Raw genomic sequence first — 245365 nt, 5'->3', positions numbered from 1 at the left:
CCGGCTGGGGAGGGCATCAAGCGCTGCTGTTGCTGCTGCTCCTGACCTCCCTGCCCTTGTCCAGAGAGGGTGGTGGTGGTCAAGACCATGACTGCCATTTACCAAGTGTTCACTATGTGCCCGGCAGCAGGTGAAACCCCAGCAGTAGCTTTATATACATTCACTCTTTGAAGCCTGGCAGCTTCCATATGAAGGAAGTACTATAAGGACTCCCCATTTTGCCAGCATGGAAGCTGGCCCCCTGAGAAGTTAGGGAGCTCTCTGATAGTCAACTGCGATTGAACCCCACGCTTGGACAAACCCAGGCCGGCCTGAATCCAGAGCCTGAGCTCCTAGCCCTTGCATCATGGGACACAAACCTGGGGATGCCAACAGGGGTCGGGCAGGCTACAGGACACAGAGCATGCCTCTGCTCCCCAGTTCCAGCCCCTCCGGGCCAATTCAAGGCAGATTTGTCAAAGCTTCCAGTTTTTTAAGAGAAGACGGAAATCTGGATTTTTAAGTGCAACTTCTCTATTTTTAAATGTTGGCAGCAAATCCAGATTTTAAAAAAAATACTGCACAAGCCAACCAAAATCAAATTCGCAAGCCTGTGGATTGCAACTTTTCTGCTTTACTATCCTCTTGTGTGGCTGCAGGACCATGTTCTAATCCATGGAGGGCTCTGTCCATCCCCTGGCAGGAGAACTGACCCGTCTGGATTAGAGGCGCGGTGTTGTTAGATCCTGACCCTGCCCTGCCCTCGTTCTGGGGAGACACCAGAAGCAGGGGCAGGGGGTGAAGGGATGCCAAGACAGCAGAGACTTGCTGCTCAGTTTTACAGGTGAGGACATTGAGAGCAAGTGAGGCGATGTAAATGGTCAAGATCCTGCAGAAGCTCAATGAAGATGCTGCTTGGGGCTAGACCTGGGGTCGTTCTGAGCCCCAGTTGTGGTGTTCTTCTCATCACTGGCCGGCTGGTGGCCACTTGGTTAGGAAGAGGAAACACCTGCCAGAATCCCAGCCTTGCCCATGATCACGATAATACTAGGGAAGTCACTGAACCTTTCTGAGACTCAGTTTCCTCCTCTGTAAAATGGGGGTAGTAACCACCTCTCAGGATAAGCGTGAAGGCCGTAGGTCACATCGTAGGTCAGCAATGCCTTCTTTTCCTTCCCCATCTATCCAGGATGAGGCCAAGCACCAGGAGGGCAGCGGGGAAAGGCCTTGCTCATGCACTTCACTCAGACTCTTTCTTCATATTCGGTCCACACTGGCTTGATCGTCTGTTGGAATTGATGAGAGGGGGAGGGAGGACAGGGAGCTGGTCAGGCCACAGGGCTGTGTAGCTGTGAAGCCAGGTCCAAGATCTCAAGCCAGCTGGGCTTGGTGGCCTGTGAGGACAGCACTGGCCACAGCACACAATGCCGTGGGTGCTCCTTAGAAAGAGTCTCAACATGTTTCTTGCCTCCTATGGGGCACGGTGGACCCCAAGGAAGCTCTCAGGCTCTTGGGCACATGGGACACTGGTGCCAGGGGAGAGATGGGAGTAGTGTCCTAGCAATTCTCTGATCCAGGCAGGGCGTGTCCCGGCACACATAGTGCCACTCCAGTCCCTCACCCACAAGAGATGTGATGACGTGATCGTGACACCCTTTCCTTCTCAATGCGGTGCCCCAGGTAGCCTCAGCCAACTGCAGGAAGCTGGCACATGAGAGAAACCTGTTTGACTTTGCTGATGTAGTTCAAGTGCCCTCTTCTTAGAGTAGGGGGGAGAGAGGCCCAGAGAAGGCAAGGGCTTTATCTTGGCCACCTAGCGTGCTGTGTCAGGGCTGGTGTCCAAGCTACCCTGTGTCCAGCCCGGAGCGTGGGCTCTGCAGAGATGAGGCTACTCCATTGGGAGGTGTCCCTGGGGTCTCATCCACCTGCCCCAAGCTCAAGAACTGTGTGCTGGGCCTAAATACCCCACCAGAAAGCTGCAGCTCTTTGAGTATATCGGGAGCCTTGACACTGCTGTAACCCTTGGACAAGTCCTTTAGCTGCTCTGGAACTCAGTTTTCTCCTCTGTAAAACAGCTGTATTGGCCCTGCCTGTATGGGCCCTCCTGTGGAAGCCCAGTACCTAGTTCCTGAAGTGCAAGGGGCTGTGTGCTCCCCATCTCCAAGAGCAAGGGACCAAGCCAAAGATACTTGCAGCCCCCTCTGTGAGCTGCATCTGGAGCCAGGACCTGGGTGCTGGGCATGCACCCAGTTAGTTACAATGACATGCCAGAGCTGCATCTGCCCCCCTGTTCCTGATCATCCCGGGCTAGGGGGTAGGGCTGTGCCTGTTTCATCTTTGGCCCTCTGGGCTTGGCCCAGAGGAGGAGAGTAAATGAATGAATGGCTGGGTGGATGAATAATAGCCTAAAAGCAGTACTTGTCCAGCCCCCCATGTGCCAAGCTCCCTGCACATGTTGTCATTCATCCCGGCAGCAGTCTTGTGCTGTGGAGGGAGCCACACCCCCTCCCTGTCATCTGTTCACTATGCATGCACACCCTTCTCTCCAGGCTGTGGTTCCCAGATCTCCCCAGAGCCCAAAGCTGTTTCTGAGATCCTGACCCAGGTCCAGCCAGGGCAGCTATCCCCAAGCTCTCTTCAGGCATTCTGGGCCTCACCCTGTATCCGTGGCTTGGCAGGACTGGACTCTCCTTGGCTTCAGAGGGCAGGGCTGAGACCAGTGGAGTGAAGTTATGGGAGGCAGATCTAAAACCTCAGTATGAAGCAGAGCTCATAGTCAAAGCTGCCCAGAATGGAGTGGGCTCTTTTGAAGTAGTGAGCTCTCCATTCTCAGGAGCATTCAAGTAAAACCTAGGAAGCTTAATGGGGCTAACACAGACAACTACCAGGAGAGTAGTTTTACTAGGTGGCTGTGAAGTTTCCTTCCAGTTCTGAGATCACACATCATTTTTCTAAGACTCTATCCCAAAGTCACTTGGTATTAGCAGACTTGATTCAGGGCAGAGGAAAGGGGAGACTGAAGGCAAGTTGTTTGTGAACACACAGCTGGGCTCAGGACCAGGGACCCTGGAACCCAGCTGCCTTTTTGCATGAGTTTCACTGGCCCTCCATGGATCAAGGCCAAGGTTAATCTAGCCCAAGAGGTTCCCACAATAGTGCTGGGTGGTGGGTCCAGTCACCAGGTGGGTTAGGAGCCAACAAAAACAATGGTGTAGGATCTGGGGCTCCAACCTCAAATTGGCAAAATGCGGAGATACCCAGGGAACAAGCAACTTTTCAGGGTCCCAAGGTCATGGAACTCTGAAGGCCTTTACACTCAGCCCTCCGAGGAAGGCAGAACTCTCCCTCACGCTTCCCTCTCATGGGCTCGACAGAGCTCGCACTCATCTGTTTCTAACACGCTCTAGGATAGCCACAGCAGCCCCCACATCCAAACTGCTCACACACATCAGATGGGCGCACACATTGTGCACAGGGACACCCACACAGAGACACGGAGACACTCTCCTGGAGCCACACAGACACCCACATGCATGCAAGCTGAACACATGCCCCGCTCATTTGTGAAACATTGCCCCCCCCACCCACCTCCACACACACCTCAGCCACCCTGGCTGGGGAGGGTGGGCAGGGCCAGGTGTATGTTCTGGGTCCTTGTCTTAGAAGCCTGATTGTGTGCAAGTCATTTGCTGTCTCTCCCCATGGCTGACTGCCCACCGGGGGTCAGCAGGGCTGGTGTCTGCAGGGAGGCAGCAGAGCAGTTCAGCAGGGTTCTCGAGTCAGCTAATATGGGTTCAGGTTTAGCTCTGCCACCTTCCAGTTCTGTGTGTGACCTTGGCAAGTCTTTAGACCTGTGTGTGCTTCAGCGTCCTCATCTGGAAAGTGGGCATAAATGTAGTGTCTCTCAGATCCAGTAATTTCTGTAGCCCCCAGACCTGGCACGTGGTGGGTGTTGAATAAACAGAGACAATAGCTGTTGGCTCAGGGCAGAGGCTCAGCTGACAAACGGCCAATCCCTCATTGCAGCCTGCACACGGTGAGGGCATCGTATTCCCGAACTACCATTTCCATGTCTACTTCAGGAGGCTACCTGGGGTCTGAAGCCATGTGTCTTGCTTGCAGGGACCCAAGACTGCGGGTGTCTCTGCCCAGGCTAGGGAAGGCAGCCCCTGATGCTCTGGCGAAGGCCAGGCTCAGTCTGGTGGGGGTGAGGGTGAGACATCCCCAGATACAGTCTTCAATATGGAACAGGGAGCAGCGCCTTGGCTAGAACCTAGACTTAGAGTCTTAGCAATTTAATACCGTTACGTTCTAGAATCATGGACTGCAAAATCCAGCTCTTGCCAGCATATTTTAGACTCTCAGGGATCTCAAAGCACAAAGCTCAGATTCTCTGAGCTGTAAAGAGTCTCTGGAGACATCAGGTCCAGAAGCCTCTCTTCTGAGATGGAAGCATGGACCTAAAGAGTGGGAGGAGAACGTTGAGTCCCTTCCAGTGCAATGTGATAGAAAAGGAAACTGAGGCCCAGGGAGGATGAGCAAGGTTGCACAGGGAATTAGTGGAAGCATTGGTCCCCACTTTAGGCTTAGATTTGGCACCTATATGGAGGCCTGGGGGAAATGGAAGAGGAGGAAGCATTTCGACCAAAGCAAGGATTTTCCAGAGAATTGTTTTTGAAAAATCAGACCAAAAAGAAAAATAGGAAAGGGCACCGGCTTCCCTTTGTTTTCTGTCTTGTCTTCCTCTGGGCACTCACTCTCCGCAGCTCTCAGCCGGCCTCCAGCTCTGCTCACAAGCTGCTTCCAAACGCCCACGGGCTTCCTAAAACGGTCTCTGCAAGCTAATTCCAGAGGGTGAATGGCAGAGAGCAGGCCTAGGAGGAGGGGGCGGGGTGTGGGGGTGGGGGGGGTGAGCTTCCTCAGCTGGCGCAGGCGCAGGGCGTCTCCTGGGGCCGGCGCAAAGCGGGCGGCCCCCAATCCTAGAATCCTAGCCCTCTCAGCAGGTGCTGTGGCTCCTCCCTGTCCCTCCCTGTGGGACGATGGGGTCCCGCTCCCGATGCTCGCCGCCGCCTCCCTCTCACTATGTGACTTCTCAGAATAGGTTGTTTAGTTTTTCCTTCTTTAAAAAATTAGTTGTTAAAATGATACAATAAAACATATTGATAAAATAATCAGGAAAGTGTAACGAAGAAAATTAAGATCACCTGTAATCAACCCGTCTAAATGAAACACCCATTCACATCTACACATACATCCTTCCAGACTTTGGACCAAGCACACATTACAGAAAGAGGGGCTGATTCAGTACATACTGTTCTAAAACCTGGGTTTTTTCCCTTCCAATCATCTATTCACAAACACCTGTCCCAGTCAACAACTGCCCTTCTGCCACAGGGTTTTTAGTGGCCGCGTGGCTCACGCTCCTGCATGTGAGCGCACCACATCGCGCTGTATTCAACCCACCAATCCCTGCAGAAAACTTTAGTTTGTGTCTATCTTTCCCCCCACGAGAAGCAAGTCATTTATTTCTGTAGTTAAATCTTTGTGCTTATCCTAATGATTGATTTCTTTAGGAAACTAACTGGAATTAGAATTACTGGTCAAAGGATTTACACTTGTTTAAAAAAAGATAAATGCACAATGATAACTATACTCTTTCTACAATGAACACGTAATAAAGAAAAATGAGAAAATACAGATAAGGGAAAACAACTCCTTAAGTTCCCCAAATTCTTTTTTAAAGTGAAGTTAACCTACAGTGTCATATTAGTTTCAGGTGTACAATGTAGTGATTTGACAATTCTATACATTCCTCAGTGCTCACCATGGCGTGTGCCCTCCTAATCCCCCTACCCACCTCCCCTCTCGCAACCACCAGTTTGTTCCATGTATTTTAGGGGTCCAGTCTTTTGTCCCCCTTTTTCATTTGTTTGTTTTATTTCTTAAATTCTATGCCTGAGTGAAACCATATAGCATTTGTCTTTCTCTGACTGACCTATTTCACTTAACATAATACTCTCTAGCTCCATCCAGGTTGTTGCAAATGGCAAGATTTCATTCTTTTTTATGGCTGAGTAATATTCCATTGTGCGTAGATACCACATCTTTTTATCCATTCATCTATCAGTGGATACAGGTGACTTCCACATCATGGTTACTGTAAATAGTATATATTTATAATATTATTGTAAGTAATATATATAATATCTTTTCAAATTAGTGTTTTTGTTTTCTTTGGGTTAAAACCCAGTAGTGGAAATACTGGATCATAAGTTTCCCTAATTCTTACTGCTGAGTTGCAGTTAAGAATTTTTCTATAAAGCACCTAGGTTTTCTCATGTATACATTTGTGTGTGTGTATACATACACATACACATACAATGGGATTCCACTGACATGCTATTTTGTAAAGTTTATTTGTTAAGGTTTTTAACTTTAGTTCCAGTATGGTTAACATCCAGTGTTATATTAATTTCAGGGGTACAATGTAGTGGTTCAACACTTCTAACATTACTCAGTGCTCATCATAAGTGCACGCTTTAATCCCCGTCACCTATTTCTCTCGTCCTCCACCCACCTCCCCTCTAGTAACGATCAGTTTGTTCTCTATAGTTAAGAGTCTGTTTCTTGGTTTCTCTCTTTCCCTCTCTCTCTCTCTCACTCATGTAAGGTCATGTCAGCATATTTACCTCCACAACCTCACTTTTATCAGCCACCCAGTGTTTCACTGTCCGTATGTACCTGGGCGTAACCACTGTCCACTGTTGGGGAACAGATTTCTGATTTTGCTCAAGTAGGAACACTTCTGCAGTGAACCTGCTTGGAGAAGCATCTTTGCTTAGGCTTGATAGCAATGGAATTGCTGGGTCAGAGTGCTTTCTGTTGTTCAAACTGCATCACCTCTGATAGTAAGTCTAAACACCAGGCTGACACAGAGGCTCAACCTCGCTCTGGTGGTGTCCACAGGGAAGGAGCCAAGATCTGCAGAAGTAGGCAGAGTGCTCGTGCTGTGTCTCCCGCTCTCCGAGCTGATTGCTTAGAGAAAGGCCTAGGCCCAGGTAGGCTCACCTGTGCTTGTAGCTCCTCCCAGGAAGCGAGGCTCAAAACTGTGCTCTCAGAGTCCTGAGCTCACAAGCCAGCTGTTGCTGGCTCGCCCCACAGCCCTCTTCCTGAATACCCTGGACACAGTATGCCCTCTCTGTGCCTCGAAATCCCCACTGGTCTGAGACCATGGACAGCTGGAGAACGAATGTGACACGTCACCAAAGTCTTCATTGCTCTGAGGAGAGGAAAGCAGTCAAGATACTGCCAGGTCAGCATGCGTAGGGACTGCCAGGCCTGGAGAGCCTTGGCTGCTGGCCTGAGGTGCACGAAGGGGGCTGAGCTCCAAAGCAGCTGAAGGTCAGCCTGGGCAGAGGAGAGAATGGGGGCGGCCAATGCAGAAGAGGGGTGATATCGCATAACTGAGGTGCTCAGAGCGGGAAGGGCCAGGAGCCCACACTGGACAACAGGGAGAACAAGCAGAGATGGGATGGGGCTTCTTCCAGGAGCTTCCTAGGTGCTGGTGGCCAGGCCAGCTCAGGACCGTCTCTCTGTGTCCTGTGTCTCTCCATCCATCAAGGCACTGCTCTGTTCTCCAGGGTCTTGCTCCACTCTGACTCAGGAGATGAAAAAACCATGTGAGAGAAAGGCAAGCTTGAACTCACCAGAAAGGAGAGAGAAAGAGAGAGAGGTAGGGGAGGAAGACAGGAGATGCAGCCACCCAAGAGACGAGGCCATGCTATCCAGTCCTCTTGAATGGCCTGCATAAGGGTTTGCACAAAGCCCTCCCGGAGGTCAACTTGGAAACAGCTGTCAGACCTTCAAGCTGGGAGATCGAGTCTTCAGGCAGCTCCAAATCATCCCTCTGGATTATACAGCCCTTTGCGATTTTCCAAGCTCCCTCTCGTTCCTGTTTTCAAAGCTCAGCTCCCTGAGCAGAGAGAGATCAGGGACAACCCCGACTCTTAAAAGGCATGGCGGGTGCGTTTGACAATGCGGAAGCCAAGCAGATTGGGACACCAGCTAGAGACGAGGCTCCTGAGTTAGGCTCACGCATTTCCGTTTCTTTTAACTCTTGCTCCTCATTGTATTCCTGGGTTTAGGAATCCCTTCTAGAACACGATGGAGCCAGTCTGTGTTGTGCAACACATTACTGCTGCGCTATAAGACCACAGTGAAAGGCAGGAGATCAGCAATGTGCCCAATACCCTGGGAGCCGCTGGCCAGGGAGACGTTTCTTTGAGCAGAGATACTCTGCTCGATGTCCCTGCCCAGTCAGGTCCCTTTTTGCCACATGATTCAGGTAGGTTCACCTCTCAGTAGCCTTCTTCCTTCTCTGGCTTTGTGCCGGGACTGTTGGGAGCAGAGAGTGGGCAATGGTGTGTTTCTCTCACAAACACCCACCTGCGCTCAGGCCAAGTGGGCAATGGCCTGTGAGCCTGTCAGCCACCCCTCTTCCACCCAGGGAGCCAGCTCCCGGGAGACTAAAGTCAGAGGGGCTTAGAGAAAGGACAGAAGCACACCTTTAGCTTGGGGTGGGGACATGGGAGAGCAGGCTCTTGCCTGAACGGTCTAATAATAAAAAACATCAAGAGCTAACATTTGAGAGCACTCAGTACATGCCTGGCACCATCCTAAGTGTTTAAATGTGGTACCTTGCCAGGCACAACAGGTAAGTCCCATTATCATCCCCATTTTATAGGTGGAGAAAGTGAGGAACAGAGAGGGTAAGTAACTGGCCCAAGATCTCATAGCCAGCAGGTGGCAGAGCTGGATTTAGAGCCTGCATTTGTTACACAGAGCCAACCAAACACGAACCAGCCTTTATATCATCTGAGCTCTGTGAAGCCCTCAAGTCTAGCCTAGACCTTGGACCCCAGCCCTTGTGTGGGCCAGAGTGTGGAAGTCTGTAAGCCACCCATCTCTGTCCAATAAAGTACACTTCCTGAAGGCAGCAGCTCTGTCTGGCTTGCTCCCTGCTGCATCCCCAGTGCCTAGAATAAGTGCTTAAAACAGAGTAGCTGCTCAATGAATCTTCGCTGAATGAATGATTTACCCTGTGAAGGAGGTGCTGTTACAATGGAATGGTGCCACAGCAGGCATGCAGTGCAGTGAAGAGAGATTCCCGGTGCTAGGCTGCCTGGCCCATTCCCACCTGTGGGACGTGGGACAAGTCACTTTACACCTCTGAGCTTCCCTTTCCCCACCTGTAAGAGAGATGTCACAGGCCTTCCTCTCATTGTGGGGCAAGGCACAAATGCCCTGTGGCTGTTCAGCTGCTGTTATGATTATGTTATCACCCAAAGGCACCACCCGTGTTTGGCCCTGATTTGGCCAAAAGTGCTTCTCTCACAACACTGCATCTCTGGATGCTGCCGAGGGGCCTCTGGGGGTGCCGGGCTAGACCAGGTCCTTCTGGAACTTCACCCCATGTCAGGAAAGAGACCCTGTCCACCCCTGTCCCCAGTCCCAGCTGCTATTCTGAGTCCCTCCCCATATCGCTCATAGCTAGGCATTTCCCCTCCTAAATGCTCTGCTTTGCGTTTCCATAGGAACCGGGGGAGGGTAGAAATAGGGGGAGGGTCCTCCCCCACGGAAGGGAACTTCATCGGGGGCTGTACGGGAGCGGGAGCGGCTGGCAGCACCTGGCCTTCTCCTGCTGCTCCTTTCCCACCTCCCCAGACCCCTCCCTGAACAGCATGTTCCTCTGACCGTGATTTTTAATGCATTTATCCTGCCGCTTCATTTATCCCACATTGTGATCAGATTTAGCCCAGAGCGCTGAGCACAAGGGGCCTGCCTGCATGTTCATGAGGTGGTTCATTCATGACACCCCAGAGGATGCCGGCCGCAGTAGGTACCAGCCTAGGCCCACGGATCCCACCACGCAAGGGTGACCCAGGGTCAGGGGTCAAGGGCCCCAGCTGGCATAGGGTACAGCATGTGTGGGGTGTCACTGGGCTAAACTGAGTTTAAGCCTTCTCTGCCATTACTAATGATGTTGCTCCGTTTCTAGTTTACCCATCTGCAAAAGGGGCCAAGAAGGGCCACTGCCCTGAGTCACTTAAATGAGGTAATGTACATAATGCTCATGGGGTGGGGGGTGGGGGTGTTGTAAGGGATCAACACATTTCTCTGTCATCGCTACAGTCACTGCTGAGCAGTGGGTCATCTGGTCTGGTTCATGGGGAAGAAATAAGGCAGCCGGATGGTCATAGGTCTGTTCTGGCAGAGGGGTGAGGACTCGGGGCTTATTTCTCTCTGGCCTGTGCCATCTGTGGATACGAGCTCCCCATAAGTGAGCTTCAGGAGGCCAGTCCCCAGGCAGGTGGGAGAAGCCCAAGGAGGCTGTCTAACCTCTGAGAAGGGCCACAGGGATCACCTGGATGTGTGAGCCCTACCAGGCAGGCACAGCAGTCCTCGGGGAGACTGGGAGACCGGAAGAAGGCTGGGCTCTTGACTCTAGGTTCTTTGGGCCCATGGGAATTTCTGTGTAGATTTACTCCATTCATTATTCAGTCAGTTTACCGATGCCAACCCCAGCCTGGGCGCTGGGGACACACTTGTCCTCAAGGAGATACTATCCCAGGAGGGAGGTGAGCTCAGAGTGGGTAGTGGTCAGGGCCTCCGGATGAAGCCAGGTCAACCTCTCTGGAAGTTCAGAAGGGGAAGAAGTCATCCAACCTGGGGGCATCAGGGAAGGCTTCCTGTGGAAGGTGATATTTAGGCTGAGCCTTGAAAACATGACTGTGAAGAGATAGCATGGGATAAAAAGGGCATTCGGTGTCTAAGGAACAGCAAAGGCCTGGTCATGGGAACTCAGCTTGGGAGGTGTTGGTCAGAGGCAGGCAGAGGGGTCTGGACTCACTGTAGCTATCCCCTGAGCCAGGGAGCCACCTCTGTCCCTCACATGCATGTGCACATGTAGGGGTCACGTTCCAGCTTGCTGGAGACGAGAGGAGAGCTCCTGCCCTGGCTCTCCTGATTAATCTATAATTAAATCAGCACAGACGCCACAGAACTGTGCTGTCATTAGAGAGTTCGTAAGGGCAAACAGTGATTTCTCCACTAACCAAGAGCCCTGCCAGGGGGCTGCAGCTCTGGTCATGCACAGACAGCCATCAGGGGCAAGATGCAAGCACAGGAGGCCAGAGCTTCAGGCAGGAATAAGAAAACCGGCAGCTCACACTTTGGCCATTTATACAGTGTTCCCGTCACTACCTTGGTTAAGCCTGACAATGACACGATGGCCATGGGTGGGGCTTGGGGGGGACTATTATTTATTTGCTCCCATTTTACAGATACAGAAACTGAGGTGCAGAAAGCACAAGGGTGAAACAGCCCGGTTGGTTTCAGAATTGCCAGAGGTGCCTCTTGCCAGCTGTGTGGTCTCAAGCAGATTGCTTACCCTCTCTGTCCCTCAGTTTCTTTGTCTGTGTAATGAGGCCGAAACACTGTCACTTCAAAATATTGGTTTTAAGGACTGAATGAAGCAATCCATGCAAAGAATTTAGCAGCGTTTGATGCTTATCAAATGCTACTACTTATGATCATGCTTTGTTATAATTGCTTGTTTCTTGTCCTCCTTTCCCACGAGAATGCAGGCTCCATGAGGATAGGGACTATGTCCATCTTGTTCATTGCTGTGACTCCAGCAATTGTCACTTGGTAGTGTTCGGTAAGTTGTTAGTATCCGAGGCAGCATTTATGTGATAAGCCCACAAAATGCTAAACAAATATGAGATACCATTTTCTCCATGTTCTGCCTGTCTCTAAAAAGGATTCAAGGGACAAGTACAGATCTGCCTTGACTCACGATGGAGTTAATGTCCTGATAAGTGGAAAATACAGTAAGTCGAAAATTTAATACACCTAACCTACCAAACATCTGAGCTCAGCCCAGCCTATCTTCAGTGTGCTCATAACACTTACATTAGCCTGCCCTGGGCAAAGTCATCTCCCACGGGTCACGTTTTATAATAAAGTACTGCATATCTCACTTTAGGAGTTGACTGAATACTGTACTGGAAGGGACAAACAGAATGGCTGTTTGGGCGCAGAGCGGTTGCCAAGTGTATCAGCTGTTTACTCCCGTACCCTGGGAGCCCTGCTCGCTGCCGCTGCCCCAGCACCACGGGAAAGCATCCTCCTGTGCGTGCCTAGCCCGGGAAAAGATCAAAATGCAAATTGGGAAGTGTGGTTTCTACTGAATGTGTATTGTTTTCACACCATTGTAAAGTCAAAAACTCTAAGTCAAACCGTGGGAAGTTGGGGGCCACCTAGACCATCGTCATTATTATCGTTGCTGCTGTTGCTGTTGTCTTTGTTATGATCACTGTTGTGTCCCAAGTCTGCTATTCAGAGCTGGTCCTTCCTGAAATGGGTTCAGGAAAAGTCTAGAAATAAGCAGGAAGCCTCAATTCACCTGCTAAGAGGTAAGGAGCAGACTGGAGGTGACTGGCTTCTGAAGGGATGTCTGGGCAGAGGTGCAGAAAACTTTGGGGGCCCTGGAAGAGTCCCTTCCTCTTGTCATCTAGGGTCTTCGGACCTGCAGAGAGGTCAGAGGGGCTGGAGTCTGCAGCCCACCGGACACAGAAGGGATCAGAGGGAATCTGCCTGTGGCGGTTCAGAGGATCGTTACTGTCTCTGTGCTGCAGTTTCCAACCTCTCCGCTGGGATCTGAGGTTTGTCACACAAATAACTTAAAGTCCTAGATTCTCCAAATGATTTACTTTAAATATGATCAATTTGAGTGGATTCAGAGTTATCCCTGTAATGGTGTCACCCGCACTCACTTGCATTCTTGAGTGGCAGGTAAAGGGACAGACTTAACCCAGAACTCCTAGAACTAAGAGCCTCTCACCTGCACCTCCAGCCGTGAGTGACTGCTGTATGTTAAGTCACTCCCCTGTGACACAAATGCTCACGTGAATACTGTGCTGTGTTCCCAGAGGTGTCTGCTCATGGCCTCTCTGTTCTCTGCTGAGGGAGCACACTCAACCAAAAGTTCTGGGCGGGGGGCTTAATACCCCAGGAGCCACCCTTGACCAAGGGGATGAGGGGGTGTGGAGAAAGACTTCCTCGCCCCTCAGTGCGACGATCGCCCACAGCAATAACTTGAGTATCAGCACCCATCTTGGCTTCCCTCCCTTTCCTGACTCATTCCCTGCATCCCAACTAAACTACTGCACCCTGATCCTCATCCAGGATTTGCATTTGGGGCACCTAGCCTAACACACCCTCCAGAATTGTGCAGCTTTTCTGACCTACAAAAATTGTTGAGAGGTGTCTAAGGCCTCTCAGATACAGCCTTGTATGCAGATACAGCCTTGGGAGTGCATGTACCGTGTGGGCTGTGATGACCAAAATACAGCGGGCGGAGGCTCTAGGTAGGGAAGCGCTGGTCAGCAGACGGTTCTGGTAAGTAGAGGCTGATGGTAGATGGAAACCAGGTGGCAGAGAGCTCTGTCTTGTGGCAGCTTCACCTCAACCCTCGTCAGGAACCCGATGCAAATCCTGAACTGAGGACTCTGCTGAACCAAGGGGGCACTTATTTGTTTTAGTAGTCACTGACTAAGCACCTACTGTATGCTGAGGAGACAAACGGATAAAGAAAGGTGAATAAGAGTGGGTGTCCTTGCCCTTGCCCTAAGGGGGTCAGTGTCTACTGGGAAAGAGAAATGTGTCAACGTGTGGGTAGAGGTTAGAGATGAGCCGAGAAATTCATCCATTCATTTAGGATATATTTATTGAGCACTTTGGGTATACAAGCCTCTGTGTTAGGCCTGGTGGATGAAAGAGAGCCACACTCCCCTCAGAAATGAGGAAAGGCAACTGGCATTTATTGGGCTCCTGCTGTGTGCCAGGCACTGAGTAGGGCGCTCCCGTAGTTCAGCTCATCTCCTCTCATAACAAACCCGGGAGGTGGCAGCTGTTCTTATCCCCACTACACAGACAATGCCCAGAAAGGTGATGTAATTTACCGGACCACACGGCTGGCAAGTGGCAGAGCTGGGGTTCAGCCTAGGTCTGTCAGATTCCCGGACCCCAATACTATTTTTTCCCCTTAAATCAGACCAAGGTCTGTGGTTTTTGTCTTAAATACCCACTGAGTGAACCAGTTTTTAAAAGAACAAAACCTGGAAGCAAACCAGGCCAGGCTCAGATGGAGCCAGAACAAGCTTTTGCTGGGGTCAAGCTCCTGCGCCGAGGCCCTGCCTCATCAGCAGGGGCCCCAGCCTGGTCTTGACCCCTGTCTGCGGGGAATCCGGGACACCTGGAAGCTGACCTCATTCCACCCTGAAGAGTCGGGGGAGGAGAGCTTGGTAGAGGCCTGCTCCCTGTGCCCACAGGCCTCGGAGGCAGCTGACACAGGATTCAGTTGCAGCCTGGGGCTCAGCCGCTGCCCCCCGCCCCTCACCTTCCCTAGGAATGTCAAGGCAGGGCCTGGCTGGTGCAGGGAGGGGGAGGATGTTCAGGTTACTATTACTGCAAAACAAACCACCCCAGAACTTAGTGGCACAAACTAACCATTTTATTTTGCTCACAGTCTGTAGGTCAAGAATATAGACAGGGCACAGTGGGTATGCCAGCTTTGTGATGTCTAGGGTCTTCTCTGGAAAGACTTCGTAACTAGAGGTGACTCAACAGCCGGCGGCTGGAATCATCTGGAGTGTCTTCACTCACATGTCTGGCAGTTGATGCTGGCTATCAGCTGGGACCTCAGTGGGGCTCTCAGCCAGAACAACTACACGTGGCTTTTCTGTGCCCTCTCTCCCTGCACTAGATTGCGCTTCCTCACAGCATGGTGGCTGGGTTCTGAGAGCAAGCATCCCAGGAGGGCCAGGTGGATGTTGTGTCACCCTTTATGACCTACCCTTGGAAATTAGCCTTGCCTCACTTCTGCAATAGTCCCAAGCCCACCCAGGTTCAAGGGGAAGGAACACAGACCTCACCTCTCAATGGGACAGCATGGGGAATTGCAGACCCTGTTGTGGCCATATTTGCCACATAATCTGCTCTATGTATAATCTGCTCCTGAAAGGAGTAGATGGGTTTGGCTGTCTAAACTAGTAGACCATTGGGTGAGAGGCTGTGCTAAGTGGAGGCAAAGGCAGCATTGTGAATGCAGGATGGGGGGTCGTAGTCTGAGGGGGTCAGAGAACAAAGAGCTTAGATTGAGGTTGACCTTTGAGGTCCAGGCAGCAAGGCTGGAGATAACAAGGCAGGGCTCAATCTGACACAAAAGAACAGGTATTATTTTATTTGTTTGTCTACTACCCCTCCATCAGTCCAGCCACCTTACACATCCATCCATCCATCCACCTCTATATCTCATTCACTTTCACTATGACTCAATTCCTCACCTGTAAAATTGGGGTGATAGTATAAACTTCATAGGGTTGTTTGAAGATTCAGTGGATTAATAAACATAAAGTGTCTAGGGGAGTGCCCAGCACATATTAAGTGCACAATAAATATCACCTATTATGATTAGCATTAGTGCTATTTATTGTTATTGTTATTCAGCCATGCACTCACAAATTGATCCCCCTACCCCCTCTTTCATCTGTCTGTCCTTTCATTTATTCAGCTGTGTAGGTGAATTATGTGCACATTTATCTTACATGAATTCAACCATATTCTGAGCAAGATAGAGGGAGAGAAAACTAATTTTAAAAGCACAATTGACTCTACCTGCCATTCCAGGCAGTGGGTGTGTGTCCCTCAGGGAGTATGAGCTGAGCCATGTGACTTTCCAAATCATTCTATAGGAACATGTTACTAAATAGGTTGGTGGATGCAAAACCACAAATGCTGCATTTCAGGGACAATTTATTGGATCTCATGGGGCAATTGTTTTTTGAGGGGGAGAATGAGAGCAGGGGGCTGGGGGGTATAGGGGCAGCGAGAGGGAGACGTTGAATCCCAATCAGGCTCTGTGCTGTCAGCACAGAGCCAGACTCTGAGTTCAAACTCACGAATCATAGGTCAGGTTTAACTATGCACGTTTCACCTTTCATGCTCGCTTTCCTACCTTCTGCATGGGATGGGATCCACCTCACTATGAGGCCCTGGCAGATTCCTGGTGACACAGATATGGTAAGACCTGGTCCCTGACCTCAATATGCTCACAGCGTATGGCAAGTGCAACAGGACAGACACGTAAACAACAGATCATTACAGTGTAATATGAAAAATACCATGACTTTATTAAAATAAAATTCAGTAATAAAAATGTTTTATTCTATTAAAATAAAATAAAATTGCAGAAGCATCCCACTGGTGTTGGGATAGGAAGAACATCAGGGAGGCCTTTGTGACTGTATGACATTTAAACAAAATTTAAAAGGATGAGCTTAAAATTTCAAGACACTCAAGAGGGAGAGGGGCCTGCCAGGCAGAGGGAAGGAACAGCACATTATTCAGAGATATTAAAGAACACAGGGCGTTGAGAAAAGGCAGAGTAGGGTGGGTAGGCAGAAGTGGAGGGAGGTAGATGAGTCTAGAAACTTCATCAGGGCTGGATCCTAAGGGCCTCGACTGCCAGTTAAGGAAGCTTGGACTTCATTCTGCAGGTTCAGGGTGTTGGGGGAGGTGGGTGTGCATTGAAGAAAGGCAAACAAGTGTAAGAATCAGAGTTGTGTTTTGAATAGATCACTCTGGCTCCTACATGAAGAATGGACAGGAAAGTAAGAGTCTAGAAGCACGGGGACTAGTGGGAAGGCTGAGTGCCACTCAGCTTCCAGTGATTTCTAGAAGGTGTGGCTGCCAAGGAAAAGGCCTTATGGAAAATAGCCCTGGAGAGAGTGAGCACCTTTCCCCACCAGGTGAGGGCCCAGTTATTGGGCACATTTCTACTTTGGGTTTGAAATCTATTGTTCGGTTTGAGGTATATTGCCTCACAAAGGCTCCAAGTCAAAGTGACAAATGACCCCTCTCAGGTGTTAGCTGGAAGGGTAGCTTCTGGGTCCTACGAAGCATACCTGGTACTGGAAAGGTCTCCTCACTGGACACATAGTTGTCAAGATCTTCTCTTTGTCATAGGTGGCTGCAGTTGGACTATGGGACATCTAGGCTGGTTTTTTGTGTGTTTGTGTTTCTATCCATCCTGGACTTATCATGACTCCTAAATCTGAAGACTCATGCCTTTCATCAGGCCTGGAAAATTCTTCAAATACTTTTTCTCCCTCCCTTCTTCTATTTTCTCTTCTTGGAACTCTATTCATTTGTTATACCTTCTCAGTGTGTCCTCTGTGCCTCATATTTTCCCTCTTCCCTCTGCCTCTCCCTCTCCTTCTATCTCTGCTATATTCTGGATAATTTCTTCAGGTTCTAGGTCACATTTTTTTTTCTCTTCATCTGAGGCTAAACTGCTATTGAAACTTTCCAAAAATTTTTGAATTTCAATTTTATTACATTTTCATTTCTGGAAGTTTGACTTCATTGTCTTTCAAATCTACCTGTTCTTTTTGGAGAGTCTCTTGTTCCTTATTTGTGTTTTCAACTTCCTCTGTATTTCTCTAAACATCAGAAGTGTATTTATTTTATATTTTCAATCTGATAATACAAATATTTGAAATCTTTGGGGATCTGATTCTGTTATCTGATGTTTCTTCTGTCTTGCTCAAGGTGGCATGTTTTTTGAATGCTTTGCAATTTTTTAGTTGTCAGTTGGACTGTATCCGTGAGAATTCACTGATGGCTAGAATGAGAATGTTTTCTTCCAAGGAGGATTTGGTTTTGCTTCTGTTGAGCATCCGGAGTACCACAGAATTTATTTTGTATTTTTTATACTTTCAAAAATTGAACTATTTCCTATGAAAAGTAAAGTCTACAACACTTTTGAGGGAAACAATATTCTGATTAGTTGTGAGACTTTATACAATGGAATAATGCAGGATTCCTTATCTGGATGTAACATGTGATTCATTTATGTTATTGTATATGGTGATAATTTGTATAGTATTCCATTATATTAATATACCACAATTCATTTATCCATTCTCCTATTTATGGACATTTGGGTTGTTTCCAGTTTGGTGCCATTATGAGTGAAGCTATGAACATTCTTGTATATTACTTTTGGTAAGCATAAACACTTATTTTTATTGGGTAAATATCCAGCAGTAAAATTCTCAGGTGATGGAGTATGTGGATGTTTAGCTTTAGGAGATACTAAATTTACCAATTTACTCTCCCACAAGCCAGATATGAGAGTTCCAGGTGCTGTACACCCTCACCAGCACTTAGCATTGTGTGTTTTTAATTTTTGCTATTTTGGTGGGGATGTAGTGGTGTTTCATTGTGCCTTTAATTTGTATTTTCATGATGATTAATGATGTAGAACACCTATTATGTTTACTGGCTATCTTGATATCCTGTTTGGTCCATGTTCACATCTGTTGCCCCCCTTTTTTGGAACTTAGAATTAATTGGAATTTACTGGAAAAATAAAGTGGTATGTACTCCACATTATGTAACACCTCCTGCAGAGTGTAGGGCAGTGGTGCTCTGGTAAACTAATGCTCAGAAAGTTTTTCTAAGCCTGATTTGTGGCATTTTCTGATTTCCATGGTGTAAATACTCCAGCCACATCTCATTTCAAGCTACCAACTGGATGGCTTACAAAATTCCCAAATATTTAACAAACAGCTCCCATGAGTCAGTATGTACCAACTCTGGGACACTACTGAGTCTGGAGTATTATCTCCAGAAACTAACTGATATATCTGCAGCAAAATATGTAAATAATCACACTTATTGGTATACAACAGCCTCACGTCAGTTGAGGTCAGATTTTTGCCTGCAAATGAGCCAACCAGCAATTAACCATGAAAGAACTTTCAGTTTACAGAGCTCTTTGGATCCTCACATTCCACTTAAATGATGTGAATCTGTATCTGCTTCTAGACCACTATTTGCAGATACGTTGATGCTGTTGGGGGGACATCAGGAAATCCTCTTGAACTTGTGTGCACAGCAGTAAACAGTGGTTTTGAGCTAACTGGCCCCCAAGATCTCTTTTAGTCCTGGGAGTCTGCAGCTCAAAATTCAAGAAATTTCCCACTACTTGTCCACTTTCCTTTATTTTTATTTTAGCACTGCTATGGAATAGAATCTTTGAAAGTTTTTTTTTTAACGTTTATTCATTTTTGAGAGACAGAGAGACAGAGCATGAGCAGGGGAGGGGCAGAGAGAGAGGGAGACACAGAGTCTGAAGCAGGCTCCAGGCTCTCAGCTGTCAGCACAGAGCCCGACGCAAGCTCGAACTCACGAACCGTGAGATCACGATCTGAGCCGGTCAGATGCTTAACCAACTGAGCCACCCAGGTGCCCCAAGAAATAGAATCTTTCAAAGCACGACTTCTAGAGCTAGTGAACTCAGAGATCACATAGCTCATTCCATAGAAGGCTCTGGAGTCAGGTTGCTTAGATTAGATTCTTGGCTCTGCCACTTACTTTCTCTTCGATTTGGGACAAGTCATCTTAAATCCCTCTGTGCTTCAGTTTCCTCATATGATCATGAAAACTGAGGTTACAAACAATGGAATTCCTGGGAATTGTCTCTGAAGTGCTGGAACCCCCAATTGCATCAAGTGTCTGGGATCAGTCAGTGTTGGTGGGTGTAGGGCAGACAGTCTGTAGTGGCAACAAGAGGAACTAACATTACCCACACTTGGTTCCCCGGGGGTGTTCTCTCATCTTTCCACCTTGATAGTCTGTGCCCACAGTGGCTGGTTAGGGCAGCTGCTTGGCCAGTGGTGCTCAGGCCCAAGATCAGTCCCCTTCTTCAGGAAATCCTGCACCTTCCTGAGAAATATCCAATCCCAGACCTCCCCCAATCCTGACAATAATTTGAAATCCACCACTGTGAGCTATCTCAGACCCAGTTTCTTCCGTCTTTTTTCCTCTAGAGCCTGTTTGGAGCACCATGATTTAAATCCATTTTCTCTTGCTGAGGGCAGGGGAAGCTGTGATGGAGCTCAGGCCCTGTGCTGCCCAGAACCAAGGGGAGTCCTCCTGCCCAGGGGGCTTGGGGTCCTGGGTGAGCCTTTGAGGTGTGAACAGGCCAGTGGCCCCTCTTGCGAGGCCTTCATCATTCAACTGTTCTGATATGTTTTATTTTTTAACTTGGGGTGTCTATTTCTTATTGATTCTTAGGAACTCTTTGTATGTTCTGGATATGAACCCTTAGTTGGATGCATATATTCAAAATGTACCTTCTCCCAATCTGAGGCCTACCTTTCACATCTCCTAAATGAAGAATGCCCCCCCTTTTTTTAGAGAGAGAGAGAGAAAGAAAGTGAGAGAGAAGGTATGCATGAGCAGGGGAGGTGCAGAGGGAGAGGGAGAGAGAGAATCCCAAGTAGGCTCCACACTTAGTGCAGAGCCTGACATGGGACTTGATCTCACCACCCTGGGATCAGGATCTCACGACCTGAGCTGGAATCAAGAGTTGGGTGCTCAACAGACTGAACCACCCAGGCTCCCTGAAGAGTTCACTTTTAATGAAATCTAATTTATCATTCTTCAATGAAGTTTTTAAGAAATGAACATATTTATTAATATTTTCTTTAGAACTTTTATTGTTTTTAGTTTCCATGTACAGATATATGGTCTTCTATCTTGAATTAATTTTTGTGAATGATGTGAGATAAGGGTCAACATTCTTTTTCTTCATGTGGATATCCAGTTTTGACTGCACTATTTATTGAAAACAGAAAAATACAAAATAAATACCTTTTTAATCCACTTTTTATTGAAAACTACAAAAATATGTATTCTTTCCCTGAATTTCAAGAGCACATCATTAGCTAGGTGATCAAATATGCATAGATCTGTTTTTGGATTCTCTGTTCTGTACTCCTGATCTATTTGTTTATCAGTGCACTGATCCCACACTGTCTCAATTATTATTTTTTAGGCGCGCCTGGGTGGCTCAGTTGGTTAAGCTTCTGACTGCAGCTCAGGTAATGATCTCACGATTTGTGGGTTTAAGCCCTGCGTCAGGCACTGTTCTTCACAGCTCAGAGCCTGGATCCTGCTTCGGAGTCTGTGTCTCCCTCTCTTGCTGCCCCTTCCCCACTTGCACTCTGTCTCTCAAAAGAATGAATAAACATTAAAATTTTTTTAATTACTATTTTTTAAATTAGCTGATTCTATTAATTAAGGTTTTTTAATTCACCCTTTAATTGAGATATAATCATATTAGTTTCAGGTGTACAACATAATGATTTGACATTTGTGTGTACTGTGAAGTAATTAAACTTTTAATTTTAAGATAATTGTAGATTCCCATACAGTTGTAAGAAATAACAGAGAGCCCATGTGCTCTTTACCCAGTTCTTCCCAATGATAACATCTTGCAAAACTAGAGTGCAATATCACAACCAGGATATTGATATAGATACAATCTACCAATCTTATTTAGAATTCCCCAGTTTTACTTGTACTCATTTGTGTGTATGTGCGTGCGTGCGTGCGTGTGTGTGTGTGTGTGTGTGTGTTTAGTTCTGTTCAATTTTGTCACACAGGTAGGGTCATGTATCCACCACAAGTCAAGATACAGAACAGTTTCATTACCACAAGAATCCGCTGTGTTTCCCTTTTGTAGCCATACCCACCTCCATCCCACGTTTTCTCCCCCACCACGTGGATCATCCCTAACCCCTGGCTAATCTGTCCTCCATGTCTATAATTTCGTCATTTCAAAAAAAATTATATAACAGAATTGCATACTATGTAACTTTTTAGGATTGGCTTCTTTCTTTCTGCATAAATTCCCTTGAGATTCACCCAAGTTGCCATGATATTAATATTTCCTTCCTTCTTATTACTGAGGTGTATATTCCATAGTGTGGATGTACATAGTTTGTTTGACAATCCACCCAGTGAAGATCTGAGTTGCTTCCAGCATTCAGCTACTATTGGCACAGTTGCTGTGGACATTCATGTATAAGTTTTTGTGTGAACTTAAGTTTTTGTATCTCTTGGATAAATGACCAAGAGTGCAATTTCTGGATTATATGGTAATAGTGTGTTTAGATTTGTTTTAAGTAAAGACTTTAGTTTTTAGAGCAGTTTTAGATTCACAGCAAAATTGAGTGAAAAGTACAGAGAGTTTCTATATACCTGCTGCCCCAACATTTGGACAGCCTTCCCTACTATCAAAATTCTCCAGCAGAGTGGTGTAATTATACAGAATAGCTTGTTAAAATCTATGAATCTGTCTTGACACATCATCATTGCCTAAAGCCCATAGTTTACATTAGGATTTACTCCTGGTGTTGTATGTTCTGTGGGTTTGGACAGATGTATGGCATGCACCCACCATTATAGCATCATGCAGAATGGCTTAACTGCTGTAAAAACCCTCTCTACTCTGCCTGTTCATCTCTTCCTCCCCCAACCCCTGGCAACCACTGATCCTTTTTACTGTCTCCCTAGTTTTGCCTTTTCCAGAATGTCACCAGTTGGAATTATACACTATGAAGTCCTTTTAGATTGGCTTCTATCACTTAGTAATATTCACTTAAGTTTCAATCGTGCCTTTTCATGGCTTGACAGCTCTTTTCCTTTTTGCACTGAATAATATTCCACTGCCTGAAGGACCACGGTTTATCTATCCATTCACCTACTGAGGGACATCTTGGTTGTTTCCCAGTTTGGGCAATTATGAATAAAGCTGCCATGAACATCCATAGACAAGTGTTTGTGTGGACCTAAGTTTTCAATTTATTTAAGTAAATGCCAAGGAGCATAATTGCTGGATCATACAGTTTAAGAGTATGCTTAGTTTAGTAAGAAACTGTCTTCCAAAGTGGCTGTGCCATTTTGCATTCCCGCTAGCAATGAAATGAGAAGGGCCTGTTGCCCTGTGTTCTCACCAGCGTTTGGTGATTTCCATGTTTGGGGTTGTGGCCATTTTAATCAGTGGGTAGAGATACCTTGTTTTAATTAGCAATTCCCTAGTGACAAATGATGCTGAACATCTTTTCAAATGCTTACTTTCTATCTGTCTATCTTCTTTGGTCTTTTGACCATTTTTTAATTAGGCTGTTCATTTTCATATTGTTGAGTTTTAAGAGTTTTTGGATATTTTAGATAACAGTCCTTCATCATATGTGTCTTTTGAAAGTTAATTTTTGTGAAAGGTTTAAGGACCATGCCTAGATTCTTTTTTTTTTTTTTTTTTTTTTGCATATGGATGTACAGTTGTTCCAGCACCATTTGTTGAAAATACTATCTTCGGTTCATTGTATTGCCTTTGCTCCTTTTTCAAAGATTAGTTGACTCTATTTATGTGGGTTTATTTCTGATTGAATATTTTTTGCTGTTGAATTTTGAGAGTTCTTTGTACATTCTAGGTCCTAGTCCTCTGAGCTATAGTTTTCAATATACCCTAAAATCTAGTATTGTTAGTCCTACAGCTTTATTTTTAAATATTTGTTTGTTTGTTTATTCATTCATTCATTCATTCATTCATTCATTTTTTTGTGAGAGAGAGACTGCGAGCATAAGCAGGGGAGAGGGGCAGAGGGAGAAAAAGAGAATCTTAAGCAGGCTGCATGCTCAGTGCAGATCCCAATGAGGGGCTTGATCCCACAACCCTGGAACCATAACCTGAACTTGAAATCAAGAGTCAGATGCTCAACTCACTGAGCCACCCAGGCACCCCAGTGCTACATCTTTATTATCCTTTAATATAACCTCGACAATTGAAAGTCCTTTGAATTTTCATGTAAGTTTCAGAATGAGATTATCAAATTGTCCAGAGGATTTTGATTGGGATTGGGATCTATAGATCTACGTGGGGAGAACTGACACCTCTCAAATAGTGAGTCTTCCAATCTAAGAACATAGTATATCTCTCCATTTGTTAAGGTCTAATTTAATTTTTGTCTACAAGGTTTTGTCGTTTTCAGAGTAGAAGACTTGCCCATTTTGTTAAATGTTTTTATTTATTTTTGAGACAGAGAGAGACAGAGCATGAGCAGGGGAGGGGCAGAGAGAGGAGGAGACACAGAATCCAAAGCAGGCTCCAGGCTCTGAGCTGTCAGCACACAGCCTGATGCGGGACTTGAACTCTTGGACTGTGAGATCATGACCTGAGCTGAAGTCCTACACTTAACCGACTGAGCTACCCATGTGCCCCACCCATTTTTATTAGAGTTATTCCTCAGTATTTAATGAGTTTTGGTGTTATTGCAATGGTATTATTAAATTTTTATTTTATTTTATTTTATTTATTTTTTAAATGTTTGTTTATTTTTGAAAGAGAGAGAGAGAGAGAGAGACAGACAGACAGACAGACCCCGAGTGGGGAAGGGACAGAGAAAGAGGGAAACACAGAATCTGAAGCAGGCTCCAGACTCTGAGCTGTCAGCACAGAGCCCAACATGGGGCTCAAACTTACAACTGTGAGATCATGACCTGAGCCAAAGTTGGACGCTTAACCGACTGAGCCACCTAGGCACCGCATTAAAATTTTATTTTTAATTGTTGCTCATATATGCAAATATAATTAATTTTTGAACATTGATTTTGTATATACAGACCTTGCTAAATTCACTTATTAATTCTAATAGTTTGTAGATTCTTTTGGATTTTCTACATGTACAATATGTCATCTGTGAATAATGACATTTTTACTTTTCTGTTTCAATTTCGTACATTTCCCCCTTGCCTTGTAGCTCTGGCTAGCTTGTGATGTTGAATAAACAATAATGATAGTGGATGGTTAATCTAAATAAGAAAGCATTCAAATTTTCACCGGTAAGTATGATGTTAGCTATGGTGCTTTCCAGATGCCCTTGATAAGATTAATGAAGATATCCTCTATTCCTAGTTGACCAAGAGTTTTTATTATGAATGGTTGTTGACTTTGAAATATATTTTCCACATCTTTTGAGATGATCATTTTTAAAAAATCTGTTAAAGAGAGTTATATTGATAGATTTTTGAATCAAACCAACTTTGTAGAATAAGTTGCGTTGAGTCATGATGTTCTATGCTGTATACCACCAGGTAGTATTTAGTATTAATATTATAGCATTTAGTATTATTATTACAGTATTTAGTATTTTTACATTCATGGAGGTATTGGCTTACAACTTTCCTTCTTAGAATTTGGTAACAAGTTTAGGCTGAAATCACAAGTTGGGACATATTCCCTCCTTTCCTAATTTCTAGAATAATTTGTAGGATTGATGTTTTTATTCTCTAAACATTTAAAAGGATTCACCAGTGAAATCACTTGGGCTTAGAGTTTCCTTTATGGGAAGGTTTTAAATTACAGATTAAATTTCTTTAACATATATAGGATTATTCAAAACTTTTATTTCTTCTTGTATCTGTTTTGATAAGTAATTTGTCCATTTCAAGGACAAGGAATTTGTCCATTTCAATGAAATTATCCAATTTTTGACATGGAAGTGTTATATTCTCTTATTACCTTTTAAATGTCTGTAGCATCTGTCCTTTATTCCTTTATTAATTCCTGATGTTGGTAACTTGTGTTATCTGCTTTGTGTTACCTTTCTATTTCTCTTCTTGATCTTTTTTCAGAGAACTAACTTTTGGATTTGTTAATTTTGGAATCCACTTTTTAAAAAATTTATATTTATTTATTTATGTAAATGTTTTATTTATTTATTTGAGAGAGAGAGAGAGAGAGCACATGCAAGCGGGAGAGGGGTAGAGAGAGACAGGGACAGAGGATCCAAAGCAGGATCTGCACTGACAGTGGTGAGCCCAATATGGGGCTCAAAGTCACAAACCGTGAGATCATGACCTGAGCTGAAGTCTGGTGCTCAGCTGACTGAGCCACCCAGGTTCCACCCAGGGTCCACTTTAATTTTTATTAAAAAAAATTTTTTAATGTTTATTTTTGAGAGAGAGAGAGAGAGAGAGAGAGAGAGAGAGAGATTGAGAGAGAGAGAGAACAAGTGGAGAAAGGCCAGACAGAGAGGGAAACACAGAATCTGAAGCAGACTCCAGGCTCTGAGCTGTCAGCGTAGAGCCTGACGCAGGGCTTGAACCCACGAACCACGAGATCATGACCTGAGCTGAAGTCCAATGCTTAAGTGACTGAGCCATCCAGGTGCCCTTCTTGGAGTCCACTTTAAATTGAAGTTCTCGGCTTGAATTTTTTCGGTACCTCATCAATACTTACAATTCAGGCCTAAAACCCATGTGGGGGCCAGTCAATGACCATACCTTCTCAGGGGAGATTTTTCTGTAAAATGCCAGGCTGAAACAGACAATTTTCTTTGCTGCCTGCTTCTGTGAAGTAGGATTTTTTTTTTTAATTCACCCTTTTTTTCAGTGTTATAGCCCTTCCCAAATCTATAATTTTTGCAGAATGACCCCTGCCTATTTTGGCTCTCAGTCTTACATGGGTCATAGACTGTGTTACCTGAGCTGTACGTGTCGGCACAGCACCCACAGCTTCCGGGCAGGTTTATCTCCTTGCTTTCACATTCTTGCTTTGTTTCTGGCCTGTAAGACTTGTCCATTTCCATATATATATTTTTAATCTAACATTTTTAGATGTTTTATAGTGGGAACATCTTAGCGTCTCTCACGTTAGAGCCTTTGCACTGGCTGCTCCCTCCGCTGGAATGCTTTCCCCCAGGTGTCTGCAGGGGTGTCATGTCTCCTTCACTCTCTTCCTCATATATTACCTTCTCGGTGAGTGCTATCTGGCTGCCCTATTTTAAAATGAATAATCTGGGGCGCCTAGGTGGCTCAGTTGGTTAAGCGTCTGACTTTGGCACGAGTCATGATCTCACGGTTTGTGGGTTCGAGCCCCGTGTCAGGCTCAGTGCTGACAGCTCAGAGCCTGGAGCCTGCTTCAGATTCTATATCTCCCTCTCTCTCTCTCTCTCTGCCTCTCCCCTGCTCACCCTCTCTCTCTCTTTCTCTCAAAAATAAACATTAAAAGACTTTAAAATTGATAATCTGCACCAACTCTAGCAACCCCCTACTCTTCTTACCCTGATCTACCTTTTCCCTTTTTTTCATAGAACTTATAACCACCTAACAAATTGTGTCATTTACTTTTTTACTGTGTGTAAGGGTTTTTTTTGTTTGTTTGTTTTTTGGTTAATTGACCAGTTCCCTTTGCTAGCTGAAAGCTCTTGGAGGGCCGGATCTTTATCTATGTTGTTTACTGAAGTCTCCCAAATTCCTAGAACGTGTCTGGCACATAGCAGTTTCTCAGTAAATATTTCTTGAACTAATAGAATGGATAAAGGAATGCTTCCAGAGCTGGAAACCTCTTATTGGACAGGGGGAGAAACAGGGGTCTAGAGAGGGAAAGGAATTTGTCCAAGGTCACCTGGAGGAGATGGTGGCAGAGTCAGGACCAGAACAGTTACCCTTGGCCTGTGGCCAGTGCTCCACAGCTTCGAAGTGCCTTCATTGTCTCCTTGGAGCCTTGCCATAGGCCCCGGGTACGAGCAGCTCAGGAAAAACAGTCATTTCCTAACACTGTCGGCCACATTCTTCTTCTGGAAGCATGGTCTTCCCCAGCTCTGCCGCCTGCACCCTCTCGGTTTTCCTTCTGTTTCCCTGCTTACATCCTTTTCGACTCAACTCCCGAAGCCTGCTGATTCTTGAGGTTCTGCTCAGGTGATTGTCCCATCTCCCGATGTCCTCTCTATGAACGACCTTGTCTACTCCCTGCCTTTAATCGTTCTGTCTCCGGCTTCAGCCTCTCCCCTGGTTGCCCATTTTCCTGGACGTCTTCTTACAAGCCTCCGTGTGACTAGGAGTCTCCTTGAGTGCACGAGAAAAGTGTTGGTCTTGAAGAAAACCTAGCTCCGTCACTCACTCCGTGAGCCCTTGATCAGTCACCGTCAGTCTCTGAGCCTTGAACCTGCACTCTGAGAATAATGGTGTTGACCTCACAGGATCGTTCAGAGGTTCAATGGAGTCTGCGGATGGACACCTCTGAAAACTGTGGGCCATGGAGCCCACATGAGGGGCAGCACCATGTGTCCTGCAGATACCTCATATGACTCAAATCCCCAGGCGGGCCCTCCTCTCCTTTGTCCTTTGCCCAGATCTCCCATCACAAGGGTGGCCCTACCAGCCACCCACACTAGAAACCAGAGTCTCATTTTTCCTTTTCCCCTTACCTTGCCCCCATCCGGATCGGTTAGCAACTCCTGTGTCTGCCTCTTTGACTTCTCTCCCAACTATCCCCTTCCTCTCCCTTTCCATAGCTCCAGCCTAGCCCAGGCTCATCATCTCTCCTCTGGACAGTGGCAGTGGCCTCCTCCCATCTCACACCCCCTTGAAAGCCATCTTCCACACTGGCCACCACGAAACAATACACAATCACATCTTCCCTGTGTTCTAAACCCTGTGATAGCACCGCTCTGCCTCTCAGATGAAGGCTGAGCTGTTCACCTGCCACTCAACGTCTTTCCTGATTGGACCCCTGCTCCAGACTCTGCTCTGCTGCTGTCCCCATGCACCTGCACTCAGCTGTTTGCTTTTCTCTGAATCCCCTGTCTTCCCTTCATTTTGTTCATGCAGGTCCCTCTACCTGGAATTCTCTCCCTTCTTTCTCTGTCTGCTGCGGGGTTGCCACAGTCCCTGAAGAAAGACCTGCACTGCAGAGTGGAAAATGAGAGGCAGGGTGTAATCTGTGTGGCACGTAGCACACAGGCGTTGTGTTGATGGTGATCCCACACTTCTGCCCGAAATCTTTGGAAATATGCTCTCCTGTTCTAGGCTTAGCCATGAGACGTGAAAGTGGCCTCTACACCCAAGATTTGGACTAGTGCAGTCAGCCAGACGAGCTACTTGGGTAGGGGACACAAGTGCTTGGGGTTGTCCAGATGTCCACTGGGTGAGGCATGTTTGTGAGATGCTTTGAGTGGGATTCACTAGATATTAAAGCAGGTGGGGTTTGTCTCTCTGCTTGGGCTGGCGGTATCCAGAAACCCTGGTAGTATCAGCCTCAGAGCTGGCTCAAGAAGGCTGAGGCCAAAAAGAGGCTGAGACCCGTGAGTCCACATCCTTCTGTTTTCTCCTCTTCACTTGAGGGTCCTTGGGATCCCAGCCATCACACCCTTCCATATCCCACAGCAGCACTCTGTCTAGGTCTGTGGGGGCAATTCCAGCAAGTTATCTTCTGTGTCTTGGACTTTATCCTGGTTCCACCGCTTGCTCCCTATGTATCATGAGATAAGTGAATTTGCTTCTTTGGGCCTCAGTTTTCTCTCTGAAAATGGGGCTCTTAAATCACACAAGCTGGGGTATTTGGAGGATCCACTGAAATGGTGCCTCTGGAGTCTTTGGTGTATGCACAGGAAATAAGTGGGCAAGTGGTCATTTTTTTGGGTCCTTCTGCCCCTCGCATTTCCCCCACACTCTGTGTCAAGGGAAAAGAGTTTTTCCTATTTGCATCTGAGACACTCTTTCAGCCCCATGTCTGGCCTGAGGCCTAACATACAACAGGCATCCATAAGCGTTTTCTAAATTGATCAATAAGGGAGGATGACTTGGGGGGATGGGCAGTGTCCTGGACACTTGGACATGGGGCAAGGGCCATACGAAATGCACCTCTCCCTCACGTCACACAGGCTTTAGCTTTTGGGCCCTACAGGGCCAGGTTCGAATCCTGACTCAGCTCTTACTCCCTCTGAGATCTAGGGCACGTGATGTCATGTCTCCAAGCCTCAGTACCTCACCCAAAAAGGGAAGAAGGGATCCCCATGTCAAAGGAGTGGGATGAGGGTCAGGCCTGACACACAGTAGGTACTCAGGAAATGGGACCCAACCTGTCCTCCTCCCTTCCTCCCTCTCTCCCTTCCTTTCTTCCATGTGAGAGATGTCTCCAAGGAAACAAGAAGAATTATTTTAAGAAAAGAGCTGAGGGCTCGGGTGGGAGCAGATGGTGGCTCGGGCATCTGGGAGGCAGAGGCAGGCGGTTCTGGCCCTTCAAGGAGACAACGGAACCCGTACACCTCCCCATCCCAGGAAGCACCAGGGCAGGGCCTGGAGGCACAGCCATATTGCGGGCCAGAGAAAAGACATTTCTGGCATCACAGAGCAAGGACAGAGCACTGGACCTGTCTGTGCAGTTAACTCACTTCATGACCCTAGAACTAGTCCCAGCCCTCTAGTCTGTTGGCCTGTGGGTGAATAGGAGGCCCTACTGCAAGGGGCAGGGCAGGGAAACGGTAGGATTAGAGGGTGGGGGGCATTTCCAAGTTGTCCTGTGCTTGGGAAGAACAGGCTCTTGTGACTTCAGAAAAGTGGAGGGACCCGTGTCTGGGAGCTGTCCGCCAGGTTTAGGATAGCGTGAGTGAAGGTACCAGGATGCTCCTGATCCCGGCAGAAACTTATTTATTCATTCACTCACTCATTCATTCACTTAGTTCATATCCACTGGACACCTTCCACTGCCAGGCAACGAGCACACTTCAAGTCCTCCTCAGAGCATCCCTAGTGCGGTATTTATGCGCCCATCGTACAGCTGAGGACACTGGAGCTCTGAGAGGCAAAATGAATTGTCCTGGTTCACAAAGAAAGTCGAAGATTCTTTCCCACTCTTGTCTTCATTTTCCATAGATCCCCATCACCTTCAACTGAAAAGCTTGACTCCTCAGAGGACTTCAAGGTCACGATGATCCAGCACCTGCTGACCTTTCTGGCTTTACCTTTGAACTCTTGAGGCTTTAGCTCCAGTGAGCTGCACATAGTGGCTTGTGTGGGCCCAGTCTGGCCTTCAGACCTTGGTGCACTGTCCCCTCATGCTGGAATGCCCATTCTGTCTTCCCCTTGCTCATCGGGTTAAGTCCTGCACAGCTCGGGCATTACCTCTCCCCAGAAGCCTTCCCATACTTCCTCGATACTCAGTCAGCAACCCCCCCCAAGCCCCCAGAATGGTGGGTTTTCTTGGATCTCCCCTGAAGACAGCAAGTCTCCTGAGGCCAGAGATGTTCTTTCTGCAACTGTGCACCCTCGGTGCCCAGCACAGGGCTTGGCCCAAGTGGGTATCCTGAACACTGAGTGAATGAACAAGCAAATGAATGGGATAAGGAACACCCTGGGGTTTCCACTACCAGCTTCACTCATTTTGTTCTCCAAACATTTTCCAGGCACCTCCTCCAGGCCAGGCCTGATGCCAGCCCCAGGGATGACAATAACTCGGGCTCTCAATTCACTGTGCAGTTTACAAAAAGCTTCCATCACAGAAGTCACAACCATTTTGCAAAGTAGGTATTCATTCTTGTGTCCATTTTCCAGATGTGGAAACTGAGGCCCCGTGAGGTTGGGTGACTTTCCCAGTCACAGCCAGTGTGTAACAGAGCCAAGATCTGAACCCACGCCTGCTCACTCTGGAGCCCACACTCCTGCCACACTGTGAAGGAATACATGAACACTCAAAAAATTTGGGAAACACAGGAAAGAAGGAAGAGGGAAAAGTCCTACATAGCTCCCCCTCCCCAACCTTGGGATATATTTCATTAACAGCCTGGGAATCTCCTACTTCTTTTGGCTGAGCCTGTGGGTACAAGCGAGTGACTGGCCTGGCCGAGGTCACACAGATCAGCACAGTCAGGATTTGAATTCAGACTATGGGAGGCCAGAATTTGAGGTGAACTCAATGTGGCTCAGGCCTCAGGGAGCCGTTTCCAGTCTTATGGGAGAAATGGAAGCAAACAGGTGTGGCTTAGTTTGGCCTCCCCCAGAAGGAGACCTCGAGACAGTGAGGAGCACAGGGGGTTTCTTTGGGAGGTGATCCCAGTAAGTAGGAGGCAGAGCAGGTGGAGGGTGAGACGGGGCAGGAGTGAATGTCAATAAAATGTGCATTAGTGAGCGGCTCCTGGAACTCATCCTGCTGGGGACCTTCTGAGAAATGGTGGAGAGGACACCTCAGAACCCTCTCCCTGAAGGAGGCTGGGCATTCACCTATTGGTTCCCGACCACCATGACCGAAGGTTGCTCCTGGGGGCATTCACTCTTCTGCCTTTCCAAGTTGTCCTGTGCTTGGGCAGAGCAAACTCTTGTGGCTTCAGAAAACGCCATCATCAGGCAGAAAAGTGGAGGAACCGGTGTCTGGGAGCTGACCGGTGTCCATGGCTGAAGCTGGAGTCCCAGGTGGACACCAACAACAGTTGCTATGAGGTGTTTGAGACATAGAGTGTTTTGGTCATCATAAAGCACTTGGGGAGTCTAGAGTTAACAATACTGTATTGCATACTTGAAATTTGCGAAGAAGGTAAACCTTCAGTGTTCTCACTACAAGAAAAAAAGGGAACTATGTGGGGGTGATGGACATGTTAATAAACTTGATTGCGGTGATCATGCCACAACGTATACATATATCAAAACACCAGGATGTACCCTGTACATAAATATAATTTTTGTTTGTCGATTATACCTTAATAAAGCTGACGGAAAAAATAAACAAATAAATGCTTGGTAATACTAAAGGGAAACAAATTAAGTATTTGGAAGTGACAAACTGGGAATGGAGAGTAGGGTGCAGAAGTCAGGGAAGGTTTCCCCAGAGTGAGTGACATCGAGCTGGATTTAGAGAGGTGAGCAGTGGGGGAAGAGGCATCCCAGGTAGTAGGGCCTGCACACAGCTTGTCCTCCGGAGAGACTGCAGAGCCTGGACCTGAGCCCTGGGGTCTGACCAGAATTGAATTAGGAAATGGTGCAAAGACCAAACGGTGAAGGGTTTTAAAGACCAGGCTGAGGGGTTCAAACTTCCTTCCCGAGTGTTAGGGAGCCCATGCAGGGTTCTGAGCACAGGGGTGGCACCAGATCCGTGTTCTAGAAAGATCTGTCTTTCTAGACAGACAGGGCTGGGGTGGAGGGTGGTTTGGGAGGGGGTAGACTGGAGCAGGAGCCATGGAAAGAGGCTGGAGTAGCAGTGGAGTCAGGAGATGTGGAGGCTGAGCCGGCTGAGACAGAGTAATGGGGAGGAGGCATCAGACCCCAAGGCTGTTTAGGAGAAGGTTTGGGATGTAGGGTGGGGTGAGGAGGAGGCCAACCCTCCCTGGCTTCGGGGGCCCTGGGAAGCTCGTCCCTTTCCCTTTCCCCCAAGGGGCTGTCCAGATGCCCGACTGCCTTGGAGAATGGCGCTAGGGCCAGGCCTCCCCAGATCTGGTCGTGATGGATCTGGACATTATCTGTTTTGGTCACAAGCCGAGTCTTATCATTAGCTAGCTGTGGTCACTGTCTGGATCTAGTCATTACCAGAGCTGGTCATTACCCAGGGCTGGAGGTTACCTGCTGCCAAATGGACTCTATTTGGTTTGAGTCATTCCATCCTCTTCCAGGGTCCTTCCTGAAGCCCCGGCTCTCTGCCTGAGGACATTAATATTCTGAATTCTGAGGATATATTTTCCCAGTTTCTTTGTTCTCATTTTATTACATGTACAAATGCTTACACAATGTATTTTTTAACTTATCAACTTTAAAATAAGAACAGCATCTAGCCTTTTTAAAAAGCGAAATGTTGTATTGATGAGAATTCACCTATGTTGTTGAGTATAGTTGTGACTCACTCATTTTGAGGGCCATGTGTGACTGTACCACAATCCATTTATCTATTTATTCATTCTCTTGCCCATTGATAATTGGATTGTTGTCAGGATTTCTGCTATCACAAACAGCGCTGCTATGGATATTCTTGTGCATTTTTCCTGATGCTCCACAAAATGTGGTCTGAGAATCAACAGCCTTAGCATCACCTGGAAACATGTTAGAAATGCAGAATCTTTGGCCCTGCCCTAGATTCGCTGGATCAGAATCTGCCTTTTTGCAAGATCCCTGGGTGATTTCCACAGACATTAAAGTTTGAGAAGCCCTGGCTCAGCATACATGTGCATGGGTGTCTCTGGGCAGACGTACCCAGGAATGGATTCACTGGGTGACAGTGGTATATTGGCACGCCCTCCCCTCAGCAGACAGAAGAGCTGGATCCATCTACCTCTTCACTGACACTTAGTATTGTCAGACTTTCTTCGTTTCTGCCAGTTGAATGGGTGTGAAGTGGCATCTCATCATAGTCTTGATTTACATTTCCCTGATGACTAATGAGGTCAGGCACCTCCTTGTGTATTGACTGGCCACGCGTTCCCCTTCTGTGAGACATCGTGGTGGTGTTTTTTTGCTTTTGTTTCTCTTTTAGACTCACTCAACTCAGCCCCTGGTTTTATATTTACTGTTCTCTCAGCCTGAAACACCTTCTGCGTTCCCTGTTCGGTGTCATTTCTTCCAGGAAGCCCTCCCTGACTGCTGCTTGGGCTGTGAGCTGCTTCAGCCTCACAGGCAGGAAAACATGGTGCCACGGCCCCTTCATTTCATTTCCTTATTGAAGAGACTGCAAACCAGTATGACTTGGTTCCTACAGAATTAATTCTTTTTTCAATTTAGTTGCCATAATTTAAATTTAGGAGATTTTGCATTAAAAAATATGAATTGCTGATTTCTTAAAAAAAGGGGGGGGGGAGATGTGGCCCACTGAGCCTCCTTTCCCACATGGCAACAATCCGCTGGCACTGGGGCTGCCCCTACCTACCAGTCCCTAGGACTTCATCCTCATACCCTGCTTCAGTGACCTGCCCAGGCCCTGCGGACTTTAAAGTTTATGACCGTAGCCTAAGCACATCAGTTGTTTACTCCTCTAAATCTCTCCCATCCTTCCCTGCCTCCCCATAATTCTGTTCCTGTCCCTGTTCAGACCTTTATACCTCTCTCCTAGACTGTTACACAAGACTCCCTCTGCCTTCCTTCTCTAGTCTTGCCATTTCTGGTCCACTGACCCCACTCAAGAATCAGCAATGTCTCCCAATTACTTTCCCAGGCACCACCTGACTTTCTTTAAAAAAAAAAAAAAGTATTAATACATTATGAATGTTTCATGATCACAAAAAAAAGTCTAGAGAACAGTATAACAAACGCCTGGGTACCCACCACCCAACTTAAGAAATAAACCATTTCAAGTGTATTTGAAGCCCCTGTTACATTCCCTTCTCCCTCTCTCTCAGGGTCACTACCCTTTTTAATTTGCTATTTATCACTCCTGTATGTAGTTTGTATGTATGACATATGTATGTGTCCCTAAACAATACATAGTGTTGTGTTGCATGCTTTCAAACTTTATATATCTGACAAAAACTGTTTATCCATCTGCAACTTGTTTTTTTCATCCAACAATATATATTTTTTTTATTTAAAAAAATTGTATTGAAGTATAAAGTTCAACAAAGATACACAAATAATAAGGGTACAATTCTGACTTTCCACAGACTGAATCAACAAGTGTGTTTCTGAGATTTATCCTCATAGACATGTGTGGCTTGCATTCATCTATTTTGAAGATCGTGGCGTGGAGAATTTTCTATTGTTTGAGTCTGTCGCTATTTATCCAGTCTCCTGATGATGGACAGTTAGTGTCCAGCTTTCCACTATTACAAATGATGCTGCTTGAATATCCTTGTACAAGTCTCCTGGGACCCCTGTGTGAGGTGTCCTCCAACGCAAAGCCTGCTCATCTTTGACCTGATCACGTATCGCCAGGTTGCTGTCTGGCTCCGGGCTCTCGATGGCTCCCAGCTCAGACGATAAGGTCTTCCTAACCCCCCCAGCCAGTTCTCCTCCCCACTGACACCCTGCCCAAACATACAGTCACCTTCTTGCTGGCTACATGCTTTCTCTCCTCCCCCTAGAACTCTAAACCCACATTTCCCTCCAGACCCTGTGGAGCCACACCTCCTCCAGGGAGCCCTCTTAGGCAACATTGGTCCTCGTGGTGTCACCTCCTCTGAGTGACATCTCTAACCACAGTTGTCAAGGTCCACAAAAACAGAGACCAAAAAACAGAGACCTACACCAGACACTGGGAATGTTAAAGGGAGTCATGGATGGACTGGCAGGGAGGGTGAGTAGCTGGGGTATACAACTGATTACTCTAGGCTTTGATGGGTGAATAGGAGTTTGTAGGTGGAGATGGTGGGAAGGCATTGCTGGCACAGGGAAAGGCAGGTGTTTCTGGGATGGGGATGTGGGCAGGGTGGGCAAATGGGGAACGAGGCTAGAAAAATGGGCTTCGTCGGATTTTGAACACCACCCTTTAACAATCACTGTTCTGACTCTATTTGCATTCAACTAGCATTCTTGGGAGATGTGAAAACCAGGGAGGGTGAGCACATTCATTTGATACCTACTGAATGTCGGAACCGTCAAGGAGCTTAGACCTATCATCTCTTTGGATCCTCAACCCAAGTTGTAGATACTATACTAATGTTGTCCCGATTTTACAGGTGGCGAACCTGGGGCTCAAAAGGGGCGGTCTCTTATTTAGGATCACAGAGCCCCAGAAGTAGTATGAGTACACAGTCCAGGTCCATCCAGGGATTGTTTTAATCCTGTGCTGCCACAGGCGAGAAGGCACCTGCAGGAAATGGGTCACCAGGACGGGGCACGTGTTCCCAGGCTCAGTAGCCCCAAGTTCAAATCCCAGGAGCCTCCGGACTTGCACGGTGTGGACCTGGCCAGTCTCGTCCACTGTGAGCTTCAGTTTCCCTCCTCCACCCAGCCGACGCCGGGTCCACATAGGTTCCTACTGCCCAGCTCTGTAGCCTGGGGTTCCAGGTTCCCGCGCTACCGCAGCCCACGCTGTGTGACCTTGTGCCAGTAGCCTGCACTCTCTGGGCGGCCGACCGCGGATCTCCAAGCGCCCTTCCGGCTCGCGACAGAGCGTCGCTGGCCGCGGAGACCCTCCCCCTCCCACCCCGGGTTGCGGGGGCGTGGGTGGGGGTGGGCGCCGGCATCGGCGCGCCCCCCCCCCCCCCCCCCCCAGCCCCGGGCCGGTGGCCGGATCCGCGCCTGGTTTTGGGCGCAGCCGCGCGGCCCCCTCCCCCGCGCGCATCTCCCCGCCCCCCGCCCCCTCCCCGCCGCTCTCGGGGAGCCGGGGCCGCGCGGCTCCTCCTCCCGCAGCCGCATCTGGGGCGCCGCGCCGGCCAGAGGAGAGGCATGGGGCGCCCGCGGGCCGGGGCCCGGGCCGGGGCCTAGGCGGCGGACCTGCCAGCGGACCCGAACGGCGGCGGCGCAGCGCAGCGGCCGAGAGGGCCGGAGGCGGCCGAGGCGCCCGGCGCAGGTGAGGGCGCGGGGGTGGCGCGCAGTGGCCAGACCCCCTTTCCGGGGCCGGTGCGCCCCGTCCCTCGGCGAGACCCCCGATCCGAGTCTCCTCCCGGACAGACCTCCCTAAACCGACGGGCGGCGCTGGCGCAGGAAAGCCCCCTCCCCCTGCCAGTTCCGTCTTCTGAGCCCCCAATCCGAGGGGGCGGTTCTGCGGCTGGCAAGCCCCCTTCTCTGGGTGGGATCCTCCAGTCTAGGTTTTCTTGGACCCCCAAAGCGGGCGGGGGTGGGGGTGGCGTGCCTGGGGCCCGGAACCCCCTAGCCAGGGCTGGACCCCCATTCCACCTCTTTTTCCCGCGGACTCTCCGATGTCAAGAGGCTGCCAAAGCTGGGAAGCCCCTCCTCGGGCCCGACCCTCAATCCGCAGGGCGGCCAGGGGGTCAGGGAGACCCCTCCCCTCCCCACCAACCTTGGGAGCTAAGGAGAGGGAGGGCTCTGCCGGCCGGCCGGGGCATTTCTCCATTCAGCCCAGCTGCCTCCATCCCGACTCAGTAGCCCCGGGAGCCTGCCCAGCCAGCACCCCCATTCCGGAGCTCTTTTCCCGGACCCGGCATCTGGGGAGGGGGCGGGGGCAACCCCACCTCCCAGCGCTGCATGGCGCCCCCTCCCTGTTTGCGTACCCGGGAGGGGCTGGGCTGACCTGGGCACCTGGGTTGGGGGGGCGCTCACATGGCCACGGGAGGCCCCCACGTGCGGCGCCCCGCGGTGAAAGGGGTTCGCGTTCAGAGCCCGTGGCAGGTGGACCCGCTGGCCGGAGAGGCCAGCTGGGTCCAGATGTGCGGGGCCTGCTGGGAGGGGACATGTGCTACCTGGACATGTGATGACTGCCCCTGGCCTCTTTCGGCCGAACCTACCGGCTCCAACCCCCCTCCATCGTTCCATTCCTTGGCGTTCTCATCCCTCTCCCTTCTCCCCTTCTTCCTCAGAGCTGCCGGTGTTGCAGAGGGGCGGGCAGCCAGGGACTGTTGATGTTGTGGGAATGAAATGAGGAAAGGGGCTATGGATTGGCGAAGGCCAGTTGTGGGGAGGTGGGTGAGGGGGTGGATGAGGTGCCCTGAGGATGTAAGCCTCAAGCTTGGGGGGCAGTGCTAATTGTGGGGGGGGAGGGTTCCTGCACCCCCACCTGCCTGGAAGTGGAAATGACGGGGGGGGGGGGGGCGGGCTGCAATCCCCAGCCCCAGGAGGCTGCACCGGCCTGCCTCTACCCCTGGTGCACCTTCAGTCTCAGCCTAGCTCCCCAGAGTCCTGGTTCTGGCTGTCTCTGCTCCTGTGCCTTCACTTGTGGGAGGGGGCTGTGTTTTCCTGAAGGCTCAAGGTGGCGGAGGCTGGAGGTTGTACAGGATCATCTCCGAGAGTGGCTGTTGGAGGAGCCCAGTTTCTGTCCCACAGAGGGAACTGTGGGCTGTCTGGTCCCAGGGTGGCCTGAGGGGCCTAAGCCAGACTCCCATGGGCAGCAGGGCTGGGTGGGGCTGCAGAGCTGGGTGACCGATTGGTGGCTGGAGTGCTGGGAGCCACCGCCAGGCCCTGGAGCTGGCTGTTGGAGGCCAGTCAGCAGCAGATGCAGAGTGTGTTCCCAGCAGCTCTTGGAGACACTGGCTGTGCACGTGGGGCAGGCGTGTGTGCGTGTGCCTGTGCTGTGGCAGGGGTGCGCCAGGACTCCTGAGTCCTCCTGGAGCCCAGATAACAGCAGCTCAACTTCTGTGAGTGTGCCTCTGTGTGATGTCCATGGCACCCTTCCGTCATTCATCCATCAGAGACTGGACTGGGCCTGTGCTGGATGCTAGAGACGTGTAATGATCTGATGTGGTCCCCACCCTCAAGGAGCCCCTGTTTTGTCTGGGGGCAGAGGAGAGACAGTTTGTGCCAGGCTCTGGGGCGGAGTGCAAGGCCCCGACTAGAGAGAAAGTGTGGGGCAGAGCAGGCCTGATGGCTGGGTTATGTGGGACCCAGGGCAGCATCCGGCTGGTTTCCGCCTTGAAACAGAGCTGCAGGTTCGAGGGCTATGCCCTGGGTGCAAGGCTGCCTGGCAGCTGAATTGGTGTTTTTTGAAAGGAGGCTGAACAGCACTCGGAGCTAAGGATAGATTGTGTACTTTAGAGCTTTTGTAAGACTTGGTGACGAATTGGACGTACCAGGGCGCCCACTGACATCTCGTTAATTTCTTGTGCAGTTTATGGGGCCACTAGCTTCATAAATGCCAGTGTTTCTACATGATGGGGAGGCTCTGAGGAATTGTACTGGGCACTCTGTGGGACAGGAGCAGGTGGTCTCTATGCTCCCATATATCTGTGATTAATTGATAGATTCAGTCATTCAGAAAAGCATTAAAAATAGCATTATCTGACTATGGTGCATTTAAACACTTCCACTTAAACATTCTATAATGTGAATAAAATCTTGAATCCAGATTTTTTTTTTTTTAAAGCACACCATGGGTACTCAATATATGCCCACTACTCCTAGAATGAAGCCTAGCCTCCTCCCCAGACTAGCTGCCTTTCTAGCCACATCTTACAGCTCCTCCCTTCCCTCTTTGGCTTGGGTCCCCCTGGCCTGCTTTCAGTTCCTGGAACAGGCCTCATTGCCTCCAGCCTCAGGGTCTTTGCACACGCTGGTTCCTCTACCTGAACACCGCCCCCTTCCCATTTGCCTACTTAATTACTACTTCTCATCCAGACTCAACTTAGGTGTATCACTTCCAGAAGAAAGCCTTCCCTGACACCCAGGCCAGATAGTATCCCTGTCACCACTTCCCAGCCCCCACGGGCCTCTGCCTTCACTACCAGCCACTCTTCCTTATTACTGAATGCCTCTTGATGTAGTTGTGTGGAGCAGAGCAGGGTCGTGCCTGCCTCTTTATGCCATCCCACTGGTGCTGAGAACAGGTCTTGGTTCATTCTAGACCCTCGGTCCATTTATTTGGCTGAATGAATGGACAAGTGTCATTTGGGCCATCCTAAGTCAAGGGCTGGGTTGCAGAACATGGTGGGAGCCTTGACCAGGTCTAGTTGTCAGTACAACTGTCCATATGGGCTCCTGGTCTCCAGCTGGGCCTGCAAACTCAAAAGCATTTGGTCAGGCTCTGTGGGGTTAGAGGCCCATAGCCTCTACAATCCCAGTGTGTCTGTAGGACCTCAAAGACTCTATAAGAGAGTGAGGAGCCATGCTTGGGCAGGAGCCTGTGTCTTCAGGGGTATATGGTCTGACATTTATTTCTGCCAATTCATTATACACATCATCACTTCCTTACTTTCATTCAGTAGGTCACCAACTTGTCCACTAGCTTGTCTGCCATTTCCTAATGCTCCATTCTGTCTTCGGGCCACCAGGGCTTCCTGAGGCCTGCTCAGTGTCCCCTAGGGATGGGGACAGAGTCAAACCCACAGGGCCCCGCTCTGTGAACTGTAGTCACCCTGCCAGGCCCTTCCTGGAGCTGGGGGCTGGTGCTGTCCGGTGCTGGGAAGAGTTTGGGCCTGTGGGAAGTGCTTCCTGGAGGACATGTACTAGATCTGGGGTGGATTTGGGAGGATTAGAGGATTTGGGTAGATGGAGAATGGCCGGAAGGGCACTGCTGGCTGAGAGAACTACATTGATGAGAGCTGGGAGGCAGCCACGTGCTGGGCAGGCCTGGGGAAGGGGGCAGCCCACAGGAGGCTTGTCATGGAGGGGGGCAGTGTGCCCGGAGCCCTGTTGCTGCCTTGCTGTGTGCCTTGAATGCAGCGTGTCCCCTCTCTGGGTTCCCTTGATAAAGTGCAAGCTTGGACCTTGTGATCTCAGAGAATTTCCACCGTCTCAGTGTGGAGTCTGTGATCCTGACAGCCCAGGAGGGGAATTCTCAAGGCCCCTGCCTCTTCTTTGAGCATGTGGAGAGCTGGGATGGGGCTGGGTTTGCTCTAGTGGCTTTGGAGGCCAGTGTGTATTAGCGCTTGGGGCGGGGGTCAACGGGGAGCTGATGAGGCTCAGCAGCTTCTTCTGACAGATGACCTGTCAGTTAAGGGAGTGCGGGGGCTGGCTCTGGTGGGAAAGGCACCCCATTATGCACACTCTCACTGCACCCTTTTTGGAAAAGGCTGTCACTGATGAGAGGCCTCCTGTGTGTTGGACCAAAGACAAGCCCGCCCTTGACTTCATCAGACTCCTGTGGGGGGCCCACTAAGACTTGTGTGACCAGACTTTTGTCATGGCCCATGGTGGGGGGAAGTGTGTGTTCTGTTCTTACACCCTGTCCACAGTCTGCTGGTGGATGCCCCTGGCCAGGACAGAGGCCTTCGGGCCATGTACAACAGTTTGCAGAAGATATTTAATCTCCACATCTTTCCACCCCGCCCCCTACCCCCAGAGGTGGGCATGTCTCCATTTAACAGATGAGGAAACTGAGGCTCAGAGAGTTTGGGTAGCTTCCCAAGGTCACCCAGAGGGTGGCAGGAGGTGAACCCACAGCCCAGGAGCCCTTGGGGTGCCCGCGCACAGGAGCCTATTGCTAGCTGATGGCACATCATTTCCTGAGCCGAGGAGTGGGGCTCTGGATCCCTCTGTGCTGGGTTTCGCAACGCCGCCTCCTCCCCGCCAAGCTGTCTGACGTGGCCTTTTCAAAAACCCAAAATGAATGGAAGCAAATTTTGTTTGGAGAATTTTGCTACACCCTTCACCAGGGCTGGTTGCAAAACCAGGCTTGGGGATCCCTGCTGCTGTTGGTGATGATAATGATAATGGCAGTGGTGTCAGTGGCTAACACCCACTCACCGAGCCAAGTACCAGTGACCAACTCCCGGGAGCCAAGTGCAGTGCTGGGCCCTCTGTTTAATGAGCACCAGCTGAAAGCCCCTTAAATTCGGCCTCTCCTTTAGTCCCATGACCCCTATTATTATCCCCATTTTACAGATGAGGAGACAGGCGCAGAGAGCTGTAGCTGCCCAAGGCCCCAGAGCTGGCAAAGTGGAGGGTGCCAGGATTTGAATCCAAACCGGTTAGAGTGTAGAATCTAGTCTTCGCCCACATTCTGGAGATGTGTTCGCCAGCAGTGATGGGTGAGGGGGTGTGTGTGTATAGAGGTGCACGTTGGGCCGTGGGAATTGAATGTGGCAGACCCAGACCCTGGCTTGTGGGAACCTGGCCACTCGCTAGAGGTAGGACTTGGCCTGAGCCCACAGCAGCTCAGGAGCGCCCCTAGATGTCAGTGGTCCCTTCCTGGCCCCACCAGAGGCCTGGTGGGTCGCATGGCTGTTAGCAAGAGAACAATGCCCCTCCCCGTGACTTTGCTCTTCACTAACTCACAGTTCTGGGAGGTGGCCCATCTATAGGGCTCCAGGGGCATTGGGTGGTGACACGGGTGTGGAGGAGGGACCATAGATGCGGCACGAGACGCTGGATTCCTGGGATCACTCGATGAAGGGGCAGATCCCTCACAAACAGCAGCCTCCAGAGCCTAGCACAGGGGTACAGACGCTTGTGAGAAGGCAGCAGAACAAACGTGGCATTTGCATTCCTTCCTTCAGCCTAAGAAGGCCTGTACAGGTGACCCATCCCCCGGAGTTTGCTTCAAAAATGGCTCTAGCCACATTTGGTACATGAGGGGGTCATCTTTAGAAAGCATATGATGTGGGCAGGTTCTGTCTTTGATAATGGAGAAATGGGGCAGGCATCCTGGCATATAAATGGAGTACAAGACCACTTATTGAGTACCTGCTGTGTACCTTCGCACTGTGCTGGGCCCCATGACAGGGGCTCAGAACCACACCCTGATGAAGTATTTGTGATTGTGCAGGAGGGGGTCTCTGTGCCCCCAGATATCGGGCTGAGGAGTGAAAATAGGCCTCTGGGTTCACATATTTTTCTCTCTACTGTGACAGATGAGCCTGCGGTGACAGGGGTGGGTCCAGGAGGCTTTTGCTTTGCAGCTCCCAGGAGATGGGGGTTTGGAATGACTGGGGACCTGGTTTGCTGCTGGGACTCCCCTACGGAATCCCAGCACCTCTCTGGGCCTCATGATCTCCATCTGTTTGTTGAAGTTCCGGGGGTTAGGTCTCCAAGGCTTGCCTAGCTCAGCCCTCTGTGACTCCAGGGGTGAATGGAGCTGAGATTCCCTCTGGGAGGTGTCAGGGAGCCCTCCTTGTCCTTACCCCTGACCCTCTGCCTGGCTTCCCACCTATCCCTGTCCCCTAAGCTCAAGCCAGAGGGAGGGAGCCTCTCCTTCCGCCCACTGCGGGCTGACTGCGCGCAGTGACGCAGCAATCAAGGGCTCTGGAGCGCAGCTTGGAGACGGGGATCCGGGTTTGCTAAAGACAGGGGAGAAAAGGCTCTTCCCACCACCCCCAGCTGCCTGCCTGCCTCCCTCCCTCTGGCTGCCGACAAGCCCTGGCACCTCCTCGGCTCTGCCAGATCCACTTGTAGGGTGGGAGGCTCTGCTGTACAGGGCCCAGTTCGAGTCCCAGTGTGTTGGGGCCTTGCTGTGTGACCCTGGCGTGGTTGCCTGCCTTTTCTGGGCAGTGTGCACTGTGAAGGCTGGGCTTGGGGATTCTGAGGCCGACTGGGCAGCTTGTGTTGATGGCTCTGAGGGGTCCCTGTGACTCAGGAGGAGCTCCTGGAGGGACAGGGCCCTCTGCCACATGTGTTTTCCATATGTGTCCCCCACAGTGGAGGGAGCAAGGTGCTCTGATCATGTCCATCTTACATCCGAGGAAACTGAGGCTTACAGCAGATGAATGGTAGATCTAGGATTTAAACCCAGGTCCGTGTGAGTCAGGCATCCAGGCCAGAAGGCAGACCCCAGGCAGGAAGCCGGCTGGGTCACTGTGAGCCTCCTGTTCCCTTCTCTAGGTTTCAGTTTCTCCATCTGTGTGCTAAGGGTGGGGTGGGGTAGGGGGTTGGAGCTGCCCCAGCCCATCTCTGGACCCCTACCTGGCTGGCACTTCTGGGAATTTTCTGAGCTTCCTCATCGACCTCCAGCACCCACCCTTGAAGCCAAGGTGTGATGACAGGCAAGGAAGTGTCAGCATCTCGCACTTCTTCTCCAGGGAAACCTGCCACCTTTGGGGTGTGAGAGATTCCTGGAGGACTGGGCATGTGTGAGGCCTTCCAGGGACAACGTGGGTGGGGACAGAGGTCTGGGCAGAGGTCTTGGCTCCCCACTGGGCCAGGCCCGCCTCTGCCGATATGTAGATGTGACTCTCTCTGTCTTTTTTTTTTTTAGTTTTTTTTTTTAATGTTTATTTATTTTTGAGAGAGAGACAGAGTGTGAGCTGGGGAGGGGCAGAGAGAGGGAGAGAGAGAATCCAAAGCAGGCTCCAGGCTCTGGGCTGACAGCACAGAGACCAATGCGGGGCTTGAACCCGTGAACTATGAGATCATGACCTAAGCTAAAGTCAGATGCTTAACTGACTGAACCACCCAGGTACCCCGTGATCTGACTCTCTTATATCTGGTTTATCAGGGGGCTCTGGGTAATGTGGGTGTGGACAGGGAGGTGAGGCCACCCTCAGGCCCCTTCTTCGCTCCCCTGCACGCATGGGGGGGCGGGTATGTGTGTGTGTGTGGAGTATGTGTGAACGTTTTATGTGGTATGTGTGTATATGTGTGTGGGGAGTGTGTGAGAGATGTGTGTGTACACGTGCGTGTGAGTGACGTTGCCCCCCACTCAAGCCAGGCCTTTTGTGTATTGTCAGGTGCTCTCGACCCTAGGAGGTAGATATTATCATCCCTCCTGACCTCCCTTTCTTTCCTCCCTTTCTTCTAAGTATTCATTCAGCAAACACATGCGAAGTGTCTGCTCTGTGCCCAGAGCAGGTGTTGGGCCTATATCAGCCAGTGGAACTCCTGGTCCCTGGCCTGGGGAGCCCGCGATCCTCTTGGGAGGCCAACAGTCATGATAACTTCCCAGACGAATATAAACTCACATCAGTGACCTGTGCTGCTGCCACGGAGTATAAGGAAACCTAGTCTGGTGGGGTCAGGGAGGGCTACCCCAAGGAGGTGACAGACCTGATGCCTGGGAGGAGAAGGAGTTAACCCTGTGGTGGGCAGCAGGGGCAGTATGAAGTTCCAAAGCCTGGAGAGCAAGGGGCTTCATGTGAGGTGGAATCAGGGCCTGGTGGGATACAGGATGCACTGTTGACACATGAGGAAACTGAGGCCCAGAAAGGTGAAGCAGCCTGCCCCAGTGGGGCTGGAAACTTGCCAGATGTGAATCAGATCCCTGAGGGGTTCCTGAAGGGACTGCCCTGGTTGTAGTTAGCAGAACCCTTGGCTCTCACTGAGGTCCCACCGCAGGTTAGCGTGGAGAGGGGACTCCTCTCCTCAGTACCACCCCTTGCATGGATGCTTCCCACTGAAAGAAACTGAGGAGCCACAGAAGGTTCCGGAGCAGGGCAGACCCACAGTGCTCTCCTGGCTGGCCACACCCCAGGCCTTCCCGGCACTGGCATGGAGTGTTGGCCATCTGCCTGCCTGCTGAGGCTGAGGCCAGAGCCAACTGACCTCTGCTGACCTGGTGTCACCATCCTCTGCTGATGCTGGACGGGGCAGGGACACAGGCAGTGGGCAGTGGTGGGCAGAGAGGACCCATGGCCAGCAGCCCCGAGGCCTCCAGGAACCATTTGCCAGGCTGGGTTTGATAAATGACAAGGCCATTTCTCTCCCGGCGGGGAGGCAGCCTTGCCCCTGGAGCCCTTGGGACGGGTCTGGGAGTTCAGCCACAGAGCAGAGGCTGGGCTCCTTCCCTGCCCCATGTCCCCTTCTCAAGCGTCTTTTGGCTCTGGCCTCCATGGCCTCTGGCCAAGATGACTCTCCCATCCCCCTCCCAGGTCTCCTGCCCATAGACCATCTACATGCAGGCAAAGTGATCCGGAAGCCACACCCAGCCCCTCACACCTCATCGTAGCCCAGAGCTCTGAGTGGCCTCTGTCACCTGCCCCCGTGCACTCCTGCAGCCCCCTCCGGCCCCCTCCGGCATGCTCTCACTTACAGCTCAGCTGAGTGAATTGGGACTTACAGAACATTCCATGTCTTCTGGCCCCCAGCCTTCACATTTACTGTTCCCTCTGCCCAGAATACCCTTCCCCAAAGTCTTTGCTTGGTAACTCCTATTTGTTATTTACCACTCAGCCTAGGCCTTGCCCTTTCAGGAGACTTTCTCTCTCATTCACGTGAGCCACTCTTGCCCGGACTCCAGAGGCCTGTGCACTATGAGCTCCACTTATATGTCTGACTCCCCTACCCCTCCAGGCAGGGGCCAGGCTGATGCTTCTTGGTGCTCCCAGCGGTGCCCAGCCTGGGGCCTGGAGCATAGTGGGCGCATGGCTCATGAGTGTGAGCCGAGCACTTTTGAGCCCGGTGGCCAGAGTACAGCCGGTGCCCCCTCAGGCTCCTTTCCTGCACAGGGGCCAGGTCACGTGGCAGGTGCCTCAGACAAGAGCTCAGCCTACACGTCCCCTCGCTCCTTTCCTCCCGTACTGGGAGTAGGAGCAATGACTGCATGAGCCCATCTGGGGCAATGTGGGGGTGCCTGGTGTCGAGCAATCGGGAAGTTGGTTGTTCGGTTGACTCCTTTTAGTTTATGGACCCACCAGGGCTGTTTTTTGCCAACCTGGGGAGAAGCCCAACTGCTTGAAAGGAATATGTTTCTCATTCTGTAAGCCCCTGAAATTTGGGGGTCTATTGTCAGTGCAGCCTAGTCCACACTAACTATTACAAATATCTACTGTGCCAGACATTATTCTAGGCCATGGGGATAATAATATTCAGCTCCAGAGGCTGTTGTGAGAATTTAATGAAAACCAATGTGGAAGCCTTAACTCTGTGCTGGCACATAGTAGGCTCCGTGGGTTAGATGAGCTGTTTCAGATCTGCTCTGGCATCTGTAAACAGTTGTAAGAAGCAGCCACCCAGGGAAGGCTGAGGTTGGGAGGGAGGCATCTCTGGACAGACTGGGGCCACTAGAGGGGAGCCCCTGCATACCCAGCATGAGAGCAGGGTAAACCACACCTTCTGGAAGCAGCTTCTGGCTTCTCTCGCCTCTCTTCCACTCCATCTCAAGGCTCACCGTCTGCCTTAGTTATCTACCTCTGCGTAACAAATTACCCCAAAAGTTAGTGGCTTAAAACGATCATAAACATTTATTACCTCTCTTTCACATATATACAGTGCAGGAGCCACTTTGAGGGAATCTGGTGTAGACTCATCATCCATATGCTAAATAGGAGTGATGCTGACTGTTTCCAGTAAGACCTGAGCCAGATCTTGAATTATCTTTCTCTCTAATACACCCAAGGACTCTGGGTGGGAGGGATGACTGTCCCCTCTCTACACATGGGGAAACAAGTCACAGAGAGGGAGAATGACACTCCTAAGGTCGAGCAGCAGCTAACAGAGCTGGGATTTGAACCCAGATTGCCCGTCCTCATGGCCTATGCTCTTAGCCACTGTATCATCCTGTCTAGGGTGAGCTTGAGTGAGGGTGGGGCGGGAGACTCTGGGAGTTTAAAGGGAGACTTATTGCCCTTTAAAAATGAGGTGTTAATAGCGGCAAGTATTAATGTCCAGCTGTTTTAATGAGCAGGTTTTTTTTTTTTCCTGGTCTTGTTTTTAATTGAAAGCACAAAATTGAATGGAAAGTGGCAACTGCCTCAGCCGTGAGGATTCTGGGAAGGCTTTTCAGAGCCATAGGCTGACCACCCTGGGGTGGCAGCCAGCAAGCTTGTCCACCCACAGGAGGAAGTGAGCTGACTGAGGGTTTGGCCTGAGTTGGGTTCTGGCTCAGCTCACCAGCTATGTGACCTTCGGCAGGTTACAGAAATCTCTTTGAACCTCAGTTTTTCCATCTGTTCCCCATGGGATAATGATGTCACCGCCTGCCTGGAGGCTTGATGTCAGGGCGAAGTGAGTTCTGTGTGTTAAGGTACCTAGGGCAGGGCCCAGCACATAGTAGGTGCTCAAGAAAAAGCAGCTGATGTTATGCTGTCTTCTGATCTGCTCTCTCTCTCCATGTGTACATGCACACTGGACCCTCTGGCATTCCTTCCTCACACTCCAGTCCAGATCAGTTCACAGGTCAGCCTGGGCCTCCCAGTGAGACCAGCACACAGAGGGAGATGTGCTTATCTCCATTTTACGGATGGGGAAGTGGAGGCCCAGACATGACTCGCCTGAGGGCCTCAGTGGTGGACATGGGACTGAATCAGAGGCTTGGACTTGGGATCTAGTGCTCTTTCTGCTATCCTACTCTGAAGGATCCTTGAGAGAACCTCAGGAAGCTGAAGAGAATTCCAGGAACTCTCAGGATGCCTGGGAGCCAGGGTGCTTGGATCCTCTGGCCCTCACTGCCCCCAGGCTCCGATGTGACCCTGTTGAGTTGTCTCCCTGTCTGTGCCTTTGTTGCAAGAAGGTGGTGAGCAGAGGCCGGACTCTGGACTGCCTAGACCAAGGTCCCCTCTCCCAAGCCCCCTCCCTGTGTCCCCCTCCCTCAGGCTCACTTCTGTGTCCTCTCCCTCAGCCCCACCTCTGGGTCTCCCTCCCCTAGGCCCCACCCCTGGGTCACCTCCCCCAGGCCCTGCGCCTGTGTCCCCCTCCCTCCTCTGCTGTCCTGATTTGTGCTTGGCCCATATTCAAAGCAGCAGCTTTTAGGTGGGACGTCAGGCAATGGGAATCCTGCCTGGAGAGGCCACCCAGGTTCACCTCTTTCCCTGGGGTCCAGAGTGGACCCCTTCTGCCTGGGCAGGGGGCTGTGGGCCTGTGAGCAAGTGCCTGTGGGCAAGCAAAGGTCTTTCCAGCACTGCAGGCCCACTGTGCCCCCCCACCCCCCCCCCCGCTCCCTCCCTGTGTATCCTTCACTGGGGAGCAGATATATTTAGACAAAATGCTCCATTCTGTGCAGATTCCGTATCCACTGCTCTTGTCGGGGCTGGGGGAGGCAGGGCCTCTGAGCAGCCACACCTGGCACCTGGCACCTGTGCTGCTTGGAGCTCCGGGCTGGGCTGGCTGGACCAGGACTCTCCCCTACTGACTGTGGATGGGTCTTCCTCTCCACCTCCCTGTCCCCTAGAGCCACATCTCTCTAACTCTTGGCCTCCAAGGCCCAGCCAAATTCAGTCATTTGCTCCCCTCCTGTTCCCCTGACCCCCCCCCCCCCACTTCCTGAGCCTCTCTGCCTTCTGGTCCCTCTCAGCGCTCAGAGCACCTTCTCCCTTGTGTAGCCAGTGGGTTACGTGGATTTGTGTCTGCTGCGGCCCAGGCCCTCACTGGATGCCTGGGGCGTGGAGGTGACTAATAAGGGTCCCTCACAGTGACCACATTACAGTCTGGGAGGCGGATCACAGGCCACTAAGACAGCATCAAGATACCTGTTGCGGCAGCAGGAAGCCCTAGGACAGGGACAGGGCTCCCTGGAGGACCAGTGGTCTGAGCTGAGACTTCTAAGTTCAGAGGGAAGGAGCCAACAATTGGAGACAGAGCAGGCGTTCCTGGCGGAGGAAATGATGGGACATGCAAAGGCCGGGAGTTAAGGGAGAGCCTGGTTGCGCTGGGGAGAGTGGGGGGCAGGAAGGGGGGTGGGAACTTGGTCTTGCTGAGCCTCAGCTGCCAATCTGAGGGTCTTGTCCCCCCAAACACTGGAAGACTGTGGGTGAGTTTTCAGCGGGGCAGTGGTGGGTCTGGTTGTGAGCACGGCCCGGTGGCTGGTCAGTGGATCCCCCCGCTGCCCGCCAGGCTGGCCCTGGCTCCCATGGCAGATGTGCTGTGCCCGGCTGGGTGGGAATCAGAAATAGCTCACACGTGCTCGGCGCTTGGTGAACAGCTCCCCCGCCTCAGCGCATTTCATCTGCACCCGAGTCAAGGACAGCTCAGTGCTTGCAAGCTGGGTGACCTTCTCCCTCCGTTTATTAATACACCGCCCACTTGGGGCTGCAGGCAGAGCTGGGAGAGTGTGTGCAGGGGCGGAGGTGGAGGGGAGGGTGGTAGCAGGGGTGCCCTAGACAGGGGAAATGCTGAAGGGCTGGAAAAAGATACCTACCCACCAGAACACTGTCCAGCCAGATAAACCCCAAAGTACAAAAATGAGTGTAAAAATTCCCTGGAACCCACCTCCCTGTGGTGACCATCATTAACATTTTGATGTCGGCCTTCCAGATGTCGCTCCAAGTTGATCTTCCCTGGCAGATGGATTCATTCATTCACTCACTCAGCAAATATTTGTTAAGTGCTCACTCACTGCAGTGAGCAGAGGAGGCAGGACTCTGAGGGACACTTCTGCACTCTTAGGGAACTCAAAAAAAGCAGATAAAACAGGGGTGAGGTCCACAGGGAAGGGTGATTGGAACTATGAGGTCTCAGCCCAGGCTGGGTTTTTAGGAAGGCGTCTTGGAGGAGGTGACGCTTGGACTGAGGCCTAAGAGGTAAAGAGAAGTCCCCTTAGCAAAGAGGAGCTGAGGAAAATCATTCCTGTCCAAGAGAATGGCAGAGGTGTAAACCCTGTGGTGTGAGGGCAGTGGTGTTTTCAGCGAAGAGAAAGGAAGATGGGAGGCTGCGTGTTGGGGAAAGAGAGGATGAGGCGAAGCATGAGGGGGTGGCAGGGACCAGACCACGTGGGGCCTCAGGGGCTATGGGCAGGGTTTGGGGGTTTACGTAAGAGTGTGGACTCTGGTGCTGTAAGACCCACATTCATATCCAACTCTGCCACTTAGCTGGTTGACTTTAAGCAAATTACCTAACCTCTGTGCCTCAGTTCTCTTGTCTGTGAAGTGGAGCCAGCAATGACTAGTGATAGTCTTTACCTCAAAGACTCGTGTAAGGATGAAATGATGGAATGAAGTGCTTAGGACAGCACTTGGCATACAGAAATTGCTCATAAATGGTGGCTCATACAATGTTGAAGTCATCCGTAGGTAAAGTGCATGTGTGTAGATGATTTTGCATAACTAGGGTCATATTAATCCTGTTTGTGGCTTTTTCCCTTGATGCTGGCCATCTTTCTGAGTTCATTATATTATTGTATTATTATATTTAATAATATAATATTATTATATTTAATATAAATATGTTAAATATTTATTTAATATTATTATATTAAATAATATATTTAATATATTATTAAATATAATTTAATAATTATTATATTTAAACTGCAGAGTATTATTATATTTAAACTGTTTGTATGTATTTGAAACATTTGAGCAGGTATAACATGTTGTAGAGTGCACTAATCTTACGTGTATAGTATAGCTTGACTCGTGTGTATGTGTCATATATATGTTACATATATCATATGACATATATATGATATATGTGTGTAACTACCCTGTAACCACCACTCAGATCAAGATATTGGATATTTCCAGCTCCCCCAGAAGACTCCATTATGCTTTTTCGCAGTTAATTCCCCACCCCTGACCCCTAGCGGCAACCATTATTCTGACTTTCAAAACCATAGTTTAGTTCTGACTGTTCTAAACCTTCATATAAATGGGATCATGCAGGATGTTTCTTTTGTGTCTGGCTTCTTTTGCTCATCATTTTGTCTGGGAGATTCATCTATGTTGTGTGGATTGGTGGTTCATCCTTTTCTATCACTGCCTAGTGTTTCACTGAGTGAATATTTCATACTTTATCCATCCTATTGTTGAGAGACATTTAAATTATTTCCAGTTTTTAGCTATGTGGATAGAGCTGCTTTGGACTTATTTATAGATATATTTCTGGGGAACTTACAAGGTTATTTCTGTTGGGTACATAGCCAGGAGTGGTTTCTGGGTCATAGAAGATGAAAATGTTCAGCATTAGTGGATACTCCCAGTCCTCCAAAGTGGTTGAACCAATTTTCATTCCCACCAGCACAGTGTGAGAGTTCCAGTTGCTCCACACCCTCACCAACACACCTACTAAAGATAATTTATTTTTTTAACGTTTATTCATTTTTTGAGATACAGAGAGTGAGTGGGGGAGGGGCAGAGAGAGAGGGAGACACAGAATCCGATGCAAGCTCCAGGCTCTGGACTGACAGCACAGAGCCCGACACGGGGCTCGAACTCACAGACCGCGAGATCATGACCTGAGCTGAAGTCAGACACTTAACCGACTGAGCCACCCAGGTGCCCCTAAAGATAATTTTTGATAGCTGCAGGGACCTCTGCTACAAAGTCAGACCCCCTTGAACCAGCTCCCAAATGATGGACATTTAGTTTAGGTTGTTGCCAACATGTACATGATTTTTTAAAATAATGAAAAACAGAGATAAATCATTAAGACAAATATTTAAAAATAAAATAATGGAAGCATCCAAAATGTCCTTCAATAAATGAATGCATAAATAAATTGTGGTACATCCGTTTAATGGAATATTATTCAGTGATAAAAAGAAACGAGGTATCAAGCTACAAAAATACATGGAGGAGTTTTAAATGCAAAAGAAGCCAGTCTGAAAAGATGACATACTGTCTGATTCTGACTATATGGCATTCTGGAAAAGGTAAAACCATAGACACAGTAAAAAGATGAGTTGTTGCCAGGGATTTGGGGGAAGGGAGGGAGGGATGAGTAGGTGGAACACGGAGGATTTTAGGGCAGAGGTACGGTACTGAATGATACTGAATGATGCTATATGATACTGAATGATTCTGTATCTGTATGATACTAAAATGGTGGGTACATGACATTATACATTTGTCTAAACCCGTGGATCTTTACAATACAAACAGTGAACCCTAATGTACATTACCAACTTTAGTTAATAATAATGTACCAATATTGGCTCGATTGTAACAATCGAGGGATGTACTTTCTCCTCAGTTTTTCTGTAAACCTAAAATTACTCTGAAAAATAAAGCCCCTTGACTTAAAAATAAATAAAAGAAAAATTAAAATGTAAAAATATTACAAAGGACGAAGACAAAAAGAAAATTCACTAGAGGTGTCCACTGTAGGGTTAGAGATACGTGCCATTGGTCATTCTCCCTGGGGATGTTTTTCTTTTGCACAGTGGGGATGACACTCCAGAACACTCTTGCATTTCACTTCTGTTCCATCCCTCCCTGCTTGTTCTCAAGGTGGAAGCACATCCCCATATTACTTAAAACTGTTTCTAAATATCACGTTTAGTCTCTAAAGCAGGAGGAGATTTAAATTCTGAGTCATTGTTTGGAGGAAAAAAATGGAGGTTGATGAAATGATGGAATCATGGGATCTTAGATTATGGGTGTTACATTTAGAAGAAATGATTTAGAATTATAGCATCTTACTTGGTACCTACCAGTACATCTCAGAACCTCAGGACAGTTATCTTTCAATGACAGAATGAGGTGTGTTTACATTCTGGAAATAAATGATTATGGATCTTCAAATAGATGAAACTTAATATTTCAAAACTCAAAGAATTTTAGAACCTCTAAATTGAAAAAAAAACCAGTCAAGGTATTTTAATCTCTTTTTTTCTCCCAGTGTAAATTTGATTTATTTTCCTTTTTAAAATTTTTTTTTTCAACGTTTATTTATTTTTGGGACAGAGAGAGACAGAGCATGAACGGGGGAGGGGCAGAGAGAGAGGGAGACACAGAATCGGAAACAGGCTCCAGGCTCTGAGCCATCAGCCCAGAGCCCGATGCGGGGCTCGAACTCCCAGACCGGGAGATCATGACCTGGCTGAAGTCGGTCGCTTAACCGACTGCGCCACCCAGGCGCCCTATTTTCCTTTTTAAAACACAACTCTTGGGGGGCGCCTGGGTGGCTCAGTCGGTTAAGCGTCTGACTTCGGCTCAGGTCATGATCTCACAGTTCGTGGGTTCAAGCCCCATGTCAGGCTCTGTGCTGACAGCCTGGAGCCTGTTTCGGATTCTGTGTCTCCCTCTCTCTCTCTGCCCCTCCCCTGTTCACGCTCTGTCTCTGTCTCAAGAATAAATAAACATTTAAAAAGAAAAAAGAGTATGTTTAAAAAAAAAAACAACTCTTACTGAAGTATAATTGGAATACAATAAATCACATATCTAAAGTGTTCAAATTGGTAGGTTTTGACAAATGTATACATACCCCTCTGAAACCATCACTACAATCAAGATAATGGACATATCCATCACTCCCCAAAGTTTCCTTGTGGCCCTTGATAATCCTCCCCTTTGCCCTTCTACCCCTTCCCAGCCTCCCTTTCCTACTCTCTATTCTTGCCCCTCCCAGGCAAGCATTCTTTTGTGTTTCCTAGAATTCTAAATGGAATCATACATACTCTTTTTGTTTGGCTTCTTTCACTCAATATAATGATTTGGAGATACATCCATGTTGTAATGTGTGTTAGTACTTCATTCCTTTTTATTGCTGAGTAGTATTCCATTGGGTGGATATGCCACAGTTTACATTTACTTGTTGGTAGATGCTGGGTATGTTTCCAGTTTGGGGCTATTACAAATTAAGCTTCAATGAATATGTGATTATGTCTTTATATGAACAAATGCTTTCATTTCTCTTGGGTAAATACCTAGGAGAGTTATAAATGGCCAACATGGTAGGTGTATGTTTAACTTTTTAAGAAACTAGTGTTTTCCAAAGTGGGTGTACCATTTTAAATTCCCACTAGCAGTGTGTGGAAGTTCTAGTTCCTCTACGCCCTCACCAACACTTGGCATGGTCAATCTTACTAATTTCAAGCAGGCTAATAGCTGTGATATTTCCTTCAGGTGATAATTTGCAATTCCTTAATGGCCAGCGATGCTGAGCTTCTCATGTGTTTATTTGCCATGTGTATATCTTCTTTTTTTTTAATTTTTAAAAATCTTTTATTTATTTTTGAGGTGGGGGGGAGGAACAGAGAGAGAGGGAGACACAGAATCCAAAGCAGGCTCCAGGCTCTGAGCTGTCAGCACAGAGCCCAATACAGGGCTCAAACCCAAGAACCATGAGATCATGACCTGAGCTGAAGTTGTACACTAAACCAACTGAGCCACCCAGGCGCCCCTGTGTATCTTCTTTACTGAATGAAGTGTCTCTTCAAATCGTTTGTCTACTTTTAAATTGGGTTGTTTGCTTTCTTATTATTGAGTTTTAAGGGATCTTTTTGTACTCTGGATACAAGTCCTATAGAGGATATATGTTTTGCAAACATTCTCCCAGTCTGTGGTTTTTCATTTCCTTAAGAGTGTCTTTCAGAGTACAGGCATTTTTGATGAAGTACAAATCTTTCTGGATTGCGTTTGGTGTTGTCATATGTAAGAAGTCTTTGCCTAACTCAGTATCATAAAGGTTTATTCTATGTTTTCTTCTTGAAAGAAAATTTTAGGTTTCATATTTCGAACTATGATCCATTTTGAGTTAGTTTTTTTTTTAGTGTTTTTTTTTTTTTGCATGTATTCATTTTTGAGAGACAGAGAGACAGAGCATGAGCGGGGGAGGGGCAGAGAGAGAGGGAGACACAGAATCCAAAGCAGGCTCCAGGCTCTGAGCCATCAGCCCAGAGCCCGATGCGGGGCTCGAACTCACAAACCACGAGATCATTACCTGAGCCGAAGTTGGACGCTTAACTGACTGAACCACCCAGGCGCCCCTAGTTAGTTTTTATATAGTGTGAGATACCGATTAAATTTCACTTTTTGTTTATAAATACCCATTCATTCCAGCACCATTTGCTCAAAAAACTCTCCTGGTTCTACTGCATTGTCTATGCTCCTGCATCAAAAATCAGTTGTCCAGGGCATCTGGCTGGCTCAGTACATAGAGCATGCAAATCTTGATCTCAGGGTAGTGAATTTGAGCCCCATGTTGGGTGTAGATATTACTTTTTTAAAAAAATCAGTGGTCCATGTATCTGTGTGGGTCTATTTCTAGATCTCTCTTCTGTTCACTAAGTTATTTATCTTTATACTAGCATCACACTGTTTTGAAACCAGCCCTCCAACTTTCCTCTTCTTTTTCAATGTTGTTTTGGCTATTGTAGGTCCTTTGTATTTCCACATGAGTTTGAGAATTAGCTTATCAGTCTCTCTACCTGTTGAAGTTTTGATTGAGGTCGATTTTAATATATGTGTCAATTTGGGGAGAATAAACATCTTAACAGTATTGAGTGTTCCAGCCCATTAGCAAAATATCTTATTTAGGTAAGTTTCTTTTTAATTTTTTAAATGTTTTTATTTATTTTTGAGAGAGAGAGACAGAGAGAGACAGAACGAGTGGGGGAGGGGCAGAGAGCGTGAGGGAGACACAGAATCTGAAGCAAGCTCCAGGCTCTGAGCTGTCAGCACAGGGCCCAACGCAGGGCTTGAACTCATGAGCTGTGAGATCATGACCAGAGCCGAAGTCAGGTGCTTAACTTACTGAGCCACCCAGGTGGCCCTAGGGAAGTTTTTTTTTTTTTTTTAACTTATTATCTCAGCAGTAGTTTCCCATATCAAGGTCTTTCACATTTTTTGTCCTGTTTATTACTAAGTATTTCACATTTTTGATGCTATTATAAAAGGTATTTTTTAATGTGTATTTATTTTGAGAGCAAGAGAGTTCCCCCATGAATGGGGGAGGGGCAGAGAGACAGGGGGAGAAAGAGACAGACAGAGAGAGAGAGAGAATGAGGGAGAGAGAGGGGGAATCCCAAGCAGGCTCCACACTGACAGTGCAGAACCCAACTCAGGGCAAACCTGAGCCAAAATCAAGTTGGATGCTTAACCAACTGAGCCACCCAAGCGCCCCTATAAAAGGTATTTTTAAATTTCAATTTCTGTTTGTCTGTAGCTAGTATATAGAAATACAATTTGATTTTTGTATATCGATCTTGTATCCTGCACCTTGGTAAACCTACTTAATAGTTATAATAGCTCTTTTGGTATGTGGATTCTGTGGAATTTTCTACATAGGTGAGAATATCATCTGCATATAAAGATAGTTTTATTTTTTTCTTTATATCTGGATGCCTTTTGTTTCATTTTCTTGCCTAATCCCCTGGCTGGAACCTCCAACGGAATGTTGATTAGAAGTGGTCCAAGTGGACGTCCTTGCCTTGTTGGTGATCTTAGATGGGGAAGCTTCCCCATCTCTTACCATTGAGTGTGATGCTAGCTGTGAGATCAAGTTGAGGAAGTTCCCTTCTATTCTTAGTTCACTGAGAATGTCTTAAATTGGGAATGGATGTCGGATTTTGTCAAATGCTTTTTCTGTGTTTTTTGAGATGATCACATGGTTTTTCTCTTTTATTCTGTGAATACAGTTAATTACATTGCCTTATTTTCAAATGTCAACTAACCCTGAACTCTTAAGATGAGCCCCATTGGCCTTTTAATATACTGTCGAATTAGATCTGCTAAAATTTTGTTTAGGATTTTGATATCTGTGTTCAGGAGGGATACTGGTCTGTAGTTTTCATTTATTGTATTGAATTTATCTGGTTTTGGTATCAGGGCCCCCAAAGTGAGGTGAGAAGTATTTCCTTCTCTTCAATCTTTTACAAGAGTTTGTACAGAATTAGTATTATTTCTTCTAAATGTTTGGTAGAATCACCAGTGAAGCTATCTGAGCTGTGAGTGTTCTTGGCGGGAAACTTATACCTGCCAATTCAATTTCTTTAATAAATATAGGACTACTCAGGTTATCTCTATCTTTTTGCATGAGCTTTGACAATTTGTATCTTCAAGGAATTTGTCCATTTCATCTAAATTGTCAAAATTATTGACATAAAGTTGTTCATAATATTCCTTTGTTATCCTTTTTAAAAAAATATGACAGCTTCATTGAGATATAATTTACATACTGTACAATTCGCCTATTTTCTATTTTTAAAAATATTTATTTGAGAGAGAGAGAGAGAGTGGGGTGGGGGCACAGAGAGAGAGAGAGAGAGAGAGAGAGAGAGAGAGAAAGAGAGAGAGAAGTCCAAGCAGGCTCCACACTGTCAGCACAGAGCCCAATGTGGGGCTTGATCTTACGAACTGTGAGGTCATAACCTGAGGGGAGATGAAGAGTCAGACACTTAACCATCTGAGCCACCCAGACGCCCCCAATTTGCCTATTTAAAGTGTACAGAATGATGGCTTCTTATTCCATTGTACACAGAGTTTTACAACCATCAGCAATAAATTTTAGAATATTTTAATCACCGCCCTCAGAAAAACCCTCTATTCTTTTTTTTTTTTAATTTTTTTTAACGTTTATTTATTTTTGAGGCAGAGTGAGACAAAGCATGAACGGGGGAGGGTCAGAGAGAGGGAGACACAGAATCTGAAACGGGCTCCAGGCTCTGAGCTGTCAGCACATAGCCTGACGCGGGGCTCGAACTCACGGACCGCGAGACCATGACCTGAGGCGAAGTCGGACGCTCAACCGACTGAGCCACCCAGGCGCTCCAAAAAAACCTCTATTCTTATTAGCAGCTACTCCCCTTCTCCCCCTACCCACTCCCCTACCCTCAGCCCTAGGCAACCATTAATCTACTTTCTATCTCTGTAGATTTGCTTATTCTGGACACTTCATATAATTGGAATCGTATAATATGTGATCTTTTGTGACCAGCTTTTCTCACTGAGCTTCACATTTCCAAGGTTCATACAAGCTGTAGCATGTAAGCATGTCATATTCGTTCCTTTTCATTGATAAATGGTATTCCATTGTATTTATCCACATTTTATCCACTCATCAATTTACAGACATTTGGCATTTGGTATCCAATCTGTGGTGTCCTCTTTTTGGCTGTTACAAATAAAGCTACTATGGACATTGTGTACAAGTTATGTTTTCATTTTTCTTCGGTATCTACCTAGCAGTGGAATCGCTAGTTCATACGGGCCTATGTTTAACCTTTAAAAAAACTACCAGGCTGTTTTCCAAAGTGCCTACACCATTCTACATTTCCATAACAGGATAGGAGGTTCCAGTTTTTCAAGACACTCACCATTTGTTTTTGTCTTTCTATTTTTTAAGTTCATTTATTTCGAAAGAGACAGAGACAGCATGAGTTGGGGAGAGAGAGAGGGGCAGAGAGAGAGAGGGAGAGAGAGAATCCCAAGCAGGCTCCCTGCTGCCAGCACAAAACCTGATGCGGGGCTTAAACTCATGAACTGTGAGATCATGACCTGAGCCGAAACCAAGAGTCAGAGGCTTAACCGACTGAGCTACCCAGGCACTCCTGTTATTGTCTTTTTTAAAATGAAGTTTTAAATTTTAATTCCAGTATGGTTAACATACAGTGTTACATTAGTTTCATGTGTATAATATAGTGATTCAATAGTTCTGTACATGACTCAGTGTTCCTCATGATAAGTGTACTCTTAATCCCCATCACATATTTCACCCATTCCCCCACCCACCTCCGCTCTGGTAACCATCAGTTTGTTCTCTGTAGTTAAGAGTCTGTTTCTTGGTTTGTCTCTCTCTCCCTTTTTTTTTTTTCCCTTGACTTGTTTGTTTTGTTTCTTAAATTCCACCTATGAGTGAAATCATATGGTATTTGTCTTTCTCTGACTTATTTATTTCACTTATTACACTTTCTGGCTCCATCCATGTCATTGCAAATGGCAAGATTTCATTCCTTTAATGGCTGAATAATATTCCATTGTGTATGTGTGTGTGTGCGCGCGTACCTGTGTGTGTGTGCGTGCATATACACCACATCTTCTTTATCCATTCATCTATCAATGGACACTTGGGCAGCTTCCATAATTTGGCTATCATAAATAATGCTGTAACAAACATAGGAGTGCATGTATCCCTCTGAATTAATGTTTTTGTATTTTGGGGATACATCCCAGTAGTATGATTACTGGATCATAAGGTAGTTCTATTTTTAACTTTTTGAGGAGCCTCCATACTGTTTTCTACAGTGGCTGCACCAGTTTGCATTCCCACCAACAATACAAGAATATTCCCCTTTTCCCACATCCTTTCCAACACCTGTTGTTTCTTGTGTAGTTGATTTTAGCCATTCTGACAGGTGTGAGATGATATCTCATTGTAGTTTTGATTTACCATCCGTGATGTTGAGCATCTTTTCATGTGTCTGTTTGCCATCTGTATGTCTTCTTTACGGTAGTGTCCGTTCATGTCTTCTTTCCATGTAAAAAAATTTTTTAATGTTTATTTATTTTTGAGACAGAGAGAGACAGAGCATGAATGGGGGAGGGGCAGAGAGAGGGAGACACAGAACCTGAAGCAGGCTCCAGGCTCTGAGCTGTCAGCACAGAGCCCGATGCGGGGCTCGAACTCATGGACCGTGAGATCATGACCTGAGCCGAAGTCGGACGCTCAACCAACTGAGCCACCCAGGCGTCCCTCTTTCCATTTTTTTAATTGGATTTTTTGTTTTTTGGGTTTTGAGTTTGATAAGTTCTTTATATATTTTGGGTACTAACCCTTTATCTGATATGTCATTTGCAAATGTCTTCTCCCATTCTGTAGGTTGCCTTTTAGTTTTGTTGATTGTTTCCTTCACTGTGCAGAAGCTTTTTATTTTGATGCAGTCCCAATAGTTTATTTTTCTTTTATATCCCTCGCCTCAGGAATGTTATTATCTGTCTTTTTAACTGTAGTCATCCTAGCGGATGTGAGGTAGTATCTCATTTTAGCTTTGATTTGCATTACCCTGATGGCTAATGATGTTGAGCATCTTTTCATGTGTTTATTGACCATTTATATATCTTCTTTGGAGACATTCATTCAAATTCATTCAAATCCTTTGCCAATTTTTAAATTGGGCAATTTGTCTCTTTATTACTGAGTTGTAAGAGTTCTTTATATATTTTGAACACAAATCTGTTATTGGATATGTGATTGCAGATATTACTCCATTCTGTGAGTTGTCTTTGCACATTTTTGATAGTGTCCTTTATAGCACAAAAATAGTGTCCTTTTATATTCTAATTTTGATGAAGCTCAACTTCTCTATATTTTTTTTTCTTTTGGTGCACATGCTTTTAGTTTCATATCTAAGAAACCATTGCCTAATTTAAGTCTTTAAGATTTATACCTATGTTTTAATCTAGAGGTTTATAGTTTCAGCTCTTACATTTAGGTCACTGACCCATTGTGAGTTCATTTTTTGCAAATGGTGTGAAGTAAGTAGTGGTCCATCTTTATTCTTTTGCATATGGGTATTCAGTTGTGCTATCATCATTTGCTTAAAAGGCAGTTCTTTCCTCATTGAATGGTCTTGGCATCCATGCTGAAAATCAACTGACCATAAATGTAAGGGTTATTCTTCTGAACTCCCAATTCTGTTCTATTGAGCTATCCTTATGACAATACCACACTGACTTGATTACTGTACCTTCTCAGTGAATTTTATTCTTCTTCTATTATCTGTATAATCTGTAGTGATGTCACCTCTTTCATTCCTGATATTGGTAATTTTTGTCTTCTCTTTTTTTATTTAAAAAATTTGCGGGGGGGGGGGGTGCCTGGGTGGCTCAGTCGGTTGGGTGTCCGGCTTTGGCTCAGGTCATGATCTCACAGTCCATGAATTTGAGCCCTGTGTCAGGCTCTGTGCTGACAGCTCAGAGCCTGGAGCCTGCTTCAGATTCTGTATCTCCCTCTCTCTCTGCCCCTCCCCTGCTCGTGCTCTGTCTCTCCTCTCAAAAATAAAAACATTTAAAAAATAAATAAAAATAAAAAATAAAAAAATTCACTTCACTAATATGGGCATTTGGGGACTAAATACTGCTTTAGCAGCAAATTTTATGTTGTCATGTTTTCATTTTTTTTTCAGTTCAAAATATTTTCTGACTTCCCTTTTGATTTTCCTTTGGCCAATGAATTATTTAGAAGTATGTTATTTCATTTCCAAATATTTGGGGATTTTCCTCAGATTTTTCTGTTATTGATTTTTATTTTAATTTCATTGTGATCATAGAGCATATTTTTTTATGAATTAAATCTTTTATAATGTATTGAGACTTATTTAGTGTCCCCAGAATATGGTCTGTCATGGTAAATATTCCATAAAAGAGTATGTATTTTGCTATTATTGCATAGAGTGTTCTATAAATGTCAGTTAGGTCAAGTTGGTCAATAGTTTTTAAATCTTCTGTGGCCTTATTTATATTCTGTTTACTTGTTCTATCAATTATTAAGAGAGGGGTATAGAAATCTATGACTATAAATGGAGATTTGTCTATTTCTCCTTGCATTTTTATCACTTTTGGTTTCATGTATTTTGAAGCTTTAATATTAAATGCATAAATATTTGAGATTTTTATCTCTCATGATGATTGACCTCTTTATCATTATGAAATGACTTTCTTTATTGTCCCAAACCTACTTTTTCTGATGTTACTCCAGTTTTCTTTTGATCAGTATCAAAATGATATATATTTTTCCATTCTTTTACTTTTAACTCATTTGTGTTTTTATATTTGAAGTGCATTTTTTATAGGCAACATATAATTCAGTCTGTTTTTTAAACCAGTCTGAAAATCTCTGTCTTTTAGTTGGGATGTTTAGACTATTTATATTTAATGTGATTGTTTATGTGATTAGGTTTAAATCTTCTTTCTTGCCATTTGTTTTCTCTTTGTCCTGTCTGTCCTTTTCTTCTTTTTCTGCTTTCTTTAGGACTAGGTAAATGTTTTTATGATTCTCTTTCTTCCTTGTTGATTATTAGCTATAACTTTTTATTTTTGCTTTAGCAACTGTTGTATGGTTTATAGTATATATCTTTAACTTATCACAGTCTATTTTTAAATGATATACATCATTTCATGTATAGCATAATGTTACATTTTGTGCTATTATTATTATGCATTTTACTTTTACATATGCTATAAACTCAACATTATTTTTGCCTAAATAGTTATCTTTTAAAGAGATTTAATGGTGAGAAAAATAATCCTATATATTTACCCATGTCGTTACCATTTCCAGTGGTCTTCATTCCATTTTGTAGATCTGTATTTCTCTCTGATATCATTTTCCTTTAGCCTGAAGAACTTTAACATTTCTTGTAGTGTGGGTCTACTGGTGGTGAGTTCTTTCAGCTTTTCTATGTTTGGAAAAGTCTTTATTTTAACCTTCATTTTTGAAAGTTATGTTTGTTGGACATAGAATTTTAAGTTGATGGATTTTTGTTTTCAGTACTTCAAAGATGTTGTCTTCTTGCTTACATTGTTTTTGACAAGAAATCTGCTGTCATTCTTATCTTTGTCCCTCAGTATGTAACGTCTTTTTTTTTTTTTTTTTTTTTTTTTTTTTTTTTTTTTAAATTTTTTTTTCAACATTTATTTATTTTTGGGACAGAGAGAGACAGAGCATGAATGGGGGAGGGGCAGAGAGAGAGGGAGACACAGAATCGGAAACAGGCTCCAGGCTCTGAGCCACCAGCCCAGAGCCCGACGTGGGGCTCGAACTCACGGACCGCGAGATCGTGACCTGGCTGAAGTCGGACGCTTAACCGACTGCGCCACCCAGGCGCCCCATGTAACGTCTTTTTTTTTTTAAACGGACTGCTTTTAAGATTTTCTTTTTATCACTGGTTTGAACAACTTGGTTATGATTTACCTTAGTGTAGTTTTCTTCGTATTTCTTGTCCTTGGATTCATTGAATTTCTTGAATCTTAAGGTTTATAATTCAAAATTTTTACACAGCAGAGTGAAACTCAGGGACAGAGGAACTGTCAGGGCCAAAAGCTTGGTGGAGGCCACTCCTGACTCAGTTTTCCTATCTGTCAAGTAGGCCAAGGGATACCTGCATTCCAGGACATTCTATTTTCCAGGTAAGACTTTCTTCTAAGGGCAAAGTACGCAGTGACCAAGGTGTCAGGTGACTGGGTATGACCCTTAACGTGATGGCTCAGCTTCTCCTAGGTGCCTTGTTCTGTGCTGAGACATGGGGCTGCAGGCTCTGGGCAGCTGGGTCCTAGATACACACAAAGACACACACAGTGAAATTAAAAAAATCAAAAACATTGATGGTACATCTTGTTTATCAAACTGATAGGTTTAAAAAAATAAAATTCAGTATGGACAAGTGTATGGGGAAATAAACCTCCTTAGACTCTTTCGTGAGGATGTAAACTGGCACTCCCCCTCCTTTTTAGGGCAGGTTGGTACAGAATTATCCCAAAGCTTAGAATTTTGCATATGCTTGATGTGGCAATTCCAGCTCTAGGAGGTTATCATAAGAAAACAGTTCAGATTATTGGAGTCAAAACATGTGAGTTTGAACTTGGCTGTACCAGTGACCAGCTCTGTGACCTCAGACAAGCAACTTTGCCTCTCTGAACCTCTGTTTGCTTATCTGAAAATAGAAATTTTTATCTATCTATCTATCTACCTATCATAGTAAGGGTGAAATGAGATAATTGCACGAGATAATTTGTGCAAGATACTCAGCACAGGACCAAGCACAGAGCAAGTCTTATGCTGCTGGCAGATGTCTTGATGGTGATTATATATACAAAATAGAGACTACAGGACATGCAGCAAAATATCAAAAGTGGCCATCCCTGGGAAAAGAATAATTTTTACTTCCAAATGCCTATTTCCTTCCTGTTTCTTACAGTGAACATATATTGTTTTGTAATAAAGAACAAATGATGACAGTTAAAACACAGTGTGTGTTGGGGCGCCTGGATGGCTCAGTCAGTTAAGTGTCCTACTCTGGATTTTGGCTCAGGTTGTGATCTCACAGTTTGTGGTTTCAAGCCCTGCGTCAGGCTCTGTGCTCTCACTGTGCTGAGAGCACAGAGCCTGCTTGGGATTCTCTCTCTCCCTCTCTCTGTCTGCCCCTCTTCCGCTTGCACACTTGTGTGCACGTGCGCTCTCTCTCTCTCTCTCTCTCTGAGGATAAACTTTTAAAAAATGCCCTTAAAGACACACACACGATGTGTGTTATTCTTGCAAAGCCCACCTTTGAAGGCAGTGAGAACCCAGTGGGCCAGGCCAGAGGTGGGGGCAGCAGTCAGGAGAAGGTGACCTGGTGACCAGTCCCCCACCCCTAAGGCCAGAACCTGGGTTGGAATCCAAATGGAGACCATGGAGGAAGGTGGTGGAGAATATAGATCAGAAGGCCGGACCCACTTACTCGCCATGTGATCTCAGCCAAGCATCTTCACCTCTGTGCTTCACATTCTTCATCTGTATAATGGGCATGTAGTGTGCTCTACTTCATAGGTCTGTTTAGGCTTTAGTGACTTCTTAGTTTTTAGTACAATGTCCAGCAGACAGTAAATGTTATCTGTTATTACTGTTATTATTACTAGTATTATTGTATTATTATATTATAATGTTATGTTACTACTAGTATTATTGTATTATAATATATATTATTATATTATTATTATGTTACATTATTATTACCACCTCCAGTGCAGGTGGTGAGGAGAGGGGACTGGCCAGTCTAAAGCAGGCTCCATCCCCCTCACAAGTTGGGGCATGATGTGAGAGAGACATCTCAACCCTGCTGGGGTCTCTTGGGCAGACCACCCCATCTCTCTGGGCCTCAGACACCCCTCTTCACCAGTAAAGACAGTAATTCATTCTTCTACCTTGTGAAGAATAAATGGGTCCCCATGTCCAATGCCCACAACACCAAAGGCACCTAATATTTGTTCCCTTCTCTTTGTGGATGACCTGTGGATGACTTGCATTAGGGAGCAAGGAAAAGAGTGAGAGAGCCCACATGGCCAGGCTGGGTGGGGATCAGGCACCTCGGCCACCCAAAGGCATCCCCCAAAGCTCCAGCTGCCTCTCCTCCAGCTTCCTGATGGTTGTGGAAGGAACAGGAGTGACATGAGAACATTAATCTGCCTCATTAACTCACTTTGTTCCAGAGTTGTAGCAATTAGACCTGCAGTCTGGGCAGCATTAGGAGCTGGGCAGGGGTCGCCCAGACTGCTGGCCCCCTGCCTGCCCAACCACTGCCAGCACTCACTCTGTCCCTGGGGAGAGGGGCCAGAGAAGGGGGTTTCTCTGGCAGCAGATCTCCTTGGCTTCTATTCACTTATTCACTCACACTCATTCAATGGATGTTTACTGAGAACCTGCTATGTGTCAAGGAGACTGTCTGCAGTGTTTAGAAGTGGCTAGAAGAGTAGGGGACAAGCAGCAGGAGATTAGGTCATAGAAATAAGAGGGGCATGCAGCTGTAGGAAGGACTTGCCCTTGGAGAGTCACTGGAGAACTTGGAGTGAGAAGGTGATGTGATCATATTTGCATTTCATGAGACTTTCCGTATGGAAAGGGGCACCATGAGGAGGCTGAGCTGGTCATCATCGTGAGGCATTGAGGAGTGTGGTTGGCTTGGGGATGAGGCATGAATCAGGGGTTGGACAAGGCAAAGGGTTCATACCTTTCTTCCCTCGTCTTCTTCAATAAGAAGCTGGCTGTCTCTCCTGACAGCCTGCAGGCTTTCCCCTGACCGCGCCTTCTCCACCGCCTCCTCTCCACTCAGCCAGGCCTGGGCTACAGGGAGGGGCCAAAGCTGACATAATCATGAAACTCAAGAACTAAAATTTGTTTTATGTATTAGTATTGATGAAAGGTTTATATCTTAGCTTATTACATCCACATAGTACCCATGATAGGTAAACAATTCTTTCTATTTTACTGATGAGGAAACTGAGGCACAAAGAGGTGATATTTATTTTTTATTTTATTTTATTTTTTATTTTTCTTTTTTTTACCCAAGGACACAGAGCCAGTGGCAGACAGAGCAAGGATTTGAACCCAGGTCATTTAGATTGCCAAACCCGTATTTCTCTACTACTAACTGCCCCACAGTCCCTTCCAGCCCTGGGGTTCCATGAAAAAAGCACCAGTAAGTATTGGGTTGACTACTGTGTACCAGGTACCATGTTGGATGCATCACTTTGCATCATCTGTCCCTGGCAGCCCCAGGAGGTAGTGGCCCCATTTCACAGGTGAGAAAATAAAGGCTCAGAGGAGAATGGAATTGCCCAAGGTCAGAGCTGGGTTGCCTGTGTTCCAGTCTCTCCAGCAAGTCCTCTCCCACCCCAGCCCCCCACCAGTCAAGGCCCCTTAGTGACCTCAATTTCCCAAGGTAAAGCAGCTTGTTAGCATCTCAAAGAGCCCTCTCTGCCTGCTATGTATATTCATGGAGCTTCAAAAAGGAAGCTCCAGACAGGAGACTCTTTCTTCCCTTCCAAGAGCAAATTCTCACCCTCTCAGATGCAGGAAATGTAGTCTGGCTGGAAAAAGACTTAATTTCTTTTTCTTTTTCACTGGTTAGTAAAAGAAAGCTGCTACCTCCAGCTCTGACTGAACATGGCTGGTTCAGACTGCCTGGTTGGTTGGGGAAGGTGGGGGCTTCCGAGCTGCTGGCCTTGCCGCACCCTCCGAGGCCATCTGGCCTCACTTTGGAGCCAGAGAGAGCAGGAGATGAGTTCAGAGAGGGCCTGGGCATCAGGCACCCTACTCACCCTGCTTCAAATGCCCCCTGTAAATGTACCTCTTCTTGCATTTGTGTATGTTTGACATTTTTAATAATAGGGAGTTAATAAAGGAGTTTCTAAAAAACACTAAAAAAAAAAAACACAAACAAACAAACAAACAAACAAACAAACAAACAAAAAACCACTGTACCGGCTGGTGTCTTTGGAGTGAGAGCCATCCCCTTCAGATCATAGCATCCCAAACTTTCACAGTCAGGCTTCTCTGGTGCTGTGGCCACAGGGAATGTCTGTTCTCTGCTCCCCAAGTTCCTCACTCCACCCTTAGCAGGTGCTTTCTCTTCAGGCCTCCTGGATTCCTGCTCATTACTCAGAAGTTAGGTCCAGTGTCACCTCCTCCTGGAAGCCTTCCCTGATTCCTTCAGGTAGTCACCCCTGCCTCTCTCAGAGCCCCTTGTCCACCAGTGCACAAACAATGCTTTAGGTACTATGCTCTGTCCTTTACCCAGGGTGTGGCTTTGATTCCTTGTGGTCCCATGGAAGGCGGGCTTATCCCCTATGTTCATGAGGAAACTGAGGCTCAGAGAGGTGAGGTCACTTGGCCAAGGTGGACAGTGGGATGAGGATTAGAATGAGTATACGGCTATGTTTTCCAGCCCCCAAAACTGCTCCCCATCTCTGCCCTGCACATCACGTGGCACTTTGTAGCACAGGTCTTTCTGACAGGGTCTCCCCTGATGGCCTGGAACCCCCCCCCCTCCCCAAGGATGGATCCTGTGTACCCAGCTCAGGGGTTGACACTGAGGAACCGCTGACAGGCATTTGTCAAATGGGAGAAACCTAGATCTAAAATCTTGGAGACCATTTCCCCCCACTTGCGTTCCACCCCCCCCCCCCTTGGGGTCCCTGCCATTATGAAGTGAAGACAAAGTCCTGGAAGTGTCACAGAACCTGCCTGCAGAGGCCTTGGGAGCAGGAAACCCAGGGAGGCCGGAAAGCCACTGCCCTCATCTGCCCACAGAGATGAGCAGATATTTGGGGAGCAATGGCTCCATGGACCACAGGGAGGCAGGGCAGGGCTCCACGGACAACAGAGAGGTTATGTTTGCTGGATGGTTCAAGAAGCATTGGTTGAGCACTTATTGTGTTCCAGGTACAGTGCTAGGTACTGAGGACACGGCTGTGAGCAAGCCAGACCCCGTGGGTGCTTTCACAGCACTCTCATAAGAGGAGCAGAGGGTGAGCAAACATGAAAGTGATAAAAATGCTACATGTGGCAAAGAATGGAGGGGCCTGGGGGGCGAGTATCAGAGGCTTTGGGAAGTGTTATTGAGGCTGAGCTGTACCCCGTCTGGGAGGTGTGGGCTGCAGGGTCTCTCTGGCAGATGGCAAAGGCCCTGAGCTGGAGAAAGTCTGGGCTCACTAGGGAACAAATGAGATGGGGGTGTCACCCAAGGACCAGGGGGAGGGGAGCACGCCAGAGGGGGTGGGGAGCCATTGGCAAGATCTGAGCGGGGTGGCAGATTTGCAGAGCATTTATGAACGTGGAGACTGGTGTAGGAGGCTGGTGCAATTCTCAAGGGAGACGGAGGAAGACCCAGTCAGGACAGGCGCTGGGGACGTGGAGGTGACAGGCCAATTAGATTTTAGCAGGCAGGGCCCTTTGGCTTTTATGCCAGGCTGAGTGAGGGAGAGGAGGAAGGTCTGGCTGAGCCTTGGAGGTGGGGGGACACTGGCTCTGAGACTGGGGCCGGTCGGGGGGGAAGCAGGAGGAGGTGGGAGAGGGGCCTGGGGCGCATAGCCAAAGCCCTCCTCGTGAGGATCACCACAGTGGCCCAGGGGAGGCTGGGTCTCTGGCACAGGGTAGTCCCTTTCTCTGAAGCCAGTTCCTCTCAGCCAGTGTCTGGGACTGACGTGTCTATTGGAGGTGAAAATCATGCCTCTTGCCTGCACCCCAAATCGCCCCCTGGGGGTGGCAGAACGCCAGGTGCCCATTTTAATTCTCCGACAGTCGTACTGTTTTATTGTTCCTATTTGGGGTTTTATTATTATTGCTGCTAATGGTTTGAAAAGGCCTTTTAATTAAAGCTGCAGGTTGAAGCTGGTGCCGGAGCCCCTGGGGTGGGTGGGAGGAAGCCTTGCTGTGTGCTTACTCCATTCCTTACAGAACTGGGGGCTTCTGCGCTGGGGCCTGGGGCCCCTTCCGCAGGGAGACTAAGGCAGGAGGCCCTGCCATTGAGATGGTGGCAGCGTCTGTTGTTGGGCCTCAGCCCTCCTCTTGTGATGCAACCAGAGGATGTTTCCAGAACAGGTCACATGGCATTAGTTTCCCGTTTAAAACCTTCCATGGCTCCCCAGCGCCCTTTCCTTGCAGGAGGTTATGGGCCCGGTGGTGGAGAGCTTATGGGACACATCTGGGTTTGAGTCCTGTTTTTGCCGTTTACTCGCATCAGGGCCTTGGGCAAGTTGCTTAATGGCCCATAGCCTCAGTTTGCTCATCTGTAAAATGGGAAGGCTGAGTCCTTGCCTCATAGGGTTGTTAAGAGGAATAAAGAGAAGATCCAAGCATCTGGCCCATATTGAACACTCACTCCATAAATGGAGGTAATGTTATTGTGGCTACCAAGATTGTGAGGATCCAGGGAGGATCACACAGCAGGTGCTCTGTGAACATTAGCTTCCCTTCTCAGCGTTATCACTGTTCGCTCCCCTCTCCTTCTCTTGTCCCAGAACATGCTGGAGACTTGACCCACTCTTTACCTTTGCACTTGCTGATTCTCCATCTGTGGTGCCTCCCTTCACCCTTGCCCACCTGGACCTCCTTCCAGATCCAGGTGTGGAGATGCTTCCCCTGGGAAGCCTGCTCTACCTCCTCCCTGGGACCTGGGTTACGCAGATCTCTCGAGCATTCCCTCCTGCTTTTAATTGCTGATTGACTCCCAGAGGTTGCAAACTCAGGCACCTGCAGGACCCAGCAAATCAGGTCAAAGAGGAATGCTGCAGAGGGAAGGCCTGTAGCCCTTTTGTAAGACTCTTGTTCCTGACAGCTGCTCTCATCCTGTGGCCAGGCTCCCCCCTGCCAGTTCTTTTTGGAGGGTTTGCCCATCCAGTCCATGTTTATTGAACATCTGTTGTGTGTTTGCCCTGAGCTACAGGGCACTGCCTCCGTTTTCATCTTAATAACCACCTATGACATCTTTCTGTGCCCATCTGACTGATAAAAGACAAAGGCCACAGAGCCGAAGCTTCTCATCCCCAAGGTCACCAGGGTGACAACTGTTGGTGCCCCATACTGTGCTCGCTCCCTTGACCGATGTTGGCAGCTCCATCAATATAACATTTCTTCCCCAGGGCCTTTGCGCTTGCTGTTCCTTCTGCCTGGAACTTTTTGTCCCCAAATTCCTGCTGAATTTCCCCCCTCACTTCATTCAGGCCTGAGTTCACATGTCACCTCCTCAAAGAGCCCCCATCCCACCTGAGGCAAAACAAAGCCTCATGACAGTAGTCATACCCTGACATACTGTTCATATGTTTGCTTAATCTCCATCTCTCCCACTTGCCTCCAGGATCAGCAACCGCATTCATTGTGTTCACCTCTTATCTCCAGTCCCTAAAATGGTAGCTGGCATATAGTTAGTACCCACAGGTGTTGTGGCTGAGTGACTCCCTGGTTGGCAGACTTTCCTGACATGTGGCATATAGGTGGGACTGGGGGAAAGGGGTATTGGGGACCAGCAGTCCCAGGGACAGGGTAACTAGAGGACCCTGTCTGTGCTGAAGGAGCCTCTGTCTGCCATCAGCACCTCCTGTTCCTCTGGTTTCTTTTGCTTCCTTGATGTGCTCCGACTTGACTGTGGCCTTGAGTCCAACCATAACATCAGTCCATCTTTGCTTCTGTCTGATGCAGAGACACCCCCTTCTTCCTGGGGCTGCTAGAGCCAAGCAGCCCCCCACATGGGCCCCCCACCAGCACCTCATCTCTGTCTCTTCCCTCTCCCTGCTGTGCCCACACTGCTGCCTCCTCCTAACGGTTAATCCATTAGAAGCTTTTGGACTTGGGGGAGGTTGGGGAGCTGGGAAAATGGGGGAGAGAAGGAGGATAAGGCTCAAGCAGCAGCAGCATCTCCCTGCTTCTAGATAGGGATGGCTAAACCCATTTTGCAAGTTAGAAACTGAGACTCAGAAAGGTTTAATTGCTTGCCCCGGAATAGAGCCCAGATCCAACCCCAGCATTATTCACGTACCCCTGAGAGGTCACGCTTGTTCCAGAGCTGAGGGCAAAGCTAGAGCCCACAAAGCTTCAGGGGCTACTGCCCACTTGCCCAGGAATTCATTCAAGTGACACGATTATGTGCAGGCACCACGCTGTGTGTGGGATAGGCAGGGGGCTGGGGCTGCTGGGGGTGGGCCCTGAGAAGGCAGTCGAGATTTGGGGCTTAAAGGACGAGCAGGCATCCTCCAGAAGTTGAGAAAGGAGGAAAGGAAGTCAGGGTAAAAATGAGGCTTTAGCCACTTAGCACTGAACAGACTCAACAGTGGGGAAGGTGGGTCAAAAGCCTCCTTCCAGAGGGTGGGTTTTGGGCCTAGATGGGATGTGAGGACACTACTTCTCTGGCATTTCCTGGCTCTGGGGTCCTAAGCAGTGAACAGAGTTGTAATGAGTATACATCCTCTCTGAAGGAGGAGCTTCCACACCCAGGCAGTTATCTTCTGCACCCAGACTTCTCTTCCCCACTGTGTCCTTGGGAGGGCCCACAGGTAGCACCCACTCATCTACCTTCTGTGCCTTTTCAGCCTCTCCCAGTGGAAGAAGGCCTAGGCTGGTTGCCTGTTGCCTGAGCTAGTGGGGGTAGCCAGTGACCCTGTCAGACAGCCAGAGGCCCTTACTTTGCTCAGTCTCTCTTCATCCTCACCACTAGGCCAAGCGGGAATTGGGATTTGCTTTTCCAGGGTGAGGAAGCAGAGGCCGCAAGAGGGAGGGGCTTGGCAGACCTAAGTTCCTGTCCTGGCTCTGTGGCCCACACAGCACCACCATATGGAGCTCATCCTCTTTGGCTGTCCAGGAAGCAGGGGGCAGGTCAGAGGAACAAGGAGGTAGCTTCTTAAATTGTGATGTGCTGGACACAAGTGGGAAGCATTGTCTGGTCAGAACTGGGTGCTGGTGGGGAATCAGCCTTGAATGCAAGGAAGGGGGGCAGAGAGGTCCATCTGGAGTCTGCCGGAACAATAGTCAAAAACAACAATCATACATTTATAAACATGTATAGAGCACTACCTGTGCGCAAAGCCCTGTCCAGACCATCTCTGCCTTCAGGGAGACAGTCCAGTGGGGGAGAGAGCCATCAAATGACAAAAAAAAACAAAAACAAAAAAAAAAACCAAAAAAAACAAACAAAAAAAAACCGTAAATGCAACCATGCAATAAAGTGGAGACTCCCAACCTAGTGGGGGTTTGGGAGGTCATCCCTGGGGAAGTATCACTTAAGCTAAGCTCTGAAGAATGAGTTACAGTTGCCCAGGTGAGGAGGGAGGGAAGGGAATCGTGGCAGCAGGAGCAGCATGGCAATGGTGCTGAGGCAGGAGGGAGCAGGGCTAGTCTGAAGGCCTGGGAGAAGCCTGGGAGTCTGGCCCAAGGTGAGCCAGAGAGAAGGGGGGCAGGGGTGGGGTGGGAGGGGGCAGCCTGTGGCAGCAGCAGAGCTGGAGGCTAGAGCAGGGCAGACAGAGGAACCAGTAGCAGCCAGTGGTACCTTATTAGCATATTCATAGTCGTGGCAACCTTCATGAATATGCTAATCTTCTCCGGGAGGGGTGGTGTCTTCACTTGGTAGAGGGAGGCCTAGATTCCCAACATCCTCTCTCTCCTTCTGGGAATGGAACCCCAAGTAGGAGTGGGGTGGGGTGTCCCTCATGTCCCCAATGTCAGCTCCTCCCTCCTCCTGGCTGCCCGCCAGTCCCTGCACACCCTCCCTCTCTCAGGAAATTCTGGCTGTTCGGGAAGTGGGGATGGTATAGAAGAGGGGTGTCCTACAACACCCACACACATTGAGGGCTGGGCCCATCTTGCGATTCTCCTGCATATGGCTGGCTTCACAGGAGCAGAGGCATCGTGAGCAGGACATCAGTGACTCACCCTTCCAGGAGCACATGGTGGGGATGGGGAGATTCAGAGAGGAAGCCACCAGGGGTTCCCTACAATCTCTAGCCCCATGTCCAGAGCCCTTGGACATGCGCCTCCAGCTTTGGTCAGGGGTCTTCACTAGTCTCAGGACACTGTGGTCTCTGTGGACAATAAAGTGGCCACACCAGATCAGAGGTGTTGGCTGTGCCTGCATCCCACCTGCATCCCATTGGTGAGTCCCCAGGGGGGCAGGGCTGAGAAATGTGAGAAGTGGCAGGGGGAAGCGTCTTCCCAGGTGGTCTTCCCAGCTAGGCCTGGCCCCTCAGGGTGCTGTCAGGAGGCTGGATCCATGAGGGGGGTCAGGAGCCAAAGTGCTTCATGCAGGTGCTGAGATTTAGCGGGCGGGAGGGGGTGGCATAATTAGCTGTCACAGAAGTAGTGAGTCAGGCACCACTGGTAGCTTTGAGTCAGCTCTAGGGGGTGAAGGGGAAGGGGACAAGGCCAAGGTCACATGTGAGCAGTTTGAGCCAAGCCATCCTGAGCACCATCCCTCCTCCCCCCCCCAACTGCTCCCCCAGGCTCCTCCTGGAGCAAAGAGGCCTGTACTAGTGGTAGCTCTGGGGAGCCTGGAAGCCCCTCCATGCCCTTGTGCATAGAGAGTGAAACTGAGGCCCAGAGAGGGAACACACTCACCCTGCTTAGTCCTCTCTTTCCACACAGCTCTTTTTTCAGGTCCTTAAATACTATACAAAGCTGCTCCCTACCTTGGGGGTCATGCTTGACTATCCCCTCTGCCCACAACATTTTCCCAGTTCTTATCTATCGAGGCTGTCACCTTGCTGTCCTTTTTAGAGGGGGACTTTCTGTGACGCTGTCTTGGCCCCTTACTTTTCTTAGTCCCAGGTCCTTAGGATATTTATCACGACTTACAATTATTTTACCAGTTTGTCTCTCATCTTTGCTAGAAAGTAAGCTCTGTGAGCTCAGAGTCTACATCTGTCTTGTTCAGTGCTCTAACCCAGCACTTGGCATAGACCAACGACGACAATAAAACACCTGGCACTAACTGAGCATGTACTATGTGCCAGGCACGATGCAACCACCTTCATAAGCCTTTGATCCTTCAGTAGCCCTTGGAGAGCATCATTGTTTCCAGCATTCCTGTCTTAGAGAAGAGGAAACAGAAGGCTCCTGCAGGGAGGAGGCAGATTTGATGGGGACATTCTGCCTAGAGCCTGCATGCATAGGCCACTTGGGCTCTCCCCTCACTCGCTCTACTCTGATGCACACAGTAGGTGCACACAGTAGGCACTTGGTAAATATTGGTTGGGTGGATAGATGGAAAGTCAGGCTTCTCCCATAGTAACTCAGACATTGAGTGGCTGTCACCCTGACTTTTATCTTTGGGTATTTTAGATGCTGCTGGGGCATTGTCCTCAGCACCCAGTGGGCACCATGACAGCCTCCTGCCTTTCTGCCGGCTGGCAGTACAGTTTCAGATCCCCAGGAACACTTCATTCAGTTTTCTCATTTCTTTGAGCGGATTGAAGAGAGGGAACAGAGGCAGCCTGTTGGACCCAGGACGTCGGGGATGAGAGGTTTAATTTCCCAGGAGCCCGTGGCAGCTGGAGCAGACCCCTTCAGTCAGGAGAGGGGGCTGTGAATACAGGCACAGCAGGCAGCTAGGGTCTTCCAGGCTGGGTGGAGGCTCAGTGTGCCACCCCATGTCCTCTCCCTGGGCTGGGGTCTCCTCAATGACAGGGGCAAAGATCAGAAGCTTCAGATCAAAAGGCCTCCACACACTTGCTGTGTGATCTTGGCTAAGTCACTCCTCTTCTCAGACTCCTCTTTGATAAAGTGGGGTACAGGATGGCTTCTGTCTGTTTGCACACTATGAGAGCCTGGGAAGCTGAGGAGTAGCTCCAGAGGGAGTAATGGGAGTACCTGTTGGCTGAATGCAGAGTGGGAGAGTCAGGAGAGGCAGGTGGGTAGGGACCTGTCAGGATAAGGGGAATCTGTTAGGGGCTGGCCATTTCAGCCTGGCAGGTACCCCAGCCTTGAAGACCAGACCCAGACCCTGCAAAGCTGCCTTGCAGCATTCTTGGTACTGCCAATGTTGATTAATGACCACAAAATGCCTGGGCGCCAGCAGCCGCCCTGCTCCATGAAATCAGTTGTGATTTATGGGATTGGGGCCCTCAGAGAGCAACTGTCTGGGCTCGGAGAAGCCTCAGAAAAATGGGTCAATGCAAGGCGGGGCCTGGAAGGAGGCAACCACTGCCAACTGGAAGGGTCTCAGCCTGCTTCGTCTGCCCCATGGTCCTGGTGGGGAAACTGAGGTTCATGGAGGTAAGGTGACATGCCCAAGGCCACTCAGCTGAGGGATCCCTCAATGTCAGGACTTGTCACTCTGGCACTTCCAGCTGGAGAGAGGCATACCCCAAGCTACCTGGTGCACACACCTTATTCTGTTGCTTGCCAGCAGAGGTTTCTTCCTCTAACTGGCAGCAGAAACCCAAGGCCGGAGCCATTGTGTGGTGCTGGGAAGTACTTTAGACTTCAGGGTGGCCAGGGAAGGCCTCTTGGAAGAGGTGACATGTTAAGCCCTGAGGGAGGAGAGAAACCAGTCAAGTGAATGCTAGGGGAGACCCAGCCAGGTGGAGGGGACTGCAGGGCCATGAGCTTGGAGGTGAGGCAGAGGCTGGTTTGTTCAGAGAAGAGTAAGCCCCAGAGTGACTGCTGGGGCTGAGTGACAGACAGGGCAAAGAGGGGGAAGTGATGCTGGTGAAGGAAACAGGAGCTGATTGGACTCCATAAGGTTTTATGGGTCCCAGCCAGGAGTTTGGCCCTTACCTGATTGCACTGGGACAGCTCTGAAAGTGTGCAAGCAGCTTTGCTTTATGTTTTCCAAAGTTACCCCCCACCTCTATGTGAAAGAGAATAGGAGGGGCATATGGGAAAAGGGGAGCCTGGGAAGGCAGCTGGTACAGACTTTGGGGCAAAAGTGGCTATGGAGGACCCAATTCTGGGGCTGGTATTTGTCCCTGGGATTTCTCCTTTAAGCTTCTCACACCACAGTATGCAGTGACCAATTCTAATGTCTCAGAACCCATCTCAATCAATGATCTGCTTGATGCCCTACACCAAGGCCCAGAAACCCCATTTCATAGAAGTAATACCACATCAGACCAACTTTCTCACTTGCTCAAGATCACCCAGCTTAGAAGGAGTAGAGCTGGGATAGGAAGCTAGTTTCTGGGTTCCACCACTCTTTAATGCCTCACTTGCCCCTTATCCCCACCAGAGATCAAGGCTGCACCTCCGCAGGGGAAAAAATTGGGGTTTTAAGACTGCCAGGAGTCCCCTGTTGGATGGATTTGAACTATATCTGTGAGTGCATGTGTGCGTGCATGGACTCCACACAGCAGGAAATTTGGGACGGGAGCAGCTTGGGTGCATGTCTGGGTCTTCTCTTTGCTAGAAAACCAGGCCATAGCTAGAGGGGCCCCAGCAGCGCTGCCCTGGCCCTGCCCTCTCCCCTGCACTCTAATTCTGCCTGCTAGCAAGGGCACTGGAAGGCACTGAGTGCTGCTAGCCTATGGCTGCAGCTGACACACATTGTCTCTGGGCCACTTCACATCTCTGCCTTTGACAGAGGACCCTCCAGCAGGGCAGAGGGATAACCATGGAGGGAGCTGCCTGCCTGCAGTTCTAGCTGCCGTGGCCATGACGGAGTCCTGTTCACCTTGCTGGGGGGAGCCTGGCTCAGAGCAGTAGGAAGAGATCTGCACTGGGAGGTGTGACCCTGGGTTTTCTGGGGATGGTGGTAAGTCAGGACTCTCTCTGATCCTGGTCCATAGTTTTTCCATCTGGATAGTGGTAGTGGAATGGGATAGATTCAGTGGTTTGGAAGACTAACTGGTCTGAATCTCTGCTCCCCACATCACTAACTGTGTGATTTAGGGCTACTGAGTTCACCTTTTTGTGCCTCAGAATGTTCGTGTGTATTCTTATCCCCATTTTAGTACGATTTTATAGGACTTCTGTGAGTAGAAGCAGGTAAAATTCTTGGAAGACCAGGCACACAGCAGGCACCCCAATCACAGTTAGCCTCTCAAAATAACAAGTACACAATCTAACAGTAATAGCTAGCATTCATACCTAGCATTCATTGGGCCTCTCCATGTACCATGTGCTGCATCTGCATTCACTACAGACTCATGAGGTCAGTATGGTTACTGTCCCCATTTTACATTGAGAGAACTGAGGCACAGAGAGGTAAAGGCAAAAGGCTGGTCTGAAATCACACTGCTGGGACATGTGGAACCCAACTGGCCATAGTTCTCTGTCTATCCCTAGGTACTCATCTTCCTTCCTGAATTCCCAACCCCCCCGCAAAACTGGCTCCTAGAAGTGTTTGCCAAGGGGGATCCAGTCTCAGGAGCCTTGCTGAGGTTTCAGCACCATGGACAGCACGCTCAGTTGGTTGCCTGGCTGATAGGCTGACAGAGGAGACTGGGCCTCGGCTGTGCCTGGGGCCCTGGATGGCAGGTCCTTTTCAGGGGGGGTGGGACCCTCCACCTCATCCTAACCATGTGAAGGCAGCAGAGCTCTGGATGAGTTAGCAAAGCCAAGTATCCCTTCTACTGGCTCAGTGAGTCTGCTGGACCCAGAGGCCATTTCTCCTGGGAGAGGAGGAGCCAAGGCACCACTTCCAGGTTCCAGCATCACTATAGCCCCATCCTTGGTTGGGGCATCACCATGACAATGGGTGGCAGATGCACTCCCAAGGACACTACTCTAAGAACTCCAGGCTGACTTGGTCGTGGGAAGCCCAGGGACTGAGTTCGAAGGGTCCTGGGATCACAACTGACTCTGCTCTCCTTCCAGTCCACTGTACAGAAGGGGAAATAAAGGTCCAGAGAAAGGAAGCCTGAATTCCTAGAATGTGCCGGCAGGAAAGTTCTTAGGGATCGGCTGGCCCCACTCTTCCATTACATAGGTAAGAAAACTGAGGCAAAGGGACCATCCTCAGGGAGATCTGCAGTGGGTCCCCTTTCCCCCCAGCAATTGTCTTCTGGAAGAATCACTTCTTTTCCTTTCTCATGTGTGCCATAATTTGAAAGTATGTGTTGTTTGTGTGTTTGGTGTCTCTTCCCTGCTGGCAGATAAACTGGGGACAGGTCATTTGTCCATGGTCATATCCCAGGGGTGGTGCACACTGAGGTGGTTAGAGTGTGGACTCTAGGGCCAGCTGACCTGGGTTCAAATCCCTGCTCTTCCACTTACTAGCTGTGAGACCTCAGGCAGCTCACTTCTCCCCTCTGAACCTCTGTTTCTTCATCTGTGAGATGGGGGGAATGATGGCACCTGCCCCATAGGGTTGGGTGGGGGGTTGTTTGAAGATTTACTCAGATGGTATGAGCACTGAGCCTTGAACATGATGAGTACCAGACAATGTCAGTTGTTGTCTTTGTTACTGGTTGGTGGGTGCTTAATAAATGGCTGGCTCAGTCAGTAGAGTATGCAACTCTTGATCTCAGGGTCATGAATTCGAGCCCAATGTTGGGTATAGAGCTTTCTTTAAAAAAATAATATATGGTGAATGAATGAGCAGAATCTACATGCCAGCCCCCACCATAAGTGCTTTCCTTCAGGATATCAGGGGCAGCTGCTTCCTGATTCTATTACATTATTTTCTAGTGGACATTCACTGCTCACCTGCTTTGTCAGGGAACCTTGAAATTTAGCATGCAATGGAATTCCTTGGAGAGACTTGACAATCCAAATTCCTGGCCCAGTCAAGACCCCATGGATCTGGACCTCTCTGGACAAAGTCCAGGGCCTGTGTTGTTATGGGCACCTCATGCTTGCCATCAGTGGTGGGAAGCTGTTGTGGCTGCCTTGAGGAGTTCAGTGATGAACTGCCCAGTAGCCATGGGGCCGGCAGGCTGATGAGACTTCAGGCTTCACTCCACAGGCACTGGAAGCCTGAGCAAGGTGCTGGGCCCAGAGGAGGGAGGGGCAAACCCCAGAGAGGAGCTATCAGGGAAGGCCTCCTGGAGGTAGTGGTGTTTCAACCAGTCCTTGAAGGGGGTGGGGAAATGTTGCCCAGCTGAGACTGGCAGATGGCATCATGGATGTGGGGGAGCAGCACGCACAAAGTGATGGAGGCAGGAAAAACAGGTTGTGCCTGGTGTGTGGTGTGGGATGAGCTAGTAGATGGTATATTCAAAAGAGTAGGTGGGGTTTATCTGGATTGCCAAGGGCCTTGAATGGTATGTCTTATACAAGCCCCTTTACTCCCTTTCTCTGTTTTCCTTCCATGACCCCAACATCTGAGGACCCACTTGTTTCACCCCCGACCCCAGTTATCCCTCTCTTCAGCCCCATTCACACCCTGACCTTGAAATCTATTCCTTATGAAATGAGTCCATGCTGAAGTCACAGTGGCTGAAAATGGGTTGGTTTTTGTAGGGATGGGGTCCAGGAGGTGAGGGGTTATGTCTTGTAAATGGAGCTTTCAGTACCTTAGCCCAAGGCAGAGACTCCAGTGGTGAAAACTCAGGCTTGACAGAGAAACAGGGAAGAGGCTAGGGTGGCTGCTGTAGCTTTTCATGGGTCACCGTGAGGAGAGAAAGTGATGGTACATGTGAACTATCCAGTATTCATCCTGCCACATAGTAAGTGTTCAATAAATAATGTGCCCATGTCATGATTTTCCCAGGCCAGCTTTGGAATAATTATTAACAGCTTCCTTTTCAATCTTGTAAGTGTCCTGATTTGGATAATAAAGTATATGGTCAATAAATAATAGGTATTTCTTGATAACTAAATTCTCCAACATGTTTTGGGAGAGCAGCATCCCCAGCATCCCCAGGAGATAGATTGCTTCCCCCACACCAACATCCTCCCCCCCAGCCCCACTTCCCTGTCCCCGGAGGAGCAACACCACTGGGCACAGTCGTGCTCACACCAGCGTTTCATTCCCATGAGTTACCAACCAAGTCAGTGCACCAGCAACTCACAGTTATCCCGTTTTCAGCCTGTAGGTCCCAGGTGGCTGCTTGGAGGAGGTGCCTGGGGACAGGAAAGCAATCTGCACAGAGAGGCAGGAAGCTGGCACATACCAAGCCTGGTTTGTCCCCCTCCCTCAGCTTACCCTTGGGCCTGACTGGCCCCATTTCACTCTTGATACTGGTTTCTTGTGCACTAGAAAGGCAGCCCCCTCATGGATGTGGGGGCACAAATGAGATAGTGGATGAGTATCTCTAGGGGTTTGGGGAGGTGGGAGCAAGTGCCTGGGTCATGGTGAGGACAGTCCCTTCGGGGAAGGGTAGCTGGGATGGCCCCCTGTGATCTCATCCATCTTCCTGGCCCTAGGGACATTTCCTCACCAAGCCAGCACCTGCACCATCCTGACCCTCCTGAGACTCAGAATGCAGCTTCCTCAGATAACTGGATTTACAGGTGCCAGATAAAAATGTGTACCCCACTTTCATGGTCTGTAAAATGGGCCTGATATTACTTATCTGTTATGTATGTAGGGAGAATTAGATGACTTGATGGCTGGCAAGGGGCTTACCCACTGTACCAGCAAGTGGGAAGGGGCTGCATGGTGACATCTCTTAGTTCCCACAAACATCAGCACAGTCCTCTTCATACAGTAGGTGATAACTAAGTGTTTCCCAAAAGTGGATGACAAGAGAGGTACGTGTGCTGAGAGCTTTTATCTTCCCTTTGCAGAGGCCAGAGGGGGACATATTCACTCACTGTCTGACCCCTCCCACTTTGGATGCGAGGCCTCTGCTGCTCCCAGAGGCCGGTCATGAGTATGTGGGAGGGATGGGGAGGGGGAAAGCACTGTGTCTGCCAACAGGGTGCCACTCTGCCTGTCACCTGGCAGCACCATGAGCCCCTAACCACAACCTCTGAGGGCCTGAAGGGTCAGATGCCAGGCCAGGGCAGCTAGATTTGGGGGTGGGGCTCTGTGGACCCAACAGATCTGTTTTAATCTCACCTCTAGTGCATGTCAGGCTGGCTGTCTAACCTTGGGCAAGTCATTCTGCCGCTTGGAGCTTCTGGTTCCTCCTCTGTAAAATGGGGATAACAGAAGAGAGCCCCCAGAGTGGGGTGGACCTGATGGCCTGGCACAGAGGAGGGGGTAGCAGCTGCCACTGCTGCTGGGATTACCCGTCTGCATCCTGAGCCCACCGGTTGGCAGGACCTGGCCGGTCACAGTAATGGTGATGGAAATGGCAGTCTCCCCTCACAGCAGTGCTGCCAGGTATTATTCTTTCATTTGTTCAATACTTATTGAGCACCTACTGTGTCCCAGTCCCTGGGCTGGGGGCTGCGGATATATCAGTAGGGAAAAGATATAGTGTCTTCCTTCCTGGGCTTACTTCAGGGACGGGCTCATCCAAGCCTGCCAGTAAGTATGATGTACTGCGGGGGGGGAGGGGGGGGCGGGTTATACATTCTATAAAGCAGGGTGAAGGGTTGGAGAATGATGGTAGGGTCAGATGGGGGGTTGGGGTTCAGGTCTAGGATAGCTTCTCTAAGGAGGTGACTTTTGACAGAGAACCCAAGGAAATGAGGAGGACGCGAGCCATGTGGATATCTAGGGAGCAGAAACAGCAAGTGCAAAGGGCCTGGGATGCAAGTGGGTTGCGAGGTAAGAACAGCTGGGAGGCCAGTGTGCTTGACCAGGAGAGTAGTGGGAGGTGAGGTCAGAGGGCCTGGAGGAGAGATGTGTAGGTCCCTGTAAGCCAAGGCAAGGCCTTTGGCTTTCACTCTGAGTGAGATGAGAGCCCCCAAGGGCTTTGAGCAGAGATTTGTATCTTAAGAGGACCCTCTGGCTGCTTTGTGAAGACCAGGCTGAAGGGATCAAGAGTGGAGGCAGGGAGGCCATGGGAGGCTGGGACCAGGTTGCAGAGGTGGAGGTGGCAAGGACTGGTTGGATTCTGGAGATACTTTGAATGTAGAGACAACCTGATGGGTTGAATATGGGGAGAGAGAGTAGGAAGAAAGGAGGGGTGAAGGGAGGGGAAAAGAAAGAGAAGGAGAGGGAGGGAGAAATTGGTGTTAAAATCCACAAGACTGAATGAGGTCACCTGTGTTGGCAGAAAGGGGACTGAGCCAGGGTCCCTCATGGTCACTTCAGAGAGCAATATCTGGGTGACTGGAAATGTGTCTGGTGAACTGAGAATCAGGATGTGGGTCTGAGTTATAAATTTAACATAAGGACATGAAAAGAATAAAATCTTTTCTGTCATAAAAACCATTGGGAGGGGCCACAAAAATAAAGTGGGGAGTCAGGAGGCTCAGGTTCTGTGCTGGCCCCCCATGTCTGTTGTGTGGCCTTGCTTAGGCACCTACCCTCTCCAGCCTCTGATTCCTTTCCAAAGATCTTGACTCTGACTAATGAGTTGTCCTTCAGCCATCTCCCATGGAGGTGCTGGGGCAGCCATGAGGCTCCAGGGGGGCTGCAGTTGTGGAGGATGGAGAGGAAGGGTGAGCTCAGAGCTGAGGGTGGGAAGAAAGCTGGCCCAAACAGCTACTTTTCTGGAGGGGTCTGCAGACAGGGCAGCCACAGCTGAGAAAGAGGAGGGATTTGTGCAGAGCTCCCCACCCCCAACCCATGGCAGGTCCTGCTGGGATGACTGTGAAGGGTGTGGCTCCTGGAAGCCACACTGTGACCTCAGGCTGAGTCTTTGTTCCAGCAAAGTGGCTGAGCCAGCATCTGGGCTGGGCTGGGCTGGGCTGGGCTATATTCCCCCGGTGCAGCTCCTCCAGGGCCCAGAATGATAGAAGAGGCCCCTTCTTCCTTCTCCCCAACACCATGGCCTTTCTCTGCTGCTAACCTTTCTGGGACATTTTTTTTTTGTTTCTACCATAGAAAGCAGAAGTGTCTCCAATAAGCACCTGGTCAGAACTCAGTGTGGCAGCCACAAGGGGTCTAAGAGCTCATTGTACAGCTGGAGAAACTGAGGCCCTGTGTGGGAGAGTGACCTGCCCTGGCCACAAGAGCTGGGGCAGACCTGAGGCTGAAACCTAGGTTCACCACTTGGCTATTCAGAATGCTGCCCCCCCCCTTCCTCATCCCTACCCTCCTCCTTTTTTGTTTTCCACACCCATTTGCCAAGTGTCTGTGGGACAAAAGGGCAGCCTTTTGAGGCAGGCTGACCTGGGTGCCAGCCCCACTTCTGCCACTCATTTGCTGTGTGACCTTAGGTGAGCCACTCAACCTCTCTGAGTCTCATTCTTTTTGTGAGCCAGATGGATGTAATGATGACAACCTGTCAGGACTGTGGGGAAGAACAACCTGAACACTGTTTGTGGAATTGGAAAAATAGGAGGCCCTTGACAGGTCCCAGTCTCATGCCCTCTGGGCTGATGGGCATCTGGGCTATCCAGTGGGAGGAGGAGATGCCCAGAGCTTAAGTGCAGGTAATGCCAAGAGCATTCCCAATGGTATTTCACTCAAAGATACCACACAAAGCACACACAGATTTTGTCTCAGATGGCCAGGAGAAAAGACCAGAGCACCAACACCTAGAAGACTAAGAGCCATTTCCCCAGCGTGAGCAGCGGTTCTCTGGGGCACAGCGGCATGGGCATCAGGCAGGCTACCAGGTTCCAGGCGTGTGTGGAGCTTGGAATGGCTGCATGTGCCACCACACTGACGTGTCTCCTCCTCTTCCCAGCTACACCACCTATCAGGAGCGTAGACCAGGTCCTCGGCGTCTGTGTACTCCTTAACCCACTGCTTTTGCCCCTTGTTTCCACGATGCCCCAACCACCCTGCTCCCTCCCTCAGCTGAGCTTCTCAGGGGTTTTGATGATGCTCAGCCTGTGCATCCAGGATCACATCACACCCCTTTGTGGTCCTTGTTCTCACCAAAGCCACTGGGACCTCCTGTGGTTGACCTGGTGGCCACTGCTCATGCGCATTGCGCCACCCCTCCCCTGCCCCAGGTTCTGGGCAGCAGCACTCTCCGTGGCACACTGGACCTGTCACAGACCTGCCTCCTTGGCTGCTGCATCGAGAGCCTTTGCCACCTCTCTTCCTCCACTGCTCCCCAAAATGTCTCTTTCTTGGGGCTCTGTCCCAGGGCCTTCTCTTCTCAGGCCACACCCTCTCCAAGAGACTCAACTGCTGCTGCTTCAGCGTCCCTCTGAACACCCACAGCTCTGTTCCTGGCCTTTCCCCAGAGCTCTCCCTGGACATCTCTGCAATGCCCCAGAATCACCTTCTGCTCAACTTGTCCAGAGTGACCTTAGCGCTTGCCCTCAGGCCTGCCTGTGCCACTCTGTCCCCTGACAAGTGAGTGGCACCATTGTCCTCTGGGGGATCCTGGTAGCTATGCCGCAGCCTGCCCTTTGTCCCCATCAGCCTTTTAAAAAAACTTTACTGAGGTATAGTTTATATACCATAAAGCTTGCTTAAGTATATTCTTTTTGAGTTTTAATAACTTTATACGGTATGCAGCCATTACCACAATCCAAAGTTTCCTTGTGTGCATTTGCAGTCAGTCAGTCCCCACTCCCATTCCAGGCCCTAGGCAACCACCGATCTGCTTTCTGTCTCTTTGACTCTGCCTTTTCCAGAAAGTTTATTTAAATGGAAACATATGTGTAGTCTTTTTGTCTAGCTTCTTCCACTCAGCATATTGGTTTTTATGTCCATCTCTGTCATTGCACATATCAGTGTTTCATTCCTTCTTAATGCTGAGTAATAGTCCATGTTTATGAAGATATATATATATACACACACACATAATACATATATAACATAATATCTATATATAATTCAGTGGTTAATGGGCATTTGAAATTTTGGCTATTAGGAATGATGCTGTTATGAGCATTTGCCTAGAAGTCTTTCTGTAGAGTGTTAACCTTAAAAATAAAAGTCATTTACAAGCAAAAATGGGTTTATTCAGGAAGAGCAGAGGATTGCAATTCGGATATGCAAGCTATGGCAAAACCATAGGCAAGTCCAACAAAGGACAGGAACATTATTTTATGGAGAAGGAGGAGGAAGTTTGGAGGGGTTGTTCTGAATGAAAACCCATTGGAGAAAAGCAGGAGTTCGGGGTGATGATGGTTTCTCATGGGCTGACTTGCAGGGGCGGTGAATTTCTTGTAGGAGATTCTATGTACATCTTTTCCTGTTAGGAAAATGTCATTGATCATTCTTTCCTGTTGATGATTTTTCTGTTGGGGTCTATAATTGACCATTTTCCCTTAAATTCAAATGGAGTGGTATAGATCCTCCTTCTCACCTCCCAACTCCACCTTAGTCAGGTTTCTTTCCCTTTATGAATTTTCACAGGGGACATAGGCTTACGTTTTTCTTGCATTCCTTTATTTCACCATCCCATCAGACCCCAGTTTTCACTGAGGAGCTATGTAGTTTAAGGGAAACTGATTCTATATCCCCCCTTGGGAATAGAGCATGTGACCCAGGCTAAGCCAATCAGTGTGTTCCATATCTCAGACACAGTGATTGGTTCCTGCATGGGCATGTGACCTAAGTAAGACAGTACAATCAGAGTAACTCTTGGGACTTGGGTTGGAAGAGCAATCCTTCCTCATGCTCCTGGTGGTGTGATTTGTCTAGAACAACTGTAGCCATTTTGTGTGCATGGGGGAAGCCAGCCTTAAGATGGAGCTGACACATGGCAAAGGACTGGATTGAGAAAATATCAATGAAACAGAGCTGGATCCCTGACTGAACTGTGCCTGAAGTCCACCAAAATTCTAGACTTTTTCAATTCTATGGGTTAATCCATTTTATTGTTAAAACCAGCTTAAGGTGACTTTTGTTGTTGTTGTTGTTGTTGTTTGTAGTTCAGAGGTTGGCAAACTCTGGCCATGGCCAACCTATTCTTGTAAAAAAAAAAAATTGTTGTAACACAGAGATGCCCATTTGTCTTTGACAGCTTTGGTGCACCAAATGGCCCACAAGCCCAAAATATTTACAGTGTTGCAGCCAGAAGCTTAGTATTCAATACATCCCCACAGTCACTCAGGACAGAAACCTAGAAGTCATCCCTGACTCCTCTCTCTATCTCATCTTCCACATCTAGTCAGCCCCAAGTCTGAATGATTTTTTTTAAGTTTTATTTATTTAAGTAATCTCTACACCCCACATGGGGCTTGAACTCACAACTCCAAGATCAAGAGTCATATGCTGTTCTAACTGAGCCAGCCAGGTGCCTCAAATCTGAGAGGTTTTATAATCTAAATATCTCCTGGCTCTGTCTGCTGGCCCCCAGCCCCAGTGCCCCTGCCCTAGGTAGACCACTATCAGCAATCACCTGGACCACATCAGCCACCTCTAGGCCGCCCCACATAGCTTCTGGGTGATCTTTCTCCCACTCAAACTTGCCAAGCCCTGGGGTGCCCCACTGCTCCCAGGGTAAAGGCCACACTCCACAGACTGGCATTGCAGGACCCTCGTGATCGAGCCCTGACCTGCGTTTCCAGCCCTGGCTCCCCTTCCCTCCTCCTGTTCTTCCCCAGAGCACATGGACCAGCCCACCACCTGTACAGAGTTCCTCACAGTCCCCCCGAAACCATATGCTCTGTCCCTCTTCCTCTTGCCACCAGTGCCCTTCCCCACTTTGTCCACCTAGTAGACACCTGTGCATCCTCCAAGGCCCCATCTGAGTCTCACCTCCATTTTGATATTTTTCTAGTCAGGCTGGTGAAGGCCCCTAGGGGCCCCTGGGCCTCCTTCCAGGGCCGATCCAGTCAGGCACAGTCATATTGGACTGCTGTGCTGTTTACATATTTGCAGCTTCCACTGACTCATTCACCTCCTTACTCTCAGCTTGGCTCAGCTTGGGGCCACACACAAACTAGGGGCTCAAGAAGTGTTTGTGGGGCACAGTGTCCCCTGCCTTCTGCTTCAAAGGTGCTGTGAGGAATCCAAGGGGCTCCATGCCAGTTGAGGCTTTGCACGAGGGACCATCTGGGCTCAGTGTTAACAAGGGGAGATGGCAGGGCTGGAACTGCCTGGGCCCCCATAGGCAGGAGTGTCTGCAGGGAGTGCAGAGAAACTCCTCCTAAGAAGCACAAAATGAACCAACCCTGAGATTGGAGAAGGAATCAGAGAAAGGAAAAGTAGGGCAGGTGCACATGGGCCCTGAGGGTGCTAAATAGAAAGGAAGGGATTACAGGGAAATGTCATTAAAATGAAGATCTTTATGGCCTCCAGAAGTTCGAGGGCCAAGGAGAGGCCAGATGGCCAGCGAGGGGGCTTCTGGGTCCCATCAGAGCTGCTAGAAAGTTTGGGGGTTCACGAAACTGGACTTTCAGAGGATTTGGGGAATATCTGATTTCATTTCCTTGACTGAATCCAACCTTACCTGGTCTGGAAGGCCCCTGCAGAGCCAGCTGGCTGGGTCGTGGGTGGACCCTCTGGAGAAGCAACGGTGGAAGAATCAGGGGCACAGTGGCCTGGGAGTCTGAATCAGCTCTGCTGTCACTCATTGTGGGGGTCTTGGCTTCCACCTCTCAGGGCTTAGGGCTGTAGCCCACACTCAGTGCCCATCCCAGAAGTGTGTGCGGATGTGAATCAAGTGCGCAGAAAAGCAGAATCCAGGCCAGGCCCAATTCCCTCTTGGGGCTCTAGTGAGGCACAAATGAGACCATGGATATGAAAGTACCTTACAACTGTAAAGTGTCAGGACACCAGGTCAATGTCCCCTCCTCCCAGGGACTCCTTCCCAGACTCCTCCACTAAGTCAGTAGCTCTGTCCTCATGTCTCTCCAGATTATGTGTAAACCTTGTCCTTGCATCTATCCGCTCTGTCACAGACCCTAATGTAGGACAGGTCCCCCAACTAGACTCAACTCCTTGGGGAGAGAGACAAATGTGTCAGTCTTCCACATCTGGCTTGGTGCCTGGCCCAGAGCAGGAGTTTGGCAACTAGTTCTTGATTGACCTTGAATTGTAAAGAAGCAATTAATTTGTGGATGCTGGATAGCCTCAGTTTGTAAAAGCAGGGACTATGTGGTACACGGTAGAAATCTTTCTAACGAAATGACAAAATGGTTTGTGAGCTCTGGCTCAAGAAGTGTGGGCGTCTGGAAATGTAGTCTCAGGGCGAGGATGCTAATAGCTGTCTTGTGCTAGCCAATAGGGCAGCCACAAGGGACATGTAGCTATTAAAATTAAATTAAAAATTCAGTTCTTTAGCTGTGCTAGTCACATTTGAGGTGCTCAGTAGCCACATGTAGTTTGGGGCTACTGTTGGCCAGTGCACATGAGAACATCTCTATTGTTACACAGTTCTACTGGACACACTCCTTGGTACCTTAAAAGTTCATGTCCATGCATTATCTTGGGCCTTGATGATTTGGGGGGGCGGGGGCTTCCAAGATTTTAGGGAGAGAGCTGGGGCTCTGGAAACTGGCAAACCAGAGTTTGGATCCCTGCTCAGCCATTTACTTGTGCAGACTGAAGCAAAGGCAAGGAGCGGTCCCCTAGAGCTGTCAGAGCAGACAGGCTACACGTGTCAGAAAGCTCTCAGCAGGGAAGCCCCCCAGGCCCTTAGAGGTTAGAGTTCAACTGCCCATGCTCCTCAAAGCGAGGAGCAAGGCATGTTGAGGTTCATCAGGGCACGGGGAGCCGGTCTGGGGCAATGACAGGCATGGTTGACTGGAGGTGGTCCAAAGAGGAAGGCAAGGTGAGAGCTGGTGACGCTGTGGCTGGCGGGAACTTGGGAAACCCTGGGCAGGGGCAATTCATTCCAGAACCTCCAGCTGCTGAGGAGGAGGCTTTGCAGTGTACATTAGCATGTACTTTCTCTCTGTAGAACACTCCTTTGTCCACCAGCTGGCTGGAGGATATTAATTAGTAATAATATGAGCAATAATAGAAATGATATTTGCTAAGCCTTTTCTATATATCAGGCACTATGCTAAGAGACGTGTATGCATTAACTCATTTACTCCTCATTGAGTCCTTTGTAATAGATATATCATTATTCCCATATTACAGATGAGGAACACTGAGGTTATTTGTTCAAGTTCACAGCTACTACTGCGTGATAGAGCTGGCTAAGGTCTGACCAGGCTGTGTATCTCTAGTCTGTGCTTTGGATAAAGTACAGACTCCTTACCTGGTCTGGAAGGCCCTTGCAGAGCCAGACTCAGTTGGCCCTTCTGCCTCCACCTCTGTTGCTCCCCACCTGTCTGGTCAAGTTTCTCAGACACCCTAGCTGTCTCCTTCCTCTGTCTATGCCTTTGTTTATCCCTCGACCTAGATGCCCTCTCCACCTTCCCTCTACCCTCTACAGAGTCATGTTCCCCCTTCAAGACCCCATTCTGGTGTGAGCATCTGGAGGCCAAGGACTGAGTCTAAGTCATCCTTGGGTCACAGTGCCCACCCACCTTCAAGCTTGTGGCTTGAAGCACTGGAGGGTTCAGTGAATTATGGATGGTGGATGGGTGGGTGGGTGAATGAGTAGATGGAGGGATGGCTAGAATGGATGGATGGTGAGTCAGGGGCAGGTAGATAGATGAATGGTTGGGAAAGTGGGTGGCATGAATGGGTGTGTGGGTGGATGAGTGGCTTGTACTCAGATGCCCTGGTGGGGGATGGGGCCTGAATATAGTACAGAGCAGTGGGCATGGAGAGAAGCAGTGGTTTAACAGACATTTTGGGGCAGAATCAACAAGGCTTGGGAGGGCTGAGGGGCAGGGAAGGGTCCAGAGTGATGTCCAAGTTTCTAGCTTGGGGGCTTGGAAAGATCCTGCCATAATCAGGGAGGAATGGTTTAGAAGAAAAGGTGATGAGGTCCATTTTGGACATGAGGGCATGAGGAGTCTATGGAGAGAAGGTTCTGGAAACAGCTGGGGAGATGAGCCCTGGTCAGGTTCAGGGGCAAAGTCAGGCTGCACAGAAAGTCTGGGGAAGTCAGTGTGGACTCAGGACTGAGGGCTGGAGGTCAAGCTGTCTGAGGAAGCAGAGGAACCATGGTCCCTGGCGGTGGGAGAGCCAGGAGGGACACATGTGCTGCCATGTTGGAAACGTCCACATACCATTGCAGGTGATGTGTTCAGGGCAGCCGATGAGGAGGGAGTGCAAGCAGGAGATTCAGTGCTGGAAGTGGACTGTGAAGGGTGGCAAGCTGGTTTTGACTGGCTGGGGGAGTGGTTACCCTGAGCAGGGAAACCACTCAGGCAAAGGCAGGGAGCAGGAAATGAACAAGTAATGATCATGTGCTCTGAGGGCCTCAGAGCCTGTGGCAGTCAGCTAGAGAACACGGGGGTCAGCACCTTTCCTCTAGACTGGCCAACATGCCCGCCTCTCTGGCCCAGTTGGCCCAGCTGAGGCCTGGGAGGACTTGGGGGAATCTGGAACTGCGTTACTTTGAACAAGTAACCTCCCTTCTCTGGACCCAGCTGACCCAGCTGGAGCCTGGGAGGACTTTGGAGGGGGGGCAGTTGGAATCTGGGAACTGTGTTACTTTGGGCAAGTAACCTCCATTCTTGGACCTCAGTTGCCTCATCTGGAAACTGGAATCAGTAAGACCTGCCTGGTTTGCTGAGAGGAGAAAATAAGACATGGGAGTGTGGAAAGCCCCCAGTGCATGTGGGACTTTATAAATGCTTTTTTTAAACTTTTTTTTTTTATTTCAATTCAACTCTACAAATATGTATTGAGCTAAAAGGTTCCTTGCAAATCCATTTGGTAAATTAAATTTTTGTACAACAAATGCCATTTTACCTGGGCCTGGGGTGGCAAGGTTGAGGGAGGCCTTTCATTATTTGAGGAACCCTGGGGTGAATTCTTTTGAAAAGTCCCGGTGGGTTTGTTTTTTGAGTCAATGAGGATTTTGGCTTCTCGGGCTTGCAGAGCAGGCTTTCATTTGTTTCCACATGTGGTTTGAAAAGATCCTCGTGGCTGCAGCACAGAAGATGAATTGAGGTGCAGCGGGCTGAACGAGATCATGGTGGCCAGGACAGGCAGTGACTCGGGATAAAGGGAAGGGGATTTGAGAGATGTTTAGGAGGTTTCCAAAACAAATAGGACATGGCCTAGTGTTTTACATACAAGGAGGTGAGAGAGAAGGAGGAAGAGGTGTGGGAAGAGGGTTAGCTGGTTCCAGGCACCAAGTTAGATAATGCTGGAAGAGAGCAGGGTTCCCAGGGAGGGTCACAAACAGGGCCATGGACCCGTACACTGAGGTCCACACAAGGCAGCAGCAGGCTGAGCTGCTGGTAGGAATTTGCCTGTGTCGACCTGGAGCTCTGACAGACAGGCTGCGTTGGAGACAGAAATGTCTGTGACAGGGAAACCCAGAGCTTGCGACACTTGGTCAATCCATATTTATTCAGCCTTGAAAATATTTGTTGAGTGAAGTCTTCAATGGGCAACCCCACACAAGGTGCTGGGCTAGGCACTGGGGACCTGGCAATAAACCGAATCTGCAAAACTCTCTGCCCTGTGGGGGCCAGCATTTTAGTGGCAGGGGCAGGCAGTAATCAGGGTAGGTTACTTGCTCACATCCCCCGTTATATAGTGACACATGCAAGAACAACAGAGCAGGTGGGCCAGGCACTGGGCATGTTAGGTGGAGCAGATGGGGGTGATGATAGCACACAAGCAGTCTGCGCTCACTGAATTCACGGAAGCCTCACAGCAGCCTTATGAGGAAGGTGTAATTACCCCCATTTTGGAAATGAGCAACTGAGTCTCAGAGAAGCTAAGAAACTCGCCCAAGGTCTCTCAATGGTGAGCCTGGATTTTTACCTCAAGCCCATGCTCTTCAGTCAAAAGTCTTACCCACTCTGCTGAACTGCATCTCATTGACAAGGTCAGGTCTCAGTAAAGACCTGAAGGAAGTGAGGGGGTAAGACTCGCAGACATCTGGGCAACCAACATTCCAGGCAGAGAAAGAACAGGTGCAAAGGCCCTGAGACAGGAATATGTCTGATATATCTGGGGAACAGCCTAGTGGCCAGCGTAGCTGGGGCAAGGGGAGTGGGCAGGGAGGAAAGGGGAGAATTGGAGGTGGTGGAGGGGTCATCTGTGGCATCTGTGGCCGTCATCTTTTACTTGAGGTAAAGTAAGGCCATGGAGGGCTTAGAGCAGAGGAGGGGCAGGGTCTGACTTGTGTTTTAACTGGATTCCTCTGGCTTCTGTGTCAGGAGCAAGGGCAGAAACAAGAGACAAGAGAGGGCATGAATAATCCAGTCAAGAGATGATGATGGCTCTGTCCACAGTGGTGGGAGCAGAGCAACTGGTGCGTCAGCTTCCTGATATATTGTGCAGGGAGATCCAGTAGGAGTTGCTGATGGCTTGGATGCGGGGGGTAAGGGAAGGAGAGGTGTTCAGAGAGGCTCGGGCCTGAGTGGGTTCCTTCAACTGAAATAGGGGCAGCTGTGGGAGGAGCCACTTCATAAAGTACTTTCCATGTCCATTATCCCTTTATGCCATCACGCACTCTCTCTGAAAGAGACATTGAGACTCTCGGAAGTTACATGACTTGCCCAAGATCGTTCAGCCAGAATGTGCTGGTCCCAGGACTGGAAGCCGGGCGTGCTTCATAGGATCTGGAATGTTGAGTCATTCAATCAGCAAACATTTCTGAAGCACCCACTGTATGCCAGGCATTGCCCTCTTGATAGTGATGACCAATGATGATGGCCCTGCCCTCATGGAGCTCCCAGTCTGATGGAGGAGGCAGTGTTAGCCAGCCATCGTGGAAGTGTTTTTCTCATATCAGCCTAAGTGGTGAGAAGGAGAAACCCAGGGAATCCTAGGAGCCAGTAACCAGGGACCTGACATAGCTGGGAGGTCAGGGAGGGCTTCCTGGAGAAAGTGGATGTGAAGTGCAAAGGCCTCTGGGATAGAGGGTCTGGAGGGTTCTGGGGGGCTTCTTGGGAAAATACTCCCTGGTTTCCCAGGCCATAGTGGAAGAACCCTGAGGGGCCTGCAGGTTCCCAGAGGACAGCTGCCCATTTGGAAGTTGCCGAATCTGTTAGTGTTGGATTGTTGTAACAGCTTTATTGAGATGGAGTTTACATACCATACAATCTACCCAATTAGAGTGAACAAGTCGATGGTTTTCAGTATATTCATAGAGCTGTGCAGCCATCACCACAATCCACTTTAGAACATTTTCATCATTCCAAAAAAGAAACCATGAACCACTTAGCCCTCACCCCCTCCCAAGCCCCACACTGGCAACCACTAATCTACTTTCTGTCCCTACAGAATTGCCTGTTCTGGACATTTCGTATAAGTGAAGTCATATGCTATGTGGTCTTTTGTGACTGCCTTCTTTCACTTAACATGATGTTCTCGAAGTTCAGCCCCGTTGGAAGTCCCAATCTTGAATACCGTCAGAGCTGGCAGGGACCTGAGACACTGTCCTGTGGGTTTCTCCTAGCTGTTGTGAATGGGGAATCTGTGAGGAGACTTGCTCTGGTCCTGCAGCAAAGAAGTGGGGGGAACCCCCAGATTGGGGTCCCTGCCCCGCTGCCCTCCACAGGACACCTTCCTCTGCTATCACTTCTTTTCCTTCTGCTTTGGCTCTGGCTGATTTTGGCTAAAAGTGACAACATGGTCCATAAGGCATCCTCCCAAACACTGCATTTCCATGCATTGGCAATTTTCACGCCCCATGGCATGTCTTGAAATCTTTTATGCATCTTTTAGAATTTGTATCCACTAATTCAGAATTTTTTTGGAGTTTGGCATTTTCTTTTTCTACTACTTAAACATTTTTCATCCAGTTATGCCTGTTTTTCTTGATTGGTGATTTTTCCACTGGGGGAGGCAGGGCAGCACTGGGGTTGAGTGCTGGGTCTTAGAATTGGATGCCCTGCCTCTTCCTCAGTGTGTGCCCATGGGTAATTCCTGAAGCTCTCTGAGCCTCAGTTTCTCCCTTTGAAAACCAGGGATAACACCATAGGGCTGTAGTGAGGAACAAAGGAGGTCAAGCATGTTATGGGTTTGGCACAGAGTGGATGCAGATACAGGGAGGTTATGAGGACTTTCCAGGTCCTTAGGGTCACCAGGAGAGAAAGGTGACCCTTCGCCACCATCAGCTGGCCCTATCTCTGTATTCCTACTCTGTATTCCTACTGTGAATTGACCCATGCGTCTCCCCTCTCAGGGCTGAGGTGGAAAGCTTGGGTTCAGATCCCAGCCCCACTTGGATTCTGTGCCCCCACATCAGCTCAATTTCCTCTGTCTCAGTTTCTCAGCCTGTAGAAAGAGAGGGCCGAGGGCAAAAGCTTCCACGGAGGCCTCCAAGGTAGCCAAGAGGTTCTGGGGGCGGGGGGTGGGGGTGGGTGGGGATGGAGGTGCCTCCTCCTTCTCCCAAGAGGGCTTGGTTCCTGCTGATTTAAAGTTCCAAGCAGGAGCAGTAGCACCTGTTCGGGAGAGGTGGGTGGAGAGGGACACCTGGCTTCCCTTTGCCTCTTGCATAAGACGTGTTATGTGGGAGGTGGTGGGCAGTGATGTCATGAAGGGCCTCCTGCTCTGAGTGCAGGGGACAGGGACAAAGCCTCTCTGAAATCTCCATCAGGCACATATGCCAGGCCAGGTGTTCTCTCTGCAGTTACCTTCCTAATCCTCATAGCAGCCTTCAGAGGAGGCACTCTTATTCCCACTTGACAAGTGGGGAAACTGAGGCTCAGAAAGGGGCACCTGCCTGCCCAGTGTTGCCCAGTGAGTGAGGGGCTGAGCTGGGATTCAAACTCAGGACTGTGTGACTCCAGCCCCTTTCCCCTCTACCCCCACCCAGGGAAAAGGAGGGAGAAGCAAGACAGTGGTGGGGAAGATTGGAGCCTTTGGAACCCCGGCTTCCTGGCTGCTGTGGGGATTCTGTGGGTGGTGGGAAAGGCATCGTAAATATGCATGACATGTAAATATGCCTCTGAAAAACAATGTGGGGGCCCGCATGAGCTGGGATGCCAGAGTGCTTTGGAAAATGTAGTGTTGTGCAAACACTTGGGTTTCTGTGATGATTGTTCCATGGTGTCTCCCTCTCCAGAGATCCCAAGGCCAGTCCAGGGGTTTCAGGGTGGAGGGATTATCCTGGGCGCCTCCTCATTGACATTCTCCCCCATTCCTACAGACGCCGGTGCCTCTCCCTCTGCCAGGTGCTGGGTGGCCAGAACCTGGTCTCTCTGGGTGCCAGGGAGCCCCTGTGCCACGCTGCTTCCCGCCAACACCTCTGATTGAGTGCCCAGAGGGATGTGTGTGCCAGCCATTGGTCCAGTGCCTGCTCCCGAGGTGACGCCTGCTGGTTCCCGACTGGTTCCCATTTTCCCTCTGCACGTAACTCCCTGGTTGGTAAGTAACTGCGTCCGCAGGCTGGGCACACAGAATCAGGGCTGCTCACCCGCCCACCCACGCTCTGCACAGTTGGGAGATGCCCAGCCTTCTACCCAGTGGCGCCCACATGCTGGCGAAGGGACCTCAGTGAGAGCTTTTATATGTCTGGGCTCAATTTATAGTTTAACTGCTTGTCTTATTCAGTCCTCCCAACACCCCAGCAGGTGGGCACAGTGATTGTGCCTGTTTTACAGAGGAAACAGCCTCGGAGAAGGGAAGCCTTTTGCCTGAGGATGCACAGCAAGCCCAGCTCTGTCCACATCAAAGGCCAGCGCTTACCACACCTAAGAGGCTAGGGCAGTTGGTGACATGGGCTCAGGAAGGGAAAGGGAGCAATGAGCCATTCTGGAAGCCACGGAAGTTCTAGGGCTTGCAGAGGGGCTGAGGTGAGGCCATTAGAGTTCCTGAGTCTTGGGGAGCCCCATTGTTCTCGCCCCTCTAACCTGTTCCACCCATACCCCTCCAGTTCCCACTTTGCCTGACCCCAAAATGGGATGAGGTGCAGCACCCTGCATTATCTCTGACCATCCATCCGAGGACGCCACAGCCTGTCCACACCTGGTCCCATCGTCCTTCACACAAAGGTGATCCCAACAGCATGCCCCCACTCAGTGCCGGCCACAGCGCCTGACACTCGCCGCTTTCTCGCATCTCATCCTCCCTCCACCTCCCAAGGCTGTTCACATATGAGGAAACTGAGGCTCATAGGCGCTCAAGGGGCTTGCCCGGGGTTGCCCACCACCACTCAGCATGGGCCCGTTGGTTTATGATCTGCCTCCTTGTCTGGCCTAAGCTCCTCCAACTTGAGATAGAACTGCTTCAGTCCCCAGTGGACAGCCAGCAGCTGGCACAATGCCTGGCACATAATGGTTACAGAGTGAGCAGTTGTGGAAAGAAGAAAGAGGGAGAGGAGGGAAGATACTCTCCCCTCCCTCCACCCAGGAGCCCACCGGCCTTTTGGCCAGCTGCTGGTCCCTGCCGATCCCAGAGAGCTTGCAGTCCACTGGGGTCAGCAGGACAGCCGACCCCTCTGGTCTCAATTCTCTTTATCTGCCAATAGCTGCCCAGCCTCCCTGATGGGATGGTTGTGAGAAGGAAAAAGACTCGTAAATATGTATAATATGCAAATGTCATAGGATAATAAAAAACCCATGAAGTTTGCTGTATGTAATGTACGTAGAATTGCTTCTTCTTCGAGAACAAGGAACCGCACACTCGTGCGGTGCCAGCCTCATTATTAATAACTGTGCAATGCCCCTATTAAGTAGCTGCTCCCCAACTCCCCTAGCCTGGCCTCCACCTGTTGTAGTGACCACAGACAGCTAGCTATTGCTTTTGGCTGAGAAGCTGTTGCACAAAAAAAAAAAAAAAAAAAAAAAAAAAAACAAAAAACGATAAGGGTACCTCGATCTGAGAGTTCTGCGTATCTGTGGGATTTAATCATTTGCAAACACTCCTGGTCATGCCCTAAGCCCTGCATGTCCTCCCCAGCGACTAAATATGTAACAGGAGCAACTGGAACCACAGCAAGAATTTCCTTGAGCAATTACTATGCGCCTGGCCTAGCACTAAGTGCTTTGTTTTCTTCTGATCTCAGCTAAACTACCAATGACCTTGTGGGAGGCCGAGGCCTGGGGAGACTGAGTCATGGACCTGGGGCAGAGGGCCCATCTGTCAACATTCTAGTCCTTCCTGAAAATTATTGCCATTCAGTGCCCAGGCCAGGCGTGGCCAGAGGGGCAGGACTGTGGCCACTGAGAAAAGAACGTAGCCGGCAGCCCCTGGTGTGTGTGGCCCAGTGACGGAGAACGGGATTCCTTGGCACGAGTTGGGAGAGCAGCCGTCAGCATTGTAGGAAAGATGAAGGCTCGGGTGGCAGCGAGGGAGGTGTTACTTGCTGCTATTTTGCTAACAAGCTGGTTATTTAAAGAAGAGCTAGAGCCACAGTCAGGAAATTGGATGGGGAGTCTCCACGCCTAGGGCAGAGGCGGCCAGGGGTCTGGGAGCCCGGTGGGGTCGGGGCAGAGTAGCCACACATTTTTTTACGTGCTTATTATTATCGATAATAGCGACAGCGCCATAAGAGTCTGGGAAAGGATCAGCTTTATGGAGAAATGGGATTGGGAGTGGGGCAGGATGGGGGCAGGAGGGATTGGGGGTTAAGGATTGGGAGTGGGGCAGGAGGAGTTTCTGAGGAGCAGGCAGTATTCTATTCATTGACCCAGGCGGTGGTTACACAACTCTTTATTTTGTGACAATTTATTGCAGTCAACATTTTTGTTTTGTGCACTTTCCCTATGTATTATGTTTCATTGTCAAAAGGTTAAAAAGCAATTATAACAATAGTTGCTAATATTCATTGAGCACTTACTAAAGGCCAGGCTCTTTGCTAATAAACATTTTACCTCATCTCCTTGAATCCTCACAGATTTTGTTATTGTGGCCATTTTACAGACAAGGAAATCGAGGCTTAGAGAGGTAAAGTTACTTGCTATGGGGTCAAAGAACACTTGGGTGGGGGAGATGGGATGAGAAATCTGACAGGCTGATTCGGGCATCACTACCCCAAGTTCTCCCAAAAGGGCAGGGGGTTCCTCCACCTTTCCTCAGACATGTGTCAGTGCCTCTTGCATTTTTAAGGCTTGGAGGGCAGGCAGGTGTCCATGGCTGTAGGCAACAGCTATGTCTGGGAGACTGACGTGGGGTCAGAGCAGAGCATTTAGCCATTTAACAAGTGTTGAGGGACAGGAATGGGACATCCCTAGGGATAGGCCAGGGCATACCCAGGAATCATTCAAGGTAAAAAGGGGTCATCTGAGTGAAACAGGGTCAGACCCAGCCTCTGAACTAACTGCTTGTGGGGCCAAACTGCCATTTCCTGAAGACCGACTATGTGCTTAAGCACATCCATCATCTTTCTTAATCTTCAGAACAACCCTGCTAGGGTCCTGGCACGTCAGGCACCTGGCATGGAAGCTCCAAGCAGCCCATGACTGGAATCAAGTTCTGAGGCAGATCTGTGGGTCCCTGAACTGGTATTGGGGATGTGGCCTGGAGGGTGGCATGGCAGAGGGCGTCTCCAAACCCTGAAGCAGGTGTAGCTGCTCTGCAGACAGGGCACCAGCCCCAGAGGCATTCCTGCATTCTCAGGACATTTACTGAGTGCTAGTCCCTGCTAGTCTGTGCCCTTAGAGAGCACACCGCCTTGGGGAGAGACAGATATTACACAATCGCCAAACAAGTGAACAAGAAGAGACTCCATCCGTGCAGGGAAGGAAATTAACATGGTGACATTGTAAATATTAACAAAGGAGGGGGCCTGAATGACATGGAATAGTCTAAGACAGCCTCTCTAGGGATGTGGCCTCTCAGCTGGGATCTGAAGTATAACAGGGATCCAGACATGCTGGAGAGTGTTCACTGTAACATTGTTGACAGTGGAAGGACAGTTGGCAATAACCCATTTGTCCATCACCAGGAGACGAGTTAAATCCATTTACTGAAGTCATACAGTGGCGCCCACTGCAGCTGTTAGAAATGGGGCTGTGGCCCTAGATTCCCGGCTGCAGGAAGAACTTCATAGTTGTTGTAGAGTTGAAGAAAAAAAAAAAAAAAGAGGTTATAAAACAGCATGGGCAGCATGATATCATTTTTGTAAGAACTACATGTGTTTCTGAAACTGTTCACAGTGGGGACATGGGAGATCTTTGCTGTCTTCTTTATACTTTTCTAGATTTGGAGTCTTTCCTGAGTGTTAGGACTTGGTGGGGAGGAACAAGGGGGTCAGGGCCCCCACTGTCCTGCCTGAGGCAGTTCTCCTCTCCTGCCACCTACTGCAGTAAAATGGGATAAGACATGGGCTGGGGAATCAGCAGATCTGGGCCATGCCTTGGCTCTACTCTTTCTTGGCTGTATGACCTTGGACAAGTCACTCACCCTCTCTGAGGCCAAGCTTTCCCTTCTGTGAAACAGAGACGAGAATAGCATCAGTGGGGGGCTCTGGGGCGTTAGTGAATTAAAACATGTAGAGGACTATGGGGCACCTGGGTGGCTCATTTGGCTAAGCATATGACTTGAGCTCAGGTCATGATCTCACAGTTTGTGGGTTTGAGCCCTGCTTCGGGCTCTGTGCTGACAGCTCAGAGCCTGGAGCCTGCTTCGGATTCTGTGTCTCTTTGTCTCTCTCTGCCTCTCTCTTTCAAAAATAAGTAAACATTTTAAAAAAATGTTTTTTAAACCAAACATGTAGAGGACTAGAACAATCCCAGTGTTGCGTCCCTGGTGGCTGCTGCTGTTACCACCGTGACTGTCAGAGGTGACATATACTGTGTGCTCATTACATCCTGCATGGACTCTCAGTGTTGACTCGTCCCCTAGGCATGTGTCTTCCCATGGTCACTGAGAGTCAGACCAAGCTGGCAGATGAGGCACAGGGAGGTCGGGAGCTTAGCTGGGTGCACACAGCTGGCTGGACCTCAGGCCAGTACCCCCGCCCCATCCCCAAGCTCTGGCTACCTTCCCACCAACTCACTTGCGTGTCTGTTAATGAGTGTTCTTCCCAGAGACGCTGTTATGGGCACCCTAGCCCTGGATTTGCTTTTTTGGTAGCCACTAAACCTGCCAGAAAGATAGTCACTACCTTTATAGATACTGAGAGAAACTTAAATCTCAGGTAGAGAAACTTCCAGTTGTGAAGTCAAACTCTTGGAATCACAGAATCTTACTCATAAATAATCCAGCAAGAGCAAACATGAGCATTTTACAAGTAACTATACTGAACCTCTCCTGATGATGGTAATAAATTAGAAACTACCCAATTATCTATCAGCAAGATATGGTTAAATAAATTACAGTCCAGCCAGACAATGGCATTCTCAGTGGCTGTAGAGACAGTGCTGCAGATCTATAGTTGTTGACATGGAAACATGTCCGTGGTGCATTGTTGAGGGAAAAATAGGTTACAAAATGGTGTATATTGTATGATCTCATTTTTGTTAGAAAAAATTTATAGAAATACATGCATACTCCTGCCCAGAGAAACCCCTATTCGAAAGACAGCAATCAAACTGTTCACAGCAGCTTCCTCTGGGTGGTGAGATATGAAAGAGCTCTGTTAATATTTTTGCCTGCATCATTCAGGTACTTTTCAGGTACAAGTGACAGGAAACCCAGCCCAAACTGATTTAAACAAAGTGGAATTTATTGGCTTGAGATTGTAAAGTCCAGAGTTAAGTCAGGCTCAGCAGCATGCAGGGGCTCAGACACTGTCACCAGGACTCGATTTTTCACTCTGCTTCCTCTGGGTTGTTCCTGTGTTCTTATAGAGCTCTCTCATACAGGTGATAAGATGCCTGTCCAGAGGAATATGCAAGACTTCTTCCTAGAGAGCTCAAACACAAGTCCCAAGGACTGAGTGTTGGCCTTGATAAGTCAAATTTATCAAATTGATAAATTTATCAAATTGATAAGTTGATAAATCAAATTGATGTGCCCACCCCCATCAATTGTTCTGATTGGCCGCTGGGGCCTATGCACCACCCCCAGCTGGAAGGGACTCGGTACCACCAGAACTTTACCAGTGGAAGGTGAATAAGTGTAGCTAACCCAAACAAAAAAGTAGGCTGTGGCCTAAAGAAGGCCAAACAGTGGCCAAACACAGCAAATTCCCCCTCCTATCCTTACCTGAATTTCCCAAGATGCATGCCTTTCATAATCAGAAGAAATAATACAATTATTGAACAATCCTGAGCCCAAATCTTGTAGTCAGAAGTTCACTGGGGCAGCTCTAGACTCTCTCAGAATCAGAACATCGGAATCTCTATAAAGTGTCAGTTCAGCTGAGGGGACATTGGCCCTCTGGGTGAAAGCCTGCTCTGGACCATTGAGGGTCTTGCAGTCTTTGAGGGAGAGAGAAGAGCCAACAGATGATTTATCTGGAAGGTGGGTGTGCATGCTGGAGCTGAGGGAACACAAAAGCCAGCTTGAGAGTAAGGAAGGCTTTCCGCAGGAGGAGACACTAAGCTGAGTAGCCAAGAAGACTACAGGAAAAATGTTGGCAGGAGAAACAATGTGTCAGGGGCTCCTAGGCATGTGGTGAGGGAACAACCAGTGACAGGCACGGAACACAGGGGCCTTGAATGCCATGGTAAGAGCTTGGACTTGACCCTGAAGGCAGCGGGGAGCCTTTGTGAGGTGTTGTGGGAGGGGGCAAGTGTCAGCAAGCTCACTCTGGCTGGTACTGAGAGCATAACCTTGGAGGAGTCAGGTTGATATCTACTGGTCTAAATTCCTTGCCACTTGGGTCGGAATTCCTGTCCTGAGGTGTTCAGTCATGGCTTGAATACCCCTAGGGATGGGGAGCTCACTCTCCATTCCTTCTACCTCTGGTTAGAAGGCTCCTTTGCAGGATCCAATACACAGTCCTGCCACACCTGGAGGCACACCTGGAACACTTTCCTCCCATCTGCCACTGAGGTCTCTCTGTCTCTCAAACGACCTGACAGAGGGCTGGCAGGGGCCTGTATTTTCAGGCTAGAGGATTCCAAGACAACAGGCCCTGGGGGTCTGCACCCCCTGATGGGACCCTGAACGGAGAAACTCACATCAACCTGACTGCAGAGGCAGTGTTTAGACTTTTCAACACACATCTGCTTCAATCAATTCTCCAAATTTCCTTTGTATTTTACAAACAAGAAATCAAAAGTCAGAGAAGCCAAACCACCTTTACAACAACACACAGCAAGCTAGAAGCGGGCCTGGGACATGGACTCAGTCTCTTACACCCCTACACCCTCCATGGCCCTCCTCCTCATCTCCTCCCACCCTGTCTGTAGGTAAGCCCTGGTCACTTCATCTATTGAGGCTTGGACAACTTTTTTCCTGGAACCTCCAACCATCCCAGATCATCCCCTGACATCTTCCTACATTTGGAGGCAGCCAGCAAAATCTTCATTAATCACATGTTTATGACTGTTTATTTTGACAGCAGCATTTTTTGTTTGTCAAACAATCAGAGCTGTGACATGCACAAGCCGTGTTTTATGGGTCATCTCTAAGACTTCCTTGTGCCCCACAGCCCCCATTTGTTCATTCACTCTCACACTCCACAAACACTGATTAGCACCTACCATGTGCCAGGCGCTGTGCTAGACAGCAGGCTCCAAAGCTGCATCAGAGCAGCCCCTGCCCAGGGCAGCTCAGCCAAGGAGTGGCATCTCCATCAGCGAGGGCAGGTGATACATGTCAGATCAGAGGGAGGTGTCCATCAGTCAGGGATCTCCTGGGACAGAGAAATTGATTCTACCCCTCTACGCAGAGTCTTGAGGGGTGAATAGGATTTCTTCAGGAGAAACAGCTCAGAGGGTGAGCCAGGTAGGGGAATGGGCTATGCAAAGATCTCACCTGCCTCCTGCTAAGCTCTTAGGCCACAGGTGTTGCGGATGGGGTGAGGGGGAGAGGCTGGAGAGGTCAGTTGAATCAGAGTTTGGAAGGCCTCAACTATTGGGCCAGGAAGTTTTACATGAGATCTTTGGATTGGAAGGGAGCCAAAGACAGGACAGGTCTTGGTGTTAGAAAGGTCCTTCTATTGGGCTGGTGACAGTTGGGGCTGACAGTGGGCAGGGGAGGACCATGCAGATGGTATAGAAAGGCATGTTGGCAGGGAGATTTACCAGGGCTTAGCAAGGTGCTAAGTGGGAACTTAGTGGGGTGCTTAGTGGGGACTTAGTGGGTACTGTAGAAGGGGAAAGGGAGGGTTGTTTTATCCTGGGATGGGGTGACGTGGGCTTAGGGGCCCTGTGGACAAGTATCGAGGTGAATCCTGGCAAAGCCTGCGTTAGTATCAGTGAGAGAGTCCCCAAGGAGGCCTGCAGCGACCTCGTCAGCTTTCATGAGACTTAAAGCAGCAGCCCAGTGAGGTCTCCAGTGTCCCCATCCCCCTGCTGAATGACCAGCAAGTGGCTTCCCCTCATGGAGCCTCAATTTGCCCCTCTGTAAAATGGCGGTGATGACAGTACCTCCCCAGGGATTGTGAGGAAGGTCAGAAGAGGGTATGTGTTGGGGAGGCTCTGCACGCCACCTAGCACACAGTAAGTAAGTACCAGTGTGGGGGCTGATCTGACTACCATGGTGAGGGATGCAGGGGTAAACAAGGAAATGGGTGTGTCACCGGCAGAGAGAAATCAGAGACCTGGAGGGGCCTTGCCCCCTGCCTTTCTGTGTCTGTCGGGGGAGACAGAGTCTGAGTCTGGCACCCGCAGGAAAAGCTCTAGGGAAGGAGATTTCAGCTTAGACTAGGAAACCCTTTTGGATACAAAAAGCTCTCTGCAGATGGGCTAACTTGGATGGTAATGAGCTCCCCATCACTGGGAATATTCAAGTAGCTGCTGCACCACAACTTGATGGAAAAGTCTGTAGAGTATATGTGATTCAGCTGGGGATCTGGAAGTTCCTTTTTAGCCCAAAGATTCTTTGATTTCATGTTTTTCCTTCTCCGATCCTGTTTCCTTATCTGTAATATAGGGAAAACAGCAGCCGCTATCTTAGAGTTGGTTGCAAAGTTGAAGTGAAATCATCCAAATAAAGTGCTTAACCCAGATTTGGCACACAGCAAGTGCTCCTGTCCCCTTGGTGGCTGTTATCACTGTTGTTGATGTTATGCTAAATTCTTGGGTGTGTCGCTTCCATTTGAAGGGCCTTAGATTGCTGTCTATCAGTCAGGTGTTTCTGCCTACCTGCACTTCAGGGCCTGCTCTGGGTCCTTCTCATTGCCACTCTCCCTGTCTCCAGCTCCTCCCCCACCCCAGGAGGTGGTAGGAATTCCAGACCCTTCTGGGCCCCTTTTAGCTCCTGCTTGAGTGAGAGTTGGCAGGTTGGGGCGGCTGGTGCCATCCGCCTCCCATATGCTTCCTGCTATTTAGAGGAAAACTCTCCCTGTGTTCCTCCAACCACACGGGCTGACATTTCCAGACAGACGCTGGAATCAGCTCTTTGGGGGATTGGCAGATAAATTTGGCCCTGGCTGTTGGGAAAATCTTCAGCCTTAACCACGGAAGCGGAGCCCAGGCTCACTGACTTCCGTCCACCCCAAGACTCCTCGGACCTGGTCCTCCTGGGGGCTGGAGCACTGTTCTACAGCCTTGCAGATGAGGGTAAGTTTACCAGCCCAGTCTTACCGCAGGACAGCCCCTGGTCAGGAAGTCGTGGCTTTCAGCTTTGCATTCATTCAGCAGGAGTTTGCAGTGCCTCCTCCCCTTACTCCCAGACACCCGGGTGTTGCCCAGCTCAACCTGGCAGAGGAGCGAGTTTTAGATTGAGAGACCTGAATTCAAGACTGCTTATTGTCTCTGTGACCTTGGACAAGCGGCTCCAACCCTCTGAGCCTCTTTTTCTTCATCTGTAAAGTGGGGATAATAGGGTCTATCCAATTAAAAGTCCTTAGGATGATGTCAGGCACATGCTAAGTGCTCAGTAAATACTAGGGCTATCACCATTATCATCATCATTATTATTTGGCCTAGAACAATGTCTGGCACATAGTAGGAGCTCAGTAAATATTAGTGTTTTTCTTTTCTTCTTTCTTACAACTGTAGCTATGTAGAGAATACTGGGGCATTTCAAATTTAACTCAAATAGGAGTAACCAGAGGCAGAAATGGATGAATAAGGACATTTAGAGGCTGCCACATCCAGAGTGAAGTATAGGTGGCCAGTTTTCCAGTGTGTACACACACACACACACACACACACACACACACACTGTCCGAAAGTTTCATTCACCCCTGCTGGAATCTGGAATGCCCATCTGCTTGAATCCTGAGGCCGTGCAACATAGAACAATTTGGTCTGGATGGACGGGAGGGAGAGGTAGGCCCAGCTGGAGGCAGAGCTGGGAGGGAGACTCTGGGCATCAAGTGCAGTAGGAGGGTTCAGAGAAGCTTTAGTAGTTCTATTTGGCTAGAGTAGAAAGTGGGTGGCAGGAAGGTGTGGGAAGCAAGTTTGAGCTTCATTCAGCACTTCCTGATTGAATTTGAGTACTGGGCCTCATGCCAGGAACTGGGAAAACTGATGGAAAATATGGGCATGTTTCCTGCCCTCAAGAAGCTCTGGTTCTTTTTGGGGGAAGGGGTATAGATGACAAACATATACAAACAGTAAATTAACAAGATTCTAGGTTGTGCTCAAGTAGAGCCAGGAACTGAGAGAGGGGGTGGTAGGGGACGGTGGTGGTCAGTACCTGCTTAAGGCAGGATGGTCAGAGCGGGCCTCTCTGTGGTCTGAGGAATCCCTGCAAGCGCTAGTCAGAGTAAAGGGGTTGGGGGCAAAGGGAACAGCAAGAGCAAATGTTGGGAAGGTGGCAGGAGTTAAATCCTAGAGGCCTTGAATGCTGGGTCCAGAGCTGCCCTTAAGGAATGGTGGTGGGTGCAGGACCCTGGTGGAGAAGAGATGAGAACCAGGAGACCTGTCTGCAAAGATTGACCAAGAACCTTCTGTGCACTCTGTTGGAGGCCATCAGTGGAGGAATTCTGGACCAGATAGAAGTGGATGAACAGGGATGAGGGGGATTAACAGGGGTCAGGATCTGAGAGAATCCTAGGACTTGAGACAGGTACATACTGAAGGGAGGATCTGGACCTGTGTGGAGCTGGAGGTGGAGTCAGGTAAGAGAGGACTCATCAGGGGAACTTAGAACCAGAACCCAGAGTGGTCAGGAAGGGTCTTATTGGAGAGCCAATTGTGGGGTGCAGGGAGGGGCTTCCTCGCAGCCTAGGACTGCAGGTGGGAATGCCAGCAGGGTGGTGGAGTGAGCACAGGCTGATGTGCTTACCTGCATTAGACCCAGAGGCCAATTCTAGATCTGTTTAACTGCTGTGTGACTTTGGGAAAATCACTTGATCTCTCTGAGCCTCACCTGGTATGATAATACTGAATTAGTTGGAATTGCATTCGGCTGCATGTAGTAGAAGGGAGGAGAGTAACAGTGATATAAACACCCAGGAAGCTATTCTCATATAACAAGGACCCCAGAAGCAGGCAGTCCAGAGCCAATACAGCAATTCAAGTGAGTGATCAAAGGCTCAGGCCTCTGCCACCCTTAGCATGTATCTTTCATTCTCATGGGTATGAAATGGCTGCTCCACCTCCACATGTTGTGTCTGAATTCCAGGCAAGACAAAGGTAGTAAAGACTGCATACTTTCTGAATCTGCTATTCTTAGCAGGAAAACCATAGATTTCCTGGGAGCCTCATTCAGTGGACTTTTACCTACATCTCATTTGCCAGATGTGGTCACATGGCCACCCTAGCTGCAAGAGAAGCTGCTGAAGTAAATATTTCTAACTGGGTGCTTCTATTAATTAGGCAAAAGAAAAGAATGACAAGCAGAATAGCTGGCAGGATCCACTTTAAAGTGCCCACCTCATAGGGGCTGTTGGGAAGATTCTATGGCATTCACAGTGAGTAGGGAAACAGACAAGGAAAAAGGTAGATTCACTCCATTCTAGTCAGTGTCATCACAGGATTGGAATGTCCATTTATTTATGTCTGTGTTTTCTTTTTTTTTTTTTTCAACGTTTTTTATTTATTTTTGGGATAGAGAGAGACAGAGCATGAACGGGGGAGAGGCAGAGAGAGAGGGAGACACAGAATCGGAAACAGGCTCCAGGCTCTGAGCCATCAGCCCAGAGCCCGACACGGGGCTCGAACTCACGGACCGCGAGATCGTGACCTGGCTGAAGTGGGACGCTTAACCGACGGCGCCACCCAGGCGCCCCTATGTCTGTGTTTTCTTACTGCTCTGTGGTGGAGTGAGCACCCACATAGAACAGTGCATGGCATACATTAAGCACTCAATAAATAGTTACTAAATGAATGAAATGACTTAAGAAATACTCATTAAGGGCCTACCTTATACAAAGTTCTTTGGACTGGATAGAGAAAGTAGGTAACACATTGCCCCTCCCCACAGACGTGGGAAAGAAAATTCTATAGACCAGACCTATAGATGGGTGCTGGAGACCTTGCAGTGAACAAGTGGTGGTGGTGGCTCCTGCCTCTCATTGAGGCCACCGTCTGGGGAGCACTGGAGAAGGAGTCTGGAGTCCTGAGGTCACATATGTTTATGTATCCTGGGTTAAGTCCCATCCCCTTCCCTGGCCTGTGTCCTCACCTGTATGGCAGGTATGATGGGTCCTATGCGGAATAGCAGTGATGGCTGGGGGATGATGGTGGGTGCTTCCTGAACCCTACTTCTCTGTGTGTGGGGACTATGCAGAGGCAGTTGGGGTGGATGCCAGCTTAGCTGAGGAGGCAACTGTTGCAGGGGTGAGAGAGGACTGCTTCTGGGCCCTCAGATATCCCTGGGGTCCCAGAAGGGTGAGGAGTCTGGACTGTGCTTCCATCCTCACACATTCCAGTCAGTATCTGTGCCAACCAGCTTGGCATGGACCTCACAGCAATGGGTGTGGGCAGGCAGCAAATGGGTTGTGCTGGGTCCCCCAGGTGACAAGTAAGGGTGACTGTAGCTATCTAAGACCTCCTGGAAGTGGGGAAGCAGCGTGGAATTTGAGGGTAGAGATCTGGTTCTGTCACTTGCCTGGCTATGTGACCTTTGGCAGACTTCTTGACCCCTCTGAGCTTTGATCTCCTTATTAACAAAAGGGGTATAACAATCCTTGCCTTTCCAATCCCTGAAGACTTTGACCCATTACCTGGCACATAGTGGGCACCCAGTATTGGTAGAGATCATCATCATCATCATCATCATCATTATATTTGCCTTGTTGGGAAGGGAAAACAGCCATTAACTAAACCCTATTGTATACCAGACTGGGTGCTGGACATACCACCTCATTTTTTCACACCTCTGTGGAGGTGGCCTTCTTCCTATTTATAAGAGATGGACACTGGTATTCTTTTGTGCCTCATTTTCCCTCCTGCTGTCTCAGACAGACTGAGTTGCTGGCTTTGCTGGGATCCCTGCTGACCTGAAGCCCTGGAAGTCCTTGAGGAAGGGTCCAAGGCAGTTCAAGATGTTTTCTGTGAGACCATTACAGCGACCAGTGAGGTCAGAGATAGAGGTGGTCAGGGCAGGAATCCAGCCCTCATCAAATGGGCAAGGAGCCAATAAAAGATGGCCCTAGGGATGAGTGATGGAGTGGGACAGGCTGAAGGATCATAAATGCTCTTCCTCTTTATTCAGTGGGCAGTGAGCCCAGCCCTTGAGATGAGGTGGCAGCCAGCCTGGCCCTTGCTGCCACTCTTGGCCATGACACTCTGCCCAGTGGTCATCACTGCTTGTGTCTGAAATGAGGCCAGGAGGAAGAAAAGAAGGCTTGGTAGATTTTCGAGGTCCAAGGAGGTGAATTTTCCCAATTGAATACCCCCAGGAAGCCTCCGTGAGGTACCCCAACCACTGGGTGAGAAATAGGAAAACAGGCCTCTAGAATAAAACACTGCAAATGGAAATAGAAATACAAGTAGCCCATTCTGGGCCTTACAAATAGCAGAGCAGGTAACTGGCTGGAGAACAGAGGCTTTCAGTGTCACCCTGGCATGGGCCAGGGGTTTGACACTGACCTTGGCTCTGGGCTGTTTGGGGTGCACAGGATGCATTTGCCAGATCCCTGGTGTTGTTGGCAGGGGTGTTGTCCGTGGTGCTGAAGAGAACATTTGGCCTTTATCTGGGAATGCTGTCCATGGTTGTGTCTTCAGATAATTCTCATTAATCAATTCCAAGACTCTGGTTTTGGGGGGATCCAGCTAGGAGGTCAGAGGCTTTGGTCCTGGCATTGAACAAATTGGAGCAGAAATATCTGAGCTGGATTTTTGCTGATATTATTGTCTACCAGGCACCCTTTTAAGAACTTTTTATGTATTATGCCATTTATTGCTAAACACCAGTCTGCAGGGGAGGTACTCATATGTATCCCCATTTTAGATGTGAGCAAACAGAAGCATAGAGAATTTAAGTGACACAAGGACTGACTCTCATTCCCTCTCTCTCTCTCTCTCTCACCTCAGTTTCCTCAATAGTAATAGTAAGGTCATTAGTAGCATTTCACGAACTGATGGTTGGGGCTGACCTTTGTAAATTGAAGCATGGATACAATGATGTTAGTCTTACACACAGAGGAAGGCATGGGGAGACTACTAAACACATACGCTCTTGGAAACACATGGGGTTTTCTGGAAGGCGTGATATTTGAGCCAGATCTGAAAAGGATGTGAGGCTCAGGGATTATATAGAAAAGACAGGAACGCCCATTTATTGAGCACCCTCTATGTGCCAGACCCCATGCTGGGCACTCGACAAGTCTGATCACTCTATCCTCACAGCCACACTGGGGAAGAGTGCCTGGTTCCATTTAATAAATTTGGAAGCAGAGAGGAGAGATTTCCCAAGCTTATTTAGCTAGAAAGTGATGGAGTTGAGAAGTCTTGAGGACTAAAAGCCTTGAGAATATTCACAGACTTGAATATCAAAGCTAGAAAAGATCCTGTGTGTCATCTGTCCAGCCCAGAGAAGGGGTGTGATCTGCTGGGGGCACACAGAGTCAGAAGCAGGACTCAGACTAGGTTTGGCTTCCTTCAGTGTATTTCCTTCCCCAAGACTACAGTCCCACCACTCTCCCATCACCGTCTCCAGAGAGATGAGAATTGGCATTGTGTCACAAACTGGGACCAGGTATCAGAGAGGCTCAAATTCAAGTCCTGGATCTGCCATCTGGGAGCTGTGTGGCTTTGGATAAGTCACTTAACCTCTCTGGGCCTGTTTCCCCATCTCTAGCAGAGCATAAAGGTGCTATAATCACTTCCCTACAGGGTGGTTTAGAGAATCAGAAGAGACAGCACATGTGAAAGGGCCGACAAATCCATTGTTAGAAATAAGACCCAGAGAAGGGGGGAAGCCCCCCTCAAGGTGGCACACAGTAAGTATCAGAAGATACTGGCAGAGAAGGGCCTAGAACTGCCACTCCGAGCCACCAGTGTCACTTCCCATTGGGACTGGCAGCCAGGCTGGAGCAGCACCTGGCAGCCCCAGCTGACAGACATCCCTTCAGGCAGGCAGACTCAGGCCCCAGAGCCAAGTGCCCCTGTGGGAGTCAGTGGCCGGGCCAGCTCTGGCTGTTCCTCCACCAGGCACCCTAACAGCTCCAAGCTTAATATGCCTCACAGGGCTGTCGTCATGCCCAATTAGGCTGTCCTTAGCCACCCTGTCTCCAGGACCCTGTTGTGACCATCTGAGGCCCTGGATCATGGCTACTGCCCTTGGCAGCTGTTTGGCTTTTTAGAGGAAGTGGCTACCTGCTCTTATGATCACCTATGGCCTTAGAGATCTGACTTCACAGCCCAACCCAAGTGGCCTTAGCTCCTGGTCCCAGAGATTTGGCTGCACCCTCCTCCCCCTTCCCTGGCTCCAAGGCCTGGCACTAAAGCAAAGTGAAGATGGAAAGGAGGGAAAGATGGCAGAAATGACAGAGGAGAACAGGGGGAAAAGAAGGCAGGGAGCTTAGCACCACCAGCCAACCTCCTCTGCTGCGGCTGGTGTCAGCCATAGTACCCACCCCTCCCACATACACTTTACGAGACACAAGCCACCTCACCCACACTCTCCTGTGAAGCTGTCAACAGCCTGTGCAGCCAGCAGGATGCAGGATCGTTCTCATGTGTCAGACCCTGAGAGACAATGTGACATGGGGTCTGAGGGGAGGACTTGTCTGCAGCCAGGGTCAGGGGTCATTTGGGGGCTCTGTTGTAGTGGAGGGCTTTTCATGACAAGGATACAACTTGAGGCCTCATCTCCAGCACCCATCAGTACAGAGCAAGCATGTTTGAGAAGGGAAGAAAGGAGAGGAGGGAGGGAGGGAGGGAGGGAGGGAGGGAGGAAGGAAGGAAGGAAGGAAGGAAGGAAGGAAGGAAGGAAGGAAGGAAGGAAGGAAGGAAAATAGATACTGAAAGACATTCCAGGTAGGAGGGACTTTCACAAACCCAAACTCAGGGGTATTATTTGAGTGGTTTTCTTACATAAATTACATCATAATCAAATTATCTTCGCATTTTGCTTCTTTCACTTATTTTTTTGACATCTATCCAAGTCTAAGTGCAGCTGTGGTTCATCCATTTCTTCTGATTAGGAGTATTCCACTGCATGTTAACACCACACTTTGTCCATCCACCTGCTGGCGAATGTTTCGGTGTTTCCATTTCTTCCCCATAAATAGTGCTGCTGTGAACTTCCTCATGGACGTGCGTTAGTGTTTCTCTGGAAGCAGGCATTTCTGTTTTAATAAACACTGCCAAATTGCCCTCCGAGGTACTTAGGCCACTTTAGTTAGTGATACATCTGACTTCCCATTTGCTCAGTGCCTCACCATCAGTGGATTCATCCATCTTGAATTTTGCCAATCTGCGGGGAGAAAAATGCCTTGTTTTCATTAGCATCACCTGGCTACTGGAAAGGCTGACCTTCATTATCTGCTTAACAGTCATCTGAATTTCCTTGTCTGAAAAATGCCCATTCATATATACTTTGCCCAGTTTTTAATGGGTCACTCACCTTTCTCTTATTAATTTGTTAAAGAGATTTATATATGTGGCTTATGAGTCCTAGTTATGCTTGTTGCAGATATCTTCTCCCAGTCTGTTGCTTCCTTTTAATTTTGTTTTTGTCTCCTTTCTTCAGATGTTTAAAATTTTGGTGTGATAAAGCATAACTTTTACCTTCATTTGCTTTTTTCCCCACCTAGGGTCAAAAATATATGCTACATTTCCTTCTAATAATTTTGAAGTTTTTTTTTTCTTTTCATGGTCCACATGTAGGTCTTTACTCCACCTGGAATTTTATCTTGGCATGTGGTATGAAGTAGGGATATAACTTCATTTTTACGTGGATAGCCTCTTGTCCCAGCAGATTTATCAAATACTCTGTCCTATTCTCACTGTTTTGAAATACTCTGTTTTATGTTTAAATGCCCATGTATTTATAGATCTGTTTCTGGGAACTCTGTGCTGTTTCATTGATCCCTTTGTGTATTCCAATTCTATACCAATTACTATCTCATTGTTTTTTCAACAGAGGCTAATTAGCACTTGGGATAAGACAATTCTTTCTCGAGCTGGACTGTCCTGCTCATTATAGGCTCTTTATTATCCCTGATCCAATTCTTGGCACTCAATGCCAGGAGAAACTCCCCATACACACGCTTCTCAGTCATTGTTACAACCCCAAATGCCCTGATCATTTCCAAAGATGCTCTAGGAAGGAAGTCCCACCTGCTGCTGAGAACTGCTACAAATAGCTGTCTAATGTGGTTTGATATATGATAGGACAAGCCCCTCCCCCCATTCTTGATTCTTCTTTTTCATGAACTCTTTCCACTCTGCTTTGCTGCCAGGAATGGAATCCATAACAGGATGCTCTATCAGGTATCTCTGGAGCTGGGACTCCCTTCAACCAAGGCAACTAACTCCTTTGGGAAAAAGAAGGGCTCTGATTGTTAGAAATTGCTGTCTTACTTGTGACCCACTTCTTCCCTGGATCCTGGAGCCCACAAAACACAAATCCCTCCTCCTTGGCCCATCCTTCATTGACCTCAGAGAGCAGACAGAGATTTCCCTTCCATGTCAGCAACTCTCTCCAGACTTCAACTCAATAACTCCAGTTCCCTCCAATGTGCCTGAAGGACTTGGTTTCACTGGCATGTTTAGTTTGATTTGGACACACTGGGTTAGAAGTCCTGCTGTCCTACATGTTAGCTGTGTGACTCTGGGAAAGTCAGTTAACCTCTCTGGGCCTCGTTTGTTAAATGGATATGATAGGTTCTCCACCTCACAGAGTCAATGAGAGAGGTAAATGATTTGGAGCATGTTAAGTCCTGGGCCTGGAGGGGTTGCTCAAGAAACAATAGCTGTTTGTTTGTTTGTTTGTTTGTTTGTTTGTTTGTTTGTTTTGAGAGAGAGAGAGGGAGGGAGAGCATGAGCTAGGAGAGGGGAAGAGGGAGAGAGAGAGAGAGAGACAGAGAGAGAGAGAGAGAGAGAGAGAGAGAGAGAGAGAGAAACTTAAGCAGGCTCCATACTCAGCATGGAGCCCAATGAGGGGCTCCATCCCACACCCCTGGGATCATAACCTCAATCAAGAGTTGGACACTCAACTGACTGAACCACCCAGACACCCCAAGAAGTAATAGATGTTAACATCATTCCTGTGATTATTACTTCTCCATGACTCTCATAGTGGTCACTATCCCATGCCCACTCATTAGGTGAGGTGCCCAGGGCTGAATGGAGCACCCAGGTAGGTTCTGGTCAGGACTAAGACCACCACTGCCTCCTCTTTCTGAGAAGCTGAGATGGCAGAGTTAGCTGCTGAACTGGATTTGGGGATGACAAAAAAGAGTCAAGCTTCAATCCACAATTTTGTTCTGATCAGTTAGCAGGGTGGGCCTACCATCAGTTGGGCTGGGGAGACTGAGAAGAACAGGTTTGTGGGGTCAGGAGTGCAGGCTTGGACATGTCAAGTTAGGGGTGCCTGTCAGACATCCAAGCGGACATCTGAGTGGAAAACTGGATACATGAATTTGGGGTGCAGGAGAGGGATCCAGGCTAGAGCTGTAAGTATGGGGGTCATCAGACTTTCCCATATCTTTTCCTCTGCAATTGTATAGGTGTTGTTTTATTTCGTGTGTTTTTCTCATGAATGGAACCATATTCTGATCTTCAGCCTGCTTTTATTATGTATCCTATAATTTGGAGACTTTTTCCTCAGGTCTGTACATAGAGGTGGACCTCATTCTTTTTCACAGCTACATAATATTCCACAATGTGCCTAGATGGAAATTATGTCCCTGGTGTCCTACTGTGGGATGCTGGCTGTTTCTTGCTTTCCTTTCTGATTGTAATGAGCAGCCATGCAGAGAGGCCCGCATGTGCAGATGGGTGGAATTGCCCTGCCTGGCCTCAGGACTGGAGTTGCTGGTGGCAGCCCCAGGCTAACCCCACTTTTTTTATATTTAACCTCTGCACCAGGGCTTGTTTAAAAATTTATTTGGAAAGTTTGAAAACAAATATGTATTGAGCCAGGCCCCTAACTGGGACTGACTTCACAGCTGTGGACAAACCTGTGGACCTTTCTAACCTGGGGATGCCAGCATTCTGTGGCTGGAGAGATGAGAAAGCACGGTGGTTAAGCAGGCTGGCCTGGGAATCAGACGGTTGAAGTCCCAGCCCCGGCTCTTTCTCATCCTGTGTCCTGGGCAAGTTACTTCCTTTCTTTATACCTCTGCTTTCTCACCCACAATGCAGGGACAACAAGAATGCCCACCCCTCCCTTACAGGGATTGCAACAAATAATGGATGCCAAGTCATGAGCTTGCCTAAGGTCTGTTATAGCTTAGCTAAGTGTTTAGGGCTCAGCATTCTATGTGAACTCTAACATTTACCATTTATAGCTAAGAGTCTAAGTTATCAAGATTTCCTGCTTCATTCCATTGTTCCTTTTCTTTTTTGTATTCCTTTATATAAATAAGAGATCAGGAGAAGAGAATATGTTAGAAATGAGATAATTCCAGGTTATACTTTGCTAAAGGGAGGTAAACAACTTGCCTCTGAGCTTCTTACCAGACAAAGGAAAAAGGGAAATATGAGAAGCAGCAGGACTCACAGTGCCCTTGAAAGGAAAAGAGGCAATTAATTGCTCAAGTGTGTGCAGAGTGACCGTGTCATCAGTGCCATTTATACAGTAAGTACAGTAACAGTGGGGCCTACTACAACTCTGTTCTCCAAAGGATCTGAGGTTCAGAGGGGCCATGGCTGTGGGACCTGAAGCCCAGAATACCAAGGGGTGGGTGATGGAGCTTGACCTCTTGGCCTCCCAGTCTGGTGGGAAAGATAGTCAGGACCACATCTACTCTTCTGCATGGCAGAGTGGGCACCATGCTGAATTGGGGGCTCAAAAGTGGGCAAACTAGATGAAGGGACAGTGAATTTCAGTAAGAAGCAGCTTCACGGAGGGAATGATATCCGCCCTGAGCCTCCAAAGCCAAGTAAGAATTTGACCACTGGAGGTGAATGTGGAAGTCATGAGATCCCCTCCAGGTTCTGCCCTGGGAAGGAGTATCTGTTCATGGCCTCTCACAGATAAAGGGAAGTTAGAAACTTGAGTTCAACTGTCCTCCCCGTGATGGGAAAACCGCAGCTGGAGAAGGCAGGGATGAACCTGAAATCACACAGAGAGGCAGGGACATAGCGGGCCTCAAATCCAACCCTTCTGCTTCCCTAACCAAAACCAGTTCTACCCCACCCCCACCCCTACTCACCATGGCTCCTGCTCTGGGTTCTGACTCGCCTCCTGCAGGGTCGTTAACTACCTACTGCCTGCCACGTGGTGTCCCCTTATATCGAACTCCTACATTGTGACTTACAAAGGCCCAGAATAGCAGTCCTAGGTGGGGGCCGGGGGGCACACCTCTGCTGTTTTCTTCTTTGGTCTAACTGAACCTCTTGTTGTCACAGCTCCTCTCCCAAGATAAGGCAGAGTCCTGGCTCCTAGGCCTCGGTGTCATTGCAAAAGAACAGGCTTGTCCCTGAGTAAGACTCTAGCATCAGAGGGAAGTACCTGCCTGGAGAGTCCTGGATGCACACTGAGCCCCAACTTTGACCCCAGTCTGAATCTTGACCCTGGCCCCAGACTGGGCCCTGACTTTGATCCAAGACTAAACCCTCACCCCTTCCCCAAGCTAAGCCCTGACCCTGGCCCCAGACTGAGTTCTAACCTTGGCCGTTGGGAACATGAATATTTGGGGTCAGCTCTTCTTCCCCATAAGTGCTGGAAACTCATCTGAGAAACCCTCAGTAAAGGCCAGTCTTGAGTCTTGACTCAAATTGTACCTTGAGGGTTCTATCTCAAGGGCCTTCCCCCCATACCCTGGCCTTGGCCTCAGTGGCCTGGGGACCAGTAGCCATGGGTGATAGACAAGCCATTTAATCCCATCCACTCTGACCATGCGCTCTGCATCCCCAAGCAGGCTGCCAGCACAGCTGAAACTCTCCCTCCCCCTCCTCCTAATTTGCCTCCTAATTCCCCGTGCCATGTGATCCAAGTGAGGGCTGAGATATTTATAAAACCTGTGTCCTTCATGATAAAGCCAGCCCCAGGGACCAGGGCCAGAGCAGATCTATTTAGCCTCCAAGGCCCCCCAAACTTCAAACCATGTCCACTGCTGAGGGCCATCACAATCCGCCTGCAGTTACAGCCTCCTGCACTTCACCCAACCCAGAACACTGTTCCCGGCAGCCACCAACCCTGGCCGAGTGGAAGGGGCCAGGTGCTGGAGGCCGGCAGCAACTACCCTGCTCTAAGCGCCAGTCTCTCTGTCTGGCAAATGGGAACAGTGGCCCCCGAGTGTTCGGAATGGGGTGTGGGAGTCAGTGAGGGGCAGAGTGCTCAGCACAGGGCCTGGCAGAGAGGAGCTGCTCAGTGTTAGCACCATCCCACCACAACCAGTGCATGTGAGCAAGTGGGCAGGACCCACTCTCACTTTCCCACAGCCTGCCTCAAGGTGCAGAATTTGGGGTGTCTCTGGAAATCTCGGTTAAAATACAGATCAATCTGGAAGGGTGGGAGCTTAAGGCTGCCCTTTCGAGGAGATGCAGAGGCTCCTGACATCTGACTTCACGTGGTGGGTGTCAGGGCTGGGAGATAGGCAGGGAGTGGCTTGGGGTTGTGTCTCCGAGCAGTCTCAGTACCAACACCACCTTCACCAATAAATCAGGGACCCCAGGGGTCTTCCAGGCCACCCCTGCCCAGGGCAGAACCCCCTTCTCACATTCTGCCAGCATTCCTGGGGCCTCTGCTTGCATTCAACTTAACCCTATCTTAGGCAGCTCCTTGCGCCACTGGGATTTTTCTTAGATTGTACCGAAATCTTTCTCCCTATAATTTCTGCCCTCTCACCCAGATGCTTCCTCTGGGAATATTTATTGTTGAGCCCAGCTGTGTGCACTGGGCTCTGAAGACCCAGGAGAAGAAAGCCTGACATGTTCCCTGCTGTCAAGGAGTTCACAATCCACTTTTAGAGCCAGATGGACCTGGGCGGGTTCTAATCTTAAGTCCACTTGTTACTTATGTGACCTTGGGCAGGTCACTGAACCTCTGTGACCTCATCTGTAAAACGGGTTGCCATGCAGATGATATGAGGTGATGCATGCGAGGCTCCTAGGACAAGGCCTGACATGTGTTTGGAACCTGATAAATGACTGGGTTAGGCGATGCAGGCTTAGGTAGCAGGGCCTCGGCAGGAATAGACACTTGCCCAGAGAAGAGGGAAGCAGCCCATGCCTGAGCAGGGGCATGGCTCTCAGAAGGCAGTGCAAAACTGAGATGTGATCAGACAGACAGACAGACAGACAGAGAGGGAAGGCTCTCTTGGCAGTGGGAACCACCAAATAGAGGTTTGGAGGCTTAACACCGACAGGCTATCATGGTGGCAGAAGCCTGGGTATGTAGTGGCAGTTAAGGCCACAGAAGCCTTAGTCTTGTCACAAAAGACCCTTGTTATTGGGCTATGGAGTTTGGGTTGCAGCCTATGGTCACAGTGGAGGCAATGAGGTGTTAAGAGGCATGGTCAGATGACGTGGAGGGCTGGTCTGACCCTCCTGATAGATGATGGTGGCCGGGTCCAGACTGACCCAGCAGGGATGGAAAGAAAGGGGCAGATTTGAGAGTTGACTCAGAGGTGGAATTGCCAGAACTGACTGGCCCCTGGGCTAGAAGGGGATGGGGGCTGTTGAAGCAAGAGAGGAGGAGCAGGGGGACCTCAGCATCCAACCCAGGTGCCTGGGTGGCTACTAGGATGTGGACATAGAAGGAGCAGGTCTTCCAGAGGAGATCCAGAATTCAAATATGTTGAGTCTTGGGTGCCTGTTTGACGTGAAGGGGAGGTGGCCAGGAGGTGATGGATCCTCAGGGTTATTGGCCATTCATTCACTCATTCATTTATGCATTCTTCCACTCAACATACATTTATTAAATACTACCTGTGTTTTAGGCACTGTATCAAGTCCCAGGATGTTGCAATGGACAGGACCCAGCCCCAGCTTTCGTGGGATTCACAATCTAGAGGAAGAGACAGAAAACAAAATTTATTTTCTGAAGAAAATGTGAGTGACATGAGAGTGAAGGAGGGGCATGTTCTAGATGGGGAGAGAAGTCAGGGAGGCCTCTCTGAAGAGGTAATATTTGGGCTGACAGAGGGAGCAACCACATGAGGATGTGGGACAGAGCACTCCTGGTAGAGAGAACCCCCAAGTTCAAAGGCCCTGAGGCAAGAAGGAGTTCCCCTATCCCATGAAGGAAAAGGAGGCCAAGTGGGCTAAGGGTTGTGAAAGTGAGGAAGGGGGTTAGGAAGGAGCATGTGGCCTCCGTGAGGAATTTGGTTTTGGTCAAGAACTCAGGGGCAAGGTTGGGGTAGGACTGGAGAGCTGGGGGTTGTCGAGGCAGAATGAGGGAGGGAATGAGGTGCACCAGGGAGAGGGGGTTGAATGGAGGAACCAGTAGCCTAGCCAAGAGCCTGAAGAGGCCTGCAAGTGCCCCCGGGGCCTAGGGGTCAGAGAGGCCTAAGTTAGAATGCTGATCCCTCCCTTCCGCTCACCTACCTGTGTCTGGGCAGGTGTCCTCTTCACTGAGTTTCCTCTTCTGTTAAATAATGACACTGATACTGTCCACCAGTGGATGCTGACAGCAGAGAAAGGGGCTGTTGAAGTGTGAAGTGCTATATATGTGGGGGGCGCTGTGATGAACTGGAAGTCTAGCCCCTCTTGGTGAGCTGGGGAGGGCAGGGCTGGCTTGGATTTCCGAACTTGTTTCCCCCAAGGTCTCCAAAGGCGGGGCCCCTGGAGAGCACTGGAGAGGGAGCCCACCTTGTTGTGACTGGTGGGGCAAGTCTGGGTGGGCTAGCTGTTGTGTGGAGCGTGTCCCAGTCCCAGCCTGGAGTTGAGCCCCCAGCCCCTTAAAGGAGCTAGTGAGCAAAGTGAGAAACCGAGGCAGGAGCTAGCACGTGAGAGAGAAGGAAAGGGAGGGAGGCTTTATCTAGTAGCTACTATGTGCCGCACCTTCTGTGGCACTTTACATACGTGATCTTGAAATTAGGCATGAGTTGGGGTCTCCATTGTTCAGATGAAAGAACCAAGACCAGAGAAGGAACATCACACAGGGAATGAGTGCATTCCAACCCTAGCCTGTCTCTTGGCCAGCCCCAAGGCGGCTGGGGAGGAGACTCAGGGACCCCTCTCCTCAGCAGCCCACAGTCTTGGCCCTGGGCCCTACTGTACACACAGGGAAGATTGACTTTGGTGGCTCACCTTCATCCTGCATGCCATACTGGCCTTTTCTATTTCCCTGAACCTGTGAATCTCAGGGTCTTTGCACACACTCCTCTGCCTGAAACACACACACACACACACACACACACACACACACCCCTCATCCTGTCAATTCCTACTTATCCTTCAGATCTCAGAGTAAACCTCACTTTCTCTAGAAAGCTTTGCCTTTCTTTCCTTAAATGATCTCCTTGACCCACCTACCCCATCTCCTGAGGAGCTCTGGTCTCTGCTGCCGCTTTCATCCCTCTGGGTGGTTTTGTTTATGATCTCTTTCCTCAGGTCAGGGGCCACATTTCTCATGGTTTCCATGGGGCCTAATGCAGAATTGGGCTGCAGGAACTCTGGTTGGGGGGTGCTGCTCTGTACCTTTGCCCTGTGGGGGTGTGAGGCTGCAGGGGGTACAGAGGAGTCCTGGCCCTGCCGGTCTTCCTGGAAGCCTGCCCCCACCCTCCTCCCGAAGCAGACTCCATGGCTCCCATCTCCTCCGGGGTGTGACGTCAACCATTAAGTGACTTCTGAGCGGAGCAAGGATTGCGTGGGCCCTGTGGTGCGTGCCTGTGCACGTGGCCCTAGGTGCACGCACGTGTGCACACGGGCCTCTGTGAGTAATTCCAGCGGTGCTTCCAAGTGCTGTCTCCATGGAGAGGCCGCCCGCACCCGCCCCAGCCCCACATGGTTTGCCTCTGCCACCCTTTCCGGCTCCCCTCCCGGCTTCTCCGTGACCCAGATTTGACCCACCTCGCCTCCCACATCCGCGGGGCTCTGGCTTCTGAAAGCCTGGGGTTCAGGGGCCTTTCCCCAGACACACCTCTCATTCAGGATCAGCTCCAGGTTCCAGCAATGCTCGCCAAGGCCGCGTGGAACCAGCAGGCGCGGATGCAACCGCCTGAGTTGGAACCCGGTTCCTCCGCCCTGGTTGTGCTGCCTGAGGATGAGGATGGCCCACTCGGGGGATCGTCTTTACTATGGCCTGTGGACCCTCTGCTGCCCCTCCTCTGACACACTCCCCCTCCTCACTCCTTCTGCTCCAGCCACGCGGGGCCCCCCGATGAAGCCCCTCACCCAATGCATACTGGCACACTCACAACTCACACTGTCATGCACACTGACGTGCTCTCACGCTCTGACACGCACACTGACACACACTCAGCCACACACATTGACACACTCCACACACTCACACAATCTCCCCCACTCCCTCTGCTGCAGCCACACAGGACCCCTTGGCTAAGCTGCCCACCCAATACACACTGACACACTCACACTGTCACTCTGACACGCTGACACACTCCACTCGCTCGGACACACTCGGACACACACACGCCAACATGCTCGCTCCAACACACTTACACTTGGACACATGTTTTCACACTCTGACACACTTAGAAACTCTCACACCAGCTGCACCCTCACTTTTGCACCTGCTGTTCCTCTACCTGGAGCGTCCTTTCCTCATGTATCCCCAGGGCTCCCCCCTTACTTCTGCCCAAATACTGCCTTTCCAGAAAGCCTTTCCTGACCACTCATCACCCATCTTTTCACGTGCCCTAATCTGCTTCCAAGAAGGTATTGTTGCCTGAGGTTACATCATATACATCTGTCTGTTGTCTGTCTCCCCCCAGAATGTAAGCTCTATGGGGGCAGGAACTTAGTCTTTGCTGCTATATCCAGAGCCTCGATTGCCTGGCACATAGTGGGTACTTAGCAAATGTCTTATAGTGGGTACTTAGCAAATGCCTCGATTGCCTGGCACATAGTGGGTACTTAGCAAAAGTGAGCAAAAACTCACTTATTAAGTGAGTGTACCTAATGCACCCAGCCCAGAGCCTGGCCCTCAGGGGTTGGTAATGTGGCTCAGTTCCTGCCACCATCCTTAACCCTGTGGCACAGCAGGAGCTCAGCACCTGCGCACATCTTATCGCTTGGGACCCTCACAATAAGTTCCATGCGATAGGCGCAAGTAGTATTATTCCCACTTTCTGGAGGAGAGTATGAGGCTTTGGAGGTGCCAGGCGTCCCCGAGACTGGGCGGGCCGATAGGGTTAGAGACCAGGCCTGCCCAGTCCCAGCCTTCCAGCCCAGCGTTTGCCACCAGTGCCGTGGCCACCACCTGCAAACACAGTAGTCATGGAAGCCCATTCAAATAGTACGGCAGCGGGCACTCCGGTCTACTGTGCCAAGGAGAGAGGCCAGGCGACAGAGGCTGGAGGCCCAAGTTCCAGTCCCAGGTAGACCTGCTCCTTGCTGGGTGAGCCTGGGCTGACGTCTGCCCTCAGCAACCTGGGAATGCAGTGAGTGTGGTCACTCAGCCATCTCAAGACCTCTTCCAGGTGTAACATTCCCAAGTCTAAGAGAATGACCAGAGAGCATGGGGCCAGGGATCTCCCAGCCCTAAGCCCCTCTCCCAGCACACACACACACACACACACACACACACACACACACCAGAACCCTATCCCACGAGGGATAGGGATGAGGAGGTTTGACCTCCTTCTGTGATAATCCCAGGGGCCTGCTGAGGACTTGGCATCCCAGAGGCAGCCTTCATCATCCTCAGTTTCTTCATCTGTAAAACAGGGATCCTAAAAGTGCTGCCATCCCAGGGCTGTTGTATTCAAATGATTCAGAGGAAGGAGGATGTGGCCTTTGCGAGCTGGGCCCTTTGAGGAAAAACTCACCAGCAATGACACCCCCTGTAACAGAAAATTGACCTTTGCCCTAGAGAGGAATTGCCGGAAAGAAAAATCCTGGGGCTCTAGAGGTACTGAGGAATAACCCATATTTATTCCCATATTTCAGGCAAGTAAACTGAGGCTTGGACTTGGGATGTGATTTCTCTAAAGTGGAATGGAGCAGGTTATGAAAACATCAGTGGTGAGGAGAGTCCCTAAGGGAAGGGTGACAGACACACCTGACCTTTCCCTAGGGCTTCCCTGCTCTCCTTCACCTTGAGGCTCAAGTTCTGTGCATACGGGATTGCTTAAGAGCTTGTTAGAAAATGTGGGTTCTGGGGTTTCATCCTATTTAGACTCAGGTGGGCCCAAGAGATCTGATACAGGTGGTCCGGGCACCCAACCCGAGAAACACCAACACAGAAAATGCAATAGCAAGAAACCAAAACTCTGTACCCACAGCATTCAACTGACACTACAACCCTCCAGCACCCTGAGCCCTGGACCAGTCTATTTTGGGGACCCAGGGACACCCCTGTGCAATGCCATCAGAGAGGCAGATGTAGAAGTCGGCAAGCATTCCACCCCGGATTTATTCTGGTGTTCTTTTTCTAATTTCTTTTTGTGTGTGCGTGTGTGTTATTTATTTTTGAGAGAGAGAGAGAGAGAGAGAGAGAGAGAGAGAGAGAGAGACAACGTGAGTGGGGGAGGGGCAGAGAGAGAGGGAGACAGAATCTGAAGCAGGTTCCAGGCTCTGAACTGTCAGCACAGAGCCCAATACGGGGCTCAAATTCATGAACTGTGAGATCATGACCTGAGCCAAAGTCAGACGCTTAACTGACCGAGCCACCCAGGCACCCCTTTCTCTAATTTCTTAAGTTGTGTACTTATCATACTATTTTTTAGTTTAGTTTTCTAATATAAGTACTTAAGGTTATACTTGTCTCTCTAGGTACAAATGTTGGTATATTATATTTTCATTATCATTCAGTTCTAAATATTTTCTTATTTCCCTTTTGGTTTCTTCCTCACCCCATGAGTTATTTAGAAGTATGTATTTTTAAATTTTCAAACACATGGATGACTTCAGCTATCTTTTGTTATCGCTTTGTGGTTTTAACAAATGTACATGTGTGGGGCGCCTGGGTGGCTCAGTCGGTTGAGCGTCTGACTTTGGCTCAGGTTATGATCTCGTGATTCGTGAGTTTGAGCCCCACATCAGGCTGTGTGCTGACAGCTCGGAGCCTGGAGCCCGTTGCAGATTCTGCTTCTCCTTCTCTCTCTGCCTCTCCCCTGCTAGGGTCTATCTCTTTTTCTCTCCCAAAAATAAACATTAAAAAAAAATGTACATATGATGAGGGTGCCTGGGTGGCTCAGTTAAGTGTCTGACTCTTGATTTTGGTTCAGATCATGATCTCGTGGTTTGCGAGTTCAAGCCCCACATTGGGCTCTGTGCTGACAGCATGGAGCCTGCTTGCGATTCTCTCTCTCCCTCTGTCTCTCTGCCCCTCCCCTGCTCACATACTGTCACTCTCAAAATAAATAAATAAAAAATTTCAAATGTACATATGATACTATTTCTTTTTTATTTGTTGAGACTAATGGTCTGTCTAACATGACCTAACACATGATCGGTTTTTATAAATGTTGCGTACGTGTTTGAAAAGAACATATATTTTCTAATTATTGGAGTCTGGATTTTCTATGTATCCCTAATGGTCAGCGTTAATTCTGGTGTGAGCCAAGAGGGAACTCCAGGCCCAGCCTGTTTGTCTCAGGGAAGGCTTCCTGGAGGAGGTGCTGTTTAAAGATATAAGTGGTAGCCTTGTAGGCAATGCAGAAAGAGCATTCCACTGAGAGGGAATGGGCAAAGATATGCAGGGAGGGAGTAACTGGCAGAAAGAAATGGACTCACTGACAGAACTTGCTAGGAATCCAGGGAAGGTAAGATGAATCTTGTTGAGGTGGCAGGGTCAGGGAGTGATGTTTGTTGGAGTATATATTGATCCTAGGTTGGTGGGATGAGACCAATTTCAACTAACATAGCCATACAAGGGCAAGTCAGGTGGTGGGAACTGTCAGGTTAATAATTCTGATTCCAGCTAATATCTGTTGAGCTCTTAAATGTTTGCCCTGTGCTACATGGATTGACTCAACAGCCCCATGAGATAGATACCATTATCATTTCCATTTTACAGATGAGAAAACAGAAGCCAGAGAGGTTATACAGCCCAGGTCACACAGCTCCAAGTGGTGGAGCCAAGATTTGAAGCCAGCCATTTGCAGTCCAACTCTGGCTCTCATGCTCTGAGCCACTACACTGCTGTTTCCTAGGTATGTTAGAAGGTTGTTGGGGAATGACATGTGTCTGGGCTTGGATTACCTGAAACAGGATGGGGCTGAAAAGCACAGGCTCGACAAGATGAGGGTTTTATTCTCAGGAGAACTGGGTTCCATTGCTAACTACTACTTCCCAACTCTCTGACCTTGGGCAAGACACTTCTGCTCAAAGAGGCTTGGCTTCCTTGTCTGTGCAATGGGCCTGATACCCCCTGCTCTGCCTGCCTCATAGAGCCATGTAGGGATCAAATAAGATCGTGCACGCTTTGCAGTCTCTGAAGTGTTCTGCATACGTGTGTCATTGCTATCAGGGAGGGCTCAGAATGTCAGGCCAAGGGAGCAGGGCTGCCTTCTGTCAGCAGTGGGGAGCCCTGGGTGGGCTTGGAGCTGGGGAGGGACAGGGAATCCTGAGCCTGAAGCTGAAAATAACCTTGCAGATCCTTCATTCAGCTCTGTCAGATTCAATAAATATTTGTAAGAGTTGAATGAGTTTTGATGCTGAGCCAAGTTTCAGCTTATGAGTCAATTCCAGAGGGTTGCATAGAATGCCAGTTTGAGGATTCCAGACTTCATCCATTCCTCCATTCAGTGAGGAAGTGAGCTTTCGATTAGCCATGTCTGCCACAGGTACAGGAAACAGCACTGGCGGCAAGCTCTTTATCTGCCGTTCAGGCTCTAGTCCAGAGGCTCTCATAGAGACAGCGCTGCCCCCTCAGTTTGTTACCGCAGGGGTTGGGCAGGCACTACTACCATTTAGAGGACAGAGGACTGGGGCTCTGGCCAGCCCCTCACAATGCAGAATTGTCCCACCTGCATCCCACACGACTCTCAAATGTCCTGCTGGCTATTCCAGCAGGCCAAACAAAACAAAACAAAACAAAACGTTTCAAATTCCCTGAGCCTGTCCCCTCACTGTATTTCATTTACATGCATAAAGTATTTTCTGTGCTCTTTCAATATCTCCAGGAATGTAAAACTATTACGTATGCCAAGGGAAAGATACACTTTGCCGGTTTGTTCAGAACTTTACCAAGAATTGGTCACCATTTTAGAAAAATCACACCCCCTCCAGCTCGTGGTGCCTGCAGGATTTGAGTAGCTGATTCAACAGCACATCTTTCTCTGTCTGCATTCAGAGCTGTCACCGATTCTGCGTGTAGGTGCCAGCATCTGATTCCTTCGTGATGGTGGAGTAGTGTCCCAGCATTCGTGATTTATGATGTGCTAGCTCATAAATTCCTTTCCTTTCACCTCTCTTTTATATTTCAGTTAGGGCATTGTAGTTTTTAAATTATGTGTGAGATAGCTCATGTGATCTATGTCATTTCAGGATAGTAAAGGGGGACATTACTAAGCATTTGCTATAAAAATGAGACTTGGGGTCTGATATGTTTGGATGGGGCTGAGCACTACTTCTGTAGCCCAATGCCCTCCATTCAGGGGAAACTGAGGTCCAGGGAGGGGAGAGGCTTGCCCTTGTTCCTATGGCAAGTGGAAAGCAGAACTGGAAGCTTATACCTGAGGATATATCTCACTTTGGAGTTGAGGGAACATGGAGGCAAGAGACCAGCGAAGTGCCTGGGGCAGAGGAATGGTGGGGACAGGAGGGGTTGGCTGCAGCAAAGGGGGTCAAAAAGATGGTGCAGAGGGGCGTGGTGATTTGGAGGCCAGGCAGGTGTGTGTCATAGGGCACTAGGTGGGGGGTGGGGGGCTGCTGTTAGATCTTCTTGAGGAATTCCTTCCTTTGTCTGAAGAGCTGGCCGTCTCTGGCTGGGAACCTCCGATGAAATCAGGCCACCCCACGGAGAGGTGAGACACAGCTCCTTCTGCCACCTGCCCCGAGAGCAACCAGAGACCCAAACTGGGCCCAGCCAATCAGGCAGCGTCAAGCCAAATCAGTTCCCGCGCCGTCCTGGGTGGCAGAGGCTTCCGTTCCCTGGGAAAATGATGTGTCTGTTCCAAGAAACCAAATATCCTACAATGAATCCAATTAGATTTCATAGGCACATGAAAACGCGATCCATCTCAAATGTCCTCTGCAAACCTCCAGCCACAGATAAATATTTTATTCCGTTCCAAGCAGTGCCAGGCAGAATATCAAGCAGGATCCAGCCGCCTCCCTGGTGGGTCCAGACAATCCTGGCCAAGGAGGGGTTTCTGAGCAGAGAGACTGTGCTGCTTTAGCCCTCGTGTGACCTCGAGCAGGTCACTTTTCCTTCTTGACAATTTCACGGCCTCACTTGCAAAATGGGTTTGCGACAACCCCCATCCTGGACGTCTCCTTCCCCCACAGTGATGAGCAAGGTGCTGGGCACACCGGAAGCTACTGTTCATTCATCTGACAAATAGCCACTGACGCAGCTGTGAACAAGACAAGCCAATCCCCACCCTGGCAGGGCTGGTGATCTGGGAGGAAGGGGCAGAAATCAACTCATAAGCAAAAGACCCCTTTTGCCAGAGATGAGTTTTGCAAAGGATGCAGTCTGCTGTGTTGGAGAAAAACAGGAGGTACCTGGCTTTTATTTTTTTAATTGTTTAATGTTTATTTATTTTTGAGAGAGAGCGAGAGACAGAGTGCGAACTGGGGAGGGGCAGAGAGAGAGGGAGACACAGAATCCAAAGCAGGCTCCAGACTCTGATCTGTCAGGATGGAGCCCAACATTGGGCTCAAATTCACACTGTGAGACCTGAGGTGAAGTCAGACAACCAACTGAGCCACCCAGGTGCCTCCGTACCTGTTTTTCTGAAGCATCAGGGCAGACCTCCCAGAAGCGTAGGTCTGAATTGGGAAAAGTATTCCCAACAGAGGCTCAGAAAGTGGAAAGTCTCAAAGGTAGGACAGTACTTGGGGAGTTTGAGGATCAGGAAAACCAGTGTGGCTGGAGCTCAGTGAGCAACGGGTGGAGAGGCGTGGAGGAAGCTGGAGACGGCGGCAGGCCTGATCAGGTTGTCGGGTTCACGATACATTTGTGTTCAACAGACGAACTGTGAAACTGTTCACAACTGCAAATGAGCGGGGCCAGGAAGACACACGTCACCCCAGTGGGAAAGCACCAAGTCCAGGTTCCCTGCTGGAGCTCTGCTGATGAGAACAGGCTGGCAGAAAGGAACTGCCCCTCCTCTAGGATATCTCTTGACCCAGGTGCTGTCACTTGGTGTTCAACTCTTAGCTCCACCACCTACCAGCTGGGCAGGTCAGTTCATTTCTCTGGGCCGTGTGCTCGTGAGGCATAACCTGGCTTCCCCTGCAGGACTGTTAAATGAGCTAGTGTATGTCACATGTCTGGTGGATTACATGCACCAAGTGAATGAAATAGTTGCTGTTACTGTGCTGTCACCATTATTACATTAACCCATTTACTCCTCCCGGTGACCCTCTGTTACTACCCATATGTTATACTGGCTCAGAGAGGAGAAGCAATTTACTCAAGGTCACACACATGAAGGAACTGGGATTCAAACCTGGGTCTGCCAGATTCTGTAGGAGGTATTACTTCCTCTTGGCCACTCGGGTGTGTGGTAATCTGGACCATGGCTTGAAGAGAGAGCAGAGTCGGTAGGAACCTTGGAGCCTCATCCTCTGAGAAAGGAGTCCAGAGAGTGGGGTGGCTGTGCTCAGGGCTATACAGCTGGCAAGGAAGAGGCCAGAGGGGAGTCAGTCCCTATATGGCCAGCCCAGGGCAGAGGGGGTTTGTATATTCTGTAGTCCCAGGAGGCAAAGCTGCAGCCAAGGAGGAAAACCCAGAGAGGCTGGTAGTCTGAACTCTTCGGTGATGGAGAAGATGGGTTTGTTAAGCAGTGAGCTGCCCACCTCTGGAAGCATGCAAGCCAAAGTCAACGTGTTTCCAAAGCAGATTTGTGTTGGTTATGTATTGCTACATAACAAAGTACCCCAAAATGTAGTAGCCTAAAACAACAATAAACATTTATCATCACATGGTTTCTGGGGGTCAGAAAATGTGGGAACAGCTTAGCTGGGTGGTTGTGGCTCAGGAATCCCTCATGAGGTTGTAGTCATGATTCTGCTAAGGCCTCAGTCATCTGAAGGCTCAACTGGGGCTGGAGGATTTGCAGTTCACCCACAGGGCTGTTGATAGGAGACGTCAGCTCCTTGCCACATGGTCCACTCTATGGGGCTGCTTGAGGACCTTTCCAATATGGCAGCTGGCTTCCCCCGGAGAAAGAGATCCAAGAGAGCAAAATGGAAATGGCAGTGTCTTTTATAACCCAGCTCTGGAAGTCACCTACTGTCATTTCCACAATGTCCTATTGATTACTCAGGTCAGCCCTAGTCAGTATGGGAGGGGACTAGCTTGGAGGGTATCAGTACCAAGAGATGAAACTCTTTGAGGGCCAGCTGGGAGGCTGGCTATGACAAGATTGGACTATAAAACCTAAATGGTCCTGTTCAAGCATCATATGGCCCCTCCAAGCCTCAGTTTTCCTGCATGTATAATGGGGGTTGGATTTGGTGATCCAAACTGTAGGAGTGCCTACAGGTCTGTGTAGAGCGAGCCCAGGGTCAGTAGTCCCAAGCAGTGAAGTCAGGAGCCGGGCGTGCAAGAGGGGACAGTGGTCACCCCAGAGTCCTCAAGGGGCACCAAGGTAGGCTGCAAGATGTTCCCCCAGAAGGCACCATCTCTAGGCACCAGGCCACCTCTGATGTGGCAAAGGCAGTGTCTCGGGGCTGGTGGGCTGCGATTGCTGTATCCCTGCGCTTCTGAAAAGATGGATTCTGTTTCATCCATCTCCCCTTCCAGAGAGATTTTTCTGAAAGCTTCTCTAGAGAGACTGTGTGAGGGGGTGGAGTGGAGTAAGGGGAGCAGAGGGATGGGCATGCAGAGATGGCGTTTTTGTGTGTTATGTTGGTCTCCCCCACAACGCAGCTCTGCTGGTGAGCACTGGCCTGGCTTATGGGAGGTGTTTACAAATATTTGTTGAAGGAAAGAATGAATGAAGCAAACACGAAAATGAGTAAGCTGCCATCTCCACTTGTGGGGAGCTCCCAGTCCAGTGGGGACACTGACAGCTCATTCCAACACAGCGAGAGAGGTGCTCTAGCAGGCTTTGCAAGGCATAGGGGCTCCCTGGAGGAAGGGACAGCCGTCAGAGTCACAGGCCAGAGGGGTAGTCGCAGGTCAGGAAGCGCCTCTGAAGCAGGGGGTGTGTGAGCCAGGCATTGTTCCAGACTCAGGGGGGAGAAGGGCATTCAAGGCAGAGGGAATGGCACCAACAATGGCCTAGAGGGAGTGTGGCCTGGGAAGAGCGAACACTGGTGTGGGGTGGAGATCCTGCCCCAGAAGTGGGTGGGGGGGTGCGCAGGATTGCAAAGAGCTCTGACAGTTGGGGGAGCAAGGCAGCCAAGGTAGGCTCTTTAGTAAAGGAGGAGGTTATTGGAGTCAAGAATGTGTTAGAGTGGTTTAAGAGCATGGACTCTGGACTTAGAAAGGCCTGGGTTCAAATCCCAGCTCTGGCATTGGGGCAATTTGCTCATCGTGGGCGCCTTAGTCTCCTCATGTGTGAAGTGGATGTGTCGATGGTAGTTAACTACGTCATGGGGCTGCCGGAGGTTGAAATGAGTTAATGTTTGTGCTTAAAGTGCTTGGAACAGAGTCTGACACATAGTGAGGCTGCGTGAGTGTTAGTTATTGTAAGTATTGTATACACATGCGAGGGAGGCATGGACCATTTCTGGAAGACCACAGGAGAAATTCCCATGGTGGGGGCCTAGGTGGGAGGGAGACTTGCTATTTTTTTTAACACATTCTGGGCATGTGCTATTTTAATAATGATGGTGGATGGGCCAGGGAGGCTGCGGGGGGACTGGGGACTCGTTGGATCAGAGCTGATGGGGGTCCACTCGTGCAGAGAATATGGGGTGGGAGGCAAGGACTGGATTAGGGTGTCCTTAGGACTTCCTGGTGACCTGTCAAGTGTGGGAGAGAGGGAGAGGGTGGAGTGAGGGCACCCCAAAGTTGGCAAACCTATACTGGGACATCAAGACTCAAACGGGACCCAGAAACTGTGCCAGGCTGGTCCCTGGGAGAAGGGCCCAAGGGAGAAACAGCTTGTGGAGCCCAGGGATGCTTCCTTGAAGGTGCTGAGGCAATGACCAAAGCAAATTATTGACATCCACGAGGAGGCTGGGGCCACTGGCTCAGACTGTGAAGTTCCTGAAGGTTGCTGTTAGGAGCTGGGGCCACACAGTGGGGTGCTCTACCCTTTGTCCCTCCATTCAGCCCCTCGCCTTGGCAAGGGGTTGGGTGGAGGTTAAGTGTTCACCCTTGAAGTCACACCAGATGATTCACCTCTACTCTACAAGGCACAGATGTCCTGCTTGTCTTGGTCTCAGGACTGGGAAGGGGTGACAGGGCACCTGTTGGGGGGAACTGGGGGATAGCCCTCATTGACTCTCCTCTTTAAAATGGGGAGCATGGCTCATAGAATGATGTTTGGATATCATGGATGGTTCTTGACCTTGAACAAGCTTTGAAATTACCACGTACTGTGCCTGACCCCGTTTCCCATCCCTAAGAGAGAGGGTAACAGGACTAGGTCCCCTTTACCTAGGGCAATCAGCTAGCAGACCCTGGAATCCCAAACTGTGTGAACTGTAAGAGACCTTGAAGACTTCCTATTCCAGCCAACCCCACATTGTGCAGATGGGGAAACTGAGGCTCAGAGGCAGCAGGGGTCAGCCTGAGCTCATATTGTAGGTTAGGGGCCCAGCCAGGCTCTGTGCTCCAGTTTGGGCCGGGGGGGGGGGGGGCGGTCAGGTAGGGGTGCGCATGTGACAGTGGAAAGCCTGTAGGAATCTGATAGACCTGCGTTTGAATCCTAGTCCCGCTACTTACCAGACAAGTCCCTCACCTCTGAGCCTCAGTTTCCTCATCTTTCATTCAGAATGACTGATAACTCAGACTCAGAGGTGTGGGAGCGTCAATGATACCACGTCTTAAAGGGGCTAGTGCAATAGGCCCTCAGTGAGTGGTGTTCCCTTTCAAATGGTCCTAAATGGTTGTTCACATCTTCCTGCATTCTTTCATTCATTCATTTGTCTGTTCGTTTGTTTGTTCACCAGCCTGCTGTGTAAGCACCTGCAGTATACCAGGCTCTGTGAGGTGTATCAGACTCAGGAGCATCTTTGCCCTCAAGATGCTCACAGGAGAGAGGATTCCAGATTTGCTGGAGGGGTGACTAATTCACTATGTGTCCCCTGAGGGTCAGAGAAATACAGAGGAGATGGCGCTCGGGCTGGGCTGCTGGGATGAGCAGGAGTCCCTAGGCAACCAAGGAGAGAGGCCATTTCACACAGAGGGAACAGCATGTGCAAAGTCATAGGCACCTGAAGCTGTTGTATTCGGGGAGCCCCAAAGGGCCCTGTGTGTGTGGCTTCCAGGTGGGAAGCTGCTGGGGTGGAAGTGGGGTGAGGCAGGGGTCTGAGCACTGACAGTCTAGGGATCAGGTTGGGGGGGTTGGGGTTTTCCTGAAGACCCAGAGACAGAGATTTCAGAGAGATCTTTTGGAAGGTGATCCCAGGAAGGCCTTGTTAGGGAGGGGGGAAGGGAAGGAAAGGGAACGGGTAAAGGATTACTTAGGCAGGTACTTCTGTGCACAACTGGGGACCCTGGGAGACAGAGTGGAATGCACCTCAGGGTTACCAGCACCCAAGGGGGAAGGAGGCCAGGTATTTATGCACCAGCTCCCCATCTGTCAAGGGTTGAGGGCTACCTTTAGGGGCATCAGCTCCCCCATATTTCCTGTTTGCCTTGTGCATAGGCTGAGCTCTCCTTTGGACAGAGTCACAGGTGCTTGTGGGAGGTGGCCTTGCAGATAGAGGTGAGTACCCAGGGGATATGGGCAGTACCCCCACAGCCTCTGCTACGGGCTTCATCCTTCCCTTGTCTTTTGGGGAAAAGGGACCAGCCAGCACCAGGGAGCTGTGTGCTGCTTGCACAGCCCAGGCTCACCTCTCCGCTGGCATCCAGTGACCTCAGGCCAGCTCACACCTGCTCAGAAGCCTTTGATGACTCCTACCTGCAGTTTATTATTTTTAATAAATTTTTAGAATAGATAATATATCCACGTGGATCAAAATTCTGAAGACTAAATGCAATGTGGTTTCCTGGATTGGATCCTGAAACAGAGAAAGGATGTTAATGGAATTGGTGAACTCCAAATAAAGTCTGGAGTTTAGTTAATGGTAATGTACCAACATTAATTTCTTAGTTATAACAAATGTACCATTGTTACATAAAATGTTAACATTAGGTGAAACTGGGTGAAGGTTACATGGGGAACATTCTGTACTCTTTGCAACCTGGAATAATCCAAAATTATTTGAAAATAAAAGGCTTATGTTTTTGATTCTAAAAAAAAACATAGTAAAAAGTTCCTCTCCCACCCTTTCTTCCATCCACCCTGTTTCTGGTGTTCTGGGTGCTCTTCCACAAATAAGCAGATTGGTACCAGACAGACAATTGGTACATTCCATGGCAGATGCTGTGGAGGCCCACTCCTACCACCTCCCCTCACTGTCTGGTTGGTGCTGACTGCTTGCTTCTGGAAACACCTGTAGCTCTCCAGCTGAGGGCTTTCTTTCAGTCCACATGGGGAGGGTGAAGTGCCAGGGAGTTAGTGCCCCCAGGGCAGCCCTCAGAGGTGCAGAAGGAGGAGAGGAATACACACACCCCAGCTCCATTGGCCCTCAGCAGGGAAACTGAGCTGCGTGTTCTCCTGTCAAACAGGGTTCCCGAGGGGGATGGAGCTCACTTGCCTATAGTTTAGGAATGCACCCTTTATTGCCTTGTGTAGCTTCCTGCTCCCTCCCCGTGCTTCCTAGAATCACCTCCCAAAAAGGCTCAAATCCTTGGCTACTGGTCTGCTTCTGAGAGAGCCCAAACTGAGACAGATACCATAACCCTGTTCTGCCCCCTGCTGTTTTTACTTAGCAGTGTATTTTGGAGAGCTTTTCATGTCAGTACTTAGAGCAACCTTATCTTTTTTTTATAGCTGCATAGTATTCCATAGTGTACTGGATCATAATTTGCTTATCCAGTCTCCTCCTGGACATTTGGGTTGTTTTCAGACTTTTGCTAGTACAAACTATTTTTCTTCCAAGATTTCAAAATATCTTCTTTCAGGAAGAACTCTTTGCACCCCCATTTCCCACGGGCATAAGGCAAGGCTACTGGATAATTCTTGGAAGTGGGATTGCTGGTGCTAGTGGCCTCAGAGGCCCTGCTCTATTTCGATGGCAGGTGGCCTACAGTTTAAATCTAGAGTCCCTGGGGTCCACCAAAGCCCTCCATGATCTGAACCCCGACATCTGCTTCTCCCTCCCTCTCAAAGCCCACCCTTGCCACATGAACAATGTGATATTTTTTCCAGCACTGCCCCAGCTCTCACCTCTGACCTTGATTTGTCGATGCCTTCCTCTTTTATGAAATGTTCTTCCCTATACCTTTATCTGTTGAACCTGTCTTCAGAGGGCTTGCTAAAATGCCACCTCCTCTAGGGAGCCTTCCTGGTGCTCCAGCAAGTATTGATCCTTCCTTTCACTGGGTTGCTCACCCTGTCTTTGGCATTTCCTGGAATTTATTTTTATGTGTTTTCTAATTGCTATGTGTATTTCTGCCTCCTGCACTTGGCCGCCTGATCTTTAAGGGCTGGAACCATCTGAGTCACAAAGCAGGCCCATAAATGTTGGAGGAATTGAATTAAATGTGCTGGTGGCATTCTGACCATTTTGTTCTGCTGTTTGCCAACACAACCTTCCAGGATGGTCCCTCAGTGAGGGCCAGAATGAAACAGGCCAGGGCAGGTGTCCTCCAGAGCCTGCCTGCCCCACATTCAGAGTTGTGAGGCCAGAGAGTAGGGCAGTGTGTCCCCTGGACAACCTTCCCCTAATAGTTCTCTCCTAGGAAGGTGGTGGTAAGCAGGCAGTTAGAGGTTGTGTCCCCTGACCGCAGCCCAGGGTTCTGGGAGTTGGTGACAGATGGGACGTTGTTACCTGAAAGCTAAGAAGTAGCTCAGGGAGGTGACTGGAGGCACAGACTCTGGAGCCAAACTGCCTGGGTTCAAATCCTGCCTGTGTGACCTTGAGCAAGTCACTTCCTTCAGTGCCTCAACTCTCCCTCTATAAAATGGGGCCAATGGGAGGATGCACTTCACAGGGCTGATTTGAGGATTCAACAAGACAATTAATAGAAAGTGCTAACGTATACATAGGAAGCACTTGACAAATAAGCTTCAGAAAGGTCTTAAAAGGCTTCTGGGAATTCATGTAACAACCACAGCTCCTCTTTATAGAGCACTCACAGAAATTTTACTAGGTGCTCTACAGACTCCTGCTGAATCTTATAAATATCCTACAAGTTAACTATCTTAATTTTTTTAGTTGTGGTAGGAAACACACATTTTAACCAAATTGACCATTCTAACCACTTAAAAATGTACAATTCGGTGGCATTAAATACATCTACAATGTTGTCAGCTGTCACCAATGTCTCTTTCTAGAACTCTTTTATCACCCCCAACAATGATCTAGTACCTACTTAAGTCATTCCTCACTCCCCCTCCTCCTAGCCCCCAGCAACCACTAACCCACTTTCTGTCCTATTATTTTACCTATTCTGGACATTTCCTATAAAGGAACCATACAGTGGCTGTACCATGCATCAGCACCTCATTCTTTTTTATGGCTGACTAATAGTCCATTGTATAGCAAGTGACTTAGCTCATCCATTCTTCTCAGGTGAAGAAACTGAGGCTAAGAGAAGCCTACTAACCTGCACAAGGTCACATGCCTGGGAAGGGGTGGAGCTGGATTCCAGCCCAAGTCAGATGAAATCCAACACCTGCTCACTTCCTCCCTTAGCACTTCCTGGTGGACAAACACCCTTCCATTCAACTAGTCCCATTTATCCCCTCACAGGGACCCCACACAGTTGGGATAATCATGTCCACTTTCCAAATGAGAAATCCAAGGAAGGGAAGGTGACCTGCCTGGGACCACACAGTGAGTCAGCCAGGGTCTCAGCCCCCATGAGCACAACAACAAATATTGCTTTGAATGGCAGCCAAACACCCTAGGTTATTCCAATGTGCAGCCAGGACTGAGGAATCCCTGCCTTGGGGAGCCATGAACATGTAAATTACAGGGCTTTCTTGGTGGGGGCTCCCAGTTTCTATAGGGAACATAGAGATTTGAAGCTCACTTTATTGCAGTCTGTTAGTAAACCATTTACTAAGGTTTGTGTTAGGGAGGTGGCTAGGTGGGGAGTGCTTAGGCTGCGTCTCATGATATACCTAGCAGACCAGAGCTCTCAAAACAGGATAGAGTCACTGTACGGGTAACTGTCTCTTCAGCACTACTGGATAGTCAAGGCAAAGCTTCTCTACTGCGCCACCACAACAGTTGTTATTGTTACGGGCTAACAGCTAGTTAATAAAGCTAAAGTACTGACCAAAAAAAAAAAAAAAATGAATGGCAGCCAAGGGGATTATTGAGGTCCTTCGAGATCTTACTAGAATGGGAAAGGGAGAAGATGGATGAGCCTCGCCTCTGTCCCCTTCCCAGCCCTATAGTCATCCAGCGTGACCTGGGGAGCTATGCATGGGGCTGATGGGCAACTTGCTCTGAGGCTGTGGCCAGCTGTCCCCCACGATCATCCCAGGGCAGTATTTTTCTTTTTTTTCATCAGCAAAAACTCATTCCTGTTGACCAGCATCTCTGCCAAACGTGGCCTGACTACTGATTCTCCAGCCTGAGCAGTGGGGTGCTAGGGCACCGCAAGCACAGAGTCAGGAGACCTGAGCCCCTTGCAGCCTCCACCTGCTGTGTGACCTTGGGTGAGTCCCAGGCCCTGCTGGAGCCTAGTCAGCAAAGTGCAGCATGAGAAGCATGGACAAGATACTACAGGTTTGGTGCTGAACATTCCACAATTCATAGGCTTGAGAGAGGCTCTTTGGGAACTGCAGAGTGTAAGACCCCATTGCTATCCCCTCCGGTCCCATGTAAGCATCACGGGCAACACCATGTGCAGCGATCAAGTTCTAGGCCAGTACTGTCCCATAGTGCTATCTGTGCCGATGGAAATGGTCTGTATTGCACTCTGCATATGGTAGCCACTGGCCAGATGTGGCCATTGAGCAGTGGAAATGTGGCTAGTGGCACTGAGAAACTAAATTTAGTTTTCACTTACTTGTATTTAGGCTGTTTTTTTTAATGTTTATTTATTTTGAGAGAAAGAGAGAGCAGGGGAGGGGCACAGAGAGAGGGAGATACAAAATCCGAAGCAGGCTTCAGGCTCTGAGCTGTCAGCACAGAGCCCAACACGGGGCTTGAACCCACAAACTGTGAGCTCATGACCTGAGCTGAATTTAGACGCTTAACAGACTGAGCTACCCAAGCGCCCCTAAGTTTAATTAAATAGCTAGAGCAGGTTTAGACGGTTAGGCTCTGGGGACATGAGGAAATGTGAGGGCCACTTAGAAAGTGCCCACAGCCCAGAACACACCCACCCCTTATTTGTTTGACACCTCCAGAGAACACTGGCCTAGGAGTCCAGAAGCCTGGCTTCAGATCCCAGTTGCAGCCAACATGCTGTGTGATCCAGGCCAAGCTCCATCCCCTCTCTGAACTTCCAAGTGGCTGAACAGGGATGGAGCCCAGCCCTGTTGCCCATGGTGGGTCCTTTTGATAAGGATAGCAACAGAGAATACTTGTAGAATACTCACTGTGTGACAGGTACTGTACGAAGCCATCTGTCTATATTAACTCATTTATCTCAGCCGACAGCCTCTGGAGGACACTGGACTCAGGGAGGTTCAGTAACTGGCTCAGGCACACACAGCACCAGGATTCAGACTTGAGGAGGCTTGTTCCAGAGCCCATATTCATAGCTTCCATACTGCACTGCCTGGGGGCGGGGGGAAGTCTGTCCTCAGCCCTTCCTGGGGCCACTGCAGGGAGTGACTGGAACAAGGCATTGAGGCCCGGAGTGTCTGGTGGTGGCCCCCGGATGAGGTCTGGAGGTAGAGGGGAGGGAGGCAGTTGTGATCATCACCCTCTCATCTCCCCCAGTCAGTTTTTTCCTACCTAGGTGAGGGCAGGGTGATCTGATTCCTATGGATTGAGATTGAGGCAGTCTTGGCTTGGAAATCCAGAGAAGAATCTCAGACCAGACCTCATTTACTCCATCTCAGCAACAGACCCATGTTCCTTCTTGCATGGGTGAGCATATAATTCGTCATCTAAATCATGACATTTTTGAGAATGAAACAGGGCACTAGCCGTCAGGGACTGCAGAGCAACAGGCAGAACCTGGGCAAACCAGGATGTATGTCATCGTCTTCATGCATGAACATTTATGAGTGTCAGCTCTGTGCAGGGTCCTGATTCTGGTACAGAGACAGTTGGGGCCATCTGTGAGTCCTTAGGGTGGTAGCTCCCATCAGAGGGGAACTCAGAGAAGACCTTACCCCACCCCCATCTGCAAGATCAAGGAAGACTTCTTGGAGGAAGGGATATCTCTTCTGAGCTTCAAAGGTATTAAGCAGAGGAAGAGGCTAGGGACAGAGCATTTTTCAAGAAGGTTCTGGGGAACAGAAACACAAACACCAGACCAGCCCATTTGGGCCCCAGACATGGAGAAGAAGCAAGAAAGGGGTATGGGGCAGCCTGACAGTCAACAACCTTCTCTTCCATTGGGCAGCTCCAGTTCTCTCCAGTGCCTCTGCCTCTGAGGCTCTGACTACCCCCTTCATTTAGCAGCTGCTGTGGTGTGCCTCCTTGGTGATGGCTCTGTCCTTAGTACCAGCGATAGCATGGAAAATGAAACAGACCTGGTCTCCCCGCCCTTCCCGTCAATCTCAGAGCCCACAGACCATGAAGAGATGGATATTAATCAAGTGCACAAGGAACCAAGCAGAATGAGTAGAGATCCTGAGAACTGCCTTGAAGGAAATCAAGAAGGGGGTCAAGAGAGAAAGTAGGGTGGGATGGGGGAACCATCTTAGACACAAGAGTCAGGGAAAGAGCCCTTGGAGGTGATGTTTGAGCGGAAACTCAAATCAACAGAAGTAGCCAGATATGTGAAGAGTTGAAAGGAAAAAATGTTCAGGCAGAGGGAACAGCATGTGTAAAAACCCTGTGGCAGGAAAGAGCTGGGGATGCTGGAGAAATAACAAATGAGGAGGCCAAGGGTGGCTGAGTCAGTAGGAGGAGGCTGGAGTTTTGCCTGAGGGCAAGGGGAGACCTTGAAGGAGTTTAAGGGAACTGGGTAAAGTGATTCTATGGGTTTTTGACTCTGGTTCTGCCTCTGTCGTCCCTTTGTTCTGTGGGTCTAGGCCTGTGTCCTTCTGTTTTTTCCATATCTACCACACAAAGATGAGCACTGGGGGCGGGGCTGGGGCAAGGTTGGTCTGTGACCTCTGGAGCCTCAGCTGAGCCTAGGCAGGTTTAAATGGGGTGTGGTGTCAGAGAGGCCTGGAAGCAGCCTGTCACCACAGAACCCCTCAGCCCCAAATCTGTGCCCCTCGGAGTTCACCGTCAGGATGGGCAGCACAGGAATTCAGCTTCAAGCAGAGGAGGAAGCCCTTGCTCTGAGGACAGTGGGGACAATGTCGGCCACATGTCCTGAGCAGCTGGAGCCATTGCCTGCTCTCTTATTGACCAACAACCAGTTGATTGAATGTTACGCTTTTCAAACAGTTGCTATGGACACAGACTTAGGCTGGGAGCAATTCGGACCCTGAATTCATCAGCATAACGGAGCTGTCATAGATGAAAAGGATCCTGGAACCTCAGCCTTGTGGGCAAAGCCATGGAATGTGGCCTCAGGAGTCAGATTGATTCACACCAGGGCCCACCCTCCCCCCTTCAGCTGAGGGGCCTAGGGCAATTGACTTTAGCCATTTGAGGTGCTTTTTCTTGTGGGCTTATTACTTATTTCTGCATTAAAAATTATACCAACACTTACCAGTGGCTTAAAACAATAAATGTGTATTATCTCACAAAGTTTCTAAGAGTCGGGGACCCAGGAGCAACCTCAGTGGGTGGTTCTGGCCCAGCGACAATCGTGAGGTTCCAGTCAAGTTGTTGGCCTGGGCTGTTCTCATCCCAGGTCCTAACTGGGGGCTTAGGATTTGCTTCCAAGATGGCTTGTCACACGGCTCTGCAGTTAGTGCTGGCTGTCGGCAGGCCTCAGTTCCTCCTCATGTGGACCTCTCCTTAGGGCTGCTTAGTGTCCTTACAACGTGGTGACTGGCTTCCCCCAAGGCTGGTGATCCAAGAGAGCAAGGCAGTGTCCATTCTGACCTACCTCAGAAGTCATACTCGGTCATTTTCACAATATCCTACTGGTTATCTAGTCAACCCTGACTCGTCTTGCGGCAGGGGAGTGGCAAGGGGTGCATACACAGGAACATGACTTCCGGGAGATGGGGATCACTGGGGTGCATTTGGAGCCTGACTACGAGAGCGTACTGCTCATCCCCACCAGGAGAGCTGCAGTGAGGATTAAGTGAGTTCACATATGGGAAGCACCTAGTATACAGTAAGCACTCAATAAATGATCGCTATGATTAGCTGGAGCTGAAGATTCGCCATCCTGGAGCTGCCTCACTGTCTTCATCATTTCTAGGCATATCTCAAGACCTTCTGCCAGTCTTTGATTTAGCAAAAGCTGCATAAGCCTCTCCTGTGTCCAGACCCCATGCTGGGTGCTAGTGACACAACAGTGACAAAGACCCTGTCTCTGCTGTTCCAAACTCTGTCACACCTAAATCTGGGCGATGCAGCAGAGGGCTGGCAGGTGAGGTGCTGCTCCTGATGGAGGTCAGGGCTGGCCTCTCTGCAGAGGTAGCCTGTGCACTGAGACTTGATGAAGCAAAGGACTAGTCATGTGGTGTTAAGGGGGACAGAGCATTTCTGACACACAGGCAGGGCAAGAGCCCCAAGATGGGAGTTAATGACCTGTGTTCAAGGAACAGGATGGAGGCCCGAGGGAGTAGGGCAGGAAATGAGGTTGGAAAAGCAAGAAGAAACAAGATGAGTAAGAAGATTGGCTTTTAGTCTAAGGGCCATGGGAGTCTTGTTGTCTGGGTGAGAGACGGTGGGGGCCTGACCCTAGGCAGGGCTACGAGGGTGGCATTCTGGAATATCTTGAAGGTGGAGTGTTTTGAAGGGTTTGCTGTTTGATGGGGTATAGGGGTAGGAGAAAGTGGAGTCAAGGATGATCCTGAGGTTTCTGACTTGAGTGAGCAGGAGGATGGTATTGTCATGAGCAGTATTGGGGTAGACTGTGGGAGGAACAGGTTGGGGTGGGTGGGAGATCAGGCATTCGATTTTGGACCTGTCAGACATCCAGGGCAAGATGTCAGGGAGGCAGAGATAGGTGTCTGGTGTTTGAGAGAGACTGGCGGAAGAAGTAAATTTAGGAGTTGTCAGATATAGGTGGTGTTTAAAGCCATGAGTCTGGATGAGATCAGCAAGAGAGAGAGGGTAGAGAGAAGCAAAGAGCACCCAGTTCCTCTAGCACTCAGAGGTCAGAGGAGGAGAAGCCAGCAAGAGATAGTGCAGGTGTGGCAAGGAATGGAGGAGGAGAATGGGAGGGGCACCCAGAGATGAAGTCACAGTGTAACACAGCCTACCTCCACCTCCATCCCTGCCCCCAGGCAATACCAAGGCCCTGGAGGCTCCATAGAGCCATTGTTCCTTCTCCTTCCACACTTCCCTTCATGCCTACGGCAGTGGCTAGGTCCTCCGTGGACTGCTGTGAACATCCCCAGAATGTTCTGCCATTCCACCCACGTCATTTCCAGCCTTTCATCACTTGGCTCACCCTCCCGTGCCCTGCTCTAGTTCTCTATCTCTTAACCACAGGGTTCAGCATTGAAGAGAACTATCCCCTCCCTTCATTTCGACTGTCGATCTCTGTTAACTCAATCTTAGACAAAACCAGCCTTGCTGGTACCACCAAATACAGAAGATATAAGTAGGAAATAGTAAGAGATTTGGGCTGGTTAAGGGGAGCTCTGTCAAGAGGGGAAGTGGGCTTGTTAATGTGGGGGTTTGGGGTTACATCAGCAAGGGTCTTGACTGCCTCGCCAAGGAATTTGAACTGAGGAGAGAAGAGGATCCACAGAAGGTCCTAGATTAGGGAAATGATGCAATCAGGTAAGTTTTGCTTCAGGAAGAGTCATGCTGGGTTCCGTTCCTGGCCTTGTCCCTAATTAAGCTCACAGGCCAACTCAGGCTCCAGAATGAGCTGGGGTAGGGCAGGGAGCCCCCACTGTGTGCAGATGAGGGTAGTGACAGCAGACACGGTTGCACCACAGAGCAGGGAGTGTTCCCAGGGAGGCAGCAGCTCCACTGGTTCCTTCATGTTTCCGTGAGGGCAATGAGGCTTATATTAATGAGAGATAATTATGGGCACCCGGATGGGCCTAAGTATAGCTCAGAGACAAAGGCAGCGTGAGGCAGCCAGCTGCTTCCCCTGCAAGGCCGAGGCCTGCCTATTTTAAGACCTCCCCAAGGTGAGGCTCCTGCCACCCCTGGGTGTTGGGTGGCTGATGGGCTGGTACCCAGTGTCCCAGGAACTCTGACCAAAAGTGTTCAAAGGGAATCAGCATGACCAGATGCCCACATAACCCTCACTCAAACCCCCGCTGCCTAGAGGTGGAAACTGAGGCCCGGAGTGACCAGTCCAAGGTTGCAGCAAGAGCAGAGCCAGGATTTGAATGCAGGTACAGGTGCCTGCACTTGCCATGATGCTATGTAGCGTCTCTGTACTGGAAGCATTGGCCTGTCCCCAGGAAGTGCAGTGAGGTGAGGAGGGGAGTATGACTGATGTTTATTGAGCCCTAAGTGCCAGATGCTTCCCATATGATATCACAATTAATCCTCATGCTGTTCTTGAAAAGTAAGGATCCTCTTCCCCATGTTATTGAAGAGGAAACCGAGGCCTAGGGGGAGTGATTAAATTGCCGAATGTCTCTCGGTGAGGAGGGAAAGCAGTAGAACCCAGTTACATCCTGTCTTAGGGTCAGGTTCCCCAGGAAACTGACTCTGAGGTGAGGAGTACAGGATTGGGCAGAGGGAGGAGTTGAATGGAGATGTAGTTACAACAAAGGCCTCTGCTGATCCCGTGGGCAGCTCTGGAGCTGGGGTGGCCCTTCAGGGTTGTTCTGAATTGGGCAAGAGGGTCAAGCTTTGGTGCCTGCACATCAACCAGTTACTGGCTGCTGGCTGCTCCGAGAAGGAGTGTAACCTTGGGTAAGGCATCTCCCTTTAGCTGAGAGCAAGTCCTAGTAGGTACCAGGTACCCCGTGTGAACTGTAAGCAGCCAGTGCTCTTGGCAACTGGAGATGTAAGTGCCTCAATCGTGGGCGGCCATCATAGTTTCCACTACGTGTCCATCTCCAGATTGTTTCTCGTTCCTCTGTCCCCCAGATGAGTAGAACCAGTCCTTGCCCACAAGGAGGTTGTGGGAACATGGACTCATTGTGGAACTGACAGGCCCAGGGATGCTGGGGGGAAGGGAGGGCATCAGTGCTAATGAGCGAGGAAAGGGTGAGTGGCTAGCCTAGGGAAAGTTGAAAAATACTACCTATTTAAAACCTGTAGGGAGGGGCACCTGGGTGGCTTAGTTGGTTAAACGTCCCACTCTTGATTTCCACTCAGGTCATGATCTCATGGTTTGTGAGTTCGAGTCCTGCCTCAAGCTCTGTGCTGACAGCATGGAGCCTGCTTGGGATTCTCTCTCTACCCCTCCCCTGCACCTGCACACATACACTCTCTCTCTCTCTCTCTCTCTCTCTCTCTGCTCTCTCTTAAAATAAATAAATATTCAAAAACACACATACACAAACTTAAACCTGTAGGGACAGAACAGGAGTAGACAGTTGCAAATCATATATCTGATAAGGGTTTAATATCCAGAATATATAAAGAACTCCTACAACTCAACCACAAAAGTGACAAATCATCCAATTTTAAAATGAGCGAAAGTCTTAAATAGACATTTCTCCAAAGAAGATATGCAAATTGCCAATAAACACATGAAAAAATTCTCAACATCATTAGTCATCAGGGAAATGCAAATCAAGACCACAACAAGATACCAATTCATACCTACTAAGATGGGTATAATTTAAAAAAAAAAAAAAAGCAAAATAACTGTGGGTGAGGAGGTAGAGAAATTGGAACCCATACATTACTGTTAGGAATGTAAAATGGTGGGGCCACTGTGGGAAACAGTTTGGGATTTCCTCAAAAAGTTAAACAGAATTAAAAAAAATGTTTTTAAAGGTGGGGGGTGTCTGGGTGGCTCAGCTGCCAGGGGCCAGGAGAAGGACGGAGCAGGGACTGCTCATTGGGGACTGGATTTTCTTTTGGGTTATGAAAATATTTTGGAACTATATGGAGGTAGTGGTTACACAGCACTGTGAATGTACTGAATGTCACTGAATTATACACTTTAAAATGACTAATATTATGTTATGTGATTTTCACCTCAGTTTTTTTAAAAAGAGAAGAAAAAAACCTGTGGGGAAATAAAATCTGTGAGATGCAGCCAAATAGGTACTCAGGGGGAAATGTCTAGCCTTTCCAATGACACATTTATTAGAATATAAAAGATCATAAAATCAGTGAATTAAGTTTCCAACTAAAAAATGTGGACAAGACATTAGAAGAGAGTATTTTGGACCCCAGCTTTAATAGGGGGAGATGGAGGAGATTTCTTCCTGGAGGTGCGTTTGAAGTTCTAGAACTATACTGTCCAATACGGTAGCCACTTGCCACATGTGGTATTTAAATTTAAGTTAATTAAAATTAAAAACTCAGCTCCTCAGTTGCACTAGCTCCATTTCAAGTGCTCTATAGCCCATGTGGCTTAGTGGCCACCATTTTGGACAGGACAGATCCAGGGGACAATGTATCATAAATTAGCAAGCAAGGAACATGTGAGAGTTTCCAAGAGCAATGAGAACTATGAAGAAAATCCAGGAAGGCAATGACATTGGTTGGCATGGGGAGCAGGGGACAGGGACGAAGCTGGAGAAACTGGCAGAAACTAGACCATGCTGGGCCTTTGCGACCTCCACTCTGCTGAGGCACCTCCTCATGCTGTCCCACCCTCCTCACACTCTGTTTCTCAGCTGGCAATCTTGGCCTCTTCCACTGCAGACCAGGAGGGTCAGGGGGCTGGGGCCTGGGTTGAGTCAAGAAATCCAGATAACAGGCCTGGAGTGGCCTTGCTGTGAGAACTTAAGTTGTCCCTTCCCCAGGCTGACACTCTTTAGCACCAGTAAGCCACGTGGCTGGAGCTGAGGGTTAGAGGTCTCCAGAGACTATCTCTCCAACAGCCTTGAATGCCAAGCTCAGGAGTCAAGCATTTGTCCCAAGAGCCAAGAGGAGCCACTGAAGAGGAAGAACACTATTGCTTTGACATTTTAGCAATATCATTCCAGCCGCAGTTTGGAACCTAAATAGTAGGAGTTTTAGAGTGGACACAGAGAGACCAGGGAGAAGGCTGTACAGACTTCCAGGTGAGGGGTGGGAGTGACATAGGCAGAGGATACAGAGAGGAGATGGCATCAGGGTACATAACTGAGGCAGAATCACTGTGACTCAGTGATTATCATAGCTGGGGTTTCCCAGAAGCATGCCCGAGACAAAGATTCAAGTGCAAGTACTTCATTTGGAAACAGGCAGCACAGCGTGGAAGAGGTAAGTCAGGGAAGGGGAGGTAGCCAATGAAGAGAGTGACCACTGCAAGCAACTGGAGCTCAGTGCCACTGGGCAGCTCCAGGAGTCAGTGTAGAGCCCATTCCTCTGTTGTCCCACCTGAGGGGTAGAGGAGCTCTCCAACAGTCACTGGTTGAGAGTTGTAGCTAGATTAGGGGAGGGGAGGTTGTTAAGACTGTGGCAATTCCTGCCAGCCACATGTGGGCAGAACAGGCTCCAGCTGCTAGAGAAAGCTCCCCTGCTTCCCACAGGGATGCAGATGTTGATGGTTGGGAGTCAGTCTGTTGGGCACCACAGTGATGAGTCCATGGGAGATATGGGCAAGCACCCACAGCCACTGCTATAGTGATCAGTTGGATGGGAGGCCAGTATCTGTCAGGCTCTTTGTTGAAAGATACAGAAACCCAACTCAGACTAAGCAAAAAGTCTCTTGACTCTCATATCTGAGACTTAAGCAAGATTTTTTGACAAAAGACTCCAGGCTGACATCTGACAAGCACAGCAGCCCTCTTTCTGAAGAGTAAGACACCTCTTCCTGAAGAATCCAGCCATAATCCCAGGACCAACTCTCACTGGCTAGCAAAGATCCCGTTTCCATCTCTGAGCCAACTAGTACTCAAGGATGAAGGGCTGATAGGCTAGACCTGGGTCATGTGTCCACTCCTGGGGTTCTGGGATAGGGCTGGCTCCACCTAGACTGTAGGAAGTGAGACAGGGGTGGAATCATTTTCGGGCACAGCAGAGATTGTTACTAGGGGAAGGACATAGAAAGTCAGAAGAGGGAAGAACTTAAGGAGATGCCCAGGTGTGTGTCATGAGCCCCCACTGGGTTATGTCAAAGCATTTTACTGATGTGGGGACACTATGTGCCCACCCACTGCCCTGGGAGGCACTGGCATTTAAGGTGGAGTAGAAGGACAGACATGCGGGCCCAGAAGTCAGAGAAAGAGACTCTTTTTTTTTAATTTTTAAAAAAAATTTTATATTTATTTTTGAGACAGAGCGAGACAGCATGAATAGGGGAAGGACAGAGAGAGAGACAGAATCTGAAGCAGGCTCCAGGCTCTGAGCTGTCAGCACAGAGCCCAACGCGGGGCTCAAACCCACAAACTGTGAGATCACGACCTGAGCCGAAGTCAGATGCTCAACCAACTGAGCCACCCAGGCATCCCAGAAAGAGACTCTTTTAACATGAGGGCCTAGTCACAGGAAGGAAAGAAGTTTAGCGGTCACTTGTGGTCATTAAATTGTCTATCTGGTCTCTAGAGGTCTCTCTGAGGGTGGCAGCCCCCACTCTCTCTTCTGTAACCCTAGTAGCACCTCCAAGGCAGGGACCCAACCACCCCAAATAGCCAGGTGAGGAGCCTCATCAGTCAAGACCACCACCAGTCTTGGGCCAGGGTTTGTGCCCCAGGGAATGAGCACATGCCAGCACTTCACAATTCACCAAGCACTTGCCCACACCTTCCTTCACTTCTTCGTCTTGGCCCCCTTTGACAAACACACAGTCTGAGGCTTAGGGAGGTAGGCATGGTTCTGGGCTCATATGGTCCTGTTGGGGCAACTTAGGATTGTGAAATTGAAGCCAACTTCTCCCTGGGAGGGCTGGAGAAGATGCACTGGGCTAAGAGAACTAAGTGTTGTGTGCACTTCTGGGGCAGTGCTCTGCCACTGTCTTCTGCTCCTGATGACCAGCCCTCTCCACCTCCAACATTTCTGGGGCATCAGGCCCCTGCCAAGCCAGCGAGCCAGCAGGGCTGTGTTTGCAAATAGCGTTCTCAGTTTTCAGTATCATTGTCCTTAGTTGAGTGGGCATCAAGGACATATTCCTACACAGTTCTCCAGCTGGAGAGCCAAGGAGGCTGGCCCCTGAGCCCAGGGATCACTATGACCCTCAGGGGATGCAAGGAAGCCAAGAAAAGGCTGGGGGGCAGGAGGGATGTAGGGGTGGTTTTGCCTGAAATTGTCTTCAAGAAGAGGTTTGCCCGGAGGGAGCCACTGCTGCCTAGAGTGGAGGGGGACCCTTAACTGTCTGGAACACTGACGGGTGGCTGGCGTCCAAGTTACCTCTTTTGCCTTGGTGTGAACAGCCTCTCCTAGCTTTGGTTTCCCCATGTGTAAAATGGAGATCATGGTCCCTCACCTCATGTGGCCATTGTGAGGATATGGTAAAGATAATGAAGATAAAGATGTCAGTCAGAGGACTTCCTCTCCAGCCTGGGGATAAATGTTCTCACCAACCACCTGGTGGAAGCAGAGATGCTTCCAAGGGGCTACTCAGCCACAAGAACTGTCATGACAGTGCTCTGGCCTCCAGGGTGGGGTCCATCAGGCTCCTAGAGGCAAGGAGGGTCTCTGGCAGGAAGGGGGAGATTTTGAGCCAGGAGGACCCTGCAAAAGTCTCGGGGCTTAGGAAAGCTTAGGGCATAGTTGGTCATAAAATGGCTAGGTCCAAGAAAATAATCCTCAGATTCTCGAGGGTTGGGGGGCCAGCCAGCTCCAGGTGACAGTTGCAAGACAGCTCTGCAGAGGAATAGGAAGAGCTGTGGGTCCCACACTGCCCCAGACGCTGGATCCACTGTGTGATCTTGGGGAACTTCTTGCCCTCTAAGGGTCCCAGTTTCCCCATCTATATGATGGAGGTTTCACCTAGGCCATTGTTTTTCATGCAGTGTTTGGTGGGATCTGGAATTTGCCTTAAGTGCTGCTCTGAGGGGTGAGAGGGAGTCTCAGACACCAGAACCCATGCTTGGTGTATTAGTTTCTATGGCTGCTGTAACAAATTTCTAAACCCTAGTGGCTTAAAACAACACAGATTTATTATCTTACAGTCCTAGAGGTCATAAGTCTAAAATGGGTCACAGGGCTGCCTTCCTTCTGGAGGCTGTAGAGGAGAATCTGACTCCTTGCCTCTTCTGTCTTCTACAGGCTGCCCATATTCCCTGGCTCGTGACCCCATATCACTCTGACCTCTGCTTCCATCATGATACTTTCTTGCTCCCCTCTTAAAAAGACCCATGTGATTAGGCTATATCCCTCCAGATAATCCAGGATAACCTCCCCATCTCAAGATTGTTAATCATATCTGCAAAGGGCCTTTTAACATGTAAAATAACATAATCATAGGTTTGGGGGATTAGGACGTGGGCAACTTTGAGAGCGATCATTCTGCCTACCACTCTTGGCTTCAGCCAGAGCCTGGCCACTCTGACCTGGCCCACCCCTCCAAGAGCTCTATCTCCACTGCCCTTGTCCTCACTTGCTCTGTTCCAGCCACACTGATTACTTTCAGATACTCCGCACACCGAGCACACAGTCCACAGCAAGCCTTGGGACTCCTCTGAGTAGAGCTGGTGGTGGGGCCAGGGCTCAGAAACCTCACTAACTCCCCTCCGGGAAGACTGAGGCCCAGAAAGGAAAGGTACTTGCCTAAGTTTGAGACTGGTATTTCCTGCATGGTCCTGGATGGAAGATCTAACCAGTCCAACTGCCCTACTTTACAAATGGGGAAACTGGGTCATAGTGGTTCCACTTAAATGCCACCCTCAACCAAGGCCTTGTCCTGTCCACCCAGTCCTGAGGATGTGCTCCTGTTATTGACTCACTGGGAACTCTGTTCCACGCTGACCATCATTGATTTATCCCAGTTGGAAATGATGTGCTAATGGGCTTATTGGCTTCTGTGATGTTGGAGCCTCTAGCACCTAGTGCACAAGTCACACTTGGTAGACATCTGTTGAGGGACAGAGCAGGTTTTTATAGAGGGTCTATTTTTGATGTGAGAATCCTCTGCTAAAGTAAGAGTTGGACAGTACTGCCCTCAGACCCAGGTGAGACAGGCCCTATCCTGGACCCCACTCTTTAGAAGGCTCCTCTGGGGGGGACGCGTGGGTAGCTCAATGGGTTGAATGTCCGACTTCAGCTCAGGTCATGATCTTGAGGTCTATGAGTTCAAGCCCCACATCAGGCTCGCTGCTGTCAGTGCAGAGCCCATTTTGGATCCTCTGTTCCCTTCTCTCTGCCCCTCCCCTGCTCGCTCTCGCTCTCTCTCTCTCTCAAAAATAAATAAACATTAAAAAAAATAGAAGGCTTCTCTGGCCCTCTTACAACCATGTTCTTCCTTATAGGCAAGAATGTTCAGGGGCCAAGGGGACATGCTCACTCAGAGCCATACTCTGGATACTGGGGACCCTGGAATTCCCTACCCAAATGAGCTCAGGCCTGCTTCCAGGGCCAGCATGGGATCTTGTGGGCCTCCATTTGTATTCTTGTCCTCCACCCCAAAATGTTAAGGGTAGGCCAAGACTCTTCAGTAATCCTCCCAATCCTGGTATCTGTGGGGGTCTGGAGGACACTCCTGGAACCCTGTCCCCTCCAAACTCAGCTGATTATTCTCTGTCTTCTCTCCCTCAGGACAGCTGCCGCCCGGGAGAGGCAACCCGGGCGCCCCACTAGGGCGACGGCCCCTGCCCCGAGGGCTGGGATCATGAAAGGCCTCGGTGACAGCCGCCCCCGCCACCTCTCCGACAGCCTGGACCCACCACATGAGCCCCTGTTTGCAGGGCCTGACCGCAACCCCTATCTGCTATCGCCCACGGAGGCCTTTGCCCGCGAGGCTCGCTTCCCTGGCCAGAACGCTTTGCCTGGGGATGGTCTCTTCCCACTCAACAACCAGCTGCCGCCTCCAAGCAGCACCTTTCCCCGCATCCACTATAACTCCCACTTCGAGGTGCCGGAGGAGAGCCCCTTTCCCAGCCATGCCCAGGCCACCAAGATCAACCGGCTGCCCGCCAACCTCCTGGACCAGTTTGAGAAGCAGCTGCCCATCCACCGCGATGGCTTTAGTACGCTCCAGTTCCCCCGTGGTGAGGCCAAGGCCCGTGGTGAGAGTCCTGGCCGCATCCGCCACCTGGTCCACTCAGTCCAGCGGCTCTTCTTCACCAAGGCACCCTCACTGGAGGGCACGGCAGGCAAGATTGGTGGCAATGGCAGCAAGAAAGGTGGCCTGGAGGACGGCAAGGGCCGGAGGGCCAAGAGCAAGGAGCGGGCCAAGGCTGGGGAGCCCAAAAGGCGTAGCCGCTCCAACATCTCGGGCTGGTGGAGCTCTGATGACAACTTGGACGGCGAGAGTGGCGCCTTCCGCAGCAGTGGCCCAGCCTCTGGGCTGATGACGCTAGGGCGACAGGCGGAACGCAGCCAGCCACGCTACTTCATGCACGCCTACAACACCATCAGTGGGCACATGCTCAAAGCAACCAAAAACACCACCACCGAGCTGACTGCCCCACCACCCCCTCCTGCACCCCCAGCTGCCTGTCCCAGCCTCGGGGTGGGCACTGACACCAACTATGTCAAGCGGGGCTCCTGGTCCACTCTGACCCTCAGCCACGCTCACGAGGTCTGCCAGAAGACCTCAGCCACCTTGGATAAGAGCCTGCTAAAGTCCAAATCCTGCCACCAGGGTCTAGCCTACCATTACCTGCAGGTGGGTCCCTGCCTGGGTTAGGGGTGGGGTGAGGACTGTGGGGAAGGCACCAGTTCTGAGAGCCAGCTGTACCACAGATTTACTTGGAAAGTCGCTTCACTCTGGGCCTCTGTGAGTAAACACTGTGAAATGGGTGTCTGGCAGTACCTGCTTAATAAGAGGATTCCTTCCACTGGTCACGCTTTCAGCAGACATTGATTAGGGTTCTTCTGAGCCCAGCCCAGAGTAGGAACGAAAACATGTACCTGCCCTCTAGAGGACAAATCTGGAAGCTGTGCCATCCATCCTCCCCACAGGACCAATCGCATAGCGTTCTAATTGCCAACTTCCTGCCTGCTGTCCGCACCAGACCATGGGCTCCTTGAAGACAGGGACCACATCTGATGCAGCTGTGTGTCCCTAAGGCCCAGGACAGGGTCTGGCAGAGAAGTAGTGCTCAGGAAATGTGAGAAGAGAGAAGGGTAGAGGAACAGATGGACATTTAAGTGAACAGAGCTAGAAATAGATGAGACAGAGCCCCGATTATCAGAATGCTGGGAGAGAATGATGCATAAACAGATAGTCATGTCAGTGTGAACAGAGTGTAATGGAGATCAGCATGGAGGGCTTCAGGAGGCCCTAACCCAGCTTCAGCTCAGGACTAACTTGCTTCTTTCAAATGTTAATGTTTATTCAGGCACTTATGCATCAACGGCACACTCCTGGAAAGTGGCAGAAGGCTCAGAGACATCTTTGTTGCTACACATCCCCTGGGGCTGTCAAGAGCAGGGCCAGTGGCTATGAACTGGGCACAGTTCCTGGGGGCAAAGCCCAAGCTTGGGTGGAGGTTACGGAAGCAGATTTCAATACCCACCAAGATGGAAGGGGCTGCTTCTGTAGGTAGTGAGTGCTTCATCCTGGGGGGTATGCCAGCACAGACCTGGTCAGCCTTTGGGAACACATTAGATGCATTTTGAAGCAGATGAACATCAAAGTCTGACAAAGCCCTGAGTTCTTGTCATTCTATATAAAAATTCCAAAGACAGAGACTATGGGGGGAAAAGCTATTTTTTTTTCAATAGCAGGAAAATGAAATCTAGGCAGTATTTTATATATTTAAGGCTTTTGTGGTTCTCAATCCACTTCCTTAGTTTAGAAACATCAGAAAGGATGGTGTGTGACCTGGCTCTCTCTCAAAATGGTGTGGTTTGGTCTGATCATGTGAAAAGGCTTCAGAAACATCATGAAAGGACGGTCCTGCAGGCCCTGGGGTTTGTGCTGCCTGCTTGGGTCATGGGAAGTGGGTGGGGGGATGCTGGGATAGCAACAGGTTTTAAGCAGGAATATAGAATGTCACCTTCACAAGGGACAGGTGGAGGTAGGGAAGATGGGAGATAGAATGTGCAGGCCCTAGTAACTGGCTGGGCAGTTAACTGGGGGTCAAATGGGACAGGGGAGAGTCCTTGGGTGGGAGTCCCAGGCAGGAACTGTCCCTCAGCCGAGAATTGGCCACTGGCAGTACAGGCATCTAGAAGGATGTGGTGTCTGTGTAGGTGTGGTGATGCTGGGAGTGTGCATTTGTGCATGAGGTAAAGAATGGGTATGGTGTGGACACTGAGAAATGTTTGTTACCCGGACATCTGTGGTGAAGTGTATAGAGCCTAGAGAGGTTGTGCACTCTGTACATGTTGAGGCAAAGACACAGTGAAGTAGGGTCATGTTGCAGTGTGTCCACGGTGTAGTGGTTGCTTACTGTGTTTGTGAGGACAGGTGTGAGTATGCTCTGTGTTCACGCCGTGTACTTGTGTAGGGGCGGGCACGTGGCGAAGTGGAGGCTGTGGGGTGTGTCCTTGGTGAGATGGGTGTGGGGGGGAAGGGATGCTTGCTTGCTCTCTGAGATATGTGGACATGGCAGGGTGGGTGCACTCTGTGCTTGGGCTGAGGCTCTGCAGGCACTAAGATGTGTGTACTCTTTGATCATGAAGTGAACGTCCACTGTGTATACATGTCAGATGGGAAAACAGCCCTTGTTCCAGGTCACCACCTGGCTGCCAGACTCCCACAAGCCTCTCTGCACCCTGTGCCTTGGCTTACCCACCAGTGAGATACAGGATGTTGACTGGCTCCAAGAACCTTGCCTCCCTACTGATGTGCTGGTGTCTTCTGAGCAGTCCTCCCTGTCCCCATCATAGGACAGGCTCTTGGTGCCAGGTCTGAGGACCTCTTTCTGGCCTGATGTTCTCATCCATGTAGTGGGATCATAAGCTATCCTCTGAGATAACAGAGTGAAGTGATAGGAACACAGTGGGTGCTCAGAATCGGGGAGCTGCAGTGGATACCATTGTGATCTTATAGGCTGGGCGGTTTGGCCGGGGCGCACCCAGCCTGGGATCCATGGAGAGAGAAATCTGAGGCCCGAGAGAGGCAAGGATTTGCTTAAGGCCACACAGTGAAGCTGTGGCAGAGCTGTCTCTGGAACTCAAGTATCCTTCCCAGCCTGGGGCTCTGCCCTGCTGCCAGGTGGCTTCAAAGGCAGTACCCAGCATGGAAGGCCAAAACCCTCCGAGGTGGAGAGCCGGGGAGCTTCAGGGTCCGGAGCACCATTACCCAGGTGATGTGCCCGAGGCTGGGCGGCCGGCGGCGCGCTGAGGGTGTGCGCTGCCCCCCACCCCTCGCCACCCTCGCTGAAGCCTGTCCGCCCATCCTCAGGTGCCCGGCGGCGGCGGCGAGTGGAGCACCGCGCTGCTGTCCCCGCGCGAGGCGGACTCCGCGGCCGAGGGCCCCATACCCTGCAGGCGCATGCGCAGCGGCAGCTACATCAAGGCCATGGGTGACGAGGACAGCGACGAGTCCGGCGGCAGCCCCAAGCCCTCACCCAAGACGGCAGCGCGGCGCCAGAGCTACCTGAGGGCCACGCAGCAGTCGCTGGGAGAGCAGAGCAACCCCCGCAGGTGAGCGCTCTGCCCCGCCTCCTAGAGCCCCGCCCACAGGCAAGCGCCGCCCCCCGGAACGCCGAGTACCAGCCCCAGGACGTCTCCGAAGTCCTGCCTCCGGGGAGCCCCGCCCACAGGCTAACTTGCCCTTTTGGGAGCCCCTCCCGCTCGTGAGCTCTTCCTTCCCTGGGAAAGCGTCCTTCGCTCTCACGGGCTCCGCACACGGGCAAGGCTAGTCCCTGGATGAGCTCCTCACAAGTACGTCCCACTCCTGGGAACCTCGCTTTCCTCCGCTACGGGCCCCTGGGAAAGTCCCACCCCATAGGCGAATCCTGCCGTACAGCCAAAGATCCGGGTGAACCCGGGCTCCCGAAGATCCAGCCCCCCTGGGTTAGCCCTCTCCCAGAGATGTCATCCTTAGGTTGGCCCTGCATTTGATAAAGTGACTCTGGAGAACGCTGTCATTTGTTGAACCACCCCATAAGCCCCCAACAGTTAAGTCCCAACCACAGGTGAGCCTCATCCTTTGGTAAACAATAAGGAGAATCTCTCTAGAGTGGCCCAGGTAAATCCTGCCCACAGGAGTCACATGCCCAGGTGAGTTACACTCCCACAGGAGAACTGTGCTAGGGAACCCTCTTCTTCAGGTTAGGAGAACCCTGACCTTAGTGGGCCCACCACTTGTACCAGCAAGGTACTGACCAGGGAAGGCCAGAGACCCCTCTGCCCTTGCCCCTGTAATTCATGCATGTGGTGAGCTCCAAGACTGGGGAGGTGGATATATCCCTAAGTCAAAGGGAGATAGATAACCTTCACCTGTCCCATCACCCTGCCTAGAATTCCACCATTTGAGCTCCATCCTGTTGCTTTAAGACTTGGAAGAATTAATGAAAGTGTGAACAAATGAGATGCATGCACACAGAAAGCAACAATTAAAATGTTAGATGTGAGGCCTTCACATGCAGAAGTTACCATGGGAATCAGAACAGAAAAGGTGGGGGGGGGGGAGTTACAGAAAAGCCCATCACTAAGTGCAAACCAGGTAAAACTTAGTAGAGCAGTTTTAGAGTCCTTTGAGGAAAAGAAACTAAAGCAAGTCAGAAACAAAAAGGAGAGTTAAAGGAAACAAGCTTAGTTCTTCAACTACTAGGGGCATGAGCCAAGGCTTCTGGGAAGACTTTGACAGAGGAAAGAAAGCAGTAACATAGCACTGATGCAGGGAGGGGCAGTGTCCTCAGAGAAGCCAAGTCTCCTTGAGACAGGGATTTGCTTAAAGGGTGCACACTGGGACAGAAGGCAAGGAATGGTCTCCAGGTAGGAATTCAGGACACCATTGTCCAGTCCCAGGTCTGTCCCTCTCTGAGTCTCAGTTTCCCCATCTTTAACTGAGGGGGTTAAGCTGGATGATCTCTAAGACACTTTCTAGTACTGAGATCCCACAGCTCCGTGAATGACCAGTGGGCACTGAGGTGGGAGAGGTGGACAGGACCGAGGTAGAGACCTTGAATGAGAGGGAATTAAATAATACAATAGTAGCAATAGTTACGGGCACCATCTGTTAGCACTTGCTGTGCTCTGGGCTCTTTACCTGCCCCAGTGCACTTTAATCTGCATTACTGAATCCTCAAGCAGGCAGGCACATTGTCATCCCCACTTTATAGGTAAGGAAACTGAGACATAGGCAAGGGGTTATGATTGCCCACGGTCACCCAGTGAGGAAGTTGGATTCCAATCCAAGCTCATCTGTGTCAAGGCCTGAGCTGTTGGGTGCTTGAATCTTCACCCCAGAGCAGTGGTGAAGGAGGAACCCAGGGTCAGATAGATGTGAGAAAAATTGAAGAGCCAGGGCCATGGGAAGTGGTAAGTCTTTGGGAGGCTGGTGGAAGCCATCTGGATATTATGTGGAAACTGATATCTGGAACCATCTGGAAACTGATGCCCTTTGGGCAGTTCCAGCCTGAAATCAAGGCTCTGAGCCTTGACCTACCTACTCCGTCCAGCCACTGAACTGGACTGGTATGCTCCGCCTTGGGTTTGAGATGGTCAAAAGTGAGCTTGTGCTGCCACCTTGCGGCTGCAGCAGACGTGACAGGCGGGGACGACCTGCACACTCCAGATGCAAGCCTCCAAAAGCTGGGAGCTCTCCCCATGCTCCTTGACCCTAACACCCACCTACTGTCCTTCACTCACCAACACTACACAGGCTGGCAGTGACTTCCATTTTTCCCTCTGCCACTGGATGACCTTGGCCAGTCTTTTCCCCTCGGGGCCTCAGTTTCCCAGGCTGAACAATGGGTGTGCTGAGCCCTGTCTGCCCCCCCACCCTCACCAGGAGTCTGGACCGCCTGGATTCAGTGGACATGCTGCTGCCCTCCAAGTGTCCGAGCTGGGAGGAGGACTACAATCCCGTCAGCGACAGCCTCAACGACTCCAGCTGCATCAGCCAGGTGAGGGTAGTGGGTAGCCAGATGGTCAGTGGGTGTGAGATCTCTCACCCAAGAGGACAGACATCCAGGCTCAGCCCCTGTTGAGCAGTCCCCAGATGTCCACACTGTGCTTCTGTTTGGTCTTTGTTCCTGAAGCTGCCTGTGTATGTATGTCTGCCCCACTGACTGTCCTGTGCCTGGGGAGCAGTCACAGGGCCTGACATTGCATGAACTAAGCTGAGAGCCCTGAGGGAGGGACCACACCACTGCTATAGACCCAGGAGCCCTGAAGAGAGGTAACTGGAAACCTGGGTTTGAGTTCCAGTCTTGTCACTGATAGTATGGACCCAGGACAAGTCACTCCCTCCCTGAGCCTCAGTTTCCTGATTTACCACAGAAGGGTGACAATTCCTATCTCAAAGGTTGTGAGGAATTAATGAGATAATGCATGTAGTGTTCTCAGAAAAGGGTGCCTAACTTTATGGTTATTATTGTTATTTTGCTGTGTGACCTTGAGTAAGCTGCTTCTCTACTCTGGACCTCCAAGGCCCACCGGCTCAGTGGAAAGTTGGACTTCCAGGGTCCAGACACCTCTGCCACTAACAGCAATAAGCATACTGTGCTGTACTTTTTCATTCTCATAACCACCAACTCCTTGAACCCTCACAGCTACCTCCGGGGGTGGGTGTGCTTATTACTTATATCCCCACTTCACAGATGAGGAAACTGAGGCTCAGATAAGTGAGGCCACACAGCAAGGAGAAGGCAAAGCTGGGCAGGGATCCGGGGCTGTCAGACCTAGACCCGGACCCCAGCCTCTGACATATGCACAGCACTTTAGGGTTTGCAAAGGGAGGATCAGCTAAGTTTCAAGGGCTCCCCGCATGGTGTGGATGGGGAGGTGAGGCCCAGAGAAGGCAACACCTGCTGGTAGTAGCAGAGTGAGGCAATGGAGGTGCCAGGTGCAGACCCAGCCTCCTCTCTGGGCAGGAACAGGCCGCAGGTCCCGATGTGTGTAGCCCCATGGCCCAAGCTTGCACTGCTTAGACCTGGAAGGCTTTTGGACCCCAGCTCCTCACCACTCCATTGTTCCTCGCCTGGCCAAAGCCACCCCCCCACCCCGCTCCAACCCCAGCCCCCCGCCCACAGCACTGTCGTTCCCAAACCAAGGAGACTGACCTCAGACATGGGGAGGAATAGAGCACCCCAGACTCTCTGTCCCTGCCATCCTCATCCAGGCCCCACCAAATTTCACATGAACAGTTGCCCTGGCCTCTAGGCCTGTCGACTGCACTCTGTTCCCAGTGGCCAGAGGGAGCTTGTGAAGGATGTAAGGCAGATCACACCACATTCCTGTTCCAAACCCTCCAAGGTTCCCACCTGCCCTCAATGAAAGCCAGACTCCTCACTCAGACTTGTACGGCCTGCCTCTCTCTCACACAGGATCTCAGACTTGCTCTGTCAGCCACCCTGTTCCAGCCACACTGGCCTCCTTTCTGCTCCTCACACACACCCCCAATTCCTGTCCTGATTTCTGCATTCGCTGTTCCCTCTCCCAGGAGCGCCCCTCTCTCAGATACTTGCTCAGCTGGTTCTTCTCCGTGTTTCTGGTCTTGGCTCAAATGTCACTTCAGGGGAACCTGCCCTATGGTTTTCTAAAGGAGCCCCGAGGGCACTGTTCCCTTACCCTGCTTCATTTTCTTGACAGCACTATCCTATCTGGAATTATATCTGTTTATTTACTTGGTGTCTGTCTCACTCTTAAGACTGGGAGCCCCCTGCAAGTGGGGCCTTGCTGCGTGGTTCCCCATGGCGTCCTTGACCTCAGCACGAGGCACAGGGCACGTAGGTGTTTGCTGAATGGGTGGCTTCCCTCCCTGTGTCTCCCATCCTACCATGTTCTCTTGTCCCTCAGTCGTCCTCTTTGTATCTGTCTCCCTCTGTTTTTCTCTCTCCTCATACACATTTTTCTTCAACTCCCTCTGGTAGGTCCCACATCCATGTTTCTCTCTGAGTCTTCCTCTCTCAGACAACTCATCTTCACCTCTGCCTGGCCCTGGCATCTGGAAGGAACACTTTTGTCCTTTGGCTACACAAAAGAGCACATGGAATCAGCCAGGCTGGGGATGCCACCAGGTCTCTGCCACTGCCTTCTGTCCAGCCCAGCCCTCTCCTAGGCCAGGGCCCTCTGAGCTCTCAAACCCTTACCCCTAGAAGATTGATCCAAGCCACATATGTGCCCCTAAAGTCAGAGATATCCCTCTGGCTGTGTCTCTGAGGCCTTGACTCCTGCCAGAAGGAGCCCCCTTGCCACCAGGCACTAGGATATGTAGGCCCTGACCAGGGAAGAGAAGTCCCTGGGTTCTGGGCCTAATCTGTAGATCTGGGGGTGGGGGAGCCACCTGCCTAGGTGAGAGGCAGCAGACAGGGCATCTCCCAGGGGCCAGACCAAAAGAAACGTGTAAACCGCAGATTACAAATCGTCAGTAGCACCCAGCCCCAGAAGGAGTGAGCCTCCCATCCCTGAAGGAAGCTAAGTGAGACCTCCTAGCACCTAGGCCTCAGCCAGTCTGGGGTGGTTAGACCAGCCATCCACTAGTTCTCTTGCAGCTGAGCCTGAATCCCCTACCCCAGTTCCCACCTTTGGTCTCCCCATAACCCTCCCCCTCTCTTTCCTGCAGATTTTTGGACAGGCCTCCCTGATCCCCCAGTTGTTTGGCCATGAGCAGCAGGTCAGTATGCTTGCCATTCTCTTGTACCCTGATCCCAGAGTCCAGGGCTAGGCCTGACACCTGGCATCTGAGTGGTCTTAGCCCCTGCCCAGGCCAGAACCAGGAAACAGAGCCAGCACCAGGAAAGTCACGTCCAGTGAGACCCACACTCTGCCCTGACCTTCCACTCACTGGCCCTTTCACTTCATTGTTCTGTGCCTCAGTTTCCTCTTCTTAAAAATGGGAAAGAATGGGCTAGTCCTATGGATGGGGGAAGAAATAATCCTGGGGTAAGAGAAAGCATACCCTGAGAGTCTTCTAGCTAGGAGACTTTTATTTGGACAAGTTGATGGCCGCGGGCTGGTGGTATTGGCCACCTTTCTTGGGCTCCAGCAAGACCTTTAAGTATGTTGGGGTGTTGGCATGAATGCAGAGACTTTTCAATTTTACAAAACTTGGTGGAGGTGGTGCCAGTCCTGGCACTGTCTGGTTGCCCTAACGGTGCCCCCTTCCCATACACACCCATCCTGCCCCTGGAAGTGGCCCTCTCCTCCTTCCCAGGCCCCAGCCCCAAGGCCATAAAGAGAGACAGGAAAGGTGCTCCAAGCTCACCCCCTCATTGCAGCCAGCAGTGAACAAGGGACCTGTCCAAGGGGCAAATCTGGGCCTGGCCCCTCATCTCCTGACTCCAGCTATGGATGCCTCGTGTGCCTCCACCCTCATGTCATGGTTCTTGTCAAACACATTATTCCAGAGGGTCTTTGGGGAGCCCACAGTGAGCCAAGTGACCTCCTTCTCCCCTAACTTCCACAGGCTCGTGGTAAGGATGTGATGTGTTAACATACAAAATTCCAGGGCATTCCCTGCACACAGTATATCCTCAGCGATATACATACCAACAGCCCTGACCCATTGGCCTGCCCTCCAGAGCTTGTGAGCATCTTAGCCAATATTTACAAATCCTTGTACTCACCTCACAGAGCTGCCTATAATAATAGGGACAGGTCACCAGGTGCTTACTCTCCTGACACTGTTCTAAGCATGTGATATGAATTATCTCATTTAATCTTGACAACAATCTTATGAAATCTGGTCTATAATTAGTCCCTATTTTATAGATGCGGAAACTGAGGCACAGAGCAGTTAAGTGACTTGCCTACATTCATCTTACAAGGAAATGATGGACCCAGGGTTGAAACTCTGGCAGCCTAGTTCCAGAGCTATGCCATGGCTGCAGTCCCTAAACAAGACCTCATTGCCCTTGGCAATCACGAGGGCCTTTCAGTGTACTTCAGGTTGTACCTGTGGAGGATAAACACCTATCTCTTGAATACCCACTCTAGATGAGTTTTGGGTATGCCACATGGCCTGCATTTCAGTTTATCAGTATCGTCCGATAGAACTTTCTGTGAAGGTGGGAATGTTGTGTACTACACGCTGTCCAGTAAGATAGCATGAGCAAGTGAAATGTAGCCAGTGTAGCTAAGGAACTGAATTTTTAATTTAAATTAATTTACACCTAAATAGCCACACATGGTTAGCTGCTACCATATTGGACAGCACAAATTTAGAGCTTTCCAAACATATGCTGCAGATTGGGTGATGATCCATCTAGTCGTTTTACCTGATGCAGTGCCAGACAAGTACACAAGCATCCCATTTCATTTAGATAGGAGACACTGACCCAGAGGATAGTGATACTTGGAGGTCACACAGCCAGGTCCAAGGCAGAGCTGGTCCCAGGCCCAGCTCCATCTCTCCTCCACATGGTGCTCAGTCAACTTCTGCCCTCTCCCTTCTTGCGCAGGCCTCCCCCAGGACTTCCATTCAGTATCCATCCTTTGCCAGCTGACTCCTCAGATTATACTGTGTGGTCTCCAGTTACCATCATGCCCTGAGACCTGGGTCAGACATACCCTTCCAGGACCCTTGGAGAGTATATGGATGGTGGGCCCCTGTATGCCCACACTCTCAACTGCAGATCTGTAGGACCTTGGATGGCCATCTCTAGAGAGACACTTAGAAACCACCTAGACAAGGTTGAACTGGATGTGAGATGGCACATAGCATACACGTCCCCATTCTCCATACTGCCCATGGCAGACATCACTAATCAATCCTCACTGCCACTACCCTTATTCCAGTTTTATCTTCTCTCACCAGACTATCGCATCAGCTTCATCTCTGGCCTCTGCCTCCATTCCAGACTCCCTTCCCAACATTCATTCTGTACCACAGGGCTACATTAATCTTCCTTAAATTCACATTTAGAGTACTGATTCAGCCACTTCCTCATTGGGTACACCTGGCAAGTATCTTCCCCTCACCGGCCCTCAGTTTCCTTGTGAAAATAAAAGCATTGGACCATATGATGGTAAATATCTAGCACATCTACTGCCACTTCCCATTCCAACATTCAAGGTAGACATTACGAATTGATTATAGCCTTCTTTCTGGCTGAATTCAGATGTGACCTCAAAACCTATCAACTGATCAGTATGGACACACAAGATCTATTAAGTTATCCTTAACAGTTTCTCCTGCATTGTAGACATGGGAAAATTGAGGTCCAGAGAAGTGACAGGGGCTGTATATATTTCTTAAGGGTTCCATCTGCCCACCCAGGACCTTGAGTGACATGGGAGGAAAGGGTGGGCTGACTTGAGGCCCCACAGACTCTCCAGCCCTGAAGCTGAGTCATCCACCAAGTGCCCAGTCCCTCCAGAATGGGCACTGCTGACCCCTGACGCCCGCCTTTGCCCGGATAGGTACGGGAGGCAGATCTGAGCGACCAGTATGAGGCAGCCTGCGAGTCGGCCTGCAGTGAAGCAGAGTCTGCAGCAGCGGAGGCACTGGACTTGCCGCTGCCCAGCTACTTTCGCTCCCGCAGCCACAGCTACCTGCGGGCCATCCAGGCGGGCTGCTCGCAGGAGGAGGACAGTGTCTCCCTGCAGTCTCTTTCCCCCCCGCCCAGCACTGGCAGCCTCAGCAACAGTCGCACGCTTCCGAGTGAGTACTGAGATGAGGGGGTTCTTTTTGTTTCTCACACGGGGACCTGAGGACAATTCCTGGCAGATCAGATGCCGGGAATGCCTGGGAAGAATCTATGGTGGGCTAGCCAGGGCTGGAGGGATGGTTAGGAGGAAAAGCAAGAGGCGTTGAGACTGAACTTCCCACAAGCTGGCAAGTTGGAGGTCAAATGGAGGTCACAGAGGCAGATGTCATCACCGGCAGTAGGGTGAGGGAGTCACAGAGGGCTCCTGCTTTGGGATACTTGGATATTAGGGACTGTCCAGACCCTGGCTCAGAGCAGCCACCTGCTGGTGGGCAGGGCTTACTGCAGCCCTGCCTCCCTGTTTGGATTAGCTCAGGTAGACAATAGGTGAACCTATCTGGAGGGTTAGAACCTACAGGCAAGAGGATGGCATCTGCATGGAGCCTTCTCAGAGGGGTGAGTTTGTGAGTTTCTCTCATGGTCGCAGAGACAACCTGTCCTTCCTGATACCTGTTCTAAGTCCTTTGGAGACATCTATGCCTGATCAGAGAAAAAGGGAACTCTGTGTCACAGAGCAAGCCGTGAAAATCAAGACCAAAAGAAAATCATATACAATTTCTGGTTTAGTATAGAGCTTTGGCCCTACTCTGGCTAGCTAGTTTTCCTTCCACAGTCTCAGGTTCCTCATCTATAAATTGAAGCATAAGCCAGACCCCAGAGAGCTCCTGGGGAGACGAAATAAGACTGTATGTAGGGAGTGTTCAGGCAGCCTTGCACATGGTGGGAGCTGTTATTGCTGGTTCTCAGGCTTGACTCTGACTTCCTTGGCAATCAAAAGCAGTTGGGATTGGATTGTTGTGGGAAGAGAGACATGTTTCGAGTGCTCAATTGGTATTTGATATAAATAAATGAACTTGAATCCTATGGCTGTTCTATGTACAGAAAATTAGTTTACTGAGTGAATGAACTGGTCTTTGCAGGGGGCAGAGCCAGAAACTACTTTGTTTCACTATTGCCTTTCAAACCCTGGGTGATATCTGGGCAGATCCCTGAGATTTTCTCAGTCACTTTTAGACTTTAAGGAATAGTCTCATTTTTAGGTATTAAAAGTCCAGTCTGGACTCACCGCAAGCCTTCAGTCTTATCAACCTCAGATCTTATGCTTCTGCAGGTAGATCCTAACTCAGGCTACGAAGCCCATGGTAGGGAGCTGGGTATGGTGGTTAGTGTCTTCTCTGTTCCTTGTTCACTAGTGGCTGTTTCTGGTCCCTCCAGGCGGGACAGGAAGGTAGCTAAGTGCGGGTGTTGTCTGGTGTCAGGACTTTCTATATAACAGATGCAATATGCTGGCTCTTTCTGCTAAGTCGTGCTTCTGGAGTTTCTTCTGTCCTGCAGGGCCCTCGTGGTGCCTCCTTTCCTGACGTGGGCAGTCCCCCTCCAGCCCACTGCTGCTTATTCCCCCTTAGCGTCTCCAGCTGCTGGTCCCCCTCCCCCTCACTCAACTTCTCTTTGTTAGGGTACCTGGCCCTGCCAGGCAGTCATCTTGGGCAAAGTCCTCTGATGACAACTCCAGCCGTACTTTCTTCCTTGACTCCCACTTTACCTGTGTGAAAATGAGGCTCTTGCCATGTGGGACTCGGAAAGTATGGGCTTATCTGCTACGGCCTTTCTTCTAGACCTGCTGTCATTGGTAACCATACCAGTCTCTCCATTTCAGAGGTCTCCTAGCAGATGCTGAGGCCCACGTTCTAGAGCCTCCAAATCCAAGGGATCCCTGCCATGCTCTCCCAGGTACTCTGCTACAGTCCCATAGGAACCTCAGGTAAGGGGTCAGATTCCCCATATCATCAGGCCCATGAGAAGTTCTCTAAGCATCAGGTGGGCCTGGGGGGACACATAGCACACCGGCAATTTTTTTCAAATAGATCCTCAGTCCGAAATCTTCTGCAAACCCAATGTCTCACGAATGGACTAAGGATGGGTCATGGACTACATGTCCCAGAACTGTTTGGGTCCCTGCATTGAGCAGCTATTTCTACAATAGTTCTGCATAACAAACAACCACAAGATTAGTGTAATGCAACAATTAACACTTATTTCTTGCTCCCAAATTTGTGGGGGTCAGCTGGAACAGACCTATTCCACATCTCTCTCATTCTCCTCGTAGAACCAAAGGGATCCTCCTGGCATTGGTGGCCCAGCCAGGGCATGTTCTTCTCATAGTGATGGCAGAAGCATAAGAGAGCAAGCTTAACTAATTAGCACATGTCAAGGCCCCTGTTGGTGTGCTATCTACTGAAATTCTGTTGGCTAAAGGTAGTCATATGACTAAGCTCAAAGGAGACAGCGAGGTACCCTCCTACTTTCGTGTAAGGAACTGTATTTTTATGGCAATGGTGTGGATACAGGGAGGGGTGAAAAATTAGGGTCAATAATTGAATCTACTGTAGTCCACTCTCTTGACTACATTTATTCATGTCCCTCTCACATAGAAAATACACTTATCCCCAAGACTCCCAAAGTCTCATCCAGTCATAACAGCAGGATCTCATGATTTATGTCAGGTCTGGATGTGGCTTCTCTTGATTGTTTAACCTAGAATCTAAAAAGAAAAAGAGAGGGGTGCCTGGGTGGCTTAGTCAGTTAAGCATCTGACTTTGGCTCAGATCGTTATCTTGTGGTGTGTGAGTTCGAGCCCCACATTAGGCTCTGTGCTGACAGCTCAGAACCTGGAGCCTGCTTCATATCCTGTGTCTCCCTCTCTCTGTCCCTCCCCTGCTCATGCTCTGGCTGTCTCTCTCTCTCAAAAATAAATAAACATTTAAAAAATGTTTAAAAGAGGCCAAAAATTCAATCAGCCACAGCTCCCCCGACCCTCCCACCAGTCTATCATGTACGGTTGATCCAACACCTGGCACATCTGGCTTTAAATGTAGGGATGTGAACCTCCAATTATTCCTAGTTTGGGGGCTTTAGTCCAAACCAAGACACTTAAGAAAGTATCACGTAGCAACATCTCACACCTACCCAGACCTATGTGCCCACGTGAACCTCCTTTTGTAGACGTACAGGAAGTTGTATACCCTCAGAGCTATATAGGATTTAAAAAATTATAAAAACACATGCACACTGATACTCTCAGGTGTATCTGAGATCAAGCATATATACACTTGATCTCTACATATACCTGCATATACGCACTCACAGACATGTATGTCTGCAAGACTCATACCACCTCCACACCTGTGAGGAAGTCGTGCCTCTAGCAGATTGGAGCCATAAGAAAAATTCACCCCTGACATATCCCTGGTAGCCTTCCCTCAGGTCTCCACAGTGACCACTATATACTTGCTTGTCTCTCCTCCACCCTCTGATTCCCCTTATGCTCAGCAGGTAAACTCACCTGCCTCACAGGGAAAACCAAAGCCACCAGATTTTCAAGCCTGTGCCCAGAGCTGCAGCTGGTCCATATGGTATCTTTGTGCCGGGTTAGGAAAAGGCACTCCCCTCCAGACACTTAATTGCCGTATGCTGAAAAATTGTCATGATGCACAATTTTTACGAGAATAAGGTCTTTTACTGCCATCTGCCACGATTTTGTCATAATAAGTATATAATTCAATTATGTCTGTGTTGTAAACAGCACCCCCCTTATATATGTGGCATCCTTAATCAGTAGACCTTGGCAATCTTGCCCATAATGCCCTTCCTCCACATAGACCCACACTAACACCAACACACAGGCCCACCCTCATTCAGCCATTGTTTCCCCACAGGGGTCACCCCTGCTCAGAAGGCTGCCTCCTCCCAGGAAGTGAGAATTCTGGTCATGCGCACACACACCCCCCACCACCATGGCTGTGCTGAGCCCCCAAGTTGCTGAGGGGTTGAAAGTTCTTTGTCAGTCTCTCATGGGCACGTATGTACTCAGGCCATATGCAAGAAAGTAGGAGGATATGGGTGAGGAGTGGTTACTGAGGCAGTGAGAGCCTGGAAGGGGAGGACTGGCCTTAGGCAGAACATGGAGCTGCCCACCCACCCACCCACTTAGAGCTCGCCAGCTTCCCAGCTGCCAGTACCGCTGCCACCACCCCCTCTCACCCTCCCTCCCCCTTTCTGACCCAGATTCCACATTCCAGAAATAGCTCTGGCAGGTGACTGGCAGGCAGGGTCAACTCCAGCTAGGATGGGAGGGGAAGCAGCAGCTTGGCTATATATACACGTGCCCCTCTCAGCCAAAGGACCTACCTGGAAGGGGCCACAGGGGTGCCATCACCCCCTCAGTCATGGCCCCTCTTGCCTCCTCTCACCCTCTGGGAAAGAGAAGAAAGAACAAAGAAAATTCTTCCTCCCACTTCCTCTCTTCTCTTCCTCTGCCCAGCTTCCATTGGTGCTCATTCTCCTCTCCTCCCTCCCTTTCTCCATCCCTTTCTTCCTGTTTCCCCTGCTCTCCACCCCCCTCTTCTCATCTTAGCCTTTGGTTTGCCTCCTTCAGCCCTGTTCCCTCCCTATGGCCCCCACTTCCTCCCCTCCCAGTTTCTGGCCCTCTTCCCTCCCTAGCCTCCCCTTCTGTGTCTCTCCCACTCCCTCTGAACCACAAAGGAGGCTTGGTATCACCCAGGCACACCCCCCCCCACCTCCACCCCACCACCCTACCCCCAGCTCCTACCAACTGCATTCTCTGCACCTGCACATTTCCACATGCATGTGTACACACGTACACACACACACACACACACACACACACACACACACACACCAGATACACATGCTTGGAGGTACTTCCTGTCAGCACTTGAAGCTCTCGGCTGAATTGGATAGTTTCCTAGCCTGGAATATACCCTTGCTCCTTGCTCAGAGCCCCGAGTTCTAGTTTCCTCTCTCCTGTGTCACTCTGGGTGGGTTCTGGCCCCTCCCTGTGCCTCAAATTCTCCATCAATGTTGTGGGTCTTGGGTTTGGAGACCCCTCTCCCTGCCTGAATATCTCCCATCCAAGTCATCCTCTGACACCCTTCTTTGTCCCCTGCTGTCTCCCCTAGAACGTTCCCAGTTTCTCCTCTGATTCACTCCCTCCTCCACAGATAGAGGAAGGGAGGCTGACAAAATTCCAGTAAGCAGTCAACCCTCCAGTCAGCCTTGTCCCCCTGAAGCCATCTGCCAGGCCTAGCCCTCCACAATCTCTGGTTATTATACTACAGGCTCCTGTCAGATTGGACACTCCAGTTCCCAGAGTGTCAAGGCTGAGAGGAACCTCAAAGACCATCATGTCCAGAGATTGCAAACAGACTTCAACTGCTGTGTCATCCCTGATCCCTGGAGCCCAGGACTGAGATTTAGTTAAGCAGAGAAGAGTGGCACCACCATCAATTGGTGATGTCTGCTGTGGCCAGAATAGTTACACATATCTGACATTCCTAAGTTAACCCAGTTTGACCTCACATACATATACACATGTGCAGACCTCTTTCAAAGAAACTGCAGCCTAGAGAAGGTGAGTCAAGTCAAGGTCACCCACTTAGTAGGTCAAGGAGCTATTTCTCACCTGGGTCTGCCTGACTCCTAAGCCTTGAGTTTCCCATTATCCTGTGGGTGGGTGAGCCATCCAGGGGGCCTGGTAAAGAGATGTGGCATGGTTACAAGAGTTTCAGGGAGAATTATGTGGCAAGCTGCGCAGGATGGTTTGGAGGTCCAGGCAAGGCAGTGAGGCCTGGGCAGGGGCCATAGGGTGAGAGAATAATAAGAGGATCCAGGAGGCTTTCCTGGAGTGGTGGTGATAAGAGGTCAGAATTCCCTGTTTCTGTACCTCTGCACAGGAGACACTGAGCAGAAGGCAGGCTTCTTCCCAGGGCTCTACCAAGCCTTGGTGCAGGACAGTCCTGGTTAACCAAGTACCTACTGTGTGTTCAGTGCGCAGATCATCACCCTTCTAAATCCCGTTTTTAGGCAGACCCATTGAGCCTTCTGGGGGGAAATAGTGACTGGGATTAAGGACTGGTCGACAGGCCATAAAGCCCAGGATTGAGATTCTTGAACAAGGGGCATTTCTTACACCCTTGGGGGTAGAGAGGTCATTCCAGAGGAAGAAAGACTAAGGTGCTTAAATGGAACTTTAGAGCCCCTACTAAGTAGTGGTTAAGGGCATGAGCCTTGCAATCAAGCCACTTTTTCATTGGATAGATGTTTATTGATCACCTACAGTGGGCCAGGCTGTGCTCTAGCCACCAGGGACACCACAGTAAACAAAACAGAAACCCCTGCTTTCTAGGAGAGTACATTATGTTGGGGTGGGGGAAGCAGATAAAATAATAAACATAAATAACGCAAATGTATGGTTTATTGGAAAATAGCCTGGGGGAGGGCGTTGTTGCAGCAGAAACAGGATAGCTAGGGTAGACCTCGTTGAGAAACAAATGTTTAAACAAAGACTTGGATGAAGCTGAGGAAGTATGCCAGGCAGGGAGAAGAGGTCCTGAGGCAGGAGGGTGCCTGGTGAGTTGGAGCAGGAGCAGGAGCAGGTTCCCTGTGGCCAGGGTAGAGCAAGACTGATCCTGGCTCTTCCTCAAGGGCTTCTAGAAATTTTCTAAGTAAATCAATTTGAAAATGAACGCTAAGTGAATAGCACAGGTGTAGCATAGCAACTGTGAGTAGGACAAAGTAAGCTAATACTTTCAAAGTGCTTACTTAGCACAGTGTTTGGCATCCAGGTGGCTCCATAACCCTCATTTTCTTTTGTTGTTATTATGCCTCTGTACAAAAATCGCTACAGTGGTATCAGAAACACTGTTTCATGTTATTCAGTAAGATTCTTTTCTCAATTTACATTTATTAAAGAGATGCACAGAGAGGGTAAGGCCTTGCCTAAGTCACCCAGCAAGGCAGGTCAGGGAACAGGAGTTAGGTCTGTGGATGGCAGATCTTCTACAGGTACAGCCTAGAAGGGTGAGGCTGTAAGGGAACGACTCAAGACCAGGACTAAACAAGGAGTGGGGGCCTCGCAGGAGAGAATGGGGAACTGGGAGGGCCATGAGACGTGAAGGGAGTGATTTAGGGATTCGGGCAGCCCCTACCGTGCTTTGCCCTTCAGGAAACACTGAGTGTGCTGGTTTTATTTTGCCGAGGACGACTCAAAGGCTCAGGGAGACTGAAAGAGCATCTCATACAAGGTCACAGAACCCTCCAAAGGGTGAGTAGGGATTCGAACCCAATCTAGCGGACTCCGTATGAGGACAGCAAAGGGAGGATGAGGGGAGGGGACAACTAGAAACACTTAGGGCGTAGAGTCCATAGTACTTGAGGTCTAATTTGACCATGCAGGGTTAAGAAGACCAGCTTAGGCTGCTTGCTGTGACCCTCAGTTTCCCCCGGTGACAGCGAGGTGTCGCCACAGTGACCTAGTGCGAACTCACACCGCTCTTCCCCCGGCACAGAGCATGCGTCCCGTTCCAGCTGGAACCGGTTTGGCGGGGCGGCTCGAGGGGCGGAGCCCCCGGTGCTCAGGCATGCGCGTGCCGACGTGGGCGCGCGCTCGCTCTCACGGTCCGTGGGCCTGGGCGTGGGCTGGCTGAGCGCGCCGCGCGCTTGCGCGCCGGGCCACGTGCCGAGGGGGCTGCGCGCGTCCCCGCCCGCCCCTGGAGTCCCGGGAGGCGCGCGCGCGCGCGCGGCTGACGCGTGGGGCGGGGCGGGGCGGGGCTGGCGCGGGGCTTTAACCCGGAGGCCCCGCCCCTCGGGCGTACAAAACCGGAGCCTCGGGCCGGGCCGCGTGAGGGAGGAGGGTGAGTGCCCGCCGCTGGCCGCAGCTGCCGCCAGCCTCGTCCGTCACTCCGTCCGTCTGTCCGGTCCACGTCGTCGCCGCTGCCTCCTCAGCCCGGACGCCCGGGGCCCGCCCAGCGCCGCCCGGAGCAGCCGCGGCCCCGCGAGGAGACGGGCGCCGCCCCCGCCCGGCCCTGCCCCCGCCCTCCTCCCCGTTTGTCCGTCCGTTCGTCCACCCGCCCGCTCGCGCTTCCGTCCTTCTGTCCGGCTGCCAGCCTTCGGGCTCGTCTCCCCGCTCCGCCCGCTTTGTCTCTCCCCGGCTCGCTGTCTCTTTGTCTCTGCCCTCGCGGTGCCTCACAGCCCCTCCCTCGCGCCCGGATCTCGGGTCCCCCTCAAAGCTCTCCGCTCATCCCTCGGAGCCTCCCTTTCTGAGCGTCCCGTTCCTCGGGACTCCCCCTCACGGTGTCCCCACATCTTTGGGGGCCTTTCCTTCAGAACACCCCCCTCATTCCCCCACGCCTCCCCTCTGAGATTCCCGCACATCCTTTGGAGGGGTCCTCCCCTCTGTACCCTCAAATCCCTGTGGTCTTGCCCTCCTCTTAGCCCTCATTTCCGCGGGGTTTTCCCTCTTGGTGCCCCCCTCCCATACACGCTGGGACCTCCGACATCCCTTAGGTGCTCCTTTGGACCCCCCAAAAGCTCCCCAGCTCCCAGACTTCACCCCTTCCTGCTATCCCTTGGTTTGTCTCCGTGTCTGTCTCTCCTTGTTCTCTCTCAGGACTCTGTGGCCCCCAATTCTGGGGATTGGGGTCCTCCGCTTTGCTCTCCCTGCCTCTGCCCCCGCATCTGTCTTGGTGGCCTCACCACTCAGTGGCTCTTGTGCTGAAGGCCCCCTTTTGAGCCCGCTCCTTTGCCCAGGGCTCTTGACCCCTTTGCTTTCTCTGCCCCTTGTCTCCCTGCTTTCTGCTCCCTTGTCTCTCCCTCTCCCCTTTTCTGTCTTTGCCGGGTCTCTGGGTCTCTGACCCCCCTCCGGCCCTCATGGCTTTGTGTCTGGAGCTCTTGAAGCAATGTGAGTGGTGGGGTGTCCGGGTCGGGCCGGAGTCCGCCCGCAGGCTGGCCGCGGCGAGGCTCCATGGGGTTGGTGCTGGGGCTAGGGCTGGCGCTGGGGCAGGAGGCTCTGGGGCCTCCCAAGAAAGGGGCAAGGAGGGAGGGGCCAGGCCTCCTGGCAGAGGTGGGAGTGGGGGGCCTTCTGCTCTGAGGCTTCTGCTTTGAGTTGCTTGAGTGTGTGGAGGGTGCCATGGGCTGGACGTCCTATTGGCTTGGTCCTGCATGGCCTGGCACTTTGTGATCGCTTGTGGGCAGGCCTGGGCTATTTTGGAGCTGGCAGGATGTGATATCACTTGGGCGTTTATTTAGACCCGGCTGGGGGGTGGGGGCTGCGTTCTTGCCAACTTGAGTAATGAAATTTTGCAGGGGGGTGCGGTCTTCTAGGCAGCTGGGCTGTAGGGTTTGTGGCCAGAACTTTGCAGGCCACCAGACTGGGCAGGTGAACAAGGGACTGTGCTGCCTTAGTCTTGCTGAGACTCTCAGGATGACGGGAGAGAGGAGTTGTTCTTGATCTGACCACCCTTGAGTATTTCTTTTGGTGATCTAAGAACTCTGGGCCTTGATTCTGCCGACTTCATGCTGTGAGACCTTTGATCACTCCAAGCCTCAGTTTCTCTATCTGTAGAAAGGGAATAACAGTGCTAGCCCCACTGAGTTGTCGTGAAGATCAATGAAACATCTGTAGACATGATTTGTGAAGTGTCACTTTGTCTTTAAACTGAGCCCCCCCCCCCCCAGAGGGAAAACAGCTTGCCTAGGGTACACAGCTAGTTCGTGGCAGAGCTAGGACAGGGATCCAGCCCCAGACTCCTTACCCAGAGTTCTTTACCCTTTGTTCCATTACCACCTGATTATTCAGGATTACGCCTGCCTTTCCAATAGGGCAGGGAGCAAGCCGTCCCTTACTTATGCTCTGATTCCTGGTTGCTCTTTGTCAGTTTGCAAAGGTAGGCATGTGTGCATAGCTGGATGTCTGTGCTGGGAGACAGTTTGATTTTCCATATTCCATCCCATTGTTTTTTGAGAGTGGGCCCTGTTTGGCCAGTGGCACTTGGGAATAAAGTGAGTCAGTTTGTAGTTGTGAGCCTTTGGTGCTTTTCCTGCTTCTCTGCAGAGTGGGGGAACAAAGGCCCCAAGTGGGAGCGGCCCCACAGACACCAGGAGTCTGCTGTCAAGGAGCCTAGGATGTCTTAGAACTTTGGAGCAGATGAGATCAGCTGTTGTAACACTCTTGTCTCAGAGACCTATAGGGACCTATAGAGGGTTGAGCAAGGACTCCTGGTCCTCTTCTATGACACTGCCTCTCAAGAGGTCACTGTCAGGCTGGTGTCCCTTGCCCACTGGTGTATAATGACCATTTCCAACATCCATTGATCTTTTCACTCTGGGCCCTGTGCTTGACACACTATGCAGACTACTTGTGATGGGGAGGAAGAAGGGCTTGGTGTTTGGCCTGGAAGTAGGGGATCTGGATTCTGGTCTCCATATCTTACTCTCAGGGAGGCCACTTTCCCCCATGCTTCAGTGTCCTTGTCTGTAAAATGGGAATAATAGTCTTTTGCCCTAAGGCTGATTCTGAAATCACAGAATCCCTAAAGAAATTCTGTGAGGCAGAATGCCAAGGTTCTGTTCCTGGCTGTGGTAAGATGCTGTGCGACTTCAGACAAGTGTCTCTCTCTCTATTTTTCTTTCTGAAAAATGAGGGGGTTGGATGGCATGGGCTTTTTGGTGCTTCCACCTCCAGCATTTGAGGATTCTAAGGTAACTCAAAGGCCACCTATTTGCACCTGCATCTCATCTTACCTGTTAAAGGTGTGCTTGGTCACAGAACTAGAGGAAGAAGGTGTCGAATGCTGCAAGATGTGTGCTGACCATGTGCTGTGGGGTTTCATAGAAGAGAGCTCCTGTCTGGGCAAAGGGTTCAGAAGAGCTTCCAGGAGGAGGCAGTGCTTGAGTTGGGCCTCTATACCAGGCATGTTCTGCCTTTAATACAGATTGTTTCAGAGAGTAGAATTAATGTGGGTTTTAGAGTCATAAACACCTGGTTTTAATTGGTCTCCATCACTCATTCACTGTAATCTTGGGCAGGTTACTTTCTTTGAGCTTCAAGTTTCCTCATCTGGACTCAAGATATTTACACTACAGCATTGTGGTGAGGATTAAGTGAGATTATATGTTTAAAAAACCCCTAGTACACCATAGGCACTTAATAAATGTGAACTTTTATCTCCCAATAATATCTGGGTCACTTTTTTCTTTGAGGAAACAAGACAGAGACCCAGCCTCTCCCCACCCACCCCCAGGCCTCCCCCTTCCCCCTGGTGTTCAGGTTGAGGTAACAAGGAAAGCACCTGACTGTTGTAATAAATAATAGGAGTAATCCTTTAATCTCTCACTTGCTTTGCGAGGCATTGTGTAATCTGTCAGGTTCTTTCCTGGCCATTGTTTCTCACAACAGTCCTGGGAGGAAGTCAGAAGCCATTGGAGTTCTCTCTGCTTCACAGGTGAATGAAGAATAGGGGGCCCAGAGAGGGACAGGAACCTGCTCAGGGTCCCACAGCATGGCAGTGTCAGAGTGGGCTTGAGCCTAGCCCTCTTGACTTTTCTTCTTCCGCAGCTTTGCTCCATATTTATCGCTTCTGCCTCGTAGCCTGTCCCTCAGGCCTCCTTCTCTGGGTCTGGTATCTGTTCTGCAAGGAGGGTTTGCTTGACTTTTCCTCAGCCCCTGAGCTCTCCTCAAACTTAAACAGGACTGGCTTTAGGCTGGGTGGAGACTGAGTCACCATCTTCCCTGGCTGTGTCATCCTGAGCAGCAAGTAGACACACCCAGAGGGCCAAAGACTTGCTGGTTGTAGACAACAGCATGGCAGGCTTTCCTCCCAGAAGTTCAGATTGGCTCAGGAATGTCTCTCTTCGGGCTTTTAGGGAACGGCTGCAGCGGTGGCTCCCCAGGGATCTGGAAGCATGAGCAGCATTGAACAGTTGTTGCCTGGCCTTTCCTGCCCCAAGCCTTTATTTTTGCTGTACCCTCCCTGTGGTGCCCTCTCTTCCCGTAGAGGCCCACATTGTCAAATGCTGCCACCTCCTCCAGGAAGTCTCTGAAACAGACTGTGAATTCTGTCCCAGGTCCATACTTGTAGAAAAGTGGCCATTGCTGAAAAGTGGTCACTTCACCTCTCTGCACCTCAGTTTCCTTATATATAAAATTTAGGTCTCTTAGCTTTATAAAGTTTGGGTTCCCCAGAGAGTCTCCTTTGGCAGGTGTAGGGGCAGGAGTCAGCTGTTCAAACCTGATGCTGCTCTGATGCTGAGAGCCTGTGGGCTGCACTCTGGGAAAAGCTGAACTGAGCGTTTCCTGGGTTTGTATCACAGCTTGGCTTGTCCCCCACTGCGTGACCTTGGATTGATCAAGTTTTTGTACCTCAGTTTTCTTCTGTCATGTTGGGATGGAAACCCCTTCCTCACAGGTTGCTGTGAGGATAAGAACTTCTGTGGTAAAGGCCCCTTGAGAATAAGGAACTTGATGCTACAGTGCCATTTACCAGGTGCCAGGGACTGTGCTAAATGGTTTGTGGCATCATCTCACCGTATTATTGCAGCAATCCTATGACGCAGATACCATTATTATCCTCATTTTACAGGTGAGGAAACTGGCTCCTCCTCATCTTTGTTTTGGGCAGGATTTGTTGTTTCCAGAAGCAAGTTACCCTTCCCTTGCTTAGCCCTGGCAGCAGACACTGTCAGACCTGGCCAGGGTGAGGGCTGTGGAATTGAACACTTAGACAGAAACGCAATCCTGTCATCAACAGGAGTTTAATGAGGCTGATGAGGTGTGCAGTCTCATCACCTCTCAGATTCCTGGATTTCCCAGTCCTGGCTGTGGCTGCCTCTCCTCCCTCCACCTGTGTTGGAATCAGCTGGTTCCTCACCCACCCACTCGTGGGAACCAAGGCTATCTTAAAGACAAATGATATCCATATTCTACAGCTAAAAGATTGTTTCTTGTTTCTCAGCGAAGAAGCAGGCCCAGGTAAGGGTAAGGACAGGGATGTGCCTAGGATCCCAAAATAAGACCATGCCAGGGCTGGACAAGAACCATGGCCCTGCCTGCCCACCTAGGTCACCATTTCTGTGTGACCATTGCTGGCCTAGGTCACCCGGTGGAGAGTGGGAACACTGAGGTTTGGTTTGGGCAGTTAAGTTTCCTCATAGGACAAAAGGGGGAGAAATGGTCCCGAGTGGAGCTAGACTTGGCTCAGCCTGGAGCCAGATGGGCTTGGAAAGCACTTTCTGACCAGGGCCCTGTCCTCCCAGCCCTGGGCTGGGCTCTGAGAGGCTGGGAAAGAACAGACAGGGCCTCTGCACTTGGGAACTTATGGTCTGACAAGGGAGACAAGGCCTACAATTATGAGAGACTGTGTGACAGTCTGTAATTAAGCGTCTGCTGAAGAAAAGCATTGTTTGGGAAGGAAGAAGTGAGTGTGTGCCAGAGGAAACAAGAGCCCTCTTGAAGGGGGCTGGATTTGCAGAGACAGAGGGTGGGGCTGACGTTCTAGCGAATGGTTTGTGCAAAGGCAGAGGTGCGGAGGCTGGAAGGTAAGCATGTATTTAGGGAAAGGGTGAGTAGACCAGTTTTGCTGATGCATCAGGGCTCTGGAGGGGTCAGGAAGTTGTAGGCAACATTGGACATCAGCTGAAAAGCAGAGGCTTTGGGGAGCCATGGAAGATTTTAGAGCAGGGGTAGCACAACTCCCCCCCCCCCCCCCCAAGAAGGTGAATCAGGCTGAATGAATTGGAATGAATGAAAATGATGACAGGGAGGAAGCATTGCAAGCATTCAGCTGAAAGAAGAGGGTGAGGTTTGGGTGGAGCCCATGGGATGGGAAAAGACATATAGGGTAGCAGGGGGTGTTGTGCTCTCTCAAGAGAGCCTGTCTGGGGGTTTGATGGCCCAGGGGGAAAGATGTTGGGTGTTGCTGCTTTGGGGGAGGAAATAACAATCTGAGCAAATTGCTTATATAGCTGCAATATGCCCGGCTCTGTGCCAGGGCCTCCATGGGTGCTGTCGAAAATCCTTACACCAAGCTGGAGGCAAAGGGACTTACCAGCCTCCTTTTACAGATAAGGAAAATGGGGCTCAGACCCAGGGCTGTCTGCATACTCTGACTCTTACCACAGTTCAGCTCTGCTTCTTGGAAAAGAGACTCTTACTATCAGGGTTCCAGGAATCTGAATCTTCTTGCCTGTTGAATTGGGGGCACACAAATACATCCCCTAAAGCCTATAAGCCCTTACTCTCTAAAGATCTGGAAAGTCGGGGCTGGTGCCAGTTTAGAATTTCTTCAAGGTAGGAGAGTCAGGGAAGCGAGGGGCCTTCACATCATCAGTATTACCAGGCTGTGAGCAGCCTCCAGAGTTGGACTTCATATGTGTCTGGTCCAACGGTGGCTCGTCCGTGACTGGGTTCGTTGGGATTCTCAGCCAGCTGCCACTAGAGAGGGTGTTCCCTGGCCCAGCCAGAGAAATCAGCCACCCACAAAGACAGGAGGGGACTTGTCCCAAGTTGCTCTTGACATTGGAGAGCCAGGTGATGGAGCCCAGTTCCCATTTCGCAGGCTGCAGCCAAGGATACTTCCTAGGCAGAGAGAAGGAGAAGGGAACTGGTACTTACCGAGCGGCTTCCATGGGAGGCAGCAACGGTTGGTCCCACTGCACAGCTAGGAAACTGATGGCTTGGCCAATCATTCTCCTCCTCTGTGTGTCCCCCTGAGCTGGACCTTGGGTCATGAGGCAGAGCAACCACATGGCAGGCACATCCTCTGTGCTCTGCTCACTCCCCTTCTTCTTTGCCTCCCTGGGAGGTAGACACCCCCAGGACCCATATGCCAGTCTACTTTGGCAAATGTTCTCTGAGCCCAACTATATGCAAGATATGATTGTAACTGCACCCATCTTTTTCATACCAAAATCTAGACAAAGGTTTTGATGAGGGATTTTTGTTCTGCTTCTGAATAGACACAGCCTCTTGTGAGAAAATACTCAGACATTGGAACAGTGGACTAGAGCAAGCAGCCTGTACTGTCGCTTTCAATTGTAGTAATTCATTTGATTAATGCTTTACCATTTGCCCCATGGTTTCTCACAAATTTGACCATCCATACGTATATTCATTCCTTTTATTTTGTTTTCCACGTGTTGGTTCTGGATGCTTAATATTTGTTTAGCCTATTTTTGATTTGCAAAGTACTTTCATCCACTTTATCTCAGTAGATCTTATATACCTCTGGGAGGTCATTACTATTCTTGTTCTCCTTGTTTTCCAGAAAGTGACTTGACCAAGGTTACTCTGGGATTCACTGGCTGAGCTGTTCATTCATTCAACAAATATTTAAGTGCCTGCTGAGTGCCAGGCAGCGAGCTGGCCTTGTCACTACAGTGGCAAGCAGAGCAGTCTTAAGAGACTTAGTCACTCACCTCCCAGAGTTCACAGTATCACTGAGGTCTAGCCAGGATTTACGCCAGCACTCCTGACCCGCACCCTGGACTCTTTCCACTGCAGACCCCTGTAATTTGGGCTTGTGGCTTAGATCTAGATTGTTGTAGTCTGTGAGTCCTGAGCCTAGAGCATTATGGAAAAGCAAGCCAAGGCAGTAAATTTCTGCAAACTGAACTTCAAAAGTGACAAAAGAGGTCTTCAGTCATGACTTAATTATTAACAAGAAGGTGAGAAAGGACATCTCAACAGAAGGCCATCTGCTCCTTCTCCTGGGGGACAAGGGGTGGGGGAGTTGCCCGAGGGCTGCTATACTCAACATCCTGGCCTGAATTTTCTCCAGCTTCCAAATATTTGATTACAGTCTGCACAGGTGTGGAGCCCTATGGCCATGTGCTGAGCTGGGGACCCTCCCTTGCCTCCTTTAATATTAAATGAGACGAAATAAAGGCAGATCCTAGAATTTCATGCCTAGAAAGGACTCTGGCCCAGCCCCCTCAGGTCCCATGAGTGGGAACCAAGCATTAGAGAGGAAGGGACTTGCTAGGATCCCATTTTGAAAGAAAGAATCCTTCCTCTTCCCGTCTTACCAGCCTTACATAATAATTTCCCCATTGCTCCCTGTAGGAGCTCTCTCTTAGCTGAACCTGTTCCACAGTCAAGCCATATTCACATCTTCCCTATGCCTTAAGACCAAGTTTTTTATGAGTCTGACATTTTTCCCCTGCCAGAGCCCTATGATGTCCAGGCTGCCTCCATCTACTGTCAGAGGCTGACCACCTGTTCTACAAGGCTAGACCAGTAGAGGCTAGGCCTCAAAATCCAGATGCCTGGGCCCTGAGACATACAAGAGGTTTCTCTGGGTGCATTTTGCTAGAGTTATTTTTATGTATTTGTATATTTATGTATGTAGAGTTATTTTTATGTATTTTATGTAAAAATTACATTTTTATTGAAAAAGCAATTTGTGTATGTGGCTAAACTTTCAAACTTTGTAGAAAAAAGTGCCCAATGAAAAATTCGGGTCTCTCCCACCTCCACTCCTCAGTGATCACTGGGAACAGTCTTGATGTTTCCTTCCAGAAATACTCTTCATATATGGGCAGCTATGTCAATAGCATCCTTTTTTATTACACAAATGGTGGCATATTCTCTGCCTACAGCCTGCTGTTTTGTGCTTTGTCTTCTTCACGCAAGTCTAACTATGTTGTAGATATACACAGGTCCATGGCCTCCTTTTCCATGACCATGTGACAGTCTGTCAGTGGATGGACCACCAGCTGTTTGTCCAGTCCTCTGCTCAAGGACATTTAGGTTGTTTCCAGTGTTGCTGCTGTGAGCATTGCTGCAGCGAGCACCCTTCCCCACACATATGTATGCCTGCACGTATGCCTGTGGAGCTGTGGGAACCATTCCTGCAAGTGAAATTGTTGTTGCAAAGAGTCTATGCACCTAAAATTTTGCTAGATGTTTTTAAAAAAGTTTTTTTTAATGTTTATTTACTTTTGAGAGAGGGAGAATGCACGAGTGTGAGTGCAGGAGGGGCAGAGAGAGAGGGAGACACAGAATTCAAAGTAGGCTCCAGGCTCTGAGCTGTCAGCACAGAGCCTGATGCAGAGCTTGAACTCATGAACCGTGAGATCATGACCTGAGCTGAAGTTGCACGCTTAGCCAACTGAGCCGCACAGGTGCCCCTGCTAGATGTTTTTGAATTACCTTCTTTTGCATTCTGAAAATGTGAATTTTTTAAAAAGCACTCTACCTCCCCTGGATTCAAATTCATTTCCTTGGTTGAGAACAGACTTTTCCAGTTCAGCCCAGACAGGGGAAGGGGGTTGGCCAGTGTCACCCAGTAGTCCTCAGCCAGTGAGGTATTTCCAGAGTAAGGTGCTGATGGAAGGAAGTGAGAAATGAAGGGAAGAAATGGGCTGGAGGGTTGACAAGATGGGGCCAGGATTGGGTGGAGGGAATTCTGTTGTAGGTACCTTGGGACCTGTTTATGACTTGGTCTCCAGGGAGAAGCATCCTCCCTCCCACACTGTATCCTCCTTCCTGTGTTTCTCTGGCTTGGGCTGCACCTGCTTGGCAGCTGCTGGGCCAGTGAACTCATTTATTCAGCAAATATTTACTGAGCTCCCGAATACTGGTGCAGGCTTGGCCACTATGTCCCTGCCCTTCTCTGACCCTCAATTTTCTTCATCTGAAAAATGGGGAGGCTCATCCATACCTTTCTCATGTCACGAGGCTAGTGGGAAAATTTGGTAAACCAGCCAGTGGGGAAACCCCGTAAAACAGATTATAGTGGTTTTAGCTAGACACTGTACCAGGCACCCTGGAGTCACTGAGTCTGATGTTTGGACCAGTCCTGAGTGGGCTACCGTCAGTCTTAATAGATGGCTGGGGCAGCTGTTGGTGGGTGTCTCCAATTGCTATGCCAGGACAGAGTCAGGCTCATGCCTAGGATGAATTTGATTTGCCCCAGGATGCTGGAACTCCAGGGCCTGCTCAGGATGAAGGTGATTGGGTGACAGGCGAGGAAGAGGTAGTCAGGGAGACCAGGAGGGTCCCCACGCCGCGGCCAGTTTTGCCTCCTCTGAGCCAACAGGAAGGTCCTTTAGAGTCCCCCACAGGGCATTTCTGCCACTCCCTTTCAGCCTTCAGCAGTGGTAGGATGAAGAAGGGGAAGTTCTATAATTTTTCCAGTTTAAAATGACTAGTTTAAAATCACCAGCCTAGTTCCTTCCTCCCATTGTATCAATGGGAAAACTGAGGCCTGGAGTTGGTCTCCTCCCAGGTGTCCCAGTGAGTGGGCAGCCTTATTCGGATTAGAACCCAGGTGTTCAGCCCTCCCAGGCCTTAACCCTCACCGTCTTTCCCACATCGTCCCAGTCTTTAGTTTCACTTTGGGGTTAAAACCCAAAGTGAAAGAAAAAGGCAAAGCAGGAAGCAGCTGCCTTCATTCAGACCCAGCCCAGGCTGGGACTGGCCCTGGGGGACCCAGGCCGAGCTGGCCTTACAGGAGGAGAGCAGGCCTTTTCTCCCTCTTGCTCTGGAGGCCCTGGGGGGGCGGGGGGGGGGTGCAGCAGGGCCCAGCTGGGAGAGGCGCCAGGCTACAGACAGGCAGTGGCGTTCTGGCCTGTGGTGTCTGGGAGACGGCCAGTCCGACGAGTTTCCTGGTGAGAGCCTCACCCGGGTGTGGCCGCAGGTGAGGAGCTACTACCTTTTAAACTCCCGTCCTGGAGCAGGGCTGAGCTGGGCTTATGCTGGCCTGGGAAAGAAATCCTGGCTTCCCAAATCCAGCTTCCACAGAACAGTCCCATTCTCCCTGAAGGTAAGAGCTAGGGCTCTGTCTCTACTGTGAAGACTTTTAATTTTTTTTTTTTTCAATGTTTATTTATTTTTGGGACAGAGAGAGACAGAGCATGAACGGGGGAGGGGCAGAGAGAGAGGGAGACACAGAATTGGAAACAGGCTCCAGGCTCTGGGCCATCAGCCCAGAGCCTGACGCGGGGCTCGAACTCACGGACCGCGAGATCGTGACCTGGCTGAAGTCGGACGCTTAACCGACTGCGCCACCCAGGCGCCCCTACTGTGAAGACTTTTAAACTTTTGGTCACTTTGGGGCAGGTATTTAGCTCAACTCCTGGCAGCTTCTTAAGGACCCAGATGGCCTGAAAGCCTTTCTGCCCTGGTTCTAGTCCCAGTCTCAAGAACTTGGAAAGGGCAGGGGTTGGGGGAGCAGGAGCCATGGCTTCTCCCGAGTGTTTAGGTAACTTCAGGCAAGATCCTCTCCCCTCTGGGTTTCAGATTCCCCATTTGTTTCTTGGCAGGAGGAGCTCTTTCTAGCTCTGCCGTTCAGTTGAATCAGTTTTGATCCCTTGGAAGCTAGGGAGTATCTTAACACCTGATTTGGTTGGCCTGTATATTTCAAAGATTAGCTGGGTTCTTAAGTTCCTGTGCTTTTTCTAAGAAAATTCTCAGCCTTGCCAGAGCAGATATGGTATCAATTTTGTTGCTCAACAAATAACAATTTCAGTGTACTTCTCTTCTCTGCACAATCACGGGGTCCCCAAGCACAAAGCCATTTTGGTTCAAGTCCACTCCCTGAGGGCTCACGCCGAGCACATGGTAGGTGATCAGGTAGGCCTAACTGTGTTAAGGCTGAGCCAGGCACTGGGGGAGAAGCCCACACCCCAGAAGTCTCACAGACCTGTAGTTAAGATCCTGGCTCTAGTGACATACTGCTGGAGTTTAGATCCTGGGCTGCCACCAAGAGCTGTGAGACCTTGGGCAAGTTGCTTAACCTCTCTAGACCTCAGTTTCTTCATTTGCAAAATAGAGATGATAATATTACCTGGCATTAGTCTCAGCATGTGGACAAGAGAAAGAATGTGTGTAAAGCACTGAGCAGTTTCTGGTACAGAGGAACCACTTAAAAAATGTTAGCTGCTGCTGTTATTGATACCCAGGGGAGAGAGAAGACTTGAAATAGCTAAAGACTGTCCATGTCCCGTGCCTGGAAAGATGTAGGTGGACTAGATACGGTGTTTGGAGGGATATCAAGTTTTGTCTGCCAAGTGCAGCGCTCTGATGGGGACTCTGGAGTGAATTGAGGCAGGCTTTAGAGAGAGGGTGACCTTCAAAACCTCAAAAGCTGGGTAGGATCCAGGTGGTGGAGATTTTGAGAAGAAGATACCCTGGGGTCTGGGGGTGCCGTGGGGAGGGGAGAGGAAGGGGTTCTGGATTAGGGAGGAATGGCAGGGGTTGGCTGCCCAGGGCCAGGAGAACTGAGATAAGCTAGAATGCCTGCTGAGGGCCATCAGAGTCAACTAGGCACTCAGAGCCAGGGTTTGTCTCTGAAGGGTCATCACTCCTTGGACCAGTTTCCTGCTGGGACCTATTATTGAGTGTGCTGTGAATAGATATGATAGTTCCAGCTTCTCCTGGAACTTTCTTGCCTTCCCAGGCTTCGTGCGCTTCGTGATATGGTGTTGCCCTGCACAGGGGTGTGGTAGCAGTCCACAGGTGTCTGCCTGCCTGGGGACAGTTTGGCCTGGGCTAGCGTAGGAAGAGTGGAACTTGGCTGACAGCACCTGTAACAGCAGGCTGCCTCTGCTACTGCTGCCCCAGCAGTTTCCACAAAGGGGGCGCGCATAACAAGTGTATGGAGACACTCATTAGAAGAGGGTTTGGGTTCATCCCAGCCAATTCCTCCCTCCTCACAAGCCAACCTCCAAACAACCACCCCCTCTCTTTCCAAAGAGTCAGCCATTCTTGTGCTCAGAGTGCCAGGGGTGAGCCAGAGGAGGGTAGGAAACAGTTCAGACTTGGTCTCTTTCCTCAAGGAGCTTCCATTCAGCTTGGAATCCCCATCCAAGAAGGTGACAGATATACAAGATACTCTCTGCTTGTGATAAAGAGCCTTGAAGGAAACAAATAGGTGCTGAGAGGGAACTGAGGATGGGGAGGGCACGTCAGGGAAGGTGAGGTGACCAGTGGGAAAGAGGCAGTCAGGGGCAGATTGGGAACAGCAGGGCTCAGGACCCTCAGGTGGAAAGTGTTTAGCATATTGAGGGAACAGGGAGAGGTTCTGTTATATCTGGAATGGTCTGCAAGGTCAGGCAGGGCCTCATCAGTCTCCGTGACCTTGTTTGCTCTGAAGCAAACAACTTTCTTGCCCTGTAGGAGCCAGAGTGTCAGTGAATCAAGAGGTGTTGTTTTTGTTTTTTTAAATTAACATCAGAACTCCCAAATACTGACCTTCTGATTGGTTTTCATACTGATCCTAAGTCCTCAAGAAAAGGGTTCTTCAGCACTCCCTATTTATTGCTAATTTCCTTTCACATACCACCTCCTGGTTCACAGGGTTTGTTGCTTCTGTTGGCAGTTGGTTGCAGGTTGCAGTTATTGCTGTTTTTAGAGGTAATACAACAGAAAGGCTAAGTGACTTGCCCAAAGTCACACAGCTTAATCAAGATTTGAAGGTTTTTTTTAATTTTTTAAATTTATTTTTTAATGTTTTTATTGATTTTTGAGACAGAGACAGAGCATGAGCAGGGGAGGGGCAGAGAGAGAGGGAGACACAGAATCTGAAACAGGCTCTAGGCTCTGAGCTGTCATCACAGAGCCTGACACGGGGCTCGAACTCATGGAGTCTGAGATAATGACCTGAACGAAGTCGGACGCTCAACCGACTGAGCCACCCAGGCGCCCCAAGATTTGAAGTTTTGGTTCACTGTTCTTCTTATTCTACCACACTACTTCTGTGTAAGAAGGCCAAAGCAGAAGTTTCTATTTTTAGCAAGGTTGCAACTCTAAAATGATCACAGTTAAAAAGTGTCGTATGGGGCTCCTGAGTGGCTCGGTTGGTTGAGCATCCAACTCTTTATTTCAGCTCAGGTCATGATCTCACGGTTCGCTTCATAAGTTCAAGCTCTGCATCTGGCCCTGCGCTGACAGTGTGGAGCCTGCTTGGGATTCTCTCTCTCCTTCTCTCTCTACCCTCCACCCACTCTCTCTCTCTCAAAATAAATAAACTTGAAAAGTTTTGGTTTGGAATGCCATAATAGTAATTGTGTCCAGGCGATGAGATTAGAATGACCTTTTTCCCCTTATTTTCTACAATGTTATTTATAGTTCATTCTTTTTCTTTTTCTTTTTTTTTTTTTAAAGAGAGAAGTGTGCATGGGCGCAGGGCAGGAGCAGAGGGAGGGAGGGAGAGAGAGAGAAAGAGAGAGAGAGAGTATCTTAAGCAGGCTCTGTGCCGATGCAGGGCTCCATCCCAGGCTTGTGGGATCGTGACCTGACCCAAAATCAAGACTCGGATGCTCAACCAACTGAGGTGCCCCTGAATTCTTTCTTTTTATTTCCCTTTCTTGAATGTCGGGAAGGAGATTGTAGGCAGATTATAGATCAGCCCCTTCTCACAAACACATTTAACTCAAAGTTGAAATTTTAAACATTCATGTTATAAGTTTTTTTCAATTTTTTTTTACATTTATTTATTTATTTTTGAGAGACAGAGACAGAGCACAAGTCGGGGAGGGGCAGAGAGAGAGAGGGAGACACAGAATCCAAAGCAGGCTCCAGACTCTGAGCTGTCAGCACAGAGCCCGACGCAGGGCTTGAACTCACAAACCGTGAGATCATGACCTGAGCCAAAGTCAGACACCCAACCAATGGAGCCACCCAGGTGGCCCTCATGTTATAAGTGTTTTAAATATTTTACTTTGTGACTTTTGGATTTGGGGTATAAAACAGCAAGTTGATATTTGGGGCTTATTGGTAGAGAATTCCTCAGTGGACTCCTCACTAGCCTCCCCTTTTTAAAAAATTGGGATAAAATGCACATAACAATTTACCATCTTCCCTATTTTTAAGTGTACAGTTCAGTGTCATTAAGTACACTCACATTATTTTACCACCATTCTTCTCCAGAACTCTTTTCATCTTGCAAAACTGAAATTCTTCATGCCTTAAACAACCGCTGTCCATTCCTCCCTCCACTCAGCCCCTGGCGGCAACCACCATTCTACTTTGTCTCTGAATTCAACCACTCTGGGTGCCTCATTCACAGGCCCATTTTAAGAGAATGTATTGGAAAGGGGGTAATATCTCTGAATAATTAAGTCTTTGGGTGGTGATTAATTCTCCCAGTTAATGCACACTGCAACTCACAGTTTCATGTGCTCATGTTCCAGCATAGTTGTTAAAAGACTGATCATCTCCTGGGAGGGCTTTCTCCACATAGGTGGCCTTGGTTCCAAAGCCCATGGTGGCTGCATGGAGCCTAGCCACATCCCCCCTGTGGAGGTGGAATAATAGGACGGGGAAGGCTGTGGATTTAATTATAGGACCCAGGCACAGTTCCTTAACTACTTACTTGCTGTGGGATTTGGGCCAAGTCTGTCCACCTCTCTCAGCCTCAGCTTCCTCCTCTGAGAAATGGGACAAATACTTCCTGTCATGTGGACATCCCAAAATCGGTGAGACAGATAATGGACTTCCTTTTGCAGTCTTGAGGATCCTAGCACCGTGTTCAAATGTGGTTAAAGGCAAGGCAAATAAGGCTCCTGATCCCCATTTTGCAGAAGAAGCAGAGACTTAGAAGTGACTGGCCCGAGGTCATTCAGCACTTAAGTGACCACATGGGGCTGAAAACCAGCTACCCTCACAAATTGCAGCTGTTGAGGGTTCCTTATTGGTCAGTCTTTTGAGGGTGAGGAGACTGTGAAACAAATAGTTGCTTTCCTATCTTACTGGTTTTTAAACATTGCCCAAGAAACTCTGTTGTTGATGGTCCTACAGGGAAGGATGAGGGGTTAAGGTTTTCAGTGGGGAGTCAAGGACAGTGATTCTGCACCATGGGAATAGAGCATTTCTGTGGTGATCATCTGGCCCAGGGACAACAAATACCTTGCTCTTTGCAGTTACTTCCCATACTAGGCTCATGGTGGTCTGCATCAGTCAATCCCAGCGTTCCCACTGAGCCCGTGCACAGCGTCAGAATCCTTGACACAGGCGGGTACTACCAGTCAACGAGAAATAGCACACTCAGTGCAACCTGTGCCATTTCCAACCTAGTATACTCCCCAGCTTTTACAGATGTGCAGCAATCCTGGCAGGGGAAGGGACTGTTTCAGGGGCAGGTGATGTCACAGGTCTCTTTGTGAGAGTGGAAAAGGGTCTGGCAGGACAGCGCAAAGCCTGGGGAGGTGTGATGAGTATGCTTGCAAAAACATCGAGGCACAGTAGCTCCCAGAGGGGTAGAAGCTGTCAAGGTAAAGTCCACTTTCTGCAGCCCTTGGGTGCTGGTTTGGGCTTGAGGTCTTTGTGGAGGTGCACTGTAGTGAGACTCTACCAGCAGCAGGAGAAGACCGAACCTGTGTTTCTACAGCGGCTTCTAAGCTTTGTAGGATTTTGTGTGGCAGTCTGGCTTGTCATGAAGTTGTGTTTTTACTGCTTGTCATACTGGATGCTGTGAAGTTTGGGTTCTGGAGATTGAAACCTGTAGGGTTTGCACTCACTTAACAGATAACACATGATTTGCCATGTGACACTGAGCAGGTCCCTCAACCTCTCTGAGCCTCCATTTCTTCAGCAGCACAAGGGGAGATGGTGAGAACATCTCCTCGCTGGGATCAAATATAATATGCAGGTGTAAGGACCTCGGACAGTGACTGGGCCACTGCAGTAGCCACCGATTCCTGACCAGACAATAAATACCACTGGTAATTATGAGTATCAGCCACTAAAATTCACCTGCTTCTTACACTGCCATTGTGGGGGCAGGGTTCTGTGGGCAGGGTGGGTGACCTTCACTTGGGTAGGTGTTCTTTCAAAGAGATCTTCCCAAATGTTACCATATTGTGCTTTCAGAGGTGGTTGGGAGAAAAATCGAGTAGGGAGGGCTATGGGGGCGTGAGGAGGACTTGTAGTCACGCTGTAGTCACGACTTGTCCCAGCGCCTCTGTCTCCTGCTTGCCAAGTCACTTCTTACAGATTTTTCTCTACTTGCTGTGTCCTCACAGTCTTCTTCCAGGGGGAAGGCCCTGAAGGTCTGTAGTAGTTTTGGGGTAAAGTCAGAAGCAGGGTCCTACCTTCTAAGTGTCAGCAGACATTTGCCTGGGCACCTTTTCTGGGCTGAAGTTGAGGTTACAGGGATGGAAACCACATAGTCACTGCCTTCAGGGGGCTCAGGGTCTAAAGGGAGAAGCAGAAAAGCAAACAGGCCTATAAAACAGTGTGGTGGTGAGGGCCAGTAGCACATCTACACATGGGATGTTGACCCAGCAAGGGAGCCAGGATGGAGCTGGAGCCCATCAGGGAAGGCTTCTTGGAGGGAGTAATGCTGGAGCTGAGATCTGGAGGAGGAGGCAGAATGAGGGAGGAGGTAGGGTGTTGCAGGCAGGGAGCAGCCAGTGCAAAGGCCCGGACGCTGAATAATTAAGCTGTGACCTGTGTTGGCTTAAAGAGGGTGCAGAGAGTGGTCACCACCCAAAACTATCAGATGGTGATGCAGGTGTGGCATGGAGAGGGTGGACGGCTGTGGGTCCTCAGGGCACTGAATCTTCCTGCCCCAGCCCTTGGCCTGAGGAGTGCCTTGGTGGGGCTGGGATTGGGCAACAGCTATGTGGGACTCCATCAAGCCCTTTCCCACCTATCTACTCGAGACCCCCTCACAGCCATCCCAGGGCAGTGGGCAGGGCAAGTCCGTGTTGTTGACATTTTATGGATGAGAGAAACTGAGGCCCAGGAGCCTAAGTGGTGCGGTGAGTGAGTGCAGAGCCAGTGCTCACACGCTCAGACTCCTAGTGCACAGCTGCTCTTGTAGCTCAGAAGCAGGTATGTCGTTGGGGAGGGGTGGCAAGTGTGGGCCAATCTCCTTTTCTGAGGATGGGTTCATCATCTCAGGTAGGGCCTCTGTGCTGCTAGTTTTCCCAGAGGAAGGCGTTTTAAGCCCCATCTGTGCCAAGGCCCTGGTGTTAGTCCTCACATCATTTCCCTTGTAGCTAGGCTGAATGAACATTCTCCTGTGTCTTTTCTGCTTATTGATAATGATTCTCTGGATGCAAAAAACAAAACAAGTTTGAGGTATGAATGTCACACACACACACACACAAATGCTGTCTGATGTCACATCCACAACTGGGTGTGAAATAGGAGGGCAAAGAGAGGACAAATATCTCAGGCTTGGATGGAATCTGAAAGGTCACACCCACGAGGGCTTGTGTCTTCTCCCAGCAGCCATCATGCCTGTGTGTAGCCTAGCTGAACTCTCCTGGGCAGCTCTGCCCTTTAGAAAGTGCCTCCTTGTAATGCAACATGTTTCCCCTCAACAACCTCACCTTCCTGTCCCCACTCTGGTTGTAGTGTGATAACCTGGAGCACATATATGTTGTGACAGTCTTCTAGTTATTTGAAGATAGTAGCCATACTTTTCTGAATTGGCTTTCTTTTCCAGACCACTATCCCAGTCTCTCCCAGCTCTCCTCACGTTGAACTAGACATGACTCATGGTGCACGTGTATCATACCCCACTTGTGGCATATCTTTGACAGACATCACTAATCAGTCACAGCACTCTTGTTCAGTCAGTCCCTGGCTTTCTCACGCAGTGCTCCATGTGGCAGTGTTCCATGTGGCTACGCCCAGGAGGCATTTCTTTGCCACCTCGGCATTTTAGTGCGAGTTTCTTCAGGACAAGGACTTACTCATCCTGAATCCTACTGCCCGGGACCCAATGTGTGGCTTCCCTGCTGTAAAGTAACCATTTGTCATAACAGGATGGATTTGTCACAGTGGGAATTCTCCCCACACAGGTTGCCTTCTTCTCATCGGGTTCCATTTGGTCAATGCCCCTTGTCCAGAATTGCCAACATTACCCACAATGTTATCCAGAGTTCAGTGGGACTGCACCCCACCCTGGTCCTTTCTCTGTTAGTGCAGCCTCACACCGTGTCTGTGGTCAGCTGGAGTCGCTAAGGCATTTTTCCACATGTGCTGCTTTCTTACGTAACTGTCTAACTTGGGATCAAAATCTTAATATAAGCTCTGAGGACTAGGCCCTCTCCCTTCTTAGGTCTCTGGCACCAGGGCAGGCAACATTGCCAGTGCTGACCTGACCTGAACTCAAGGTTTTCCCCATTCAGTTCTGTACTGTTTCATCCCATCTCTCAGCTGCCCAGGGTTCCTGGCTCTGATTCTGTCACCCGATATGCCACCTGTCACAGTGAATGAGCCTGTTAACACCTTTTTTCTATTCTGGGATCCTCTTGGTCATTCAGAGTGATGAAAGAGGCCAGCAATCCAGGTGCGCAGAGCAGCAGTGTCTGGCTCTACACACAGGACACGGGGGCCTGTGACAGCCTGTAAAAAGCCAGGCTTCTGTGACCCATCACCAGGGTTTGCCGTCAGCCCTCCAGAAGTGAGGGTGGTTTTTTTTTTTGGTTTTTTTTGTTTGTTTGTTTGTTTTTTTAAGGCATTTGCTAAGTAGTACTTCCCAGACTGGGCCCCTGAGACCTTGGAAAGGCAACAGTGAGTTTCACATGCTAGAGACCGTATTTGAAAAGCCAAACCTTGGATTCTCCACCCCGGCTCCCCACTCCCCACTAGGCCAGACAAGAGGCTGTTACATCAGGTTTTTACACTGAAGTGGGGCAACAGCAGCCCTGTAACTCTGAATATCATCTACTCAGCAGCACCCTCTACTACCAGTTACAACTTTGAGATACAACAGGAAAGTCATGATTCAATAACTGCAGCTTGGAAACTGGCATCTCTTTAAAGCTCAGACTCCCAGGGGTGGTGGTCATAGGTGTCCTGGGGGGTAGGGCAGGAGCCTCTGAGCACAGCTGTTGGCAGAGCTGACTCTGCAGGCAGGTCTCGGAGGATAAGTAAGACGACAAGATGATGTTTGTGGCAGATTCCAACACAGCATGGACAAGGGGTGGGGCGCCTGACTGGCTCAGTCAGTGGAGCGTGTGACTTTAAGTTTCAGCCCCATGCCAGGTATAGAGCTTTTTTAAAATTAAAAAAAAAAAAGGAAGAATGGCAAAGAGTGAATGTTGCCCGACAGGTCGCTCACTGGATACTGTTGCAGTAATGGTGGAAATGGATTTTGGAAACGGCATGCCATTTGGGGTCCCCTGGTCAGAGGCTGAAGGAGGTATAGGGCTCCACACAGGTGGCTGCCTCCCTGAATGCCTGGAGCGGGTGGTCTCCAGGCTGGGAATGTGAAGGCATCTTCCTTTCTCAGTCTGGGGAGAAGAGGGAACACATCCACACTTAGAGCCCCGGACAGGGGTCCCTGCTCTGCCACTTGATGCTCAGCACATGTGCCTTTCTGATCCTCAGTTTCCTTGTTTGTACTGTGAGGAGGTTGCAGTAGTGGGGTGGGTCTCCAGATACTGTGTGGAATTCCAGATGGGGAACAAAAAAAGGAAAACGGGAACTGCTCTGAGGAACCTAGGGTGGGATGAAAGTCCAAAAGCCTTCCTCAGTTCCCCCTTGTGGGCCCTCAGAGCCTGGTTTGAAAATTACTGGCATTACTATCTCCTAGGACGTTGGAGTTTGGAGGCTCCACATCCTCATTTCTAATCCCAGCACCCCTTTGACCGGCTGTGTGACCTGGGAAAGGCGGCCTCACCTCTCTGAGCTTCACTTTGAAACTGTAAGAGCCAAGTTGGGGAAGTCCTGGGTGACTGGGAAGCTGATGTGCAGGTTTCTGGTATCTGTGGCGAGAGGGCCAGAGCATCTGGGACCACACATCTGGAGAAGGGCCTGAGGAAGGGGGCTGCTGGCAGCAGTGGTCACAGGGGGGGGTTGGGGTGTACCTTTTCCTTCCATGTGCTGGGGGTTCTGGTCCAGGGTGCGCCAGGCCTCTGCCCCCCATGGCTAGCAGAGCCAGAGGCTGCCACCTTCTAGCCCACTCAGGAAATCGTCACACCCCGCTTGAGGATCCAGGAAATGGGAGCCTGTCTAGGTCCTGACTGGGGAATTGGCCTGGCCGGGATCTCAGCCAGGCCCTGCTAGGTGGCGCCGAACTCCAGCCCTGGGCTGTGTGGTGAAGTTGTAGCCACGAACACTGGCTCTGGAATCAAAAAGGCTGAGCACAGATCCTGGCTTTCCCACTCACTGGCCATGTGACCTTGCGCTGCTCACTTCTTCTGAGCTTCCCTTTTTTCCTCTTTGAAACGGGAATGGTAGGCCTGGTGAGGTGATGAGCTGAGAAGTTAAAGTGCCTCATGCTGGGCCAGCTCACGGCCCCCCTCAGCCAGGGGAGATGCCCCGGAGCACATGAAGTCTTCCGGCCCAGAGACCCAGCTGACCTGAACTCTGGGTCCATCTGGACGGCACTGGACTGCCTCTAGCCCCTTAACCCTCCCTCCAGCCCCTCAGGCCTGGACATGTCAGGACAGAACCCTCTCACACCCTTGCCCTTAGCTGGGGTGCAAACAGTGCTTCTGAGGAGCAGCTGTCTCCGGGGGCAGAGGGAGGGGAGTTGCCACCAAGCAGGTCCCTCCCAGGCAGCCACTCCAGGCCCGTGAAGGGGGTTGGCCATCTGTACGCTGGGCAGGGCTCTCCCACCACCTGTGCCCTGGTGCCAAGAGTCTGGAACCAGACCCGGTCTGCCCACCAGAAGGGGCTTTCTCTGTTTTCACCGAGCCAGACTGGAGATGCCAGCACAAGTACCTCCTGGCTGCCTTAATTTCAAGGTTCCCAAGGGCCTCCTTCCTTTCCAAGGGGGAGGCCCTCACAGACAGCCTTCCTGAGAGCTGGGGGAGAGGGGCTAGAGCTCCAGAAAAAGCAAGGTCTGAGGACAGCTGCTCCAGCAGTCACAAAGTCCACATAGTCACGTGTGCCACAGGCTACACTAGGTGGCAGGCAGGTACTGTACTGTGTTTTTTAAAACTTTGAATGAACTAACTCCACTTCAACATTTGAAGGTTTTATTATTATTATTTTTTAAGTCCAGATTTCTGACTTCTCTCACCCAGGTCTCCACAAGCAGCTGTGGACCAGAGGAGTTAGATAACCAATCTCCTATAGACATTTGAACTTGTGACCCCCATTCTAGGTCAATCCACTTAGTTGACAGCTGGGGAAACCAAGGCCCGTAAAGGTTCAGGTCCGATGCCCACCACATCCAGTGTTGACTCTAGAACCTGGTACCTTGGCCTCACAGAGCAGAGCTTTTCTGCACTGCCACTCTTCAAAGTAAGAAGCCTATTCCCTCCTCTATAAAACGTCAGTGATAATTATCTCCCCTCCCAGGCCTATGTCTGGAACAAAGTAGCACCTGGCCAGGACTCATTCAGTAATGATTCTTTTAAATGTGTACTTGTAATACGCCCTCACTGGAAAATGTTGCTGGAAGTGCTGCTTGCTTTCTTTCTCTGCCAGCTTTTAGGAATGGTTATTTTCAATTTCTGATAGCCATTCCTTAGGGTTTATTGAGCTCTTATTACCACGGCCTCATTGCCCAACTTCAAGCAGACTTACTCAAGGCTTTACTTCACAACAGACTGTGTTCCTGTAGTGGGGGCGGGGGGGGGGGGGCTCACCTAAAAGCTCAAGGCCCTGGTCCTGGGCATTAGATTCCAACTCAGAATCAGGAGTAAATCATTCTTCCTTGAGCCTCAGTGTACCCAACTGTCAAATAGGGATTTGTTCATTTATTCAATAAATATTTCTAGAACCCAGCCATGTACTGGCCTGGCGCTGGGAAAGCATTGTAATTATACAAGATATTTAGGGTCTCTACCCTTAAGAACCTATGTTAGTCAGGAGCTCTTTCTGGTAGGAGAGAGACAAAAAACAAGTAAATCAGTAAGTTGGTTAACACTTGAATGAAAACAAATGGGGTTCTCAAAGCTGAAAGCTTTAGACAGGGCGGTCAGAGAGGTCCTCAGATCAAATGGGAAGGGGTAGACATGCAAAGATGAGGTGGGGATCATTTCAGGCCAGGAAGAGCAGGTTCAAGGGCCCTCAGGTGGGCATGTGCCTGGAGTGTCTGAGGAAGAGCAAAGAGGCTAGTGCAGCAGGAGTAGAATGAGCAAGGGGAAAGTCTAGGAACTGAGGCTAGAGATGGGGGTGGCAGGGGCCAGTTATTGTAGGCCAACGTGAGGAGTGTGCCTTCTATTCTTCATTGAGTGGGGAGCCTTTGAAGGCTTTAGAAAGGGAAGGAAGTAATCCAATTTGTACTTTAAAAAAATTCCTCAGGCTGCTGCTGTTGGGAGAGGGGCTGTGGGTGTGCTGAACCACTGACAAAGCAGGGAGGCCAGAGGGCAGAAGATGGAAGCCTAGACCAAGCCGGGGGGATAGAGGGAAGCCAGTCTCTACAAAATGTGCTTTTGTAGGGGAGGGGCAAGGCCTTGCAGATGGAGGTGGGTGGTAAGGGGGGCATTCCAAGGCTTCTGGAGTGTAATCGAGTGCATGAGGTCCTCTCTCTCAGAGAGCAAGGCCACTGTGGAGGAGGAAAGGATTCAGATTCATTCTGGAGGCTCTCAGCTTGAGATGGCCTTGGCAGTGCACATGGAGCTGCCTGGTGCACTGGGCTATTGAGATAGGAGGTGATACGCCCTTCTGGCTGCTTTCAGGTCTGGTGCTGTGAAACCCTCCAACCATGGTCCAGTTTTGGGGGGACTTTATGAGGGCTGCTGTGGGTAGGAGGAAGATGCCACTGTTCCTGTTGTCCAAGCGGCCCCAGGAAGCAGAGGACCCTGTCTGAGAGGAGACAGCCCTCTCTTCAGCCTCCTTGCCTTGGTCCCTGTCTTCCCTTTACCAGTTACATTACCTGAATTCTACTTTACCAAGCTGTGCCCTGCCCACATCGGTCTTCACATGCCTTGGGGGCTGTCCTGCTCCTTTGCTCACAGAGGATGCCTTGATGTGAAGGCATTTCCTTGCCACTCGGTGACTATGGTCCATCCTTCTAGATCCAATCAGTCAGTCTTAATGTCTTCCTGACAGGCCCCCAGCTTGTTTCCCCAGGAGGTGATCATTCTCTCCTTAATCCAGAACCATTGGTAACGGTAGTTGCAGGGGCCCAGCTATGATTACAGAGCTTCCTGTCTCTCATCTGTTTGACTCCTACTCAGGGCATACTGGATATTGCATCCCATTTTCTGGGTAAAATAACTGATGTGCCCAAGGCTGCTCCTCCACATGACCCTTACCCAGTTAGTGCAGTGGGTGGGGGGCATAGGGTAATAGTCAACCTTCAGGCAGCCTGAGTTTAAGCCCCAGCCCCAGCTCTGCCTAGCTGGGAGGTGAGATAAGGCAAGTCATTTCGCCTCTCTGAGCCTCACCTGTAAAATGGGCAATGACAGAGCTACCTCACGTGTACCCATTTTGAGGCTTCAGTTGGCTAAGGTACCATCCATTCTCATTATTCATAGTAGTTATATTCATAAAATCTGACAAACACTGAATTAATGAATGCTGAACCATTGCTCCTATGGGAAATAGAGGCCCTGCACATTTTCACCAACTAATCAGTACGTATATTGTTTTGTGTGTGTCTGTTTAAAGATACCTTATTTAATGTACTGATGATTTATTAACACTGAATTGGCCAATAGCACTATAACTCACACCTGAACAAGGCTTATCTGCCACGCGTTTTCTCCGTAGGCATATCACAGCCTTCTTGCACTCAGGAACGCTAGATAGCACTTCAGCACTATACTTGGGGGCATTTTAAATAGAGAATCACCAATAAAAAGTACAAAAATGGAAAAACATAGCACTAAATGGACCAGGAAACGGACACTTGTTTACAGTGTGAGAGCCGAAACAAGAAGGCAGAGAGAGTCACCTGTTCAACCTTAGCCGGGAACCTTGTGCATTGGGTGACTCAACTTTTCCTCTGTGCGTGTCTGAGAGTGACCACAAGCCCCCTGTGACTATTGATTTTGGGGTTACAAATAAGTTTTATCAAGGAGGTGAATTCATAGTTACAGGAGGATTGACTATATGTGAAGAGTTTGCTCAGGCCAGGCTTAGTCGTGCTCAGTGTAGGTCTGCTTTTAGTATTGGAACCATTACCCACAAGAGTGCATCCTGGTTTCCGGACAAGACTCCAAGGCAGGGCCAGGGCTCCCTGAGCTATGTGGCTTTGTCTTCCCCAGTGTACCGCCTTTGTGTCCTCTTGGCTCCTATGGGTTTTGGGATTTGAAACAGGTGTAGATTCCAGAGGCCTTGAATGCCCCCACTGAAGGGTTTGTTCCAAGTCCACTCACTGGGACTTGGCACCATTGAAAGGTTTCAAACCAAGTAATGATGTGGCTGGACTTCGCAAATGGCCCGCCAGGGTGGAGGAGGTACTGGAAAGGCAGGACAGGAGGTTGGGGGACCAGGGAGGAGCGGTGTGGGTGGTCCAGGGGAGGCTGGCTCTAGGTCATGGGGAGAGGAACAGATAAGAAAGGCAGTTAGGAAGCAGCTGGTTGTGGGGAGTGGTGGGGGGTTCCCAGGAGGATTTTGGGGGTAAGAGGTGCTGCCAGGCCCTCTTAGTGGAGTTTGAAATTAAAGTTTGACATTGCTGACTCTTGGGGCACAGTGAGGGAGGTGGCTTCCAGACTGACACAGTGGGAGAGTGGGGGTCACACGGGTTGTCAACAGGAAAGTGGCTCTGAGAGGGCAGTCTGTCCCTGATCCTGACCCAGCTGCTCAGAATTCCCTTCCAACTTCCCCGGCTTCTGGGGAAGAAACAGGGAAGAAGGGAGGAATTTGAGGCTGGTAAGTGAGAGCTTTGAGTTCTGTTTTTTACCATAGCACACAAATGAGTGGCCTGATTTAGCTGTGTGGTTTCACAGGTTGCTCATCGGTGAGAGAGGGAATGGGATCTTCTAGGCCCTCAGCCCTTCCTTTGACGAGCCCTTTCCTAAGCCTGGCAGAGCCAGCAAAGGGAGTTGAGGCGGCTCTGGCTCCAAGGCCAGCTCTGTCCGCTCACGTGGGGCTTAAGAGGGCCCCACTGCCTCTTCTGTGAAGCCTGCTGCCATAGCTCTCATGCTATCTGTGGCCCCCACATCCACTCCTCTTCAGGAATCTAGGCGTCTTCTTCTAGCTTGGACCCCTGGTTGCCTGCAACACAAGGGTTGTGCCAGGCCTCCAAGGCACTTGCAGTGGGGCTAACTTCCTGGGGTTGCTGCATCTATAACTCTTGGGAGATGGGAGTCACAGCCATTCCACTGAGTGTTTGAAGCTCTATTTGGCCATCTTATTACATCTTGATGTTAAAAAACACAATGTAGAAATAAATTCATTCTGACCTGATAAGAGTTTGCTGGATAAAATCTTGAAGCAGAAGGCAGAAATGAGACAAAGGGAGCTTCTTCTTAGAAGAAACAAGGACTTGTGTGCTGTGGGGCAGGAGGCTGGGCTGGATGTCTGGGGCCGGGGGCAGGCTGCACGGAGGAGGCATTGCACAACTGGCTCCTGTCTAAGCCTGAGCTTGAGGGATTGGCATGGCCAAGCTGGGGGCAGGGAAGCACGTGGCCGCCGGGGGCAGTGGCTCAGTGTGCACACATTGCTGTGGCTCAGCAGGTATTTCACTCAGGGTCTTTGAAAATGTGTGTAAGGACCAGCTGGAGGAGATGGTCACACTCAGGGGATGTTCACTCTCTAGCTTCCTGGGCTGAAAAGTTTTCCAGAGTGAGTGGATGAAAAAGTTGGACCTATGTGCTATGTTATTATAAACTATGGCATGTGGAATATCTCCCAGGGCCAGGAAGGGCCGCAGTCACATCTTGGAAGAGGCAATGCTGGCCAGGTCCCACATCTTGGGTCTCTGGGGCACTTGCCCCACCTCTAAAATTTAACTGGCAAATGATGACTGTGCACCGTCTGGGCTAGTAACACGCGTGGGACACACTCTCCGTCAGGGGCGTGGCCACAGCCCTGAGTGCTCCAGGTGACCCACAGAGAGAGGAGGGGGGGCAGACTGCCTGGGCCAGCAAGAGCATTGGATGGAGGGACTGGCTGAAGGACCTGGAAAGGGATTCTGGTAGAATGAGCGCATGTGCAAAGGCTTGGGTGCATGCGGAGTGTGGTGTGTTTGGAAATGGGTGCATGTGGCTCTCTGAAGCTGGAGGGGCCATCCTAGGGGGTGGGGGGGACAGGAGATGAAGCTACAGAGATGGGTGGTTGGGACTAGGCTTTAGAAAGGGCTCCAAATTTGGGAGGAGACAAGAACCTTGCATACTCCAGTGTTGGGAGCCTAGAAGGGAGCCTTCACTAAGTCTAAGTAATCTTGATTTGGGGCAGCTGAAGGGTTTTTATAACAATGATGAGGTTCATTTTCTCATTCAACAAATATTATCGAGAGCTTTCTATAAAGCTTAAGGTGTTGCCCTGGGCCTGAGATATGACCCAATATGCCAAGACAGACAGAGTTCCCCCCAGTCCCAAGCCTATAACCATCAACAAGTAAATGCCTAAATGAGCTGAAGACAGATGTGACAGATGCTCGAATGGAGATGCTGGCCCATCTGAAAGCAGAGGAAAGTCAGAGGAGGCCTCTCTGAAGAAGTGGCATTTGAAATGTGAGGAGTGGAAGCTTTCCAGGTAGAAGGAGCAGCATGTGCAAGAGCCCCAAGGTGGGAAGAAGGGCGGTGACGGTGTTGCTAGAAGGGGCAGGGGCAGTTGTTGGCCTGTATTTCACGGCATTTCCCACTTGTGAAATGAGAGCTGTTCTGTACAGTTGGGTCCTATCCCCCTGCCCTGGGGAAAGACTGTGCACAGAGCTGAGGGATGCCTGCCACCCGGGGAGCCCCTGACAACCTGAAATCCTCCCTGTGAGTCACATTACTTATCTGGCTGTGACTTGTGCCCAGGAGACAAAAAAAAATCCAAGATAAGTTCACCTTTCCTCTTATCACACCTGGCCCGGACTCTCGCTAGTTCACTTTCCCTCTAATGAGTGGCTGTCTCAGCCAGGGCTCAGGCCTCTGAGTACGTGTCAGCAGGACTCTGGACCTAGACAACCCTGAGCAGGAGGCTGGAGGGTCAGTCCTCTGTCCAAACTCCTGATTGTGGGCACCTCACTGTCTCCTGGTGGGGGTGCCTCTTCCACACAGATCCCTGCACACACTAACTCCTCCAGGCCAGTGGGAACTCCACCCCACAGATGGGGACAAGGACCCTAACTGGGGTCACACAGTCTTTGTCAGACTTAGAACCTACAGTTCTGGGTCTGCCGGGCACTGTTGGTCATTGGCTTCAACGAGCTGCTCTTAATGTCCGGCTCTTGCAGGAAAACTTTCCCCAGGGTTGTATAGAGAACCAGCCCGGCCTCTCCGACCAGTGACCTGGGGATAGTACCATTTTGGCTCACAACCCCCACCCTAGGCCTGGCTCACTGTGTACCACAAACTAGTAGCCATGCCAGCCCTGGGCTGAACCTTACCCTCTGTGACGTAGCCTATGTAATCCCTCCCTGTGGCCATCAAATTAGTATATGACAGAGCTGGGATCTGAACTCAGGCTTGTCTGGTTCCTTGCTGCCCTCTGGTTTCTGGCTCCTTATCATCAAGTGAATGGAATGACTCAAATGGTAGGATTTCAGGTAGTAAAGAGAAGGGATTCAGAGCAGGAATCTCTTCTTCATTCAATGATGGGAGGTTCCTCACCTATCCTTGAGTAAGGGAACAAATGGGAAAATGGTTTGAGTTTGTCAAGGGCTGTGTGAATATGGTGTGCTATTTAGAACACCTCCCCACCCACTGAACAGATGAGAGTACTGACAAGTCCAGAGTGAGGCAGGCACTTTTGTGAGGAATTGCCAGGGCCTAGAAGCCAGGCTTCTGCCTTTAGTCTAGCCCTTCTTCCCCCAGCAGTCAGATCTCAACTTGGGCGTCCCCCTGCAGACAGGCTCCAGGGTCTGGCAGGATACTGTGGGGCACAGTGATCAGTGAAGGCCCTAGACACCTGCAGCCCCAGCCTGGCAGAGAGGGGCCTGAAGACTGGGTAGCAGAATGAGGTAGGCTGTGCAGCCAAACAGATGTGGTTGCCACTTACTGTTAGCAACTCTGGGTGTTATCTGACCCTGAACCTCACATGCCCCTACTATAAAGTGGGCATAATCATATCCCCACTTTACAGAGTCACTGTGAGGTTTAAATTACAAAGCCATAAAACCGAGCACAGCTCAGTAAATGACCCACCTTGAGGCTGTGAGCCTGTGTGCACAGCCAGCTGAACACAGGAGCCCATCTTGCTTGAGCAGGCCTTTTCCTTCTCTGGCAGTACAAGAGAGGGTCATGTGCCTGTTGACCAAAGCGCCGCCCCCTGCTTGCTCTGCTGCCCATGTTCTTCTGCCCATGTGCCACATTTCTCAGGTGGGGTAGGCAGAGACTGGGTGTGTCTGGTGGGATCCCCAGGTTTTCTCAACGCCTCAGCAGGACTGGGAAATTCTGAATAGAGTAGGAATTGAGTGCTCCTGGTTCTGAGCTCCCAGAGCCCTTTGTCACCTCCAGACTCAGGCGTGAGGCATGGCTCCCAGCTCCTGGGCTCTTCTGCTGTGGCATCTGTTACTGTTCACTCATTTCATGGCTGTTTCTCTGCTGATGAGGCTCCTAGCTTTCCTGGAGTCTGTATAGGGCCTGGCCTAACACAAGTCTGTCAGATGAACTGACAGATGGAAGGGCTTTTTAAATTAAATTTTTATATTTAAGTAATTGTAATTTACATACAGTTGTAATAAATAATACAGAGGGATCCTATCTACTCTTTACCCAGTTTCCCTCAATGGTAAAATATTGCAAAATTAATATAATATCATAATGTATCAGAATATTGCATAGTATATCACAATACCAGAATACAGACATAGATACCATCCAGCCAACCTTACTGACTTCACCATTTTCCCTTTACTTGCTTTGTGTTTACTGCTCAGCAGCTTCGTCGTGTGCAAGTTCACGGCCCACCTCCTGTTCTAAATCTTGGCACACAGAGGATCCTTCTTGTCACCCTTTTATAGCCACAACCGTGTCCCTCCCTGCCTCTACATCACCCTCTGACCTGCATCTCCCTACCTGCCACTAATCTCCACATCTTTATAATCAGGTCATTTCAAGAATGTTTTGCAAATAGAACCATACAGTATGTAGCTTTTTGAGACTGCTTTTTTCACTTGGTATAATTCACTTGAGATTTGTCCAAGTTGTTGCTTATATTAGTAGCTGGTTCTTTTTTACCGATCAGGGGTATTCCACAGTCTGGATGTACCACAGACTGTTTAACCAGTCACTGAGGGGCATCTAGGTTGTTTCTAGTTTTGGGCTATGACAAATAAAGCTGTCATGAACACTCACGTATAAGTTTTTTTCTTGTGAACGTGTTACCATTTCTATGGGTTTGTAGAATAATTGCATATTTAGTTTTAAAGGAAACTGCCAGGGGGAGCAGATTCATGATCTTTGTGATCAAGAATTTGTGAGTTCAAGCCCCACATTGGATGTAGAGATTACTTAAAAATAGTCTTTTAGAAAAGAAAAGAAACTACCAAACCATTTTCCAGGGTGGTGGTACCATTTCACATTCCCACCAGCAACATATGAGTAATTCAGTTTGCCCACATCCTTACCAGAACTTAGTGTTGTCACTGTTTTTTAATTTAGCCATTCTGATATGGTTGTGTAGTGACATCTCATAGTGGCAGATGGATAGATTCTGCTGTGCCTTGCTCACAGCCCCTGTGGCACTGGGCCTGGTTTTGTGGGTTTCTGTTGGGCCCTCACCATGAACGGTAGCACCTTGAAAGCAGAGCTCAAAGTCACTCATCTGACTCCCACTCCTAGTCCCAGTTTGTTTTAGTCCTCATGGGGGAAACAGCATTTAGAGTTAAGATGCTGAGAAAAGCCCCAGGATCTGACCCAGCCCCTCACAGCAAGTAGCTACTGCTGTTTCAACAGCACCTTCTGTTTCAGACAAAAAGTTGAGCATGTAAGAAGCCAGCTGTGGGCCTTTACTGTGGGCCAGTCCCAGGCCAGGCTGGAATGGGATTCAGAGATGACCCCAGCCCCCACCATGGTAGGGCCTGGTTCCCTGAATCATGGTGGAGAATGGGGAATTGGACCAGGTATGGTGGACTCTTGAGGGAGGCAGACTGGTATATGGGGTTTTCACATAATGAGGAGATGGTGGGAATAGCAAGATGGGAGTAGGGTTAGCTGGACCCTAAAGGATGTATTGGTCTTTGACCAGACAGAAAGGGGGCATCCAAGCAAAGGGAAGGTAAAAAAGGAAAAGACCAGCAGGAACAGTAGGTCTGTCCGTGAGCTTGAGGAGGGAGCAAGGTTAACATTCTTTAGCACTCCTGACCTCTGTATCACTGTCACCGCATCCCCTGCCACTGGGTCAGGCTCTTTCACAGCCTGTGGCACCATGAACTTTATCATCTAGTCCATGCCCCAGCTGGATAATACCTTTGTGTGTGACTATGAGGTGGAGGATGTCATTGGTCCATGTTGGCATTCCCAGCTAGACCTGGCCTTGGACTAGTAGAAGAGTGGGCAGGGCCTATGTCTGTCTGTCTTGGTCACTGCTGTGTCAGACCCCCATTCTCCTGCTCCACAAATCCTTCCTGAGGGAATAGCCAAGGCCAGAGCTAGGGCCAGGTCAGGTGGGGCCTCAGACTTGAAAGGGGTTCCAAAGGTTTGGGACCTTACCTTCTCCTTGCCCTCCTCTCTTCTATCTGCAGGTTCATCATGTCTAGTGGCTTATAAGAAGACCCCACCACCGGTCCCTCCACGTACCACGTCAAAACCCTTCATCTCTGTCACAGTCCAGAGCAGCACCGAGTCTGCCCAGGACACCTACCTGGACAGCCAAGACCACAAGAGTGAGGTGACAAGCCAGTCGGGCCTCAGCAACTCGTCAGACAGCCTGGACAGCAGTACCCGACCGCCCAGTGTGACACGGGGTGGAGTCATCCCAGCCCCTGAGGCCCCGGAGCCACCCCCAAAACATGCAGCTCTGAAGAGTGAACAAGGGACGCTGACCAGCTCTGAATCCCACCCTGAGGCCATCCCCAAAAGGAAACTGTCATCTATAGGAATACAAGTAGGGGTCCCTTTCACACTCTTATGTCCTCAGCCCACCCTGTGCACCTGCCTGCGTGTAATTACATCTGGTGGAGGCCCACTAGGTCTCCTGGGCAAAGTGGTTTGTCTCTTTTGGAGGGTTGGCTCCAAGTGGCCGAACCAAATTCCACCCATAGCCGTGCCTTCCTTACGTTTGCCCACATGTTGCAATCTGTAGCCGTGGGCATGTGTCCCTGTTTCTCCAGTGGGTCATCCCAGTCAATGTAGTTACACTCAGCCAGCCATCTCCTGTCCACTGTTCACCTGTCTGTCTGTCTGTCCACTCCACCCTTTGCCCTGCCAGCCAACGCGTGGGAGGTGGGACTGGCCTAACAGTTCTCTAATCCAAGGTCAGCTCGGGTGCGGAGGCCGCAGCCCCGCTTGGCAGTGGGAGCAGCATGGAGCCTAGACGTCGGTGGGCCTGGGGCCCAGGACCCAGGGCCCTTGAGCCATGGGGGTTGCTTGAGGGGAACTTTACCCAGAGCCTTCTCGGGCCTGGGGGACAGGTAGGTGGTTTGAGGCACCAGGCCCATGTCAGGTTGAGAAGTGTGATGCTGGTCCTGAGGTCTCCCTCCATGGGAAAGGACCCAGGCAGATATTTCCCCAGGACCAAGTGGCCAAAGCCAGCAGACCCTCCTGGAAGCCAAACTCCCTGTCCACCCACAGCAGGACAGGGTGTACCAGCTCCCCTCTACTGCTTCACAGCACCTCCTGTACACATCAGACCACAGTAATCTGTCTTGTCAGCTGAGCTGGGGAAACTTGAGTCCTGCTTTGCAGAGTCAAGAGTTGCTCTCAGTCCAGAGTGCAAGGACTCCACCTGCCCTGACTGAGCCTCCAGACTAAAGTGGAACACACTCAGGGCACGGAAGAAGGAAAGTGGCTACAGTGAGCATTGAGCTTGGGGAAGGTGGAGCCCTCAAGGAGGTCAGGGTGGTGTGCGTTGTGGCTTAGGGCTGGAAGGGCTCTCCCATTTCCCCAGCTGCCTCTGATAACTGGATGTGGCTGAGTGGATGGCAGAGGGCTAGAATGCCAAAAGAACTTGGGACACAAGGGAGACTGAATGGGTTCCAACCAGAGAAAAACTCATTAGCCAGTTTCTTGCACTTGCCTGGGCTTCAGTTTCCCCACATGTACAGGAACAGAGTTGTCCGGGAGATTAATGTTTTCTGGGCTCCTTCATAAGGGGTTCAAGTCCCTGCCCTGTGCAGCTGCTCCAGGAGGGATTCTGAGGGACATAGAAAGTAGCCTAGTCTCTTGGTCTTAACCACGCAGGGTCTTTGGGCAGCCCCATCCTCTCCCTGGCCAAACCAGATAACTCCAGTCTTTTCAGAAGGTCTTAGTCTCACTGTTGGTTCCTTTCGTCCAGAAATTTACCTGGGGATGAGCATCCTAGCTCTTGGGCCTTCGCCTTCCCTGGTTTCACCCCCACCTGTTCCAAGCTCTTGTCGCAGCTCTTTGAGATTGGTGATGCTGTACTCCCTGAGCTGGCGCCTGCTGAAGGAGAAATGCAGTTGCATCCCCGTGGCGAGGAGGAGCCTGGCGCCCAACCCTCTGTCACTTCTGTGAAGCCAAGAGATTGGGAGTCCCCAGTTTCCAAGGATACCCTGACAACCCTTATCCCATCCCTTGGTACCTCAAGCCCTAGGTCAAGTGTGGATTCTCCCTCATCCATGAGCAATGATGGAAGGGCCGGCCTGGCTGCTCCACGTCCATGCAGCTTTGTCCCAAAGAAGAAAGGCAGATTCGGGGCATCACTGCTGCCGTGTTTCCTTCCACTTCACGGGAGTGGAGAAAAAGCACTAGCTTTGCACTTGGCCCTGTCCCTGGCCCTTTCTGCTGCTCCCCAGGCCCACCCACTGCTGAAAGTAACCTCAGCCATCGAGGCCCAGGGACTGCATCCTGTAGCGTCCTGGGACCTTATTGGCTATTGCCTTGGGGGCAGTTTTCAAATCCAGAACCGATGTCCGAGGTTTGGCCCTAGTACAGGCGCCTCCAGCCTGCCCTTCAGCTGCAGGGTTGGGGAGTGATCTTTGCCTCAAGACAGCCCCCAGCTTCGACTACACCAGATAACGGCTGTGGCTTTGTGTGTGTGTGTGTGTTTTCTTTCTCTTTCGTCGTCCTTTTTTTTCTTCTCTTTGATGCGTGTAAAGGAGAGGACTAGAAGGAACGGTTCCCACCTCTCGGAGGACAACGGACCCAAAGCAATCGATGTGATGGCACCCTCCTCAGAGTAGGGAAAGCCAGTCATCTCCACCCCATCCCACCTCCCGCCCACCCACCCGCCCGCTCCACGCGAATGAGCAGTGCCCGGCTTAACTGGGTCCAGCCTCGGGCCCACGTGCAGTGTCCGCATGCCTCGTGTCTGTCTGTCCTTCTGCGTCGTCCCACTAATGTGAATTTCAGCAGCAAGTGTGGTGTTTGTTTTTTATTTTTGTCTTTGTCTCCGTGCCGTTGCTGTCGTTGTCCTTCAATAAGGTTGACTGCATTCAGCCAGTGCCAAAAGAGGAGCCCAGTCCCGCTACCAAATTCCAGTCCATCGGGGTTCAGGTAGAGGACGACTGGCGGTAAGTCGCATAGAGGCGGTGGCTGCCTCTCCCTCTCCTCCCCTTCCCTCTGCTCTCACCTCTCCTGCTCTCCCTAACCCACTTCTCCTTGCTGGATTTCTGATAACCAAGCTGGGTTTGGGGTTTGGGCAGTGGCCCAGGCACTGGAGGCTGGGCAGGCAGGCGGGCGGGCCCATGAGCGCTTGCTCTATGAGATCAATTGGCCCACGGGGGGCCGCAGCCGGCAGAGACACGGCCCAGCACCCCAATGTTGGTGGTCTTCTGGCCCCCACTGCAGTAAACAGGCAACCTTATGACCTTGTCCATGTGTGTGTGTGCGCGTGTGGGCGCGGGTGGGGCAAGGGCTGAGCAGAGAATGAGGCAGGGGCTGTGGGACCCGCTTCAGGCGCATGGTGAGCAGACGATGCATCCGTTTCTCTGTCTCCCGTGTGTCCGGGTCGGGGTGGCCTCTGGTCTCTGGCCCTCTTGGTGACTCTCACCCCTTCCTGTCCCCACCCCACTCCATCCCCCTGTCCCCCCCCAGAAGCAGCGCCCCCTCTCACAGCATGTCCTCCCGACGGGACACCGACTCAGATACCCAGGATGCCAACGACTCAAGCTGTAAGTCATCTGAGAGGAGCCTCCCGGACTGTACCCCACACCCCAACTCCATCAGCATCGATGCCGGCCCTCGGCAGGTCCCCAAGATTGCCCAGATCAAGCGCAACCTCTCCTATGGAGACAACAGCGACCCTGCCCTAGAGGCATCCTCGCTGCCCCCGCCTGACCCCTGGCTCGAGACCTCCTCCAGCTCCCCGGCAGAGCCAGCACAGCCAGGGGCGTGCCGCCGGGACGGCTACTGGTTCTTGAAACTACTTCAGGCAGAAACAGAGCGGCTGGAGGGCTGGTGCTGCCAGATGGACAAGGAGACCAAAGAGAACAACCTCTCTGAAGAAGGTGAGTGCTGCAGGGATGGGCCCCGGGCTGGAGAGAAAGGTGCACAGCTCGTTCTCCAGCCTCGGAGCCTCCAAGTGGGAAAGGCCTCAGTTTCTCCTCTTGAGTCAGCTGTGAGCTCGCCTCTTATTTCCATTCTTTCCTCCCTTCTGTCTATCTACTTAAGCTGAGCTTTCTCAAGGAAGGGTGTACAGGCTGTGGGCTTGAATCCCAGCCCTTCCCTTCCTAGTGAAGTGACCTTAGTCAAGTGCCTCCGAACCCTCCGTTTCTTCTATGTAATGTAGAGCTACTCCTGCCTTCTCTGGGGGTATTTGTGAGGATTGAAGGTGGCAGTGCATGTAAAGGGCCCGAAGACGTGTGGGACACAGAAAGTTGGTACCATGCTTATGTCTTAAACAGCTCCTTATTGAGTGCCTACTGTATGCCAGGCACCAAGGATCTAACCATGGGCCTCAGCAGAGTGTGAGGGACTGTGAATGGGTGAAATAGAAGCCATCTACTTCTCTACTTCTGTTTCTCTCTATCCATGCCTCTTTCCAAAAATCCCTCTAGGAAATGAGTTCCGGAAAGAGCTAAAAATATGTAGGGAGCCTAGATTCACAGGTGGTTGTTAGCAGGAGAGGGGTGGCCCCTGGGAAGCTCCAGGCCGTGGCCCCAGCAGCTACACTGTGCCCTGACTTGGTTCAGTCAAAGCTCATCCTCCAAGAGAGCCCCTCTACAGAACATGCAGGAAAGACAGGTCTCCAGAGTATCCAGAAAGGATGAAGTCAGCATCCCACTGACACCTGATGGCGTGGAGCCTGAGGAGGGTACCCTTGGATAGGTCTGTATCCATAGACCTTTAGGCCAGTTCCCAGGTTTAATGTCACACCTGCTGCTGCACAGGGAACTGTTGTGAGCTGTGTACTTAATAACTTTGCACAGTAAGAGTATTTAACAAGTCAGAATGGAGCCAAGGACCAGAGAGTGCACTGACATACTTCTAATAGGAACCATCCAGCCCACTGCCTGACCTCAGACTTCTCTGCTTGCAGCTGTCGGTAGCTGTACATCCTGGTATTTGCCTTCCTATTGCTTTTTTTTCTTTTAAATGTGATTACCTCTTAATTCTTCTCAAATAAGTCATCGTCATGTATTGATTTCCTGCTTATAAGAGGTGAGTAGTTAGCTGTATCACCTCTGCCTCCCGTGCCCCACCCTGCATGTCTTACATCACAGTTTTGGCTTAAGTAACCACCAGTGTATTTGTTTACTGTAAGCATGTAAATATTATTGTTCACTGCAGAGCCTAATACTTTATTATGGTTTAATTTCCTTTTCTTACACACTTTATTTTTCCTAGAATAAATGATTGCCCCATCTTTTTTATACACTTCATTTTCTAAGTTCTTATTTGTAATGTTTTACACACTCCACCAGATCTGCCAGCCTTCATCAGTATTATTTTTCAGATATGCAGACATATCAGATAATCTCATGATTTCATATTTTTCCTAGTGCACTTCTGTCCTCTGTTCTGATCTGGCTAGGTTACTCTCTGGGCCTGCTGCCTCACTGCTATCCAGAAACTTCCCTTTTCATCACCTGGGACTGCCCTTGGCTGCTGTCCCACGGGGGACACCCTGCTTTCCAGACCATGTGGCCTTCTGCTTTCTTGGCATAATCCCTCAATTTTGCTGGAACAAACACCTTTAGTTCGAGATAAATTTTTGGCAACTGCATGTCTTCATTCAGACCTCATACGGTTTGGCTGAGTATAAAGTTGAAAAATAACAAATTATATATGTAATGTATATGTATATGTTTGTATATATAACATATGTACGTATAAAAATGAAGTTGAAACAATTTTCTCTCAGGATCTTTAAGGCTATATTGTGTTTAGCTTCTGTTACTTGTGCTGAAAAGTTTGATGCATTCTAATTTTCAGTCCTTTGTGTGTTTTTACTATGGAAGCTGTTAGGCTCTTTGCTTGACCTCTCTTGTGAAATTTCTCAGTGCTGTGCTGTGGAATGGGACTTTGTACAGGAATGTACTGTGCCCATAGTTGATAGCCCCTTTCTATATGGAGATGCAGGTCTTTTGTTTCTGAGCAACAGCCCTGCATTAATTCTTAAAAATAATTTCCTTGCTTTCATTTGTTCTGTTTTCTCCAAAATTTGTGTCACTTAGATGTTGGACCTGCTGGATTGAGCCTCAGTCTCTGATCTTTTCTTCCTCATATCTTTTGGTTATCTTTCTGTAAGGCTTTCTTTTTTTTTTTTTCCATGCTATAACATCTTTATTGATAAATAATTTGCATGCCATGAAATTCACCCATTCACCCTTTTATTTTTTATTTTTTGAGAGAGCAAGAGTGAGTGCATGTGCACACACATGAGCGGGAGAAGGGCACAGAGAGAGAATCCCAAGCAGGCTTCATGATCACAGATCCCAACATGGGGCTTGACCCCACAACCCTGGGATCATGACCTGAGCCACAATCAAGAGTTAGACGTTTAACTGACTGAGCCACCTAGGCGGTAACACCCTTTCAAAGTGTACAGTTCAGTGGCAGTTAGTACACTCAGTGTTGTACAACCGTCACTGTTAATTTCAGAACATTTTCGTCACTCCAAAAAGAAACACTGTAACTATTAGTAGTCACTCTTGGTTCCTGCCACTTTCTCAGCTCTTAGCAACCACAATTCTGTCTCGGTGGATTTGCCCATTCTGGACACTTTTATAAACGGAATCATACACTATCTGGTCTTTTGTGTCTGGCTTATGTTTTGTATAACATTTTTAAGGTTAACTCAAGTTGTAGCAGTATCAGCACTTCATTCCTTATTGCTGAATAATATTCCATTTTATGGGTATACTTCATTTTTTATACATTTCATCTGTTGATGGACATTTGGGTTTTTTCCGCACTTCGGCTAGTATCAGTAATGTTGCTGTCAACACCGTGTATAAGTTTTTGTGTGGAAGTATGTTCATTTCTTATGCCCAGGAGTAGAATTGCTAGATCATATGGAAACTCCGTGTTTAACTTTCTGAGGAACGTGCCAAATGATTTTCCACAGTGGCTGCACCACTTAACATTCCCACCAATGGTATATGAGGATTCCAATTTATCCATATCCTCACCAACACTTGCAATTATTGGTCTTTTTTTTCTTTTTTTTTTTTTTAAGTTTATTTATTGAGAGAGGGCACAAGCAGGGAGGGGCAGAGAGAGAGGAAAGAGAGAATCCCAGGCAGGCTCTGCACTGTCAGCCTGATGCAAGGCTTGAACTTGCAAACTGCAAGATCATGAACTGAGCCGAAACCAGGAGTCAGACACTTGACCGACTGAGCCATCCAGGCACCCTGCAACTACTGGTCTTTTTGAATCTAGCCATCCTCGTGAGCGTGAAGTAGTATGTCATTATGGTTTTAATTTGCATCTCCACGATGGCTAATATTGTCCAGCATCTTTGAATACGCCTTGTGGCTATTTGTATATTTTTGTTTGAGAACTCTATGGAGATGGGGACATTTTCCTGACTTGATCTCCAAACTCCGTCCGTCACATGTTTACTGTGGCCATCCATACAACAGGTCATTCTACTGTTCTTTTTCATGATATTTTGTCCTTTTTTTATGCATAGAGTGTCTCCTGCCCCTGCGAGACCTACATATATAAATGTAAGTTTTCCTGGGACCCTGTGCTCTGTCCTTTAGGTTCCGTCTTTGTATTTGTCTTTTTGTTTTGATGTTTCCTGGAACGTCCAGTCGTCTTGGTTATTTCTATTTAAAAGTGAGGAACTGATGTAGGAGTAGGAGGTTATGTGCTGGTATGTTAGTAATATATGATAGTAACATCACAGATGAAGAAATAATTATTTAAGCATCAGGATGTAAAGACTCTAACAGAAAGGTAAAAGCCATCATGAATAATGCTGTGTTCAAGTCTTCTGTGTATAGATAGATGTAGGAGTGGAATGGTTGGATCATATTTGTCATTTTTTTATTATGGTAAAATATACATACAAAAAGTTTGCCATTTTAACCACTTTTTAAAATGTTTATTTATTTATTTTTGAGAGAGAGTGAGGGAGAAGGAGAATCCCAAGCAGACTCCGCGCTGTCAGCACAAAGCCCAACATGGGGCTTGAACTCACCAACCTTGAGATCATGACCTGAGTCAAAATCAAGAGTCGGACGCTTAACCAACTGAACCACCTAGATGGCTTTAACCATTTTTAAGTGTACAATTCAGTGTCATTACTTACATTCACAATGTCGCACATCATCAGTATTTATTCCCAGAACTTTCTCACCACCCCAAACAGAAATTCTGTACCCATTAAGCAATAACTACCCATTGCGCTCCCCACAGCCCCTGGTAACCTCTAATCTGATTTCTCTATGAATTTGCCTATTTGAGATATTTCATATAAGTGGGATGTTGCAGTATTTGTCCTTTTGTGTTTGGCATGTTTTCAAAGTTCATCCATGTTGTAGCATATATCAGAACCCTTTTATTTATTTATTTTCTTAATTTTTTTTAAGGTTTATTTATTTTTGAGACAGAGAGAGACAAAGCATGAACGGGGGAGGGTCAGAGAGAAAGGGAGACACAGAATGTGAAACAGGCTCCAGGCTCTGAGCAGTCAGCACAGAGCCTGACGCGGGGCTCGAACTCACGGACCGCGAGATCGTGACCTGAGCCGAAGTCGGACGCTTAACCGACTGAGCCACCCACGCGCCCCATCAGAACCCTTTTAAAGCTGAATAAGATTTCCACTGTGTATAAATACCACATTTTGTTTTTCCACTTACCTGTTGATGGACACTTGGGTTAGTTCCCCCTTTCAGCTACTGAGAATAGTGCTACAGTGAACACTGGCAAGCAAGTATCTGTTTCAGTCAGTTTGCAGTTCTCTCAGGTATATACTTAGGAGTGGGATTGCTGGGTGACCTATGTTTACAGCTTGCTGAGGAACCACCATACTGATTTCCACAGTGGCTGCACCAATTTACATTCCCACCGCCAATGCACAAAGGTTCCAATTTCTCCACATCCTTGCTAACACTTGTTAGTTTTCATCTCTTAAAAAAATAGCCATTCTAGTAGGTATAAAATAGTAGCTCATTGTCATTTTGATTTGCATTTCCATAATGATGCTGAGCATCTTTTCATATTCTTATTGATCATCATTTGGGTATCTTCTTTGGAGAAAAATCTATTCAGTTCCTTTGCCCATTTGTTAATTGGGCAGTCTTTTTCTTGTTGAGTTGCAAGAGTTCTTTATATAATTTTTGAATAATAGGCACTTATTAAATATGTGATTTGAAAATATTTTCTCCCATTCGGTAAGCTGTCTTTTCATTTTCTTGATAGTATCATTTGATACACCATAGTTTTTAATTCTGACCTGGTCCTATTTATTTTTCTTTCATTGCTGTGCTTTTACTTATTTAAAAAAAAATTTAATGTTTTTTTTCTTTTTAAAAAATTTTTTAAATTTTAATTTTTTTTTCCTTAATTTTTGAAATTCACATCTAAATTAGCATATGATGCAACAATGATTTCAGGAGTAGATTCCTTAATGCCCCTTACCCATTTAGCCCATCCCCCCTCCCACAATCCCTCCAGTAACCCTCTGTTTGTTCTCCATATTTAAGAGTCTCTTATGTTTTGTCCCCCTCCCTGTTTTTATATTATTTTTGCTTCCCTTCCCTTGTGTTCATCTGTTCTGTGTATTAAAGTCCTCATATGAGCGAAGTCATATGATGTTTGTCTTTCTCTGACTAATTTTGCTTAGCATAATACCCTCTAGTTCCATCCACGTAGTTGCAAATGGCAAGATTTCATTCTTTTTGATTGCCGAGTAATCCTCCAGTGTATGTATGTGTATATATAGACATACACCACATCTTCTTTATCCATTCATCCATCGATGGACATTTGGACCCCTTCCATGCTTTGGCTATTGTTGATAGTGCTGCTGTAAACATTGGGGTGCATGTGCCCCTTCAAAACAGCATACCTGTATCACTTGGATAAATACCTAGTAGTGCAGTTGCTGGGTCATAGGGTAGTTCTGTTTTTAATTTTTTGAGGAACCTCCAGACTTTTCCATGGTGGCTGTACCAGCAGTGCAAAAGAGATCCTCTCTCTCCACATCCTCGGCAACATCTATTGTTGCCTGAGTTGTTAATGTTAGCCATTCTGACAGGTGTAAAGTGGTATCTCATTGTGGTTTTGATTTGTATTTCCTGGATGATGAGTGATGTTGAGCATTTTTTCATGTGTCTGTTCGCCATCTGGATGTCATCTTTGGAGAAGTGTCTCTTCATGCCTTTTGCCCATTTCTTCATTGGATTATTTGTTTTTTGGGTGTTGAGTTTGATAAGTTCTTTTTTTTTTTTTATTTTTTTTTCAACGTTTTTTATTTATTTTTGGGACAGAGAGAGACAGAGCATGAACGGGGGAGGGTCAGAGAGAGAGTGAGACACAGAATCGGAAACAGGCTCCAGGCTCCGAGCCATCAGCCCAGAGCCTGATGCGGGGCTCGAACTCACGGACCGCAAGATCGTGACCTGGCTGAAGTCGGACGCTTAACCGACTGCACCACCCAGGCGCCCCGATAAGTTCTTTATAGATTTTTGGATACTAACCCTTTATCTGATATGTTGTTTGCAAGTATCTTTTCCCATTCCATCGGTTGCCTTTTAGTTTTGCTGATTGTTTCCTTTGCTATGCAGAAGGTTTTTATTTTGATGAGGTCCCAATAGTTCATTTTTGCTTTTGTTTCCCTTGCCTCTGGAGACGTGTTGAGTAAGAAGTTGCTGTGGCCAAGATCAAAGAGGTTTTTGCCTGCTTTCTCCTCAAGGATTTTGATGGCTTCCTGTCTTACATTGAGGTCTTTCATCCCTTTTGAGTTTATTTTTGTGTATGGTGTAAGAAAGTGGTCCAGGCTCATTTTTCTACATGTCACTGTCCAGTTTTCCCAGCACCACTTGCTGAAGAGACTGTCTTTATTCCATTGGATACTCTTTCCTGCTTTGTCAAAGATTAGTTGGCCATATGTTTGTGGGTCCATTTCTGGGTTTTCTATTCTGTTCCATTGATCTGAGTGTCTGTTTTTGTGCCAAATGTTTATTTTTGAGAGAGGAATGACAGAGTGCTAGTGGGGTGGGCACAGGGGACACAGAATCTGAAGCAGGCTCCAGGCTCTGAGCTGTCAGCAAAGAGCCTGATGTGGGGCTTAAACTCACAGACCACGAGATCATGACCTAAGCCAAAGTCAGACCCCTAACTGACTGAGCCACCCAGGCATCCCTACTTATTTTTAAAGGTATGAATATACATTAATTGAATAAAAATTAAAATTAGGATAAGAAGACGGAAGCGCTGAGAAACTAACTGGCAGCTCTGCCTGGGTAGGGCTTGTTGAAAGGTAGGCTTCTATGGACACCTAAGAAAATTGGTTTTAAATAACATACAGTAAAAATTACATCAAATAATAAAGGAAGCCAATTATATTAATATAGTCATCAAAATGTGTACTTCTTTCTTAAGGCATTAAATAACAATGTAGCAGTGAGTCTAATTATTAGAGTTTCAAAGTAATGATGACAGGAAACATTATTTCAAGATAACTGTGACAGCTATAATGTGATATGAAATTATCTGTGATTTCTATTGGTGACAAAGTGACAGGTACTGCTTACAATAAAGTGGTCTCATTGTCCATCTGAGTTTAAGGACATTGTGCTGTAGAGGGTGACTGGGTGACCAGCTGGCTCTTTCCTTAGGGGAAGACCTTGAAATGTTAGTACTCTTTCTGTGCAGTCCTTCTTCAGAGACAAATCTGGTTTCTCTAAGAGGCAATATTTTCTTTCATACATATAACATTTACCACCTTAATCATTTATATTCTTTTATTATTTTTTTCAATGTTTCAAGTTTTTATTTAAATTCTAGTTAGTTAACATGTAGTGTAATATTAGTTTCAGGAATAGAATTTATTGATTCATTAGCCATTTTTATTTTATTTATTTTTTTATGTTTTTAAATGTTTATTTTTGAGAGAGAGACAATGCACAAGCAGGGGAGGGGAAGAGAAGGAAGGAGACACAGAATCTGAAGCAGGCTCCAGGCTCCAGACAGTCCACAAGAGCCCAATGCGGAGCTCGAACTCATGAACTGTGAGATCATGATCTGAGCTGAAGATGTTTAACTGACTGAGCCACCCAGGCACCCCTCATTAACCATTTTTAAATGTACAGTTCAAGAGCACCTGGCTGGCTCACTTGGTGGAGCAGTGCTGACTTGTGATCTCAGGGTTGTGAGTTCAAACCCTACATTGGGGATGCAGCTTATTTAAAAATAAAATAGTAAAAATAATAATAATAATAATAAATAGCAGCATCTGGGTGGCTCAGTCGGCTAAGTGTCAAACTCTTGGTTTCTGCTCAGGTCATAATCTCACGGTTCGTGAGTTCGAGCCCCACAACGGGCTCTGCACTGATAGTGTGGAGCCTGCTTAGGGTTCTCTCTCTGTCTCTCTGTCTCTCTCTCCCTCCCTCCCTCCCTCCCTCCCTCCCCCCCCCAAATAATTTTTTAAAAATAAATGCACACTTCAGTGTTATTAAATACATTCATAGTGTTGTACAGCCATCACCACCATCCATCCCTGTAATGCTTTTTATCTTGCAAAACGTTTCAGTTTTTACCCATTGAAGGATAATAACTCCTTATTCTCCCTTCCCCCTCAAGTCTCGGGCAACCATTATTATACTTTCTGTCTTTATGTTCCGAATACTCTAAGCACCTCATAAAAGTGGAATCACACAGTATTTATCTTTTTTGATTGGTTTGTTTCACTTAGCATTAATGTCCCCAGAGTTCATCCATGTTATAGCATATCTCAGAACATCATTCCTTTTTATGACCGAACAATACTCCATTATGCATACGTCACATTTCGCTTATGCATTCATCCATCAGTAGATATTTGGATCGCTTCCATGTTTCAGCTACTGTGAGTAATGAATTCCGCTGTGAACATGGGTGTCCAAATACCTCAAGTCCTTGCCTTTCAGTTCTTTTGAATATACACCCAGAAGTAGAGTTGCTGGATCATATGGTAATTCTATTTTTAATTTTTCATAGTCACTGTATCATTTTACATTCCCACCAGCAGTGCTCATGTGTTCAAATTTCTCCACATCCTTGCCAACACTTGCTATTTCCTGTTTTTTTTTTTTTTTATCATAGCCATCCTAATGGGTGTGAGGTGGTATCTTATTATAGTTTTGACTTGCATTTCCCTAATGATTAGTGATTTTGAGCATTTCTTTATGTGCTTATTGGCCATTCACCTATCTTCTTTGGAGAAATGTCCATTGAAGTCCTTTGCCCATTTTTTTTTTACATTTTTTTAAATGTTTATTTATTACTGAGAGACAGAAACAGAGAATGAGCATGGGAGGGGCAGAGAGAGGAGGAGACACAGAATCCAAAGCAGGCTCCAGGCTCTGAGCTGTCAGCACAGATCCCGACGCAGGGCTTGAACTCACAAACCTGATATCATGACCTGAGCCAAAACTGAGAGTCAGATACTTAACCGACTGAGCCACCCAGAGGCCTCTATATATTCTAAGTATTAATTCTTTACCCAGATATATCATTTGCAAGTATTTTATTCCCTTCTGTGGGTTCTCTTTTTACTCTATGGATAATGACTTTTAATGCACAAAATTTTAAGTTTTTATGAAGTCCAGTTTGTTTTTTCTTTTGTTACATGTGCCTTTCATGTCAGAGCCAAGAAATCACTGCAAATCCAATTTCCTGAAGCTTTTGTGCTGTTTTTCCTTTTAAGAATTTTTCTGTTGAAAAAAGGTCTTACATTTAGTTCCTTGATCCATTTTGAGTTAATTTTTGCATATGGTATTAGATACTTTTCCATGTGGATATCCAGTTTTCCCAGCACCATCTGTTGAAAGGACTGTCCTTTCCCCATTTGTCTTGGTACTCTCGTCAAAAATCTTATCATCTTATATGCAAGCGTTTATATCAAAGCTGTCTATTTTATTCCATTGACTATAGGTCTGTCTTTATGCCAATACCACTGTTTTAATCTCTGTGGCTTTGTAGCAGGTTTTGAAATCAAGAAGTAGGAGTCCTTCCATTTTGTTCTTTTTCAAGATTGTTTTGCATATTTGGGTCCCCTGAATTCCATATGAATTTTAGGATGGGTTTTTCTGTTCCATCTAAAAAACAAACAAAAAAACATAATTGGGATTTCTGAAAGGGACTGTATTGAATCTGTAAGTGGTTTTGGATAGTACTGACATTTTAACAACATTGTCTTCAATCCACCAATAGGGGATGTGTTTTTGTTTATTATGTCTTCTTTGATTTCTTTTAGCAGTGTTTTGTAGTTTCCATTGTACAAGTCTTTCATCTCGTTGGTTACTTATTTATTTTATTCTTTTTGATGCTATTGTAAATGGAATTGTTTTTGTAATTTTTCTTTCATCTTATTCGTTGTTAGCATATAGAAATGCAACTGATTTTTTTTTTCGCTTTGTATCCTGCTATTTTGCTGATTTATTACTTCTAGTTGTGTATGTGTGTAATCTTTAGGGTTTTTTACATAGAATATCATTCTGTAAGCAGAGATAATTTTACTTCTTCCTTTCCAATGTAGAGGTCTTTTCATTTTCTTGCCTAACTTCTCTGGCTAGAACTTCGAATACTGTTTTTTGTTGGTTTTCAATTTTAGAGAGAGAATGAAAGGGCAAGCAGGGAAGTGGGGCAGAGTGGCGGGGCGGTGGGGGGAGAGGGAGAGAGAATCTTAAACAGGCTCCATGCTCAGTGTGGAGCCTGACTCGGAGCTCAATTCCATGACCCTGGGATCAAGACCTGAACTGAAATCAGGAGTCAGACGCTTAACTGACTGAGCGATGCAGGTGCCCCTCCAGTACTGTTGAATAGAAGTGAGCATCCTTGCCTCATCTCTGATCTTAGAGGAAACACTTCCAGTCTTTGATCATTGAGTATGATGTTCACTGTGGGTTTTTCATAGATGGCTTTTATTAGTTAAGGTAGTTTCCTTCTATTCCTAGTTTCTTGAGTTTTTCTTATGGAAAGGTGTTGAATTCTGTCAAGTGCTTTTTCTGCATCAATTGAGATGATCACGTAGTTGTTTTTCTTCATTCTGTTGATGCAGCATAGTAGCACATTGATCAGTTTTCATGTTGAATCATCCTTGCATTCCAGGAATAAACCCCACTTGTTCATGATATATAATCCTTTTAACATGCCACTGAATTGTATTTGCTGGTATTTTGTTGAGGTTTTTTTGTGTTGATGTTCATAAGGGAAATTGGTCTATAGTTTTCTTGTAATGTCAGTCTGGCTTTGGATTCAGCATAATGAGGCTTCACAGAATGAGTTAGGAAGTGTTTCCTCCTTTTCTTTGTTGGGAGATTTTGAATACTGATTGAGTACTGATTCAGTCTCCTTACTAGATAAAGATTGACTCAGATTTTCAATTTTTTAGGATTTAGTCTTGGCAGGTTTTACGTTTGTAGGAATTTGTCCATTTCATGTAGGTTATCAAGTTTGTTGGTGTGTGACTGTTCTAGAACTCTTACAGCTTTTTATTTCCATAGATTTGGTAGTAATGCCTGTACTTCCATTTCTGATTTTAGTATTTGAGTCTTTTTCTCTTAGTCCCTCTAGCTAAATTTTGGTCAGTTTTGTTGATCTTTTTGTTCCTTAATTTTTCTCTATTGTTTTTCTATTCTCTCTCCCCTCTAATCTTTGTTTCCTTCTTTCTGTTGGCTTTGGATTTAATTCTTTTCTAGCTCCTTAAGTTGTAAAGTTAGATTGTTGATTTGAGATCTTTCATAAGTTTTTTTTTGTTTGTTTTAGTAATACAGATTTTTAAGTTTATTTACTTTTAAGGAAAGAGAGAGAGCCCAGGCATGCAAGGGAGGGGCAGAGAGAGAGAGAGAGAGAGAGAGAGAGAGAGAGAGAATCCTAAGCAGGCTCTGCACTGTCAGCAGGGAGCCTAATGCAGGGCTCGATCTCACAAACCATGAGATTATGACATGAGCTGAAATCAAGAGTTGGATGCTTAACCGACTGAGCCACCTAGGCACCCCTGCACCTTTGATTCTTTTTTTTTTTTTAACATTTATTTATTTTTGAGACAGAGAGAGACAGAGCATGAATGGGGGGAGGGCCAGAGAGAGAGGGAGACACAGAATCTGAAGCAGGTTCCAGGCTCTGAGCTGTCGGCACAGAGCCTGATGCGGGGCTTGAACTCACGGACCGTGAGATCGTGACCTGAGCGAAGTTGGACGCTCAACCAACTGAGCCACCCAGGTGCCCCTGCACCTTTGATTCTTAAGAACACTTTCTGTGTTCCAGGGCGCCTCGGTGGCTCAGTCCGTTGAAGTGTCCGACTTCAGCTCAGGTCATGATTTCCTGGTTCGTGAGTTCAAGTCCCACATCTGGCTTGCTGCTGTCAGCGTGGAGCCTGCTTCAGATCCTCTGTCCCACTCTCTCTCTCTGCCCCTCTCCTGCTCGCACTCTTTCTCAAAAATCAAATAAACATAAAAAAAAAAAAAAAAAAAAAAACCTTCTGTGTTCCAATGGCATAGAGATTTTTTCATGGTTTCAAATTTTGTGTTTTTCATATTTAGGTGTTTAATCCGTCTGCAGTTTATATCTGTGTATTCTATAATTTCATTTCTTTTCATATGGAAAGCCAGTTGTCATAACACCATGATTATCAAAATCATTACTTTTTTCACTGATTAGTGATACTTTTCAGTCACAACCTCTGTGAAATTTTACCTCAACAGGGGTATGTTTCTGGGCCGTATTCTGTTCTGCTATTTTGTCTATTTTTGCATTAATACAACTGTTAATTGCCATAGCTTTTGAACATTCCTCAACATCTGGTAGAATGAATCCCTCTTCCTTATTGTGTTTGTTCAGAAATAAAAAATTTACATACCTCTTCATTCTTTCAGTACTAATTTTGGAATGAGTTTATTGAATTCCTTGGAAAAATTTTGCTGGGGCATTGACTAGAAATAGAATTTATAGATGAATTTGGGAAAACTTGATACCTGTAAAATACTGAGTCTTCTTAGCTATGAATAAAGCTTAATTCTGTTTATTCAGATCTCCCTTTTATATCCTTCTATTCAAGTTTGATGAATTTCTTCATGAAGGTTTTACATATTTTTCTCAGGTTTCTTTCTTGATACTATCTAGTTTGTGTTTTGATAGTAAAATGAATTCTATTTTGCATATTCTGATTACTTATTTGGAGATCTGTACATTGATCTCATGTGCAGCAACCTTGTATAACTCTGTTCTCTTTAGATTTGCATCATAAATAACATTCACTATAATGACAATTTCGTGTCTAATTTTACCGTGCCTCCAGCATCTCTTGTGTAACTGCAGGCATCAGGACACTGTGGAATAGTAGGAAGACAGCAGCACGCCCCTCCCCTGGTCCTGACATCCATTCAGTGAATATTTATGGGGTACCCACCATATACAAGGCACTCTTCTAGCTTCTGGGGAGAAAGAAGTGAACAAAACAAAGCCCCTGCCCTCGTGGAGCTTACATTCTCATGGAGAGAGACAGAAAATAACCAAATACATAACGGCTCATGAGTTCAAGCCCTGCGTCAGGCTCTGTGCGGACAGCTCAGAGCCTGGAACCTGCTTCGGATCCTGTGTCTCCGTCTCTTTCTGCCCCTCTCCTGCTCATGCTTGGTCTCTCAAAAATAAACATTAAAAAAAAAAAAAGGGTGGGAGAATTCGAAGGATGTAACCATAACTTAGGTAAGATGAGATGGTGGTTGCCATAGAGCGCTTCTGAGGAAGGGGGCAGATTCTGGATACAATTGGAAGGTAGAGCAGGATTTCCTGACAGATTGGGTATGGAATAGGAGTGAGACAAGTCAAAACCGGTTCAGGATCTGGGTGACGAAAAGGATGGAGTTGGGCTAGGGAAGACCGGTGCAAATATCTGGAGTCAGGAGTTCCATCTCGAGCATGTTGAATGCGATGCACGTTACCAGCTATCAGAGTGGGATGTCAAGCAGGCAGCAGGATGCAGGAGCTGGGAAGGCCGGTCCTGAAGATTACACTGGGAGTCTGCAGCATATAGGCTCAGATCAGAAAAGGGGTAGAGACACGAACACTCTGAATGGTGGGAAAGGAGTGACCAGTAAGTTGGGAGAGAAGGCGACTGGAACCCAACTGAGTGGTTTTCAAGAAGAGACTCTGTTGTGTCACATGCTGCTGATGAGCATAGCAGATCAGATCTAGATATGTAAGGTTTTTAATTTTTTTTTTAAGTTTATTTGTGAGAGACAGAGACAGCATGAATGGGGGAGAGGCAAAGAGAGGGGGAGACACAGAATCCAAAGGAGGCTCCAGGCTCTGAGCTGTCAACACAGAGCCCGATGCAGGGCTTGAACCCACAAACCATGAGATCATGACCCAAGGTGAAGTTGGATGCTTAACCGACTGAGCCACCCAGGTGCCCCTAGAAACGTAAGGTTGCTGGAGGCCTTGAAGAAGGGACCTGTTCTGGTGGAAGGGGGTGGGGGTGAGGGGCAGCCTGACTAGAGAGGGATTAAGAGGAAACAGTAGTAACTGGAGACAGCAAGTAGAGACAAATAGAGAAAAAGTATTGATGACTTTTTCTGTACAAGAAACAGAAACAGGGATATAGGGTCAAGAGAGGGTTGGGGGGGGTGGTTTTTCCTTTGTTTTTAAATGGAGTGATGTAAGCCTGTTTATATGTTGTTGAGAATGACCTTGCAGGAAAGAGGAAATACATTATGCAGGAGAGAAAGGGGACAACCGTTGGGGTGATATTCTTAGGGAGGTGAGAAAGAACTGAATCAGTGCCCAAGTGGAGAATAGCTAGTTCTAGGGAGGGTTTAAGGGGAGCTGTCACAGGGGAAACTGAGCTTAGAATTGTGATATTCCTGATGAAGGGTTAGTGATCCACTCTTTTTCTAGGTGTATATCGCGTTTTGCCTTAAGGTCTTCTGTATTGTATTGCTATACAGCTTTCCTTTGGTTAGGGCCTGTCTGGTGTAACACCTCTTTCCATGCTTTTACTTCAACCTTTCTTTCACTGACCTTACAATCATAATCATGTCTCCTATAATCAGCATATGTCTGGATTTTGAATTTTGTTGTTTGTTAATTTCAGAAGTAGAAAATGTAGTCCATTTACAATGGGATTTCTATATGATTGGGTTATTCCTATCATGTTATATTGTGGATTTCTACTTTTTTGAGGTTTCTTTTTATTTCTCTCTTCTCTTGCCTTCTTTTGGATTAACACACCCCTCTCTTGCTTCTCTTTCCTAGTATTTAGGCTGTATTAATTGGTATTAGGTTTGCTTACAGAACATTTAAAAAGAAAAACAAAATGGTTTGAACAAGACTATTTATATCACTCGAGTTCAAGAATGTCTGAGATAGTAGGGGTGCCTGGGTGGCTCAGTCAGTTAAGCTGCCGACTCCATTTTGGCTCAGGTCATGATCTCAGGGTTCATGAGATCAAGCCCCTGCATGGGGCTCTACACTGACAGCATGGAGCCTGCTTGGGATTCTCTCTCTCCTATCTTCGGCTCAGGCCATGATCTCGGGTTCCATGAATTCGGACCCCGCATCAGACTCTGTGCTGACAACATTCTGGATCTCTCTCTCTCTCTCTCTCTCTCTCTCTCTCTCTCTCTCTCTCTGCCCCTCCCCCACTCGTACTGTCTCTCTCTCAAAAATAAACAAACATTAAAAAATTATACAATTCAGTAGTTTTTAGTATATTCACAGATGTGTACAACCATCACTGATACCTAATTTTAGAGCATTTCATCACGCCAAAAAGAAACCTTGTACCCATTTAGCCATCATTCCTCCCCCCGCCCCTCCCCACCCCAGACCTAGACAAACACTAATCTGCTTTCTTCTCTATGCCTATTCTAGACATTTCATATAAATGGAATCACACAAATTATATGTGGTCTTTGGTGTCTGGCTTCTTTCATTTTGCATATTTTTGAGGTTTATCCATGTTGTAATATGAATTAGTATTTTGTTCCTTTTTTTTAAATGTTTATTTTTGAAAAAGAGAGCACGAGCAGGGGAGGGGCAGAGAGGGAGGGAAACAGAATATGAAGCAGGCTCCTTGCTGTCTGCACAAAGCCCAACTCAAGGCTCAAACCCACAAACTGTGAGATCATGACCTGAGCCAAAGTTGGATGCTCGACCGAGTGCCCCAGGCACCCCAGTATTTTGTTCCTTTTAATTGCGGAGTAAAATTCCATTCTATGGCTATATTTTTCTTACCATTTGTCAGTTTTCTGTACGTTTTGGCTGTTCGGTATTCTTTGAAACTCAGAAGTTTAATTTTAGTGAAGTCCAGTTACTTTTTTTCTTTGGTTGTTTGTGATTTTGGTGTTACGTCTAAGAAACCATTGGGCGCCTGGGTGGCTCTGTCTGTTAAACATCCAACTCTTGGTTTTGGCTCAGGTCATGATCTCACGGTTTGTGAGTTTGATTTGTGAGTTCAAGACCCATGTTGGTGCAGAGTTTGCTTGGGATTCTATCCCTTCCTCTCTCTCTCTCTACCCCTCCCCAACTTGTGTGTTCGATCTCTCTCTCTCTCTCTCTCTCTCTCTCTCCCTCTCCCCCCCCTCAAATAAATAAACTTAAAAAAAAAAAAAAACCATTACCCAATCCAGGGTCATGAAGATTTACTTCTATTTCCTTGTAAGAGTTTTATAGTTTTAGCCATTACATTTATGTCTGTGAGTTAAGTTTTGAGTATAGTGTGAGGTGTATGGGTTTACTTTCAATCTTTGACATTTGGATATCCAGTTGTCCTAGTACCATTTGTTAGACTGTTCTTTCCTCATTGAATGGTTCTTGCCACCCTTGTCAAAAATCAACTGACCATAAAGGTAAGAATTTATACCCAAATTATCACTTCTATCCCATTGGACTGATGCACATGTGTATACTTATGCCAGTACCACACTGTCATGATTACTATAGCTGTGAAATAAGTTTTGAAATTGGGAAGTGTGAGTCTTCCAACTTTGTTCTTCAAATAAAAATACAAATAAAAGAAGTTTATGGCCCACTCTCAGGTTCTCACCAATGCAAATTCTTTCAAAGTATGTACTTGGATCTTGCATTTCCATGAATTTTAGGGTCAGCTTGTCAATTTCTGCAAAAAAAGCAGCTGGGATTTTATTTTGATAGGAATTGTGTTAAATCTGCAATTCAATTTGGGGAGTATTGCCATCTTAATATTAAGTCCTCCCATCCATGAACGTGGGATATCTTATCATTTACTTAGGTTTTTAAAACTTTCTTTCCATAATATTTTGTAGGTCTCAGTATACAAATCTTAAATATCTCTTGCTAAACATATTCCTTTTATTCTTTTGACGCTATTGTATTGTTTTCTTAACTTTTCAGATTGTTTATCTTATTAATGTATACAAATACAATAGATTTTTTTATATTGATCTTGTATGCTACAACCTTACTAAATGTTGGGGGGAATTCCTTAGGATTTCTTATATACAGGATAATTTCATCTGAAAATAGGGATAGTTTTATTTCTTTCCAATCTGGTTTCTTTTATTTTTCTTTATGGCCTAATGGCCCTGGCTTCAATATAAAGTTGAATACAAATGGCAAGAGTGGGGCACCCTTGTTTTTGTCTCATTCCTGATCTTAGTGTGAAATTATTCAGTCTTATACTATTAAGTATGAAGTAAGCTATGGATTATTAGGAACAGTTTTGACCATGTCTCTCGGTATACATAAACAAGAGTTCTCTAGGATATATACTGGATGTACCCGTATATACTTGGTATGCCAAGTATACCAAGTACCCTTGGTTCATAGCATACACATGGTTCAGATTTACAAGAAATGCTAAATTATATTCCAAAGTGATTATACCAATTTATTATTTCCTCAGCACTGTGTTGAAGTACCCAGTGCTCTACATCTTTGCTTACATTTAGTATATGAGGTTATTTTCAGTCTACAAATATCAATCAAATAGTGGTTATAATTTGCATTTCATTGGTTACTAATGGCATTGAGCATCTTTTCACATATTAATCGTTCATGGTGTCTTCCTCTATGAAATTCCTGCTCACATTTTTTCCCTGTTTTCCTATTAAGTTGTCTTTTTCTTACTGCCTCATAGGTGATCTTTATGTATCTGGATTCTGGAACTTTTGTCAGTTTTATATTTGGTAAATATCTTCTCCCAGTTTGTGACCTGTCTTTTCACTTTCTTTATGGTATCTTCTAAGTAAACAGATATTAATTTTAATGTAAATTTATTACTCTTTTCTTTTATGGTTTGTGCTTTTTGGTATCTTAAGAAATCCATTCTTCCCCAAAAGTCAAAAAAACATTTTACTGTTTTCTTGGGGTGCCCAGCTGGCTCAGTCGGTGGAGCATGCAACTCTTGATCTCAGGAGTTCAAGCCCCATGTTGGGTATAGAGATTGCTTAAATAAACACTGAATGAATGAATGAATGAATGAATGAATGAATGAATGAATGAATAAAGTTGTTAAATTTATTTGAGGGGAGGGGAGGGGCAGAAAGAGGAGGAGAGAGAGAATCTGAAGCAGGCTCTATACTCAGCACAGAGCCTGACTTGGGGCTCAATCTCACAACCATGAGATCATGACCTAAGCCAATATCAAAAGTCAAACACTTAACTGACTGGCCACCCAGCTGCCCCAATACACACACACACACACACACACACACACACACACACACGTGTATTTTTTTTTAAGTAATCGTTACACCAAACGTGGGGCTTGTACTCACAACCCCGAGATCAAGAGTCACATGCTCCACTGACTAAGCCAGCCAGGCAACCCAAAAAAGATATTTTACTGTTTCCTGTCCCCATTTAAGTCCTTGATCCCTTGGAATGGATTTGTCTGCTTGGAGTGAGAGAAGACTCATGTTAATTTTTTTGTTTGGATAATAATATATTAAAATGTTTGTCCAGGGGCACCTGGGTGGCTCAGTTGGTTAAGCAACCAACTCTTCATTTTGGCTCAGGACATGATCTTATGGTTTGAGAGCCCTGAGTAGGGAGGGCTCCATGCTGACAGCAAAGCCTGCTTTGGATTCTCTCTCTCCTCTCTCTCCCTCTCCCTCTCCCTCTCCCTCTCCCTCTCCCTCTCCCTCTCCCTCTCCCTCTCCCTCCCTCTCCCTCTCCCTCTCTCTGCCTGTCCTCACTGCCCACACACACTCTCTCTCTCTCAAAGAAACGCTTTTTAAAAATAAAATAAATAAAATGTCCTTATCCTGTTAATATGCAGTACAGCTCTGACAAACTTCAGGTTTCCCATATGTGTTGATCTGTTTCTGAGCTTTCTATTCTATTATTTCTAGGCCCAAATCATACTTTCTTCATTGTTGTAACTGTACAAGGAATCTTGATCACTGGAAGGAAAAGCTCCCATTCTTCAAGAGTGTGTTGGCTAATCTAGGCTCTCTGCTCTCCCATATAAATTTTAGAATCAGCTTTTCAAATTCCAGGTTGAGATTTTGATTGCAATTACATTAAATATGTAGATCAATTTGGGGGAAAATTGACATCTTTATGAAGTCTTTGCTATCCAAGAACATGATTATGTGTCTCCATTTATATAGGTCTTCTTTAATGTTTTCAATTAGATTTTGTATTTCCTACATAAGATTTGTTAGATTAGTATTTTCATTTTGCAGGGACATAAGCTGTATTTTTTATTGTTAATGAAATGCTCTTGACCTTTATAGTGATCTTCTATCTAGAAACCTTGTTATGTTTTTATTATTTTAAATAAGGAATTCCTTTTTCAGGGGCTCTTGACTGGCTCCATCTATTAGAGCATGCAGCTCTTGATCTCTCAGGGTGTTGAGTTCAAGCCCCATGTTGGGCGTGGAGCCTACTCAAAGAAAACAAAAAAAGGAATTGCTTTTTCACATTGTACCATTGAGTATGATGTTTACCATAGGTTTGCTGTAAATACTCTTTTTCTGGTTTAAGAAAATTGTTGAATTTAATGGAATTTTTTTTTACTATATCTTTTATTTCTAAAGTTTTATTTTGAGAGAGAGTAAGCACAAGTAGGGGAGTGGCAGAGAAAGAGGCGGGGAGAGAGAGAGAATCCCAAGCAGGCTCCGTGCTGTCAGCACACAGCCCAACGTGGGACTCAAACTTGTGAACTGTGAGATCATGACTTTAGCAGAAATCAAGAGCCGGACACTTAACTGACTGAGCCACCCAGGTGCCTCTGCTATATTTAGATGATCATATCTAAATACGTTTTCTTAATTTAGTAATGTGGTAAATTTTATAGAGATTTTTCTCCTTTCTTGACTTTTTTTGGATTAACTAAGTAGTTCCGCTTTTCTTATGTTAGTTTATTATTCTTTTAGTTCTCTAAAGATTACAATCTGCATCCTTGACTTTGTAAAGACTACTCTTAATTAGTACCTTTACCACTTCACAGATGATACAAGGACCTTAGAACACTTTTATTCCCTTCCTGACTTATGTAATATTGCTGTGAAGTATAATAGTTCTATATATAGTCTGACTGCTGCAAGACTTTGTTTCTGTTTTATACAATCAACATTACGATGAATATTTATTTAGCAGACCCTTTCACTCCTTTATTTCTGTGCTTCTGCTTAGGAGGGTCATTTTCCTTCCTAAAGAACTAAAGCAAAAGCCCAAAGAACTCTGCTCAGTATTTATTTTAATGCAATATTTATCTTAAAATGTATTGTCCCCCTTTTTTTGAATAGTATTTTTGCTGAGAATTGTAGGTTGGTATTGATCTTCTTTCAGTACTTTTTGTCTCTGATTTTGTTGTGGTTCCCAGCCTTTCTATTAGTCATCTATCAGTCTTCCTGCTACTCCTTTGAAGAATCCTTTGTTTTCTCCTGTCTGCCTTTAAGATTTTCTCCTTATGTTGGGAGTTTTATCAGTTTTACTGTGACACCTAGGTGTGGTTTTCTTTGTGGTCTGTCCATCTTGGTATTTATAGGGTTTCTTGAATCTTCGGCTTTCAAAACTTGCATTGGTTTCGGAAAAGTCTTGACCATTATTTCCTCAAATTTCTGTTTCATTTTATTTCTTCTGTCCTGTGAGTGCCAGTTACACACCCATTAGACTGCCATGTTTTAGGTTTCTTCATTCTCTTTTCTGTATTTTCCATTTTCCTCCTCAGGGCCTCAGTCTGGATACTTCCTGCTGGATTATAGTTTAGCTGTAACGAATCTATTAAACCCACCTATTTGCAGTCCTAATTTCAGTTACTGTATTTCTTAATTCTAGAATTTCCATTTGATTCTTTGTGATAGGTTCTGGTTCTCTGCCAAAGTTCTTCATCTTGTCACATATTTCCTTGGACACATTTAGTTATTGAAAAGCCCTTGTCCAGTAACTCCAGTATGTACATCCCCTGGAGGTCTTTTTCTTTTTTCTGTTTTCTCTTTTGGTATGCATTTGGTCCTTTCTCTGCTATGGGGTGGTAATTTTTATTCAGTGCCAGAAACTGTATATGAAAACAACTTGGCTCAGGATGATTTTCTGTTCTTCCAGAAAGGATTACTTTTGCTTCTTGAAGGCAGAGTAGGGCCAAACCAACTTAACCCAGTTGAACTGTTTCAGAGCTAGGTGTTTTGAGACAGTCTATTTCTACTTATCCCCATTCTAGTGTGCACTCTCCAGGGAATCCCAGAGAGAGCCTGTGGTATGTTCAAGCCACTCCTTCTTGGCAAACCCTGAACTCCAGTTTTTGTCTCTCTTACACCTTAAGATTGCTGGAAGCATTGTGTACTAGCTTCATGCACCTTCCTTGACCTCAGGTCTTGTCTGCCTTGGTAGTTCTGAATTCCAACTTTGATCTTCCTATCCTCATGAAACTGCTTCAGGCTCTGCTCAGCTTCTCAGCCTCATAACCTCCACTTTCTGCTTGGCTTCTTAGCTTCTCAGCTTCATGCTGCTTATAAATTGGGAGATGCCTTAGGGTGCAAGCAGTATTTTGATACCAGAGTTGCCTGAATATTGTTTCCCTTCTCACTGGGGGCGATCTTAACCTCTCGGATTATGGTTGCTTTGGTAATTTTTTAAAGCCTTGAGATTTTCTGGGTTTTGTTTTTTGTTTTTTGTACTTTACGTCGTTTTTTTCACTTGTTCTTGGTGGGAGGGTTCAGTTTGTCTGCTACTAACTGGTTTTTCATGGCCAGAATCAGAAGTCATTAGAATTTTCTAATGTTGGGTCAGTCTGTATTACCGGAATAAACTAAGCTGAATAATGATATATTATCATTTTAGTACATTGTTGGACTTGATTTGTTAATATCTGACTTAATAATTTTGCCTTTGTTCATGAAAAGTTGGCTGGTCATTTTCCTTTCTATGCTTGCCCTGTTTTAGTGCAAAGGTTATTTAGCTTCATAAAATAAGTTTTAGATATTTGTCTATTCATATGCTTTGTTTAAGAACAAAATTATCTTTTATTTCATTGTTTTGTAGAACTTTTTAAAAATATTTTTTCCGGGGGCCCCTGGCTGGGTCAGTTGGTAAAGTGTGCAACTCTTGATCTTGGGCTTGTGAGTTCAAGCCCCATGTTGGGGTTTAGAGATTACTTAAAAATAAAATCTTTTTTAAAAATATGTATCTTTTCTATTAGGTTATATTATATAGTTCCTTTTCCATTCCTGATCTTATTTGTACCTATCTCCTTTTTATTTTGATCAATCTGGCAGGGTTTGCTCATTTTATTAAACCTTTATTATATGTTAGCTTATTATTTTATTAAATTTCTCCTCTCTTTGGGTTCATTGTATTATTCCTTCATTAATGTCTTAAATTGGATATTTAACTCATTTTTTTCCCAGTCCTTTTAAAAAATCTGTTTTGAAGCCTACGGATTTCCCTTTAAGTACTACGTTAGCCATATCTAACAAGTTAGGATATGTAATATTCCAACTTCCACTGCGATTTCTTTGACCAGTGGGTTACTTAGACATTTATGTTTTTGTTTTTTAAGTAAACTCAATGCTCATTGTGGGACTTGAACTCACAACCTCAACATCAAGGGTCACATGGTCCACCAACTGAGTCAGCCAGGTGTCCCTATTTTATTTGTTTTGAGAGAGAGAGAGAGAGAGAGAGAGAGAGAGAGAGAGAGAGAGAGAAAGAGAGAAGCAAGCAGGGGAGGTGCAGAGAGGGAGAGAGAGGATCCCAGGCAAGCTCCACACCAGTCAATGCAGAGATCATGACCTGAGCCGAAACCGAGTCGAACGCTCAAATAACTGGGCCACCCACATGCCCCTTTTTGTTTGTCTTTAAACATGAGGTTTATATATCAGAACTTCATTTCTTTTTATGGCTAATATTCCATTGTACAAATATACCATAGTATCCATTCATCTACTTGGGTTGCTTCCACCTCTGACTACTGTGAATAATGCTGTGTGAATACTGGCATACAGGTATCTGTTTAAGGCTGTTTTCAGTTCTTTGGGGTACATACCTACGAGTGGGATTTTTTAGTTATATGGTAATTCGATGTTTAACTTTCTGAGAAACAGCCAGACCACAGCAGCTGCGCTGGTTCAGATTCCCACCAGCAATGCACAAGGGTTCCAGTCTCCCCACATCTTTGCCAACATTTGTTTTTTCGGGGTTTTGGTTTTTTGTTTTGTAATTGTGGTATCTTATGGTTTTGGTTTGCAGTTGCCTAATAACTGATGATGTTGAGGATGCTACTGACCATTTGTGTATCTTTGGAGAAAGATACACTGTCTATTCAAGGCCTTGCTCCTTTTTAATTGGATTACTTTTTTGTTGAGTTGTAGTTCTTTATGTTGTCTGGATATTAGCCCTTTGTTAGATATGTAATTTGCAAGTAATTTGCCCATTCTTTGGGTTGTCATCACACTTTCTTCATGGCATCCTTTGATGCATAAAAGTTTTTAGTTTTAGTGAAGCCAAATTTATCTTTTGTTGCCTGTGCTTTTGGTGTCTTAAACTACTTCCCAATCCAAGGTCATGAAGATATATGCTGTTTTTATCTAAGAGTTTTATAGTTTAGCTCTTAGATTCATTCTTAAGGGTCCAACTTCATTCTTTTGCTTGTGGATAGTTCTCCCAGCACTCTGTGGAAGAGACTGTTCTTTCCCATCCACACTCATTCTGGAATGACAGAATTTCTGCACCCAGAGAAACTCAGTCAATAATTTTCCATTGTTATAGTCAAGAAATTTGCTGTTTAATTCATTTCTTTAGCAGAAAGATTCCTTTGGCTGTTTGCCCCCCCCCCCCCACCGTGTCTTCCATTTTACTATAAATGTGAATTTGTTTGGGATTCATTTGGCTTCCTGACTCTGTCAGGTGTCAGTAGCCATTTCTGGAAAATCCTAAATTACAATCTCTTTGAATGTGTCTTCTCTTCCATTCCGTCTGCTCCCTTCTGGCAGAGCTAACAGATGTACCCTGTGGCCCTCATTCTTTTCCATGGCTCTTAGTCACTTTGTAAACAGTCTCTTCTTTTTCATATTTAGTTGCTTCTTCTATTTCTTAGAAAATGAGGTACCCAAGTGCAGTCTTATGGTTGGGAATTCTCCGGAGAATCTTTCCCTTTTATTCCTACTCTACTGTAGACCAAACGTCTCTACCACCTGCCTTGAGTGGGAGGTCGGAGTGGCTCAGTTTATTCCCAGCAGCTTAGCTATTCATTTAAAAAGACATCTTGTTTTGTCATCAAGCAGTTTGAGTGTTTCGCACCAGGAGCCTTTGGCTCCTGTTCCCTCTCCTAGTCCTGACTGGGTGGCAGCAGGGTTTATTCTTTGTGCTGCTTCCCAAGTGGTCCTTGTTTCTGTGATGGCCTGATTTTTCTCTTGCACTAGTCCAGACCTCAGGTTTTATCTCCTTCCATTGTCTTATATCTCTTTTCAGAGCACCTCCATCCCTGCCTTCAGCTACTGGTTTACATATCCATGGATAAATGTCAAGCTTTTCGTTTTCTAGCAAGAACTTTCTGGTGAATGTTCCTGTGCCATTTGCTGTTCCTATATCTGTTCAGCTCCTTTTAAATTACTGCTTTCCTAATGAGGCAAAATTCTTCCATAATGAGCTCCTGTAAGTAGATCACCGTGGGAGAGGGACCACACCAGCAGGAGCTCCGAAGGCACAGGGATGGGTGCCATCTTCAGCCTTGTCTTCTCCCCTGGCAGTGACCGGACTGCTTACAGTGCAGAGCCCCCCACCCCTTGGTGCTGGACCAGGTTCGGGAAAGCTCTTGCCGCAGTCCATACCCCCTTTTTAAATTTCAAATAAGAGATTACTGGCTTCTCAAAACTGCCATCTTTACCTAGACTTGCAATCCTTACAGTCCTCCTCCTGGGGCTACTATCACAGGTGGGGCAGGCAGCCTACTTCACACCCAGTGCTGCAGAGTTCTGTCAGAGGAACGCTGGATTTCCATTTGCTCTTTACTCTGTTTTGCATTGCAGTGATTCTGCGGGGGTTGGGAAGTAGTGCTCTCTTTAGGCCACCACTTTATTTTTTTTACTTTTTTTTAAGTTTATTTTCAGAGACAGAGTGAGTAGGGGAGGGAGGGGAAAGAATCCCAAGCAGGCTCTGCACTGTCAGTAGAGAGCCCGGTGCGAGGCTCAAACTCACGAACCTGAGCTGATATCATGAGTCAGACGCTCAACCAACTGAGCCATCCAGGCTCCCCTGTGCCACAACTTTAAAACTAGAAGTCACACTAAAAGACCAATCTTATATTCCTGGGCTGAACACTTCCTGGTTAACTCTCCTGTTAAGATTCTATTTGCTTATATTTTATTCAAGACTTTTACCTTTATGTTCAGAACAAAAGCAGTCTATTTTTGGCATGTCCTGTCTGTTCTTAGGGCTCCTGAAATTAGCGGTGTCATTTCCTGTGTTTATTTACTCTCTGGAACAGTCTGAATATATAACACCAGGATTATCTGTTCCTTGAAGGTTTTGTAAAATGACACCTGTAAAACTACATAGTTTAGCTTGGTTCGTTTTTCTGGGAAGACTTTTAACTTATTACACCAAAGCTGTTTTTAAAAAAATGAATAAGATTTTCTGTTTCTTGATTCTGTGATAATTCATGTTTTCCTGGAAATTTTTTCCATTTAAACTCAGTTTTCAAATTTATTGCCATAAAATATCCTTAGGAACTAGGGGATGGGGTTCGCTTTATCTGTATTGCTTGCATTTTTTTTGCCATGAGAGCTTCATGTGTGAATAAAATGAAGACCAGATGGCATTCACCAAATGATGACTGATATCCTAAGGTGGTGGGGAGGGGAATAAGAGCAACAACCCTGATCCTGCCTTCTACCCCAGCAACCCCTGTGCTCTGCTCAGTCTTTCTCCACCTTCTTTTCCTCAGTTTTAGGGAAAGTCCTCAGTGCTGTGGGCAGTGCCCAGCTACTGATGTCCCAGAAATTCCAGCAGTTCCGGGGCCTCTGTGAGCAAAACCTGGTGAGTGTGGTTCTTCCTCCTCCACTGCAGGGCTGCCAGCCACCGGCTGCCCGCCAGCTGTCCAGCTGGATTAGCCCCCCCTCCTCCTCCACCCCCAAGCCTCTCACCTCCTCCCTAATACGGAGAAGGTGCTGGTGACAAGTGTCCGTGCCCAGCACAAGGGAAGGGCCAGGGATGGTCCTTCCAAATTTCTACTACTTCTTGAAATAGAAAAGTGAACCCTCTGCGAAAAGAGCCACATGAAACTTAAAAATCTCTTAGCATTGATTTATTTATATTAAACATCCTCTAAGAAGATGGGTAAGAACTAAAGACACACCACCACGAGGCTTGGTGGTTTGCTTTTTCTTTCAATCTTATCTCTCAGGAGGGTAGCTTTTCCTGTGGAAGCCTCTCCAGATGGCCAGGGGTGGTGTGCTCCTAGGGCTGGAGGACAGTGGCGAGTGTTTGTCTCCGGACCTGCAAGGGTTTGGGGCTTACTTGGCTGGGGCAATCACCATGAGGAATATGTCCCCAGAGAACCCCATGGATTCTGTAATCATACCCACCTGGCAGTGATCCTGACTTCTCCCTGCCTCACTGTAAGACCAGGGCCAGGAACTTCTTCTTTTACAGAACAGTTTTCTGCCTAGCATACATTGGGAACACGGAGGCCTCAGTCCCATGTATGTGCCGGGCCTGCTCTCATGATGGGACTCTTTCTCTCAAAGATCTGCACCATCAGATCTGGCAGTGAGCAGGAAATGGCTTCCTTCCCTCATATAGATACTGACCCTGAGAACAGCAGAGCACGACTGGGCCTCAAGAGACCCTAACCAGGGCTGGCAGGGGTGGGGTACTTGGGGTGGGGTGCAGGACGGGCCTCTGCCTCGTTTGCCCCACTGATCCCCATCTCCCCCACAGAACCCTGAAGCCAACCCGCGTCCAACAGCCCAGGACCTGGCAGGGTTCTGGGACCTGCTACAGCTGTCCATCGAGGACATCAGCATGAAGTTTGATGAACTCTACCACCTCAAGGCCAACAGCTGGCAGCTGGTGGAAACCCCCGAGAAGAGGAAGGTGAGCATGGAGCAGTGCGGAGGGGAAGTCCAGGGACAAATTCCTGGTCGGCAATAACGCTGCCCACATCGGTCAGTGCTGCTTGGCTCCCTTCTCCGTGTGTCGTCTTTGAGCTGGGGGCTCACGTCCATCAGTGCGCGGGGTCCATGCTCGGCTCTCGTCCAGCATGCCGCTCGCTCTGTGTAGTGGAAGCCGCCCCCTGAAGCATGCCATCCCACCCTGCATGTTAAGAAATGGGGCTCCTAAGAGACATGTGCCACAGCCCAGAGCGCTAGCATAGATGTGGCTGTTGGAACTTTGGAGGCAGAAAAACAGTCCTCCTGGGGCCAGCCTCTTCCCAGAGGCACAGGCTTCCTTCTGTAAAACTGTGGCACCCAGTGACCCCTGTGGTTATTGGACTGTGGCCCTTGTTGAGTTCTGATCCCTAGAAAAGCATGTGAAATGTGGCCTGGGAGTCAGAGGCTCTAAACTTAAAGCCCATCTCCAGCCATGTGACTCAGGCTGTCAATGGTTCAATGCAAGGGTGGGAACAGGTGATCTCTCCATCCCTTCCTGCCAGAACACTATAGGATTCTAAGCTTGCTTTCTGCTCCTATGCCTTGTGCTATTCCCACTATCATCGCTTCTTGTGGCTTTCTGATTCCAAATGTGTGTTGCTTGTGCCCGATGTGGGGAGGCTGGGGTGGAGACTCCAACTGCCGGCAATATAGCGGGTGGTAGCGCCACACAAAAGGTGCACCTTTATTTTATTTTTCTTCCCTCCTCACTGTCTCACTAAAGGAAGAGAAGAAACCACCCCCTCCAGTCCCAAAGAAGCCAGCTAAATCCAAGCCGGCAGTGAGCCGCGACAAGGCCTCCGATGCCGGGGACAAGCAGCGTCAGGAGGCCCGCAAGAGACTCCTGGCGGCCAAGCGGGCGGCTTCTGTGCGGCAGAACTCAGCCACAGAGAGTGCGGACAGCATCGAGATTTACGTCCCTGAGGCCCAGACCCGACTCTGAGACCAGGAAGCGGGAAGCAAACAATTTTAAGTCATTAAAAAAACAAAAACAAAAAACACAAACTAAATGTGAATGGAACACAATTTTCTCAACCTTTAGGATGGTTATTCTGTCCAGAGACCCTGAGCCAACTTTCAAATTGACACATACAAGGGCTCACAATTTGGCTTTTTTGGGTCCCTTCCAGCTTTAGGTTTATGAAGACTTCATACAAAAGAAAGTCAACAAAAATACGAAACTATAAAACGTTTTTCCCCCTCTTGCTGGCCGCGGTGGACTAGGTAGACGGACCTCGGCAACTCCCGGCCCAGCCTCCGGACTGCGGTCTTTTTACTTGTTCTATCTAATGGGGACTCGCACTAGCTTGTTTACAAGACGAGGACAGTCCGAGGACAGCCTGGGGCCCCTGCCATGTCCTTCCTTCTCCTCCAGCCACCCTGCTCTGACCTTGCAGTTTTCATTCTTACGTTTTTCTCTTTTCCCTTCAGAGCCCACACAGGGGTCACCGTCCTAGCTGTCGGCTTGCTGGTTCTCAGCCCTGTTTGTGGTTGAGAGCCCAGAGGACAGAGGTGGATACGCACCCCTGCCCAAGTGCTCACACACACTCACGTGCACACGCAGGTACAGGCTCCCCACAGCAGAAGCAGCCAGCCCCAGGCAAGGGGACGGGGGTCCTCGCCTCTCCGAGAAGGGGAGGAGGGTTGAAGTCTTTGGGGAAAAAATGAGATAAAAGCCACAGTTATCACACTCCAGACTCCCGCCTTTTTCTTCTCACCAACCCCCTCTTCCTTCAGTAAAATGTTTGATTCAGAGTGACTTGCAGGGGACGCTCGAGAGAGGAACCCCATTTTCCAGGGGCTGTCTGTCCCTGGCCAAGCCTGTGTACAGTACCTGAGGGGCGGGCGGCTGCGTCTGTACGTATGTGTACATATGCACATAGACCTTAGAGTGTATATTTAACAAACGCCCCTCTGCTCACCCATGCCCACCAGCGCCGCCGCTGGCTCTCGGGGCACCTGGCAGGAGGCGGGTGTGTGAATAGCATATATTTTTACATGTACTATATCTAGGTGTGTGTACAAGTGTGTGTAAAAATATATACCTTGTGTGTAAGCGGCCTTTTTTTGGTCTCCCACCTGCCCCCTGCCGTGGGCCCATCTGCCCAGCCTCTTGAGTTTTCTGGGGTTTTGTTTTTTGTTTTTTTGTTTTTTTTACCCCAATATTCCTTCTCTCTCCCTGCCCCCCAGCCCCACTCCCAGGGTGTCATGAGCCCTGAGCTGCAATGGCCCGGGCCTGCAGGGTTGGGGGCAGGCAGGGCGAGGGGGAGGCCCAGCCCTCAGTGAGCTCAGTGCACGAGGAGGGCTGCTCTCTACCATGGAGACAGAGCTGGCATTAGAGACGTCCTCGTGTCTGGCACTTGCTGCAGGGGCCCCGGGTGAACTGAGGGCCTGCTCTGGGGCCCCATTCCAGCTTGGCCGCCGTCTGTGACCTTGGGCAAGTCACTTGACCTCTGTGTGCCTCAACTTCCTCCTCTGTAAAATGGGGACAGTCCCTGCCCCTCCCTACCTCACAGGCATGTTGTGAGAATAAATGAGGTAACGTGTACCAAGGGCTCATGGTGTTCTTGCAGCGGGATGGGCCAGGTTGGGGTGAGGTGGGTGAAGTGGACTCCCGAAGAGACTGAGCCAGGCCCCCTTCCACATGGCAACTCTCAGAGACAGGCGGACCTGAGCATAAACCATAATTCCAACTCTAGCACAACCCAGGTCATGGCCCTGGGCAAGAGAACAGCTCTCCATTCCCTCACCTGAAAAATGCACAGCATCTACTTTAACCTGCTTCCTGTAAGAAACAAGTACTTTAACTCATAGTTTCTACGTGAGAGCCACGATAGGCTGCCCTCACCCACAACACAGTCCCAGCTCGGCTCGCACAGCTCCCAGGACGGGGTGCGTGGCACCCCCAGCCGCTACCTCCCCCTGACAGTTAAAGGCACTGATCGCACTTCCTGAGCACCTGCTCTCCCAGGCCAGGGCCTGGCAGTCACAGAATTCATGCTCTAGCTGGGGAGAGAGAGACACTGAACAAATCCCATGTGAGTTCAAGTCTCCAACAGGTGGCAGAAAAACAAGGCCAGGAGGCTGTGGGAAGCTGTGACAGTGCCACCAAACTGGGCAGGAGCACTCTGATAGAGCCCAGGAGGACAGTGGCTATTCACTTGCTTTGGGGGATGTCAAACCTGGGGAAAGTGCCTTCTGGGCAGAAGAATGTTCAGCACCAACGCCCAGTGGTAAGAACATGCCTTTTAGGAAGTTCTTGGGCCAAGCTGAGCTTCAGACACCTGGCCTCCTCACTTGGCCCCACCCAGCTAAGAGGCAGTGACCCCTGGCTCTGGATGCACAGAACTGCCTTCCCAGGAGCTTTGTTCAGGCTGCCTCTGTGGGGCCTCTCCAGAACTCATCCCACCCTGTGGGCCAGACCCCTGCACTCAGAGCAGCATGCCCTCATCTCTGGATCCTGTTAGTGGTGGCTGAGCACCTGCTGACTGTGGGTGGCTCTCATGACGTCCTGGGGCTGGAGCCTCCCTGGCCCTACACTGTTCTGAGACCCAGCTGGGGGGTGACTAGAAGGGTAAGTGAAGAGGTTTCAGGTTGCCCTGGGCACTGAGTCAGACATTCAGAGGTGAGCGAACACAAGAGGTGGCCAGGCTGGACTTGAGGGCCACTGTCCAGCTAGCAGCCCAGCTCTACTCCTGACAGGCCTGAGAGGACGAGCATGGACCTTTACCCTCAGGGCCTGAGTGTTTCTGCTACAGCAGGGGAGAGGCCTTAAGGGTTGGATCAGGGTCTCTGGCAGGGATCCTGCACTCCCTATAGCAGAGCACAGCGAGAGGGAAGCACCTGGGGCCTCCTGAGGGCCCTCAGGAGCACCTGAGGCCCCCCAGAATCTGGGCCTCCACTCCCAGCCCTGCTGTCACCACAGTGGGGGACCCCTCAACCAGTTGAAAGAATTGTATAACACCCAGTCAACTTTTGCCCTATTTGCATCATCCCTCACAGGTACATACAAACATTCCCCCCGTCCCCTGAAGCCGTTTGAAAGTAAGTTGCATACACCATACTCTACCCCCAAACACGCCAGGCAACTCCTGAGAATAAGGACATTCCTGCACGACCACAAAAAACCATCGTTACTCTCTAATTTAACAAGGAGACCGCCCAGGGCCCAGACATTAATACCAAAGCACAGCCACACTCCAAATGCCCCAATAATGTCGTCTATGCCTCTTCCTTTGTACCCACCCAGGATCCACTTAAGGATCATTCACTGCTTTCAGTTATCATGACTCTTAAGTCAGAAGAATCTGAATCAGAAACAGTTTCCCTACTTTTTTGTTTTTCACGACACTGACGTCTTTTACATGCCCAAGTAACTTGTAGATTGTTGCATGATCTGAATTTATATGTTCTCATGACTGGGTTCAGATTAAACGGTCTGAACAAGAATATGGCTACGATGATATCCCATTCTCTGTGCTTCCATCACGGAATCATCTGTCACTTTAGGGAAAGACCAACAGCAGCTTCCCAGAGAAGCTGGGAATGAGTCCTCAGCCTCTGCATTTCCAAAGCCCCGTCCTTGAGGGAACAGAAAGGATCAAGGGACTGCAGACTATGGGATGGTGCTGGGGAAGAGGCAGAGGGAGCAGGGAGCCTGTGCACCGACTCTGGGTCCCTGAGAACCACACTTAGGGCCACAGATCCCCTTCCGGACTCCCTACTCTGCCAGGGTCATGAGTTCCCAAGCCTTGTGTATTCCCTACCAATGGCCTGAGAGCAGAAGGGAATGCCCAGCTGCAGCCTGGGGCAGCACTGGGTTCAGAGGTCTTATGGCCAGGACAGCAGGACAAAGCCATTGCCACCAGCGGCCTGCCAGCCAGGAACCATGTGGACACCAGCACAGGTAAGTGCTGGTGAGGATCCTCAGACCAATTGAGAAACATTCCTACGACCATCACCAGAGTGGAGTTTCTAAGAGAAATGTAGAATGAAGTTGTGTCTCCTGAGCTTCGGAACCTGGCTGATCTGAAAAATCACTGTGGCTCCTACTGCCTCTCCTTAAGGCAGCCAGAGGAACTTTATAAAAATCCTGCCTCCACTAGCTCCAGAAGTCACCCTCTCTGCTCAGAAGACTTTGCAGCCTGCCCAGTGCCAGCAGGAGAAAATCCAGCCTCTTCGCCTTGGCCTCAGAGGCCCCTGCCCCCCTTTCCAGCTGCACCTCCCATGAGATCCCATCCTGAGCTCTGTCCTCCAGCCTCACCTCAGGCCTTGCAGGGAGAGCCATGGCTCCCCACAAATGCAGTGAACATTTACTCCTTCCTCAGCCCTCAGGCCAGTTGGCAGTTCCTCAGGGAAACCCTCCCACAGTACCTGGGCCAGGCCAGGTTGATGCAAAACCCCTGCTCTAGACTTGGAGCACAAGAGCCACTTCACTTTTCCTTCTTTGTTTCTGTCACTGATGTGATACTTCCAGCCATATGATTTTAAGTGAATATCTGTCTCTACCAGCAGAGAGTAGGCTCCCCGAGGGCAGGAATCGAGTTTTTTCACCAGCCCCAGTGCCTAACACAGAGGGGAGCTTCAAGAACTATTACTTCCTAAATATTTTCCCCCCTTGTTGGGGGAAGGAGAGGTGGGACTTCACAAAGAAGATAATATAATAATTTGAGCTGGGCTTTGAAGGATGAGTAGGAGTTCTCCAAGCGGTGGCAAAGAAAGGCACAATAAGCACAGAGGCAAAAGTGTGAGGCTGCTGCAGCTCGGGCAGGGGCCTTGAATGCCAGGTTAAGTAGTAGGGCTTTCACCAACTTTGAATGGAGCAGGAACATTTCCTGCCACAGAACCCAGCTTCCCATGAGACAGGGGTCCCCTGTCCCAGCCTCCAGGGGGCCATGGTACCCTAGTGACCCAGCCAGCATCAGGGTTTGTCTCTGGAACATGTCTGCAGCACCCAAACCTTAACAGGAAACCTAGGCCCTTGGGGGTCCTCAGCTGCTAATGCCTTCAACTTTCTATAGACTGACAACTCCCACATCTGAATCTGCAACCTGTACATTTCCTTGAACTCCACACTTCCCACTCACATCTCCACTGTGATGTCTAACAGGTGCTATCAAAATGAACATGTCCACCAACTAGTAAAGGGAGTAAGAAGGGTCAGAAAGTTGCCACTCAGCAACCATCGTAACAATAACTGAATCAACAGTGGGTGTTAAAAGTCATGGGTGACAGTTTGATGAGGAATAGAATATTCGTTCTCCAATGAGCACCCCACAAATTACTTATTAATGAACATACTGATTACAAAAGGGAAAAATGGTAACTTTCTGATGAATAAAGCTGGCAGACACTACCTTAGCTAGATGGCCAAACTTATTGCCAATGAGGGGAAAAATTAACATCATACATCTCCTGATAAGACACACTGAGAAGGGCATAACATCATTTCTGTGATATTCCTGTCAAAAATCCGTAACTTGAAGCTAATCATGAGGGAGCACCAAGTAACTGGCCTGGACTCTCCAAAAATGTTAATGTCACGAAAAGCAAAAGGTAAGGAACAGTTCCACATTGAAGGAGATGAAAGACATCTCAAAAGATGCATAAAAAGCACTTGACAAAACCCAACACCCTTTCATGATACAAAAAGCCAGAATTGAACTTCTCCAAGCTGATAAAGGCTATCCAAGAAAAATCCACAGCTAACATCATATTTAATGGTGAAAGACTGAGCTTTTCTCCTAAGATCAAGAACAAGACAAGGATACCCACTTTACTTCTTCTGTTCAACACTGTAGAGGAGGGCAATGTTGCCCCCAACCAGGGCAATTAGGCGAAAGGATGAATTAACTAATGAATGAATGGCATCTGGATTGGGAAGAAAGAAGCTGCACTATCTCTATTTGCAGATAACATAATGTTTCATATAGGAAATCCTAAAGCATCCATAAAAGAACTCATAAATGAGTTCAGCCATGTTCCTGGAAATAAGATCAATACACAAAAACCAACTGTATTTCTACTAAGATACAATAAAAAACAGATATTCAGTATTTGTCCCTGTTTCCTGGCACATAGCTCCTAAAACCCTTGGGAATCTCTGAGATGATGAAGGGTTTCCTCATGCTAATTAGAAGACTGGTGGTTGGGGACCCCTAGGAAGCTTCAAGGTAGGGTCTGACTGACAGGGAGACCAGGGCATGATTAGAGGACCTGGACTTTCAACCTCACTTCCCCAACCTCCAGGGAGGGAAGAAGGGATGGAGATTGAGTCAATCAACAGCCAATGATTTAATCATGCCTGTGTAAGGAAGCCTCCAACAAAACCCCTACGCAACAGGGTTTGGAGAGCTTGGGTTGGCTGGGATGATGGCATGCCTGGAGAGGGTGTGGAAGCTTCCCCCACCCCCACCTTGCTGTATGTACCTCCTGCCATTTGGTTGTTCCCGAGTTGTATCCTTTACAGTAAGCCAGTAACAGTAAGTTTTCCTGAGTTCTGTGAATTCTAGCAAATTATTTATCCTTGTGGGAGGATGCAGGAACCCCCAGTTTATAGCTAATCAGACAGAAATGTGGGTAACCTGGAGACCTAATATTTGCATATGGCATCAGATATGACAGCAATCTTGTGGGATTGAGCCCTTAAACCTATGGAGTCTGACACTAACTCCAGGTAGTCAGAATTAAAATTGAACTGAATTGTTGAACACCCAGTTGGTGTCCAGAAAACTGGAGAATTGGTTGGTATAGAGAAAATACCCACACATTAGGTGTCAAAAGTGTTGTAAACAGTCCAAGTATAGGGAACACTCTAAAAATAAACTTAAGGAAACAATTCCATCTACAATATCATCAAAAATAATAAAATACTGGGGCGCATGGGTGGCGCAGTCGGTTAAGCGTCCGACTTCAGCCAGGTCACGATCTCGCGGTCCGGGAGTTCGAGCCCCGTGTCAGACTCTGGGCTGATGGCTCAGAGCCTGGAGCCTGTTTCCGATTCTGTGTCTCCCTCTCTCTCTGCCCCTCCCCCGTTCATGCTCTGTCTCTCTCTGTCCCAAAAATAAATAAACGTTGAAAAAAAAATTTAAAAAAAAATAATAAAATACTTAGGATTAAGTTGAACAGAAAAAGCATAACCCTTATACAGTGAAAACTACAAAACATCATGAAGAGAAATTCTGAAAGATCGAAATAAAGGGAAAGACATTTCACATTCATGGATCTTAAGACTTCATATTAAGGTGGTAATACTCCACTATGGTACTGGTAATACAAATTCAACAATTTTTATCAACCACCCCCCCCTACCTTTTATGCAGAAATTGAAAGCCGATCTTAAAATTCATATGAAAATGCAAGAGAATCTAAAAAGCCAAAACAATCTTGAAAAGGAAGAACAAAGCTGTATGACACATTTCCTGATTTCAAAACTTACTACAAAACTATAGAAATCAAGATTGTGTGGTGCTGGCAGAAGGACAGACAAATCTATCAATGAAATAGAATTTAGAGTCCAGAGAGAAACACACACATTTAAGGAACTGATTTTCAACAAGGGTGCCAAGAACTTCAATGGGGAAAGAACAATCTTAACAAGGCGTGCTAGAACAATTGGACAGCCAAGTGCAAATGAACAAAGTTGCACCGTTACCTCACCCCACACACAAAATATACTCCAAGTGGATTAGAGACCTAAACTTAAGAGTGAACACCATAAAATGCTTAGAATAAAGCACACAGGTATAAACCCTCATGACCTTGGATTCAGCAATGGTTTCTTGGCTAGAATGCCAAAGGCACAAGAAACCAAAGGAAAAAAAAACAGATAAACTTCTCAAAGTTAGTAACATTTGTGCTTTTTGAAAATATCAAGAAAATGAAAAGATAACCCACAGAATAGGAAAATACATTTACAAGTCATATATCTGCTAAGGGTGTGATAGCCAGAATATATAAAGGACCTTTGCAACCCAACAACAAAAAGCAAACAACCAGATTTATGAGCAAAATACCTGAATAACCATTTCTCCAAAGAAGATATACAAATGTCCAATAAGCACATGAAAAGATGCTCAACACAGCATGTCATCAGGGAAATGCTAATCAAAACCACAATGAGCTACCACTTCACACCCACCAGGATGGCTGGAAGACAAGTATTGGTGAGGTGGTGAGGAAACAGGGGTATGTGAAATGGTGTGACCTTGTTGAAAACAGTCCCTCAAAATGTAAACATAGTTATCAACCCAGCAATTCCACTCTCAGATAAAGATCCAAAAAAGTGAACACACACACACACACACACACACACACACACACACACACACACACACAAATATGTGCACCAATGTTCACAGCAGCACTATTCATGATGGGCAAAAAGTATAAATAACCCAAATGCCCATAAAGATGAATGGAAAAGAAAAATGTGGTCTCTCTATGCAATGGAATATTATTCAGCCTTAAAAAGGAAGAAAATTCTGACAGATGCTATAAGATGGATGAAAATTGAAGACATTATGCTAAGAGAAATGAGCCAGTCACAAAAGGACAAATACTGAATGACTCCACTTACATGAGGCACCTAAAATAGTCAAATGCAGAGACAGAAAATAGAATGGTGGGTGCCCAGCGGCTGAGGGAAGAGAATAGGGAGTCAGCGTTTAATGGGTGTGGAATCTCAGGTGGGAAGGATGAAAGCGTTCTGGATGGATGGTGGTGAAACAGTGTGACTATACTTAATGCCACTCAACTATACATTTTCAAATGGTTAAAATGGTTATTTTTATTTATTTATTTTACACACACACACACACACACACACACACACACACACACAGACTGGATTGGCTCCTGGACCAGAAAAAAAATTTCCGGGTAGGACATTGCTGGGATCATTGACAAAACTTGACTATGGATTGTAAATCAGATAACAGTATTGAATCACTGTTAAAATTTTCCTGATGTTGATAAATGTGCTATGGATATGGAAAAGAATCTCCTTTTTAGGAGATACTCACTGAAGTATCTCCAGGTAAAAGGGCATGGTGCGTGCAACTTACTCTCAAATGATGCTAGCAGAGGGCAGGGACACACATACACACACACAGAAAAGAGTATTATAAAGACAAATATTAACAATTGGCGAGTCTGGGTGACCTCTTTGTATAGTTCTTATGACTTTATTCTAAATCTGAAATCATTTCAAAGTTAATAGTTTAAAAAAATTAAGAGATCCAAAACAAAACTCTCATCTCTTCCCAAACCTGCTCCTTCCATAGACAACCCGTCTGATTAAGTGGCAGCTCCCTCTCCTGCAGCTCAAACCAAAACCCTTGGGAGTCATCTTTGACTCTTCCACATACATTCCAATCCATGTGTAAATCCTATTGGATGCAACTTCAAAAATCTCCAGAACCCCACCCCTTCTCCCCAGCTACCACGCTAGTCTGAGCACATCATCTCGCTGAAAAGCTCCTCACTGGTCTCACCCAGAGGGATTCAGTTAAAACATAAGCCAGATCATGTCACCCTTCTGCTCAGAACTCTGATGTCTCATGGTGGCCTACAAGGAGCCCCAGGCTAGGTCTAGGTCCCCACTGCTTCTCAGACCTCATCTCCCACCCCTCACCCCCCACCCCCTCTTCACACTCACACTTGCCTCTGGCTGCTCCTAGACCAGAGCTGGGCAAAATCCCCCTACCTGCCTCCAACACTCACTGGGTATGGTTCACTCTGTTACCGCTGCAAGTTGGCCCAAATGTCACTTCCCAGGAGGTATCCCTCCTTCCTGCCTGTTTCTTTCTCTCTCCGGTCCCTCTGCTTTATTCTCCTTCAGGGACCTCATTTCTCTCTCCAGGTCATGTATGTAGCAGCTACTCGTTCACTCCACAAGAACAAATGTCTCCCCAGTGTGATTACTTTAGTTCACTGCTATTTCCCTAGCACCCAGCACAGTGCCAGGCAGGTAATAAGGTGTCAGTTAATATTTACAGAATAAGTAACTAGGTGTTGGAAGGTTCCCCAGGAATGTCTGTGTTGGTTTAAAATAGGGCCAAGAGAGGGGCGCCTGGGTGGCTCAGCCAGTTGACCATCCAACTTCAGCTCAGGTCATGATTTCACAGTTTATGGGTTCGAGCCCCACGTCGGGCTCTGTGCTGACAGCTCAGAGCCTGGAGCCTGCTTCCGATTCTGTGTCTCCCTCTCTCTCTTTCTGCCACTCCCCTGCTTGTGCTTTCTTTTGAAAGTAAATAAAACATTTAATGTTCATTTATTTTTGTGTGAGAGAGAGACACAGCGTGAGCAGGGGAGGGGCAGAGAGAGAGGGAGACACAGAATCGGAAGCAGGCTCCAGGCTCTGAGCTGTCAGCACAGAGCCCGATGTGGGGCTCGAACTCATAGACCATGAGATCATGACCTGAGCCAAAGTCGGACGCTTAACCGACTATGCCACCCAGGAGCCCCATAAATAAAACATTTAAAAAGGATGGGGGGGAGAAAAAGCTGGGCTGGAGTCCAGGTGGGGAGGGTGTTCCTTCAGGGGCCAGAATGATGGGC

At 48.7% G+C, this 245365-nt stretch overlaps 1 protein-coding gene and 3 long non-coding RNA genes across 15 annotated transcripts; 2 read left to right on the top strand and 2 right to left on the bottom strand.

Moving 5' to 3' along the window:
* Positions 1 to 10107: 10107 nt before the first annotated feature.
* Positions 10108 to 35224, top strand: LOC123384316. Its single transcript, XR_006595207.1, has 4 exons — positions 10108 to 11698; positions 11801 to 11870; positions 12558 to 12704; positions 31291 to 35224. It is a non-coding gene; the product is annotated as an uncharacterized LOC123384316 (long non-coding RNA).
* Positions 35225 to 37070: 1846 nt separating this feature from the next.
* Positions 37071 to 236354, top strand: DLGAP4 (DLG associated protein 4). Of its 10 annotated transcripts, XM_023251269.2 has the most exons (15): positions 37079 to 37159; positions 95712 to 95929; positions 137066 to 137213; positions 150529 to 151600; positions 154289 to 154530; positions 156845 to 156959; positions 158928 to 159074; positions 159620 to 159670; positions 162418 to 162658; positions 202199 to 202560; positions 205059 to 205147; positions 205671 to 206083; positions 232600 to 232691; positions 233595 to 233750; positions 234531 to 236354. In XM_023251269.2, the coding sequence occupies exons 4-15, from the start codon at positions 150602 to 150604 to the stop codon at positions 234747 to 234749; spliced, it is 3126 nt and encodes a 1041-aa protein (XP_023107037.1). In that variant the 5' UTR covers positions 37079 to 37159; positions 95712 to 95929; positions 137066 to 137213; positions 150529 to 150601; the 3' UTR covers positions 234750 to 236354. The 10 variants fall into 10 exon arrangements, with proteins under 10 accessions (XP_023107038.1, XP_023107040.1, XP_023107042.1 ...); XM_023251270.2 differs by lacking the exons at positions 137066 to 137213; positions 205059 to 205147 and adding an exon at positions 204734 to 204813 and having other exon boundaries at positions 37071 to 37159; XM_023251274.2 differs by lacking the exon at positions 137066 to 137213 and having other exon boundaries at positions 37074 to 37159; positions 234520 to 234699.
* On the bottom strand, positions 75185 to 83536 carry LOC109498022. 3 transcript variants are annotated; one of them, XR_006595206.1, is made up of 6 exons: positions 82981 to 83530; positions 81620 to 81692; positions 80628 to 80698; positions 80130 to 80272; positions 76062 to 76205; positions 75185 to 75550 (listed from the first exon to the last, which is right to left on the bottom strand). It is a non-coding gene; the product is annotated as an uncharacterized LOC109498022 (long non-coding RNA). The 3 variants fall into 3 exon arrangements; XR_006595205.1 differs by having other exon boundaries at positions 80130 to 80679; positions 82981 to 83536; XR_002740987.2 differs by having other exon boundaries at positions 80130 to 80698; positions 82981 to 83535.
* On the bottom strand, positions 165095 to 167049 carry LOC109498021. Its single transcript, XR_002154561.3, has 3 exons — positions 166893 to 167049; positions 166048 to 166175; positions 165095 to 165246 (listed from the first exon to the last, which is right to left on the bottom strand). It is a non-coding gene; the product is annotated as an uncharacterized LOC109498021 (long non-coding RNA).
* Positions 236355 to 245365: the final 9011 nt, after the last annotated feature.

The sequence above is a fragment of the Felis catus genome, chromosome A3 (genome assembly GCF_018350175.1).
Source record: "Felis catus isolate Fca126 chromosome A3, F.catus_Fca126_mat1.0, whole genome shotgun sequence".
NCBI lineage: Eukaryota > Metazoa > Chordata > Mammalia > Carnivora > Felidae > Felis > Felis catus.
This window is presented reverse-complemented; position numbering and strand designations above follow the sequence as displayed.

Excerpts from the sequence above, each read along its gene's own strand:
- DLGAP4 (XM_023251268.2), top strand. The coding sequence starts at position 150,602 with ATGAAAGGCCTCGGTGACAGCCGCCCCCGCCACCTCTCCGACAGCCTG. Across the intron at positions 205,148-205,670 it reads CAGGTAGAGGACGACTGGCG|AAGCAGCGCCCCCTCTCACA; the intron begins GTAAGTCGCATA and ends GTCCCCCCCCAG. Across the intron at positions 233,751-234,530 it reads AAACCCCCGAGAAGAGGAAG|GAAGAGAAGAAACCACCCCC; the intron begins GTGAGCATGGAG and ends GTCTCACTAAAG.